Here is a 260,594-nt window from a genome sequence, read left to right as displayed (position 1 = left end):
CCATGTCTGAGAATGCGATCTCATATAAAGGGGGACAAGTCAGCTGTCAATAAAGATTTTCAGAGGTGCTCGCACAATCGACAATAAAGCTGTCTGGTTTAGCTCATCCTCCAGCTCCATGTTAAAGATCTTCAGTGACTGCCTCATTCTAATCACAGAGATTTTATTATAACTTGCTTTGATATCCATTTTATCCCCTATCTAGCCTGTGTTCAGACTTTTGATGATGAGTTTTAAAAAATGCTTCAATAGGGATTGTCATGTGATGGCCCCACTTCAACAGTTTATTGACGATAGGTTACGGAATGTTTTATGTAAGTATTAACAGGTTTAAGGGATCTGATGTTAGTAAATGCAGATATGAACACTGGATTCTGTTTACGATGAATGCTGATGAATTAATACATCATTATGCTGATATGAATACAAATGAAAATGCTTTCTTTTGTCATTTCAAATTACATATTAATAAAAAAAGACATCTCATTTTTTTGCTTTGGCAAAGCTGACCAAACATTAAGGGCTATTCATCTTGAAGTGAAGCATGCTGATATTATTTTAAATTCTAAATTACTCCTGGTTAAAATGTCATCATGTATCCACATACTTCTCAGCAGTAAGAATAGCAGTTAGAAATGGTTGTACTGTCACTAATTGTGCCAACACTCCACTGCAAGTGTCCCAAAACAGGTAGGCAACCAGAGATTTAGTTGACTGTGAACAGAGTTCCATGCAAGCAGTTGTCTATCTTAGTTGTCCCCCATATGTGTAATGTGGGGTCGTCAATTCTGACAAATGGAATCACTCCAGGTTTGCTGAGCAATGATCATGCTGGTATATCCTCTTCCATTTAGTACCATGATATGTGCTGTATGAATGTTTCTGAAGAACCAACCAGCACGACAGTTAAATTAACCTCATCCAGCTGTATATCAAAAATAAAGTAAAATACAGCAGATGGTAGAATACTAAACACAGAGAAATGTGAGGAGATTCTACAAGACCTGCTGCATTTCTCCAGCATTCTGTGTTGGTAAGGTAGAATGGCCAGTTGACCAGTTGCAGTCCATGGCAGCAGTAGGAGTAGAAAGGAAACATGCTTTGACAGATGCAACAACTTGCAGATGCTTTGAGCCTTCCTTCAACTTTGACTCTACATATTGTGGGTAAAGCACTTTGGCCTGGGATCTTCCTCTCCAAGAATGGTGGGTAGGTGGTGGGAAAAACAAGTAATTGGGTGGTTTGGCCCCGGGGATATACGCACCCACTTCTCACCACCTCAAAAACAGTTCTTTGTAGCAAGGTAAGCCCAATAAAAGGCCTCCAACAATTTGACATGCAGTATTTCCAGCAGGTGGCCAACATGGCAACCCTCTCTCAATGAGTAAAACAGAGTGAGCTGCCTGCTAAGTTTTGGACAGGATATCTGGACTGCCTTAAGCACACTCTGATGGAGACTCTCCACTGTTGTTCCTGTCTTCATGAGCTGCTTTTCCCATGGGTGATGCAGATTCACCATGTGTCAGCTCACTTAGTTAGAACCCAAAGGGTTTGGGTTCATGTGTATCTGCTCTGGTGGAAGTTGCACAGAATTGACGTAATAGTGCATGCTCAGAGTGCTGGTCCTTCTTTGAAGGCACCTTGGGTTTCTCCCATGTTTTTTCTAGTGGCACCATCAGGGCACCTGTGGCCAATAAGCGACATGAGTTAGACCTGTAAGCAGGTGAAAGAGGTTTCCACGTTTGCCACAAATCATGATATTTAATGTATTGCTGACATCGATTCAACTTGAGAGACAGTAAAACACTAAATGGCAATGTCATAGCTAACCCTGTTACCAGACCTCTAGTCTGCCATCTTTCCACTGACAACTGGCTTTCCAGCTGCCCCCTTGTCAATCTCCTCCTCTGTTGAGCTCAGGGTCGTGATGGCTGCAAATGCACCTGTTCCCTGGAGTAGTGTCCTCTTGTCCTTTACTGAGAAAAGGCAGGGAGTTAGGAGACTGAGGGGTTAACAGACAGTTGAGGACAGAGGGCAAATGTTTGAGGATGGTAACTGTAAAGAGTGAGCGAGGCTACATGTTGTCTGTTGAGATGGAGATGTGAGGAAATTGCTGAAGAGAAAGGAATGTGTGTGACAGCAAGGCTTGTCAGTTAGAGCTGGGCTGTGCAGAAGAATGGTTGGGAGTTCTGAGAGATTGGTAGCTACCAGCTGAAAGTTTTACAACACTCACTATGCTGGCCTCCATGATACAATTTAACCCTTTCTGATCCTGAGCTCGAGGAACTGCATACTAACAAACTCACCAACCTTACTGAGTGAAACTGGCCACTCTCCCTCTGCTGTACTTGACATCATGCTGTTACTGCATGAATCATCATCTCCAGTGATGAACCCGTGTACTGGGGAGCAGCCTTCCCACTCTTTGAGCTACATTGTTATTGTTTCCTTCTTTATGATAGTTTTTTTCCAGCCATCACTGTGAGTCCTGCTTGAATCCCTTTCATTACTGCTTTAGGCATGTCATTACACCCGCCCTCCCTGAATGGTGGGAGAACACATCTGTAACCTACCATTAAGTTGCTCTGGGAAAGACCAATGTCAATACACACAAATCAGAAAGCCATGTTCTCCATCTAAAACAGTCCCTGCATGCTGGAAGGGATGAAGAGACCTCATCCATTGTTTCCATGCAGAGCCTCTTACTTAATTATTATCTGTTAAAACAGCCATCAATCCTTCAAGTCCAGTTTCCAAATCATACAGTCAGCAGTTATAGCACAAAATGAGACCATTCAACCTGCCATGCCCATGTCTACTCTCTGCAAGAACAACTCAGCTAGTTGTACATCCTGCCATTTCCTTGTAAACATGCGAACAGTTTCCCAGAAGGCTCTAATCCAATTCCCTTTTGAGAACCCTGCTCCAATTTCAAAGTTACCATAGATAAAATGGGAATAATTGATGATTTTTTTCTCTGCTATTAGTAAAGTTTCTCAATTCCATGCTCTTCCTCTAATTCCTTTATAAAATGTATTTATTCTAGGTCTGTTTTTCTCTGCATCTCCCTTTTATTATGAGATTTGTGTACAAATACAATCATGCTCAATTAATGTAAATATTGCAGTTGAATACTGTTCCCTTTGAACTGGGAATTTGAAGTTCTTTACTCTTAACAGAACAAAAGATGGGCTGATCTGTCCAATCAAAATCTATTTCTCTGTTGAACTTTCACTTCTGCCCTGATTTGTTTATCTGTGATGCAATTTCCAAATCATTTTACGTATAGAATTTTCATAAGTACCTTTATAAAGGTCAAAGGGATAATTTCTGGAATATTGTATTGGATATTGTAGGATTTCTGTGGATTAGACACAGTAGGATATTGCTGTGGGAGCTGTGTCAATTTGATGAGAATGTAGTGCAAATAAAAGGCACCAGGTCAAAGAAGAGCCTCATCACGTTTTATTTGTACCATGGATCATACTACCACAGTTAAAAAGCAATATTGCTTATGGAAGGGGATGGGAACATTTTGACAACTGCCCAAGGGGCAATTTTAACAGAAGAAGTAAGCAAATTTAACATTTGCATACTCATCTTTGAGCCTGTCTGTACCCATTTTATTACATGTACACTTTTCAGCAGGATTCGTTAAATAATGATTTGGAGTAGGAAGATCTATTTAAACTGGTGAACAATCTCACTATTAGCATTGTAGCTAACATTATTATAACTCAACACAGACTGAAAACTATATCTGGAAGCTGGTGAACTCCATTTCATATATGGTAGCGCATGTATCAACTGATCCATTTGAAGAGAACTTTGTAAAATACCAAGTCAGAAATAGGTGGGAGTGACTTAACTTCCAGTAGCTCTTTCATTGACTCTGTTGTGTAATTCAACCAATGTGTAGTTGCAAGATGCAAATCCATGACCTTATTTAAACCTTGCTACAAGCCTGCCTTGGGGATCTGAGATCTTTTTGTCCAGTGTTTGAATGGATTTGTAACAATATTGGAATATGCAATGTCCTATTATTCACATTGCACATCTGTCATCCACAATAAGAGATCAACAAAAAACAGTTCTGCTACATTTTGGCAACAACTGGTTGAGATGGTCAGTCATATTTCTACCCACACTATTGCACACGTCTGCTGTGGGTCCTATTGATATTGTTCTTGGGATCTTAAGAAAGACTGGGCAGGTTAGGCCAATTGGAGTTTAAAGAATCACGAGGTTCTTGACAGGATAGATCCTGAGAGGATTTTCCTCTCAAGGTGAAATCTGGAACTAGGAGGCAAAATTTTAGAATATATCTGGAGTACTGAGAGTAATTCTGGGTACAATATCTGGGAAAGATATGTTGGTATAATTTGCAAATGATATATTTAATAACTAGATCAATATTGCCATTTGGCAATAAAAACAATTGGACTCTTGTAATAGTGTTCAAATGAATCACACGATTATAAATCCTTTCTCTAAGTGCTACAGCTGGCCTCTACTATCAAATCAAGGTTGTGTGACCCACAGTGACCCATGTATGTCTGTAAGCATTTAGACTTGTGCCAGCTACATGCAATTGGCATTTGACATGTTGATCACTTTGTAAAAATGTAATTATTTTTACTTAACCTTAATTATTATTTAACCATTGCCGTGCTATTTCTTTCTTGGTTGTTCAGAACATGCTTGAATTATCTGAATAAGCATCTGAAACAATTAACAGACACCACAAGATAAGATCCATCCTTTAGGATATAAAGGAATTATATCCTAACCAGTTGTTCAAGTTGGATTGAGTTACTCTAGCTCTAAGTTCGATGTAGCTGAAAAGTAATGTGTACTTACTGTTAAGTCTAGCCTGCTGTCTGATAGAGTATTAAGTAACATGGAGTTATTAAGTACTATGTAATAAACCTATTTGTTGACAAGACTAAGCCTTTCTTCATCCAAAGATTTTGTGTGGTATTCTTCCCTAGTTGGTATTGATATCTTGGAATAAAACCAATCAGAAGGACTCATGGCCCCTTCAGATGGTTCTGGCATTCTTGACCACAGCATAAACCAGGATCTACCATACACTTTTATACTTTAAACATTGTGAATAAACTTACACATGTCACAGGGTATTGGCTCGATGGGTTTTTAACTTGTGTTGCTTGCACTTAACAGGATGGTTTTGGCCTCAAAATGATGCAGGTGGTACTACTGTACTTTGAAAAGGCTCAAGTGTGATGCTGAGTGTGGCAAGCACTCTTTGTTCAACGCTGCTATTGGAGGTCTGCCAGCCTCTGAATGGTTGGCAGTTCCTGAGGGTGCACAATTTCTGCTTTATCGCAACTTGATGACCCAGAGAGAGGCAATAGAGGTTTTAATATTACATTCCACCCTGTAGCCTCCAGGACATGGCAGCAAAGTGAAAAATATCAAAAGCTTTACAATACTGGTAAAGTTAATCCTGTGAACTGGCAGCTCTCATTACTATCCACTTAGCTCTGAATATTTATAATCAGTTCTTTTCTCCTCAATTTCCAGCACCCTCCTGCAGTCATTGCATCCTTCACTCTATGTCTGCTCCTCTCACTGTTATTTCCTTCACCTCCTTACAAATCACTAACATTATTCTGCTCTGACATGCACTTCCTAAAACACTGACATATACTCCCTTCATTCTAACAGGGCAATCTATAACAATAAGAATATAAGAATAGCAGAAACCAGGCAGTCGCAGGTGGAGGGAATCACTTCATATGCACTTTCACTTAAAGAACTTGACATGGATATCATAGGCTAGAGTTGCATCGGGAGCAATGTGTTGGATGAGGCTCAAGAGTAAATTCTGCAGGTTTTTGCATAATTTACCCCAAGTTCTTTCTCACCCTTATGTACTGTACATGACAAAGTATTGCAGCTTTCTGTCTCTGTGTAGCTACACCATGAATCATCCCTCCATCTCCTCAGCATTTACAGCTCCTGACTGGAAAATGCATATTACAGCAGAAACAAAACTTGTTCCAATGCAACGTATTTAGGTGGGTTTAAAAGTACTACTTAAAGTTTAAGAAGAAAATAATTCATTGAGAACTGATAAACTAAAAAAAATTGTGATCGCCATTAGCTGCTGTCCCCATGCTCCCATTTCATAGTCACTTTTGCCATGACAACAGCATTGCTTAAAGAGAAGTAAATACCAATATTTTCAAAGACTATGTGTTTCAGTAGTTCATTCTGAAGTCTATTTATCTGCTTAAAAAAAGAGTATTCTGCAGAAATCGAAATGTAACTTTTCCTACATAGTCATGAATATTACTGCGCATGAAAAAATACAAAAAATAAACAAATGTCACCTGTTAAAATATTGACTGGAAAATCTTTGCACAATTTAAAAAAAATTATTGTTAGATTTAATTGTCATTTTCTCCTCTCCCTATTTTGTCTCTATTTCCCCCATTTCATACCTAAATATTTTGAGGATATGTGCTGTATGTTAGGGACTCAGAGACTTTTCACATTAAGCCGTAACAGTTGGTTATATTTCAATAAATACCTTTTGTTTGATCATGTAACTTTAACTTTATCCGGTTTCTATGCATTGTATTTGAATGAGGTCCTTTGTCTTATGGGATATGTAGTAATGGGTTAACAGAAGCACCCATTCTCTAAGGGATCATCGCTCCTGACAAGACATTGCAGCTGCTAGCATCAAGAATATTACCAAGAAGCAAATGAAATTAAGCGCAGATTAAATCCTGGAGAGATTCCAAGCGATAGCAGATGTTTCACTGAAGTTCTCACCTTTGCTAAGTGTTATACTGTGATAATTGTGGGAATGTTCCGGAAACAATATCCCAGCTGGCCTGAGTCAGCGGTAGAACATTCTGATTTTTCTTGCTGCATTTGTTTTCCAATGTTTTCTTCTTCACTGCTGTTGGCACTGACTCATGGTGGAGTGTGACTCCAAAGATGTGGACAATTCTGCTGCAATTCAACTAAGTAACCATTTTAATGAGACAACATTAGTGAGCTGCAGGGGACACCTAGTCTTGCCTGATCCTGTTATTGCTGGATATCCAGGCATGGGATTGGGGGAGTGGAAGAGGAGGAGGTGAGGGTGGGGGGGGGAAGGGGGAAGTCATGGGGGTAGCTGACTGACTCCTGTGGAGTGAAAATTGTAAAGATATGCAATGAGCAGCTGATCCAATATTGCCTGATTTATATCACCCAAGATCAAAAAGACAAGCATTAACTTGGCAGCAAATATCACTGCAGTGTGAATAGAAGTGAGAATTATGGCTGAGTTTTTTTTCCCTATCCCAGGGTTGAAACAAGTTGTAGTGCTTTTGTGAGCAAGATCACCAGCCTGTTCAAGTTGGTTCCTCATCAGACCAGACATTGTAATTACTCACTGAACAACAAAGATGACTTTAGTGCATGGACTGCAATGGTTTAATACAACAGTTCACCACCACCTTCTCAAAGGCAACTATGGGGCAATAAATGCTGTCCCATGAATGAATGAAAAAGAAATAAAACCTCTTGACTCTCTTGTTGATCAAAATCCATCTAACTCAACCTTGAAAATATTGAATGATACAATCTCTCCTGCTCTCTGAGGTCGAGATTTCAAAGATTAACAATCATCAGACAGAAAAAGCACTTCTTTGTTTCAGTCTTCAATTTAAAAGTAACACAACACCAGGTTATAGTCCAACAGGTTTATTTGTAAGTACCAGCTTTCAGAGCACTGTTCCTTCATCAGTTGGCTGTGATTTTTAACTGTGTTTATCCCAGTCCCACATCGGCACCTCCACATCAGTCTTAAATGAGAGACCCCTCATTCCGAAACTGTGGCTCCAAGTTGTTGATTCACTGACAGGAGGGATCATCCTCTGAGCATTGTCACATCTCCTCAAAATCTTCTGTTTCAATAAGATTACCTCTCATTCTTCTGAGTGTAGACACAACCTGCTCAATGTTCCCTCATAAAATAATCCCTTATTTTCAGAATTGAATCTACAGAACCTGGAATAAAAAAAGAAAATTGCTAAGGGAGAAACAGAGTTAATGGTTCCAGACCAGTGTGACTTTTCTTCAGAACTGAAAGGAGCTGGAGGAAAAGTCATATCAGATTTGAAATGTTAACTTTTTTTTAACTCTCCAGACCTGTTGAGTTTCATGGGCATTTTCTTTTTTTTATTTCAGATTTCGTGCATCTGCAGTGTTTTGCTTTTATTCAATCTAGTGATCTGGTCTGAACAGAATCCATTACAAGTATATCTGTCCCTAAGCAAGGAGAAGCAAACTGCACATTGTTTTACCAATGTTTTGTGCAGTTGCAGCGAAGATTCCTCTACTTATAGGCTCCATCCTCCGTGCAATAAAGGCCAATATTCCATTGACCTTCCAAATGAATTACAGTGATCTGCATGCAACCATTTCATGATTCATGCACAGGACCACCCAAATCCTTCTGTACTGAAGCATTCTGCACTCTCTCTTCAATGAAATAATATTCTGTTTTTCGTTTCTTTTAACAAAATTGACAACCTCACATTTTCTCACATCAAATGCCAGCTGGAAAGCTGTCTCCTCACTTAACGTCTATACCTCCATTTGACCTCCTCACAACTTGCTTTCCCATCTATTTTTGTATTGTCAGCAAAACTGACTCCAGATCAATAGTATACATCTTAAATAATGAGAGACATGGTGGCTCAGTGGTTAGCACTGCTGCCTCACAACGCCAGGGATCTGGGTTCAATTCCAGCCTTGAACGACTGTCTGTGTGGAGTCCATGCACTTTGGACAGTCAGTGTGGACTTGATTAGATTCTCAACAGTGTGGAAACAGGCCCTTCGGCCTAACAAGTCCACACCGACCCTCCGCAGAGTAACCCACCCAGACTAATGCACCTAACACTATGGGCAATTTAGCATGGTCAATTCACCTGGCCTGCATATCTTTGGATGGTGGGAGGAAACCAGAGCACCTGGAGAAAACCCACGCAGACATGGGGAGAATGTGCAAACTCCACACAGTCACCCGAGGCTGGAATTGAACCTGGGACCCTGGTGCTGTGAGGCAGCAGTGCTCACCACTGAGCCACTGTGCTGCCCATGGGCTGAATGGCCTGCTCCCACATTGTAGGGATTCCATGATAACTGCTCCCTCTCACTGGTCCTGGTGACACTCCACTAGTTAGGTTGCTCACCTGAAAATGATCCATTTATCCCAACTTTTAGTTACAGTCTTGCTCTTATACATTTGATTTTAATTATTTATAACAGTCTTGTTTCGACAAGAAGGCAAAGATCCAAATTAGTGATGCCTATTTATGTACATATACATCCAAGTCCTTTATTCATGATCCCTGACTTTACTTACAATCTTAAACTCACCCAAGGCAGCACACTAAAGGGTAGAATAGGGTGTGGTGTAACTATCACTGAACTACAGAATGGTTACAACCCAGGAGACCATTTGGTCCATTATATCTGTGCTGGCTCTCTAAAAGAGCAAAATCACTGAATGCCACTCTTGTGTTTTCCCATCATCTTGCTCATTCTTTTCTTCCAGATTATAATCTGAATCTCAAACCTCAACAAAATTTCCTCTCGGCCTTCTCTTCTGCAGTGAAAGCAATCCAAATTAATCCATGCATTTGACATTCGTTGTCACTGGAACAATTGCAGTGAATCATTTCTGCATCCTCCCTAAGGCTTTCACATCTTTCCTAAAATAAGACAAGTAGACGCAATAGTCCAGGTGAGCTGAAACCGTGCTTTCACATAGGAAGCTGTACGCTTTATCAACCGCTATCTCAACCTATATTGTCACCTTCAAAGACTTATACACACAGGCTCCTCTGATCCGGCAAAATATTTAGAGCCATAGAGTCATAGAGATGTACAGCACGGAAACAGACCCTTCCGTCCAATCCGTCCATGCTGACCAGATATCCCAACCCAATCTAGTCCCATCTGCCAGCACCCGGCCCATATTGCTCCAAACCCTTCCTACTCATATACCCATCCAGATGCCTTTTAAATGTTGCAATTGTACTAGCCTCCACCACTTCTTTTGGCAGCTCATTCCACACACGCACCACCCTCTGTGTGAAAAAGCCGTCCCTTAGGACTCTTTTATATCTTTTCCCTTTCACCTTAAACCTATGCCCTCTAGTTCTGGACTTCCTCCACCCTTTGGGAAAATACTATCTCTATTTTTCCTATCCATGATCCTCATGATTTTATAAACCTCTATAAGGTCACCCCTCAGCCTCCGACGCTCCAGCGATAACAGCCCCAGGCTATTCGGTCTATTCCTATAGCTCAAACCATCCAACCCTGGCAACATTTTGTAAATCTTTTCTGAACCCTTTCAAGTTTCACTACATCTTTTCAATAGGAAGGAGACCAGAATTGCATGCAATATTCCAACAGTGGCCTAACCAATGTCCTGTAGAGCCGCAACATGACCTCTCAACTCCTGTACTCAATACTCTGACCAATAAAGGAAAGCATACCAAATGCCTTCTTCACTATCCTTTCTACCTGCGACCCCACTTTCAAGGAGCTATGAACCTGCACTCCAAGGTCCCTTTATTCAGTAACATTCCTTAGGACTTTACCATTAAGTGTATAAGTCCTGCTAAGATTTGCTTTCCCAAAATGCAGCACCTCGTTTCTATCTAAAATAAACTTCATCTGCCACTTCTTAGCCCATTGGTCCATCTGGTCAAGATATTGTAATCTGAGGTAACCTTCTTTGCTGTCCACTACACCTCCAATTTTGGGTGTCATCTGCAAACTTACTAACTCAGTGGAGTGCCACAAGAATCGATGCTGGGTCCACTACTTTTCAGTAGTATTCTTAATTTTATAATGCCTCTCTGCATCCTTTCTACCAAAAGGAACCGTTTCTATGTCTTAAATTTATATCTATGTTCTACACCACACTCCTCATACCTCAGACTGGAGAACCAAAAGTGTGCAATTCTGTTTAGAATTAAAGGGATGTGAAGACTTAAAGATAAATGAAGGGTGGAGGGCACACATTCTTGGAATGTTTGGAAAGCCCAGCAGGTATAATGTGTCTCAGGAGGGACATGCAGGGCAGACTGACACCAACAATTATTTCAGCATGAATTATAAGTCCAGTGTGGAAAGGATAGTAAAAATGTGCATGAGACGTTAGAGGAAAGAGTAAAGTAAAATTGGTTGCAAATCTATCACGCTTATACAACAGAGGTGAAAAATATTATGAACATTGGCTTAGAAATCTGGGAAATATCATTTTGCCAAAAAGATGAGACTCAAGGAAGCTCCCAAAAACATGCCCTATTGCGGTCTACATCCAACTTTGTAGTCTATTATTTCTGTACTTTTCACAATCTATAACTAAAGTAAAATTCAACTTCAGCAGCATCCTTGAATGGTGGATTCATGATTGACCACCCCTTATATATTCTGCTCAATTTTCTTCTCCATTGAACTCAACTTAAGATTGCTAAATTCCATATAACTTTTGAGTATTGGAGACAGCAACAGAAATTCATGTCATTTTAGCCTGACACTGTGCCTGTCAAACATATTCTCTCTAGAAGTGCAAAGGAAATGTCAATCAAAATGACTGGGAACGTTTTGTTTTGAATGACCTGACTAATCATAATTAGGTGCTTTCACTGTCAGCTATTCAGGCTGATTGGACAATAAAGCACCACTCTTCCTTTAAAACGCTGCAAATTCAAAGGACACTGTTGTTAAGCATTCAGACAAGAAATTTGATGTAAGCTTTTTAGTCTCTTCATTAAAAAAGCTCAGGAGAAAAACATTCCTACTTGAGTGGCTCTAATTAAAATTATAGAGAACTTCCATCAGTTGTCACTTTCTTGAAAAGGTTGTTTTGCTTTGTCTTCAAAATGATAAAATTATATATCCCAATTCTGCTATAATTTGTGCATCATTCACAATGCACCCCTTGCCAGTCACAGAAAGTTGTGTGAAGCTGGTTCAACATCTATCGTTCTTTTACTGCACGGGTTCAAGTACTTTAACAATACCAAGCCCTGATATAATTAATACAAGCACAGGGGAACAGCATTTGTGTCATTTGTGGTTTATGTTATTATTGGAAAAATGTTGATTATGTTTAAACAAAATAGCTGCAGTTGTGCAGATTGCTTGAGTGGATAAACCCCAGAAATAGGGGTTTTGGGAAGGAGGAAGTAGAGACTGCGCATGTGCAGAAAATCCGGGGCAGAATGTTCTAGCAAATGGTGGGGCTGAATGACTAAAATGGTCAACCCCCCCCCCCCCCCCCCCCGGTGTTTGAGTAAGATCATTGGAGGAAAGTGATGGGGTAGGAGCGGCTATATAAGTATGGGAAAGTGAGGGCCGCACGCGGCAGTTAGAGCAGGGAGGAAAGGGGTAGAGGTCGACTGCTCATGTAACATTTGAAACTTGAATAATAAAATTAAGAACTAACCATCCCTAGTGGCTTTGTGTGTGCTTCCTTACCAAAACTTTGGACCCAACAGTTATGAACATTATCAATCAACCTTCCTCTGAGTCAGTTACTGAAACTACTGAAAAACCTTGAATAAAAGAAAGTGAAAATCATTCCACCAGTCTAAGTATTAACATTCTTCTCTCTGATATCCTCATATCACCCTATACCTGCTGCCATACACATCTCCCACTAAGGATAATGCTCTACTACTCTCACTATTAACTGCAAGCCTGACATCCATACACTTTTAACAAGTAGGAAGAGAAAGTGAGGACTGCAGATGCTGGAGATCAGAGCTGAAAATGTGTTGCTGGAAAAGGGCTTATGCCCGAAACATCGATTCTCCTGTTCCTTGGATGCTGCCTGACCTGCTTTTCCAGCAACACATTTTCAACTTTTAACAAGTATACTAATACCTAATCATGATTTTTTTTATTTTTCATTTCTCTTTGTAGGATATGATTTGAACATTCCTGAATCAGGAAGGGTGAAAACCCCGCTTTACTAGTTGATAGACACCATTATTTAATAGCTCATCTGGCAATGTTCATTACAAATCTTCAAGGTAGATCACGAGGAAAATTAATTCATTAACTGTAATTGCTCGTTCAACTAATTGAATGACTTATGATACTACTGGCACATTTCTATCAACATTGCTAATAAACCTGACTGTTTCCATATGACAATCAAGCAATTACAGATGGTGAAACTTCATGGGAATTTTCACAGGTGCACTTTGTAATTTGGAAAGTCAATACCACATTGTGCTAACTTTCTCCTTCAAATTGTTAAAAAGGTGGCAGCTGTTCAGATTAATGTATGAATATTAGTTTGGTGACATGAACATACAAACAAGGGACAAGAATTAGCCCTTCAGTTCTGCTCCAGCATTCAATAAGGTCATGGCTGATCTGATTTTAATCTCAACTCCCTATTTTTGCATTCACTTTAAAATCATTGATACTCTTGAGAATCAAGAAACTATCTACCACTGCTTTAAAGACATTTAAAGATTTTACCTCTACTGCCTTTTGAGGAAGGGAATTCCAAAGACTTACAACCCTCCAAGAAAAAAAATCCTCATCTTTGTTTAAATGAGTGACTCCTCATTTTAAAATTATGACCAGTAGTTCTAGAATCCCCCAAAGATCCTCTCCACATCTACTCAGTCAAGTCCCCACAGGATCTTACATCTTCCAGTTAAGTCACCTCTGCCTCTTCTAACTTCTAGAGGATACAGGCCTAATCTGTCTAGTCTTTCCTCATAAGGCAACCCCCTCATTCAAGGTATTAATCGAGTAAACATTCTCTGAAATGCTTCCAATGAATGAGCATCCTTTCGTAAAGTATGGTGACAAGCGCTGGTACTCTAGATACGATCTCATAAATGCTCTGTATAACTGTGGTATAATCTCCCACTCTTGCAGTCAATTCCTCTCCCAATAAAATATAACTTTCTATTAATTTTCCTGATCACCTGTATACTGTATACTGTACCTGTATGCAGACCTTCTGTGATTTGTGCAGCAGGACGCCCGGATATCTCTGCATCTCAGAGCACTGCAACTTCACAACATTTAGATAATGTGCTTCATTTTTTCATTCTCTTTGTCAAAATGGACATTTTGACACTTTCCCACATTATACTTCATTTTCCAGATCTTTGCATAACCTATCTAAATCCATTTGTAGGCTTCTATGTCCTCGTCACAACTCAGTTTCCTACCTATCTTTGTGTCGACAGGAAATTTATCTATCAGATCTTCAGCCCCTTCATCCAAACTGATATTAATTGTGAAGAGTGCAGGTTCCAGCACCGACTCCTGTTGCACACCACATATGACATTCTGCCGCTTTGAAAAAGACTCATCTTTTCCTACACTTTACTTCCTTTCAGATAGCTGATCTTCTATCCACACCAGTATGTTAACCCCAACACCATGTGAGTTCATTTTCTGCAGCAACTTTTGATGCAGTGCCTTACCATATATCTTCTGAAAACTTAAGCCCAAAACATCGACTGGTTCCCCTTTTTCCACGACGCACATTAATTCCTCAAAGAACTCTAACAAATTAAACATTTATTTCCCTTTGGTAAAACCTTGCTAGTTCTGCTTGATTATCTTGAGCTTATCCAAATACCCTGTTATGACATTTTTAATGATAGCTTCTAACAATTTCCCTACAACCGGTGTTAAGCTAACAGACCTGTAATTTCCTGCTCTCTGCTTTCTCCCTTGTTGAATAAAAGAGTTATGTTGGCTACTTTCTGACCTAAAGGTAAATTCCCCAAATTTAATGAGTTTGGAAAATTGAAACTAATGCATCAACTTTATCGTACTAGTTATTTCATTTCAGACTCGAGGATGAATTCCATCAGGACCTGGAGACATGTCAACTTTCAGGTACAGCCATTTACTCAGTTACACTTCCTTGGTAATTGTAATTGTCTTGTGCACCTCCTTCCTTTTCAGTTCCTGATTTAGAGCTTTTTCTGGGATGTTATTTGTATTCTCTCAAGCAAAACCCACCATAAAATATGTTCAATTTGTCTGCCATCTTTTTACTAATTTCCCAGACTCATCTTCTACAGGACCAACACTTACTTTGTTAATTTTTTTCATTTTTAAATGTCTGAAGGATGTTTCCTATCTGTTTTTATACATTTGACTAACTTTCTCTCATACTCTGACTTCTCCCTCCTTATTAATCTTTTAGTGATTCTTTTGCCATTTTTTAAAATATCCTGCCCAATCTTTTGACCTGCCACTTATCTTTTTAGAATTATAGGTTTCCGCTTTGAGTTTGGTACCATCTTTGACTTCTTTAGTTAATCATAGATGACAGGAACATTCCTGGGAACTTTTCTTATTTTTGGAATGTTTCTATTCTGTGCTTTTTGGAATATTCTTTTTAAATATTTGCCACTGCATCTCCTTATTACCTATCACTTAGCTTAAATTCCATAACTCCTCTTTATTTAAAATAGTGGTCTTGGGTTCACTCTCCCCTCATTTCATCTGTATGTAAAATTCAATCATGTTATGCTCTCTGCTACCCAAGAGAGCTTTCACTATGAGGGTAATAGTTATTCCTATGTCATTGGTCAAAACCAGGTCTAGGATAGCCTGCTCTTTGCTTGGTGCCATAACATGAAGAAATTGTCCTGAAAACATTCAAAGAATCCTTCATCTAGATTACTTTTTCCCAACTAATTTGCAGTCTATATGCGTACAACATAGAACATTACAGCACAGTACAGGCCCTTCAGCACTCAATGTTGCGCCGATCTGTCATACCAATCTGAAGCCCATCCCACCTACACTATTCCATGTACGTCCATATGCTTGTCCAATGACGACTTAAATGTACTTAAAGTTGGCGAATCTACTACTGTTGCAGGCAAAGTATTCCATACCCTTACTACTCTCTGAGTAACGAAACTACCTCTGACATCTGTCGTATATCTATCACCCCTCAATTTAAAGCTATGCCCCCTTGGGCTCACCGTCACCATACTTGGAAAAAGGCTCTCCCTGTCCACCCTATCTAACCCTCTGATTATCTTATATGTCTCTATTAAGTCACCTCTCAACCTTCTTCTCTCTCATGAAAACAGCCTCAAGTCGCTCAGTCTTTCCTCATAAGACCTTCCCTGCATACCAGGCAACATCCTAGTAAATCTCCTCTCCACCCTTTCCAAAGCTTCCACATCCTTCTTATAATGCGGTGACCAGAACTGTATACAATACTCCCAAGTGCGGCCGCACCAGAGTTTTGTACAGCTGTAGCATAACCTCATGGTTCCGGAACTAGATCCCTTTATTAATAAAAGCTAAAACACTGTAGGCCTTCTTAACAACCCTGTCGACCTGGGTGGCAACTTTCAAGGATCTGTGTACCTGGATACCGAGATCTCTCTGCTCATCTACACTACCAAGAATCTTACCATTAGCCCAGTACTTTGCATTCCGGTTACTCCGACCAAAGTGAATCACCTCACACTTGTCCACATTAAACTCCATTTGCCACCTCTCAGCCCAGCTCTGCAGCTTATCTATGTGCCTCTGTAACCTACAACATCCATCGTCACTATCAACAACTCCACCGACCTTAGTGTCGTCTGCAAGTTTACTAACCTACCCTTCTACGCCCTCATCCAGGTCGTTTATAAAAATGACGAACAGCAGTGGACCCAACACCGACTCTTGCGGTACACCACTAGTAACTGGACTCCAGGATGAACATTTCCCATCAACGATCACCCTCTGTCTTCTTCCAACAAGCCAATTACTGATCCAAACTGCTATATCTCCCACAATCCCATTCTTCTGCATTTTGTACAATAACCTACTGTGGGGAACCTTATTGAACACCTTGCTGAAATCCATATACACCACGTCAACCAGTTTACTCTCATCTACCTGTTTGGTCACCTTCTCAAAGAACTCAATAAGGTTTGTGTGGCACGACCTACCCTTCGCAAAACCATGTTGACTATCCCTAATCAAATTATTCTTTTCTAGATGATTATAAATCCTATCTCTTATAACCTTTTCCAACACTTTACCAACAACTGAAGTAAGGCTCACTGGTCTATATTTACCAGGATTGTCTCTACTCCCCTTCTTGAACAGGGGAACCATATTTGCTATCCTCCAGTCTTCTGGCACTATTCCTGTAGACAATGACGATTTAAAGATCAATGCCAAAGGCTCAGCAATCTCCTCTCTGGCTTCCCAGAGGATCCTAGGATAAATCCCATCTGGCCCAGGGAACTTATCTATTTTCACACTCTGCAGGATTTCTAATACCTCTTCCTTGTGAACCTCAATCCCACCTAGTCTAGTAGCTTGTATCTCAGTAATCTCCTCGACAACATTGTTGTTTTCCAGAGTGAATACTGTCGAAAAATATTCATTAAGTGCTGCCCCTATCTCCTCTGCTCCACACACAACTTCCCACTACTATCCTTGATTGGCCCTAATCTTACTCTCGTCATTCTTTTATTCCTTAAATACCTATAGAAAGCCTTAGGGTTTACCCTGATCCTATCTGCCAACAACTTCTCATGTCTCCTCCTGGCTCTTCTGAGCTCTCTCTTTAGGTCTTTCCTGGCTAACTTTTAACCCCCAAGCACCCTAACTGAGCCTTCACATCTCATCCTAACATAAGCCGCCTTCTTCCTCTTGACCAGAGATTCCACTTCCTTCATAAACCACGTCTCCCGTGCTCCACAGCTTCCTCCCTGCCTGACAGGTACATACTTATCTAGGACACACAGGAGCATTTCCTTGAATAAGCTCCACATTTCTAATGTGCCCATTCCCTGCAGCTTCCTTCCCCATCCTATGCTTCCTAAAACTTGCCTAATCGCATTATAATTGCCTTTCCTCCAGCTGTAACTCTTGCCCAGTGGTATACACCTATCCCTTTCTATCACTAAAGTAAACATAACAGAATTGTGATCGCTATCACCAAAGTGCTCACCTACTTCCAAATCTAACACCTGGCCGGCCTCATTACCCAGTACCAAATCTAATGTGGCTTCGCCCCTTGTAGGCCTGTCTACATACTGTGTCAGGAAGCCCTCCTGCACACACTGGACAAAAACTGATCCAACTATAATACTCGTACTATAGTGTTCCCAGTCAATATTTGGAAAGTTGAAGTCCCCCATGACAACTACCCTGTCTCTCTCACTCCTATCCAGAATTATCTTTGCTATCCTTTCCTCTACATCTCTGGAACTATTTGGAGGCCTATAGAAAACTCCAAACAGGGTGACCTCTCCTTTCCTGTTTCTCACCTCGGCACCTACTACCTTAGTCGATGAGTCCCCAAACATCCTTTCTGCAACTGTAATACTGTCCTTGACCAACAATGCCATACCGCCAACCCCCAACTCCCCCCCGCCCCCCCCACCCACACCTCCCTTTTACCATCTTCTTTGTTCTTACTGAAACATCTAAATCCTGGAACCTGCAACAACCGTTCCTGTCCCTGCTCTTCCCATGTCTCCGAAATGGCCACAACATCGAAGTCCCACCTGCAAGTTCATCCACCTTATTCAGGATGCTCTTGGTGTTGAATTAGACCCACTTCAAACCAACTTCTTGCTTGCCATCTTGCATCCCTGAAACTTGATTTCGAACCTCCCTACTCTCAACCTTTTCTATACTCGAACTACAATTTTGGTTCCCATCCCCCTGCTGGTTTAGTTTAAACCCACCCCAATAGCCTTAGTGAACTCCCCCCCCCCCCCCCCCCAGGATATTGATACCCCTCTGGTTCAGATGAAGACCATCCTGCTTGTAGAGATCCCACCTACCCCAGAAAGAGCCCCAATTATCCAAGAATCCAAAACCCTCCCTCCTGCACCATCCCTGTAGCCACGTGTTCAACTCCTCTCTCTCCCTATTCCTCGCCTCACTAGCATGTGGCATGGGCAACAAACCAGAAACAACAACTCTGTTCATCCTAGCTCTAAGCTTCCATCCTAGTTCCCTGAATTTCTGCCTTAAATCCCCATCTCTCTTCCTACCTATGTCGTTGGTGCCAATGTGGACCATGTCTTGGTGCTGCTCCCCTTTCCCCTTAAGGCTCCCAAAAACATGATCAGAAACATCACAAACCCTGGCACCTGGGAGGCAACACACCAACCGTGAGTCTCTCCCGTCCCCACAGAACCTCCTATCTGTCCCCCGAACTATGGAGTCCCCAGTGACTACTGCTCTGTTCCTCTTCCCTCTTCCCTTCTGAGCAGCAGGGACAAAATCTGTGCCAGAGCCCTGTGCCCCACTGCTTTCCCCTGGTAAGACCCCCCCAATAGTATCCAAAACGGTATACTTATTGTTGAGGGGAATGGCCACAGGGGATCCCTGCACTGCCTACTCGTTCCCTTTCTGTCCCCTGACTGTAACCCATTTGCCTTTTTCTTGTACCTTAGGAGTGACTACCTCCCTGTAATTCCTCTCAATAACTCCCTCTGCTTCCCGAATGAGCCGAAGTTCATCCAGTTCCAGCTCCAGCTCCCTAACGTGGTTTTTGAGGAGCTGGAGTTGGGTGCACTTCCTGCAGATGCAGTCAGCAGGGACACTAATGGTGATACTTACCTCCCACATTCTGCAGGAGGAATATTCAACTGCCCTAACCTCCATTCCCACTATTCTAAATTCCCAAAGAGACTGTTGAAAAAAATAAGGAATATAAAATATACTTGTTACCTTTTCAATCTGGCACATAGAACCTTTTTTTTGGTTAGAGGGGGAGGATGGGTGGGAGACACTACCCGAGTAGTGTTTCGGGTAACGCAACCACACAAATATATGACTTCCCAGAAGTTCATCGCTCCTCCCTCGCACCTCTTGGCAAATGGAGGTCCGACTCCCGAGGTAAGTCCCTTTTAATGCGGGAAAACTCACCCTTCCCAGCAGCCCTAGCTTCACCACTCCTTCTCTCCTCGCCGGTCTGGTAAAAAAGTAAAACTCTCCCATGATAATGACTGTATCCTTTTGACAGAGGTCTGTACACAGCTCCCACAAGTGACCTCTTTCATTTATCATTCCTCACCTTTACCCAGACTGCATCTATGTCCTGGTTACCTGAATTTAGGCCATCTCTCTCTATTGTGCTAATATTATCTTTAATTATCGGAGCCACTCTTCCACACTTCCCTAGCTTGCTGTCCTTCCTAATTGTCACAGACCCTTCAATATTGAGATCTCAATCTAAATCATCCTACAATTACATCTGTTATGGGCATTAGATTGTATTTATTTATCTCAATTTGTATTACTAGTTCTTCTGTACATGCTACATGTATATTTTATCAGATTATATTTTAGTATTTTTGTAACCTCTGGTCTTTTAGATCTGCATTCTCTGTCCCTTCCTGGCATTGTCTATTTATTATTTCACATTAATTCCCTCCTCAGTTGGATTTTCCTCACCACAATTTCCCAAATTTGGACTTTGCCCCCACTAAAATCCACTCTCTTTTCCTATTTATGTGGTCACAAGAGCACCAGTCTCAGTACTGTTCAGGTGCTCACCATCTCAACCGTCCAAGTCCTACTTTCTTCAAGATTATTGCCAGTGCCCCAGGAACCAGAACCCATTTCTCCCACACCAGTCTTTCAGCTATGCTTTCATCCTTGCAATTTTGCTTACCCTATGTCAATTTAGATGTGGTTTAGGTAATAATCCAGGGATTATTACTGCTGAGGTTCTGCTTCTTAATTTGTTGCCTCGCTCCTCATACTTATTATGCAGAACTACTTTCCTCATTCTATCTCATGGACCACAAACACTGTGTCCTCCCCAGCCATTGCAAGTTCTTTTCCACCCCAGAGCAGGTGTCCTGAACCCTAGCACTGGGCAGACAATACTCCATTATGCTCTTTGTTGCAGAGAACAGTGTCAATCTCCCTAAATTATCTAAGATTACAAATAGATCACGATCCATTGGGTGAATGGGCCGAGGAGTGGCAGATGGAATTTAGTTTGGATAAATGTGAGGCATTGCATTTTGATAATACAAACAAGGGCAGGATTTATACAGTTAATGGTAGGGCCTTGGGTAGTGTTGTGGACAGAGACCTAGGGGTTCAGGCACATATTCTTTAAAATTTGCATCGCAGGTGAGCAGAGTGGTTAAGAAGTTGTTTAGTATGCTTGCTTTCATTGCTTAGACCATTGGGTATAATAGTTTGAATGTCATTTTGAGGTTTTACACAACATTGGTGAGGCTGCTTCTGGAATACGGTGTCCACTTCTGGTCACCCTGCTATGAATGCATGTTATTAAACTGGAGAGGATTCGGAAAAGATTTACCAGGATGTTGCCAGAAATGGAGAGTTTGAGATATAAAAATAAGACTCAAAAGATTCTGTCCTTTTTCACTGGAGTGTAGAATGGTTGAGAAGTGACCTTATAGAGGTTTATAAAATCATGAGGGGCATAGATAAGGTGAGTGACAAAGATCTTTTCCCTAGGGTGACGGAGTTCAAACTAGGGACGATATTTTTAAGGCGAGAGGACAAAGATTTGGAAAGGCTATGAGGGGCAACCTTTTTACACAGACCGTGGTTCATTTGTGGAATAAACTGCCAAAAGGAGTGGTGGATGCAGGTGGAGTTTCAACATTTAAGAGATATTTGAATAAGTTCATCAGTAGGACAGTTTGGAGGAATATGGGCCAAGTGTAGCTAGGTGGGACCAGTTCAGTTTGGGAACATGCATGGTGTGGACTGGTTGGACCAAAGGCTCTGTTTCATGCTGTATAATTTTATCATTTTATGACTATGCTGTTCCCTAATACCCTTCCTTTAGGCTCCCACCCCCAACTTGGATGGTTTCTGGGACCACAGTACAAGTCTCAACCAGCCAACAGACCCACTCTCATCCAGTAAAGCTGTCAGGATTGTTGGACACTTATGGAGGCTGACACTTCTGTTCTTTGGTTCCCCTTCATCGCCTCATTTGCAGTCACATCCTCCTGTCCCTGACCACTGACCATATCAGAAGGCAGTATCCTACGATTCCTGCTGGTATAAAGAATTCAAGTAACACTACTGCTCCCTGATGCATCGCACTGAATAAATTCTGCCTCCAGCTCATAAACACTGATCTGAAGAAGCTAGAATGTGATGTTATCTTCTGCAGTCTTGCTTACAGCTAGCTGGATTATATGATCGCTGGAGTAGACTGGGAAAAGAGCTGTGGGTGGACAGTGGGTGTCAAAATTAGGGTGTGCAGGTTGTGGAGTTGAGCTTTAGCAAGAAGGTCATCAGTCAGTGTTAGTGAACATGTAACTGTACAGTACCATGTTATATCAATTTCATACCTGCACCATGCCAAACACACTGTTTCAACTGAATGGTCATGCCTCAACACCTAAGGGGAATAGACCTCAATCACATCAGGGATTTCCTGCCTTAATCAGCCAGAGGCATCATCTGACTGCAGTCCAGCAGCTTGGACATGGTCAGCCAGCTGTTTGGACATTCAGGGTCAGGGGATCTGCATGCTGAGTGTCCAGGGAGAGGGTCAGCGTCAGTACTACAGGTACCTCGGTTGGGGAGCTACACTGAGACAATCAGGTGTCCATCATTCATCAGTTGAGGCTGTGAGAAGAGGTGGACCACAGTCTGTCCTGGGGTATGTTCACTGACAGTCAAGGGCTTATCAGGAGCCACTATTGTAATGAACTAGTTGGGGATGTCAATTATTTAAACATTCCCTAGCAGCATGCTGGTATGCAGAAAAGATGATAATTGTGAAGGTGCTTGTAGGGACGTGGACTCAGCATTTTTCACTATATTGAGGACTATGCTAAAGTCTCATTTGTATGTGGTGTGAATGCTGACTGCTCATATGACTAAGGATCTTTTTTATTTCTGATATTACTACCACGACCAGCAGACCGTAGCTGGTGATATCACCATTGTGGCTGTGGTGCTATGAAGGCACATAGAAAATGAAGAGTGAAGGATCTGTGAGGTACACCAGCTCCAGCAGCAACCTTCATCCTCCACATGAAGGAGTCACAGATGAATGGCCCCCCAGGATGCAGCGGACGTCCAGAGTCTATCAACTTCAATGTCATTTCCTCCAGGTGAGTGAGGTGCAGGGTCAGTGCACACTACAAATGTCCCAGCACACTCCGATACAACAGTGTCATCTGTTGGAGTGGGACCTGAGACCTGAAGCCATAGCTGGTCATCCTATCCCAGTGATCATCAAGATGACAGTTGTATTGAATTCTTATTCAACTTGCTGCTTTGCAGGTATCACAGGGTACGTGGTGGGATCTCACAATCCTCTACCCACAAATGTATCATGGATAGATCACAGCACAATATCTCATTTCATCCTGATAAGGTCAATGTCGCAACTCGGATTAGTTTTAAATTATAGTTTGTCACAGAACTGAAAGAAAGTTGTTGGGTCACAGACCTCCAAAAACCTGCAAGTAAGCCAGGTCTCTCTCTCTCTCCCTTTCTCTCTCTCCGTATGAGAGAAAGAAAACCAGTCCGAAACAAAATCTCTGAAAAGAAGAACTTCGATCTCAAGCAAAAGTCCTGGGTCCAACTGACCAGCCAATAATACATCATTACCAAAAAACAACAAAAAAATGTAATCCCATGTTTATTTGATGAAGTCAGAATAAAAGAGAGAAAGCTGAAGAAACAGAGCTGAAATATTTGAGATGTGACATCTGCAATCCTTATAGAAAGGGCATTCCAGAAAAAAATTGAAACTTGAATGGTTGTAAAAAACCAATTTGCCTATTTTGTTCACAGGAGCAACTCTAAGATAGTGATAATGAGTGAAAAGGTCAGTTTGAAGGAATCTCACAGCATAATACAAATTATGAAGATGGCGGTAGCTAAGTGAGGTTTTCAGGGTTTCAATTTGTCTGCTATCTGCTGAGAGGGTTAGTTGAGTTCTGAACCTCTTGCGGTTTACAGCTCACTGAAAAAAGCTCGCTGAAGTAAATGTCAGTTAGATAGAGCTGCACTATAGTCAAAGTAAAACAAAACACTTCATTGTTTATTGTATGGAATGCAGGTGAGCTTTAGTCTCAGTTTTGAACTTTGTGAAGCAACAAAAGTTGGAAACTTGCCTGTTAAGAAATAGATGTGAATAAATCAGATGTAATTTTAAAATATGCTAATTTACTAGTTCTGTTTAATTTGTTTTATGTACGGAAACATTTTTGTTTTGTTTAGAAAAGGAAATCCTGAGGTGTAATGTCATTTTTTAAATTGAGGTGGTTAGATTTCTCTTTAAATGCTAATTTAGTCACAGCATGTGCTTCCGGCCAGAATTTGATCATTGAGTCCAACTGAGTATTATTTTGCTAAATGTGGCTCTCTGCAGTTGAAGCTCATATTTCCAGTAGCAAACTCAACTTACCTCTGGAATTTTTAATAAATTTTCTCTTACACAAGCACATCATTAGCCTGACTGTGTTGATTTTAGACTGACTCCTGCCTTCTGATCTGTCCAGTTTGAGTAGCTCTAAGTGTTGTATCTCTTCCAGAATAACTCCCAATTTGTGGCAACATACAAGCCTTTCCACTATAACAACTGGAAATGTGACAAGCAGAGGTAAGGCTGTTAAAGTTTGAAGATAAATATCAACATTATATGCCAAACGCACTGGGAAAGAAGGAATCAATATAGGCTAATAGGTGTTGAATGATTCAGATAGGTTTCATACAACTTAAACTGTAGATAAAATAAAGTTGCTGGAGGGTAGCAAATAGGGGAAAATTAAACACACAGGAGAAAAAGGCATGTGTAAAGGTTTCAGTGGAAGAAAGCTTGAAATAAGGCAAAGGCAGTCAATGTTGCAGAGATAGAAATAAGAAGAATCATAGAATCCCTACAGGATGGAAGCAGGCCATTCAAAGTCCACCTTCTGAAGAACATCCCGTTCAGATTCAGCCCCCTACACTGTCCCTGTAGCTCTACATTTCCCACGGCTAACTCACCTAGCCTGCACATCCCTGGATACTGGGCAATTTAGCACGGCCAATCCACATGACCTATCTATCTTTGCACTGTAGTCTGTTGACAGTTTAAAGGTCGTCTCTGGGTTAAAGAGGGCACCCAGTTTTTTTTCCAGTCTACTTCAGTCTGAGCATGATTCTTAGGGGTTTTAGGACGAGTAGCTTAGAGCTAAATTGAAGCTGCAACCCAAATTAATTGCTTTGGACTTTATAGTATTAGATTAAGAATGTTATCATTCATTCCCGATGCAATTTCTGACAAAAAAAATCGATGGAATGGGGGAACTGGTAGAGAACTGGAGCTGAGTATTGTCAGCATAATCTTAAACTCTCTCAGACCTTTCTCTGCCCTGCTGTGATGTTAACATGCCTGGCCCAGTTATGTTTCCAATCACTGGATCTATTAATGGTGCGGGAAAGTCAGAGATAGTGGCAAGTTTTAGGCTTTTCCTTGAGGTAATGCATTATTTCCACTGGTCAGTGGAAGGATACTTGAGACGCATGAATGTACGGTGATGTTCAATGTGATTAATGTGAGATTTTCATTGCAGCAAGCCCATACACTTTTTAAAAAGTTTAAATTGTATATTTGCTCAAGAACAAGAATCACTGCAGACCATGGGGAGTGGGCAGGAATTTAGAAATAGTCTAAAATCTCCTGGAGAGAACCATCAGTAGCAGTTTGATGACTCAAGGGCCTATTTCTGGGCTGTAATATATTATCTATCTGTAATGTAGCATTATGCTTGTTAAGTATGCAGAGGAAAAAGAACAAGGCAGATGGCTTTCATGTGCATACACTTGCCTCATTAACTTCACAAGAGGACATGACAGCTCTGAAGGTTTTACAGTCCTAATTGTATTATTCTGAACAACATAAATTCTTTCACTGATCAAGAGTTTTTGAAATATTCATTTGAATAGACAGTTCTTGTATTAATGGATTTGACCTTGCTACCTTTGAAAGGGACCTACAGTGTCCCAAGCCTTCTTAGCTGTATACCTAGCTCTAAGTATAGAAACTAATTATAGGATAATAACAATGTCTGAAATGTTTCACATCAGGCACTGTTCTGGGGAGAAAAATTATGTTGACACCTGTCCAGTGCAATAGTTTTGACAGGGTGAAGACTGATAAAAATAGGCTACACAGAAAGCGTTTTGTTCTGCTACTAATATGGTTATGTCAAAATGTCATGCTTTTGTAATCTGCATGACCAAAATCTTCCTGAAGTGAACAATTCTGCTATATCGTTGACAATATGTAATAACATGGTATTTTAATCATTCTTTGTTCATTTTGTGCTGTTATAACAGAGGATTAAAACATCCAAAATCAGCTGCACCACATGGGAAATTCAAACCAACACCTGCATTCAGAACAGGCCTTATACTCATGTTTGTTCATAAGCGATTATAGGGAGATTTTTGGTGTCAAGAAAAGCTAAAACATTGCAAATACAGTTAATGATTCTTGACAACCTGTGTCTTTTGAAGTGTTTAACAAATTAAAACTATAATGTAAATAAATTACATGGGATGTTGAGAGAAACCAACATGAAGAGTATCTTAAAAATCTTACAAAATTCTAGCTAGTAAATTACATAGGTATTTAAAATATAAAAAAAGGTCCACAATAAACCATTGGCCTGCATTTCTCTGTAAGCACTTGACTGACTTTTTCGAAACCTCTGGGCATTTTCTCCCTTTGTTTTTAAATTCCAGTACTTGCCATTTAGCTTTTTATTTAAATCATCAATGATTCTGGTATTGATTGTTTAATTAATATAAGGGTGGTCAAGCTATCAGGGAATAATTAATACAGCTTCATGAAAAGGAATTAAAAGCACCACAAATTTAATGTGAAAATTGTGTGTTGGTACAGCAATGTTTGGTAAACTGAGTGCTTTATATCCATTAACGTCATTTGAAAGAATTATAACAGATTGCGCTCTAACACCTTCAAAACTTGTATGTGCCAATGCAAAATACTGAATTTATTTTTGTGCAAAAATGCAAATGATTTACACAGGAAGAAAAATGATTAAACTCTTGAAAGCCTAGAAAGGAGACTGCTCCCAAAAGCACGGTATGTCCTGTGCCAAGTATTCCTAAAGCAAGCAACATGATGGCATTCAAATTCTTAACTGCTGCCTTTTTTAAATTGACCGTTAACATTGACAAAGCTGATTAGATATCATGAGTCCAATATACATTTTAAAAGCATCTGGCATCTTTTAAAAGGGAAGCACATTCAAGACTTAAAGAAACAATAAAATTTGTTGCCAGACAAATTCTGAAAGAGGGAGAAAGCAGGCATCAAAGTTTTCCATTGCTGACCTGCAAGCCTGGTGCAGGCAGTGGGAAGAACATTGCTGAGTTTGTCAATGCCAAAAGCAATATGCAAGAAATGTGACTGCAATGACTGAAAAAGAAATCGATGACCAAACTGGACTTGTCCCATTTTCTGTCACACTTCCCACTTCATTAGTTAAAAAATTGACAACACTGACAATCCTACAATCACTGCAACAAAATTCACCAAACCAACTTCTTCTCATACTCTTCACTACTACAGTTCTCTCTCTAGGTTAACAGGAATATAGATAACAAGATATTAGCTATAGCACAGAAGGAGCAATTTGAGAAGAAAATGTCTAGCTTTGGTAAAAGGACCTCTGATGATAGCTGAGCTAGACGTTTATGATACCAGCCCCTGTTAAAATATTTTTCAGATGTGCAGTGAGCTATATTGGCAGGCAATTCACAAATAAAATGAAGTAGGAATTATAAGGGACAAAATTGCCAATGAAAAGGCAAAACAATACCGTAATAAGAAGGTGTTTTGCTGATTCTATCACTGATTCTATTTCCAGACTTCACTTCTAAAAGAGAAAACATTTCCCTGTATATCATTTTCTATGAGTTCCAGACCTTGTGACCCCATCTTTGGATTAATTTGATCCTTCTGTGGCCCATTAAATACAAATCAGCATTGTGGTCCATTGATGCAAAATAATATAGTTCTACAAGCCAATTGGGGTAAATACAGTGCCAAACTGGTAATAAACCTAAGTCCTCTTTTATTCACTGTACTATGGCAAGGTCGTTTGCTTATTATTAGCCACACACACACATCCCTTCTGCCCCTCCAAAGATACTGTGGTATGAACTGTATTGAATGATGTTTCTTCAGACTGACTGAACTGTAGGAGGTTATGACTAATTGAAGACTTAGTGTATAATACGTAACTGGATAGAGCGGCCGTTTCAGCTCACCCCCACCTGGGGTTCCTGATGAAGGTCTTCTGCTCCTGCAGTTGCTGCCCTATGAAGTTCTACCCCTTTGTTGACATATGGTTTCGAGAAGTTACCACAGTACCAAAAACAGGGGAGGGGCTTTTGAAAAACTCAGTAGTAGGGACAGGAGCTTCATTTTACTAGTATTTTCTGTCTTGGGGATGAGGAGAAATTTACAATAATTTGTTCATAGCTGTTCTGTCATCATAGCGGTTATGTCGAGTTTAATCCTCAGAAGCCTGGCAAAAACAAACCTTGTAGCAGTGAGACCCCACTGAAGTCATATAGGAATGTAAGATTCAGAGCAGGCCATTAGTCCTTTAAGGAGAAAGTAAGGACTGCAGATGCTGGAGATCAGAACTGAAAGTGTGTTGCTGGAAAAGCGCAGCAGGTCAGGCAACATCCAAGGAGCAGGAGAATCGACATTTCGGGTTTGAGCCCTTCTTCAGGAATGAGGAAAGTGTGCCAAGCAGGCTAAGATAAAAGGTAGGGAGGAGGGACTTGGGGGAGGGGCGTTGGAAATGCGATAGGTGGAAGGAGATAAAGGTGAGGGTGATAGGCTGGAGTGGGATGGGGGCGGAGAGGTCAGGAAGAAGATTACAGGTTAGGAAGGTGGTGCTGAGTTCGAGGGTTGGGACTAAGACAAGGTGGGGGGAGGGGAAATGAACTTCAACTCCCCTTCCCACTCCACCAAGGACATGCAGGTCCTTGGAGTCCTCCATCGCCAGACCATAGCAACACGACGGCTGGAGGAAGAGCACCTCATCTTCCACCTAGGAACCCTCCAACCACAAGGGATGAACTCAGATTTCTCCAGTTTCCTCATTTCCCCTCCCCCACCTTGTCCCAGTCCGAACCCTCGAACTCAGCACCACCTTCTTAACCTGCAATCTTCTTCCTGACCTCTCCGCCCCCACCCCTACTCCGGCCTATCACCCTCACCTTAATCTCCTTCCACCTATTGCATTTCCAACGCTCCTTCCCCAAGTCCCTCCTCCCTACCTTTTACCTTAGCCTGCTTGGCACACTTTCCTCATTCCTGAAGAAGGGCTCATGCCCGAAACATCGATTCTCCTGATCCTTAGATGCTGCCTGACCTGCCATGCTTTTCCAGCAACACATTTTCAGCATTAGTCCTTTAAGCCTACTCTGCCATACCATAAAATCATGGCTAATCTGAGACCACACCTCAGCACCTACCCTTTGCCTCATATCACTTAATAACTTTGGTTTAACAATTATCTACCAATCACAGATATAGAGTCAGAGAGATGTTCAACACAGAAACAGAGCCTGCCGTCCATGCTGACCAGATATCCCAACCCAATCTAGTCCCATCTGCCAGCACCAGGCACATATCCCTCCAAACATTTCCTATTCATATACCCAGCCAGATGCCTTTTAAATGTTGCAACTGTACCAGCCTCCACCATCCCTCTGACAGCTGATTCCATACACGTACCACCCTCTGTGTGAAAAAGTTGTCCCTTAGGTCTCTTTTATATCTTTCCCCTCTCACCCTAAACCTATGCCCTCTAGTTCTGGATTCTCCCACCCCAGGGAAAAAACTTTGGCTATTTATCCTATCCATGCCCCTCATAATTTTACAAACCTCTATGAGGTCACCCCTCAGCCTTCAACGCTCCAGGGAAAACAGCTCCAGCCTACTCAGCCTATTCCTATAGCACAAACCCCCCAACACTGGGAATATCCTTGTAAATCTTTTCTGAACCTTTTCAAGTTTCACAACATCCTTCCGATAGGAAGGAGACCAGAATTGCACACAATATTCCAGCAGTGGTCAAACCAATGTCCAGTACAGCCGCAACATGACCTCCCAACTCCTGTACTTAGTACTCTGACCAATAAAGGAAAGCATACCAAACGCCTTCTTCACTATCCTATCTACCTGCGACTCCACTTTCAAGGAGCTATGAACCTGCACTCCAAGGTCTCCTTGTTCAGCAACACTCCTTAGGACCTTACCATTAAGTGTATAAGCCCTGCTAAGATTTGCTTTCCCAAAAGGCAGCACCTCGCATTTATCTGAATTAAACTCCATCTGCTACTTCTCAGCCCATTGACCCATCTGGTCAAGATCCTGTTGTAATCTGAGGTAACCCTCTTCGCTGTCCACTACACCTCCAATTTTGGTGTCATCTGCAAACTAACTAACTGTACCTCTTATGCTCGCGTCCAAATCATTTATGTAAATGACAAAACGTAGAGGACTCAGCACCGATCCTTGTGGCACTCCACTGGTCACAGGCCTCCAGTCTGAAAAACAACCCTCCACCATCACCCTGTCTTCTAGCTTTGAGCCAGTTCTGTATCCAAATGGCTAGTTCTCCCTGTATTCCGTGAGATCTAACCTTGCTCCACGGGGAACCTTGTCGAAGGCCTTACTGAAGTTCATATAGATCACATATACTGCTCTGCCCTCATCAATCTTCTTTGTTACTTCCTCAAAAAACTCAATCCAGTTTGTGAGACATGGTTTCCCATCCACAAAGCCATGTTGACTGTCCCTAATCAGTCCTTGCCTTTCCAAATGCGTGTACATCCTGTCCCTCAGGATTGTCTCCAACAACTTGCCCACCATCGACATCAGTCTCACTGGTCTATAGTTCCCTGGCTTATTTTTACCGTCCTTCTTAAACAGTGGCACCACATTTGCCAACCTCCAGCCTTCTGGCATCCCACCTGTGACTATCGATGATACAAATATCTCAGGAAGAGGCCCAGCAATCACTTCTCTAGCTTCCCACAGAGTTCTAGGGTACACCTGATCAGGTCCTGGGGATTTATCCACCTTTACCCGTTTCAAGATATCCAGCACTTCCTCCTCTGTAACATGGACGTTTTGCAAGATGTCACCATCTATTTTCCTACAGTCTATATCTTCCATATCCTTTTCCACAATAAATACTGATGCAAAATACTCATTCTCTCCCTAGTTACCCTTTTGTTCTTAATTTATTTGTAAAAACCCTTTGGATTCTCCTTAATTCTATTTGCTAAAGCTATCTCATGTCCCCGTTTTGCCCTCCTGATTTCCCTCTTAAGTATACTCCTACTTCCTTTCTACTCTTCTAAGGATGTTCACTTCAACAGAACCAAGGATTCACAATGGCAAGTTTGTTTATAAGCTGCTTGGTTTTCTCTATTTATCACCCTTTTCCACCCTCCCAACATAATTCACACACCTGTATCATCTACTTCTGTATGTATACCAAAGATAGCCAAGTTTACTGATGACTTAAACTCATTTAATATCACCAAGGGGAAACGTGGATGAGAAATAGGAGAATGAATCCATTCCTGGAATCATCAGTAATAACTGATGAAGCAGGATAAAAAGCCATTGAAGGGAATTTTCCTGCAGATAAGACAGGGACCAGATGACAGTTGCTATTCTATCTAGGCAAAAGAGGACTGCAGCTGCTGGAAATCAGTGTGGTGCTAGAAAAGCACAGCGGAACAGGCAGCATCCGTGGAGTGGGAGAGTCAATGTTTCATCAGGAATGGGGGGGGTCTGAAACTGCCATTCTATCCAGTTACGTATCGTACACGAAGTCTTCGATTAATCATAAACTCCGACAGTTAACTTAGTCTGAAGAAATATCATTCAAAACACAAGTGAGATCATACCCCAGTATTATTGGAGGGGCAGAGGGCCCATGTGTGTGGCCCATACTAGGCAAATGAAATTTGGCCAGGCTATGTACATGGTATTGGATCCAGGACAGATGAATTGTTTGATTTGACAGGCAGCATCAAAGGTCTACCTGTGATGGGTCCTATAGGTCCCTAGCTGCAGACCCACAGCAATATGGTTGACTCTTTACTGCCTGCTGAAATGGCCTCGCAAGCCACTAAAACTTTTCAAAAATGGAATGAAACCAGATGCACCCCTTGACATCAACCAAAATACCTGAAATAACAATGCCAAAATCAACCCTGTCAATCCGACAAAGGTCTTCTTACAAACATCTGGAGGCTGATGCCAGACTAGCCAAGCTTCAGCCTAACATAGTAATATTCATGGAATTGTATCTTACAGACAACTTTCAAAAGTCATCACCATCCCTTGGGTATACCCTGCCTAGATTCAGCATAAGTGGCAGGATAGTGACAAACAGTAAGGAGGGAATTGCCCTGGGAGTTCTCAACATTGACTCCTGATTATATGAAGTTTGATGGTATCAGATCAAACATGGACAAGAAAACCATTCATTGATTATTACCATGTATAACTGCTGCCATGGTGATCCAGCAATATTGACTATTTGTGGTGTTTGAAGAGATTACAGGTCGGGAGGGGTGAGACCATAGAGTGAGTTGAAAACAAGGATGAACATTTTTATGACCAAGTCATTTCTGAATCGAGTGGTAACATTCACTACAGCAGGCTTGCTGTAGTGCATTAGGGAGCAGCAGCAAAAGTCACAAGATAGGGTCAGCCTTTCAGATTGGCAGTCACTCATGGGTGGGAATGATATCACATCTGCACTGGCACATTTTTTGTACCAACAGGTGCCATTCCGACAAGACACAGCCTCTTAATTAATATCATCAAGGGGAAACATATGGATGAGAAATAGGAGAATTCATTGATCCTTGGAATCATCAGAAATAACTGAGAAAGCAGGAAAAAAGCTATTGAAGGGAATTTTCTGGCTATGATGCAACAGATAAGACAGGGATGAGACGTTGTGAAACTTGAAAGGGTTCAGAAGAGAGTTACAATGATATTTCCAGGGTTGGAGGATGAGAGCTTACAGGGAGGGGCTGAATAGGCTGGGGTTGTTTTCCCTGGAGCACGGAGGCTGAGGGGTGACCTTATAGTTTTATAAAATCATGAGGCATTGATAAATAGACAAGGTCTTTTCCCTGGGGTGTGCGAGTCCAGAACCAGAGGGCATAGGTTTACGGTGAGAGGGGAAAGATATAAAAGGGACCTAAGGGGCAACGCTTTCACACAGAGGGTAGTGCATGTATGGAATGAGCCACCAGAAGTTGTGGTGGGCGCTGGTACAATTACAGCATTTAAAAGGCATCTGGATGGGTAGATGAATAGGAAGGGTTGAGGGATATGGGCCAAGTGCTGGCAAATGGGACTAGATTAGGTTAGGATTTCTGGTTTGCATGGACAAGTTGGTCTGAAGGGTCTGTTTCCATGCTGTTCATCTATGACTCTATGAGAGCAGCCCTGCTGAGCTAGACAATAGTGGAGAGGCACTGGGGGAGGGTGGTGTGGTCAACTTCATCAAAAACTGCAGAAAGAATAATGAAAAAAGATAACTTACCTCAGTCACAGAGGATATCATTAGGACTTTGACACTATGGCAGAGGCAACAACGCAACTGGAGTTTCAAGCATAGAGCTTTGGAACTAATGTGCATGGATTTTGAGGGTTACAACATATTCAAGGGTTTTAGAGTTGAGAAGTAGATTAGAGATGGATTGTTAATTTGCAAGGTTGGAGGGATCAAGGGTTTTTGAGAAGAGATGATGACGACAGATTTGAAGGAGAGGGAAATAGTAATCAAGATGAGAAAATAATTAATGGTATTATCTAACACGGGAGCCAGGAAGGAATGTTAGGTGGTCAGCATTCTGGTGGGGAAGGGGTAGAAAGTGCAGGAGCTCCCACTCTAACCAAGCTCAAAAGTAGAGGATCTAAAGATTATATAAATGTACAAGCATTCGAAGAGAAGCTAAATTGTCATGAGGTAACCATGTCTTGACGTATTTTGATGCAACTGGGGAAAATAAAGTGACAAAAGGAAGCAGATAAGGATTATACTGTTTCCATTAAGTTGTCAGGTCTCTGTGGGAAACAAAGTGGAGAGAAGAAACAATATTTTCTTCAATTTGTGAGCTGATTTGCATTAAAAATTCAAACTAATTGTTGCTAAATCAGACTTGGCTACAAAACGTGAAATTGAAATGCTCTCAACTTCCATGATGTTGGCTCTTATCAGCCTCCAGGTTGTGATTTCTTTGGCAGTTAATCTGCAGCATATTGATCTACTGATTAAATTTACAAATATTCTGGACAAGCAGAATGATTGCTTAATTGAATTAATGCAATGTTGAAAAAGATGGATGAGTGAGTATCTCAACAGAGCTGTAGGGCATGCCCATTTTGAGTCTTTATTGCAACAGATTGCATAGCATGAGACAACAGTGACTGAGAACCAAACTTGTGAGGTTTTAGTTTATGATGCTAATATTTTAATTAGCTGAACCTCATTGTACACAAGAACTGAAGTAGATCAAAGTCCACAGGGAGACTTATTGATGTCAATGATCTGTCTTCTCCCTGGCCAATACTTTCAATCAACATCACTAAAAGAGATTATCTTGTCTTTATCATACTGGTGTCTTTGTGACCCACAAATTAGCTGCTGCGTTTCCCACATTACAAGATGACTACACTTGGAAAACGTCTGTCTTTAGCTGCAGAGAGCTTTAGGATATTGTAAAATTGTAAAATGTGTTATGTAATGGAATTTTTTTTAAACATTTGTCCTATGAACTCGTCTGTACGTAAGGATATTGAGAAGGGCAGTGATTTGAAACATGTGACAATATTGTCCATCTTTGTCCAATAGCATGCTTAACCACACCTATCTTTTTATTGGCTCTTCTATAAATGTTTTGGAGACAATGATCATTGTATCATACAATTCAGAATGCTGGGAGGGAATGACATGCAACAATCCAGAGTAAGTAAAAAACCAACTGAGGTGAGCTGACTTTATTGGGACGAGAACAGAACTCCAGCAAGATTGATTGGAATAAAATGTGGGTGGGAAAAACTGAATAATGGGCCACCTACAAGGAGCAGATGGTTTGGGCGCCAAAGTATTTTCCCATAGATGGGAAAGACTGGACAAATAAATTCAGAATTCCCTGGATGACAAAGTGGGTAGAAAGTAATGTTAGAAAAAAAATGTTTATACCAGAATGCCAAAGTTTGAAGGGGGAAGGTGAGAAAGAGGAGAAGCAAAGAGGAATGATAAAAATTTAGCTGCTATCAAAGGGAAATTCCAAAATATTCCATAAGCATATGAACAATAAGGAAATGGTTAAAGTGGAGTCGAGCTGATCAGAGACCAAAAAGGGGATTTACAAATGGAGACAGAAGGCATCGCTGCGGTGTTAAAGAATATTTTGTAGCTCTCTTGACAAAAGCGGAGGATGTTGTCCAGGCCATGGGGACATAGGATACTCTGACAATAGAAGTTTTCCGAATTAAGAAGGTAGTAGTCTTGGATAGATTTCTGGTACTTAATGAATGAGATGCATCCAAGGATTTCAAAAGAAGTGAAGGTAGAAATTGTCTGCCTTTGGCTCACGAGAGGTTTGGAGAATTACAAACTTTACATCTTTGTTCAAGAAATGTTGTGAGGATAACCCCAGCAAATACAGTTCAGTTAGTTTAAGTTCAGTGGTGGGAACCTTCGAAAAGCAATTATTCGGGTTAGAATTAGTAGTCATATAGAAAATGATAGCTTGATTTGGAAGAGTCAGTACAGATTTGCAAAGTGAAAGTTACATTTAACTAATTTGCTGGATTTTTTTTGAAGAGGTACCACACAATAAATGTGAGGAAAGCTATAGGTCATAGTATAAAAGGGACAGTTGCAATGTGGGTACAAAATTAGTTGAGTGATAGGAAACAAAAGTGTAACAGTAAATGTTATTTCTTCAGGCTGGAGGAATGTTTGTAGTGGAGTTCCTCAGGGATTGGTGTTGGGTTCATTGCCTTTTATGATATATATTAATGACATGGATCTTAGTTTGCTAAAGACACAAATTTTGGAAGGATTATATATTGTGTAGAAGTCCAAAAGGATATTGACTTTTTGGTGGAGTGAATGGATAGCTGGCAGATGAGGTTCAATGCAGAGAAATGTGAGGTGATCCACCTTGGATGAAAGAACACTGAAGGACAATAGAAAACAGGGGATACGATTCTAAAGGGGATAAGAACAGGGGGACCGGGGTCTTTATGTACAGAGATCATCAAAGGTGGTAGCACAAGTGGAGAAAGCAATTAAAGCATATAGAGTCCTCAGCTTTATTAATAAAGGGCATACAGCAGGAAAGTCATGTTGAGCCTGTACACTATACACAAGACTCTTGTTAGACCTCAGCTGGAGTAATGTACACAATTAGAGTCATAGAGATGTACAGCACAGAAACAGAGCTTTCGGTCCAAATTGTCCATGCTGACCAGATATCCCAACCCAATCTAGTCCCATCTGCCAGCACCGGGCCCTTATCCCTCCAAACCCTTCCTATTCATATACCCATCTAAATGCCTCTTAAAATGTTGCAATTGTACCAGCCTCCACCACATCCTCTGGCAACTCATTCCATCCCCTCTCTTTTATATCTTTCACCTCTCACCCTAAGCCTATGCCCTCTAGTTCTGGACTCCCCCACCCCAAGAAAGAGACCTTATCTATTTATCCTATCCATGCCCCTCATGATTTATAAAATCTCTATAAGGTCACCCCTCAGCCTCTGACACTGAAGGGAAAACAGCCCCAGCCTGTTCGACCTCTCCCGATAGCTCAAATCCTCCAACCTTGGCAACATCTTTGAAAGTCTTTTTTGAAATCCTTTCAAGTTTCACAACATTTTTCTGATAGGAAGGAGACCAGAATTGCACACACTATTCCAAAAGTGGCCTAACCAATGTACTGTACAGCCACAACATGACCTCCCAACTCCTGTCCTCAATATTCTGACCAATAAAGGAAAGCATACCAAACACCTTCTTCACTATCCTATCTACCTGCGACTCTTCTTTCAAGGAGCTATGAACCTGCACTCCAAGGTCTCTTTGTTCAGCAACACTCCCTAGGACCTTACTATTAAGGTATATAAGTCCTGCTAAGATTTGCTTTCCCAAAATGCAGCACCTTACATTTTTCTAAAATCAAGTCCATCTGCCACTCCTCAGCCCATTGGCCCATCTGATCAAGGTAACCTTTTTCACTGTTCTCTACTTCTCCAGTTTTGGTGTCATATGCAAGCTTACTAACTATACCTTTTCTGTTCACATCCAAATCATTTATATCAAAGAAGAAAAATAGTGGACCCAGCACCGAACCTTGTGGCACTCCACTGGTCACAGGCCTCCAGTCTGAAAAACAACCCTCCACCACCACCTTCTGCTTTCTACGTTTGAGTCAGTTTGATATCCAAATGGCTAGTTCTCCCTGTATTTCATGAGACCTAACCTTGCTAACCCTGCTGAACACCTTACTGAAGTCCATATAGATCACGTCCACCACTCTGCACACATCAATCCTCTTTGTTACTTCCTCAAAAACTCAATCAAGTTTGTGAGACATGATTTCCCACACACAAAGCAATGTTGCCTATCCCTAATCAGTCCTTGCCTTTCCAAATAAGTGTGCATCCTGTCCCTCAGGATTGTCTCCAAAAACTTGCCCACCACCGAATTGAGTCTCGCTCGTCTCTAGTTCCCTGGTTTGTCCTTACCCCCTTTCTTAAAGAGTGGCACCACGTTAGCCAACCTCAAGTCTTCCAGCATCTCAGCTGTGGCTATCAATGATACAAGTATCTCAACAAGGGGCCCAGCAATCACTTCTCTGGCTTCCCACAGAGTTCTAGAGGACACCTGATCAGGTCCTGGGGATTTATCCACCTTTATGTGTTTCAAGTCATCCCACACTTTCTGCTCTGTAATATGGATATTGTGAGCAATTATAGGAAACATGTGAATACATTGGAGAGGATGCAAAAGCAATTTACAAGAAGATTCCATGAATGAGAAACTTCAGTTATGAGGATACATTGAGGAAATTGGGATTGTTCTCCCTGGAGACAAGGCAGATGAGTGAAGAATTGACATGATTGAAATGGACCAAGTACACAAGGAGAAACGGTTCCCTGTATAAAAGCAAAAAGAACAAGAGGGCATAGATTTAAAGTGATGTGCAAACAAAGCAAGGGTCATTTGAGTACAAAAAGTTTTCACACAGTGAGTGGTCAGGGCATGGGATGCACAGCCTTGAAATGCAGTGGAGGCACATTCAACTGAATCATTCAAGATGGGCATAGATACGATAGTGAAGGCGGCGTTTGGTATGCTTTCCTTTATTGGTCAGAGTATTGAGTACGGGAGTTGGGAGGGCATGTTGCAGTTGTACAGGACATTGGTTAGGCCATTGTTGGAATATTACGTGCAATTCTGGTCTCCTTCCTATCGGAAAGATGCTGTGATACTTGAAAGGGTTCAGAAAAGATTTACAAGGATGTTGCCAGGGTTGGAGGATTTGAGCTAGATGGAGAAGCTGAACAGGCTGGGGTGTTTTCCCTGGAGCGTCGGAGGCTGAGGGGTGACCTTATAGAGATTTACAAAATTATGAGGGACATGGATAGGATATATAGGCAAAGTCTTTTCCCTGGGGTTGGGGAGTCCAGAACTAGAGGGCATAGGTTTAAGGTGAGAGGGGATGGATATAAAAGAGACCTAAGGGGCAACATTTTCACGCAGAGGGTGGTGCGTGTATGGAATGAGCTGCCAGAGGAAGTGGTGGAGGCTCGTAAAATTGCAACATTTCTAGAGGCATTTGGATGTGTATATGAATAGGGAGGGTTTAGAGGGATATGGGCTGGGTGCTGGCAGGTGGGACTAGATTGGGTTGGGATATCTGGTCGGCATGGACAGGTTGGACCGAAGGGTCTCTTTCCATGCTGTACATCTGACTCTATGGCATTGAATGATTATTTAGATAGAAACGGTAATGGTGCAGGGATATAGGTAATAGAATCAATCCAGGCGTGAATTGGCCTGCTTCTGCACCATAACAATTGTGATTCTGTAAAACATCTTTATAATACTGCACTCTCACATTATTCCATACTGCCACATTACACAGGAGCTACAATTTGGAAACTGGTCATTCAGCTCAACCAGCTTATGTCAGCATTTACCTGCCATGTGAATACCCAATTATGTTCTTATCTCACTAAGTTAGAGATGTATTCAGTCTCTTGTTTTTCATCAAATTTAATCTTAAATATTTGCATAATTTCCACTTCAATCACTAACCCTGGAAGTGAACTATTGTGTCTCACATCTCACTAGCTTTCTCATTCTGCTGTTAATCTCTTGCAAATAATTTTGCATCTACAACTAATTTTCAATCCTTCAATAAATGGAAAGTTTTGCTGCTGTTGACCTTCTCAATTTCAAACACCTTTTATTTTATTGCTCCTTAATCGGCATTATTCTATTGGAAAAATATCTAGCATTTTTGCATTTGTTTTTCCTTGGGTCAGGCAGTCCGAATGAATCACGCACCTACTAAATTGTCTCAGTTGTCTTAGTTCAGTAAGGAGGTTGAGAGATTTTAAAATAAAAAATGCTGGCTTTTTTGTCCTCTGAATTCACAAACCCCCAATCCATCAGCTTTTTCAAGTTTATTCCTATTCAAAATATAACTGCTTTTACCAAAACATGACACACTGAGATATCACATTTCATCTCATCAATATTTCTACATGTATTGAATTGGACTTTTAAAGGATTAATTGATACTACTAGCTTTACTATCTATTTCAACATTCAGATCAGAGTGAAAAGAAGAGATCCTACAACTAAACTAAACTTCAACTATTCAATTTCAATAACTTGCAGAATCTACACTTCACTCCAAATGGGTTTCTTCTTTCTAACTATATTTTTTGAAAACCTGGTTTTCTGTTGACCACAACCCCCCCCAAATACCTCTACCCAGGACATAATGTTCCAATGAAGCACAATGCAAATTCAAGCAATACCACTTCACCTGTTTTCGACTTTCTTTACCTTCACCCACTCTCCCCAACATTTCCCAAACCCTTTTCAGTTCTGAAGAAAAATCTTACTGGACTTAAAACGTTAACTCTGTTTCTCTCTCTTGATAGATGCTGCCAGACCTGTCAAGTTTCTCTAGCATTGCAATTTGCATGTTCAGAGGATTAGACATACTCTCCAATTTGTTTGGATGTTTAGGCAGGAGACCGGCTGAGGTTAGCCTGAAGAGGAGAATGGAGGAAGAAAATGGAAGTGCAGTGTGCTTCTCAACTGCTACTGTATAATTTCTAAAGTTTACTCTAATTTGAGAATATATAAAGGAAGGTTTAGCATCAGGCATTTTGTAGTTCACTTGTATATCTGCATCATAAATACATGAATAAAAATACTCTGAACATTAAAGGTGCATTATCTCCATAAATATCTACATTTTTATTGGTTTGAGATAAATAAACAAAAGCATTTAACAGTGAAGATATTTATTTTGCCCTTACACATGTGCACCATACATTTCACATTTTTAAAAAAAATCTGAAGGCTGATAAAGACAGAACTCTCACAGTAGCCAACTTACTGTAGACAAAAAAAAGATGTTTCACATGGAGTTCATTCTGAAAATACCATACTCCACATTTCTAAGATTTACATAACTGCCAACAAACATCTACGCACATCTGGTCATAGCTGAAGCTATGCTTGGAAGCAAACTAGCTTTGACAGGTCGAAGCATTATAAACACATCACAACATAGAATTTATGGGAAATATTGTGCTAATGTAACACAGCAATCACTAACTTATACATGTACAAAAAAAGCCTGGTCTTAAGGACAGCAAATAGTTATTTAAAAAGTGCTCAATAAAGTCAAAACATTCAATGAATTAAATCATATGACTTACCAATCCAAACAAACTGCTAATCGCATCAACATTCCGGTCCATAGAAGTCTAACTTTCAGTATAACATTTGGAATTTGCTTATATTTGGTTTAAAAGTACATGTCACGAATGAAGATTTGTCCAATGCAATTTTCTCATAATACAGCACTGTTAACATTAATTTAAGTTAGCTTAAAACTGGGTAGTGCCTTGCACATTATTTTAAAATACGTATGAAGTTTTGAACTGTTTGAACATACAAAACTACGCGAAGTTGAACAAAATCAAATTAAAGTGCAAAGATTGTCTAATCTGATGATAATGACAAAAATGAACCAGATCAGAAATATTTAAAAACAAATACAAATAATACTATTCAACAATAATTGCTTGAAAATGTTGATGAGAACATTTTATAAAGGATCCAAAAAGGATGGTAACTGGTTTGTCTGCTATTGCTAGTATTTAACTACATTTAAATTCCTTGTCATTAATTTAATAGAAAGGTAATTTATTACATAGATTTTCATCCACAAGTTAACTTCCACACCTTAATGCTTAATTACAACCTTGTTCAGATTGAACCGGTGTGTAGAATTTCCAGAGGTGCTAAGTATTTCTATTTAGCCAATTTGAAACAGTGAATTTAGAAATCTCATTTCAAAAAGACAATATCAAAATGATAAGCAGCCAAGAGGCATGCTTAAAATCAAAGATGCCTGTGCATTTTTAAATATGACAGGATTTCCTGCCTATATCATACAATTGTGCAATTATTAAAGCATACACAAACTGTTTTAAACACTTGAGTGTTTTACAAATTTTTGATCATTTTCATCTGCAGTTGAGGTAACAATTATGTTTTCAGCTGGTATTATTTTGAGAAGTCACATGAAATCCTTACTTGTGCATGATTTCAGAGGTATTTCATCTCGTGCAGGTGAAATCTAAAATGTGTAGAACTGATTTTTTTTTTTAAAAGTCCTTTGGTTCAATGTTACAGTGCAAAATACTTAGCAATTGTTAGAAATCTAGTTACCATTTTTATGGATGTCCAATTTTCATCTGAATTTCTTAATGACAAGACTGAATAGTTAAACAAAACAATACGGTGCGCACAGCACATTGTTAGGACAAGAGATCTGATCCACAGCTCAGGTAGGGAACTCAGTGATCTATCACAGCAGATGATATTTGTGTATTTTCCAGCAGCTCTGTTGATTTGTGATGGACTGGAAGCAGAACCTCAGTCATTACTCTTGATGACGAAAGTTGCATGGAATTGAAAACTCCTAATATTTAATGGGGTGGAAGGAGAAAATTGCCAGCAAGATGTCATTGCCTAAATGAGCATATAAAAGCTATTTTCACAGCAAATTCAAAATTATAAGAACGACAACAGTAGTTCCTCAACATTTACATTCCAACTTATTGAAAGTGAAGCATTGGTATAAATTTCTGTGCATGAAACAGACACGGTCAGCAGAGTTGAATTGCCATTTGGTTTTCCTATGGAAAGTGGAAATGGGCCTACTGATTCTTCAGGCCAATTGAGTTATGCTAAAGTCATGACATTTTGCTGCTTGATAATCCAAAACAATTCTTCAAATATTACCGTAGGCATATTTATACTGTCAATATGAACAGACCTTATGGTGTAGCATCTGAAAATCAGCAATTGAGGTAAATTTCCTAGGCAGTAAAACAAAAGTTTATAAATCTATTTAACTTTCATGTGCAGGATTAAATTCAGAAACAATTTTTTTTTAAAATGAGGCAAGATTGGAATGTTGAAGAAAAATTACAAAATTCACTAAAAATAATTCTAGTTAACAGGAATGTGATAGATAAAAAATTAAGCTCGTTCATTTGCATTGATAAGGTCCAATCTTTTGTGATATTCCTATTTCTTGAATGAAAAACAAAAGCCATGCATAGATTTGTTCTTAACTGCTCTTGCAATATTAACAATCACTACTCGTCTGTTGGACCTCTTGCAAGGCATGAACTTTATAGCATTTATCCCTTCAAAAAAAAATAGTAAACTTTCAAATGAATTCTTGCACTACATGATACTGATACCCTAACATATTCTATACACCAAGGACTACATATCACAGTGAACTTCAGTTCAACTAGCCCTAACATGGTTCAACTGATTTAGAGAATTTGATCCACTTGAACACTCTTCTGAGACATAATGTAATCAGTGGAAAACTTAATTTCCTCCCGTAGGAGTTTTGATCTTCGAAATGACATATGCTTCATTATCTGTCATCTTGAGTTGGCCAAAACAGTGGCTAATAAACACAGAGGTCTGGAAATTTCATTTCGTAGACTGGAATGGAATGGTATTGTACATGGCCAGCTGCAACACTCATGGATCCTGAAGGGCTTGGAGGTGGCCTGCTAGAGACAAATCTAAGTTAGGTTTTGAAATTCTTTCACAATATTCAAGACAAGCAATTTTTTAGAACATGAGATGACAATTTTTAATAACCCAACTTATATGAAGCTATTCACAAATAATTTAGATTAGATTACTTACAGTGTGGAAACAGACTCTTCGGCCCAACAAGTCCACACTGACCCACCGAAGCGCAACCCACCCAGACCAATTCCCCTACATTTACCCCTTCACCTAACACTACGAGCAATTTAGCATGGCCAATTCACCTAACCTGCACATTTTTGGATTGTGGGAGGAAACCGGAGCACCCGGAGGAAACCCACGCAGACACGGGGAGAATGTGCAAACTCCACAAAGAGTCGCCTGAGGCGGAAATTGAACCCGGGTCTCTGGTGCTGTGAGGCAGCAGTGCTAACCACTGTGCCACCCTGCCGCTTTGGGTAAAGAACAAGCAATGTTTTCAATGCCAAAGAAACTGACCAAAAATTATTCAGAATAAAACAATAAAATCATATCCAGGAGATACATCACTGATGACTTCATGACCATCCTGGCAGAAACTCAATTGGGACTCCAGAACTCCAACATACCAACTCTATTTTCCTCTTCAGAGATATTATTAGACCTGCTGATTCTGTCCAGCAAATGCTGTCTCTATTCCTGAAAAAGATCAGTTTCTTAGGTTTCACCCAACTCCAGACGTCTTTTTTGAGTTTCTTATGGTTCACCGTTTCAGTGAAGTGCAATCCTATTTTATCCAGCTTAAGTCACTATTCTGCATTTTTCCAGTTAGCATATGTAGAAAATAAATGGGTCAGAAGAACAATAAAGTTCTATTCAATCTTATACGATGATCTGGTCTTTTAAAAAGAGAGAATTATTTTCCAGATTAAATTGTTTTACTCAGAGATCAAGGACTACACACTTTGAACTGTCTTATATATAAAAGGAGTAACTGTAAGCATTTTATATTTTTGCATATACTTATACTCTGTCAACTATATTTTTATAAATATAAATATATTTATAGTAGTTTCTGCTCTGAATTCTTTGTAAAGTGGGGAATTCATTTAGACTACCTTAACTATTTGGAAGAACTTATTCCTTAACACATCATACAACTGTGCCTCAAATAATTTCACATAATTTTGCCCTAGACTATCCTACAAAACAGTTTACTGTATATGTTGACCATTTGAGAGAAACACCTCCTGCTGAAAGCAATCAAAATTTGCCTTTCATTAATACATGAATGGATCAGTTGAGTACCAAGTGTCTTGTCACATATAGATCCTGTTCAATTTTTAAAACAAAATTCTGCACGACATTTCTTCAGGAATAGGAACCATTTAAAATCAAAGTAATCTTCGCTTAGCAGATGTATTCAACACATTCAATCACTGGGAAACTAACATAAATTATGCATATTTTGTATTGTGATCATATACCAAGGAACCAAAAGAACAGAAATTGAAGAACTGCTGACTGAATTGAAAACCACTTTAACCAAAGTAGTCCAAGGTAAAATAGATCACTGTCAATGACTGACAGGAATATTTAACATTGGCCATAAATGCTGCTCATTTCAAAACTAACATGCTTTCAAATATTCATCATAAGCATAGACATAACAAGTAAACGTATGGCAAAAGGTCACTTAGCTCAATGTGGCTGATCTTGCTAGTACACAAACTCATCCAGTCTAAAACCAACAGTATTAGATATTCCTCACAAATCTGAATCTACAACACTGGCCAACTGATTTCTTCCACTGATATCTTTTCAGCTTTACCTTGACTTACATGAAAGTCAAACATTGATAGGTTGCTCACTTAAACTCATTTCTATAGATTAAGCTTCTTTAATCTTCTTTAATTTGTATTCACTAATCCTGTTTACATTTGCAATGTGACTTCCTTAAATATCAATGTATTTTCTGAAGCATGACTATTTTTACAGTTTTGACAGTCATCCAAATCTGATCGGACCAGCATATTAGATAATCTTAACTTTGAAATCACAGCTTGTACCCTGTATTTTAACTCTCTCCTTGTTTGTTTACATATGTAGTCTTCTGCACATCTAAAATAAAGTCAAAATACTGCAGCTGATTGAAATCTGAAACAAACAGAGACGTGGAGAAACTCAGCAGGTCTTACCAGAAGAGTCACTTTGGACTCAATATTTTCCAAAGACGTTGCTAGACTTGCTGAATTTCTTCAGGATTGCCTGTATTTTTTTTCTGCACATTTCATTGTTTTCTAATCTTTGCTTAATGTCGTTTTCCTGGTCTCGCTTGCTCTGCCACACTTTATTTCAGCACCAGTTTTTAAGTTGGGTCAGTGATCCATTGTTCTTTGTGGTTCCTTTGTCCTATCCAATGGTGGCTTCTGCACTAACCTTAATCTCTTTTTTTGACAATTTCTCTGCTCCTCAAATGTTGTCTACCTTAATTGAAGGCTAGCTGGAAACTATCCAACATGTCCAGAACCTTCTGCTTCACCATTTCAGATGGCTGTTGTGACTTTTTGGTCAGTAGCTTTTTCAATTTCAGGTAGATCTGGCTTAATGCGAGGTAGTGGGCCAATCCCATATTGGCACCTCAACTGGTCTAGACATCTTGTTCTGCTATTGATACACATATCATCAATCTTGTTTAGGCAATTATCTGAAGACTTCCATGCCATTTTTTGAATGTTCACTTGAAGAAGACTTCCCCAAAACTAAACCCATTGTTAACAGCAGGACAAGCAGCAGGAGGCAAGACAGATAGACCATGTTTGGAAGACTTGAAACCAGCTCAGCTTCAATTGCATATCAGAGTTTAATACTTCTGTCTGAGCAATAGGCCCACTGAGGTATCAAGAACCTGAGAACTTCAAGGCACTTGGGATCTCAAAGAAATACAGCAGAATTGCTGAAACATGTCAAGAATACATCAGTAACAGAACTCAGACTTGCCCAATGAACAGTGGAGAATGTCCCAGATGATTCAAAGTAATGATCAAGTTGTCAAAGAACGGAAGACTCAGCAACTGTGTCAACCAGAAAGTTGTCATACTGCAATCAGTACCTGCCAAGGTCTTCAGGACAGCACTCCCCAACTGACTGAAATTAGAACATCCTTTATAACATACTTCAGCATTTTCTTTGCTACTGATGTTAGGCTAACTTCAGGTCTGCAACTTCTGGTTTTCTCCAACTGCACTTTTGTTTTTATTAAAAACAGCAGATTAGATTTGTCATCCTCCTATTTGCTGGAATTTCCAGAGTCTACAGAATTTTGGATGATGTCAACTAATATATTCACTTTCTCACAGTCACCTCCTTCAATACCTTGGCATATAGGTTATCAGAACCTGGGGATTTATCAGCCTTCAGTCCCACTAATTCCTCTAGCATTTTTCTTTCTTAACTAATACTAATATTTTTCAATTCTTCCTTCCTAACAGCATCTAACTAACCAAGCATTTCTGGTAAGTTATGTTTTCTTCATTAAGATAAAACTCCAGAGTCAGCCACATATGAGGGCCTTATTAGCCTCTTTCTGTGCTGTCATAAATCTGTAATTCTATGTTACCTCTTAATGGCTGGTACGCTTTTCACTGGAGTGTAGGAGGTTGAGGGGTGACCTTACAGAGGTTTATAAAATCATGAGGGCATAGATAAGGTGAATAGCAAAGATCGCTTCCCTAGGGTAGGGGAGTTCAAAACTAGAGGGCATATTTTTAAAGTGGGAGGAAGAAGGTTTAAAGAGGATCTGAGAAGCAACCTTTTCATACAGAGGGTGGTTCATATGTGGAATGAACTGCCAGACGGAGTGGTAGATGCAGGTACACGTACAACATTTAAAAGACATTTGGACAAGTACCTGAATAGCAAAGGTTTGGAGAGATATGGGCCAAGTGCAGGCAAGTGGGATTAGTCTAGTTTGGGAACATGGTTGGCGTGGACTAGTTGAACCAAAAGGTCTCCTTCCATCCAGTATGACTTTGTGATTCCTGTGACTTTAAAGCCATTTCCATGTTCTCTATTACCAATTCATCTGCTTCAATCTGCAAGGGGGCTATTTTTGTCTTTGTTAATCTCTTTTTAACGCACTTATAGAAATTTATCTTCCTTACAAATTTACTCTTGTAATCTATTTGCCCCATCTAATGAACCTTTTGGTCTTCCTCTGCCAATTTCTAAACTGTTCTTCGGCTTACAACTTGTTAAACTAACTCCTTGTTAGATGAAATACAATCCTTAATTTCTTGTGTTAGTCATTGATGGGCCACTTTTGCTCCTGTGCTCTTTTGCCGAAAGGAATTTATAACTGTTGCATTGCATGGATTTGTTCTTTAAATATTAAAGATTACTGATCCAGTGTCATGTGTTCTAATGAAATTCCTAGTATATCGCAGCCAATTTATCACTCATACCATCATACCTTCCTATAGCTTTGGGATAAAAATTAAATCCTGTACAATATTGAAGTAAAATGTATTTTTGTTGTTTTGCAGTAATTAAGTTTTTAAAAAAATTTGCAGGACATCGTATAGATTGTTAGGAAATTAATAATTCAATTTGAAATTCTTGCTCAACAATTAACTTACCTTATTGTTAGTTCAAATATCTCTGTAAGTTTGTCATGAAGCAGGTTTGACTGGAAAAAGAAATAAATCTTTTTATTTTTCTCAACAAATCTCAACACAAACAATGATTTTAGTCTGCAATAAAATTACAATATCTTTTCAACTAGTCCTGCTTTTTAAGTAAGTCAACTTTCTTGGAATTTTACACAATCATGTTGTTTAAAGAACTTCACTGCCTGTAATATGAAATAATGCTGAGTAATAAGGCAGAAGATGACTTTAGTGCACATTCTAAAGTTTCTTTCACTACTGATAACAATTTAAAAATATAATGATCCTTTGGGCTCGGAAAGCAATTAAAACCTGATTGGACTATTTCAAATCTGTGTTATTAGTTCAGTTGCACCATTACAAAAAAAATCCCTCATAAACATACATTATTCTAGTTTAATAACTGGCATCTTAGCAAAAAGAAAATATCTTCATATCTCTCCACCACACCAGGGAAAAAGAAAAATGCAACAATGCTTTCTTTTGAGGAAAATCTAGCATTTTCTGACCTAATAAAAAACTACAAATTGCTTCTGTTAATGTTAAGCAAAACAGTACATTGCGAGAGACATTTGTTCTCACCTTGGATTCACACTGAGCTGCAATCTCCTCAAATGGTGCTTTCTGAAACTTTTCAATTACTTGGCGTCGCTTTTCTCTTTCTTGTTCTTCAAGATTTTGGCTATCTGTTTCAGAAAGTCATCAGAAAGAGGGAGAACGCCTACTTATTAAAATTGCATAAATCTTACAAAATTCATAAATTACTGGGATTAACAAATGCATACAATAAATATTATAAAATTGCTAGTTCTTACTCTAATTTGGTTACATTCACCAAGGCGGCAGAATGGCAGCGATCAATGTTTTATCAGCTTTAATCTATGAAATGAGACAAAGTTCCATAATCCAATCAACACATTGATATCAAAATTGCATGAGAATTGCCGATAGGTAGGAGATTTACTAACTGCACTTAAATTTCACCAGTACAGGTTGAGATTTGAATCCACGGCACCACAGCATTAGCCTGGGCCTGTGATTTGCTGGTCCAGTGACATCACTACATCTTCACCATCTGCCCATATTTCAGTAGTGGATGCTTGCTGGAAAGTAAATTCATCAAATACTAATCTAAAGTGCAATTCCTGTGTACTCCAGATCTGCCGGAAATTCAAAGACTGCACATATACATGTGGAGTACGCATCTGCACGTTCTGTGTTAGTCTAAGTTACTGAATATGTCTTGGTTCAGAGAAGCTAACAGTTGAAATGAATGCATACCTCACCTTTAATTATATATTATTTGTCCTTGTGGTCTGAATTGTGCATGGGAGACATGCTACCTTAGGCAAAAATAGTTTCAATTGTGGAACTATGGCAAAGTTCCTGCATGATTCCATGCATCAGCACTATATTGGCAGCTATTCGAATAAACATTGATAAAAATTGACAGGTACTTTTCCAGCATTGTCAAGCAGATTTCCATATCACTTACATAATGCTTTGAAATTTAAAGACATAACACGTGCAAAGCACTTGAAGGCTCTCCTAAACCCTAATTCTCTATGTTCCTGTTATGATACTCCATAAGACCACCATCTTGTTTAAGCTTTTAGCCATCTGTGTCAATGTCACCAGATGTGGCTTATGTAAAATATTACATGATAGCATGGATGTTAGGCTGCTAGAGAGGTTTTATTATGCTGACGATGTATTATGGGATGTGGGCTTTGCTGGCAATGCTCATTTAATGCCCACATCTAATCTGCCCTTGCTATGGCTCTTGTTTGTCTTCGGAAACAGAATTACTGAGATGAGAAATTTGTGTTCTCAAATTTCTAGTTTAGGAGAAAAGCATATGTAGTTCCATTTCCAGTGGGAAGTATAATAGACTCAGTTTAGATTTTGGACAATTCATGAAGTGAATGCCTCACAAAGGTGGCTTTTCCAGATGGAATGAAAGGCAGGCAGGTCAATTACTTCAAGAGGTGGGAAACTCAAAACAGTATGGATAACAGTGGAATAGTAAGAAAACCTTTGCCTGAATACTCCATTTATTGTTAAGGAAAAAAGATATAAAATGATGTTACAGGTTCATTCAGAAGTTTGGAATGATGTTTTAAACTTAAATGGAATAATTCAGTCCTGGAATCATTCTTACTCCTGATGTCTAAAAAGGCAAGATTCCAGGAATTCTAGACTATTGGGAAATAATGAAAGAGCAGAAAAATTATTGTCTTCAATGCAGATCAAAGCAAACTACTTAACAACAGTTTTGGGTCCTCATCTAGGGAAAGATATACTGGCATTGGAGGCAGTCCAGAGAAGGTTCACCAGGCTGATGCCAGGCATGTGGGCCTGACTGAGGAGAGGTCGAACAGGTTGGATGTGTACTCATTTGAATATAGCTTAGTGTGAGGCAATCTTACTGAAACATTCAATATTCTTAGGGGACTTGACAAGGTAGATGCAGAAAGGTTGTTTTCCTTGTGGGAGAGTCTAGAACTACAGTGCATAATCACAGAGTAAGGGATCACAGATTTAAGACAGATGAGGAAGAATTTACTCTCTCAGATGGTAATGAATTTCTTTACCACAGTGAGTTGTTTTAAGTATAGTCGAGAGTGCCTTGCTGGAAAAGCACAGCAGGTCAGGAAACATCTGAGGAGCAGGATGAAAGGATTATACTTGAAACATCGATTCTCCTGCTCCTGGGTTGCTACCTGACCTGCTGTGATTTTTCTACCAAGACACACTGGACTCTGATCTCCAGAATCTGCAGTCCTCACTTTCGCTTGTTTTAGGTGTATTCAAGGTGGAGATATAGTTTTAATCAAGGAAGAATTAAGGGTGATGGGGAACAGGCAGGAAAGTGGAGTTGAAGATTATCAGGTCAGCTAAGACCTCAATGACTGGCATAGCAGATTCGATGGACTGAATGGCCTACTTCTACTCCTGTGTCTTATGGTCAAAAGCGATTCATAAAAACAGGAATTATTGGGTCGAATCTTCTTGGCCTGCTGCAGGCAAGATGCCTCAGTTAAGCATGATTTGGAGATGCCGGTGTTGGACTGGGGTGTACAAAAATAAAAATCACACAACACCAGGTTATAGTCCAACAGGTTTAATTGGAAGCACACTAGCTTTCGCAGCGTCGCTCCTTCATCAGGTCATAGTGCTACCACCTGATGAAGGAGCGATGCTCCGAAAGCTAGTGTGCTCCCAATTAAACCTGTTAGACTATAACCTGGTGTTGTGTGATTTTTAATTCAGTTAAGCATATTATCATTGGAAATGATACCCGATGCCCTTCCTGCCTTTCTGAAGTTGGAGGCAGAAAAGCCAGAGGCAATTTTGCCATCACTTTCACTTAAGACCACACGGCTTAAGCAGTCAGTCAATTAACAATCGCTTACTTGCCATTTCCTGCCTGAACTGCAATTTTCTCAGTCACAGGCAGAAGAACTAACAGGCAGCTCACCTGACAAGTAAATCTGTATGGGGTTAGTCACCTGAGCATGTTGTGCTGGTGGAGGGGTTGGTGGCTTGCTTTCTACCCTGATGAATATGCTTTCCACCCTGATGAATATGCTTTCCTGCTGACCTCTATACTGCAAAGCTGTCATCCCACACCCACAACATCTACACTGCTCTCTGAGCTGCTCCTTAATAATGACACTCAAAACTGTGCTATACTGGCAACAACCACAGCCCCCTCATTAGCGCTGATTGGCTGAAAACTTCAGGTGGATGCCGCATCATATCCCAGCATCCTCAGCACGAAGGTAGCCGGTATCCAACTAAATGCCTGATTAGCTAGATCTAAAAGGGTGTTTCTTCCAGGAGTGTGTGTGGGACATCCACCAAATCCAAATACTCAATTTTAGTTCTGGATAATCACACCTCATGAATTAACAGATCATTACTAATTAATTTGCTACCACAGTCGAGGTCAAACATTGTATGATTTCAAGGAGTTGGACATAGGACTTGGGCTAAAGGGATCAAAGGATATGGTGGAAAAGCAGGAACAGGCTACTGAGTTGGATGATCAACCATGATCATAATGAATGGTGATGCAGGCCCGAAGGCCAAACGGTCTACTCCTGCACTTATTTTCTATCTCCCTAACAAGGAACAAAGAAACTTACAACATAGAAACAGGCCCTTGAGCCCTCCAAGCCTGTGATGATCCAGATCCTCCATCTAAACCTGTTGTCTAAAAGAAATGTGTAAGACTGTTCTACTGCTCATGTGTTTTGATAATTATGAGCAAATTAAATATTGCACTAGATGATATATAGTGGAAATCAACATGAATATACTTCAAACATTAGAGATATTGGGCCCAATTTTAAATACCTAAATGAATGGATTTTGATCAAATTTATATAAGATCCATTTTCCCTATTAGAATCAGGAATGAAACTCATTTCTATAGTGCACAGACTTATATTTATTTACCATACTTATTCGCCTGCCATCACATGCATGCCTGCCACTTTAAAGCGTACAGTTTAACTTATTACCCATACCTATGGCTTTCTTCAGTGTTTCAAAGGTGATTTCTTCAACTATCTTGGTCTGCGAAAGTTTAAAAAAAGAAATTTTTTACACTTTACATTTAGAATTAAAGATTCATTTTATTGACTTAAGTATCCAAAACTGCTTGTTGTGATCTTGGCAACTACTTGTATACCCCATATCCTTAAACGATGACCCATGACTTTGGACTCCTCTGTCATCAAGAACATTGCTCTGTTAACCTATTTAGCACTCGAATCTTAGGATCCTTACATAGGTGATCATTTGGCCCAGAGTATGGACTACATTTCTGAAAAGCATCCCACCCAGACTCACCCGATCCTGTAACCCCACATTTACCGTGGTTAATCTACCTAACCTGCACATCTTTGGATGGTGGGAGGAACCCAGAACACCCAGAAGAAATCCACACAGACATGGAGAGAATGCGCAAACTCCACAAACCCAGTTGCCTGAGGTTAGAATCAAACCCGGGTTTATGGCGCTGTGAGGCAGCAGTGCTATATACTGTGCCACTGTGCTGCAGTCTTGTTAGAATTTTATATGTTTCTATGAGAACATATTCTAACCTCCAGTGAATATAGTCCTAACAATTCAGTCATTAACATTCCTGCCATCCCAGGATTTAATCTGGTAAACCTTCATGGATCCCTCCATAGCCAGAGCCTCCTTCCTCAGGTATGGAGGACAAAATTGCAGAAAATACTCGAAGTGTAGTCTCACAAGGTACTGTACAATTGCAGCAAAACATCTTTGCTCCTGTGCTTGAATCCTCTCATCATGAAGGCTAACATACCACTTGCCTTTTTTACTGCCTGTTGCATGTTTACTTTCAGCAACTGATGTACAAGGGGCACCCAGGTCTTGTAGCACCTACCCTTTTCCCAATCTATTACCATTCAGGTAATAATCTGCCTTCCTGTTTTTGCTACCATAAAAGGGATAACCTCACATTTACTCATTTATATTTCTTCTGCTATGCATTTGTCCACTCACTCAATTTGTCCACATCAAACTGAAGCATCTCTGTATCCTTCTCAGAGCTAACTCTCTCATTCAGTTTTGTGTTGCCTGCAAGCCTCAAGACATTACATTTTGTTCCCTCCTCTAAATCATTAATAGATATTGTGAATAGCTGGGGTCCAAGCAACAGACCCAGCAGGAATCCAGAGTCACTGCCCACCACTTGGAAAAAGACTGGTTATTCCTATTTTTTGTTTCCTGTCTGCGACTAGTTCTGTATCCATGAATGTAAAGACCAAGCCAATCCAATGCACTTTAATTTCACTTGCTAATCTCTTATGTAAGGTCTTCTGAAAGTTCAAGTAAACCATAGCCACAGGCTCTTCCTTATCAGTTACATTGTTGAGCAATTCTAGAAGATTCGTCAAACATGATTTCCCTTTCATAAATTCATACAGACTCTGTTCAAGCCTGTCACTGTTTCCTAAATGCTCTACTTTAAAACCTTATGTAATGTACTCTAACAGTTTCCCACTACTAATGTCAGGCTATCTATTCTATAATTCCCTGTTTTCTCTCTGTCTCCTTCAAGTAGTGGTGTTTCATTAGCTACCCTCTAAACCATATGAACTTTTCCAGGGTCAATAGAACTTTGAAAGATGACCACCAATGCATTCACTATTTCGAGCGCCACTTGGTTAAGTACTCTGGGATATAGATTATCGGGTCCCGGGGATTTATTGGCCTTTAATCCCATCAATTTCCTTAACATCATTTCCCCACAGTTTGTCCCTCTCAGTAGACTTTGTGTTCCCCAATATTTTTGGGAAATTACTTGCGCCCTCATATGTTAAGACGGAATCAAAGTATGTTTTTCATTGATGTGCCATCTCTTTGTTCCTCATAACTTGCCCTGTTCCTGACTGCAAGGGACCTACATTTGTCTTCACTAATCTTTTTCTCTTAATATATCTGTAGAAGCTTTCACAATAATTTTGTATGCTCCCTGAAAGTTTAATGTGCTACTCTATTTCCCCCCTCTTAATCAATCCTCTTTCCTCCTTTGCTGAATCCTAATCTGCTCCCATTCCTCAGGTCTGCATCTGTGTTTGCCAATTGGCATGCCTTTTCCTTGGATATAAAATTATCTTTTCACTTCTCGTTAGCCATGATTGGGAAAACTTTCCCATTTTATTTTTGCATTTCATCCATTCACTCTTAAAAGGTTTGCCATTGTTCATCCAGCATCATGCCTTTAAGTAACATTTCCCAATTTACCACTTATCACAAAAATAAAACAAAGAGCCATGAGTGTTGGAGATCTGAAACAAGCAAAGCAAAAGGCAAAAGAAGTTGCTGGAGAAACTCAGCAGTGCAGCATCTATGGTGACAGGGAAGGAGGGACACCGGAATGTTAACTTTACTTTCTCTCCATAGATGCTGCTCAACCTGTTGTGTCTCTCCAGCAATTTCTGATTTTATTTGAGTCATTTATCACAGACTAGAAAAGTCACATGGGCAAAGAGGAGTTCAAAGTATGTTGTCAGGATAGTTTCCAGCATGTTCTGTAACTGGAAATCAAATTATACGATATCCAGTTTCATGAATGAGTTGCGATTAATTAATGATCCTATATATCTCAAGGTAGCGATCATAATATGATTGAATTTTACTTTGCATTTTAGACAAGGAGTTTACTTTAAATTAAGTAACAAGATGAGGACATTACAGGCTAGGCCAGCTTTTATTGCTCATCGCTAATTGCCCAGAGGGAGATTAAGAATTAACTACATTGCTGTCGTCTAGAGTCACACGTAGGGCAATCCAGATGTTCCAAGGCTAACATTGTGGACTTAAATAAAGGTAGTTTTGAGCTAGTTACAGAGCTAGTTTAATTGTGACAAATGAAGTAAAGGTGTAGGTCAATAGACAGTGACAGACATTTAAGGGATAATGTCCGAAAACATGAAAAAGCTTCATTCCAATGCGAAAGACAAATTCCAAGGGACAGACCCACTCTATGTGACCAACTAAAAAAGTTAAAGGTTATCTCAAACTTGAAGATTAAAAACATAAGTATGAAAAGGTGGATGTCAGGTCAGAATGGTGAAGCATGATGAAAAGATTAATAATGATTAGATTAGATTCCCTACAGTGTGGCAACAGGCCCTTCGGCCCAACCAGTCCAAACCCGACCCTCCGAAGAGTAACCCACCCAGACCCATTGCACATTATCATTTATCACTATTGCACCTAGCACTATGGGCAATTTAGCATGGCCAATTCACCTGACCTGCACATACACGAGAAAGCTGGCTAGAACAGTCAGCAAAAATTTTTATAGATATTTAAAATTTGCTATCGAAATTGGTGTTGATACCATACAGTGAGAGTCTGGTGAATAAATTATGAAAAATAATGAGATGAATTGAACAGGTATTTTGCAACTGTCTTCACTATAGAGGACAGAAGTAACATTTCAGAAATAGCTGCAAATCAGGAAGTAGATGGAAGGGCAAAATGCAAGAAAATTACAATCATCAGCGAAGTGGTACTGTGCAAATTGTTAGAGCTGCAGACTACCATGTGCCTGGGACCTGATAGATTTTATCCTAGGGCATTAAAAGAAGTGGCTAGTGAGAGATAGAACGCCTGTGGAATGCAAGCAAAGTATTCCCATATTTTTAAAACAGCGATGGATAGATTCTTGATAAGAAAGGGGAGAAAGATTATCATGAATAAACAGAAATGTAGTGTAATCAAATAAGCCATTTAAATTGAGGATCTGGCTTAGATATAATTCTGAGCTGTTATTGCTCGTAATTATATATTCATTAATGTATTTTACACCAATTTTTCTCAGTGTAGTAAAATTGATATAAGGCCACTGACTTACTGTGTATCAGACCAAACCCCCTCAAAAACAGATCAAGAGATAGCCTATACCCTAACTTTTTCTATTTTAAAAGCAAGTGCCAGGAGTTATGTTCTTGTATTGATGCTGTGACTTTAAGCAGTTAATCTGTCCTGGTTTTGTTTTGAAAAGAGGTTGTATGGCAATGGTGGGAGCTGGCTAGTTAAGACAATTGAATAAAGAGTTTTGTTTTAAACTGCATTTAAATAAAAAAGCCTGAATTGGTGTGGCCAACTCTTAGATCAGGGATCAGGATTTCAGGGTTGTTAGGTTCAGCTTTAAGTAGAAGTTGGAAGCTTCAGCAAATGTCACCTGGCTGCTACTCTCTCTGAATTTTCTCTTGATGTCCTTTTCCACCTGTATGGGAGAACTGTATGTGAGAGTACGTGTCTGAAATTGCCTTTTTGTCAAGGGGTGTGTTTATGGTGTATTACTATATTGGAACAGTTAATTACACTATAGTTAAAATACAGTCAAAATAACAATAAAAGAAAACAATTGGCTTAACTATAACTCTATCGAAATACTGAAGGAAATAATAAACTACTTGTTAACCATTCCAATACAGTAATACCCCATAACCACATCCATGGCAAAAGCCAAGTCAGGAAAATAGATTGCCTGACATGCAATTGTAACAACAGGAAGAAAACCCCAGTGTTTTGCTGTAATAGAGAGAGGAAAAACAGCTTCCAAATCTATCTTTAAGACCCAGCAATAACTTTAAGCTAAAATAAAAATCTTGGCTCTGTGGAGTTGACTACACCTATTCAGGCTGCTTCTCTTAACCCAAATTTTTTAAAAGGTCTTACACGTTGATTACTTTATTGGCTTGAAGCAATTCACTCAGTACCTCTGTCTTGACCTCTTAGAGTCATAGTATTGACACTATTGGAATACTGGAATTATAAATGGTGCAACAAGGTTTTGTTACCTTATCCTGTTGCACATTGTCACCAAGAAGGTCGACTTGAATTGATACAGTATCAACAATGCTTTTTCTTCTGGATATTCTGTCTTCATCTAAAAGTAACAAGAAGCAGAGGAAATAAAAGGTGCTGTTACAAATAAAGTGAAATCAAGTAGTTGAAGACATTGACCAAAATGTGAAGACATACTGGAAAGATGAACCTTCAAGATCAAAATTTACTTCTGCAAAAGAAAATTTGCTGAAATTTATGATCATTACAGTTAAAATGCAGGTAATTATGGTGTCATAAACTATAAAATGCTTTTGAATCAGCTCCATCTTTTTTCCATGGTCATTCCCTTTAGGCTTAAAAAGTAATAAAAAACCTTCAATAATTGAAGCACTATAAAAAGTCTCTACTGGATGCTCCTGTGAAGCATATCAAATACTCAAGAACATACAAGACAGTACAGCATTAATTACTTCAAGCAAAGTAGCATTCAAGGTTTGGAGGAAGGGAGAATGAGGATGTACAAAATAAAACACTTGTAAAAAGCTATGAACACCAAATTTAAAAGAAAACTGCACATAGTACTACAAACTGGGCATGTTTAGACCAGACAAAATCAACACATTTCAAAACCACATAATCAAATTAAACTTTAAATATTTGCACTTTCAGTTTATAAGTAAATACCAACTAGTCTTTAGTTTTTGCCGGTCACCTTTTCTTCCAACTACCACCCCATCTACAATACACAAATTGCAAAAATTGGAAATAATCCCATGAAGAGCACTTTCAAATAAGTGAAATATCTCGTAATTTATATATTAAATGATCACACAAAATAGTTAACAAAACTGAAAAAAAAAGCTGGACAAGAAAGATCATCAAGACAAAGATTGTGAGCAGCTGTTTCCAAATACTGAAAACCAATTGGATAGCGGACTTAAAATTTAGCCTACAAGTGTCAACAGCTAGACATTAACAGTGAAGGAAAACTGTTTAAAATTTGCTTGCAGTGATGTCAGGAAAGAACACCAACACCAACTCAAGGGAAGATAGCTTGTCAGACCTAACCCTTAAAAATATTCTCAGATCCACATTAAACTGGAGGCTCCTCATTTTTGACCTGTGCTCCCTAGTTATAGACTGTACATCAATATCATCTCAGCATTAACCAATCAAGTCCTGTCAGGATCCTATATGTTTCAATAAGATCATATCTCATTCTTCTTAACTCCAGTGGTCACAGGCTTAGACCTTTCCTCACAAAGTAACCCCTTCATCACAGTAATCAACCAAGTGGATCTTCATATCCTGGATTTTGAATATTCTGGCTCCAATTATGTACAGTTTTACCTTATGCCCATGTCACCTGGAAACAGATAATACATGGACTGGATCTCATATGAAAATTGATGCTGATGGCATTTTCCTAATACTCCCACTTTACGAATTGCACAGCAATGAAACATACCATTTTGAATCAAAACATGATTGCATTGCAACAAGCTACATGCCATCTGGACTAGATTAACTGTCCTCAATCCTGTTAGTGTTCTCCCAGAAACCTTATTAAGCTGGCAAGACAAATCATTTAAGTTATGGAATCGTCTGTTATTTTTACCCAATAGTAAGCACATTTAAATGACAAAAACCCGAGCAATTTCTCCCGGTTTTACATACCAAGTGTGAAATGATGTCAAGTATTAGATTTGTGGTGTAATCTACTATTTAAAACTTTATTACTTTCAGGTTGTAAGCTTGCTTGCTGAGCTGGAAGGTTTGTTTTCAGACGTTTTGTCACCATGCTAGGTAAGATCATCAGAGAGCCTCCGATGAAGCGCTAGTATTATGCCCCACTTTCTCGATAGGTATCTTAGTCTCTTAAAGTGGGTGATATCATTTCTAGTTCTTTTTCTCAAAAGTTGGTAAATGGGGGTCCAAATCGATGTGTTTATTGATGGAGTCCTGATTTTAATGCCAGGCCTCTAGGAATTCCCGTGCAGGTCTCGGTTTAGCCTGTCCTAGGACAGATGTGGTCCTGGTCGAAGTAGTGTCCTTCTTCGTCTGTATGTAAAGATACTAGCGATAGTGGGTCGTGTCTTTTGGTTGCTCGTTGATGTTTGTGTATTCTGGTGGTGAGTTTTCTGCCTGTCTGTCCAACATTGTGTTTGTTACCGTCCTTGCATGGTATTTTGTAAATGACATTCATTTTGCTGGTTGTTTGTATGGGGCCCTTTAGCCGCTGTTTAAATGTGTTGGTAGGTTTGTGGGCTACTATGTTGCCAAGGGGTCAGAGTAGTCTGGTAGTCATTTCAGAGGTGTCTTTGACATATGGTAATGAGGCTAGAGTTTCTGGGTGCGTTGTGTCTGCTTGTTTGGGTTTGTTGTTTAGGAATTGGCAGACTGCGTTTATTGGGTATCTATTCTTCCTGAATACGCTGTATTCCTAGAGGCCTGACAGTCAAACCTGAGCTTTATCAGTAAACACATCGATTTGGACCCCATTTACCAACCTCTGAAAAAAAAGAGCTGGAAATATCACTCAGCTTAAGAGACCGAGACACACAAATAGAAAACAGGATATAACACCAGCACTTCACTGGAGGCTCACTGATCATGTTACTGAGCATGGTGACAAAACATCAGAAAACAAACCTTCCAATTCAGCGAGCAAACTTACAACCTGAACATCAACCTGAGCTACAAATCTTCTCAAAAATCACATTTTAATACTTTAGATATGATTAAGGAAGTGTACAGTAAAATGTACATTTACAATTATGAAATTATGCTTTGATATTAAATTTCACAAAGGGGATCAAAACAGATTTGGAAGAGAAAGATACTCATTCTGTGATAGTACCTCATAGTACAACCTGTCTCACAGATCTTGGGACATTGAACTCATTGAAGAACTCATGGGCTGGCAGATTTTGGAAAAATGCAGATGTAGCAAGGTTATTGTTATGGGTGACTTCAACTTTCCCAATATTGACTAGAGCCTCCTTAGTACAGATGGTTTGGATGGTGCCATTTTTGTTAGGTGTGTTCAGGAGGGTTTCCTTACTAAGTATGTCAACAGACCGACAACGGGAGAGGCCACGTTGGATTTGGTGCTCACAATGAGCCAGTACAGGTGTCAGATCTTGCGATGGGAGAACATTTTGGTGATACTGACCACAACAGCCTCACATTTACCATAGCCTTGGAGAGGGAAAGGAGCAGTTACCAAGGGAAGATATTTAATTAGGGAAAAGGAAATTATGATGCTATCAGACAGAAGTTGGGAAGTATAGTTTGGGAACAATTGTTCCACAGAAAGGGCACAACAGACATGTGGAGACGGTTTAAGGAGCAGTTGTTGTGAGTGATGCACAAACGTGTTCCTCTGAAACAGGCAAGAAGGGATAAGGTTAAGGAGCCTTGGATGACAAGAACAGACGAGCTTCACGTCAAAAGGAAGAAGGCAGCTTACGTAAGGTGAGGGAAGCAAAGATCTAACACAGCTTTAAAGGTTTATAGGCCTACTAGAAAGGAGCTCAGAAATGGACTGAGGAGAGTCAGGAGGAGGCACGAAAAAGGCTTGGCAGGAAGGAATAAGAGAATTATCGGGGAGAAGGTAGGGCTGGTCAGGGGTAGTATAGTGAAGTTGTGCATGGAATCTGCACATATAGGGGAAGCACTAAATGAGTTTTTTGCTTTGGTTTTCACTAAGGAATGGGACTTTGTTGTGAATGAGAACTTTGAGGAGTGGGAAACAAGCTTGAACACATCAAGATTGATAAAGTTGATGTGCTGGAAATTCTGGCAAACATTAAGATTAATAAGTCCCCAGGGCCAGAACAGATTTATCCTAGGTTGCTCTGGGAAACGAGAAAGGAGGTTGTTAAGCCACTGGTAAAGATCTTTGCTTCATTACTCTCCACGGGAGTCGTACCGGAGGATTGGAGGGAGGCAAATGTTGTTCCTCTTTTCCAGAAGGGGAAAAGGGAAATCCCTGGCAATTACAGACCAGTCAGTCTTAAGTCTGTGGTCAGCAAGGTTTTGGAAAGAATTCTGAGGGATAGGATTTATGACTATTTGGAAAAGCATAGTGTGATTAAAGGCAGTCAGCATGGCAAACCTTAGTGAGCTCTTTGAGGTGATGAGATAGGTCGACGAAGGTCAAGCAGTGGATGCGGTGAACATGGATTTCAGCAAGGTATTTGACAATGCTCCCCGTGGTAGGCTCATTCATAAAGTCAGAAGGTATGGGATACAGGAAGCTGTCTGGATTCAGAATTGGTTGGCTGACAGAAGGCAGAGAGTGGTTGTAGATGGAAAGTATTCTGCCTGGAGGTCAGTGGTGAGCGGTGTCCCACAGGGCTCTGTTCTTGGGCCTCTACTCTTTGTAGTTTTTACAAATGAGTTGGATAAGGAGGTTGAGGGGGGAGTTAGTAAATTTGTCGATGACACAAAGGTTGGAGATGCCTTTGACAGTATTGAGGGCTAATGCAGGCTGCAGCATGATAGGATACACAGCTGGGCTGAGAAATGGCAGATGGAAGTCAACATGGATAAATGCGAAGTGATACGAACTTGAATGCTGATTATAGGATTAAAGACAGGATTCTTGGCAGTGTGGAGGAACAGAGGGATCTTGGTGGTCAAGCACACAGATCCCTCAAAGTTGCCATCCAAGTGGATAGGGTTGCTAAGAAAGCATATGGTGTTTTGGCTTTCAATAACAGGGGGATTGAGTTTAAGAGCCGTGAGGTTTTGCTGCAACTCTACAAGTCCCTGGTGAGACCACATTTGGAATATTGTGTCCAGTTCTGGTCACCCTATTATAGGAAAGAATCGGAGGCTTTGGAGAGGGTGAAAAGAAGATTTAGCAGGATGCTGCCTGGACTGGAGGGTATGTCTTACGAAAAGAGGTTGACTAAGCTCTCGCTGGAGAGAAGAAGGAAGAGAGATGACCTGATCAAGCTATACAAAGTTATGAGAGGCATGGATAGGGTCAATAGCCAGAGACTTTTCCCCAGGGCAGGAATGACTGGCACAAGGGATCAAAGTTTTAAGATATTAGGAGGAAGGTATAGAGGCGACGTCAGAGGTAGGTTCTTTATACAGAGAGTTGTGAATGCATGGAATGCATTGCCAGCTGTAGTGGTAGAAGCAGAGTCATTAGGGACAATTAAGCGACTGCTGGACATGCACATGGACAGCAGTGAATTGAGGTTTGCGCAGATTAGATCATTTTATTTTAGATTAGGAATAATCCTCGGCACATCATCATGGGCTGGAGGGCCTGTTCTGTGCTGTACTTTATGTTCTTTGTTCAATGAGCTGCGTCAATTTTGGTATGAAAAAAAAACTTATCACCAAAGTGCAGGTGGGTTACAAAACTGGTTCGGGTTTAGTGATCCTTGTTCAGAATCTTGCGTTCTGAAAAAGGATAGCTGGACGTGAAACGATAACTCTGCTTTCTCTCCAAAGATGCTGTCAGGCCTGTTAAGGCTTTTCCAGCAATTTCTTTTCTGTTTCTGATTTCCAGCACCCGCAGTTCTTTGACTTTTTTGGATTACGAAAATATACGCAGTATCCTGCGCGGTATGCTATAAATGTCTTTTGATAACGTTTAGTCAATCCTTTTGTAAGACAAAAATTCAGATTTATTTAGTTATAAAAACCTCACATTCCAAGCCTGTTTGTTCTCTTATAAATAACTGCACACAGGTAGAGGTAATATAGCCCATATTCAAACCTGGGGCATCAACAAAAGCCTACATACGGTTATCAGCATCTTCTGAAATCATTATATTGTGATGAAAACCTGTTATCCAAAGTGAAGCAGATTTGCATCATTCATCTCAATAGTTAAATGCTTAGGATTGATTGAAGTGGAACATATCAGGTAACCAGAGTGCAAACATAAAAATACCAATCATGCAACATGCTCCTTGTAGGACTGAGTGTAGACTTTAAAATAGGTGAATTGATTTGTTAGGAGAAAGTGAGGACTGCAGATCAGAGCTTAAAAATGTGTTGCTGGAAAAGCGCAGCAGGTCAGGCAGCATCAAAGGAACAAGAGAATCGACGTTTCGGGCATAAGCCCTTCCTGAAGAAGGGCTTATGCCCGAAACGTCGATTGTCCTGTTCCTTTGATGCTGCCTGACCTGCTGCGCTTTTCCAGCAACACATTTTTAAGAATTGATTTGTTGTTCAGTTCACTCAAATTACAAGTGAAAATCAATATTTAATTGCCTTAGATTAAAGGAAACACAAAATCAAAAGAATTGGGTGCTAAACTGCACGAGTGACACATAGGCAATCGTGCACGATTTTGCATTGCTCTAAATTAGTCAAACCAAAGTCGTACCAATGTCGTCTTTCAAGTAGACCATCTGAAATGATGCACTCATTATGCACAACACAAGGTTTCTGCATTGCTAATATATCGTATAAAACATAGTTCTTCACCTTGCACCTGTTTGAAGCTTATTGTGTATGTCAAATGGTAAATACATTTCTTTCATACACTTTCTACTGATGAATATTAACATGTCCTAATTGAACCAATGTTTTCTTCTCCTGGTTCCACGTTATTAGCAAATATGCACAAAGGAGGATTACGGTACATATAAAAGAAAAATAGATAAAGATAAAATAGATATTCCATAAATAATTTAAACATTGACAGTCAAAAAACTGCTATAAATCTTTTAAAATAGCCTACTGACAATATCGAAAGAGAAAACGCAAGTCTACTTTTCACATTTGGAATTATTTTACAAATGAAGTTAAACGATAGTAAATATAATAGAAATATGATATGGAAGTTTTCAGATATTTAATCAATTGCTAATGGATACACTTATATGTATTAAAATATTATAGACACAGATATAAAATGGAAAAGGAACAGTTATTTTGTGGATTGGTAATATCGAGGCTATGGTATGTCCCAAAAGGTTTTTACTTCAGTCTTTGTTTCCCATTTTTGTGAATCATTTGTACATCTGCACACAAGAAATGATGTTAAGGATTGCAAATACCAAAAGTAACAGTGGGCAAGTGCAGTTCAATGCAGAGAATAGAAAGTTATACACTTTTTAGGAAAAAAGAGCATAAAGAAATAGATCTTAATTGCAACACACTAAACAGAGTGAAAGAAGAGTGAGTTTAGAATATAAAAACATAGCTCCTTAATAAAATAAGAAGGCAAGTAGAAAAGAGCATCAAAAATATAAATGAGAGTCTGGGTTTAGTACATATGGGTGATGATAACTTTGTCTGAAAGGTTAGTAAGGCCAAAGTTTGAACATTGCATGTAATTTAGAAAAGCTCATGAAAAGGTAGAATAATAACTTCAAAAAAAGAATGACATTAACAACTACTTTCCTAATATTATTAAGAGTTCAAAAATAATTTAGACATTTTAATAAAAATCAGGAAAGCTTATTGGTGCTGAAGGACGTTTAAAAATTCACAGCATTAATAATAAAATGGTTTCTAATGGTCAGCAATAAGTAAAAGAAAGGAACAGAGACTGGAGATCGTTGCTGTAAGAAAAAAAAGGGGATATTTTGAAAAATTGTGCTGCTCTCACTCAAAGGTTGTTAAAATTTGAAACACACTATTACAAGTGGCAGGCAAGGCAGGCATTACATAAAACTGAGCTAGATTATTTTTGAACGATAACATAAAAGGATACAGGAGAAGAGGAGGAACATTGAATTAGAGCAATTGAAATGCGGGCACAATGAGTTGACTGGTTTCCTTCAATGCTAAAAATTCTGTGATTCATGAGACTGGAATACAAAGAACACCTTTGCAAGCCCAAGTTTTCTAATGCTGTAGACACAGAAATTTAATCAAAATGTTCCTATAAACCCTCCTAGGTGGGATGCTAATGCATATCAAGGACAGTAGGATTAGATTACATTTTAACATTTAGCATTGATTTAAGTTAAAATTTTAGAAAATATCTTAATTATAATCCAGAGCAACTGTCATTTGCAAGAATACCTCTAATAATAATATAAAACAGATTGTAAAAACATGCTATTGTTACAATCTCACAGATTGGCACATTTTAAATCAATTGTAATTGATAAACTAGGACAATAATCTAGAACACAGAAGTTGCTATGCTGACATTTTACCCAGGGTTGGTTACTTTTGCTCTTGGAGCAGACAAGAGTTTACTTCTATTCAGGTGGGGCTTCTCAGTTTCATATATCACAGGGAACTTAAAGAACAAAGGATACTAATTGCCATACAGTAACTCAATATACCAAGTTATTCTGGAGACTGGAAATTTTCTCTTTGAAAATTCAGCAAAATGCAGTGAGGCACTGGTACAATTACCACACTAGTACAATTGTGCAGAAACACTCCTAATTGAATATGGACTTACTGATACATGATGTCATGTGTTATCATATGTTTGATGAAAATACATTGATCAGCTAAAAGCCTTTTTCTACAATCCTATCTTCATCTTTGAACTTCAAAAGTAGTAATCAATAAGGCCACATAATTTGTGAAATTAAATATGCAAAATCAATTTGCATAGCTGCATCTTTGGCTTCTGAACGAACATCAGCAGCTTTTGGGGATTTTTTTTGTCAAAGTCTACTAACTACTGTAAAGGCAGTAATCAGCTGAGCGAATATTTATTGGTCAGGTGCATCCATGTCTTTTTACATGATGCAGCTCTAACTAAACCAATGTTTACCTCTTGATTTCCGCCTGCACTTATGTCTGGGTTTTCGAGAAGGAAAAAGCTGGTTGTGGACTAAATGCAAGAGATAAATCAGAGAAGAGCGATTATAAGTGTAAAAAATAGAAAGGAACAATGAATAGAAAGGACACATTTGTATGCACTTTTGAAGTATTGCATACGGAAAAGATACTGGTTATGGTTATATTCATGCAATATAATTAACAAATTTGACAAAACAAGTATCTTTTTCCATATAGAATACTTCAGACCAAATGAAAGTTTGAAGCATTTAAAATTATCAAAACTGGTCGGCTACCACTTTTAAGTAAACAATATTAAACCACCAATGATATCATCTTTAATGAGCAGGTTTTTAACAGTGTTATTCCATACAGAAAAGACTATTTCAAATTGTGTAATTTCATATAGTGAAAGGATGGCAAGAGGAGGAATGAGCTGATTAGGGACCAAAGAGGAGATTTATGCATGGAGGCAAGGAGATATTAAGTACACACTTCGGGTGCATTTAGAGAGGTCTGAGTAACATGGGCTCTGGTGGGATGTGTAGCAGAATGAGGCACCAAGTGCAGCAAAGCTCATCTCAACATCAGAATGATCTCGCTCCATCTTTGATATGTTTCACAATAAGCATGGTGGCATTCTTGCTCGGCATTAGCAAGATATCATTGGATGGTCATTATTGCTTGTTAAATACTTTATTAACACCAAAACTCAATTTAAAAAAAGAATTCTATTGTATCAACTTACTCTCACCTGACATCTTGGGCCAGTCCAGAGAACATTCATTAGACTGATCTGGGTATGGATTGCCTGTCTTATGGTAACAAGTGGAAGAGATTGGGCCTGTACTCATGGGAATTTAGAAGAATGAGAGGCAACCTTATTGAAATGTACAAGATTTTTAGGGGACTTGATAGGTTAGATGTGGTAAAATTGTTTCTCTTAGGTGAGGATCTCGGGCCAGAGGATATAATCTCAGAATAAAGAGCCGCATACTTAAGACAAAGACGTGGGGGAATTTCTTCTCTTAAGTGGTAGTCAATTTGCACAATTCTTTACCGTAGAGGTCTGTACAAACTATGGGGAAATACAGATTTTTTGATCAGTAAAGGATTGAGGATAATTTGGAAAAGGCAGGAAAGTGGAGGCGAACATGATTAGATCAGCAATTATTTAGTTGAATGGCAAAGCAGATTTGATGGGCTAAATAACGTGCTTCTGCTTCTTTGTGTTATGAATTCTGGGATATCCACTGGGTAGGTGAGTTGTTGTGGGTATGGCGCATGATAAGATGGGATGGAAATTGGATGAGAGATGCCATATGGGCACGGTAGATATATAATGAAGCAAGTTTGGGAAGGTAGGATGTGAGAATTCACTATGCCTCAATGATAAAGCCTCAACAGAATGTGACTTGGCCAAAAGATTCAGCCCTTTGCTTTTGTCTTTACCAAGAAAGAAGGTGCTGCCCTTTTTCATGGTGAAAAAGGAGGTAATTCAGACACAAAGTTGAGGTATTGGATAGACTGTCTCACCTTAAAGGTGACCTGGCATGAGGACCACATGAGTTGCATTTGAGGAGCATGAAAAGCAAAATTGCAGAGGGCACTGAATAGGATTTTCCAGCCTAGGACTCAGAGATGGCCTTCCCATTCTCCCTATTGATGATGTACCATGTTGACTGATTGCTCTTTCAACAAACCATCTACTCTCCTATCTCCAGGCCCCTTTTCTGGATATGACATGCTCCTACCTTCTCAATGGAGTGTGAAGTGCAGGATGAAGGGCTTATGTCCAAAACATCAATTCTTCTGCTCCTTGGATGCTGCCTGACCTGCTGTGCTTTTCCAACACCACACTCTTGACTCTGACCTCCCTTTCCTCCTCACTTTCCCCGGCCTCTCAATGGTGCCCTATGCTGAAAGCTCCTTGTATGTGAAATATATGGAACTTGAAGCAGTTTAATAGCATGGAAAGGGCATTACTTAACCGACAGAAGAGAGAATAGGAATAAATGTGCCATTCTCAGACCGTTACAAGTGTGCATCGAGAGGATCAGTGCTGCAGCCAAGGCTATTCACACTTGATATAAATAACTTGGATATGGTATGGGGAGCAAATATAATATTTCCAAACTTGCTGTTACACAAAACGGGATAGGAACCTAAGTTGTGAGAAGGATGAAAAGGGGATTCAAGGGGACTTGGACAAACTAAGTCAATGGTTAAGGAAGATGATTGTAAATGTAAATATGAATTATCCACTTTGGTAGGAAAAACAGAACCACACAATTTAAATATTGAGGCTGGGGAGTGTTGATGTCTAGACAGATCCAAGGTGTTCTTCCTGTTCAGTTACTAAAAGCTAGTACACTAATGCAGCAAACAAATAAGACAGCAAATGGTATGCTGATCTTCATTGTCAGGGAACTGGAGTACAGGAGTAAAGCTGTCTTGCTAAGATCATATTGAGCCCTAGTGAATTTGCACCTCGAATACGGAGTACAGTTTTGGCTTCCATATCCAAAGATGGACACACTTAACATTGAGTACATACATCAGAGGTTCACTCAATTACACCCTGGGATGGCAGAATAGTTTTATGAGGATAGATAGAGAAAACTAGACCTGTACTTTCTTCAGGTTTTGAAGAATGAAAAGTGATCACATTGAAACTTCAGTTCTTACCTAGTGGATGTAGACAGGACGTTTCCCTGACTGGGGAAGTGTCAGAAAAGAGGTAGCCCATATAAGACTGAGATGATGAGGAATGTTTTTCACTCAAACTAGTAAATCTTGTCGTTTTCTACCCCAGAGGGCTGTGGAAGCTCAATAATTGAGTAAGATGCCAAAAACTGAAAGACTTCCAAATATATATTGGGATAGCATGTGAAGGTTGCATTAACATGATGATCAGCCAAGGCCTAATTGAATGGTTCTATTAGGTTCTATCCCCAACTCTACTTTCTGACACAATCGCTCATGTTCTCTCCTCTATAAGGTCTCATGCATGGCTGCTGATGGGTCTTCAGTGGCCTGACCTCTTTCTTGATGGGGTGACGACTGAAACATGTTGTAGTTTTGTTTGAAGAAAATATCCATTGGTCAATGCAAAGAATAAATTTTCTGTTAACACAGCCAAAGTGAATATTACTGTTTGGATGTTGTACATGGCCAGGTTCGGAGAGACAGAGCTGACTGCATAACATTAATGATCAAATTGTGTGCGATTGTCTGACAAAGGGATATTTATAAAGTGTATCACATTGAGATCTTGCTTTTGATGGGCATTATAAAGAGAGGGATACAGTACAAAAGCCAAAAAGGTTTTGCTCAACAAACATAAAACACTTCAACCCGAATATGATTATGGCTTCCAATTCTGAGATGAGAGAGGAGGATTAAGGGGCTGGGGAATTAGGGACGCAGACACAGGCAACACACCAGGGTTTATGATCTCTTTCTGGACCTGAGCAGACCTGCACCAAAAATACCACACCCTGAACTGGAATGGAGAAGGGAAAGGAAGGAGGAATGGGGAGGAGAAGTCAGAGTACGTTTATATAGCTCTTGGCCAAGTGCAAGGTCATGGTAAATTATTTCAGTTATTTTCTTACATTCATAGTGCAATTTCCATTGCAATGTAGTGCAACTAAGAGAGTTCATTTATGAAAATGTTCCACAATTAGCTTTACAATAAATGACCAGATTATCTAAATTAGTGGTGTTAGAGTGAGAAATATTATGCTTGCAGTCAAACGAACTTCCCTTCCCTTCTTTAAATAGTGCCATACGTCTCAATGCACTGAGTAAGTCTTGTCCAAAAGACAGTCCCTCATCACAGCACAAGTTGCTCCATGAAATGAATTCACTGAGTATTACAATTTTGCATTCCTACCAGTCACTCACTAAGTGGAGATGGTGGCATAGTGATAGTGGCCCAAGCTAAAGAATGCAGCCATTGGTTCAAACTGCACTAAGGCAACTGGTGGAATTTAAATTCAACTGACTAGTTTTTAATTCTAGATTTAGTCTCAGTAATGGTGACCATGAAACCATAACTGATTATCATCGATTTCCAGATCTGGCTGACATGCGACTCCAGTTCCACAGTAATTCTCTTAACTGTGCTCTGAAATGGCCCCAGTGAACCACTCGATTCAGGGGCAACTACATCAGGGCAACAAATATTGGTCTTGTCAGCAATGCTCACATCCCATAAACTAAGTAAAATACTTTGGAAAAAATGTGGCTTTTCCAACTACTTTGTGCAAACTGCTTGAAAAATGATTTATTATTGGGTGCTTATAACTTGGAAAAACAGTATCAGGAATTAGCTTCACCTCTGTTGTTGAAAAAAGATGTTTTATTGCTTTTATATCAGAAACAAGTAAAAGTTAGCTGTAAATGAATGAACTCAATTTAGAAATAAGTTTTATGGTATTATAAGGATAATGCTTTAATCACTACAGTTTGAAACAACTGCACTCCTACCTGTAAGTTGAGGTACATATGGCACTGACAGCCTCTCCACACTGTAGCCACTGCCAGCCAGTGCATCTGCAATCTTGTTTTGCAAGAAAAGACAACTTTTGTCTTGTATCTCGAGGGTTTTGGGCAATCTATTGACAGAAAAAATTAACATTGCATATATTGCATAATTGATAAAAGCTCCTGTAACAACATTTTGCAAAGTAGATTTACAGAACACATTCACAAACTGATAAAGTTTTAACAAAAAAAATCGATCTTTAAAATTTGGTAAATATGAATATGATCTAACTTTTATTCACTGAATTAAAGTTTAAATCTGCACAACTGCCCAAGTATGCCACTGAAAAATTCATATTTTATAAACCATCAAAATCAGGGCATGAAAATAAAGTTTCTGTAGAAGATGAAAGTGCTCAAAGTGCTCTGTTACTGTATTGCTAACTTTGTCATGGCCACAGGGAATGGAGAGAAATCTCAGAAAATGTATTCTATAATTTTGTGCTTTATTTTAAAAACAGGCAACCTGGCTGGACTCAAAAAAGCTGAAGTTGATGACATTATCATATTTCCAGAATCTTCTAAATGACCTGCATTGGCATTCCAGCAATAGTCAAAAGATGGTATTGTTGGAAGCTGAGATCATGAAGGGATTGGACAGGATGGAAGACCCTGAGGGCATTTCGTCCTTTGGAGATGAAAACTAGAGAATATAATTTATGAATAAGAGATCTCCCTTTAAGACAAAGTCATGGAGTCACAGAGATGTACAGCATGGAAACAGACCCTTTGAACCAACCTTGTCTATGCTGACCAGAAATCCTAACCTAATCTCGTCCCATTTGCCAGCACTTGGCCCATATCCCAGAAACCCATCCAGATGCCTTTTAAATGCTGCAATTGTACCAGCCTCCCCCACTTTCTCTGGCAGCTCATCCAATACAGATACCACCCTCTGTCTGAAAAAGTTGCCCCTTAAGTCCCTTTTATATCTTTCGCCTCTCACCCTAAACCTATGCCCTCTAGTTATGGACTCCCACACCCCATGTCTATTTATCCTATCCATGCCCCTCATGATTTTATAAAACTTTATAAAAGTCACTCCTCAGCCTTCGATGCTCCAGGAAAAACAGTCCCAGCCTGTTCAGCATCTCCTTATAGCTCAAATCCTCCAGGTAACATCCTTGTAAATGTTTTCTGAACCCTTTCAAGTTTCACAACATCCTTCTGAAAGGAAGGGGACCACAATTGCACATATTCCAAAAGTGGCCTAACCGATGTTCTGTACAACTGCAACATGACCGCCTAACTCCTGTACTTAATACTCTGACCAATAAAGGAAAGATCTTCTTCACTATCCTATCTACGACTCCACTTTCAAGGAGCTCTGGGCACTCCAAGGTCTCTTTGTTCAGCAACACTCCCCAGGACCTTACCATTAAGTGCATAAGTCCTGCTCTGAGTTGCTTTTCCAAAATGCAGCACTTCACATTTAAATTTTTCTTCACTGGATGATAGTGGATGCTGTGTTTTTAATTTTATTCAAGGCTGATAGAGATAGATAGTTAAAGGACTAGTAAGTAGAGTGTCATGGGATGCTGATAGGGAAGTGGAGACCACAGCCAGATTTTGAAAAATTAATTCATGGATATTAGCTATCATTGGCTGAGCCAGCATTTGTTGGGCATCCTGAGTGGCCCTTTAGAAGGTAATGATGTGCTGTCTTCTTGAATGGCTGCAGTCCATTTGATGTCAGCACACCCACAACGCTGTTAAGGGAGGGAGCTCCAAGATTTTAACCTATCAGCAGTGAGGGAACGTTGATACATTTTAAGATAAGATCAGCCCTGATCTTATTGAAATGGTGGTGCAGGTTTGAAGGGCTAAAATGGTTTGCCCCTGTTGCTACATATGACCAATCAGTAATGTTCAGGTGATCATACTATTGTCCATCAGCTGAATGAATAACAGTAAAACAAAGCTATCAGAATCTTTAATGGTGAGGTTATTTTCCATCAAAATCATGCTTACAAAAATAAATTCCAGAGAGCCTAAAGTAGTAAAGTTTGGGATAAAGTAATACAGGAAAAATAAATGTCACCAGCAACCTTTCATTCAAGTGAAATATATACACAAAAGAATTAATGAACACAGCAAAATTGATCAGGCTGGATTCCAACATTGTAAACTGAAAAGTCAGAACCTCATTACTGCCAACAATGATGAACTATGATAATCAAAGATCATGTGCTGTTTGAGTAATGATATTCAAATCCTGGCACTGACATTAAATTGAATTTTAATTTTGCATGAAGCTCTACAGACAATTAACAATGATCAATGTTTTGCTTGTGAGTAAAATGTCCAAAAGCAAAAATCAGAGCAATTATAATGGCGGTCTACATCTAGAATGCTAACTCAAAGGCACACAGCGAAGTCTAAAACTAGAAAACTTTTTTTTTGTTTTTTTGCTACTAAACATCCAGGAATCAACATTTCATTATTAGCAGCAATGACACTCCTTTCAAATTATAAGGTATTCATGGAACTGCTTAGATTATATCTTCTTCTGAGAGATATAAGGATATCGCAGGATCTTTGATCTTGCTTTAGGAAAACAAAAGGTGTACATGAATCTTCAATGATTTGTACTTGTCTATAATGTCCTACATTCTTCTGACATCAACAGCAACTTGCATTAATATAACTGCCCTCTTGACCCCTCCTCTGCTTATTTGTCATGCTGATTATCCAACAACCAGTAATGGACAAACAGAAATTTTATCCATCTAAGTACCAAGAAGATCAAAGCCATTGTCTTTAGGCTCAGGCACAAATGCATTCTCAAGCACTGATTCCATCCCTTTTCCAGGTCCTAATCTGAGGGCGAGCCAGTCCTTTTAAAACCTCATCACTTATCTTAAATGACTATAATGTCTATGTGCACCAACCTGTTAAGGTTTAGAAAGATGATACAGTGATAACGCCACATGTCTACTAGCTCAGAGGTACAGAGACTAATGCTCTGAAGATAATGGTTCAAATCCCACCATGGCACATGATGGAATTTGAATGTAATGAATAAATGACTAACAGACAGATCATCTTGGTAGTAGTCACCATGAAACAATTGTCAATTATTTACTAATTTCTTTAGGGCAGGAAACCTACTGCCCTGTCCATGATCTACCCTATATGTGATTCCAGACCCACACTGAAGTGATTGGCTCTTAACCAATGGCCTAGCAAGCTAGTCAGTGCAAGGGCAATTAGGGATAGGCAACAAATGCTGACTTTGATAGCAATAGTCATATCCCATGAAAGAATAAAAAAAAGCCAGAGAATTGATGTGACATGGCACACAAGCCGAACACAGAACTAGTTGGATTTCAGATGGTCTTTTTTGCTTTACACCAGGTCGAGTTATCTTCCGCAAAATGCTGGGCCTTGCAACGAGCGCAAATTTTCTGCAAATTCTTCGGGAAATCTTGTGTAAGGATCAGGAACACTCCAAACAAAATACAGGTGGATAATTGGATGATATATCTCAGTCACTATGCTCTCTTAGAACATTTTTTTTAACAACTCTCCCATGACAGGATACTCTTTCTGGTAGATAGAAACAACAAAATGGGCAGCACGGTGGCACAAGTGGTTAGCATTGCTGCCTCACAATGCCAGACACCCGGGTTCAATTCCCACCTCAGGGAACACTGTGTAGAGTTTGCACATTCTCCCAGTGTCTGCGTGGGTTTCCTCTGGGTGCTCCAGTTTCCTCCCACAATCCAAAAATGTGCAGGTTAGGTGAATTGGCCATGTTAAATTGCCCGTTGTGTTAGGTGAAGGGGTAAATGTAGGGAATGTGTCTGGGTGGGTTGCGTTTCTGCAGGTCGGTGTGGACTTGTTGGGCTGAAGGGCCTGTTTCCACAAAAAAAAAAATTTTAAATGCTGGATTGTAATGCAACTTTGTGGTATTGCAAAAGACAAGCTGATCATGCTCCCAAGCTCAGTGTTTCTCTATGTTCATAATTCTTTACTAATACATTTCGTAATTAGGTCAATTAAACAAAACATGCATACATATACAGAATGAATCTAAATATAGCTATTTCAATTAATTTCTGAATTTCAGGATTATTTCTATTATTGAAGTACATAAAGAATTTGATACTATATTGTATCAAGGCCTGCTGACAAGCACAATTACTTGTTTTTATCATAACACTGCACAGTTAATTCCTGAATGTTAAACACAGTTCTACCATTATCGATTTTACATTTAAATTGAATAAAATCAAGATTTGACGAGATCAATTCTCAAGGCTACAGAAATCACAAATTCCTTTGATCAAAATAAACAAAAGACTAATTGACAAAGTAACACATTTACCCATACTTTTCTCTGCAGATATATTCAGGCAAAAGATATGATGCCTCTTTGCTTCTCACTTCAATCACCTTGAAAAAGCAGAGGAGCTGTGTTGTATTAAAGTGGGATAGTTTTGAACATCACCCAAAAACATTAAAACTAAATGCGTAATATCATCAAATGAAACTTGAATCCAAGTAAGATTATGCTCATACAATAACTGAGTTTTCTTTGCGAATATGCAAATAATTCCCAAGTTATGAAGATAATGTCCTAGCTCTATGGATTAGGTTTATCAATTTAGAATTACATATTTTACTTAATGCTGCAATGAGGTTTTGTGTGCTGAGAACTATAAAGTTTAACAGAAAAATCAAGAACTGAAAACCATGAAATAAAACAAAGTGATGAAGACTGCCCAGTTATCTGGATCAACAGTCACAAGTTGCTCATTTATAGTTTCCTATGAAATAGATATTTTACAGTCTCCTGTTGTGTATCCCAACATAGAGTCTGCTCAAGTAAATGGATTAACACTGGGTACTGCAGAAATTGCATTCAGGTTAAGGATACCCAAGGTTTAGTTCATGGGTTTAAATTTCCATAAACTACAGCAAATTACCACCTGAGCTCTGCAGGAATTTGGCAGCCACTGCTGCTCCTTTCCCATCAAGAATATTGTTTTGCAGGCACATTGACAATTTCTCCCTCACCAGCATATATTATACAGCAAGTCCTCTTTAACTACAACATGCTCACACAGCAGCATTGCCTACATTTAAAAAAAAATAATGTTTGTAAAGGAAGATAATATCTGATATAAATTGGCAAGTGATACCTTGCCAATTATAAAACAGTCTCCCAATATTATTTTGAAGTACTGTTCTGTGGGAACCAGCAATTATCCGATATCTTATTGAAATGACTGCTTTATGTAAGTCTAGATTGCAATAGACAATAGACAACAGGTGCAGGAATAGGCCATTCTGCCCTTCGAGCCTGCAGCACCATTCAATAAGATCTTGGCAGATCATCCTTAATCAGTATCCCGTTCCTGCTTTATCTCCATAACCCTTGATTCCACTAGAACTATTAGAATTAAGCCACCAACCTTATTAACATGTTGACAGAAAGCTGGCACTGCAATCATCTGACTCAGAAAGTTCAAGTATGCAGCCACCAGAGCCAATATGGCACAACGATTGTACACAGGTAAGTTATCTTCATTAGTAACAGCTAAGTCCTAGAGCGAAACATAAAGATATCACTAGAAGTAACGTAATTACTAAATCTTTTCAGAATGATGTTCTAAAAGTTTTAACCTTTAGCAAATCAAAAAGATACAGCAAGTTAATATTTTACTACTGGTGTATAGTAATGCCCTGCTGAATTTTAATGTAAAATGCATGCCTTACAATGGCAAGCATATATGAATTATAAAAGTCCTTATGAATAAAATTAACTCAATGATATATAGCTGTTGGTGGAATGGTTCCTGCTGTGCATATTAGCAAACAATGAAAAAGATGGTTAGAAACAGTTACCATCATGAGGAAGTTATGAACTTATCTTCAAACAAATTAATAAAACACTCTTCAAAAGTCATTGCAAACAGTTCAGCTGAAACACATGCCTTCAAGTAATATTGAAGACCAACGAAATTGCCTATTCAAAATTCAAAGTAACTGTACCTTTACGTCTGTAGTTTGCATTGATTTACCAAAACCAGCCGAACCAATGCAAAACATTGAGGAATGCCACGTGCGAATTATAACCAATGCGAATTAATATGTTGCAACTTTTGTTCTAGTTTGAAGCAACATCAGGCTGGAAACTACATCAACTGCCCAAATCAAATCAATCGCTATTAGAAATTCCTGCCAATTGCAGGTTTTCACAAGTATTTTTATAATTAAATATTTAAGCTGTAAATGCATTTGAAGTTAGAAATGCAAATTTACTTGAAATTTTAAAATTGGATGGATTTGCCTAATTTTTAAATAGACTCCCTTTTAGTTACTTGAAATCAGCTTATCCACAGATGCTGACATCGTTGAAAAATATTCATCTTTTGTGATAAACCGATTTTTTGCAATGATAAAATTGCACTAGATTATCATTCAGACAGGTAAAAGAAATTTATTTAATTGCAAATTTTAAAAAACTGCTGCATGGGACAGTTCAAGGAGATTTTATGTTCGACAATGTGCAACTGGGTTTGAATGGAAATTGAGAAAAAGCTTGGCCTTGCAAAACAATCTGCAATGGGATCGCCAGTTGCATCTTTGGAGGCTAATCTTGGCCTGGATTGCTAGTATAACAGCCAGTTGACCCAGTATTCAATGTTCTGTAATAGAAGCTTATAATTTAGAATTTAAAGTGGGAGTACAGCTCTTTTTAAAAGTTAATTCATAGCTGACAATTAGGTTTAGAATGCAATTGTAAGGTTTACAAGATTATGCAGCATAGACATTGCCTCGTTTCAACATACACAGTGTAGATATGTCTAATAAGCTAGGCTGTGTAAACAGCAACATATTAAAAATTACTAAGTGCCTATTTCAGAACACTAAAACAAGACACTTTTCCAGTTTACAGTACCTGTATACCAAGAGCAAGCCGAATCAAGTCTATGATGACCTCGTCATTGGCCAGTTCAATGGTGATGAGCAAAAGAGCAACAAAAAGAGATTCAAAGTTTTTCTGTTCATTATCATCTTCCTTACAACCCATATAAATGTGTCTGTATAGCTGTTGTCCTTGCTGAAAACAAATACAGTAAGAATAAATTTCAAGGTCTTTTTAATCAGAAAAAAAGGAACAACACTTTAATGAGCAAATGTGCTTGACAACAATTAACAGTCATCTAAGAACACACCCCCCCTGTATTTCTGATCATTCAAAAGTTTATGCTGAAAGGTATGCTAAGATTAAACTTCAACTGCTAAATGATTTCCTGCACCAACAGTTAACTGAATAGAGGGTATACTATGGTATACCTCTGCGTTGTTTAGATTTGAGCACTGGGATCTGAGAATACGGAGGAGGAAGACCAAACAGGGTGATAAAAATTATTTGCACTTTTTACAGCCTGTACTGTTCATTATTTTGGACCGTTGCCTTCTAATTATTTCTAAAAAGAGATTCTATTTTTGTTAGCAATCTGAATTAATTTTTTTCTCATTACGCTGAGCAACCTAGCAATTATGCTTGACCTTTTACACAATTAAAGCCACAAGCAAATTATCTTCTTTGAGTTTTGTTTAAATCACTGCCAGTGATAAAAGGGTGGCCTGCAGATGAGAAAAAAATGAATCTGAGGAAATTAAGTTTTTACCACAGAATTAAATGCAAAGCATGTTTTATTACCAAAGACCAGAAGACAAAAGATTTGTAAATTTTTTTTAAAAACTAGACTTGAATGGTAATCATGAAACTTGTTCCAATTGGTGGAAAAATTCATCTTATTCACTAATCACCTTAGGGAAAGTAATCTGCCATCTTTACCCATTCTGACCTTCGTGTGATTCTAGTATTATATAACGTGACTGATGCTTAATTGTTCTCACTAACAGTTGAGAAAAGCCACTCAGTTCAAGAGCAATTCCAGATGGGCAACAAAATCTGTCCTTACCAGTGACACCCACATTGATAGGAAAAAGGTTTCCCTGAATTGCAGTTTTCAAAACAAAATGTATCTAGTGCTGTTAAAACAGAGTTTTTCAACATTTGGAACTCAATGTCAACTTCTTAACAGGAAAAATGCTAAGCGTGACAGATGATGAACAACTCTTACCATTAGTACTAAATTCCTACCAATTGCTGCACATTGTTAATCATAAACTAACCTTTATTAGCCACTTAAGATTCAGCCTTGTAATTATGCAAAAGTCTAACAAATGTTCAGTTGATCATAAGATGATTTGTGATGATGAAGTCTATCCTAGTATGTTCACTCAAAAGCAGTACCTAAAAATACCCTCACCTCTGCATCTTGTTTAAAAAAAGTAGGGCTTTTCCTTTTATTATATGACCTCAATATTTAAAGCATGGTTAATACAAGAAGAAAGATTCATTTTCCACAGACAAGATTTTTTGCATGGCAGGATTTCCAGCCTTGCTGCTTTAAGAGGTGGAAAGGAATGCATCCTTGTTGATCACTGCACCTTCACAAATCCTCAAAGCTCCAAGGGAAATGAATATCCTGCCTCAGGAGCTGACAACCAGTCCCAGAACTACCACTGAAACAGGGCCAGGGTATCAGATGATCCCAAAGTCATGGACTCCAGGAAAGGGCAGGACTGCCTCATGATGAGGAGACCTGGATAAAACAGAGTGGAGGAAAAACCCACAGTGGAAGCCATTCAGAGGCCACAGCTGGACTGAGGCACCATGGGAATTGTATGGACTTGTAAAATTCAACATGTAAACACATCAACATGAAACATACATTCTATTCCAAGTCAATATTCTTATAGTCGATTATGTAGTGTTAGAGGTATATGTAACCAAATGAGAATTTCCATTGGCTCCAGCAATAAGAAAGCTCTGGCATAACAGTGTTAGAGTGGTAATGAATAATTTAAATTTCAACAATGCTACAACTGAATTTCTAGAGACCAAAGGCAGAATTCCACCTGATAGGAAGAGAGTATACAACTTTGTTCACGTCAGAATTTTATTTCTCTGGAAACAAAGGTCTAGCTTGTGGGCCATTAACTTCAATCTTAGATGATGGAGAACCTGGTAATATCTCACCACGATATAGATAGCCAATCCATCTGTGCAATTTGTGAATCTCATCTAATTTACAATTATGTGTTTTTGAATTTTAGTGCGGCCGGGAAGCTGGGATAGATTTCCCCTTTGCCAGCCAATCAGACAAAAGCTGTATTTACTATTAGTATTGCATGTTATACTTTTAAGTATTACAAAGCAAGAGTTTAATTGCATATTCAAAAATAATTTTTCAAACATTAACCAAAGGGGAGCTTGCCATAACTGACTCCTGGCAAAATTGTTGTTTGATCCCCTCACTAATAAATATAACCAATTAGGTGTCTGTCACGGAGTTCCATAGAACTACATGTAGCAATTTGGTCTCTGAAAGGAGAATCAATTTTGCTCACTGCAGATCCGCAATCCATAAACAGATACCACTTGATGACGAGGTAGATAATAGGTCCAGCTAGCTTGAACTTTGTGCTAGGGCTCTGAAAAATTCTCACACCATTTCCGAAATTCAAGTCTACGAAAGCAACAGAATGATTCAAAGGCCAACTAAGGGACTAGATAGCTCTGCCCAAGATGTTATAGCAAAAAGATAAAAAAACTGAGAAGTAACCTGCTGAGAGATCTTTAATATTATGAAGAGCATTGACAAGGTAGGTGCAGTGAAGGTGTTTCCTTTTGTGGGCTCGTAAATAAAAGAGGTAATTATTAATAAATACCACAACTAATTCAGGATATATTGCTTTCCTTAGTGACTAGGATGTAGAACTTGCTATTACAGAGCAATTGAGAGAAGAACATATACAAGATAAGCACATGTGCAAGATAGGAACAGGTGGAATGACATAAGATGTGACAAGGCTCTTGTAGATAATAAACACCAGCACACATATCCGTTGGTCAAATGGTCTATGTTGTAAAATTCAAACTAATGTAATAATTCATTGATTTTTATCCAACGATCAGCAAGTCAGAATTCTCAAATGTTTGTCTAACTATACTCAGTTAAGAAACTATTGCTTACAGGAGAAAAGAACAGAAAAAATACTTTCATAAAAAGGAATACATTTCAAGAACATTTAAATTAATTTGAGTACAAACCTGAGAAACAGTAATATGAATCTAGTCTGAAACAAATTGAAAAACCACAAGAACCCATCAATTTATTAGATTGAAAAGCTAATGAAAACACTAACCATTCCTTCAACATTTCAAATTAGCTGTTCAGTTAAGCTTAATGAGGTTGCTTAATTGCATCTTTAATTACCTTTTTCATAAAACTAATGTCTTGCTTTGAACTCTTGTCTCTTTTTATCTTCAATGCTGAAACATCGGGGATGACTCTTAGAAGAAAAGAATGGTAATATTACGACAGATCACTGCAAATAAAAGCAAGACCAGAAACAACATGCTAAACCTTAAGCATGTTTTTGAAATAACTTTATAGTACTGGACATAACTAGTGACACAAGTAATACCAACAGGTACATGCTTTATGTGAAATTAAAGAAAACAAATTTAATTTGTCACTAAACCATTCCTGTGTACCAGAACATTATAACAAACAAAAGTGGAGTTAAGGGATCAAATGTAGGCAGATGTGATATAAGAAAGATAAGAGGTGAAAATAGTAGTATGGGAATTAACGGTAAGAGAAACCTCAGATTACACCAATGACCAAGACCACATATAACAAGGACAACAAAAAAGACAAAACTAAAGGCTCTGCATCTGAATACATGTAGCATTCATAACAAGGAAACAACATTTGTATTGTCAGTAAACAAACTGATAGCACATATTGAAGTAAATGAACCATGACAAAATCATGGCAAAGGCTGTGTCAGGAAACATAATGAAGCTAGGTAAAGATTGAAGGCAGCACTATTAATAAAAGATGGCATTTGTGCAATAATTAGAGATGACCTTGCCTCGGGATATCAGGATGTGGAATTGGTTTCAGTAGACATAAGGAACATGATGGAAAAGTCCCTTCTGGGAGTAGTCTACAGCCCCTCTGACGGCAAACTTAATATCACCAAAATACATAATTGTTCTGATGCAGAAGGAGGCCATTCAGCCCACTGTGCCTGCACCAATTTTTCAAACAAACATCATTACCTCATGCCAATCTCTTGCCTTGCCCCTGTAGTCTTGCACACTCTTTCTATCCATATAATCATCTCATGTCCTTTTGAATGCCTTAACTGAAACAACCCATTTCACATTTCCAGGCACTACATTCCAAACCCTAACTACTTACTGAATGGATAGGTTTTTTTTCACACATTACCCTATGCTTCTTTTGCATATTCCTTTGAATCTACACCCTCTCTTTATTGTTCCTTTTGATGTGGGTCCAAATGTCAAGAGGAAACACTGGGTGCCATGACCAAGTGAAGTCCCACAAGTTATTACCGTTCAGAGACTCGACCCGAACTGTTAAGCTCCTGGATTAGAGAGGACAAACTGCCCTTCTTTTATCACCCACTCCCTCGGCTGGTCTCAATAAAGTTAATTTATCAAGGATATCCTCCCTTGAGCATGTTTCTCCCAGATCAAAGGAATTTATGTTTTAAAAGGAGCTGATTTAACTAGGCCTCTACAGAATAACAAAAGAGTGGGTTTTTCATTACTAAGAACATAAATAAATAAATAAATCACTAACACACATACACACTGATTAGAAATGAGAAGTGAGTTCCAAGGAAGGATAAAATGGGGCACAGATCAGTCTCTATGGGCTGTCTGAGTTGATTTTGGTTTTTGATTCCAGTTTGGCTGAAATCCTTTGATGGTGGCTGGATGGTAGCATTTAGACAAAGAGTCTTCCTTTTGTCCTGATTCTTTCATTGGCATGCTAGTTTTGTAGCACTCATAATAAGAAAGTTCTTTACCTATAACTGAGGGGTGATTCTTTAAATGTGACCTTAACAACATACTTATGCTCAAACCCAGGCTAACACACAGACCGCTGCCTCTTCTCTCCCAGGAGATTACAGTTTAGCTGATACTGCATTTTCCCCCTTTTAAGACCATCCCTTTGAAGCTTCCTTGATGTCTCCTCAGGTATGACATTAGAGGATTTCTCCCCTAACAGCCACTGAACTCATATTGACAGTCATTTGTTTAGCTGGAGCAGCCCTCTTCTTAAAAAAGAAATGCATAATGGAATTAAGAATTCAATCTGCCCAAAACTGATCTGAGGTAACGATCCAGGGTCATGACAATTGTAATGAAGAGTTTGCAATAATCAAGGGTGATTTTAATCTGCATGCAAACTGGAAAATAGACACTAACAGCCTGACAGAAAAGTTCATCAAATGCTTCTGAAGTAGGTTCTAAGAGCAGTACGTTTTGAAAACAACCAGACAGACAGTTAGAATAGATTTGGTAAAACTAATCAGGTGTATAGAGCAGTGGCAAACTGAATTCAAATCAGAAAAGTTGAAGTAATACACCTGGGGAGAATTAACAACACAAGAGATCACACTGTGAACAGCTGGACCTTGGACAATATTGGAAATTAGAGGAACTTTGGTGTATATATCCACATATGGTCACAGAATCTCTACTGTTGGAAAGAGGCCATTCAATTCATTGAGTCCGCACCAAACCTCCAAACAACACCCCATCCAGACACAGTTCCCCTAACATATCCTCATAACTCCACATTTACTATGGCTAACCCACCTAGCCTGGACACTAGATAATTTTTCAACATGTTAGACAGATTTCTGAAGTTAGCAGTGTAAGTAGAAAAGCCGATAAGACACCATATAGGATACTTGGCTTGATTAGCTGAAGCATAAAATACCAGAGCAATGGGGTTATGATAGAACTACATAAAACCCTGGCTCGGTCACAACTGGAGTACTGCACATAGTTCTGGTCACATAATAGAAGGATGTGATTGCACCAGAGGATGCAGAGGAGATTCACCAAGATGTTGCATGGGACAGAGGATCTGATCCATGAGGAAAGAACTGGACTTGTTTTCTTTGGAGCAGTGAAGGTTCAGAGGAGATGTGAGGGGGAATAGAAGAGCAAGACAGAAAGGCATTGTTTCCCCGCTCATAAGGGATCAATAACCAAAGATTTAAAATAAGAGGTAGAAAGCCAAGAGGGGAGTTAGGGGGATATCTTTACACCCAGATGATTTGAAGAAGTCTGGAACTATGCCTGAGAGGATGGTTGTATTAGAAACACTCTCAGCATTTAAGCAGAATTTAGACATTTACTGGCATTGCCATAAGTTCCAGGGTATGGAGAAACTGAGGACTGCAGATGCTGGAGATCAAAATCAAGAAGTGCGGCACTGGAAAAGCACAGCATATCAGGCAGCATCTAAGCAGCAGGAGAATGAATAACCTCACAGTAAAGACACCCAAGGTAGCACCAACCACAATATCATTACTTTCTACATCCCTTTTGAAAGAGAGAAACGGAGTGTTTGAAAGCTAAATGTAGATTAACATATGGGATGTGAACTGGCACATTAAGCTAGAGGATAAATCAATAGAGGCACAGTGAAGGGACTATTTTGGAATATGTCTATTCTTACTATAAAGAAACATGCTAAGCTGATTCCGAATTGTAAGCTGTAAAACGTGCTCATTTATCTCTTCCCTTTTCACTGCCCCAGGCTCTAAGCATACCTTTCAGGTGAAGCAGTGGCTTACTTGCACTTCTTTACACCTAGTTTAGTATATTCATTGCTCACAGTGCGATCTCCTTTCCAATGGTGAGACCAAATGCAGATGTGGTGACCACTTTGTGGAACACCTTCAAGTGTCTTGTTAGAACTGGTTTGGTGTCAGCAAAGGCATGTATTTTCAACTATATACATTTATCCTTAACAACTATTGATACTTAATTTCTCCTTCACTTCCAAAAGCACCTCCCTTTGTTTTTTGCTCTGTTCCACTTGCTCCTCCTCCCCCCACTTTGTTAACAGCGTGAAAACAACCTTCAATTCCAGGAGAGTGTCATTGGACTCAAAACCTTAACTCATTTTCTCTTTCCACAGACACTGCCAGACCTGCTGCATTTCTGTTTACATTATAAAGGGAGGACTCACCATCCTAAAAAGTTAGGGAAAGTGTCAAACTCAAGGAAAAAGCATAACTGCACAAAGATGAAGTCATGTGATAGACAAGAATATAAAAAATAGCAAAGAATACCAAAAGGTTAATCAAGAGTAAGAAATCAGAGCATGACAGAAGGCAAATTAGCAATGCAAAATCAGAGAGCAAGAGTTTCCAGAAATATTTAAAAAGAAAAAGAAAACAAACAAATTGCTGGAGAAACTCACCAGGTTCGGCAGCACCTGTGGAGAGAAATTGGAGTTAATGTTGACTCCAGTGACCCTTCTTTGGAACTAATCCAAAGAGGGGTCATTGGACTTTCTTCTCCACAGATGCTGAAAAAACCCAACAGGTTTGGCAAAAGCTTTTGTTTTTAAAAACAGTTTTGAGTATCTGCAGTTCTTTGTTTTAGAAAAAGACCAAAAAACGGTAAGGTGGATTCTAGACTTGTAGAGGGAGAATGGGGAGTTAAAATTAGATAATAAGGTCATGGCAGATGAAATGAACAAATACTTTGTTTCTTTTCTTCACTTCAGTGGAAAAAAAACATTCCACTAATAACTGTAAATCAGGCAGAAAGGAGAGATGAACTTAATGAAATTGCAATGAGGAGGGAAGCAGTACTACATAAATCAATAAAGCTGCAGACTAACAAGTCTCTGGATTTCGTACATTGATCTTCATTTCCCAAAATGCCCTCAATTCAGATTTCGATTCCATCAGAATGGCAAGTAGCAAATATAACTCCAGAGTTATATTTGTAGTTTGTTGTGGTTCTGTTCGCCGAGCTGGGAATTTGTGTTGCAGACGTTTCGTTCCCTGTCTAGGTGAAATCCTCAGTGCTTGGGAGCCTCCTGTGAAGCGCTTCTGTGATGTTTCCTCCGGCATTCATAGTGATTTGTATCTGCCGCTTCCGGTTGTCAGTTCCAGCTGTCCGTTGCAGTGGTCGGTATATTGGGTCCAGGTCGATGTGCTTATTGATTGAATCTGTGGATGAGTGCCATGCCTCTAGGAATTCCCTGGCTGTTCTCTGTTTGGCTTGTCCTATAATAGTAGTGCTGCCCCAGTCGAATTCATGTTGCTTGTCGTCTGTGTGTGGGGCTACTAAGGATAGCTGGTTGTGTCGTTTCGTGGCTAGTTCATGTATACGGATCGTTAGCTGTCTTCCTGTTTGTCCTATGTAGTATTTTGTGCAGTCCTTGCATGGGATTTTGTACACTACATTGGTTTTGCTCATGCTGGGTATTGGGTCCTTCGTTCTGGTGAGTTGTTGTCTGAGAGTGGCTGTTGGTTTGTGTGCTGTTATGAGTCCTAGTGGTCGCAGTAGTCTGGCTGTCAGTTCAGAAATGCTCCTGATGTATGGTAGTGTGGTTAGTCCTTTGGGTTGCGGCATGTCCTCGTTTCATCGTCTTTTCCTTAGGCATCTGTTGATGAAATTGCGCGGGTATCCGTTTTTGGTGAATACATTGTAGAGGTGTTCTTCTTTCTCTTTTTGCAGTTCTGGTGTACTGCAGTGTGTTGTGGCCCTTTTGAATAGTGTCTTGATGCAACTTCTTTTGTGTGTGTTGGGGTGGTTGCTTTCGTTGTTTAGGACTTGGTATGTGTGTGTGGCTTTCCTGTAAACCTTTGTGGTGAATTCTCCGTCAGGTGTTCTCTGTGCCATCACGTCTAGGAATGGGAGTTGGTTGTCCTTTTCTTCCTCTCTAGTGAATCGGATTCCTGTGAGTGTGGCGTTGATGATCCGGTGTGTGTTCTCTATTTCTGTGTTTTTAATGATTACAAAGTTGTCACCCACATATCTGACGCAGTTTGGGTTGAATTTGCAGTAAGACTGTTTGTTCTAACCTTTGCATTACTGTTTCTGCTATGAGTCCAGAGATGGGTGAGCCCATGGGTGTGCCGTTGATTTGTTCATATATTTGGTTGCTAAATGTGAAGTGTGTTGTGAGGCACAGGTCCAGTAGTTTGAGCATGCCTTCTTCGTTGATACGTTCAACGTCCTGTTGCCTGTTCTGTATGTCCAGCAGGTTGGCTATTATAGGACAAGCCAAACAGAGAACAGCCAGGGAATTCCTAGAGGCATGGCACTCATCTACAGATTCAATCAATATACGTACCACTGCAATGGACAGCTGGAATTGACAACCAGAAGCGGCAGATTCAAACCACTACAAATGCTGGAGGAAAGATCACAGAAGCACTTCACAGGAGGCTCCCAAGCACTGAGGAAGTCACCTAGACAGGGACAAAACGTCTGCAACTCAAATTCCCAGCTCGGTGAACAGAACCACAACAATGAGCACCCAAGCTACAAATCTTCTCAAACTTTGTAGATACATTCTATTTTGCTCAAAAAAGAAACAATCTGCAGGCAGGCAATCCATGTAATATTTCATAAATTCCTACTTTGGAAATAGAACCAGTCTGACTCAAGACTGGGACACAGGCAGACTCTAACCTCACACCTTTAATGCATCGTCTGAGCTGAGATGTCACTTTTTTTAATAAAACCTAAAGTTATCTCAAGAATGTCACTTAAAAGAAGTTTTGGGATCACATATTAAAGAACTGAAACTTGCAACCAATTCTAAAAGTTGCAAGACTTAACAGCAATCTAGGTTTGTTCAATGTATCATTTCAGTTGTATGACACTGTAATCTTTTGCTATAAATTCTGTGTCTTATGATCCTGGTCCACAGCTACTGGATAAAGGAACAGTGCTCAAAGCTAGTGCTTCCAAATAAACATGTTGGACTATAACCTGGGTGTTATAACTGACAGGTTAATGTTCAAGGATATAAATGCTATAGGAAGGATAGAAAGGGGCGGGGAGGGGAAAAGAGAGGCGAGGGAGTGGCATTTTTGATAAGTGATAACAGTGCTACTCTTGTTAGGGAGGATATTCCTGGGAATACAACCAGGGAAGTTATTTGGGTGGAACTGAGAAAGAAGAAAGGGATGATCACTTTATTGGGATTGAATTATAGACCCCTAATAATCAGCAGGAAATTGAGAAACAAATTTGTAAGGAGATTTCAGTTATCTGTAAGAATAAAAGGATGGTTATGGTAGGGGATTTTAACTTTCCAAACATATAACCTGGTGTTGTGTAATTTTTAACTTTGTCCACTACTTAAAGAGGAAGAGAGATGTAAAACAGGAAACTATAGGGCAGTTAGTTTGACATCTGTTGTGGCATAGGTGTTGAAATCAATTTAGGAGATAAGTTTTTCTAAGTGCATAATTAAGGTAACCAGAAAGAATCAGAATGGTGTCAAAGAAAAACCATATGTGACTATTGGATTGCAACACCGAATACAACTCACAATTAGCACGAGCAAATGTGAATTTTTTTTTAAAAACTGCAGCCATTCTTTGCAGAGTGTTCTCAGTTCACAGCAGTATCTTCTTTTAGTTCACAGTCAAAAGTAAAGAAAATAAAAGCTTTGATCTTTACAGGATGCATAAATGGGCCTTTTCTGATTGGTAGATGTGATGACCAGAATCCTGCAAGACTTTGCATTGAGGCCTTAATTTCCTACAATATGTCAATGACTTAGATGAGGGGAACAAAAGCCTCATGGTTAAGTTCACAGATGAGATGAAGAGAAGTAGAAAAGTACATTGTGAAGAAGAAAAAAAAGAATCCAGACCGATACAAATAGGTGAAGTCTTGGTGGGACCCAGGGAAATAGTGAGGAAAGAAATCAATCTGATACTGGTATGCTTGGGAAAAGGATTGAGTCAACAGTCAGGGCAGGCAGGGACAAAGCAGAGAACAAGATAGGACTGATAAATTAAACTGCATTTACTTCAATGCAAGAGGCCGAACAGGGATGACAGATGGTTCGGAACATGGAACTGGGATATCATAGCAATGACAGAAAGGTGGCTCAGGGATGAACAGAACAATGTTCCATATACAAATGCTAAAGGAAGCATAGAAAGGGGGACAAAAGAGCAGGGGGAGTGGCGCTTTTGATAAGGGATAGCATTGCTGCTGAACTAGAGGATATTCCTGGGAATACATCCAGGGAAGATATGTGGGTGGCTATGAGAAATATGAAAGGGATGATCACCCTATTGGGATTGTATTATAGACCCACTAATAGTCAGTGGGAAACTGAGAAACAAATTTGTAAGGAAATTCGTTATCTGTAAGAATAATAGAGTGGTTATGCTAGGGGATCTTAACTTTCCAAACAGAGACCGGGATTGCCATAGTGTTAAGGGTTTAGATGGAGTGGAATTTGTTAAGTGACTACAAGAAAACTCTCTGATTCAGTATGTGGATGTACCTACTAGTGAAGGTGCAACACTTGACCTACTCCTGGGAAATAAGGCAGGGCAGGTGACTGAGGTGTCAGTGGAGGAGCACTTTGAGTTCAGTGACCATAATTCTATTCGTTTTTAAATAGTGACGGAAAAGGATAGACCAGATCTAAAAGTTGAAGTCTTAAATTCGAGGAAGGCTAATTTTGACAGTATTAGGCAAGAACTTTCAAAAGCTGATTGGGGGCAGATGTTTGCAGGTAAAGGGACAGCTGGAAAATGGGAAGCCTTCAGAAATGAGATAACGAGAATCCAGAGAAAGTATATTCCTGTTAGGGTTAAATAAAAGGCTGGTAGGTATAGGGAATGCTGGATGACTAGAGAAATGAAACTTTTGGTTAAGAAAAAGGAGGAAGCATATGTCAGGTATAGAAAGGATAGATTGAATTAATCCTTAGAAGAGTACAAAGGCAGTAGGAGTATACTAAGAGGGAAATCAGGAGGGCAAAAAGGGGACATAAGATAGCTTTGGCACGTAGGGTTAAGGAGAATCCAATGGGATTTTATAAATACGTTAGGGACAAAAGGGTAACCAGGGAGAGAATAGGGCCTCTCAAAGATCAGCAAGGCACTCTTTGTGTGGAGCCGCAGGACATGGGGCAGATAATAAACAAGTATTTTGCATCATGTTTACTGTGGTGAAAGACATGGAAAATATAGAATATGGGGAAATAGATGGTGACATCTTGACAAATATCCATATTACATAGGTGAGGCTGCTGGATGCCTGGAAACACATAAAAGTGGATAAAATCCCAGGACCTGATCAGGTGTACCCTAGAACTCTGTGGGAAGCCAGGGAAGTGATTGCTGGGCCCTTTGCTGAGATACTTGTATCATCGATAGTCACAGGTAAGGTGCTGGAAGACTGGAGGTTGGCTAATGTGGTGCCACTTTAAGAAAAGTGGTAAGGACCAGCCAGGGAACTATAGACCAATAAGCCTGGCATCGGTGGTAGGCAAGTTGTTGGAGGGGAATCCTGAAAGACAGGATTCACATGTATTTGGAAAGGCAAGGACTGTTTAGGGATAGTCAGCATGGCTTTGCAAATGGGAAATCATGTCTCACAAACTTGATTGAGTTTTTTGAAAAAGTAACAAAAAGGATTGAGGAGGGCAGAGCAGTAGAAGTGATCTATATGGTCTTCAGTAAAGCACTTGACAAGGTTCCTCATGGGAGACTGGTTAGCAAGGTTAGATCTCATTGAATACAGGGAGAACTAGCCAAATGGATACAGAACTGGCTTGATAGTAGAAGACAGAGTGATGGTGGAGGGTTACTTTTCAGACTGGAGGCCTGTGACCAGTAGCATGCCACAAGGATTGGTATTGGGTCCACTACTTTAACCATTTATATAATGGATGTGGATGTGAGCATAAAAGGTATAGTTAGTAAGTTTGCAGATGACACCAAAATTGGAGGTGTAGTGGACAGAGAAGAGGGTTACCTCAGAGTACAACTGGATCTTGATCAGATAGGCCAACGGGCTGAAGAGTGGGAGATGGCGTGACGTGCTGCATTTTCAAAACAAATCAGAGCAGAACTTATACACTTAATGGTAAATTCCTGGGGGACTGTTGCTGAACAATGAGACCTTGGAGTACAGGTTCATTGTTCCTTGATAGTGAAGAAGGTGTTTGATATGCTTTCCTTTATTGGTCAGAGTATTGAGTACAAGAGTTGGGAGGTCATGTTGCTGAGGTACAGGATATTAGTTAATCCACTTTTGGAACAATGCATCAATTCTAGTCTCCTTCCTATCGGAAGGATGCTGTGAAACTTGAAAAGGTCCAGAAAAGATTTACAAGGATGTTGCTGGGGTTGGAGAATTTGAACCATAGGGAGAGGTTGAATAGGCTGGGGCTGTTTTCCCTGGAGCGTTGAAGGTTGAGGGGTGACCTTATAGAGGTTTATAAGGTCATGAAGAGCATGGACAGGATAAATAGATGAGGTCTTTTCCCTGGAGTGGGGAGCCCAGAACTAGAGGGTATAGGATTAGGGTGAGAGAGGAAAAATTTAAAAAGGGACCGAAGTGGCAACTTTTCACAGAGGGTGGTGCGTGTATGGAATGAGCTACCAGAGGAAGTGGTGGAGGCTGGTACAATTACAGCATTTGAAATGCATCTTGATGGGAATAGGAAGGACTAAATGGATATTGGTCAAGTGATGGCAAATGGGACTAGATTAGGTTAGGACATCTGGTCAGCATGGATGGGTTGGACCGAAGGGTCTGTTTCCATGCTGTGCACCTCTATGACTCTTAATCAGTGAGCAAGGTTCTGGCAGGTGAAGTATAATGTTGGAAAATGTGACGTTGTTCACTTTGATTGGAAAAATGAAAAAGCAGAGCATTACTTAAACAACTGCAGAATTTCAAGGTGCAGTGGAAATTAGACGTTCTAGCGCATGAAGTGCAAAAGGTTAGTATGCAAGTACAGCAGGTAGTCAATAAAGTTAATAGGACGTTGTGATTCAATTATTGGTGACTCCACATCTCGAATATTGTGTCGTTTTGATCTCTTTATTTAAGGGGAGATGCAAATACATTGGAGGTAGTTCAGAGAAAGTTTATTGGATTTACACCTGGAACAAACAGTTTAGGAACTCAAAAGGTATAAGTATGCCTTTCAGCCCATTTGAACCATTGCCAATATTTAATTCAGTCATGGCTGATTGAATACTTCAATGCCTTTTAAATACCCCATCCCCCTTATCTTGTATGCCACTGGTAATTAGAAATCATCTTTACATTCTACATTTTTAAAGACAGTTCTTCCACAGGCCTCTGTGGACAACAGTACCAATGTTCACCCACTAATTAAAATAATTTTTCATCTCAGACCTAAGTAGCATCCCCCTTATTTTTAAATTGTATTCCCTGGTTCCAGATTCCTGAACGAAGGGAAACTTCTTACTTGCAATAATTGCTATTTTCAATAAGATCACTTCTTATTCTTCAAACTTTAGTGAACATGCCCCAAATTTCCTAATTTTGCTTCACTGGGCCAACCTGCCACCTCAGGAACAAGTCTGGTGAACCTTTGTAGCACTCTCTCATTGGCAATGTCTTATGCGGCTAGTTTGGACAGGCTGGGATTGTTTCCACGGTAGCGAGCATGACTTCAGTGAAGTATCTTAGATCCTGAATGATCCTGATAAGAAGGTAGTAGAAAGTATATTGCCTCTCATGGGTTAGCCAAGAACTACACAGCACTGTTTTAAATTTAGGGATCAGTTTTTAAGGACAGAGATGAGCAGTCATTTTCTCACTTGGAGTTGTAAAGCTTAGGAACTATGACGCAAAGTACTGGTGGGTCATTAAATATTTTTAAAGACAGAGAAGATATAGTCTTGATAGGCAAGAGAACCAGAGGTTATTGAGGCTGGGGAGGGTGGTGGGGGGTGGGGGTGGGTGGGGAGGAGAAAGAGGTGGTGTTGCAGAGGCAAATATGGAAATTTGAAACACTAATAAATCAGCCTTGATCTTAGTGAATGATGAAGCTGCTCAATGGGTTGAATGGTTTACTTTTGATCCCTTTTAATATGTTTGTGTATTTGTATGCATTGCCAAATACAAACAGAAATGGGATCTAGAAGAGGGCAACAATTATGTTTTGACTGTGTAACTTTGAAATACAGCACTGCCTCCAACCAAACTACCGTGGCTAAGTATTAAATGCGACATTTTACACTGACATACCATAAAAATCAGGCTTTAGAGTTACTTATGACTCCAGCTCCAATAAGCCCATCTCTATTGCAAAATGTTTTCTGAAACGTGCTACTACACGCTATACAAATTAGCTGCATCTTATATGGGCAACATAATATACAATGTAAATGAAGCAATTATACACAATATTTAGGGAAATCTATCACATAAGAATAAAGTATTGATTTTATAGTGTCTAAAAGTGCTGGTTTAGATTGAATTCCATAGTAATTCAATCTGCAGAAGTGACTTTGCATGTACAATTCTATTCTCACTGCAAAGTATTGTTTGGGAGTTTAGTTTGCTCAAGTTCTGCGATGACTTGTATTTCCAGTTAAGATCCAACTGGAATTGTAGTATTGCATCCTTTTCTTACAAACAATGCATTTTAAAAATGAACATGGTTACATTTAAGACATCCTTACTGGGAGCTTATTCACTTTAGAGTTTGTATTTCTCATTCAAGTGGAGCGTACATGCCTGAACAAAATCAATAAGCATCCATACATAGTTAGATACTCTAATAAACAAGCATTTACCTCATTCCTTTGATTTTTGCCTTGTTTTCATGACGATCAATGAGACTATGTAGAATGTGTAATACAAGCTGCCTTAGCTCACTATCTTCCATTAGTGAAACAGATAGGATTGGATCTAAAAATGGAGATGGAAGGGCAGCTGCTATACTTTTAGCCTTATATCCTGAAGTCACCTAGTAGTAATAGAGAAAGAGAAAATAGATGAATTAATTACCTAACACCATCATATAATTGCCACTGGCTTTCAAAAAGACAGGTAGAACGAGCTACCAGTCTCCCAGTTTATTTCCACGTTTCATGAATCAACATTTTGGTCAAAACAGAACAAGTGAAATCAGTCAGGCACAAAGAGACCCACACCTCCTGTATGATTTACACCTCTATGAGGAGTTCACATGTTGGAAATAAAAATCATCTCCTAAGAGACTGCATTAAGATTAAATTTGGTCAATCCATTAGTCTGGAGAATGCTACAGATGGTCTACATTTGGAACTGTTGCCAATTTCCTTGATTTCTCTTTTCCCCCACACAATTTCATTTTTATCATTTCTGCAGACATCTGGAAATAGTCAAATGGGCCTGCAGATCTTGAATATTAACATGTATAAATTTTAAAAATAGCAGCAATTTGTCATTCAAAAGAGCTTCAAATCTGAATGAAGCCAGTGTAGAAATGTCAAATAGAAGTTCAACCAAGTCGGACAACACTTTTACTTTTCCCTTTCATTTTCAATGGCAATATTATCACTGAATCCCCAAAACATCAACATCCTGCTACCATGGAAACTGAACTGGACCAGTTACAAAAATAACATGGTTATAAGAGTAGGTAAGATCTAGGAATTTTGACATGACTAACTGTGATGCTGACTCTCCACAGCCTCTCAAACATATATTAGCATCTTGTCAGGTTTGGAAAAAGAGTGGAGAAACTCACCAGAATCTAGAGCAAAGCACATTTGATTGACATCCCATCCACCACCTTAAAACTTTGCTTCTCCAGCATTAACATTTAATGGCAGTAAACCACCAACTGAGCCTCTCAAATTAGAGGACAACAAAGGTACGGGAGCATCACAAGTTTGCCTCCAAGCCACACACCACCTAGACTTGGAATGCGGTTGTCATTCCCTCGCTGTCTGGAAATTTCAGGGTTCTGGAACTCCTTCTCTAAGAGTACTATACCCAGTGAACTGCAGCAGTTCAAGATGGCACCTCACTACACCTCAAGGGTAATTAGGGTGGGAAACATAATGGTCGATGGGGTGATGGAGGAAAGAATCAACGAAACCAGAAAAAACGGAGACAAAAATAGAAATTGCTGGAGAAGTTCAGCAGGTCTGGCAGCATCTGTGAAGTGAAATCAGAGTTAACGTTTTGGGTCCAGAGACCGTTCCTCAGAAAAGACTGGTCGTGGACAGAAGGCACATGCTACACACAAGATTTTTAAAGAAAATATGTAGACCAAATAAAATACCGAATTTAAACATACTTAATATAATTTCAAATTGTTTTCTTGAATTTTGAGTTATAAAATGTATTTTAAAACGTAGTTGTAGTGAACATCTTACAGCATATATTCGAACATCTGACTAAAATGCTTAATGCTATGTAAAGATTTCAAACTGTTACTAAGCACAATGGGAAGAATTCCTAGGTGATGTAAGACAAGTGTTTATACGTTTGTGTTAGCGCTGTGTTGTGATCTTCTTACTAGACCACTAAGGTCCCATTTTCTATCAATGGATTTCCTGTGCATCTGAAATAATTAACATGTAACTATTTCTGTAGCTATAGTGATTTCTTTTAAAAGTTTGTTGAGGGTGAACTCTTTTTGTTAAGGGGTCTGTTAGAAATTTTTAGGTTTCAGAACTTTATTTTTAAAGCACAAGGAAATCACTCAACGTAGAGAGAAAGAGAGAGACTTTGAGATTTTTACGTTGTTTTGAGCAGTTTTGATGTCCTTTTTGTGGAGATGAATGCACAGAGAGTGCACCCAAGACAACAAGACTATAGCAAATTAGTTCTCCTTAGAGTAAGCAGTTAGTGGCAGTTCTAGACTGGAAGCGTTAGGATAAAACTTCGAAGAGAACATGAAGCTGAGTTGGTGTTTAAATTCAGATGCATGATAGCTCGAGGAATAAAGAAACAGCATTTACAGCCTAGCAGTTAGTCACAGATACCTAAAACTTATTGAGGTGTTAGTGAAAGGGATTCTGGTGAGAGTATTGTACAAAGGCTGTGTGTGTACACATCTAAAACCCTTTGCTTTTAGGTTTTCAGAAAAAAAGGCTGCTTTGTTCTATTTCATTTTCATTTATTTTGCTTATTTTTTAAAATTGAAACAAAACCTCTAATATTGCATGTTGCTATCACAGTGAGAAACTACCTCATTTCAAGTACAACAAAACAAACTATGGTCTCAGTCAAAATTCAGTCAGGGATCTTATTGATCTAGCAAGAATATCAGCTAGGATCATAACAATTCACTAACACAAAAGCATAAACACATCTTACATTATCTAGGATTTCTTCCCATTGTGCCTACTAACATTTTGAAATCTTTCCACGACATTAAGCAGATGTTCAAATATATTCTGTAAGATGTTCACTACAACTGAATTCTAAAATACATTTTGCATAACTCCTTTTTGCTAAGATCACATAAACTTTAAAGAAAATGGATATCGTTCCTACTGTACAAAATGAACTATGGTAATGTTGCACAAGTGACGTAGAATTAAAGGCGGGAACCAAAACTAAAATCCAGTCTCTGAAACAATGAAAACATATTCAAAAATATTACGACTCCTTGAAAAGATGAAGTAGCAATTTTTCATTTGTGTCTAGTCAATTTGTTCTATGATTAGGAATTGAAATGGCATTAAGCACAGAATCAAACTCTGATCTATTTGAGCTACTGATTATATTTATTCCCCTAACAATTCAAGTTCAGATTAAATTAACAATCATTCTGGAAGTAGCTTTTTCATTTTTTTTTTGTTTGGAGTTCAATATTTAACGTTTACCATAAGTAGAGATCTGAGAAGCATGACTTGAATGGCTCTTGTCCCCCGATCTCTGGAAAGAAAAAAGGATATAAACATTTATACACAACAGTTTATTTTGCTCATTAAAATATGGCTGAGACCAGGAAAGATCCCAGAATACATTGAATATACATAGCTGCGGCTAATCACAGCTCAGGAATTGAATTTTAAGAAGCATATTTACAGATGATACTTAATCTATTCAATATCCTGAAATTTATTCAAAAGGGTTGCAGATAAATAGAGCCAGCTAATTCATTTTAAGTTAAAAATTTCATGCCATTATTCCGATATTTCTTAATATTATCACCGGAAGAGCCTTGATGATTCATACAGAAAGTCAATCATCAACTTGTCAGGCTAATAAATACAACCTAGTTACCATTATTCATATGCTGAAGATCAGATAATATTTGTAAAGTATCCTCTAATTTAAATTGGCAGAATTAATCAGTTATAAATACTGGAAAAAGTGACAAAGATATATTTTGCAGAAACCTTAACAACAAAGTTGCATTCAAATTGCAGTCAAAGTTAAGAAAATGAAATTATTTTCTATACTTTATTGTAGGGCATGATCTGGAGCAGGAAAGCTTTGAGCACTTGACAAGTTGCCCAATAATGCAGCTGTAAATTGAAGCAATGTCTTCAGCATTTCAACCACAATGCATTATTATACAGGAAGAAACAGAATTGCATAAAGATACAATCGCAGAAATATAATCTGCCCATAAATGCCTATTATTCAGGACAACGTTAAAAATCACAACACCAGGCTATAGTCCAACAGCTTTATTTGGAACCACTAGCTTTCAGAGTGCTGCTCCTTCATCAGCTCCCTTAGTCTATCTCAATCCAAAACCGACTCCTTCATATCACTCAGGATGCAGTTATTCTGTGGCCATTCCTAATGTTGGCATTATTTAATAGTTCTGATAGGACAAATGGATGCCTGTTAGGTGTTGAGTGATATCCTCCATAGACACTGGATTGTATCAATTCAACAGATTATGGAGCATCTTTAAATTTTCACAATTCTGATTATTTGGACGATAATGTCTTAAATGTCAAGTGTAAAAAGATTATTCCAACAAAATACTCCTTGACATATTTCAGAGCTGCACTTGGGACAGTTAAAAATAGATATTTTAATCATTATTTCATCCACCGCATTTTAAATAAATGAAAATGACAAAAAAAAGACGATTTGCTAGTTGCACTAACATATAGTCATCAATTTCTTAGCAAATTAAAAAAAACAGAAGCATTTAAAATGCATCCAAGATATCTTAGTGCACCTAAAAATACCACTTTGAGCATAAGGCTGAAGATCTATGGTTCAGAACAAAATGGAAACTCACATGAGTGATTAACTTTGGGGGTGTGGACAGTTTTATGAACTTAGAAATTATGAGCTGAATTTTCCTATTTATAGACAGAACTTTCTCCAGTGAGATTCTTGCACCCAGTCTACTATGTCAGAGGCTCCTCATGCAACCTCTACCCTTCATCTCACTAATTATGCAACCAGCCTCTACAAAACCATTTCACTGAATCACAAAACAGAAGAAGAAGTGCTTGCACTGCTAGGACTTTGTGTTGCTCATGCAGCTGGTGGCATATTTACACAACTGGCTTCACAGCACTTTAAGTGGTGCAAACCAGGAACTGCTCTTAACACTGGTCTGAGATGGCAGGTCTGGACACTGAAGTGCCCACAGTGAAATGTAGCACTTATAACCTTAATTAACTTCTGTGCTTTACAAGGGTAAGTATCGCAAAACATCTCTGCCACCTCACTGTCTCAGATCAATCACTCACTAACACTGCCACACTGCAAGCACCTCTAACAAAGACTCATGGGTGACAATTCTCATTAGTGCATGCACCATATCCACTCAACAATTCCCAGCCACCTCATCTTCTCAAATTAATAACCTTTCCTGCCTTCTGTATTGCCTACTCACACACTGGAGATAGGTTAGCACTGCTGCCTCACAGCGCCAGAGACCTGGGTTCAATTCCCACCTCAGGCAACTGACTGTGTGGAGTTTGCACATTCTCCCCGTGTCTGCGTGGGTTTCCTCCGGGTGCTCCGGTTTCCTCCCACAGTCCAAAGATGTGCAGGTCAGGTGAATTGGCCATGCTAAATTGCCCGTAGTGTTAGGTAAGGGGTAAAGGTAGGGGTATGGGTGGGTTGCGCTTCGGCGGGGCGGTGTGGACTTGTTGGGCCGAAGGGCCTGTTTCCACACTGTAAGTAATCTAATCTAATCTAATATCTCCTAATCTTTCCTTCTTCTGCATCCATACCAAGTGCTCTTCTATCCACTACCACCACACTTAATCCCTTCGTCTCACTGCAGAAAATAATTGACTCAGCCACCAACTGATGTTCCTACAGCACCCCAACTTGTTCCTTCGTCCCATTCTCTTTGAAGTGTTGGAGGCTGAGGGATGACCTTCTAGAAGTTTATAAAATCATGGAGGGTCGTGATTAGGGCAAATATCCAAGGGTTTTATCACAAGCTATGGGAATCCAAAAATGGAGGGCATAGGTTTAAGGTGAGAGAGACAAGATATAAAAGGGATCTAAGGAGCAACATTTTCAAGGAGAGGCTGGTGAGTTTGTGGAATCAGCTACAACAGAAAGTGGTAGGGGTCGGTACAATTACAACATGTAAAAGGCATCTGGATGGGTACATGAATAGCAAAGGTTTAGAAGGATATGGGTCAAATGTTGGAATGGGACTAGATGAATGTAGGCTATTTGGTCAGCCTAGACAAGTTGGACCAAAGGGACTGATTCCATTCAATAATCTTTATGGCTCTTTGATTTCTTTGAAAATGGAAAATTCCATGCTATGGCTTTTGATTTCAAAGGTTAGACCATCAATACAAGTTGTCAATAATGGTCCCAGCATTCACTTGAGGTGAGGCCTCACTTGTTGTCTTCTTCCTCTTTGAATAAGTACCCTATACTCCAAAGCTGAACTTTATCTTGCAATCTGTCATCTGCTCTGCTACTAATGTCTGACTGTGCCCATTGCACATACTAATTTATTTCATGTATTATGTGGAACCTTATCAAAGGGCTTATTTAAAAATTGAACGAGTGTGCGTAAGCAAGAGTTTTCAGTTCTGTGCTGACTAATCACGATAATGTACCTAGACTTTTTTTTAAACCTTTAATAGGGATTCCTATTGCATTTTTTACTACATGAAGCAGACAAGTCTACAATTCCCCACACATATTCAATCTCTTTAAATACAGGAATAATGTTATCTGTCGGTGGTTTCCCCCTTCAACTTTCTCTAGCTAATTAACTACATATAGTAATGCTGCTATCATCTCTCCTCAAGATTCTTAAAAATTGCACAAGTACAATTAATTTGGATGAAAGTTTGCTCGCTGAGTTGGAAGGTTCGTTTTCAGATGTTTCGTCACCATATTAGGGAACATTATCAGTAAGCCTCCGGTGAAGCACTGGTATTATGTCCCTCTTTCTATTTATGTTTTTAGGTTTCTTTGGGTTGGTGATGACATTTCCTATTGTTGATGACATTCTTTCCTGTTCCTTTTCTCAGAGTGGCAGATGGGATCCAAGTCAATGTGTTTGTTGATAGAGTTCTGGTTGGAATGCCATGCTTCCAGGAATTCTCGTGCGTGTTTCTGTTTGGCTTGTTCTGGGATGGATGTGTTGTCTCTTCCCATCTATATGTAAGGATATGAGTGATAGTGGGTCATGTCTTTTTGTGGCTAGTTGATGTTCATGTATCCTGGTGGCTAGTTATCTACCTGAATGTCCAATGTAGTGTTTGTTACAGTTCTTGCACGGTATTTTGTAAAAGAAGATTGTTTTGCTTGTTGTCTGTATAGGGACTTTTAAGTTCATTAGCTGCTGTTTTAGTGGTTGGTGGGTTTTTGGGCTACCATGATGCTAAGAGGTCAGAGTAGTCTGGCAATCATTTTCAAGATGTCTTTGATGTAGGAGAGTGGCGAGGGTTTCTGGGTACCTTGTGTCTGCTTGTTTGGGTTTGATACTGAGAAATTGGCGGACTGTGTTCATTGGGTACCCATTCTTTTTTAATACACTGTACAGGTGATTTTCCTCTGCTCTTCGTAGTTACTCTGTGCTGCAGTGTGTGGTGATTCATTGAAATAATGTTCTAAAGCAGCTTCGCTTGTGGGTGTTGGGATTTTTTTCTGTAGTTCAGCATTTGGTCTGTATGAGTTGTTTTCCTGTAGATGCTGATTTGAAGTTCCCCATTGGCTGTTCACTCTGTGACATCTAGGAATGGCAGTTTGTTGTTGTTTTCCTTCTCTTTAGTGAATTCTATGCCAGTAAGGAAATTGATGATGGTCCTGAAGGCTTCCTCTAATTTCTTCCATTTAGTGACGACAAAGGCGTCATCCACGTAGCGGACCCAAAGTTTGGGTTGGATGGTTGGCAGAGCTGTTTGTTCGAATCTCTGCATTACTGCCTTTGCTAAGAACCGTGATATTGGAGATCCCATGGGTGTTCCGTTGGTTTGTCTGTAGGTTTTATTATTGAAAGTGAAGTGGGTGGTAAGGCAGAGGTCCACTAACTTGATGATGTTGTCCTTGCTGATAAAGTTGGTGACGTTTGGTGTGCTCGTCTTTTGTTCTTCTAACAGCATGGTCAGTGTTTCTTTGACAAGGTTGATGTTGGTGGATGTGAGCAGGGCTGTCACACCAAAGGAGACCATTATTTCATCTTCTTCTATCTTTGTGTCGTTGATGTTCAACTAGCCACAAAAAGACATGATGCACTTACGTACAGATGAGGAAGGACACCACTTTGGGAACAACACATCCATCCTAGGACAAGCCAACCAGAGACACACACGAGACTTCCTAGAAGCATGGCATTCCAACTGGAACTCTATCAATAAGCACAATGATGTGGATCGCATCTACTACCTTCTGAGAAAAAGAATAGGAAATGAAATCACCAACCCAAGGGAACCTAAACACATTAATACAAAGCGGGACATAACACCACTGCCTCACTGAAGGCTCACTGATGCTACCTAGTATGGCGACGAACATCTGAAAATGAATCTTCCAGCTCAGCAAGCAAACTTACATCCAGAACCTGACAAGATGGAGGACAGGAAAAATTTCTGGCTGTAACAGCTGCTCCTTTTTTGACGTATTTTAGGTGCTGGAGGGGATTTCCTTGAATTCCAGGAGTAACAATTACTGTTTTATATGCTGTTGCATTGTTTTGGAACTTTGGAGAGAAAAAAAAAGTCAAAACAACAGCACTTTTAAAAGAGAGAAGAACACACAAAGGAAGCAGATGGTGAGGTCAGCGCAACAGAGAGAGCGAGCGAGAGTGAGAGCGCGAGAGTCAGAGATCAAGAGTGAGAGATTGAGAGAGAGCGAGAGAAAACCTGCACAGTTACTGCCTTTGCTGTTTGAATTCATGTATCGCTGGATATCGGAGTGCATCTGGGAAAATTATCAAACTAGTGAAATTCACAACTGACCTTGGAGGAACTGTTGGGCGAAGTTCACAGCACAGAATCAGATAAGTTAATTGTTGTTTTAAGTGTGGCCGACGGAGAATCTGCAGTAGTGAGTAGAATGGGTTCTTTCTTGCTTACATGTATTTGGAGAGATGTCTCTTGATTAAACTTAAAATATAAGCCATAACTATTGATTTATCCTGGGGCAGTGTTTGTAGAGGAATAAGATGGCGTTATTTTCTGGGTCTGTAGGTTGTGAAGGAGCAAAAATGACCTTTAATACTACTTGTCAGATGTGGGAGTTTAAAGAGATGGATGGCAGTTGTAGGAAGGGGGGACAGTCTCACATACAGTCACATGCATGTGTTAACTCCAGGAAAGGTAAGAGAGGTAGGCAGCTAGCACAGGAGTCTTTTGAGGATATACCCATTTCAAATAGGTATGCTGTCTTGGAAAATGTAGGAGGTGATGGATTCTCAGGGGAACGTAGCACGAACAGCCAAGTTTCTGGTACTGAGACTGGCTCTAATGCAACAAGGGGTACGTCGGGTTCCAAGAGATCAATCGTTTAGGGGATTCTCTAGTCAGAGGTACAGACAGACGTTTCTGTGGCCAGCAGTGAAAAGGAAGAATGGTGTGTTGCTTCGCTGGTGCCAGGATCAAGGATGTTTCAGAGAGGGTGCAGAATGTTCTCAAAGGAGGAGAGGGGTCAGCAAGAGGTCATTGTCCACACTGGAACCAACGACATAGGAAGGAAAAGGTTGAGATTCTGAAGGGAGATTACATAGAATTAGGCAGAAATTTACAAAGGAGGCCCTGAGAGTAAATATATCTGGATTAGAACAGGATGTGGACCAGATGGGCCAATGGGCTGACTCTATGACTACTCCCGGTGCTATGATCTAGTGAGGGCAGGAACAGGAGGATAGAGCAGATGAATGCATGGCTGAGGAGCTGGTGTACGGGAGAAGGATTCACATTTTTGGATCATCGGAATCTCTTTAGAAGTGACCTGTACAAGAAGGACGGATTGCACCTTCATTGGAAGTGGACTAATATACTGGCAGGGAAATTTGCTAGAGCTGCTCGGGAGGATTTAAGCTAGTAAGGTTGGGGGGGACACAGGAAGATAGAGAGGAAAGAGATCAATCTGAGACTGGTACAGTTGAGAACAGAAGCGAGTCAAACAAACAATCAGGGCAGGCAGGGACAAGGTAGGATGAATAAACTAAACTGCATTTATTTCAATGCAAGGGGCCGAACAGTGAAGGCAGATGAACTCAGGGCATGGTTAGGAACATGGGACTGGGATATCATAGCAATTACAGAAACATGGCTCAGGGATGGGCAGGACTGGCAGCTTAATGTTCCAGGATACAAGTGCTACAGGAAGAATAGAAAGGGAGGCAACAGAGGAGAGGGAGTGGCACTTTTGATAAGGGATAGCATTACAGCTGTGCGGAGGGAGGATATTCCCGAAAATACATCCAGGGAAGTTATTTGGGTGGAACTGAGAAATAAAAAAAGGGATGATCACCTTACTGGGATTGTATTATAGACCCCCTAATAGTCAGAGGGAAATTGAGAAACAAACTTGTAAGGAGGTCTCAGCCAACTGTAAGATTAATAGGGTGGTTATGGTAGGGGATTTTAACTTGCCAAACATAGACGGGGACTGCCATAGTGTTAAGGATTTAGATGGAGAAGAATTCATTAAGAGTGTACAAGACAATTTTCTGATTCAGTATGTGGATTTAACTACTAGAGAAGGTGCAAAACTTGACCTACGCTTGGGAAACAAGGCAGGGCAGGTGACTGAGGTATCAGTGGGGAAGCACTTTAGGGCCAGCGACCATAATTCTATTAGATTTAAAATAGTGATGGAAAAGGATAGACCAGATATAAAATTTGGAGTTCTAAATTGGAGAAAGGCCAATTTTGATGGTATTAGGCAAGAACTTTTGAAAGCTGATTGGGGGCAGATGTTTGCAGGTAAAGGGACAGCTGGAAAATGGGAAGCCTTCAGAAATGAGATAACAAGAATCCAGAGAAAGTATATTCCTGACAGGGTGAAAGGAAAGGCTGGCAGGTGCAGAGAATGCTGGATGACTAAAGAAATTGAGGGTTTGGTTAAGAAAAAGAAGGAAGCCTATGTCAGGTATAGACAGGATAGATTGAGTGAACCCTTAGAAGAGTATAAAGGAAGTAGAAGTATACTTAAGAGGGAAATCAGGAGGACAAAAAGGGGACATGAGATAGCTTTGGCAAATAGAGTTAAGGAGAATCCAAAAGAGTTTTTACAAATACATAAAGGACAAAAGGGTAACTAGGGAGAGAATAGGGCCCCTCAAAGATCAGCAAGGCAGCGTTTGTGTGGAGCCACTGAAAATGGGGGAAGATACTAAATGAGTATTTTGCATCAGTATTTACTGTGGAAAAGGATATGGAAGATATACACTGTAGGGAAATAGATGCTGACATCTTGCAAAATGTCCATATTACAGAGGAGGAAGTGCTGGATGTCTTGAAATGGTTAAAGGTGGCTAAATCGCCAGGACCTGATCAGGTGTACTCTAGAACTCTGTGGGAAGCTAGAGAAGTGATTGCTGGGCCTCTTGCTGAGATATTTGTATCATGGATAGTCACAGGTGAGGTGCCAGAAGGCTGGAGGTTGGCTAACGTGGTGCCACTGTTTAAGAAGGGTGGTAAGGACAAGCCAGGAAACTATAGACAAGTGAGCCTGACATCGGTGGTGGACAAGTTGTTGGAGAGAATCCTGAGGGACAGGATGTACATATATTTGGAAAGGCAAGGACTAATTAGGGATAGTCAACATGGCTTTGTGAGTGGGAAATCACATCTCTCAAACTGGATTGAGTTTTTTGAGGAAGTAACAAAGAGGATTGATGAGGGCAGAGCAGTAGATATGATTTATATGGATGTCAGTAAGGGAGAACAAGCCATTTGGATACAGAACTGGCTCAAAGGTAGAAGACAGAGGGTGGTGGTGGAGGGTTGTTTTTCAGACTGGAGGCCTGTGACCAGTGGAGTGCCACAAGGATCAATGCTGGGACCTCTACTTTTAATCATTTACATAAATGATTTGGATGCGAGCATAAGAGGTACAGTTAGTAAGTTTGCAGATGATACCAAAATTGGAGGTGTAGTGGACAGTGAAGAGGGTTACCTCAGATTATAACAGGATCTTGACCAGATGGGCCAATGGGTCGAAAAGTGGCAGATGGAGTTTAATTTAGATAAATGTGAGGTGCTGCATTTTGGGAAAGCAAATCTTAGCAGGACTTATACACTCAATGGTAAGGTCCCAGGGAGCGTTGCTGAACAAACAGACCTTGGAGTGCAGGCTCATAGCTCCTTGAAAGTGGAGTCGTAGGTAGATAGGATAGTGAAGGCGGCGTTTGGTATGCTTTCCTTTATTGGTCAGAGTATTGAGTACAGGAGTTGGGAGGTCATGTTGTGACTGTGCAGGACATTGGTAAGGCCAGTGTTGGAATATTGTGCAATTCTGGTCTCCTTCCTATCGGAAAGATGTAGTGAAACTTGAAAGGGTTCAGAAAAGATTTACAAGGATGTTGCCAGGGTTGGAGGATTTGAGCTATAGGGAGAGGCTGAACAGGCTGGAGCTATTTTCCCTGGCACATCAGAGACTGAGGGGTGACCTTATAGAGGTTTACAAAATTATGAGGGGCATGGATAGGGTAAATAGGCAAAGTCTTTTCCCTGGGGTCGGGGTGTCCAGCTCTAGAGGGCATAGGTTTAGGGTGAGAGGGGAAAGATATAAAAGAGACCTACGGGGCAACTTTCTCACACAGAGGGTGGTACGTGTATGGAATGAGCTGCTAGAGGAAGTGGTGGAGGCTAGTACAATTGCAACATTTAAGAGGCACATGGATGGTTATATGAATAGGAAGGGTTTGGAGGGATATGGGCCGGGTGCTGGCAGGTGGGACTAGATTGGGTTGGGATATCTAGTCGGCATGGACAGGTTGGACCGAAGGGTCTGTTTCCATGCTGCACATCTCTATGACTCTGAGCTACAAATCTTCTCAAAACTCACAATTAATCTGGACCCGAAGGACTATCCTCGAGTTTAATTGGCTTATTGGCTTCTATCTCAAAATGTGGTTAAAATATTTCCAATCTCATTTGACAATGCCACATCCACTCAATCTGTATCCCTGAGAAATACTAAAACAAAATATCTAAATATTTCTGCTATCTAAACATTAATGATTTCATCCTTGTTCCTACCAATTGTCATCCTAAGATGTTTTTATATTTGTGTAACTACAGGATGTTTTACCATTTTGCATTAATCTCATTAATAGAATTTCATGTTCCACTAACTGTTCAATTTTTTTTTCTTCATTCCTAGTCTCTTCTTACTCTCACTTAGAGTCACAGAATCAGATCCCTCATCCAACCAGTCCACGCCAACCATAATCCCAAACTAAACTAGTCCCACCCACCTGCTCCTGGACCATCTCCATTCAAACCTTTCCTATTCATGTATGTATTCAAATGTCTTTTAAACGTTGTAATTGTACCTGTATCCACCATTTTCTCAAGAACTTCATTCCACACGCGAACCACCCTCATTGCAAAACATTTGCCTCGTAGGTCTTTTTAAATCTCTCTCCTGTCACCTTAAAAAATGTGCCTCCCAGACTTGAAATGGTCCATCATCGGGAAGAGACAACTACCATTAACTCTATACCTCTCATTATTTTATAAACTTCTATAAGGTCGCCTCTCAAGCTCCTTTGCTCCAACAAAAAAAGTCTTTGCCTATCCAGCCTTTCTTTATAACTCAAACCTTCCACATGGGGCAACATCCTGGTACATCTCTTCTGTACCCTCTCCAGCTTGATAATATCTTTCCTATAACTGGGCAACCAGAACTAGACACAGGATTCCAGAAGAGGCCTCACCAATGTCCTGTACAACTTCAACATGACTTCCCAACCCATATACTCAAACGACTGAGCATTGAAGACAAACGTGCCAAAGATCTTGTCTATTTGTGGTGCAAACTTCAAATCATTACATACCTGCACCCGTAGGTTCCTCTGTTCTGCAACACTACCCAAAGCCCTATCATTAATTGTATAAGCCCTATCCTTCTTGTTGTACTAAATGCAATACCTCACATTTATCCAGCTTGAACTCCATCTTGTTTTACTTTCTCATTGTGTCCAAATACATGATGTATGTTCACTTTCTTTACCTTAAAGTAACTGTTATTCCATAATATTTAGGTAAAAAAGGGTACTCTTGGAGCATTCCCAGTGTTTTATTGAAGCTCTTAAGGAAATAACATTCATGTTGGAAATGGATCATTCTCCCAGTTTGAGGGGAGTATCAGGATGAGTTTCACTATCTGCACTTCAGACCCCAGACAGAATTGAGAGGTTCCAAAAGCTATTTATGGGCGGCACAGTGGTTAGCACTGCTACCTCACAGCGCCAGAGACCCGGGTTCAATTCCCGCCTCAGGCGACTGACTGTGTGGAGTTTGCATGTTCTCCCCATGTCTGCGTGGGTTTCCTCTGGGTGCTCCAGTTTCCTCCCACAGTCCAAAAGATGTGCAGGTCAGGTGAATTGGCCATCCTAAATTGCCCGTAATGTTAGGTTAGGGGTATGGGTGGGTTACGCTTCGGCGGGTCGGTGTGGACTTGTTGGGCCGAAGGGCCTGTTTCCACACTGTAATGTAATCTAATCTAATCTAAATGTAATCTAATATGGTTAGCTTCAATTTAAGCCAAATCCTCCTTTACCATAAAGTTCCATATTCACCAAACTTTATGGTTTTTCTGAACAAGATTAACAATGTATGGCCAAAATAAACTCATAAAATGCTCAATGTCAAAACAGTCACACAAATGAAGAGCAGTTTATGTAAAACCTTTTTTTCATTAATATTAATGAAAGGCTTCTTGCTTTCTTATTGACACTTACCCACAGTTACTGGCTTCCAGTGAATGTGATCCAGCATCAAAAATGGGTACCTTCCCCATAATAAACATAATAATTTCTGATCTTTGATAATCTGGAAGACTACTCCCAAAAAAGCCTAAAATAAAACAATGAACGTAGCACTGAGCTTTGATATCAATAATGCACAGTTATCAGGTTGTACAATAAAACTTACACATATCAGAACAATACCTCAAATGAAAGTTTCGTCAATTAAAAACAAAATATAAACTTTGGGTCTCTAGTATGGAATCTAATACCTAATTTGCAGATGACAAAAAAACTGAGGATGTAGTTTACTCTGAATAGGAAAAGAAACCTCAGGAGGTTAATAGGTGAAATTTATGCAGCATTTTTGACAGTACCTTTCTCCTCTGTTTCTCTTTGTCAGATCAGTGAAGGTCAGGGAAATGCCACCACCTCTAACATTCAATCAAAGACATATATTCTGACTAGCATATATGCTACTGTTCCTTTGTTTTTGGTGAATCAAAATTCTGAAAAATCTGATCTAACACCACTGCTGGAGTACTGTCAGCATGTGGCTTTTTAAATATCACCCAATATCTATTGAAGACTAAAAAATTATTCCAGAAGGCAGGTGTGGACTTTTATTTTGGGTATCTGTTGATAAGTGGGTTGGCCTTTGCTGAAACTTTTGATTTAATTTCTGAACTTCCAAAGTAATACCGCAGGTGTGGGTGAAATGTAGCAATCAAGATGCACAGGAGTGGTGGGTAAATTGGCAAATTCCCAAAACAGTTGGGGAGATTCAAACACAAGGATGACTAAAGGAAAGGTAGCCCCATAAAGTAGAACGGATAGAATCTCTGAGGAGTTGTTCCTCTAATCTCAGACGGGCTTTCTTCCAGCAGAGGGAGGCTGCAAAGAAAATGCAGCAATTTCAAACCAGCCTAAGGAATATGTGGTTAACTAACAGACAGAAAAAAAATACTAAAAGCACTGATATAAAGAATCTTTTGAATGTGGAATATCTAGCTTAAGGTTGCATATCTTCAAGAGCTACTTCATGGAGAGAAACACATCACTTCTGTCCTGGCAGGATGCTTATTCTACAAAAATGAGAATCAGAAATATAAAGGACAATGCATGGCTTAAAAGAGCTTACAAACATTTTAGTTTACACTTATACACTGATCTGTAGCTATAGAGAAGTGTGAAACAGAAACATTAAGTTCATCAATATTGAGGCAAGGAATTTGCCCATTCATACCTTATCTGGTCTACATATGACTCTAGGCTTACAGAAATGTGGTGGATTCTTAACTGCTCTCTGAAATGGCCTAGCAGGCCACTCAGTTCAAAGGTAATACAAGATAGGCAACAAATGTTGGCCTTCCCAGTAATGTGAACATCACAGAACACGAGAAAGGAAAGCTATTTACCAAATGTTTCCATATCTCATGTTGAAGTCTTTTTTTTCTAATTCACCCACAGGATATGAGCATCAATTGTTGACCAACATTAATTGCCCTTGAAAACGTGATGAGCTTTTGTAGACCTAATTAATTGTAACAATTAATCAGTTAATCCAACATGGTCTTATCCTAACAATCAGCAAAGAAGGTGAATTAGATGGATCTTGATCCTTTGTTGTCTAATAGTTTTAAATTGGATCAAACACATCAGCAACCGTTATTAGATTAAAAAACCCGTGATTCCTTGAAAGGCTTCGCCTAAAATCTGCACCTCTGCCTTCTCGGTAGAGCCAGGATGTGGCTGTCTCTGTGCACTTTCTGGACAAATTATACTTTTTCATGCTTGGTAAAATCAGCCAATGTAGACTTCTCTAAACTTTCAATCTTTGCAGGCAAGGTGCTGGTTGAACAGTAACTATGGTTGAAGGTCCATATACTGGAAGTTCTCATCAGTTTTGCATCCTCCCTTCTTAAGTTCCTGCCCTCTCTTTAAATTGGCTTTTCAACAGTATGATGTAAACTGTGGGATTTATTTTCATAATTGTTATTTTAGTTGCTCAACCTTCGATTTCAGGGTTTGAATTCATAACTGGTGGATTATTCAGTTTGTCATGAGTTAATCATTAACATGTAAATATTTCTGTAGTCGGGGTGATTCCTTTTAAAAGTATAGTTTCTGATGCCTGGCTGAACAGCTAGCTTGTGACCCAGCATGGTAAATAATGGGGTGTCAAAGATTTGTTAGAAATCCCTGTGCTCTTTCCCCTCAAAGCTTGGGGATGGTGCTCTTTGCTGAAACAGAAAGACTTTTAGTTTCATTTTGAAACACTGGGTTGTGTTAGTCCTGTAAAAACCTTGGAATAAGATAACTGTACAGAGCAGTGCTCGTGAGAAGAGGAAGATATAGTGAGTTATAGTTACATAGTAAAGTATTAATGTTGTTTCCAGATTAAATAAAACCCCAGAAGTGGTTATTTAAGCTGTATGAGTGAAGTTCAAGTGTATGATAGCTCCAGGAACAAAATATTGCAGTTCCAGTGATAGTGCTTTGCAAACTGTACCAGCGTGTTATAGATATCGTATAAAACCTGTTTGGCTGCTTTTCAGTTTATAACGCAGCATTTTGGGATTAGTGGGATTACACTCTTACTGTGTGTTTAAATTATTTGAATTTGCATTAGTTTGGATTATTTTTGTTAAAATAAAATCAGTATCATTGCATGCTTATGGTTCAGTAGCAGACCACTGTCAAAACAAATACATAAAATTAAGATCAACAAGCCAGGTTTCTGCTTGGGATAGGAGTTGTCTGTAAAAATCTGATGGGATCATAGCAGTAAGAAATACATTTTGCACCACCAGCTTGCCAGTTTAATTTTTACAAAGCAGCCTAGGAAAATGGAACTCTTAATACATCATTTTTTCTTACCCTATCACACCACTTATACCAGAGATAACCATCACCTTCTACCAACTCAACATTAATATAGTCATGGGCATAGAGAGCCAGGTTAGTAACTAGATTTAAAATATACTAAAAATGAGATCTGTTAAATAATCTCACACCATTTGGACTTCCCAGGAACTTAAGAAAAACACCAAAAGTAGATTTATGGACAGAAACTATTGCCTTTTAGTTGCAACTTGATTGCATTAAAGATAAGCTGTCCAGTTTTTAGGTTATGTACAAATATCGGAATGTACAATGTTTTTTGCCATGCGGTCCATTACAATTAACAGAATAACCACTGGGCTGCAAGGTAAGTATCACGTAGCAATACTTGTCTGAGATTATTAGTTATTATTAGACTAGCAATGAAATATTTTCACTGCAAGTTTTTACTAAGAACTTTTTAGCAGGTGTTGTCTCATGCAGGGATTTTCTTCCCTCTATATGCGCTCAAGTACATGCAAATTAAGCTCAATTAATGTGGTGAAATAACAACTTCACAAGTGTTTAATACTTGGTATCACTATGGAAACAGCTGAATCATTAAGAATATTTTAACAGCATTTTCTGGCAGGAGGCATTTAGACACCCACACGAATAGGCAGAGAACAGAGGGATATGGAGCATGTACACAGCAGATGGGATTAGTTTCGAATGGCTTCATCTTCGGCAGAGAGATGATAGGCCAAAGGGCCTGTTCCTGTACTGTACTATACTATACTATGTTCTATGATTGTTGGCTACAGCTACTTTCACAGTAATTACAGACCCTAAAACCAGCTCAACTTCCTATTGCACTCTAGCATTGATATTGTAAATCTCTTAAGACTGTGTAGTTACTCAAATGTTGGTTGAAGAAAATACATTTGAATCTAACAGGAATTAACTTCATAATAATATTAGCATTCCTTGAAATCATGAAAGTGAATGTTACCAAAGTCCCAGAGGATCAGAGACTGCTCTCTCAGAGTTGTGAGTTTAACCCAAGGATTAAAGTTTTAGAGTAAAGTCATGGTATGAGAAGGACTTTAGGTTCAGTGCTCTATGCCATTAAGATTTATACAGATAATATGCAGAGTGAGAATCATGACTCAAATTAGTGCAATCAGAAATGACATGGAAATTTCACACTGCTGATTCCTGTACTCACCAATAGTCTGGATAATTGTATCCTGAACTAATTTCTCATCATTGCTTGTCGAAAAACTACCAGGAGAACTACATCCACCGGATAACTCAAAATCAACACTGAGGCGCAAGTGTTTCAACAATGTGTTAAATACCTCCAAAACAGTTGGACCTATTTCAATAAAAAGATCAAATTAGTATTCATTGAAATATTTGCATTTACTGTGTAATTTATTTTTAGGACAAGAAGAAACTTAGAAATAAAAATACTCAAATTATTCAATCCTGATCACATGCAAAGACAGAAACCTATCCTCTTCAGTTTGGCAGAAAACACTTACAATATCAAAAGCAATAAAATTATACTTCAATAAAGAAAATTTAAGAAAGGAAATTTTGAGCCAAAAAGCCAAATAGTTCATAAGGCTCATATAGCAACCTTTGTTTCCTTTGCCTGGGAAAAATCCAAGGAAGGTTACTTAGGAAGAAAACTGGCAGAGCGATTTTGCTTACTTTATGGAGCTTGGAGAGTAAACAAATATCTGATTTCTTTCAGTTTCAAAAAACTGGTGAATTCCAAGACTTGTGGACAATACTTTGGAGGCTGGATGTACAAATGAAGTTGTGTTTTGGGACTCTGTGGAATGACCAATGGTCAATGCTCAGGAGGTTTAAATTTCTCATGGGCAAGTTCTTGTTCCCTGGATCCTGTGCAAACATCTTAGACTCTGTGCTCAAGCCAAAACTTTTAGATAATTCCATTGCATTTAGATGGACTGTTACCCAAAAAAATCAAATAAATTAAAAACGTGTTAACACCTGGATAAATGCACCAAACCAATACTGCAATCCTTCCTCCTGACTACACCCTGTCTTCCCAAGCTAATCATGCTGATGTCTTCCTTACCCCTCATCCATTGACCTACCCACCTATACATTCAACCATCTATCAACTAGTATTCAAAGACTGAACCTTTAAACTTATCATAGGTAGCCAGTGACATGAAAGAAAAGGGCATTTCCTGTCTTGTTCCAACTCAACTCTGACAGAATTCCCAAGGATGGTGTGTTGAGCTTTTCTTTAACAGCCAGGATCAGAATATCTCAGAAGAAATATGCACAAAGTTCAGGTTGGAGGAATCGTGGAGTACAGTGGAAAACCATTCATCATTGCCGCTGCTCAGAAGATTTGGAACATTTCCAATCACAGCAGACAAAGGCAATAATACACATTTAGAAAAGTTGGCAAAATTACAGTGGAAACAAAGCAGGTGGCACAATTTCTTTCCTAAATGTTCTGCAGGACATGTATAAAAAGGAAGTTCCTTAATTGTTGGGTGATTTGACTAATCGACTTTCCATTCACTAGTGTCAGTTAGTTCACACTTTACACAAGACTACAACTGAAATCTGGAAGTGCTATGTTCAGAGAAATGGTAGGGCAAGTAAAAACAGAAATGGGACCAGTGCCTATGTGGTGAAGAAATAAACAGCGAAAATTAATTCTCTGCACTAAATGGAAGCAGTCCAAATCGATGATTTATTTTTCTAAATGTCAGTTCTGCTTACCAATAGAACCTTTGGCTGCTATAGCCACAGTCTCTAAAAGGACCTGTACAATGCCTGCTCGGACCCTTGGAGAATCTTTGTTGTGAGTGTCCAGATGTCGAAGAATCTGCTGAATGACGTGATGAGAATGCTGAGCCTGTAATGTTGGAAGTATTGAAATAAAATTTAGACAGAAATAGAAACAAAAGTGAAAACATTTTCTTGCAAGCGAATGAACAGGTTGATTAGAAAATACCCAAGATGAAAGGAACAATCCAGTTTGAAAAGCAAGCAGCAATATGCAGTATTAAGTTCACTGAACAAAGCTCTCACATTAAAGTGATGGAAAGAGTCATCGACCATGCTATTAAGCAGCACTTTGTCAACAAGCTCATTCAGTTTGAGCTCTGCCAAACCCACTTGGCTTCTGATTTCATTGCAGCTTGACTTAAACAGAAACAAAAGAGCTAATTTCAAAACGTGAGGCAAGAGTAACTGCCCTTGACATCAAAGATGATTTGGGATAAGTGCAGGATCAAGCAGCCTCAGCAAAACTGAAGTCAACTGGATCAGGGGAAAGCTCTTTACTCGTGCTGAGTTATATCAAGCACAAAGGAAAATTATGCTGTTTGTCAAAAGGTCACTCATCTTAGCCCCACCATGAGAGTTTCTCAGGAGACAACCATCTGCAGCTGTTTGATCAATGATGTCCCCTCCATCATCAGAAGTGGAGAAGTTTATTGTTAAGGGAAGTGTTCAATACCACTCATTACTCCTCAGACATGAAGTGGTCTGTGTCCACATTCCAAGAGACCTGTTCAACACTGAGGCTTTGGCTAATAAGTGGCAAGTGACATTCACACTCACAAGTGCCAGAATGATGGCCTCCATGAAAAAGAATGGAACCATCTCCCTTTCACATTCAACAGCATTAACATTACAAAACCTCCCATTAACCAAGATCATGGGGGGGGGGGGGGGGGGTTCTGATTGACCAAGACCTGAATTAGAATTCAACTTTTGTGAGATTCAAACATGATGATGGGGATGAAAACCTTACTTTAAAGGGACCAATGTTATGAAATTACATCCTTCAGGGAGTTTTGCCCAACATTAGAGCCCATTAGCAATTTGGATACATGTGTCCCTTAACTCTTGATTCACCCTCCTCGCAAGGCAAATTTCCCCATCAGAAAGGTAATCAAGTAACATTAGCCCTAATGGATAAAAGCCAGATTCATCTCTTTCCGAGAATACTGCAATATATTAGGCAATTAGTATAAAGTTAGAATACCATTTCTGAAGTATAAACCTTTGCTTGCATTCTAATATTTCCTAATATAAGTATGAAATCTCTTCAGTTACGTGCAGTACAGTCAAAAAATAGAACATGGAAATAAAATCAAAATACAAATAAGCTTTTGTATTATTAGAGTTGATTATATTTTAAAAAACTTTGTTTTAGTAGAGAAGAAGACAACGCATTAACATTATAAGGTTCCAAGCATTTTCTTTCTTACAAAATGAAGAATCTTGTACACTCACCTGTATAGAATACATTGTAATTTTGAAACAGGAAACAGCAAATGCATTTGGGTCCCAGAGCTGATGGTTGTCTAAATGACTATAAACGTAATAACAAAAAACTCAATTAGCAGTCAGTTGAGATGCATTGCAGACTCTAGCAAGAAACCAATAATCTACTGGGTAATAACATGAACAAAGTACATTTGGTATAAATGAGCACAAATTAGAAGATCTACATTTAATTTAGATCATTTACCACAGTATTCGTACCACTTGCACTATATCCTTTAATAACTCAATATTTACTTATTGAAAGGAAGAGAAAAGCAGACTGAATGCAAATTTAAGACCACAATGCAAAAAAAAAGCAAAATATATTTTATCTATTCTTTTAGAGTAGAAATGGCTCTGCAATGAGTCTGTTGGTGCTTTGAATTAACCACAGGTTCATTGAAACAATAGCTAAGTAAACATCATTTTTGGCAGTGAACTTCTAGCAATGCTGTTGAAAGAATACAGAAACTAGCAAAATTATGCAGTTTTGCACTCACAAAGGCAATAACATTTCAAAGGCTATTCTTTAAAAGTTATTTTTTCTATTGTAAAATAAATTATAGTTACTTAATATTTCTAAAAATATTTTTTTTGAATAGAAGATACATGGATTGCTTCATCATTACAGAGTAATACACATGTTTATAAAAATACAACTTGGGTCGAGTTCTGACATTAGGATACTACAGCAGTTCAAGCAGATTCCTCTCTGTGTGGTGTGCACAATTTCTCAAGATGCAAGAGGAATATTTAATTGACCCACTCTCATTTTTAACTTCTAGTTGCCCAATTATTTTGGAATATTGTGATAACCTGAACATCAGTAAGTTTACTGATAACACTTTGAATGACTCCTACTTGCTAATGAAATTAACAAAATTAATTCACAATAATACATTTAAATCAGAACAACATTAAATTATTGACTGTAGCCTATTACCTTGTTTTCAACAGTCACGTTAAAGTTACTCACTTGCTTGTATTGGGTATGCCTCAGCAAACATCTGCATGATGAATACCAATGCTGAAGCTGGAACAGCTGGACCAGAGTTGCTAGACTGAGTATATAGACCTTTAACAGTTCAAACTCAGTCCTTACTGTGTCTGGTATGTCTAATTGTTCACTTCAGGTGATGTGAAATGAACAAACTTGGCTTAATGTTATAGCATGTATGATGGCAGGGATCTCAGCAGTAGGCAGGGAAAGAAGTTAACCAACGCAATTAAACTTACTACCTTTTGATCTGCAGTCCTTTAGGCTTTGGCACTTCATTTGCTGTTCCTATAATCTTTTGTGCTTTTTTCTTAATCTTCATCAACCTTTCAGCTGGGGAGCTCCAAACCTCACCATGATGAAAGCAAATATCCTCTCAATCCTTCTGCCAATTATTTTAAATATAGCCCCTGTTTAATGACCTCTCCTCTAAGGAAAACAAGTCCATTCTAGTCATTGCATCCAGGGACCTGTTAAATTGAATACTGTTATGACCCCAGTCAATGTTCAGACAAGTCAGATTTCAGACAGGAACATGGCCTTATAAATCTTTTATTTTTGCTTTTGACAAAGTGGTCTCTCACTGAAACATAAGCAGGTTATAATCAAACAAACAGAAAAATTATTGAAACTACCTACTTTTAATAAAAATACAGAGTTGACAGGATGGCTGATTTACAATGTAGTGTAATGTCAACAGTCTGGGTTCAAATCCTACACCAGCTGAGGTTACAATCGAGGATTCTCCTTCTCAATCCCCCCCTTGCCTGAGAAGTGATGTCATAGGTAGTTTCTTTACTCAACAGTAGGGGCGTGGAACGCCTTGCCTGCAACCGTAGTAAACTTACCGACGTAAGGGGATTTAAATGGTCACTGGATAAACATATGGATGAAAATGGAATAGTGTAGGAAAGATGGGCTTCAGATTCATTCCAAAGGTTGGTGCAACATCGAGGGTCGAAGGGCCTGCACTGTGCTGTAATGTTCTATTGTTCTATGTGGCGACACTCAGGTTAAATCACCAGCAGTCATCTCTCTCTCTCTCTCTAATGAGAGAGCAGCCCTAAGGTCTGGCAAACAATGGTGATTTTATTGAACAGAAATTCAGTTTATTTTAAACACACTGTAAAACTATAACACTTAATCCTAAATCATTCCTTTATAATTTGAAAAGAAACAGAATAGTTCTTGTACAGTGCACAAAACATATCACTGGTAAGCAAAAAAAACACTCGTACAACACTCACTACAGTATCTCCAGGTACGAACACCTCAGTAGGTTTCTGTCACTTGGGACTTCAATGTTTAGATTGGAACTTTAGGTAACATCTTCCTGGAGTTATAATACTACTTAAATGTACTCAGCTTTAAGTAATCTCTTCAGGATTTTATCCCAACACATCTGGTTTGAGACAAATACTAAGTCTTCATTCTAAGGTAACCACAGTCTCACATGCTTCTCCCTGCTTGGATGCATTTTTCTACAGCCATCCTTTTCTAAGGACTTTACACGATTGCCCCACTCAAAGTAAAAAAAAAATCCATGAGTATCTCTCTCACTCTGATTTGAATGTCTTCTTTAAACTTAAAAAAAGTTCCAGAACTCTTGAACAATCTCCAAGGTCTTATTAGTTACCATAGCAGGTGCAAGCAATGCAAAATGAACAGAAGCCCATTAGAACTGCATACAGGTTTATTCACTCTGAAGTCAGGCCTCAAAAAACTTTTCAAAAGATGTCACCATGACTACTGAAATACTTAAATAATTAACTTCAGACACACTGCTTATTAAGTCAAAAACCAGAACCTTCAACTTTCAATAACATTAAAAACAATACATTATATCACAACTATGCGTGAGGTCGCAGCACAACTTGCCCACTAAATTTTCACTTAGTTGTCTTTAGAGTCATAGAGATGTACAGCATGGAAACGGACCCTTTGGTCCAACCCGTCAATGCCGACCAGATATCCCAACCCAATCTAGTCCCACCTGCTAGCACCCAGCCCATATCCCTCCAAACCCTTCCTATTCATTTATCCATCCAAATGCCACTTAAATGTTGCAATTGTTCCATCCTCCACCCATCCTCTGGCAGCTCATTCCATACACGTACCACCCTCTGCGTGAAAAAGTTGTTCCGTATGTCTCTTTTATATCTTTTCCCCTCTCACCCTAAACCTATGCCCTCTAGTTTGGGACTCCCCAACCCCAGGGAAAATACTTTGTCTATTTATCCTATCCATGCCCCTCAATTTTGTAAACCTCTATAAGGTCACCCCTCAGCCTCTGACGCTCCATGGAAAACAGCTCCAGCTTGTTCAGCCTTTCCCTGTAGCTCAGACTCTCCAAACCTGGCAGCATTCTTATAAACCTTTTCTGAACCCTTTCAAGTTTCACAACATCTTTCTGATAGGAAGGAGACCAGAATTGCACACAATATTCCAACAGTGGTCTGACCAATGTCCTGTACAGCTGCAACATGACCTCCCAACTCCTGTACTCAATACTCTGACCAGTAAGAGAAAGCATACCAAACGGCTTCTTCACTATCCTATCTACCTGCGACTCCACTTTCAAGGAGCTATGAACCTGCACTCCAAGGTCTCTTTGTTCAGCAACACTCCCTAGGACCTTACCATTAAGTATATAAGTCCTGGTAAGATTTGTTTTACCAAAATGCAGCCCCTCGCATTTATCTGAATTAAACTCCATCTGCCACTTCTCAGCCCATTGGATCATCTGGTCAAGATTCTGTTGTAATCTGAGGCAACCCTCTTCGCTGTCCACTACATCTCCAATTTTGGTGTCATCTGCAAACTTACTAACTGTACCTCTTATGCTTGTAGCCCAATCATTTATGTAAATGACAAAAAGTAGAGGAGCCAGCACCGATCCTTGTGGCACTCCACTGGTCACCGGCCTCCAATCTGAAAAACAACCCTCCACCACCACCCTCTGTCTTCTACCTTTGAGCCAGTTATGTATCCAAATGGCTAGTTCTCCCATATTCCATGAGGTCTAACCTTGCTAATCAGTCTCCCATGGGGAACCTTGTCGAACTGAAGTCAATATACTGCTCTGCCCTCATCAATCTTCTTTGTTACTTCTTCAAAAAAACTCAATCAAGTTTGTGAGATAAGATTTCTCACGCACAAAGCCATGTTGACTATCCCGAATCAGTCCTTGCCTTTCCAAATACATGTACATCCTGTCCCTCAGAATTCCCTCCAACAACTTGCTCACCACCGAGGTCAGGCTCACTGGTCTATAGTTCCCTAGCTTGTCTTTACTACCCTTCTTAAACAGTGGCACCACGTTTGCCAACCTCCAGTCTTCCGACACCTCACCTGTGACTATCAATGATACAAATATCTCAGCAAGAGGCCCAGCAATCACTTTTCTAGCTTCCCACAGAGTTCTTGAGTACACCTGATCAGGTCCTGGGGATTTATCCACCTTTAACCGTTTCAAGACATCCAGCACTTCCTCCTCTGTAATATGGACATTTTACCAGATGTCATCATCTATTTCCCTACAGTCTGTATCTTCCATATCCTTTTCCACAATAAATACTGATGCAAAATATTCATTTAGTATCTCCCCCATTTTCTGTGGCTCCACACAAAGGTCACCTTGCTGATTTTTGAGGGGCCCTATTCTCTCCCTAGTTACCCTTTTGTCCTTAATATATTTGTAAAAACCCTTTGGATTCTCCTTAATTCTATTTGCCAAAGCTATCTCATGTCCCCGTTTTGCCCTCCTGATTTCCCTCTTAAGTATATGCCTACTTTCTTTATACTCTAAGGATTCACTCGATCTATCCTGTCTGTAGCTGACATTTGCTTCCTTCTTTTTCTTAACCAAACCCTCAATTTCTTTAGTCATCCAGCATTCCCTATACCTACCAGACTTCCCTTTCACCCTGACAGGAATATACTTTCTCTGGATTCTTGCTATCTCATTTCTGAAGGCTTCCCATTTTCCAGCTGTCCCTTTACCTGCGAACATCTGCCTCCAATCAGCTTTTGAAAGTTCTTGCCTAATACCATCAAAATTGGCCTTTCTCCAATTTAGAACTTCAACTTTTAGATCTGGTCTATCCTTTTCCATCACTATTTTAAAACGAATAGAACTATTGTCACTGGCCCCAAAGTGCTCCCCCACTGACACCTCAGTCACCTGCTCTGCCTTATTTCCCAAGCGTAGGTCAAGTTTTACACCTTCTCTAATAGGTATATCCACATACTGAATCAGAAAATTGTCTTGTACACACTTAAGAAATTCCTCTCCATCTAAACCTTTCACACTATGGCAGTCCCAGTCGATGTTTGGAAAATTAAAGTCCCTTACCATAACTACCCTATTATTCTTACAGATAGCTGAGATCTCCTTACAGGTTTGTTTCTCAATTTCCCTCAAATTGTGGGGGGCTATAATACAATCCCAATAAGGCGATCATCCCTTTCTCATTTCCACCCAAATAACTTCGCTGGATGTATTTCCAGGAATATCCTCAGCACAGCTGTAATGCTATCCCTTATCAAAAATGCCACTCCCCCTCCTCTCTTGCCTCCCTTTCTATCCTTCCTGTAGCATTTGTATCCTGGAACATTAAGCTGCCAGTCCTGCCCATCCCTGAGCCATGTTTCCGTAATCGCTATGATATCCCAGTCCCATGTTCCTAACCATGCTCTGAGTTCATCTGCCTTCCCTGTTAGGCCCCTTGCACGGAAATAAATGCAGTTTAATTTATTCGTCCTACCTTGTCAGATGTCCTACCTTTGACTCACTTCTGTTCTCAGCTGAACCCATCTCAGATCGATCTCTTTCCTCACTATCTCCCTGGGTCCCACCTTACTAGTTTAAACCTTACTAGTTTAAATCCTCCCGAGCAGTTCTAGCAAATTTCCCTGCCAGTATATTCGTCCCCTTCCAATTTAGGAGCAATCCATCCTTCTTGTACAGGTCACTTCTACCCCAAAAGAGTTTCCAATGATCCAAAAATGTGAATTCTTCTCCCATACACCAGCTCCTCAGCCATGTATTCATCTGCTCTATCCTCCTATTCCTACCCTCACTAGCTCGTAGCATTGGGAGTAATCCAGATATTACTACCCTTGAGGACCTCCTTTTTAAATTTCCACCTGACTCTTTGTAATCTCCCTTCAAAGTCTCAACCTTTTCCCTTCCAACGTCGTTGGCTCCAATGTGGACAATGACCTCCTTCTGGCCCCTCTCCCCCGTGAGAACATGCTGCACCCTCTCTGACACATCCTTGAATCTGGCACCAGGGAAACAACACACCATTCTGCTTTTTCTCTGCTGACTACAGAAACGTCTGTCTGTACCTCGGACTGGAGAGTTCCCTAACACAGTTGATCTCTTGGAAGCTGACGTACCGCTCATCGCATTAGAGCCAGTCTCAATACCAGAAACTTGGCTGTTCGTGCTACGTTCCCCTGAGAATCCATCACCCCCTACATTTTCCAAAATAGCATACCTGTTTGAAATGGGTATATCCACAAAAGACTCCTGCACTAGCTGCCAACCTCTCTTACCCTTCCTGGAGTTGACCCATCTACGTGACTGTATCTGAGATTTCCCCCCTTCCTATGTCTGCCATCCATCACATACTGTAGCTGTTGCAAATTCCTCATCGCTTCTATCTGTCTCCCCAACTGATCCACTCGATCTGATAAGATTCGCATCCAACAGCATTTATGGCAGATATAATCCGCAGTAACCCTTAAACTCTTTTTAAACTCCCACATCTGACAAGAAGTACATACCACTGCAAAAGCCATTTTTGCTCCTTCACAATCTACAGACTCAGAAAATAACACCGTCTTATTCCTCTACAAACACTGCCCCAGGTTAAATTAATAGCTATGGCTTATATTTTAAGTTTAATCAAGAGACTTATTTCCAAAAACATATAATCAAGAAAGAATCCACTGTACTCACTACTGCAGCCTCTCTCCGCCAGACTTAAAACAATTAACTTACCTGATTCTGTGCTGTGAACTTTGCCCAACAGTTCCTCCAAGATTAGTTGTGAATTTCACTGTTTGTTAATTTTCCCAGAAAGATTTTTAAAATGTCAATCTCTACCTCATTATGAAAAACTTAATTTCTAGAAACATCATTACGAATCTTGTTGGCACCCTGCCTGGTTTGATCATGCTTCTTGCAATGCAGAAATCACAGTCAGTACTTCTGCTGTGGCCCAACTATTATTCTGTATGGTATGAGATAATGTTTTTACAATCTGGGCCTTAATGAAAAAAAGTATCCAACACACTATCTTGACATGAAAAATATACAGGATCTTGTGCTTTTTTCGAAACAAAGCACAAAAGCAAAGAAGTTTCAGTAAATTTTTATTTCAGTAAATTTCTAGTTCAAATTTAGAAGGGTATGAAAGCACTGAAGAGATTCCAGAAAGATTTATGAGAATGGCTGCAAAGACGAGAGACTTCAATTACATGGACGTACCAAAAGAAGCTACACTTCTCAGAGCAGAGAAAGTTTGAGGAAACTTGACTGAAGTGACTGAAATTACAAGGATCTGGACTGAGGAGAAACTTTTCCTTTTGATGTAAAGAGGAGACTGATTAAAAGTCATTGTTTTTTTTTTAAAAAACCACACTCTTAATTCTAGATTTCTCCACAAGAAAAGGCATCCTCTCAGCATCTACCCTGTCAAGGTCCCTCAAGATCTTGTATTCTGACTAAAATCACCTCATTCTTCTAAATGAGTAAAGGCCCAACCTGCTCAACATTTTCCTCAAAGGACAAAAGGGAGTAGCCTAATGAACTTTCTCTGAACTGATACCCATGAAAGTATGACCAAAACAGTACACAATGCTGGTGTTACCTGACTAATGCCACATACATTTGTAGAAAAACTTCCTTACTTTTATACTGTTGTCCTGTGCAATAAAGGCCAACATCTAAACTTACTTCCTAATTACTTACTGTAGCCACATACTGACTTTTTGAGAATTTCTCATTACTTAAATAAATGTTCATCTTTCTATTCTTCCTGCATATACAAAGCCACATTTCCCAATATTTTACTGTACCTACAAATTTTTACCTACAAACTTTACTTATCTCGATTTCTTTGCAGACTAGGTATCATCCTCACAAGTTGCTCTTCTACATGGTTAGATTCTCTACAGTGTGGAAAGAGGCCCTTCGGTCTAACAAGTCCACACTGACTCTCCGAAGAGTAACCCACCCAGACCCATTTCCCTACATTTTCCCCTGAATAATGCACCTAACACTATAGGCAATTTAACACAGCTGATTCACCTAATCTTCACATCTTTTGAATTATGGGAGGAAACCAGAGCACCTGGAGGAAACCCATGCAGACACGGGGAGAATGTGCAACCAGACGGTCACCAGAGGTGGGAATTGAACCTGGGTCCCTGGCTCTGTGAGGCAGCAGTGCTAACTACAGAGCCATCTATTTGTAGATGTTTTTCTTATCAACATTTTCAGAGATGCTACTAAATATCTCTGAAGCATGTAAGACTTCAACCTGGCCTCCAAACCTGGAACCTTGGTCCTTCATTGAATCATTAATATACATTATAGGTTGAGGTTCACAAATGTGTGTGTTACTGCATCAGTTTCAGTTTTCAATCTGAAACTAACCCACTTATTCATACTCTTTCCTGTTAGCCAGTTCTTTATCTACATTAACATTAAACCCCATCATTCCATCTCATGTAGAAATCTTACATGTGGCAATTTATCAAATGTCTTTGGTAAATTCAAATACGCTATATTAACTGCCTCTCCTTCATCCACTCCCTTGTTACATCCTCAAATAAATAATCTGCTAAAAATGATTTGCCTTTCACAGATTCATAGTGATTCTGCCTGAAACGTCCTGCTACCAGCACTTTAAAATTAACTCTGGGATTTCCCAGTCACAGACATTAGCCTAACTTGCCTACAATTTTCCATCTTCCAGCCTTTTTGTTTTAAAAACAAAGGTGTTAACACTCGCAGTTTTGCAATCTGCTGGGAACCTTCCAGAATCTAGTGAATTTAGGAAGATTATAACCAAACCACTCACCTACTTCTGCAGAGTTATTCCCGAAACATCATTTCTCCTGCTCCTCAGATGCTGCCTGGCCTGTTATCTTTCCTAGTAACCAATTTACCCAATTCTCAGCCTATCTTCTTTCTCATTATAAATTATTTAAGTTTAAGAAACAATTTACAGACCTGCATTATTCACATAAGTGACATTCTATGATGCTATTATCACTTTTGCTTAAGGGCTCTTCACTATGTTTACAATGAGATCTTTAATTATTCCTGTGTCATTACACATCGACATGTCTAGCATAGCTTGCTCCCTGGTAGGTTTCAGTACGCATCACTGAGAAACTATTCCAAATACATGACGACTCATTCTCCAGACCACCTTTGGCAATTTGATTTGCCTAATCTATGTGAAGATTAAAGTCAATTACTGCAGTACCTTTCTTGCAAGCTCCCACTACTACTTGATTTACACTCTGTTCTATATTGCAGCCACTGTTAGGAAGTCTGCACACTACACCTACCAGTTACTTCTTTCCTTTAATTTTTTAAATATCTCCACCTCAATTGATCTAAATTTTGGATTCTTCCAAACCTAGGTAATTTCTCACTATTGTACCGATCTTATCCTTTATTAGCAGAACTAGACCAAATGACCCACTTTTGTCCCCTGTTCCTTTGTTTGTAACCCTCAGACAAGAAAAAAAATCTCTCAAATTGGAGAATTGTAATTTTTAAAATTGTGCCCGTGCTTCCAGACAGCCTTGACAACATCGTCTCAGCATCCACCGTTAAGTTTCTTTCAGTTCTTTGTTGATAAGAAGACGTTGCTCAGACACTGACCGCTTTCTTTCATTCACTGGTAGAGAATCTACACCTTTCAGTGTCTCCTATCAATTGAATTTGCAGATGGAGCTCCACGGATGGGGGTTAAGGGCTGTTTTACACAGATTGTCTTTTAAATTTTTTCTTCTTTCAGGTTCAGTTGTGCTGTGTGGCAAGGTGCTTAGAATAGTAACCACTAATTCTTGATTGGTTCCTGGGCAAGTGTCTGTAGCTTCTGTGTTTGAACAATACGGCTGAAACACCTGTAAGAGAAAGCACCTGGATATCTCCCTTCACTATGTAAAAGTAAAAAGCTGTTGTGATTCATATTTCCTTGCAAACAGCTCTAACTGAGGAAATGGATAGGAATCTGTTTCTATCGCTGCGTGTACTTTTCTGTAGTCTATGCAGAACCTAGTTCATGAAGCTGGCTGAGGAACTAATATCACTGATTAATTCCAGGTGTTCAAATCAAGTGACTTTCCAGCATATACCCAATTTCCATTTCCATTAATGGAATCTTTAAGGCTTTTTATTTCTATCTCCGGCTTTCCTTGCTGCTCTGAGAAGGGAATTGTGAGGTATCCCCAACTGTCCTCTTTTCACTTTCCCATCCTCTGTACTTTTTGTAAGGAGGATAAAGAATTTAGTTATATGGATCAGGTCATAACTCCTAGCCTGTTTCTGCTTTGAGGTCAACTGATACGAATGATATCTTACTGGCACAGAGTCTCCTATATCCAGATCATGTCTAACTAAGTAGTACATTCAGGTGTATCATTCCAGATTTCTTTATACTTTGCAAGTAATCTTACTATAACTTCCTGTCTTCCCTGCTCTAATTTCAACTACAGTCGCAGTTTTTCTGTATTGGATAGTAAAATTGAGAAAGGCTCATTTTGTGAGGTGTTTACTTCTCTCTCACTTACTTGTGTCACTTACTTCACTCTTATTGTATCTGCCATTCTTCACTACTCTTACCACCATCTTCCCTGTGATGATATTGCTTCAATATGTTTATATGTCAAAATTTATTTTTCTTCCTGCAACGAGTATCTATCAGATAAATTACTTTATTAACCCTTCTAATTACCTTATAGTGACCACAGACCTTTGCTTTCAGAGGTTCATCTTGTGAAAACAATATCATCACTACATCATCTGCTTGAGATATTCTCGTTGCAACATGTTTGTCTGTCCTTTCTCTCAGTTCACTTGTGAAATTTTTAATTGTACCCGAAGTGATTTTACACATTCCTGTAGGTTTCTCTATAAACATGGGCATTTAATCTAACATTGAGGATTTATCTTTTTTGTCTTAATGTTTCCTGACTCAATTTTAATGGATTTTAATCCATTTAATCCATAATGGATTAATCAATTTTAATCTCATGCCAGGGATCAATTCAAATGAACTAAAGGCAGTAGATTTATTTGAAATAGCTATTGGCAGATAGCAAGAAACTGAATTCTTTGACCCAGTTGTGTGATAATCATGACAATAGACTTTAAGTATCATTTTGAGAATCTGATGGTGTCTCCAAAATTCCATGTGTTTTGACAACCCAGATTCTTAAGTGTGACCTGAGAAAGTTAAAACCTTGGTTTTCAATTGACAAAAAAAACTGGTTTAATTTTTCCACGACTAAATAGCTATAATAGTTCTCTAAAGAATACCTTCTGGAAATTTAGTTGTGATATCCTTAATTGTAAGGACATACTGGCATCCTACTTTAATTTTCAATAATCTACTAAATACTTGAATAGTTCTTCCAAAACTGGTAGTACAGTAAAACAAATACAGGTTTGATTACAGGGTGAGGTTTACCTACCATCTGTCACAAAAGAGACATTTTACTACATGACATCTTTATGGAGTCTTTGACCAGATAAAATGCCTGTTTATCGTTGTCAGAGTTCTCTGTATTCCCACAATCTTGGTCATAAAATCGTCATGTGCCAATGTCTCCCTATGATATCAGGGTGGCATAATAATGTGATAAACAACTGCCCATTCCTTGTCTGCAGGTTTGAGAGGGTGTCTCCATTTCCTCAGTAGAACTCTGTTCTGAACACAATAGTCACCTGGAGCTCCTTCAGACTCCAGTTCATTGCAAACTGCCTGAACTAACTTATTTATCTCCAGATATGCTTTCTGAACATATTCTTCTTTGAAGAAAATTTCAGCTACTCTACCATCTGCTTGAGGCATTACTTTGACCTTTGGTGATAAGATTTTGTTTTTCTATCGTTCTGGTCACTACACATGATGGAAAAATAACTGGAACTTGTTCCTGTAACTGTTCTCTTTAGCCTCACTTTGTTTTTTTTTGTGGTTATGGTGAAGCTTTAACATTTATTTCAGCCAAATAATTTCCTGGAGCATATGCAACCTCTTACAACTCCAACTTTTCACTGCTCCATATAACAATCCAAACCATGACTTCTCTATTTATCATGATATGGGGATGTACGCTCCATTTATTTTGCTTAACAATACACCTGCTTTCATTCAACTCTGTTGGAAAGGGTAAACTGGATCCTTCTCCAGCCCCTTAATATTTAGTTATGGGTTTAGCTTATCATTTGAAGAAAATGGGTTGTTTACTCTTTTGACAAATCTCTCTCATTTAATGTTAATCACCTCCTATGCATTCATAGCATTTTTTACTTGCAGTTTATTGCTTGTAGTTAAATCGACAATTTGCTCAGAGGTACATTCCTTTTAAGTTCCCTTTTTAGATTCTCTCTTACAAACTCCAATTAGTCCCATGGGCCACCCCTGCAATTTCCAGTGTTCTAAGCCAAGGTGCTTCACTTTATTACAATGGAATCATTAAGGGATTAGATTTCAATCTCCACCTTTCCTTGCTGCGCTGAGAAGGGGATCCTCTTCTCACTTTCCCATCCTCTATACTTCTTGTAAGAAGGATAAAAGGTTTATTTTTATCAATCAGTTCATAATTGTCAGCCATTACTGCTGCTTGTCTAGCAGTCGCAACGCTCTGGTTTTCGACATTCTGGAATACACAATACAAAATAAAAAGTGGCCTCAACATCAACATTTCCCATTACTGATTCTAAAAGTATGGAATGAGACAATAAAAATATTGACCTGATGGGATAGACTATGATTGTGGCCTGCGGAGAGAAAGTGAGCACTGCAGATGGTGGAGATCAGAGTCGAAGAGTGTGGTGCTGTAAAAGTCCAGCCAGTCAGGCAGCATCCAAGGAGCAGGAGAATCGACATTTCAAGCATAAACTCTTCATTAGGAACCACAAACTACAATTGTGGCCTGTGTCAGACCTGACAACATCAAATATGATGTTAACCTTAGAACTAATATCCCATCTTGAATTCGTTCATCTTATTATTTATTCAAACTCTAAATCCTGCCTTCTCTCTTTCTCTTCAAAGAGGACCAAAAGCTGAAACTTGGTCAGACAGTTGTGGAAGACACATGAAGACAACAAAGAAATAATACCATCGCTTTCTTACATACTTATACTCACCAGCTCAAAAACTGGCATTACTTTGGGACTTACACTTAAAAGTGAGATTTGCATGTGGTGTGACATCATGTATGAGACCCCCGCAGGGCAGCACGTTAGTACAGACATAATCTTACCAGACGGTAAGCCCTCAGAAGGCTAATGTTCATCTACTGAATCACTTGGTGTATTGGCAGACCTAAATTCAAGATCAAGCAGCACAAAAATGTTCATCAACAGTTTGGCACAAGGCTTTGGAGTGGTTCAACCTCATCATTGTCAATGTGATAGTGTTGGTCAACTTTCTAAGAACATTTTCTATCTAACCAAAATGTGGTATCTAATAGTCAATGCCTCATTTTCCATCATAACACAAACAGAAATTACCCAACATCTGAACACTACAGTGTAAAGCTCAAACTTTAGTCATGCAAACTCAGCTCACTGCCATCGTACCTATGGATATCAGTGTTCAAAGTGGCAGTCACTGTGTTAGAGTGACCAAATAGCTTGTCCTCCAACATATTTTAGGATGCGGAGAGGCTGTCCTGGCACACAATAGGAAACTGTGCAGCATGAAGCTGGTATCCTCTCAGAATACAGCATTCATACCTTCACTATTGCCAATTCATTAGTGTCAATGTTGCTGCCAGTCAGATAGTCCAAATTACTTCTGTCCATGCTAAGATGGTACAGTTTAAAGTCAGGCTTTCTGGGTACAGAGTTACTCAAGGCCATCTTGCAAGGTACCCTGCAAAGCTCCCTGCTGAAATCCAACAGCATCCACCAATAATAGTGCTAGGCACTAAGGGAATACACAATTAATATTCATTGATGTTTATAAGCAATACAGTTTGGTTTGATTTATAAATTTTGGTTTAGAACATCTGAATTGTGATTTTTAAAATTTTAGCATTGTACTTGAGAGGAGGCTGTGATGGTCATCAAGAGAAGGAATACAAGGTATGAGAGCATATTAAATGATACTAAAGTTGGTCATGCAGATCTTGGCCAAAAAGGGGCAGACTTGGCCGTCTCCTTCCTTCTTCCTCCATGGTCACTATGTAGCTGGTGAGAAAGGTTCTCATGATGGTAAGATTACAGCTTGCATCACCCCCATGGACTTTGCTAAGCACTCTGTTGAAAAGCATACAGCTTGTCCAGCTGGCAAAGCAGTTGTTTAAGCACCAAATGGTGCACCTGGTTGCATTTTGTATGTGGCATATGCCCTTAAATGCTGTCCATCTGAGGATGAACTGTGCACGGCAGTCACGATCCACACCATCAGCGCTCGGCAACCAGTGGTTGCCATGATTCTGGGAATTGACTTACTTGATACAAAGTGTATGGTCACACAAGAGTGGGGTTACTTTCTGTTGCAATACATCTTCATTGATATGCAGACCTGAAATGTGCCATTTGTGCAAACAATGGAAGCCAGCAATCCTATGAATCATGTTTATGTTCTACATTCCTATCTCTGTCAAGAAAAAATGAAATGTATTCAGTTGTTTTGGAATACACAGTTTCAGTGGCTTCCCTTATGCCACAATGCATCATGGATGCTGGAAATCAAATCAAAACAAGAACTGGAGAGGCCCAAGCAGGTCTACCAACATCTGTGGACAGTGAAACTGAATTAAGGGTTTGAATCCAATTTGACTTTTTGTTGGAACTCAAAATATTAATCGATTTCTCTCCACAGATGTTGTCAAATCTGTTGCATTTCTCCAGCACCTACTACTGTCTTTTTAGAATGATTGTTCAACCTGTCTAGTGTGCTTAATTCAGGAAATTTCTCCACGTACATTCTTACATTTATAGATATGGCATATGCACAGCCAGCACCAGAAAAGAGTAAGCCAGCAATGCAGAATAAATATTTCAGAACCTATATATTTCCATACCTGCCATGCTTCCATGTAGCTCAGCATCAATAAAATTTGCAAAAATAATACATTTTAAGTAATTTTACAATTCAAGTAAGATTAGCTAGAGCTGAATAAAACATGGAACATATATTTCCACAAAATGGTTTGATTCATAAACAGCATAACACTGGGTACTGCTACAAGGATTGCAGATTTTCAATAGAGAAATTAGCACTTCATAGCAGTGCGAGCACTATATTAGGTTGTGCAGAACACACTGATACAACACTTTCATCTAGCTTTATCTTTGTAGCAATATGAACAAACATTTTGCAGATTAAAGCACAATTCCAGTCAATCTTGTGCTGCAGCTTGAATAATTTGGTCAAATTTTTAACAACTTAAGTGGTAGAAGTTTGCTTATTGAAAATAACAATCAACTAAAACTGATCAATAAGCTAATAAAATTAGATTTAAAGAACATTTGAGATATTCATAGTTAAGTATCTAGATCAGGGTAGAGGAATCCACAACTAGAGGTTTAAGGTGAGAGGGGAAAGATTTAAAGAGGGTCTGAGGGGCAACTATTTCACACAGAGGATGGTACAAATAAAGAAAGAGCTGGCTGGGGAAGTGTTAGAGGTGGGTACAATTAGAAAATTAAAAAGTCATTTGTACAGGTAGGTAGATAGGAAGGTTGAGAGGCATACAGGCCCAAATGCAGGCAAATGGGAGTAGTCAGTTTAGGAAACCTGATTGGTAAGGACGATTGAGCTGAAGAGATGGTTTTCATGCTGTATGACTCTATTAAACAAGGGCACTTAAAAACTCAATGTGCTTATTCAGAGCAGGTGACCAGTTAGTTCAATGAACGACAAACATGAACAGGCCTTTTTTTTAAAAAAGCACTTTAAGGCCACCAAGAATATTTTTTTTCCCGAATATTTCTGTCATTGCTTGAATGAGAGTTAGTGAAATACCACAATCTAGCTGGAGAGCAACACAAGTTTGCATTGAAATAACTCAGATGATCTAATTGTGATGGAAGCAATAGCCACCACAAAACAAGGTCATTGTTGTCTGGGATAGACAGTAAGAACTCCTTACATTGAGAATTTGAAATTTTCTGAGGCCTCAGAGTATTGGCATGCAAAATATCCTGATAAATGATGGTCCAAAATCCAATAGGGTTCACAAACCGCAGTTTATGAAATTTATCAACATTTTCTGCTTTGTGGAGAATTGAGTCAGAATTCCCTTATTCCATGAACTTTGATACTATCAACAGCAGAGACCTGAGGCAGACACCATTTGTGCTGGAATATGCCCACAAGCCCAATCACCAATCCTGGCTCCACCCGTTCCAAAGTCTAAAGTCCTTGCTGATTCAGTGTCATTGAACAGGAAACAAGAGTAAAAGAAAGATAACATTCATAATCCTTCACTTGCTAAACACATCTCAATTAATGAATATGGTTTCAGATGGAGACCACATTGAAGCAAAAAGAAAAACTTGATGTTGCATTACCATTAAGTACAAACTTGGACAAATAACATCTAGGAGAGCCACAAACATCCCTTGGGCACTTCTAAACTGGCGTCTGCTTACAGTAGGGAAAGCATGCAAGATGCAATGGTACATGCATTGTAGGCAGAATGGTCAACAGACAAGTGTTCTGGAATCGACTGATCTACATTGGGAGTTGTGAAAATTAAACACAGGTAAGATATTTTAGCCAATGTTTGGATGCAGCAGACAGAGGTTGTCTGGGGGTGGGCAACTGTCATGTTAAAGGGACAAGCACATGTAGAGTAGAGTGAGAACAGCACAGCATTAGTATACATTTAGTAGATTGCTGCTCTTTGGTTTTCAAGTATATACACTAATTTGAAAACTTACATTTATTGCACACTGAAGTTTTAATTCTCTTCATGGAAAGTCAAGCCTTGTGTAACTTATCAGTTTTTCTCTAATGAAGGGGCTGATTGTTGTTGTTGTTGGTGCCGGTGCCATGGATGCCAACAGTTCAAGGTTTGAACCTGAGTCTGCAATGGCAGAGTGATACACTGAAGGAGTACCACAACCCATGAAAATACTTTCGTATCTCAAAGATATTGAACTTTCTTGCATCTGAGTGTACATCCTGTCAACATGCCACATTATACATTAAGAAAGCCACAATTATATTGACACCAGGCATAAGGAACATCAGTAAAGTGCAAAGATGACAGAAGGTTGGATTGTTCCCATGAGAGCAGAGAAAGGGCATTAGGGATGTTCAAAATCACAAAGGATATCAATGTGGTAAGTAAATAGAAACTATTTCTCAAGGCAGAAGCATCAGTAACTAGAAACACAGATTTAAGGGAAATACAAAGAAGCTGGGGATTGAATATGTGTAACCTTAGATAGAACTCAATCTACATTGTTAATCAGCCTCCAAACAGTGGTGCTAAGGTGGGGACAGTAATAAACCAGTATGCTAGGGATGCATGTAAGAAGGGGTTGCAGTAATCATGAGTGATTATAATCTACATATGATCAAGGCAAAGAACATGTTCAATAGTGTGATGGTGAATAAATTCTTGGAGTGTGTACAAGATGAGTTTTAGATCAGTAAGGAAACTAGGGAACTGGCTGTCCTGATTTGTTATTGTGCAATGGAAAAGGGGAAGTGACCATAACATGATAGAATTCTTCAGTGAGATAGAAAGGGAAGTTGACCAAACTGATACTAGGGTTCTAAGTCTAAACAAAGGAAACATCAAAAATATTAGAGATGCCTTGGTTGTGATAGCTTTCAGTGAAGTTACCTAATCTATGACGATGGATAGATATTAGCTAATTTTTAAGCAATAAGTGCATGAATTCCCATGTTATACATTCCTTTCAGACGCAAAAGCACAACAAAGGTGGCCCTACCAAAGTTAGTAAAGGAAATCAAGACATAAAAAGTCTTGACTCTAAAAAGACGTAAAGTATGTAGAGAACCTGTACAATTATGAGACTACAAACGTTTTTGTAAATACATAACAGGAAAAGATTAGTGAAGACAAATGTCAGTCAATTTCAGTCTGGAACTGGAGAATTGATAATAGAGAAAAAGAAGTGACAGATCTGTTTGATTAAATAACTACATTTGTTCTGTCTTCATAGAAGATGACACAAATAACTTGTCAGAAATGCTACTGAAACAAGGGTCAATCGGGAAGAAGTAACTAAAAATGATTAGCATTTTTAGAAACAAAAGTGCTGGAGAATTAAATGTGGCTGCAAGCTGATAAATCCCCCAGTGCCTGATTATCTCCATGCCAGAGTATTAAAGGAGGTGGCCGTGAAGATAGTGGATGCTTTGGCTTTGACATTCCAGAGTCTACAGAATTTAAGAGCAGTCACAGCAGATTGGAAGGTAGCAAATGCCACTCTACAGTTTTTGTTTTATAAAAAACAGAGGGAGAAAATGAAGAATTGCAGACTGATTAGTCTAACATCCCCAGTAATAAATAAATTCCTGGAGTCAAATATAAAGGATACAAAAACAGGAAACACAGAAAATATCAACAGGCTTAAGCAAAGTCAACATGGATTCGACAAACTTTGGTTTGAGGATGTAACTAGCAGAATAGATAATGGAAAGTCAGTGGATGTGGTGCATTTAGATTTCTAGAAAGCTTTTGATAAATTCTCATGTAAGAGGTTATGTGCAACATTAGACCACACAACATTACTGGAATAAATTGACAGATTGAGAACAGGTTAGCAGGCTGGAAACAGTTGGAACAAATGCGCCTTTTTTAGTGTGGACGAGTAGGGTACCACAACATTAGAGCTTGGGTGGCCAGCTATTCACATTATGTACCAGTAATTTGAATAAGCTAATTAACTGTAACATTTCCAATTTTTCTAATGAAACAAAACTAGGAGGATATGGGAGGAAGTAAAAAGGCCTCAAGGCAGCTTAGACATGTTGGGTGAATGGGCAAATAGATGGCAGATAAAGTTTAACATGGATAAGTGTGAAGTTCATCATTTCAGCAAGGAAAAACAGAATACAGAGTATCCTGCAAGACTGATGCAGTGAACAGTTAGGAAGGCAAATGGTACATTATCCTTCATTGAAAGAGGATTTGAGTACAGGAGCAAAGATGTCTTACTGCAACTACATTGGGTGCAGTCTCGCCAAGGCCCTGAGTGCCATGTGCAGTTTTGGTCTCCTCACCCGAGGAAAGACCTTTTTTATATAATAAGTGCAGTGAAAGACAGGTTTTACATAAGAGAAGAGATTAGGACAACTGCACCTATACCACTGGAGATTACAAGAACAAAAGGCAATCTCATAGGAACATACACAATTCTAACAGGATTGGACAAACTACATTCAGAGATATGTTCCCAGCCTTTTTCTTGGCGGGAAGAGGGTGGTCTAGGACAAAGGGTCATAGTTTCAGAGTACAGCATTGACTAATTAGGACTGAGACACGGAGAAATTTCTTCAGTTAGAAGGTGGTGACCCTGTGAAATTCTGTAACATATAAGGCAGGAGAGGCCAAGACACTGAAAATATTGAAGGAAATAATGGATTTCCTGACACTAAAGATATCAAAGACAATGGGGAGAAAATGGGATTATGGCATTCAGATAAAGGATATAACCATACTGAATTGCAAAGTAGGCTCGACAGATTGAATGGCTTACTCTTGCCCCTGTTTGTTAATTTTGTTGATGCATTTAAGATCTGGGGGGTGTGGAGGGTGGGGGCTTGATAGATGGATGCTGAAGGATTTTCCCTGTAGGACAGGTGAGAATGCAAGTCTCAGCTTAAAACTTAGGGGTCTTCTATTTATGATGAGGGTGAGGGTGAGGGTGAGGGTGAGGGTGAGGATGAGGGTGAGGCCTGGGTGCACGTCTCAGATTATCTATTGGTCTCTCCACATTTTCTTGACTGTTTTTCCTTTGGTGGATTGTGCAGCACCATAACGTAGATCACAGTAAAGCATTTCTATTGGCAAGATGAAAGTAAAATACTGTAACTGTTGAAAATCTGAAAGAAGAAAAAAACAGAAAATGCTGCAAGTACTTAGCAGGTCAAGCATCTGCAGCACTCAGTGAAAATTTGAGAATGGAATTTGATGCCATTGGGAAAATTGGATGAATAGTAAGACAGGATAGTCTAAAAGAGTGGGCACATTTAGTTTGTTATCATATGCAATACATCATTATCACTCCAATTATAATAAATGTTATACATCCATTAGCAGCAATATTTATTGTAATAATGCATTTTGAGAGCCTATAGCCGCTCTCTCACAAGCTCAGTGCACTAAGTTTTCATAGCCAGATACAGCCCTCTGACTGGTTGCGTACTCTGGGTCTAGTGCCTCATTGCAGAGAAGTAATCAATTCTGGGAACAGAATTTTTGAATTGTCAAGTTCATATTTACACAGATCTCAAGTGAGTTGCAGTAGTGCTGTTAAGTATTTTTAATGGGGGATGGTTATAGCATGACGAAATGAATCACTTTGCATTAAATACCAGGGTTCCAAAAAAAAGCAATCAGACAATCTAGATTAGGTAGGAATGACATTGAAAGTTCAGAAATTAAAAGTAAAATTATGACATGGCAACAAGACGTGCAGAATTTAAACTGGAACACAAATTATTTCAATGAATATTATAACACAACCAAACTGTTTTATAGCAGTTATGGTTTACTTCCGTGGCACAATATGTGAGCTAAAGTCTATAATCATGTGAGCTGAAGACTGGAACCTCACAAACCCATGTTACAGCATACGTTTTCAATTATTTTGCCTCTTTTCTGCTCATCACTTTCTGTAGGATTGGTACTATACCCTCCACCAGATAGCAGCTTTCTGCTTTTGCAGGGGAGAAGTGAATAAAGACACAAACGAAGGACAACAAGAGAGCAGAATTAGAGAAGAGGAGTGGTGCAGTTTTAAAAATCATTGTTTTTTTTTAAAAAAAGATTTACAATGCAATTATTTTGATCCTAATTTTTCTTGAGGAAAAATATTCAATATGTAACTATTATTTTTGACTTACATTAGAACAGGTCTGATGGCATTGTTCATGTTACCATAGGCTGCACGTCCCAGTAGTTCTCGAAAACAACTCTCTGCGAGAGCAGCAGGGTCCTCATCTTTATCTGCACTTCTTGATATTGAGGGAGGGTTGTTCTGACTGAAAATAAAGATTCACAGCACATCAAAAACATACTTTAAGTGAACCAACTTTGCAGTGGTGTATATATGATTAATTACAGATATTATAAATTTTATATCATGTGATCAGACAAACAGCAAGCTTTACTCACATACTGATTTTGCAAGGTCTAACCCATAGATTACACTAGCCCAGGGTTGCAATTTTCTCACTTATTTTCCTATTGCACTGTAGTACAGGTTCTTCAATGGTCTAGATTCACCAGGTTCAAGATCTCTAACCCTAGTGATTCAATCAATTTCACTCAAATTCCCTGCAATATTTAAATCTCTGTTGCAAGCAATTGTAGATTAGCCTTTATCACAAGAGTATTTGAATACAGGTGAAAACAAATCTCACTTCATTTGTATAGAACATGAATGAGACCACGGCTGGAGTATTGAGTGGAGTTCCAGTTCAGTTGCTTAAGGGATGAGATATTTGCTTTAGAAGGAATGCAGTGGAGTTCACCAGACTGATTCCTGGGGATGAAGGGACTGTCAATAATAAGAGTATGAGGAGACTGGGTCTATATTCTGTGGAGTTTGCAAGAATAAGGGTTGACCTCAGAATCATCTACAATTCTTGAAGGATTAGATAGGGTGCATGCAGAAAGGATGTTTACCCTGACTGTGGGATCTAGAACTAGGAGAAACAATTTCAGGATAAAGGATAAGGAGTACCTTCTTCATTAGAGGTTGGTGAACCCTTGGAATTCTCTATCACACTGGCTGGTAAAATCTCAGTCATTAGTAACTCAATCTGTTGTAATTACTAATGACATCAAGGAAGCTCGAGGACCTGAGTGGCCTACTCCTGCTCCTATATTCCTAGTAGAAACATAAAAATGTTTACAGCACAAAAGGAAATCATTTCACCCATGGTGTATGTGCCAATTCTCTACAGGAACAACTGAGCTAGACTCACTCCTTTGCACCAATTATCCAATTTTGTTGTGAAAACTTTAATTAAATCCACCTGTATCACCCTCCCTTGCAGTGCATTCCAGATCCCAAAAGACTTCCTGACATAGACACAAGAACCAAAAACAATCACTTCAAATAGTGTCCTCTGGTTCTCAACCCATCTATCAATGGAAACAGTTACCTCTTTTGGCCTTGTTCAATCCCTTCATGATTTTGAGCACCTTTGTCAAATCTCCACTAACCTTCTCTTCAGCTGAAGAACCGAGTTTCACCAATCCAGCTTTGTTATTGAAATCTGTCAGCGCGTACAGGTTTTCTACACCCTTTCCAATTACTTCATATCCTTTCTAATGTAACCTGAACTGGACACAATAGTGCAGTTGAAGATGAACTGAAGTTTTAGAAAGACTCATCATAGATTTCTTGTTTTTGGACACTTCGTCTTTGTACATAAAGTTCAGGATCCTGTATGACTCCTGGTGAATCCTATTATATACTTGAGGGACATTATTCTCTGGTACATTCCTCAAATAAAATCAACTTGCCTTTTCTGAATTTAACTGTTTATTGACGAAGCCAAGGCCACAGTCCCAATTAGCCACCAATCAGCATTGTTTCTCATGCAGTATAAATTGTTCTTCCCTTTGAAAACTGGTTTTCTTTCATTTGTCACGCAAGACAAAAAGCTTTGAAATATCTTTTTGGAATGCCTAAGTCCTCTATTATCAAGCAAATGTTTGCACTCCATAGTGTTATATCTCTAATTCCCTTCTAAATTTGCTCCTCTATCTACTCTGTTAGTTGATGACCTATAGAAAATACATAGTTGTGAATTTTCTCTAATTATTTCCAATCACTAGGCTTAATAAATACATCATTGAATAAAAGACATCAAATATCACACGCAACCCAATTAAATCACAGTGGGGATTTTTTGGGGATGCCTAACATTTGAGTGGTGCTAATTTTAATTGCCACTTGTCAGATGAAGACTGACATCATCAGGTCTTGCTGCATTTGAACATGATCTGCCATAGTTGCCTCTGAAAATGTATCTAACTTAGGAAGGTACTATATAAAGTAAACGGAGTCACAATAACTGCAATAGTTATTAAGTAACTCACTATGCTATAATTTTGCTGTATGTAGAAAAAACTAGGACATACTTTTTGAAGTCGAGATTTTTTGTAGACTATAGACAAATTAAGCATTTTGCTATCAATCATTAACTGCAGATGCTAATTTGGTATCAACTTCATACATCTTTTAGACCTTGAAGAGACTGGTCAATATACAGTATAGGTGTTTTGAACAGATCTTTCTTTTGCAAATTCCAATTGGTTTATGTAAATGAACATTATTCCTGCAGCTCTCCCTCCTTTTGCTGTAATCTGTGTGGATGTCAAATTCTTCTAATGTTAATGTCTTTAAAATGAAACAGTTTTTTTTCTCTCCACTCCATGCCCCATGACACACACACACACACACACACACACACACACACACACACACACACACACACACACACACACACACACACACACACACAGTTTCCCCCACCAGTTTGCCCTTGCAATTCCACTTCCTGCCCATTCCTCCAGATTACACTTAAATTAAAATCTTCTTTTTGTCTCTTGAGGTTTGCTATGTTCCTCGATTTGGGCAATCTAACTACTGGTTAATTATATGATCGTCAGATACTTTCTTCCACCTATATCTACACAAATTCAATAGAACTGTATTTTGAAACATTAGTAGACCTAGCTGGATATTGCATTGAACTTTACTAGTTTGTGGTTTTGAGTTAAGGTTTTGGAACTTTGAAACTTTTTCCATATTTGTTTTGATGATTTGTTAAAGTATGGGATTTTCAGAAATCTGTTACTGTAACGGTAAATGGGGTAAAGACAGGTTTGTGGAGGTATGTCAGAGATCACATGATCTCACTGAATTGGCAGAATGGAGGCTAAACGGCCTACTTCTATTTTCTATGTTCTTATGTTGAGGATACATCAAGTGATTGTAAGTACATTACTGAATTATTTAAAAATAAAAACAATTCTGTGTAATCTAGGTTTAAAAGTTTAACCTGTCAGATTGAAAGTTGCAAGTTTGAACCTATTCAGAGTACATCATTTTAGATATGACATTAAATCAAAACCTTCTTCTGCTTTTTCAGGCAGACATGACATGTTCCATTGAACTGTTTGAATAAGAAGGCAGTGCAGGGAGAGTTTCCCAATATACTGGCTCATACCTATCTCGCAATCAACACCACTAAAAATATATTATTTTATCTTCTCACTGTTTAGCTTTGTTTGTGTGTCTTATCAGCGTTCAGTGCCATCACAAATCAGTAGACAGGACTGCAATGGCTACTTCACAGACACAGACATCCTATACTCTGGATGCGAAGAAGCAGCCTTACCTCCCTCCTGTCCCTCTTCCCAGCCTCATCTCCCAACTTATTCCACCCGGCCTTATTTCTTCATCTCTTTCCCACCCGGGCCTTGTCAACTTCAGTCATGATGTGGAGTCTAGTCAATTTAACAGTGGGGTAGAGTATTACGCTTTCCTTTTATTTTTCATTTAAAAATGCAGGAATTTAACAATTTCAAGTGCGGGTAGTACTTTATTGAAGTTTAGAGGATACAAGTAATTTGTAAATTTTTTCCTCTGCTAAGGAAGGCCCGAAAAAACTTAATCCCATTTTTAACATTGAACCCCATGTGAATCAATGCTTGACTTAAAGTATTTTCACTTAAGGTTGTGCTCAAGTGAGGGGACTCTCTCTAACACATCATTTGACATTTACTGTTCCTTCTGGCTGCTGGTGGGCATCATCTTTCATCTGCCAGTGGACCCCAGCAATTCAAGTGTTTGGTCTCTCCTGTCACAATAGATGACAATCTATCATTGCAAAATAAAGAAGTTGTGTGATGGTATTGCAAACAAATGAATAAATAAATATATTAATAACTGATGCATGAAGCCAGTATATTACAGTACCAGAAACACTGGAGACTATTCAGTCCATCATGTCCATGTGGACACTGTAAGAGAAGCTCAGCCAGTCCCGTTCGTCTGCCTGCTCTCTCTGCAGACAGACAGTTTTATATTTCTTCAGCTGCTTATCTGATAAATCTTTATCATCCTGCACAAACCTATGAGGAAAACTGCCCCAGCCCAGATTCAATATCCTAGAAATGCAAGCTGTCCAAGGAACGTGGAAACATATCTCAACTATAAAAGTGGCCTCTTGTGCCTCCACGCTTGAAAGCATCCAACAGTATCCTGGATGTTTGAGACATGCAGAAGCTGAGCAGCAGTGTGACCACTGACAGAGTGATGTCACAACCTACAAGGTGAAGAAATATGAGGAGCGATGCACATGCACCTTCAACGTAGAAGTACAACTTCCATGTAGAACGACTGGAGGGCTGTAAATATTTCTCACAGCGGTTTCAAGAATGTATCAACATTAAAAGGGACTTAAAGGGCAACCTTATCACACAGAGGGTGGTCAGTGTATGGAATGAGCTGCCAGAGCAAGGAGGAGGAGGCTGGTACTATTACAACATTAAAAGATGAATAGGAAGGGTTTAGAGGGACATGGGCCAAATGCTGGCGAATCGGACTAGATTAATTTAGGATACCCAATCGGCGTGGACGAGTTGGACCAAAGGTCTGTTTCCAAGCTGTATATTTCTATGACTCTATGACTGATGTCCAGGTTTCACGTCCCAAATAAATATTAACACAAAAACAACTGAAGAGTACTTTCTCACTATTTTGCCCCTTAAAGAGGCAACAAAAGGTGAGGATTTCTACAACAAATTCAAAAACTACATGCTTAAGAAAAATATTCCAATCGAGAACTGGTTTCCATCACAACTGAGGTAACCAAACATGCTTGGCACAAATGCAGGAGAAAGTGACGACTGCACTTGCTGGAGATCAGAGTTGAAGGATGTGGTGCTGGAAAAGCACTGCCAGTCAGGCAGCATCCGAGGAGCAGGAGAATCAACATTTTGTGCATCAGTCCTTCATCAGGAATGCAGGCTATATTGCATTTTGCAGGAATGATCCTGTCTTTTCCCTTCCATCAGTAAGCATTAGAGAGCAAAGTTATGGACTTTTCTCATGAAATGAAAGATGTTAATATGGTAAACTTCAGTTTGAGCAAGAGTCCTTCAGCACTGTTTCTTTAAATCCTTTAAGTCAAAGCTGCCTATGCTGAACTAAACCTCCATGCTGATGTGACGTTGTTAATTCGCGGGAAGGCCTTGCAATGATTTTAAGGTTTGATGTCTGAAATCATCACTTTTCTTAAATCAAACAATGAATTGTGCAATGAGTAATTAGTCAATCTGTGGATGCTCGACTTCAGGTTCCCTACAAAAGAGAACACATTGAACTGTGAACTGCAGAGATTTAGCACATATGATCAGTGCCGTGAATGAGTCTGTGGTGCTGCCAGTTAAAAAAAACAAAAACACTACAACACTTCGTGAGTCTGCAAAAAATACTGGAGAAAAAAAAATGGAAGACAAAGGAAATTGTTCCACCCTGAAAGCTTCTGTGAAAGCCTGAGAAAGTTAGCAGAGCAATTCAACAGGCAATTTCAGGAATTCAATATGAAGGAAAAATCATCATTGTCTCAATTCTTCAAGTAGATATTGGTGGTTGGCCACCAAATTCCATCAGATAAGAGCAAATTACTGCAGGTGCTGGAATTTGTACTGAAAATGAAAAATGCTGGAAATCACAGTGGGCAGACAGCATCTGTGGAGTGCAAGCTAACGTTTCAAGTCTAGATGCTATTTTCAGCACTTTTTGTTTTCAGTACAGATTCCATCAGGTGTTTGATTCGCAAAGTGGAGTGTAAGATATGGGGATAATTACTGGGCAAAATGACACTGAGCTGAAAGTCAGATCAAAGGACAGAGATTTTTAGGGACTCTGAAACAGAGAAATGTACTCCCATCATGCCGTGCTTTTAAAGTGAAAGCTTACTCTATTTACCTCTGTGAGGCAAATTAAGATAAACAAGCCAATGAATCTCAATCCCCTCAGACTGTGGCTAGTATCTCAAACTATAGCACAAACTTTAAGGCGCTGTCAGATAATGTGCAGTCACAAAGGTCACACTGAGATTTGATGAGTTGAGCACAAAATAAATAATCACATACATTTGGTTTTAGATTTACATAACACTAAAATTAAACAGTTTATTCTACATTTTTTTGGGTATATTCTGGGCTGCACTTTAATTTAAAAAGTGACCTTGTATTTAAAAACATTGCCGACCACAGAGCCAAGAGATCAGCTACCAGCTAAAGACATTATGAATTTACACTTAAGGCATGATAATAATTCTGTGAATTACTAACTCAGACTGCTAGATAAAATGGGCCAAATTTTCCAAGGAGTGACAATCTTACACTGCATTTCAAAAGGAACTGAATTCCTAAAGGAATACAATTTTAAGTTTACTATCAATAACACTTCTCCAATCTTTTCAAAGTACAAATCAAGTTTCAGAGCTCTAAACCATCAAACATCTGTTTGTTCTCCAGCAAATTCTACAAACTCTTGATTATGTATTTTTTCCTCAGATTTCTAAAGCACATTAGGTAGGGTCTTGTAGGAGAGGTGACGACAGTGCTTCACTGGACTGTTAATCTAAAGACCAAGGTACCCTGCTTCGAATCCCACCACGACAGATGGTGTAACTTGAACTAAAAAAATCTGGAATTAAATATCTAATAATGACCAGGAATCCATTGTCAGTTGTTGGAAAAACCTAACTTGTAATTCAATTTTGTCCTTTGGAGAGGAAACTGCTATATCCTTACTGGTCTGGCCTATCTGTATCTCCAGATCATCAACAATTTTGTTGACTCTTAACTGCCCTCTGGACAATAAATTCTGGTCTTATCACATCCCATGAATGAATTTAAAAAAACATTCTGGATTCCAGCATATGCAGTCCTCACTTTCTTCTGGACTCTACATCTGAAAGGGAAGCAAAAACTTCCAAAGATTTTACTACCTAAATTCCTTCTAATCAAATAGTTCAAATTTCTAATAGCCATTGTGACTTTGAAGCAATTTACTCAAAACAAGGCAAAATAATTTCAGCATATTCCTTGCTGAATTTAGGTACTGATGAATATTCCAGTTCACTGTTTTTCCATCCTTCTTCCTTTTTTAAATTCTTGTTGCTTATTTGTAACTGAATTCTAAATAACTCAACATGTGTTTCCTCTGGATTACATTTTTCTTCATGAACCAATATCAAAGGACCCATTTTATATTGGTGGGGAGGGGGAAGGTGAGGGGGGGGGGGGGGGAGGAAGGTGGGCGGGGGGGGGAGAAAGGTGGGCGGGGGGGGCGAAGGTGGGCGGGGGGGGCGAAGGTGGGCGGGGGGGGCGAAGGTGGGCGGGGGGGGCGAAGGTGGGGGGGAGGGGGAGGAGGGGTTGGGAGGGAAGAGGGGGGGGAAGAGGGGGAGGGGAAGAGGGGGGGGGAAGAGGGGGGGAAGAGGGGGAGGGGAAGAGGGGGGGGGGGAAGAGGGTGGGCGGAAGAGGGGGGGGGAAGGGGGGGGGAGTGAGGGGGGGGGGGGAGTGAGGGGGGGGGGGAGTGAGGGGGGGGGGAGTGAGGGGGGGGGGGGAGTGAGGGGGGGGGGAGTGAGGGGGGGGAGTGAGGGGGGGGGGAGTGAGGGGGGGGGAGTGAGGGGGGGGGGAGTGAGGGGGGGGAGTGAGGGGGGGGAGTGAGGGGGGGGGAGTGAGGGGGGGGGGAGTGAGGGGGGGGAGTGAGGGGGGGGAGTGAGGGGGGGGAGTGAGGGGGGGGGAGTGAGGGGGGGGGGGGAGTGAGGGGGGGGAGTGGAGGGGGGGGGGGAGTGAGGGGGGGGGAGTGGGGGGGGGGAGTGGGGGGGGGGAGTGAGGGGGGGGAGTGGGGGGGGGAGGAGTGAGGGGGGGGGAGTGAGGGGGGGGGGGAGTGAGGGGGGGGGAGTGAGGGGGGGGGAGTGAGGGGGGGGAGTGAGGGGGGGGGAGTGAGGGGGGGGGGAGTGAGGGGGGGGGGAGTGAGGGGGGGGGGGAGTGAGGGGGGGGGAGTGAGGGGGGGGAGTGAGGGGGGGGGGAGTGAGGGGGGGGAGTGAGGGGGGGGGGAGTGAGGGGGGGGGAGTGAGGGGGGGGGAGTGAGGGGGGGGGGAGTGAGGGGGGGGAGTGAGGGGGGGGGAGTGAGGGGGGGGGAGTGAGGGGGGGGGACGAAGGGGGGGGAGACGAGGGGGGACGAGGGGGGACGACGACAAGGGGGGGTGTACGTGGGGGGGGGGGGGGGGGAGAGGATGGGGGGGGGAAGAGGATGGGGGGGAAGAGGATGGGGGGGGGGGGAAGAGGACGGGGGGGGAAGAGGACGGGGGGGGGAAGAGGATGGGGGGGAAGAGGATGGGGGGGGGGAAGAGGACGGGGGTTGAAGAGGACGGGGGGGGGGAAGAGGACGGGGGGGGGAAAGAGGACGGGGGGGGGGGAAGAGGACGGGGGGGGGAAGAGGACGGGGGGGGGAAGAGGACGGGGGGGGGGAAGAGGACGGGGGGGGGAAGAGGACGGGGGGGGGAAGAGGACGGGGGGGGGGAAGAGGACGGGGGGGGGGAAGAGGACGGGGGGGGGGGGGAAGAGGACGGGGGGGGGAAGAGGACGGGGGGGGGGAAGAGGACGGGGGGGGGGAAGAGGACGGGGGGGGGGAAGAGGACGGGGGGGGGGAAGAGGACGGGGGGGGGGAAGAGGACGGGGGGGGGGAAGAGGACGGGGGGGGGGAAAAGGACGGGGGGGGGGAAGAGGACGGGGGGGGAGAAGAGGACGGTGGGGGAAAGAGGACGGGGGGGGAAAGAGGACGGGGGGGGGAAAGAGGACGGGGGGGGAAAAGAGGACGGGGGGGAAAAGAGGACGGGGGGGAAAAGAGGACGGGGGGGAAAAGAGGACGGGGGGGAAAAGAGGACGGGGGGGAAAAGAGGACGGGGGGGAAAAGAGGACGGGGGGGAAAGAGGACGGGGCGGAGGAGAGGACGGGGGGGGAGGAGGACGGGGGGGAGGAGAGGACGGGGGGGAGGAGAGACGGGGGGGAGGAGAGGACGGGGGGGAGGAGAGGACGGGGGGGAGGAGAGGACGGGGGGAGGAGAGGACGGGGGGGAGGAGAGGACGGGGGGGGAGGAGAGGACGGGGGGGAGGAGAGGACGGGGGGGAGGAGAGGACGGGGGGGGGAGGAGAGGACGGGGGGGAGGAGAGGACGGGGGGGAGGAGAGGACGGGGGGGAGGAGAGGACGGGGGGGGAGGAGAGGACGGGGGGGAGGAGAGGACGGGGGGGGAGGAGAGGACGGGGGGGAGGAGAGGACGGGGGGGAGGAGAGGACGGGGGGGGAGGAGAGGTCGGGGGGGAGGAGAGGTCGGGGGGAGGAGAGGATGCGGGGGAGGAGAGGATGCGGGGGAGGAGAGGATGGGGGGGGAGGAGAGGATGGGGGGGGAAGAAGGATGGGGGGGGGAGGAAGGATGGGGGGGGAGGAAGGATACGGCAGGAAGGATGCGGGGGGGGAAAGGATGCGGGGGGGGAGGAAGGATACGGGGGGGGGAAGGATGCGGGGGGGAAGGATACGGGGGGGGGAAGGATGCGGGGGGGGGGAAGGATGCGGGGGGGGGAAAGGATGCGGCGGGGGGAAGGATGCGGGGGGGGAAGGATGCGGGGGGGAAGGATACGGGGGGGGAAGGATGCGGGGGGGGAAGGAAGGATGCGGGGGGGGGAAGGATGCGGGGGGGGGGAAGGATGGTGGGGGGGGGGGGAAGGATGGCGGGGGGGGGGGAAGGATGGCGGGGGGGGGGGAAGGATGGCGGGGGGGGGGGAAGGATGGCGGGGGGGGGGGGGGAAGGATGGCGGGGGGGGGGGGGGAAGGATGGCGGGGGGGGGGGGAAGGATGGCGGGGGGGGGGAAGGATGGCGGGGGGGGAGAATGATGGCGGGGGGGGAGAATGATGGCGGGGGGGGGGGGGAAGGATGGGCGGGGGGGGGGGGGAAGGATGGCGGGGGGGGGGGGGGGGAAGGATGGCGGGGGGGGGGGGGAAGGATGGCGGGGGGGGGGGGGAAGGATGGCGGGGGGGGGGGGAAGGATGGCGGGGGGGGAGAAGGATGGCGGGGGGGGGGGAAGGATGGCGGGGGGGGGGAAGGATGGCGGGGGGGGGGGAAGGATGGCGGGGGGGGGAAGGATGGCGGGGGGGGGGGAAGGATGGCGGGGGGGGAAGGATGGCGGGGGGGGGGAAGGATGGCGGGGGGGGGGAAGGATGGCGGGGGGGGGGAAGGATGGCGGGGGGGGGGGGAAGGATGGCGGGGGTGGAGAAGGATGGCGGGGCGAAGGATGGGGGGGGAAGAGGGGTGGAAGAAGGGGGGGGAAGAAGGAGAATGAAGAAGAGTGAAGGAGAGTGAAAAGTGGAGAAGAGAAGAGAGGTGAAGAGAAGAGAGGTGAAGAAAAGAGAAGAGAAGAAAAATAAATAAAAAAGAGAAGGGAAGAAAAGTGAAGACGAGAGAAGACGGGGGGGGGAGGAGAAGGGAAGGGGGGGCGAGAAGAGGGGGGGGAAGGGGGCGAGAAGAGGGGGGGGAAGGGGGGGAAGGGGGGGCGAGAGAGGGGGGATGTGGGGGGGGGGGAAGGGGGGGATGTGGGGGGGGGAAGTGGGGGGGAAGTGGGGAGGGGAAGTTGGGGGGTGGGAAGTGGGGGGAGGAAGTGGGGGGGGAAGGGGGGGGTGGGGGGTGGGAAATGGGGGGGTGGGAAATGGGGGGGGGGTGGGAAATGGGGGGGGGTGGGAAATGGGGGGGGGTGGGAAATGGGGGGGGGTGGGAAAGAGAGAGAGACAGACAGACACAGACAGGGGATGGGGGGGAAGAAGGATGGGGGGGGAAGAAGGATGGGGGGGGAAGGAGGACGGGGGGGGGGAAGGAGGACGGGGGGGGGAAGGAGGACGGGGGGGGAAGGAGGACGGGGGGGGAAGGAGGACGGGGGGGGGGAAGGAGGACGGGGGGGGGGAAGGAGGACGGGGGGGGGAAGGAGGACGGGGGGGGGAAGGAGGACGGGGGGAGGAGGACGGGGGAGGAGGGGGGGGAGAGGAGGGGGGGGGGAGGAGGGGGGGGGGAGGAGAGGGGGGGAGGAGAGGGGGGGAGGAGAGGGGGGGAGGAGGGGGGGGGAGGAGAGGGGGGGGAGGAGGGGGGGGGGAGGAGGGGGGGGGGAGGAGAGGGGGGGGAGGAGAGGGGGGGAGAGGAGAGGGGGGAGGAGGGGGGGGGGAGGAGGGGGGGGGAGAGGACGGGGGGGGGGGGGGGAGGACGGGGGGGGGGGGGGGAGGACGGGGGGGGGGGGGAGGACGGGGGGGGGGAGGATGGGGGGGGGGGAGGATGGGGGGGGGAGGATGGGGGGGGGGGAGGACGGGGGGGGGGGGGGAGGATGGGGGGGGGGGGAGGATGGGGGGGGGGGGAGGATGGGGGGGGGAGGATGGGGGGGGAGGATGGGGGGGGGAGGATGGGGGGGGGAGGATGGGGGGGGAGGATGGGGGGGGAGGATGGGGGGGGAGGATGGGGGGGGGAGGAGGATGGGGGCAGGGGGAGGAGGATGGGGGGGGAAGGATGGGGGGGGAAGGATGGGGGGGGAAGGATGGGGGGGGGGAAGGATGGGGGGGGGGAAGGATGGGGGGGAAGGATGGGGGGGGAAGGATGGGGGTGAAGAAGAGTGAAGGAGAGTGAAAAGTGGAGAAGAGAAGAGAGGTGAAGAGAAGAGAGGTGAAGAAAAGAGAAGAAAAATAAATAAAAAAGAGAAGGGAAGAAAAGTGAAGACGAGAGAAGACGGAGAGAGGGAGGGGGGGGAGGAGGAGGAGGGGGGGGGGAAGGAGAGAGAGGAGCGAGAGGGGCGGGGAGAAGGGGGGGAGGAGCGAGAGAGAGAGAGAGAGAGGGGGAGAGAGAGAGAGAGAGAGAGAGAGAGAGAGAGAGAGAGAGAGAGAGAGAGAGAGAGAGAGAGAGAGAGAGAGAGAGAGAGAGAGAGAGAGAGAGAGAGAGAGAGAGAGAGAGAGAGAGAAGAAAAAGAAGAAGAAAAGTGGAGAGAGGAGAGAGAGAGAGAGAGAGAGAGAGAGAAAATGCAAATGAGAATAATAACTGTTGGTGAATTGTCTTTGCCAAGGGTGTTATGAGGGATGCTGTTTATGTTGGAACAGTAGATGAATGATATCTGCTACACAGTGCCTTACATTTGCCTTTACAAAAGTATAAATGTTAGGGTATAAGGCTATCTCCATTATATACTTTCTTTTTTTGGGGGGGGCGGGGGGTTTCTGGTCCATGACATCCTCTATCCCAGGAATTCATTTCCTACACATTTATGGCATCTCTTTAAGGCAAGTATTACTTTTGCTTTAAAGTACAGAGCCAAAACTAAGCATTACTGAATAATACGCCACATGTGGTCTCATCAAAGTTCGAGTTAACTGTATTAAGACCTAGCTACTCCTTTGCTCAAATCCCCTTGCAATAGAAGCTAACATATCATTCACTTTCTTATTGCTTATCATACCCGTTGCTAACTTTTAATCGACAATGGCTTATAAACAAGGTCACCCATGTTGCTCTGAAGTTCAACTCTTCTCAAACTTTTGCCTTTTAAGAAATAGTTTGCATTTCTGTTTTTCTTACCAAAGTGGATAAATGCTCATTACCCCACATGGCATTCCATTTGACATTTTTGCCTGCACTCATTTAGCCTCTCCATATACTTTTAAAGTATACCTGCACTTTTCTCTAATCACATTTTACCTTCTGTGACAATTGCAAACTTGAAAATGTCTGTTATTCACTTTAAGCAAATCATTGCCACAGACTGTTAATAATTGGAATCCAACCATTAATTCTGAGGTATCCTATTCATCACTACAGAAAGGCAATAAAGCTGTGCAAGTGTTATTACGGTGGCTTTAAAATGGTGCCAAAAAATGTGTCCCACATGGTTCACTTCTCAGATCTCAGTTTTACTGGCTGAAATAAGCCATTTTTTCCCAAGGATTTTCCCCACTGTGGAAGCGTTCCAAGGCTTGAAAATTGTCATAATTCCTTGGTGAATGTTTGAGGGAGAGGACGAGACATTGAGTGTGGTGGGGAGGTGAGTCAGCCATTCTTGCCTTGGAGCTCGCAAAGCCAGAATTTCAAGCTTTGATTCCACTTGGGGCTCGATCTCCAATTTGGGATGTCCTGTAATAAATGGGGTTGGAATTTTTTAAAAAATTGTGGTTGTAAAATTGTAGTTGTAAAACTGTAGTTTTAGATCACTTGACCAAGAAACAGTTGTTTCCATCTCCAACAGTTTCCCACATGACTCTGAAATAACTGCAGTTTTTGCAGCCAGCTGTCAGTGTCTTCTTTACAAGATATTTAGCTACATGAAAGCATACACTAAGAAAAGGCTATTAATCCCCTGCAGCTTGCATTGTTGCTAACACCATTAAGAGGCTGAATAGATTTACATTTATTCAGCACTCCCTTGTGGCTTCCAAATATCCTAAAGCACCTCACATACAATTAATCTAATGCATATCTGAGAGATTAAGTGGAAACGGTTTTAAGCACAGCAAGGTTCCATTAACAGTGAAAAGTTTTAAAAATTACAGTTAGCAACCACTTCCCTGAAAGAACATTCCAAAATAAAGTTGGATTTCATTTTCATTATGCATCTCCACACTAGTTGAAAACGGCACTCAAAAAGAGATATACGTCAAGTATATCAAGCACTGCCAATGGGCTGAAGAGTGGCTGATCGAGATTAATTTGGGTAAATGCGAGGTATTGCATTTTGGTAAAACAAACAAGGGCAGGCCTTCTACAATTAAAAGTAGGGCCCTGGGTAGTGTTGTAGAACAGAGACACTTAGGGGACTCAAGTACATAATTCTTAAATTTTGCGTCACCTCCTGATAGGGTGGTTAAGACGAGATTTAGCATGCTTGCCTTCATTGCTCAAACCTTTAAATGTAGGAGTTGAGACGTTTTGTTGAAGTCGTACAGGATGTTGGTGAGGCCCCTTCTGGAGTACCATGTCCAGTTATGATTGTCCTGTTATTGGGAGGATATCATTAAGTTGGAGAGGGTTCAGAAGACATTTACCAAGATGTTGCCAGGAATGTAGGGTTTCAGTTATAAGGAGAGAATAGATTGGCTGGGACTTTTTTTCATTGGAGTGAAAGAGGTTGAGGGGTAACGTTTTAGAGGTATATAAAATCATGACGGGTTTAAATAAGGTGTCTTTTCCCTAGGGTGGAGGAATTCAAGAGCAGGGAGCATATTTTTAAGGTGAGAGGAGAAAGATTCAATAAAGACATGAGGAGTAATTTTTTTGTTGTTGTTTTAAACAGAAAGTGGTTCTTGTGTAGAATGAAAGTCCAGAGAAAGTGGTGGATATGGGCACAGTTACAATATTTAAAAGTCATTAGCCAAGTACAAGAATAAGAAATGTTTGGAGGAATATGGGCCAAATGCAGGCACGTGGGACGAGTTTAGTTGGGGATTATGATCGGCATAGACTGGTTAGACCAAAGGGTCTGTTTCCCTGCTGTATGACTATGTTTAAGCTAGAAAGTTTCCAAATCAGTTTTTTTAGCTTAATTTTTTAGCTTAATTAGGGGCGGCATGGTGGCTCAGTTGTTAGCACTGCTGCCTCACAATGCCAGGGACCCGGGTTCGATTCCGACCTCAGGCGACTGTCTGTGTGAAGTTTGCACATTCTCCCTGTGTCAGCGTGGGTTTCCTCTGGGTATTCCGGTTTCCTCCTACAGTTGAAAAATGTGTTGCTGGAAAAGCGCAGCAGGTCAGGCAGCATCAAAGGAGCAGGAGAATCAATGCTTCGGGCATAAGCCCTTCTTCCTGATGCTCCTTTGATGCTGCCTGACCTGCTGCGCTTTTCCAGCAACACATTTTCAGCTCTGATCTCCAGCATCTGCCGTCCTCACTTTTTCCTCCCACAGTCCAAAGATGTGCAGGTCAGGTGAATTGGCCATGCTAAATTGCCCATAATGTTAGGTACGTTAGTCAAAGGGAAATGGGTCTGGGTGAGTTACTCATCGGAGGGTCGGTGTGGACTTGTTGGGCCGAAGGGCCTGTTTACACACTGTAGGGAATGTAATCTAATGTAATATAATTGGAATGAATCATCTGAACACAATTCATCATGATATCATCCTAAAAGCACAATGCATTCTAGGGAAATTCAAGAAAGAATAGGTAAGAACAGTAAACTGATAGCTTGCTCCTGGAGATGTTAGTGATGTTTTAATCCATACTCACTAATGTCATATTTGATAGTCTGACCAGTATAATACAAGGCAAGTTAGACAAAGACTGTTTATGATCTCTGAAAGAAAATTGACTCGAAAGCCTAATAATGGTGCGTGTCAGATACTTCTTCATATTGGTACACGGATTCTTGTGCTCAAAATAGGAAGCAACTTGAATGCGAAAGGTACGGTGAAGATTCATTGAAAAATGTCTCATAGATGTTCAATTACAACATGATATGAAATAGTTAACGTGGCTTGGTACAGTAAGACAACTTGTAAAATTATTAGGGCACTATGCTCCAGAGAGAAATGATTTTTTTCTAAAAGTGAAACAATCAGAATAATTGAACATATTGCTCCCTGTTAGAGGGAATGAAATTAAAAAGTTTGGGAATAGATATCAAAAATTCAAGATGGAGCTCCTTTGAGTTAACATTTAAATTGGAAACCTTGGAGGGCTAATAATAAATATTACCTAGCAAGCGTTAGCTATCAGATGGATAAAGTTAAAGAGAGCTGTAAACTCCCCCAAGGTTTTATTATGCTACATTGCATTTCTCTCTATAATGTATACATTGCATACATCAGGACTTCATGGAAAAATACATACAAATGTGCCCTTATGCTGAGGTGTCCTTGCAATTTCACTTCAAAAGGTATATGTAGAAGCTTTAAATTCGTAAGTAGCTGGTCAAAACATAAAATTTGCATTTAGTGATACTCGTATAGGATACATATCAGCAGAACAGCAGAGTTTAAGATCAGGATTAGTACAATTGGCATGTCCAGCACTAAATGAACTCTTGCTTATCTCAGTGAAAAACAATAACCATTGTCTATCTGCACTAACTCTAATTTCAAAATTGCTGATTATAGCATCTTAAATGTCTTCCTCATTACCGGCAAACACAGCTGTTGTTACGTAATAGTTTTCACCTCATTAGATGTAATTAATGCAAAAGTGAGGTGTGCTAAATAGAATAAAATACCCTTGAGGCTGACCTCATTTTAATATTCCCAGATTGGAATATTTCTTCCAACACTGTATATGATTGGTCTTTAATGGAGAAATCTGCACCAAGAAAGTAGAGAACTATTCTACCCTTCAAGTAAACCTGTGTTTACAGTTCCAGCAGCTTGAATGCTTGGTTCTGACCTCCAAGCTATCACTTGTTCAGTTACTTGTTATTTAAAGCTTGTTATTTTAAGGAGTTAGAACATAAAATATTGGAGCAGAATTAGGCCATCTGGGCCTTTGAGCCATTCACTAACATCATGGCTGATTTTTTCGTGGCCTCAGCTCCACTTCCCCAGCCTTTCACCATAACCTCTAATGCCCTTCCTGTTCAAAAAGTTATCTTAGCTTTAAAAACAATGAGGAAGCCTCAATGACTTCAGTCCGAAAAGAGCAACAGTCTGCAATCTCAGACGTTTAAAGGCCTGAATTCTACATAAAGCATATTGGAACTAAACACTCCATCATAGCAAACACTTTAGAATGCAATCAATTAAAAAAAACTTAAACAGCAACAACCTACAATCAAATCATTCCTTTCTCCGGCATCTTTAAAGACTGAAAAGTACTAATTCTGCTTAGGAGTCACTCAAATCATTGATGCTGCTAAGTTTTGCCAGCTATCAGAGCTGGCATTCTTATCATTCTTAGGAACAAGCACACTAAATACTTTGATTTTTTTTCAACAATTTAATAGCACTCTTCACCACGGCACAGTGGCTTAATGGCTTAATGCCTCATAGAACCAGGGCGATGGGTTCAATTCCTGCTCATTTCGGTGTGGAGTTTACACATTCTCTATTGTCTTCATTTCTCATTAGAAGTCTAACCTGTCAGGGTCCTCTGTTGTTTGCATATTGAAGAGAAGTGAAGGAACAATCTTATCCATATGCTGAGGTTCCCATATTATAGTCTGCAGTTCATCATTGACGGTTTTCCGCACAACCCCTTGAATACCCTTGATACCAGCAATCCTGATCCTGCCAAGAACAAACAAAAGTTTCTCCTTTTAGCACATGTATACAGTTTATTAAAGCATTTGTAAATCATATATTTAGAACGCTAATTGAAAGTAAAAATCAACAAACTACCTCACTTACAAATTAGGTTCTTGAACATTTTGTTGATGTTTTTCACCAAGAGTTTGAAGACACCACCAGATTGCCAGCATCATTTATTACACGAAATTTACCACAAGGTTGCTCAATGATAAACTAAAATCAAACTACACATTATTACCTTTTGACTGCTACAGGAACAAATCACATGAATTATAGAATGCCACGAAACAGAAACGTTTTTATGCAAAGCTGGAAAAAGAAATGACCACGAGTTTGGGAATAGTCAGGACAGCATCCTGAGTCTAACCACTTCTAAGCCCCTGAACTGGTATCAGAGGCCACCCTTAACCACTAGGGCAGGATTTCTGGACAGATGGCTTGACTGAGGACTACTGATCACCATAATCAGCTGGCTTTGTGTCTGTGCTAAACCTCATGGCAATATAGCAGTTCTATGAGCCTGGTATCTCTAGCTGAGGAACAAGATGCAAAAAGGCAATGGAATGCAAGGTAGGAATGCTACACAGATCTGGGTATGCTCAATGTGAGTACTAAGAGAGCAAAGAGCAGGCCAGAAATGCAGCTTGATCCAGTTCATTAGTGCCAAGTGTCCTTCTGGTAGTATTACATTGATGGTAACTGTTGCACTTCAAGGTGCAGCAGTGAAGTGCAGAAAGGATATTACTACAGGGACAATAAACAGGAGAAAGGTGTACTTAAAAATTGTGAACAACATAGGGGATGAAACAAAAGATACCAAAACAATTGAGGATTGAATCAGAAATTGAAAATTCAAAAGGTGATCCTCCAGTCATCAGGATACTAAAGAGATGCTTAAAAGGTGACATAATGTAATACTTTACCTTCCAGAAAACAAGGTGATCCACTGAGGTTATTACAGAATCATAAATTGACTGTGTACACCAAGAACAATATCCTGTGCTCTTTTTGACGTTAAGGTAGGAGAAGTATTACCTCTAAAACAACATTCGGTCAGGCTCAATTCAGAAAAATTAGCTCAGACTGGGAAAGAGAATAAGTTTATAATGCACAACAAGTAGTCGTGAACTGAATCATAATACCTGGAGCTCACTTAACATGTCTGTATTGTAATCAGGTGGGTTGCGAATTATTTGTATTAATTATCAGGAAATCAACTCAGTACGCAAATACAGCCTCATTTATGATTCCAAGATTAGAGGACTGAATTGCAGGAATTGGATACTCCCAATTATTGCTAAAGGAATATTGTCAAGTTCCAGTGACCGATATTACCTTGCATTTATCAAATTTTTATAACACTTTATCACCACAAAGTCATGCCATTTAGAAATGAAAAAATGCGAAAGATGTTCTAACAATTAACCAATAAAATCATTAAAATGCTATGCAACTGTAGGGTTTACATCAACAATTTGGCTGTTTTCAGTCAAGAACATGTACACCACCTGACTGAACTGAGAGGTCAGCTACAAAATGCCGATTTGGTTATATATCTTACTAAAGGTGAATCAGAAAAGGGAAAAAAGGTGACTTACTTGGGTCACACAGTGGGTGAAGTCCAAGTAACACCTAGATAAGTGGAAGTGAGAACTATTTTGGGTTTTCTTATGCCTAAGGTAAAACAAGAAATTTTGCAATATGTTGGCAGGTGTGCATTTTATTGCAAGCTTGTTTGAACTTCAGCGCTATTGTGGCTCCTTGAACAAATTTGTCAAAGAAAGGCAGAAAACTTGAAGGGACTCAAAACTGCCTTTGACAACTTATAATCTGCACCAATGACTGACAGGTTTTAGCAGTGTTGAATTATGAGAAGCCACTCAAGTTGGTTGTTGGTACCATTTTACGACAAGATAACAAGATGAGAATCAAACAAGCCGTCAGTTTTCAAAGGAACTGACTACATGTCAACATAAATACTCGATGGTGGAGATGGAGACACTGAATCTTGTGTTGGCTCATCATTTTGAAATAGAGATTGCCAACAATGTGGGCAAAATGATTACTTATAACAAACCACAATTCTTTGATTATTTTATGGAGAAAGCTCAGGTCAAGATTGAAATAACACCTCAGAGGCTGGCATGTCCTCACCAAGTCATCTTTTATTTACACATGCATAATACTTGACACTGGTCTAGCTCTCTCAAAGCAGAACCTCTGACACTCCTATTTACATCTGTCAGCTAGAGTTCCCTGACTGGCCGAGATTAACAGCCCTAATCAGGGAACTCAGAGGTCCACCTGGCTGACCTCACTACAATCACTACATCCTTCTCCTCTAAGTCGAGGAACACAGGCCTGTTCTTTATCTTGTAGCCTCTCTTGGGATTTTTTTACACCGGGTCCAGTTTCTCTGACTCAGCTTCAGATATGGGCAGCGCACACTGGACCATAACCCATCTCTTGCATCTGAAGTGTCTCGGAAGAAACTCATCCTCTGCATCAGGTGAAGGCGTTGAGGCTGTGACATCTGCCATGTCCATCTCAGACTCCAAGGTTTCTTTGACACTACACAGTGGGGAAGAACCCACAGAATCCAAAAGCCTGTCCAGCTGTCCTGAGGGATGGGTATGTTTTGTTCCTGCTCTGTTTGAGAGTTTGCAACTTTCCTGTGGTCCACGCGATTGTCCAGTTACACATCATAGTAGACCAACAGGAGGCAGGAAGAACACAGCAAGACAGGCAGCATCAGGATGTGGAGAAGTTGACATTTCAGGTCAAGTTGCTTCATCAGGATTGGGGAGGAGTAACGGAGCTCAGAAATAAATAGAGGGAAGGGGCTGAGGCTGAGGCTGGGTGAAATGTAGGTGGGACAGCGATAGGTGGATGCAGGTCGGGGGTTATTGTGCAAGGTCAGTGGGAAAGGTGGAACAGATAGGTAGGGAGGAAGATGGGCAGGTAAGGTCAGGTCAAGGAGGCAGAGGAGGACAGTAAGGGCTGGACATGGGATGAGGTTCAGAGTGAGGAGATAGTGAAGCTGGTTCTCCAATTTCAAGTAATTTTTCCACCCATCCCGTGGCTCCCTTTCCAGCCCAGCTTCCTCCATTTTACCTCCCGCCCCACTAGCTTTACTATCTCTCCACTCCCAATCTCTTTCCATATCCAAGAGGACATGTCAATTGAGATTGTTAAGCCTCACTTGTTGGTGATGATAACTGCTCTGCACAAATACTGTCATCATCACTTATTAGCCCAAATGTGAATGCTGACCAGGTTTTCTGCATGTAGGTACAGATGGTTTTGGTGTTTGGGATTAGCAAATTGTATTAAACACTGTGCAATCAACGATTAAATCTACGTTTAATCATATGAAGCAACTGAGGATGGTTGGGTCTAAAACACTAACTTGAAAAACTTCCAAAGAATTAACTACCTTAACCAGTGGAGATAGCCCTCTCCTATCCATTCTAGAATCCTACAGACTTACATTTTGCAGAGTTTCTTGATGTCACACTCAATTAAATATTGCTTTGATTCAACAGTAATCACTCTCACCTCATCTCTATAATTTAGCTCTTTCCCCACCCACCAGTGAGCAGATTATTGCTGTGTGTACACCACTTGATTGCTGTGAAAGAAACATTCTATCACACTACCATTAATTGATAGTACGAGGGCAGCAATTGACAAAACTGAATTTGACATGCCATCTGTAAGAGAGCATATACCTGGGCAAGTTATTACATTGTTGATACATGCCTCTATTGTAACGATACTGAAATAGCTTGGCTCATGACATGGCTCATTCTGGACCAGGAATTTTCGCCAAGATTCTTAATCTTTGCTGCATCCAGTGTTTTAAGATGCAGGAAGAGTCCTTCTACAGTTTATAAATTTACATACTCACTTTCGAACAATTATACAATATGAATGACTTTGATATTCATCAAATAGTTGACTTCAATACATTTCAGTTTTCAAAATTTAAAATAATCATGAATGCATTTTAGAACTGCAGAAGCTATAAAATAGTATTTTATGCAATATAAAAGCAAAATGGTATGGACACTGGCAACGTAAAAAAGAAAATAAATGTCACAGATATTGTATGGAATACTGAACAGGCCTCGCAGTATCTGTGGGGTAACAAGAGGGAACCAGATATAACTTTTCAAGTTGATAACCTTTTCATCCAAACCACAGAACATTTGCAAGTTATGATGGGATTGAGTTTACTTTTGCAAATGACTATCAACTTGCAAATTAAACACCTAAAGCTACAGAGCAGACTTTACAGATATCAAATGTACTGCGGGCTGTACGAAAATAGAAACACTGTGTCTCTGAAACAGCCTGCGTCATCATAATACTTTGCTGCATTAATTAGCACATTTTCCAGGCATTAAATTAGCACCCATCCCTGGCACAGAAATTTCAAGTTTTGAGGGTTTTTATTTTTAAAAACTGAGAACTGTAGCTGGATGTCAATTGTGTGTAGGTGTTGTGAAAACCTGTCGAATCAATCTGATAGGGATTAATTTGCATCAGAAAGCCATCTGTACTGTCAAAGACGAGACAAAAATTCTATTTGGATATTTTACAACCCTGTGCAAATTAGCCATCAAAACAATTATATACATTATGCAACATAATATCTGAAAGTGATTTAAGAGGCCACATTTTAAATACTTCCCCATCACAACAAATGACATGCACAACAGAAGGACTAAGATTAAGACTAGCCTCAGGTACTCACTTTGTTCTGCTCTCCAGATCATCAATGTAAGAGTGGCACATTGCACTGAACTGAGACACAAAGAAGTCATAGCGTCTGTGGTATGAAGCAGTATCTTCCTCGATGTTTGCAAACTTGACAAACTACGAAAAAAGACAATTTTTTTAAAAAGTAAGAGGAATTTGCACCAGTTTTGAAGGTTATAACTTGTCAGATGTTCCAGGGAGCTGTTGGTTAGACAGCCTGAATCAATGAAAGACCTGGAAGGTGAGACTGTCACTTGAAGTTGGGTTTCTTACAATTTAAGATGCTCTTATATGGACAATCAATGGGAGGCATTATGCTCTGAGCTGGAAATATATATGGTTTTAACAGATTACATTTCTGCTGGCCTTCCCACAGTTGAGCACCCCAAATCATAGCTCTTTCCAACTCTTAAGTTTGCGAGGCATTAGGAATACACCTACAGGTTAGAATGCAGACAAATATCTGGTGAATTTTAAAAGTACAGAACTTGAATTAAGAAATAAAAGATGCAACTTTGTAAAATATGAATACTTAAATCATTTTTTCCCACAAACACACTGGGACACATTCACGACTTTTTTTTCTTGTGAATCTATTTTGCTCCCAAAGAAAAACTTGACAAATTGAAAAAAAATCTCAAATTACACTTTGAGGAAATTTCCATCGACAGTTGTGAAAGACAAAACAGAAGATATACCCATGTAATACAGAAACTCATATTTTCAATGGACATCTTATCAGTTGCAATTTTAATATACTGCAGAAATATCCATATTGGAATGTCTCATCTATATTCCTGACATAAATTAGTTCAGGGTTATTCCCACAATGTACTCCTCATACCAATTAAATTGTATCCATAGTTAGAATTTACATCATTAAATTATCATTTTTATTTGTTAAATATAAACCAAACAAAGATGCAAATAAAGCTGAAAACAAACACAGATAAAGCTGAAAATTTAAGTTGATTTATTTCAAATAGTATGTTCAACATTGGAATAAGGTCAAGGGTGGAGCATTTTCTGACCACGTAAAAGCGGTAATTCTGCAAAAATAGTGTTGCCTTACGATGGCACTAATTAACATTTTTATGGAAAGGCTGTAATTTTGCCTGCAATTTTCAACAGCTATTGCAATCAACTTCAAAATGATGTCTCTGTATGTACAGAAGTTGAGCCCAGCAGTCGAGAGGTAATAATCAACACTTTCTTAGAATCTCCAATTCCTCTTTTACACTGACAGCTGGCATTAAGTGTCTACTTATAAAATCTGTGATTGTACAAGTCTCATTAGTCATCTGTTACTTGAAATAATTAGGTTATGATTTTTCACTTTTACCAGCAGTCTTGAAGATGTTTTATGAGAAAAAGATAGCATCCCTTCCACCTATTGAGACAACAGTATTCAGTTACGAGTTTACCATCAGACAAGACTTTAAACTATTCTCAGCTTGCCTATAGTGTAGCTTCAGCTTTAACTGGGTAATTAAAAAGTGACAAATTGCAATTTTGAAAACAATATGTGCAAAATTGAACAGTAACCAGTGGTACAGTTATACAAATCAAGAGTTTCTCACTATTGCACAACTGGCTGTACTAAACAAGTTTTTTTAAACAAAATGTTCATGGTATATGAGCATTAGAGGCAAGGCCTATACTGTATTTATTAATCATCCTTAATTACCTTTGAAAAACAACCTTGAACCAAAGTAAGTCAGTATAATGTAAATATATACCCACAGTGCTGTCAAAGAATAATCTGAATGATTTTAATCTATGATAGCGAAGGAGTATAGTGTGTAGTTGCAAGTCAGGGTACTGTCTACTCACATGATGTCTTCCCTTTAATAAAAACACAGCCTCAATTTCATATTTTCTTTGCATTACAGCAAACGACACTGATTTTTTTAATGCAGTAAAATACTTGCAATCAAAATTTTGAAAGTTTACCCTCCAAAATGTCTGGGCTTGTGTAACCAGTTAAATCTAAAACATTTCTATAATGCAAATTTGGATAGTTTTGAAAAGCATGAAAGACCTCTCATAATCACGTGAAATTAGCATGCAATGGGATGGAGAGGTTGTCACCCAGAGCTGGTGATTATGGATTTATTTTAATAAATGTAATAGCTTGAAGCCAATATGGAGCTTTTTGGACTTGAGAGGTTACAAAGTAAACTGGAAATGTCCTGGAATATCAGGTTATTGTTCATCTAATGAGAATTTACTTTTTTTCCTGTACTTGTTCACTAAACATAGCCAATCAAAAAAAAGTAATAACTTTTCTTTCAGTAGTTGAAAATCCTGACAATGCATTAATTTTTCTCTTTCCATTGGAAACCCTAGACAAAAGTAAGAAAATTACAATTTTAAAGCAATGGAGTGTTAGCAAGTTAGAGTTATACTGTCAAGTCAATATTGTTCTCCTGGCAAGAGAAAAGAGAGCATTCTCTGCTAATTTGTATTCAAATGCTATTAGCATTTGTTGAAGAGCCAAAGAAACCATGTGCTTTCTGCTAAAAATGCACTATGGTAATCACTATTTTCAAAAGTTCTCAGACCAACATAATGCAGTTCCATTACTATTAGCAGAAGCAAAGAAACTCATTGCAACATCATTGTAAACTCATTAGATGAAACATTCCGCAATCTTGTTTCGTTACAAGTATGCTTACATAAGATTTGAAAAATACATATGTCACAATTACAAACATTAAATCTAACAAAGGCTGCTGAAAAGCCATGCAACCTTAACATTTCCTATTTTGCTGCAAATATTTGGGTATAGATTAAATACAGTATTGCAGAAATTTTAAAAATTAGCATTTAGGATCTATCCCCTATGATGTAACGCCATTATCCACAAACAAAATATCTTCTTTGTATCTTAGATCTACTACTTTTTTCATAGAACTCCCAACAGTGAAGGTGGTGGCCATTTGGCCTATTTGGGTCTGCACTGACCCTCCAACAGCATTCCACCACCCCTCACCCTAGACCCATAATCCTGGGGCTAATTAACCTAGCCTGCTCATCCCTGGATACTACAAGGCAATTTAGTTTGGCCAATCAATCTAACCTGTGGACTGTGGGAGGAAAGCGGAGTACCCGGGGGAAACCCACACAGACACAGGGAAAATGTGCAAACTCCACACAGACAGTCACCCAAGGCTGGAATCGAACTTGGGCCCCCGGTGCTATGAGGAAGCAGGGCTAATCATCAATCTACCCTGTGGGTGCTGTGTTCAGAGATGTGCAGGTTATGTGGGTTAACTACGGTAAAAACCCCGTATTTAATTGCGAGGTTAAAGTGATGGGGTGGGTGGGTCGAGGTGAGAAGCTCTTTGGAGGGTCGATGCAGACTTGATGGGCTGAATGGCCTCTTTCTGTACTCTAGGGATTCTATTATATCCACACCTTTCTAAAAGCCAATAATAATTTTCAAGAATGCACATTAGTTAACATTTAGTTAACAGAGCTTAAGAAATAGGAATAGGCAAGAGGTTCTTGAGCTAGTTTTGTCACTTTTTAAAAATTATTTCACAGGATATGGCTATCAGTGTCTAGGCCAGCAATATTTGTCCATTCCTAACTTCCCTCAAGAAGGTCAGTGAGTCACTTCTTTGAATGTCAGCAGTCCATGTGATTCAGGTATATCCACAGTGCTGTTCGGGAGTCCCATATTCAACACTGAGCAACAGTGAAGGAACGACAATATCACTCCACAGTAGGATACTGTGTGTCTTGAAGGGGACTGTGTAGCTGGTGATGCTTCTTGTCATTCTTGGTGGTACAAGTCACAGGTTTGCAAGATGCATCGAAAGCCTTGTTCAGATCATGCCTGATCCCCAACCATAACTCCACCTTCTCGCCTCATCTCAAAATTCCTCATTGTCCTTTTGTGCAATCCAAATCTACTGTTCTTAAGGAGAAGCTTCATGTTTTTGAAGCGATGAAGCTACTTTTCCTTTTGTGTTGGGAAAAGATCAAGTAAAAAGCTATTCCACACATAGATATAGATCTTAAAGATTTACTTTAAACAAAATGTCAGCACTCCCACTTCACTGCTTCTATAAGGTTGCTAAGCAAACTGTATACTACATACTCACTCCCCATTTTTTTTAAATCTGAAAGGGTGGTAAGGATTCATTTAAAAGCCAGACTGCATTAGTTGAAGGCACCAAATATTATTTTTCTGACAGCCTAGAGTATGTTTTACGAAAATAAATTTCAAAAATAACTGATAATTGAAAATTTCAAAACCAACATTGAGGCATATGAGGAATACAGATAAATGAGCTTAAGAAATATAGCAATTCGGGGACTAAAAGGAACAATACAAGAATTTGCCTACAGGCCGAGAGAATAAGGTTAAATGGATAACTTTCAAAGAGTTATACGAACATTGGTAAACAATAAGGCTACTTTCTGTGCTATATGATTCTATTTTATGATTTTATGAAATAGCAGGAAAGAAAAAACACCATCTGTGAACGATGGCATCACTTGAGGAAGTAGTTAAAGTAAGTGCCATCTCTGAGTGAAGTCGCAAGAAGCAGAAGGGTGAAGAAACTAAGCAGTCTAAGGAGGCAGATGCACGCGTATAGAGCTATGAAATTTGTCAGTAATTTGATAGATATCTACTGCACAAGGTAAGGAATAAAAAGATGGTTTGGCACAATCAGTTTTACGAAAGCTTATAAAAAACTTGAAAATCATGTTATATGCTGCTTTCAGCACCACCTTCAACAGAATCTGAAACAGATTTGTTTTAAGCTGCCAGTGGAAAATGTGTAATCTCTATGGATAGCCTGTTATCCAAATGTGATTTAAATAAACACACCTTCTCACAACACTTACTGAATTGGAGCCAAGAATTTGAAGCTCAGGTTCTCCAGACTCCAGTAGTTTGGCCACCATTTGAAGGAAGCTTTCAACAAAGAGGTTAATGCTTTGGGAATGACAAGCCATCAACAGCTGGTCCAATGCCTCCATTGCAATGAAAACATACCTGCAGACAACAAATTTATCAATTCTATCATATATATATAAAAAACATACTGTTATTCCTCCCCCTTGCCTAAATGCAGCATTTTGTCCTTTTAGGGAGGATGCTTAGCCATGGAAATGATGGAGAAGGGGTTCTTCAATGTCAGAGATGGGGAATTTAGTTATGAAGTGATGCTGTGGAGAAAGGAAAATAAGAACAACTTTTATGAACAATTATTCATTATTTAGATAGAGTAGGGAAGAACCATGTTTTGATCAAAAGCTGGAGGGCTTAACAGCATATCATCATGAAAACATACAGGTCAGCCAGCATCTGTGCAGCAAGGTACAATATTTCAGGTTGGTTGATTTAGTTAATTATGTAGATACAATGAACAATTAAATATACAGCATCTAAATAACAAAGACAGCATGTCACCAGAACGTTTTCTCTTGCATAGGAACACAGGGATTTGGAAAGTGAAATGGAAATATGACTCTGAAAGCAGATCAACCAGGCAAAACTTTTTTTGGCCAATCCATTTCTGGTGATCATTAGAACATACATATATTTTGCAAGAATTTAAATCTTTGTTACAGATTTTTTTCCCACATGGATTGCTGGTGGGGGTGGGCCTGCAATTTTTCGCCTATCCATGCCCTTCAGTATCTTGCAACGAGTACAGGCTCAACTTGTTCAACTTTCCTTCAAAGGATAAGCACTTCATCCCAGGAATGAATGAGTCAAGTGAACCTTCTCTGAACTGCTTATATGGTTTTTTTCAATAATGGACACTAAAACTATGCACACTACTCAAAACAAGTCTCACTGATGCCATGTGGAGTTGTAATAAAACTTCCTTAGTTTTATATTGCAGTCTTTGCCTTTCTAAATATTAAATTTTTTTGTGATTCATATATCAGGATAGCCAGATGCTGCAGAGTTCTGCAATATCTCTTTATAGTTTTGTTCATATTTGTTCATCGTACTGACATCAGAGATTTCACAGCCTAAATAATAATAGCTTTTGCAGAGACCACACCAATGTATTTTGCGCATGGAGACATCTTTAAAAAAGTAAAAACATTAACAGTCAATGGTGTTTAAAACAGGATCATGTTTAAACAATAAAATAACCTACCCATATCGGTGTCTGACAACATCCCGACTGAGCCGTTCCGCAAGATATTTCCCTATTCGATCTAGTTTATCTGGAGCCGAAACCGCATAGAAGGTCAACTTCTCCATGTCAGCTTTAACAAGGCCATCCTAGCAATAAAAGACTGGATTGATTAAAGAATGAACTTTAAAAATGTTGTTACCTGCTCTTCCTACTAGATACTGACTTGGTACTATGCACTTTACCCATAACTAGATTTACTAAAAATCATTTGTAATGCTCAAAGTCAAGGACACCCCCATTAGGGAATGTAACACTCATTCATTGTACAATGTGATATCTCTACTATGCAATTTGAAATGTAGATTCAAATCCCTCTCCACTCTAGATAATAAATTTTAATCTAAATATGAATAATTGAACCATGGAAATAACTAATATTGGTTGAGAATTAGTAATCATCACTATAAACAGTTATAAATTATAATAGAGTCCAAACTTTGCTGTTGCACAGATCTATTTTTTAAAAAACTCAACAATTACTTGCATACTGATAAATTTCATCTCCAACTCTGTAGACTGTGGCCACACAGCTAATGGGGTTGTTTTACCAAAATCAAAGTGATTAACCCATTGAAGACAGCCACATCTTAAAACATTACAATTGCCCAAAATCTAGCATACTTAGGAGGAAAAAAAATTGAACAATAGACCTTGAATTTCACATATACAATGTAGAAACTCCTTCCACTGTCAACAGCTTAGAAGCACTAGCCAGGATCAGCTTAGTCAATGCTTTGGTCACTAGGTGGCATTATATCTCAATCAGTACAGATAGACAATCCTTTATCCAAAATCTTTGGGGCCAGTTGTTTCTCGGAATGTTTCAGATTTCAGAATAAATGACATTTTCACAATGAAATAAAAAAAATTACCTAGCAGCAGACGCACGTGTCAATAGTATGAGCGTTGAGACACAATTGACGCCTGCCAGTATTGGGCCAAACCGCCACATCACATCTGAGTGACATGGTTCAAGTGGGTGTGGAGTTGGGTCACCTGTTCCACACCAAAATGGTACTCCACACTCCACAAAAACAATTTCAGATTTCGGAACTTTTCAGATTTCGGGAAAAGGATTGTTTATCTGTACCATGTTTGTAAATACTGTATATCAATCTGATTAGAAGCAAAGCTGTGCAAGAATATAGTTTTCTGTATCATTCTAAACTCGCATGATCCACATTCAGGAAGCATTCCTGGTGACATATATTCTACACTGCGTAGAACATTCCTAATAGTGGCATGCCAATAACTTACTCCTAAGGCTGGTTAAAAATGTTTGGATTTAAAAATCAAACACACTACATCAAAGAAAACAAGAATTAAAGCAATCCTTGAAGCAGAGCATTGTGGGATGATCAAAGAAATAATACAGAGTAGGCATGGATAGACTAAACAGACCATAACAGTGGAAAGGTAAACAAATGATGTCAAAACTGAGGAGCAGCAGCCAACCCCAAGGGAACTAAGCTTGTGATCAAGCTATTGAAGCAAGGATCTAAAATAAGGAATTATTATAAAATATATAATTAATAAATAAATAAACATTAAGGTTTTAAAGTCTCAACTATTATTTTTGATATGCGTAGTTAACCCAAGTGAGTGAAGCCTGGCAGGACACCTCAATGCCTCAAATCCACATCCTTTGCTATGTGGGAAATCCACTTCTCATCTCCTGAATAAGTACAGGAAGTGTTGTCAGCTGAGGTTGGGGAGGTAGGGGATGCAGTGAGCTTTGGTTCAGACTTTGAGTAGCAATTGCCATTACTGGGATATGTCCACAGGGTGGAGAGCATGTTTCTGGAGGTCCCCAATCACAGCTTACGAGTGCAGGCAGGAAGGGAATGGGTGGCTACCAGAAAGAGAAGAACAACCCAAAATATAACACAGGAGGCCAGAGTGTTGCAAGCATCCACGTGAATGGAAAAAAAAAATCAGTATAGCACCTGGTACATTTATGGCCAAAGCATAAATCTCCTTCTAAATGACAATAAGTTTCCAAAGTTCAATCACTACCTCAAATATTAAAGATTACTCATGTTCTACCATGTGTTCAATTACATTCACACAGTGCAGCATACACTGAAGAATTCCAATGCATCTCAAAAAATATTTGCTTTTAACCAATGAAACATTTAATTGATTATAGTGCAAAACAAATTCCAGAACTAGTAGCAGGAGGAGTGATACTTGGTTAGAGATTCCAAAGGTAAGGTGATGGCAGACAAAGCGGGATTTATTAGGGAGGTCTGGAATTTTTTTAAAAATTGCATTAGGAGATAAAGATTCAGTGAAATTAACAATAATAATAATAAATAAATATGATTTAGCACATGACTGCAACAGCAATCTTGATACAGGGTCTGAACCTCAGCAATGTAAGGATCTTGTACTTTTGTCCTATTCACACTGGAATCTAAAAGAATGAGACACCTAATGGAGGTGTATAAAATGCTAAAGGAGATGAAGAAGGTAGACATAGAACAGATGCTTTCCCTTGTGGGGCAAACTAGAATGAGAAGCCATAGTTTTAGGTCAGGGGGATGGAGTATTTATGAAAGCCATGAAGAGGAATTACTTATCTCAAAGGGTCATAAATCTGTGGAATTAACCACCCCAGAGTGCACTAGATGCATGGACAGTACAAATTTCAGGAGACAGAATTATAATTAGTAATGGTTTAAAGCATTATAGGGACTGGGAAAGAAAGTGGGGTTGAAGCCAAGATGAGAGCAGTCACAATCTTATTAAATAATGGCAGAAAGCTCAAGGACTGAATTGCCTATTTCTATTCCTACTTCTTTAGCTGTTATGTTCTTATGAATCTGCATTCAGATCTATCATTCATGTGGATTTTTTTAACTCCAGAAAATACATTTATATCAGTCTGAGAAAAATTAAAACTAGACTCTAGAGGGAACATCAATATCTAATCATCTAGCTCCCCTCTATCAATGCCAGGTTATTGAGGAAATGTCTGGGATGCAAATTTTCAAACAACATTTCAGGGCTAGCAGATCTTGGATCCAAAAATACAGATGAATCAAAGAAGATAGACAGGCAGATACTGGGTAAGAAATTTCACGTTATACAAAAGATTTCACAGAATATATGGAAGCTCAGTATGTCCTGATAGACAGATGAAGGTCTGACGACAGACTCTAATCTGGAATCGGCAATGTCCCTCAAGTAGTCTGAAAAAATAAAGTTTATCTTTGGCAATTCTTTCATGCCAGTAGACCAATGTTAACATTTGCAAATGGGCATTAGTATGACGCAAATACAGCTCATTCATAAATTGTCATTTTAACATTTGAGTAAATCTAAAATTATCTTCAGACGAAGTATTGCCCCGGGTGACACTATTTTGTCTACAGTGATGGTTCATTTTTTTCAGGTGCATGTGTAAGTTTAAAAACAGAAGTGTGGAGGACGACACTTCAAATATTAACCTGAGAAAACAATTCACCCAGGCGTATTTATCCACTAGAAAGACATTCACATATTTCAGCATACTTTAGCTGTGTAAGTGCTAAAGTTGTTGATCTCAAATCTTTTCCATCATATACAAGTTGTTCTATATGAAGCATCCGAGAATATTTGTTAAAAATACTATTTAATCTACATTGATAATGAGAGGCACAATTACCAAGAATTTGCAAAAGGTAATTGGGGCGGCACAGTGGCACAGCGGTTAGCACAGCTGCCTCACAGCGCTAGAGACCTGGGCTCAATTCCTACCTCGATTCCAGCCTCAGGCGACTGTATGGAGTTTGCACATTCTCCCCATGTCTGTGTGGGTTTCCTCTGGGTGCTCGGTTTCGTCCCACAGTCCAAAAATGTGCAGATTAGGTGAATTGGCCATACTAAATTGCCCATGGTGTTAGGTGAAGTGGTAAATGTAGGGGAATGGCTCTGGGTGGGTTGGTCTTCGGAGGGTCGGTGTGGACTTGTGGGGCCGAAGGGCCTGTTTCCACACTGAGTAATCTAATCTAATATCCCAATACAAGGTGAAGTACAAGACATGGGAGCAGAAGGAGGCCACTCAAGTCTGCTCGACTAGGAGATTTGACAACCAGCTGATGAAGGAGCGGCACTCCAAATGCTAGTGTGCTTCCAATTAAACCTGTTGGACCATAACCTGGTGTTGTATGATTTTTAACTTTGTACACCCCAGTCCAACACCGGCATCTCCAAATCATGATGACTAGGAGATGGCTGATCTGATAATCCTGAATTCTCCTTTCTTACCTATTTCTCAAACCTTTTACTCATTAAAAATCAGTCTCAGCCTTAAATAAACTTAACCCTTCACAGTCTTCTGTGGTAAAAAATTCCCCAGACTCACTACCTTTAAAGAAATTTGTTATTCCTCTTCCTCTAACAACCCAATGCACAGCTAATTTAGAAATCTGCACTTAACATTAACATTCACTGGCATTATGTTATTTAAGTTTTTAAATGTGTTAAACCTGAAACATGTGATGACTGAAAATAGATAAACAATCAGTCTGAAAAAATGCTGCTAAACATTTGCCAAATTAGCCTTGGTTGAGGAAAATGGGACCAAATCCATTCACCTAAGTGCTCATGGCTCTCTCGCTGAAGATCCTGAAGCATGATAGCAAAAGCTATCAAATAAGTTTTCAGTCCAAATTACTATTGTTCTTCCCTTGATCTTGTATTTTGATTTTTTTTTAAATTGACCAAGCTACTTTGAAGAATTATGAATTCTTCGTCCAAATATGATTGGTGACAGACTTCATTTCTAGTACTGAATGAGTTAATATTCAACAATGCAACATGTAAATAAATCATCTGGTGACAACCATCATATTGAGGGGGAAAGAACAAAAAGATCAGATCCAATCACCCAGAAGTAGTCATGCAACAGAAAAACCAGTATTGTTTTCTTTTTCTTGTTGAAGTATGTCACAACGATCAATGCAAATCATTTTGCAACATAGGTGCTAAAGCAAATCAATACCTCAATAAGTTACTTCAAACATCGTGAAGTGAAATGTGAAGTGTACATTTTGGTAAACCAATACCTGGTATGTGTGCACATTTTATTTTCCCACTATATTAAATCTCTTCTCTCACTGCCTAACTCACTTCTCTACAAATGAAAGCAAGGCTTACCTATACTGCTTAAATCCACACAGTAATCAAGGGCTTTTAATCTGCCAATTTATACTATGCAGCAATTGATAGAAAATAACCTATAAATCTATACATTGGGCCATGATGACTAACAACATGTTAAACCTGAAACATTTAATGACTGAAAATAAACAAACAAACAAACAAACAGAATAAAAATGTTGCTAAACATTTGCCAAATTAGCCTTGGTCGAGGAAAAGTGGACCAAGTTTATACAAACACAGGCCTTAACGGCAGGTCAAATTGGTCACTCAAGCCTGCAATCAGATTGTGGTCTCAATTTGCTCCAAACCCTTGTGTTAATCACAATGTATCTAACTCAACCTGAAAAATATACTCTCTAAAAAAGAGAATGCAACAGACCAACAACACGGTGTGGGAAGACTTCTCACCTTAGAGATAAATGGGGAAACCCCTCATTTTAAAACTGTGTCCCTTAACTCTTGACTGTCCAATGAAAGGAATCATCCTTTCAGCATCTACTGTCAATTCTTCTGAAAATATTACTTGTTTTAATATGATCATTTCTCATTCTGCTAAATTCCACTAGATGTAGGTCTAATGCATCCAAACCTCCTTTATAAGATAAAGTCTTTGTCCCTTGAATCAATCAAATGAACCTTTGCTGAACTGCTCATATTACTATTATGCCTTTTGTCAGATAAAGAGATCAAAACTGTACGCAGCACTATTATTAATCAATATTGCCAATACATTTCAACAACAGTACTGGAATAAAGCTTACATTCTTTTATATTCAGTATCCCTTGTAATAATAAATTTTGTACCTTCCGAATTACATGCTATATCTGAATGCTAACCTTTGTGATTCATATCCCAGAACATCCAGATCCTGCAGTTTTGCAATCTTTCTCTGCTTTAAAAACAGACTAATTTTCCATTTACATCACTAAGGTAGACAATATCACATTTTTCTGCATTATACTCTGTCTGCAATTTTTTTGCCCAGTGTTATGCAAATGATTGATATTTAATATTGTTTGGAAGATCAAAGCTTTGAAAGATTGTGGAAAATGAATTTATTCCAAGTTCTATGGATATGTCTGGAGTGGCTTCTTTTAAAAAAGGTAACTGAAAGTTCACCATGCACTCTGGGTACCTTTTTAACAAGATTTCCTAGAAATCGTACGACTGGTAATTAATGCTTACTTTGTTATAGATCCTGCTGGAGCTGCTTTGAACAATGACTGGTTTGGAGTAGGTTCTTAATTTTAACTAGTTCAGATACAGTGAAGGTTCTGAGAACCAACTGGATTAAAAGGAAGACTGTTAAGAACAAGATGAGATGAAGGGAAAACCGCTAACAACCAGATAATTTGGAGGGAAGCCTAAGAACCAACTGAATTGGAGAAACTAAGGCAAGCTGTCCAGCTGAACACACCCATTTCTGAGAAGGAAATGCTGTTGTTGAGATGTATTTGCTCACTTGAGATAGATATTGAAGAACATCCAAAGATTCTACTTCCTGACCAAGCTGTGTTTGAAAGACTTCAGTGAAATTATGTTTCACCAGTCCATTGGAGTTCTTTAAGAAGGATGTTGAACATAAAGTAGAACTGGTGAGTGCACTGTACTTAAATTTCCAGAAGCTTATGTGATAAAGAGCCACATCCAACAAAAGGTGTTGCAGAATGCAATTTGTAACAAGAACCTATTGGAACAGATGGAATATTGGTTAGCTAATGGGAAGCAGAGAGTAGACATTTTTCAGATTGGCAAGATGAATAGTGTGTCGCAAGAATCCATACAGCAAACTCAACTGCTCATAACATATATGACTTGGATGAAATCAAAAGGCACGGTTGCCAAATTTGCAAATGGCACAAAAGTAGGAAAGTACATAGTGAAGAGAACATAAATAGGCTACAAAAAGAAACAAATAGGTTAAGTGAGTGGAAAAACATCTGGCAAATGGAATATAAAGTGGAAATATGTACAATTGTATGTGTTTTTTGGAAGATGTTGTGATGTACATGGTGGAAGATTACAGAGCTCAAGATGGAAAAGGAACCGGAGTGTTCTCATGCATGAATCAAATAACATTAGTATATGGGTAGAACAACTAAGCAAGAAAACTAACAGAATGTAATAGAATTAAAAACAAAAGTTGGGGGGGGGGGGGGGAGAAGTTATGCTTCAATTATACAGGGCACTGTTGAGTCCCATTAAAAGCAGGAACAGAAGTAGCCCATTGAATCTGCTCTGCCATTCAATAAGACCTTGGCTGAGCTTAAAATTGTGAGCTCCACCTTCCTGGCTTTCCTCCATACTTAAATACCCTAACACTAACTAAAAGAAATTTCATCTGTCTTAAAGAGCAATCCCTAACTCTGAGATTATGCCCTCCGGTCCTAGGCTCTGCCATAAAGGGAAAACATTTTACTGGATTTATCCTGTCAAGTCCCTTTAAGGATTTTGTAGAATCTTTAAGAATTACTCCTGTTCCTTTTATATAACATATAATTTTCCTCAAGTCTGTTGTGTGGCACTGTATAAAACACCTCTGGAAATTCACATTCACCACATCAATAGCATTATGCTCTTCCAGCATGTTACATCTTCAAAAAACTAGCATATTAATTAAACATTATTTTCCCTTTCACAAATCTGTGCTGATTCTTCCTAATAAACCTATCATTTTCCACATGACAACTAATTCTAACCTGAATAATTGATTTTTGAATTTTAACTAAAGTTATACTAACTGGTCTGTAATTGTTGGGATTATCCTTACAACATTTCTTGAACAAAGCTGTAATGTTTGTAATTCTCCACTCTTGTAGCACTTCTCTTGAGGCAAGGGAAGACTGAAAGATTATGGCCAATGCCTCCACAATTTCTAATTTCCGTTCCTTCAAAATCCTTAGAAGCATCTTGTTCTTTAAGTGCCAAAAAACTATCCAAGACTTCTTCCTTCTTAATTTTGAACACCTTTACTATCAGTTTTCTCTTCTGTCCCTATGACCTGGGCAGCATCCTCCTCTTTTGTCAAGACAGATACAAAACATTCTTTAAGACCTCAGCGACGCCTCATGCCTCAGTGTGTAAATTCCCTTTTTGGTCTCTGATCAGCCCTATCCCTCCTCTAACCATTTTCTTAGTGCTTGTATACTTAAATAAGATTGGGATTTTCTTTTATATTAGGTACTAGTCTTTTCTTATTTGTTTTTTCAGCTCCCTCTTAAACTTTTGACATCCCTGTTGAATCTCAATTGCATTTTCTGCTTTACGTCTGTCATAACGTTAATTTTTACTTCCTTTATCATCCAGGGAACTCTGGATTTGTTTGTCCTGTCTTTGCCATTTGAGGGAAAATAACTTGACTGTATCCAAACCACCTGCTCGTTCAAGATGGCCCGTTGTTCAGTTACTGTCTTTCCCACCAACCTTTCAGGCTCAGCTCTATTCTAGTCCCGATGAAATCAGCCCTCAGCCAAATTACTTTTTATACTCCAGATTGTTTCATGTTATTCTCTGCCACTATCCTGAACCTTCTCATACGATGACCACTGTCTCCAAAATGTTCCCTTATTGACATTTGCTCCATTTGACCAATCTCATGTCCAAGGATCTGGTCCAGCAATGAATCTTTATTTGTTGGACTGTACACATACTGCTGTAGGAAACTTTCCTGAAAGCCATCTAGGAACACTTACTCTTTGCTGCCTATTAGGGTAATTGAAGTGCCACATTGTAACAACTCTACAATGCTGACATTTCACTGTGATTTCCCTGCAGATTTGTTCCTCAACATCCTTCCCACCATTTGGTGATTTATAGACTACACTAATGATAGTGCCTTTAATGTTCCTTACTTGTAGGCAAACTAACTCTGTCCTTAAACCCCTCTGAGACATCCTCTTTCTCCAAAACTGCATTCTTAACTAATACTGCCACCCCTCCACCTTTCCTCTTTCCTGAATAACTTACACCTATGAATATTTAACAGCTAGTCTTGCCTTTTCTTGAGACAGGTCTCCAATATGGCCATAACATCATCTTTTCACATAGCAATCGGTATCTTCAACTCCCCAACATTATTTCCTATACTCAGAGGATTGATACGCACACACATTAACTCTGTTTTGGACTTCATTTCTTTCTCCTATGTGCTGACTTCATCTAGTAACTTGTTATTTTGTGCAAGTGCCAGCAGCATCCATCTAAAATATTTTGCAAACCAAGATATTCTCCTTGACCACTTTCTCTTTGTTCCCACACCCCCGGTAAGTTAACTTCAAGTTCCTCACTAACTGCACTAGCAAATCACCCCTCAAGGAACTCTGCCCCAATCTTTCAGATGCAACCTGAAAGTTTGTACAGGTGCTATCTTTCCTAGAGTTAGTCCCAAGAATCTAAAGCACTGCCTCCTGCACCAGTCTTTCCAATTATGCCATGTTGAGGTTGCACAGGACTTTGGTGAGGTTACTTTTGGAGTACTGTGTACAGTTACGGTTGCTATAGGAAGGATGTTATTAAATTGGACAGGGTTCAAATAAGATTTACCAAGATCAGGCTGTAAGTTTGCTTGCTGAGCTGGTCGATTTGTTCTTAGATGTTTCATCACCATGGTAGGTAACATTACCAGTGAGCCTCCGATGAAGCACTAGTGTTCTGTCCCACTTACTATTTGTGTGTCTTGTTCTGTTGTGGCGGGTGATATCACTTCCGATTCTTTTTCTGAGCGAGCAAACTTACAACCTGATCCACAACCTGAGCTACAAATCTTCTCCAAAACTGCATTTACCAGGATGTTGCCAGGACTGGAGGGTTTGAGTTATAAGCAGAGTCAGAAAGTCACATAGCACAGAAACAGACCCTCCAGGCCAACGCATCCATGCTGACCAAGTTTCCTAAACTGAAAGAGTCATATTGTCTGCATTTGGGCCATATCGCTCTAAATCTTTCCTATTCCCTGTACTTTGCAAGGGTAAGTGTCACAAAACGTCTCTGTCACCTCACTCTCTCAGATCAATCATTCACAGCACAGTGGCTCAGTGGCTAGCACTGCTACCTCTCAGCACCAGGGTCCCAGGTTTGATTCCAGCCTCGGGCAACTGTCTGTGTGGAGTTTGCACATTCGCCCTGTGTCGGTGTGGGTTTCCTCCAAGTGCTCTGGTTTCCTTGTGCAGGCCAGGTGAATTGGCCATGATAAATTGCCCATAGTGTTAGGTGCATTAATCAGAGGGAAATGGGTCTGGGTGAGTTAATCTTCTGAGGGTCGGTGCGGGCTGGTTGGACCGAAGGGCCTGCTTCCACACTGTAGGGAATCTAATCTAATCTAATCTATACAAACCACCATCTATGTGAAAAAGAGGTCTCTTTTAAATCTTTCGCCTCTCACCTTAAAGATGTGCCAGGCAAAAGTGAGGACTGCAGATATTGGAGATTAGAGTTCAGAATGTGGTGCTGGAACAGCACAGCAGGCCAGGCGTCCCCTAGTTTTGGTTATTCAACTTATCTATGCCCCTCATGATTTTATAAACTTCTATAATGTCACTCTCAGCTTCCCTCGCTTCACTGAAAAAGTCCCAGCCTATCCAGTATGTGGAATGAACTGCCAGAGGGTACAGCTAATACATTTAAAAATCATTTGAAAAGTACATCAGGAAGGTTTAGAGGGAATGGGCTAAATGCAGGCAAATGGAACTAGTTTAGTTTTGAAAATTTGGTCAGCATGGACAAATTGAGTGGAAGAGTCTATTTCCATGCTGTATAACTCTATGCCTCCATGCATTATCTACCTTATCCTTTTTCTGTATAGACTTGAACATGGCAATGGGAGTAATCCAGAAATTACTATATTTGAGTTCCTGCTTGCTCACTTTCTACCTAGCTCCCTAAACTCCGAATGCAGCACCACATCCCTCTTTCTAGCCAAGTCATTGGTACCGATGTAGACCACAATCTCTCACTGCTCACCCTCCTCCAAAAGAATGCTCTGGAGCCGCTATAATCCTACATTCCTAATCCGACCATCATACATTCATCGCCACAGAGGTGTATAGCACGGTAACAGACCCTTCAGTCCAACTCATCTATGCCGACCAGATATCCTAAACTAATCTAGTACCATTTGTCAGCACTTGGCCCATAACCCTCACAACCTTTCCTATTTATATACCCATCCAGATGCCTTCTAAATGGTATAATTGTACCAGCTTCCACCACTTCCTCTGGCAGCTCATTCCTTACACACACAACCCTCTGCATGAAGAAGTCTCTTTTAAATCTTTTTTCTCTCACTCTGAATCTATGCCCTCTAGTTTTGGACTCCCCTTCCCCAGGGAAAAGACCTTGTCTATTTACCCTATCCATGCTCATGATCTTATAAACCTCTATGAGGTCACCCGTCAGCCTCCGATTCTCCAGGGAAAACAGCCCCAAGCCTAACAGTCTCCCCCTATAGCTCAAATCCTCCAACTCTGGCAACATCCTTGAAAATCTTTTCTGATCCTTTCAAGTTTCACAACATCCATCTGTTAGGAGGGAGACCAGATTTGCACACAATATTCCAAATGTGGCCTAACCAATCAAACAGGAAAATGCCATCCAAGAGTGATGTTGACACCTACCCGCTCCCCTAATTAATGAAGTTTTATCAGTATCGCTCCTCCTTTCCTCATCCTCCCTTCCTGGACAGCTGGACCACTCATGATGCTGGAAGCCTGGCTCTGAATGCACTCCCTTGAGGGACAGAAGCTTCATCAGTTTCCAAGATGGAAAACCAATTTGTGAACAGAACCCCCATGGGGACTCCTGCACCACTTGTTTGCTTCTCTTGGACTGCCTAGCAGTCATCAGTTCTTTCCTTCCCACAGTCCCTGAAGCTATGGGGTGACCACCTCTGTAATGCCCTCAGTCTCTCCTGATTTACTCTTTGTCCTACAGCATATCTCTTGTTAAGCTAGGCATGTGTCTGCTGAGGTTTAAAAAAAGTAAGAAGTATCTTGATTGAAAAGTAAGATCCTGGAGAGGTCCTGACAAGATAATGTTGAGAAAATACTTCTTTCAATGGGAGCATGGGAGAACTCAGGGCCACAGTTCAAAATCAGGGATCGCCCAAAGAAACAGAAAGGAGACAAAACCTTTTTATCTCCCACAGGGCCATGAGTCTTTGGAACCCCTGAAAGCAGAGCTACTGAATATTGTTAAGTCAGAGGCAGATGGAATCTTATCAAGCCAGATGAGTGAAATATTGTCAGAGGTAGACAGGAACGCGGATCTGAGGTTACATTCAGAATAACAATGCTTTTATTAAATAGCAGAGCAGGCTCAAGGGGCTAAATGGCCTACTACTGCTCTTTGTTCACATGTCCATAGATTACGTGTAAAGATGGGTGTGAATGTGAATAAAGTATTTTTTAAAAAAGACCATGAATTGCAACTACAAATGGTATTTCCCTTTCCCAATGGAGGTTATGAAATCACTTTACATTTAATATTGGTGAGAAAAATTAGGCTTTGAAGAATTTGGAAAATTGATTTATTTCATGTTGTGCATAAATACCTGGAACAGTTTCTTAAAACAAAGTTGCTAGAAATTCATAATGGACATTGGAGCTTTTTCAAGCAAGGCTTTGTATAAATCACATAACTAGTGATAAGTTCTTGCTTTACTGTAGACCCCTATGGAGACTGTTCTGAAAAATGACTGGTTTGGAAGGTGCTTGTTTTATCTGATTTAGTTGTTGGAAAGTTCGGTAAGAACAAGCCGTGCTGGAAGAAAAGCTTGCTAAGCAGAAGTCAAGTTGGAAATGCTTACTAAGAGCAAGCTGCTCAACTCATCTCATTCATCAGTTACAGAAAGCTCTCTTATTGGATTCAAAGTAGAATCTTTTTTTTGCAAATGACTGAACAACATTGAGAACACGTATTTTCTGAGCAAACCGTGTTTGAAAGACTTCAGAGAAAACTGTGGGAGATTAGTGATGTGCCCACTTGTGCCAAAGCAACAGATTTGGATATTCTGCATTTTATCCTTTCACATTCAAGAAAATCCATTGGCCAACGTATTTTGTTCAGACTGAATGCCAACCTTTGCAGAGAAGTCTGTTTTAATCTCTAGTTCTACGATGAGCACGATGAAGTTACTTACTCCTTTACTGCTCGGAACAATCACCTTTTCTAGGAAAGGTTATACCTGCATCTGCCTTCAGTCAGGTTTCCTTCAAACTGAAACCAAAAGGTTTTTTTAACTAAATTAAAATTTTTTAAAAACTCATTCTGAATTTTGCTAATGGCTTAGCTTTTTTCTCTCTCCTGTCATAAACTGTAAAATCCAAGTATTAACAAGGTCCTGTCAACTCTCCAGGGGTCTCTGCAGTCACCTGTTCACTGATAGATATTTACTGACTTCAAAGTAATGTTTACAGAAAGGCTGACTTAGGTATTCTTAGTCCCCTTCATGAAAACTGGCCAACAGCTATGTCTTTGGTTTGAAATCTACACTTTAAAATTCAATCAATATTAATACAGAAAAATCACCTACCTTTTAAGACCGGGTTGACCCATGGAATAATGGTACTAGAGCAATGACTTAATCCAGCCTTGGTTGTAACACCACTCACTGAACCTATTTATGTTCCTTTGTCAACTCTCTGCTTGCTTCATAATTTGCTTTCCTGGCTATCTTCGTTCCATCAGCAAATTTGTCAAGTTCTGCTCATTTGTTTTGAGTATTAGAGTTCCATGAAGTTCAATGAAACATGAACACTAAACAGTTGGCAGTTTTATTACACTCTTAACTTACCTTTGGATCTTCAGGAAAGATGTTATCCACCAGGCGTTTGTAACGTGGACGAAAAGCGCTGCAACAGCCACATACTCCTGTAGAAATATAAATGTTCTAATTACTTACAATTACATATTAATAATCACTAATAACCAACTCTGCAAGGGAAAGGCACCAGAACTGAGCCATAGCAGACATAAGGTATACAGGAAACCAAGAACACTAAGCAGCAAGAGTACAATTTTTAAAAATGGTGTAAACAGAACAGGAACTAGCTGGATTGGAAAAAAAAGCAAAGCAGTCCATTGTGTTGGAATGCATGCTTACGCAAAGAAAGTTATAAATAAGGCTTACAAGTTACAGGTCTAAGTTGGCAAATGAATTTACAAAATAATGGCCATAAAGTACCATACTTAAACACTGATTGAAACAAACTTTTGATGGTTCTAATGTAATAATAAAGACAGGGAAGAGAAAAAGACAAACAGGATGGAGAGGAACCTGATAAACACTTGTCACCTTGCTACACCAGTACAATTCTGCAGAGGGACAGCATACTAAGGGTTGGCATATTTCTCACTCAGTGAGGAACGAAGCAGTATTGAATTTAGTATTATGCAAGTTGAATTGAGTGCCTTTCAGTGGGTTTCCAACTGGGCGTGTAACAGTGATTGGAGAATGGCATTGACTATCAAAACAAATCAGTCTTGATAAACCTTCACAAATCTTTGGTTAGGTCTCTGCTGCAATACTGTATAACTCTGGGCACCACACTTGAGGAAAATGTTTAGATTTTGGACAGAGTAAACATTTACCAAGTTGAGAGCAGATAAGGGATTTCAGTTATTTTAAGGGTTTAGAAAAACTGGGACTGTTCTTCACCAAGCAGACAAGGGGAGGCCTAATGCAGGTATTCAAAATCGAGAGGTTTTAATCAAACAATAATGGCAAAACAATTTGCTCTGGCAATCTATCAGGAAATAAAGACCACAGATTTGAAATAACTGGCTCAGGAGCTACAAGAGAAATGAGAATATTTTTGTACCGTTAAGGTCTGGAATGCAAGATATGAATAAGTTGCTGGATACAAAATGCAGGAATCTGCAAAAGCGAGTGGACATGTACTTAATGTGGGCTAATTCTTATAGGCAAAGTGCTATAGTGTGGAACTAAATCGGTCAGTTTTTTCCAAGGCCATCATTTGGTCTGTCATGTGAAAAAGGATGACAGACCAAATGACGCCTTTCTAAGTCATAAGATTAAGATTCTAACACAGCTACGTCAACGTATAGCCAGGAAAAGACAATTCCGGAAGAGATCCCTGATAAAATGAGCAAACATGAAAATAAAACCCCAAGTATAAATATTTTATTAATACCTTTGAAACACAATGTCCATAAATAAAATAAGACAGTAATGGTTTGTGATGTACTGCTTAGGGAAGTAACCTTTGCTTATCCAGATCACAGGGAAACTGAATTTTGAGATGCAACTTGTAAAGGTGAGGAATTGAAATTGAGTTATTCAAAATCAACTGGAGCAATTAATTTATCTGACCCATCTAATATGGAAGAAGAATTCAAAAGAGATACACTGATTACACAGGTGTTGGCATGGCTGGATCATACAAATATACTGCAGCATGAAGCAAAATGCAGATATCTTAGATGAAGCAACATAAAGAAAGCACAAACATATGAGGGATCATTCAGAAGGAAGGCTATGTAGGGAAACATCTACTTGAGAAATTCAAGCACTGTCATTCACGAGTTCTCATCCCCAACGCCCCAGTATTATCGAGGCACACACAGGGTATGACAACAAAGATAGTCATTCACGTTTTAGCCTTTGAAAGAGTTGTCCAACTTAGTTGCAGATGTTAAGACGCAACATAAGATTTTGCAAGACTTTATTACAGCCTTCCTTCAAAATCAATTCAGAATTGAGCAGGACATTAAAGAGAACATTAGAATCCAAAATGCACAAAAATATTACACGATGGTACAGTACTCACTGTAGAATCAAACTAATCAACTTTTTTAGTCTGAGATAGCCCCCTTTGGTGCATAATCATTTAATTAATTTGCATAATACATGAGAAGATAATTAGACACTGTTTGCCTGAATACTTGGAACAGTAAAAGAACATTCAAATTTCATCAAAATGATAGCCCTTGTTGAAATCAAAAAGTTTATGATGTAACATAGGATTTTAAAAATAAAAAGGAATACACAGATTATGATTAATTAAGAGTACTGAACACAGCAATAACTGCACTGTGCTTTGCGGATCACATCTGCAGTGTATTGGTTATAGTCTTTTCACTATACACTCCCTATGTCAATCACAAAGTGCAGCAAAAGCACCATTGCATTTTATTAATAGATGAATTTTTACCAATCAGCACTGAACCATATTTATTAATTTTATTAATATGCTTAATCATGTGTTCTAGAATAATTGGAGCTCAATAATGGAATTGCTACAGAGGGTAAATATTTAAATAAACCATATAAAAAGTTTGGAACAATCTTTATAGACATTCTGCAGAATAGCAATAAACTTCTTTTTCCAGAATACTGATCAAAATCCTGCTTTAAACGGAGAAATCAGACAAATGAAATTGCAAATTACACTGAGTGCATTAGTAAAATTCTTTAACACTTACCGATTCAGTTATGGATGATTTTCATTATTAAAGCATATAGGCTAAAGCCAGCAAACCATTTAAAAGGTGGTTAATGAATTTGACATTGATAAAGCTGAAAGTATGGCTGAGATGTGTTTTTATCTTCCAGAATTGCTGAAAGACAGATAGACAACAACCACCTACAGCTCACCACATTGTAGCAGAAGCTTTACTTAATATTAAAAATAGGTTTCTACCATCCATTTCATGTTCCTAATTCACAAACTAAATTTAGTGTCTAATTCAGTGTCAAAAAAAATGCATAGACCAAATGAGCAATTTTTTACAAAATTAAAATGGAAGAGCAAATAAACTGAACCAGTTGCCCTTAGGACCATATCTTTATACTGGAGTATATTAACATAGCAGAATTATGAGAAAATTAAAATCCCCACATTCCCTCCATTTTTGCATTTTTGTTAGGGATGGGGGGTGCGGGGGGGGGGGGGGGGAGGAGATCGATGAGGATAGTCACAGGAAGAGAAACAATATTTTTTACCATTCATTAGCAACCACAACTGCCTTGAAGCGCAAATGTTATCATTCATATGTCTCTTTCATCCCTTCATCCTTTCTAATTTACTACTGCATTACAGTAAACCAAAAAAAAGGAATAAAAACAGATAATCCCGAGGAAATTATGTGTTAATCAGCAGCATCTCAGATTCCTCGGATCTAGCTGAAAATGATCATGAAAGCGACTTCAAAGCAGGATGAAGACACATGGTGAATGAATACAATTTAAGTGATATGATTACACAAGAGAGAGTTGAATAAATAAATGTGCTAAAAGTAGACTGTTATGTAAGTTTATATATGCATTCAACTGTTAAATTGTATGGAAACACAACGTAAGCACTCGACTGCCCAGTAATAAATTCCTTACTGGTGGAACTAACTACAATAAACATGTTATAATAAACAGAAACCATAAATTCATCATGCATTATCATTCAGTCGTCTATTGGGTGAAAGCTGTTAAATCTATAATGCATTAGGTGTGCATTTTCCTGTAATAGATAGGAGAATAACACCCACAGCAAGACATGTCAAGACATACACAAATAAAGACACAGATACAAGGCATCTTCCTTGGTGCACTAAATCAATGGCACTACATTCTACTGCTACAACAAAAATAACACACTCAACCATAACGGTGTTATAGTTGAGAATTACTTTTCGAAGTAATTATCGTTAGCTTGCAAATGCCTCAACTAACTATCCATCGTCAAAAATTAAATATAGCAGCCATTTGAACAGGACAAAAATCTACAAAAAGAAAGACTAAATTTGATACTTTTTCCTTACTTACCATTCATGTAAAAAGAGGGAGCATTGCAGGATCTAGTAATGGAAAATGAACTAGGACGGTTATGAGATACACAGGGCAGTCCTCAGAATTGATCACAACATGAAGTTAAGATTGCAAAGAGTACAAGATAAAGAGCAACTCAATTAGAGAGAAAAAAAAGCTGGTAAAGAGGGCTGGATCTGAATGCAAAGAAAGTAAACCAAAATATTTTATTCAAAAGGAATAGATCAGCAGTGGGAAATATGTAGTTTAATTGTCAAGAATATCCAAGAGAAAAAGTACCCTGCAAACTAGCCAGTAAGGCTACACTATGGATATTTAAAGAAATCAAAAGTGCAAACTTGAAGCTGAAGGGAAGGTATATAATAAATAAATACAAAAGGCAACAAAAGGAAAAGGTAGCAAAAGGGAATACGAAAAGCTAAGGCAAGAGATTGAAAACAATTAGTAAGACAAACATAAACTCCAATAACAGCCGAACATGGAATATGAAAATGGTATTCTACATGGACAAATATTAAAAAGGTTAGAGATATGACATCTAAGAAATAGATGTGATAAATTTACAATTCAAAACAGCAAAATGGCAAACATATCAATTATTATTTTGCATCACTATTTACCAGGGAGACCAAAATGAAGGAGCTGACATTAGAATAAAATACAAGATATTTAGAATAGATAGGACTTTATTAATACACTATTTAACCTTAAAAGAATAAACACTATCCCTCGAAGGCTTTTGTGGCGCAGTGTTGGAATCTCTACCTTTGTGCCATGAGGCCTGGGTTCAAGGTCCCCCCATTTCAGAAGTTTGTAATAACTGAGCAAGTTGATTAGGAAATAGGTTAAGACCTTCACCTTGGAAAGGGCTCTTGTTACAGTGGTAATGTCGCTAACTCTAGTCTAGGAGACTCTGGTTCAAGGTCGACCTGCTCCACAGGTGTGTTATAACATCTCTGAAAAGGTTGATTAGAAAGTATAAATTTGGCGGACAACATATTAAACATTAGGGAAGAGATAGCCTTACATGAAAATGCAAGAAAAATTGAACTAGAAACGAAGAATGAGAGTAGTTACCTCATTTTTTCAAAAGGGAAATCATGCTTGACTAATGTTGAATTCTTTGAAGTAGATAAACAAAGGGCATACAAGGGTAATTAACATGGTGAAAGTGAGGACTGCAGATGCTGGAGATTAGAGTTGAGAGTGTGGTGCTGGAAAAGCACAGCAGGTCAGGCAGCATCTGAGGAGCAGGAAAACCAACATTTCAGGCAAAAGCCCTTCATTAATATATTATGTTAGGCATGATAGAGTTCCCAAAAACAACTTTCATGATGATTGTAGCCTCAAGACCAAAGTCAGAACTTTTGAGGTCATGGGCAAGTAGAATGGACCAGCAAATTAACTATAAACTACAATAGAGGAATTGTTAAGGAACTAGGAAAAAGATGAGAAGGATCAAGGATCAATGCAGAAAAGAAAACTTATTGACAATTCACATGAACATTTGGATCTTATTAATCTGAATTACCATTTCAAAACTAGCATAGGACACCAAATTGCATAGCAATGCAGAGGAGGACTACAATAAATTACAGATAGACATTAATTAACTGGCCAAATGGATATGTAATTGGCAAAGGTACTTCAACATAGGTAACAGTGAAATTGTACAGTTTAGTTGAAAGACAAAGGAATCCACACACTCTTTGGAAAATAATGAATTAAAAGGACAGGATAACCTGAATGTACAAACAAACATGTGGAAAGTAACGACACAGATCAATAAAGGCATTCAAACAAAACACTGGGCATTATCCCTAGATAGAATTGAAAACAACAGAAGTTATGCCAAACCCACAGGGAATCTTGGTTTGAGCACACTCGAAATATTGTGAACTTTCTGATCTCCAGTTAGAGTCACTGGAGTATGTATAAAAAAAGTTTTACTCGAATTCTGTGAGACATAAAGATTATAACTAGCAGGAAAGGATGAACTAGTTGGGGCATCTTCTTCCAGCAAAAAACTAAGCGCAAACTTCATAGAGATCTATGATATTATGATATAATAGATGTCAACAAGGGTCCAGTGGGAAACATTGTATGTTCCAGAGATATAAATATGCTGCAAAACTAGGGAAATATTAAGTACAAAGTTGGCTTTAAGAATTCACAATGCAATATTTACTGCAACACATTTCCTCAACACAATTTTCATTAGATTTTCTGAAAATCTATCATAACTTCAGTGTAAGATCAGCAGAATACAACAAACGGTACAAACAACAATTTTCTCTGGCTTTTCCAAAGTTACATGGGAGATCAAGCTTGCAGAAATTCCACACCATCATTTAAGGTATACTTAAAATATTTTAGTCCAATGGTTTAAAAGATTTGTATGTAACAGACTTGTATAAATAAGTCTTGTACAAATCAGTTCATAGCTTTTTTAAAAGAAAGATTGTTGCGAAAGAATGTGCTAGCATCCTATTTTTCAAATATCAAACAATTGCATCTCCCATAGAAATATGGTTTTATTACATAAATCTAGATAAACTACTGTATAAATATAAAGGTACATTGTTCTAACTTACCACAGGAGAGCAAGGGTCTTGATTCCCACCCAGTGTTAAACCTGTAGACTTGTTCAGGTTCAGCTCTCGGTACCTGAATATACCTTCGCATCCTCTACACTCTGTAGCTTCAGACATAAGACTTAGATTTCACTGCACCTACAGAATTGTATACCCACAGTCAGACAGATGATCTCTGGAGTCTAGTTACAGAAACATTAGATGAGTTTATATCAGATAAATAACTTTCCAATTAACATCTTGTTTGGCCATCGACTTGACAAACAGGATATGAAAACTGGGGATACAAGAATGCAAGATACAATGCAGTTTGTGTCATATTTACAACCAGAAACATACTGGTCATGCATCCATTCAGAAAGATGCAAACTGAAATTTTTAAATGAAGAAAGATTCCCCAGCTGAGAGTATATATAAAAAGCATTTAACTGCATGGACACCAAATGCTGAACTTTTGCTTTTCAAATTGGGAGGTTTTGGGTGGGGGAATTATACAAATCTTGTAGCCTCTACCACCTTAGATACCTACCACCAGCAATGTGCTCTGAGCAACCACAGTAAACAATTGGCATTTCATTAATACCATAAAATTGTTCTACGAGTGGCCTATTCGACGAAACAAAAAATTTGCTGGGCCCTCTTGTGGTGCAAATCCCATGAATAAATAAAAATTCTAAGATAACCTTTGTAACTTAAAGAGTCATAGCTCTACAGCACAGAAACAGACCATTCGGTCCAACTCCTTCATGCTGACCAACTTTCCCAAATTAAACTAGTCCCATTTTCCTGTGGTTGGCCCATATCCCTCCAAATGTAGTCTCACCAACATTCTGCACAACTGCAACATGACATCCCAACTCCTGTACTGAATGGTCTGAGCAATGAAGGCAAGCTTATCAAATGCCTTCTTTACCACTGTCTACCTGCGATGCAGTATGTACCTGAATCCAAAAGATTCTCTGTTCTACAACACTCCCCAGGGTCCTACCATTAACTGTGTAAGCCATGTTTTGTTCGTCCTACCAAAGCGCAACACCTTGCATTTATTGAAATTAAACTCCATCTGCTACCCCTCGGCCCAGTGATCAAGTTCCCCTTGTAATCTTACAATTACCTTCCTCACTGTCCACTATATCAATAATTTTGGTGTCATCTGCAAACATATTAACCATACTTCTTATATTCTCATTCAAATCATTTATATAAATGACAAACGACAGTGAACCCAACACTGATCCCTGTGGAACATCGCTGGTCACAGGCCTCCAGTCCAGAAAGCAATCCTCAACCACCACCCTCTTTCAGGTTTGTCTTTTTTCTTTCCAACTTGCCTTGAACACACAAAAGTCAAAGAATCTCAGAATAAGCAGAAATGGATGTCTAACTATGGCTGAGCCACTCAAAAACAAGTGTATGTGCACTCAAGGCAGAACTGCTTCAATTTGAGCCAAAGCAGTTACATACTGCTGTAGGATTAGATTACTTACAGTGTGGAAACAGGCCCTTCAGCCCAACAAGTCCACACCGACGTGCCGAAGCGCAACCCACCCATACCCCTACATTTACCCCTTCACCTAACATGGCCAATTCACCTAACCTGCACATCTTTGGACTGTGGGAGGAAACCGGAGCACCCGGAGGAAACCCACGCAGACATGGGGAGAATGTGCAAACTCCACACAGTCAGCCGACTGAAGCGGGAATTGAACCCAGGTCTCTGGCGCTGTGAGGCAGCAGTGCTAACCACTGTGCCACCGTGTTGCCCACAATTGGCATAATGCAAAAGGTCTTAATTTCATTGGTGCAGAGATTTTACAATATTGAGTATTTGTACTGCTACAAAAACAAATTGTTCCTAGTAACAAATAGGAAACAGAATTAAAAATGCAACCCAGAATACTTTTGTGAAATGGTAATGCTAATTGAATGTCATTTTATTTTACAATTCTGAACAGGAGTCATACTGGACGTGAAACAATTTGTTTCTCTCTCCACAGATTCCTCAAGACCTGCTGAGTTTCTCCAACACTGTGGTTCAGATTTGTAGCATCCACAGTATTTTGCTTTTGTACAAATTTGTAGAAGCTTGTACAAATTCAAAGCTTTTTTTTAAAAAAATCACATTTGACTCAACTAGGGACTACAACTGATTGCAACTAGAAAGGACTATTTTAAATCTCTGAACAAATAGAATGAGTACTGTATAAACAACATGGAAGTGGTCAGTATTGTAGATTCAAAACAAACTACACCAGCTCTGTGCTTGTATTGACAGAAAAAGCAGAACATACAAATTCTTTATTTTAAAATTTAAATAGGCTGAATCAATAAACGTTTCAATTAAATGAACTATGCAGTAGGGAATGCTTCATTTTACACCCGGACACACAAAAAAAGCTTTACTACAAAGCCTGATCATGTTGTTTCTTTTTGATTTGATTTGCAGAAGACCTGCAGATTGAGGTCAGGTGCTGAGAGGACCTGGCAAAAACATTATGCATTGCTAGGGCTTGTGATGATGACAGAAAATTATGTAAATGCTAACACAGTCCATATCTTTGAATACAACAAACTTCTTGTAGTGTCTGCAGAAAATGTACTTTTGCATGTCAAATAATTATTCCTCTCAGCATAAAATTAATTATAGTAAATTGTATCCTCCTCCATGAAATGAAGACTTGCAGATTTTCCTGAGGGTCTAATCTTAGTTTACAAAAGGGTTTTGAAACAATTGAAGCTATTGAACAATTCATCCAACAGATGGACAATGAAATGCTGTCCTAGCTTGTGATGGTCACATCCGTGAATGAATTAAAATCCACCAAATTTGATTGAACCATTTTTCTTTTATGCAAGTAAAAATTGCTCTTGAATCCTGTTCATGAGCATGGAAGATTTCACTGAAAACAATCACTGACTGGCACCAAGAAGTATAAGCTCTTCAAGAATCCCTTCTGTCATGATCTCACCAGATGTTATTATTTAAAAAGTCAGATCCCAATTAGGAACCTAACATGACAGTTAAAAACAAGCCAAGTACAATTATGACTCAAGTGATCTCTCCTGAAATATTAGCACTCAATGATGCAGATTTTGATTTAACAGCAACATGGAGGTTTACTACAAAAGGAACAAATTTAAAATAGAATAATCCAAACTAGCCACTTGCAATTCAATTCAAATATTTTAGACACCAGCAAAAGTATAATTCCATTAGTTCCAAAACACCCTTCTATAAACTGAAAAGAATCAGAAAACCTTTCTTATAGCAGTCAAAACACTACTCCTGATACAGTTGCCAAAACACCACTGTGTAACATTCAGGCCACAGAGAGATATGCAGCACAGAAACCGATCCTTTGGTCCAACTCATCCATGCAAACCAAATATCCTACAATTAATCTAATCCCACTTGCTCAGCATTTGTCCCATGTCTCTCTGAACCCTTCCTATTCATATCACCAGAATACTGCCCAAATTGGGAGAGCTGTCTCACAGACAAGTCAAGCAACTAGTTAAAGTTTGTGGGCTTAAATCCCATACCTGATATCTTACCACAAAGACCAGAAACTCTAAGATTCATCAATTGTCATTTCTTTTCTGCTCCTCCATAATATATTCAGCAGGTACTGAATGATACTGACAAAAGAAAAATAATCTTCATTATGTCAATCATTTTGTGAGGCATATCACAAAAGCAATTGTTATTTTTACAGTTCAGTGAGTTAAAGAGAAAGTTTTCTCCAAATTTAAGGAAAGAGGAATGTAATAGCACCGTTACCATTTGTGTGCATTTATATAACGCACACACATGCACAGAATAAACTGGTGGAGTCCAGTTGCTTCTCCATTAATCTGCCCCATATTGATATCATACTCTTGAACCAAATGGCTTGCTGGAACATTTCCGAGAGCATTTAAGAGTCAATCCGGGAGGATCCAAGATGGCGGCGACCCAGCAAGTCTGAGTCTACAGTGCTCCTCCCAAGACTTGGGCAAAGTGGGTCACCCACCCCCACCACACTCACCAAATCATTTAAAATAGCTGTTTAATTTAATTAGTTGTTTAGTATTAAATTTAAACAATCCAATCTTTAGTAAAAATGACTAAAGGAAGGGAGCCCGCAGCTCTCAGCAAGCAGGAACCCCTCCCCCACCCTCTCCAGCTGCAGCTGAGGCGCCCGCAGCCTCCCCGGGGGACTTACCCACGGTGGCGAGCCTTGTGGAAATCATCTCCAAACTGGATGCGAAGATCAACGCTTTCATTGAAGAATCCCGTAGCCGATGGGACTCACTCTCAGCTGCGCTGCGAAAGCACGACCGAGACATTAAAGAAATCGAGCGCAGAATCAGAGGGGCGGAGCTAAAGGCCGCGAACTCCGAAACTACAGCACAATCGGCCGTGGATCGGGTCCGGACTCTCGAACAGCGAGTCCAGACCTTAGAGCATCATATTGATGACCTCGATAATCGAGGTCGCCGAAAAAATATTCGTTTGCTGGGCCTTCCCGAACAGGAAGAGGAAGGCCAGCGTACAGCATTTCTTGAGCAGTGGCTGCCACAGCTTTTAAATCTGGAGGCTGGATCAGGCCAGGTAAGGGTGGAATGGGCCTACCGGGTCGCAATACACGGGCCCGGCTCGAACCAGCGTCTCCGCCCGGTCCTGTTCCGGCTGCAGAGCTATAAGGAGAGGCAGATACTCCTAGAAGCTTCTAGAAATCTTGGAAAAGATTCCCAAGCCATGATCTATAAAGGATCCAAGATCATGTTATTCCAGGACTTTTCCCCAGCTCTGGTCCAAAAGAGGAAGGCATTCGATGAGGCGAAGAAGTGTTTAAGGGACTTAAATATTCAGTACTCCTTACACTACCCAGCGACGCTACACTTTAACCATGAAGGATCCGTATATAACTTCGGATCGCCGGAAAAGGCTAAGGAATTTTTGGACTCTCTTGAGATAAATTGTAAGAGATAATGGATGTTGGATTGCTTTCCACCCACTCCGGTTTATATCCCCCCTTTTCTTTTTTCTTACCTTACTGTTTAATATTATCTTGGGGGTTGGGGAGAGGGATTTATTTATTTGTTCTCTATTTAACGATTTTCTCCTCTCCAGGAGCGGGTTGTTTTCCCTTGTTATTTTGTATTATTATATTTAATTATTATTTGTGAGGTTGTAATTTTATAGTTATATATGTTTATACATGGTATTAACATTACCAAATATATCCAGGTGTTGGTGTGGGTGGTAGGGTGCTCACTGTTAACTCTAGCTTTGTAGTATATCTGAATTCTCCTCATCCTATTGAGGAGTGCCTGGGTCAAGGGTGGGACATTGGTTGGGAGAGGATATGATGGACATTTGGAAAGGAAGTGACACCCCCCTGGGAACAAGGGGGAAAATCTCCATTTAAATACTTTTTTTTATTATTTAGAAATAGTTTTTTTTATTATACTGTTGTGAGTGTATTAGAGAGCCTGTATTTTTGTGAATTTTATATGCTCTATGTTCGGGATGTTTTGGATAGGGTTTCCCCTCCCGAGGGGTCTCAGATTTGCCCGGATGATTATGGTTGATCAGTCAGTTAAGTGGTGCACCTGGAATGTCAAGGTGGAGTAATTCGCCAGTCAAAAGGAAGAAAATATTATCAAATCTTAAGAAAGAAAGAGTTGATATAGCTCTCCTACAGGGGAGACACCTGTTGGATAAAGAACACTTGAAATTACGACAGGGTGGATTTGATCAGGCCTTTTTTTCTTCTTTTAGCTCAAAAAGTAGGGGAGTTGTTATTCTTATTCGGAAGAATTTCCCTTTCAAAATCCTAAATCAGATAAAAGACGAATCTGGACGATATATTCTGATTAAAGCCCTTATAAATGGAGAAGAATATGAGATTTTAAATTTGTACTGCCCCCTGGCACACCCCTTTAAATTTATAACTGAAGCCTTCTCAAAATTGATGGCTCTTGGTGCCCGTCATACAATTATAGGGGGAGACTTTAATTGTATTATGGATCCGGAAATAGATAGGATTCCCAAGAATACTGCAGGAGTATCTCCCAGATCTAGATTGGTGGATCTGAACAAAGAATTAGGATTAGTAGATGTATGGAGATGTCTTCATCCACAGGGCAGATATTTTTCTTTTTACTCCAATCCACATAAATGTCATACCAGAATTGGTACGTTTTTTGCCCCCTTGATTTTTTAAAATTCCATAGCACCCTGTAAAATAGGTAGTATAGCAAATCCGACCACGCTGCTGTATATATGGAAACCAAGGTGAGGAACAACGGGACATCCCCTTGGCATTGGCGTATGGACCCCTTCCTAATAAAAGATAGTAAATTTGTAAAGTACTTCTCTCAAGAATTTAAAACTTTTTTAGAAATTAATTTAGGTACGGCTAGCAACTCAATGATGTGGGAGACCATCAAAGCTTACGCGCGAGGTTTGATCATCTCCTACTCAGCGACCCAGAAAAAATTAAAGGGAGAACAACAGCGTCTGCTCAAAGCTCGCTTAAAAGCAGCTGAAACAGCATACGCTGATAGACCTTCTATTATCAAATTGCAAAGGATTACGGCCCTTAGGGCAGCTCTAAACACTACGCTTACCCAAACGGTTAAGAGGGAAATATTATTTGCAAAACAAAGGTTATATGAATTTGGCGACAAACCAGGTAGATACTTAGCATTTCTTGCAAAGAAAAAAAAAGGCCCCTCAAACTATCACGTCTATCAAGAAAAGTACGGGTGTTTTGACTCATGATCATAAAAAGATTAACGTAATCTTTAGAAAATTTTATTCTGATTTATATAAATCGCAGGATTGTGAAGACGCAATCATTTTTTAAAAATTTCACCTTTCCGGGCCTAACTCCGGAACAGGTATCAGTCTTAACTGCTCCCCTAACAGTCCAAGAAATACTTGACCCAATCAGGTAACTTCAGAGCAGTAAGGCACCTGGCCCAGATGGTTTTCAAGCTGAATTCTGTAAAGAATTTACAGGAATATTGGCTGGTCCACTTAAGGACATTATAACTACGCATAGTTAGGGCTGTCTCCCGCCTTCGCTGAAAGAGGCAAATATCTCTCTTATCCTTAAAAAAGGAAAGGATCCAGAAGATTGTACATCATACAGACCAATATCCTTGCTAAATGTAGATTTTAAAATCCTTTCTAAAACGTGAGCATTGCGACTAGAAAGGGTACTGCCATATCAGACAGTAGGATCAGACAGGGTTTATTAAGGGCCGTGATCATCCAATAGATTAGATTAGATTAGATTAGATTACTTACAGTGTGGAAACAGGCCCTTCAGCCCAACAAGTCCACACCACCCCACCGAAGCGCAACCCACCCATACCCCTACCCCTACATCTACCCCTTACCTAACACTACGGGCAATTTAGCATGGCCAATTCACCTGACCTGCACATCTTTGGACTGTGGGAGGAAACCGGAGCACCCGGAGGAAACCCACGCAGACACGGGGAGAATGTGCAAACTCCACACAAACAGTCGCCTGAGGCAGGAATTGAACCCAGGTCTCTGGCGCTGTGAGGCAGCAGTGCTAACTAATATTAGAAGGGTTTTGAATATGATTCAAGCCTGCCATCAGGGAAAGATACCAGGAGTAGTAGTTTCATTAGACGCGGAAAAGGCATTCGATAGGGTTGAATGGTCATATTTGTTTTAAATATTGGAAAGGTTTGGCGTGGGAAAGGTGTTTACCAAATGGGTCTCAACATTGTATAGTGATCCCAAAGCAGTTGTGGTTACTAATGGATTAGGTTCGGATAGCTTCAGTGTGGGTAGGGCTGCCGTCAGGGATGTCCTCTCGTGCCATGGTTATTTACACTAATAATTGAGCCATTAGCAGAAGCTATATGGGCTGATCCTAATATAACAGCCCCGAGGATTGGTACAGATAAACATAAAATTACCCTTTATGCAGATGAGGTTCTTCTATTCCTCAGTAATCCTCTGATGTCCGTACCTCGCTTAATCCAAGTTATTAATACATTTTGCGCATTCTCATGCTATAAAATTCATTTCTCAAAATCGGAGGCTCTGCCAATGGGTGGCCTTGCTATGATACCCCACTCAGTGGACGGATCCCATTTTCCCTTTAGTTGGTCCCTGGAGGGTTTCTTATATTTAGACATTGTTATTACCCAAGTATTTGGTCAGTTATACAAGGCTAACTTTGTGCATTTACTGGAGAGGATAAGGCAGGACCTCCAGAGATGGGGAGCTCTTCCAATTTCCTGGCTGGGTAGAATAGCACTAATTAAAATGAATGTCCTGCCCCGTCTCCTATACCCTATGAGAATGCTTCCGGTGATGCTGCCGAGGCTGGCACTACGTAAATTATATGGCTGGTAGAGTTCCTTTATCTGGAATCATAGACGGCCCTTCATTAAGCTGAAGAAGCTACAGCTTCCACAGACAAGAGGAGGTTTGGACTTGCCAGATTTTAGGAAATATCAGTTAAGTTCCCTATTAAGTTACATAGCCGATTGGGTCTTGTCTGATCCACAATCAATCTGGCTGGACATCGAGGCTTCTCAAGTAAAATGCCCACTTATTAACCTTTTATTTTCAGACAAGAGGAAAATCATTACGGATCACTGTAAAAACCCTATAATACTAAACACAATTAAAGCTTGGAATATAATGCGGCAAAATGAGGGCAACTCACATAAAACATCCCCCTATGTGCCAATAGTGGGAGCATGGGAATTCCAACCGGGGTTTACAGACGCCACTTTTAAACTCTGGAGATCCAGGGGTATCGCATGTCTAGGGGACCTATTTAAAGATGGGGTCCTGATGTCTTTGAACAGCTGCGTCAGAAATTCGGATTATCTCATGGAGACCTCTATCGATACTTCCAAATTCGAGACTATATACAGAAGACGACTACATTATTAGATAGTCTTTATAAATCGGAGAGAGAATGTAGAGTACTATGACCAATGGGGGTATCCTCCATCAGTACTATCTATCATTTACTACATGATGAAGAATCGGGAGATATGGACAATCTGCTTAAAACATGGGATCAGGAATTGGGACTAGAAATCTCTACAGAAACGTGGAATGACGTTTGGGAAAACGCCAGAAGAATCACCATCTGTAACAGAACGCAGGCTATCCAGCTGAAGATACTTCATAGGGCCCATATAGCACTGGATCGATTGGCAAAATTTAAGGCAGGAGCATCTCCAATGTGTCCCAAATGTAAAATAGAGGTGGGCACTCTTGTACATTGCCTATGGACCTGTCATAAGATCCGTGGATACTGGACTAAAGTAGCAAGTACCCGGACAGAAATTTTAGGAACGGAAATTAAAGTGGACCCTGTATCTCTCCTTTTGGGCTTTTCGAACTTTCCTTCCCTGGATATGCACGTGAAGAGATTATTTTCTATTCTCGCTTTCTGTGCAAGGAAAAATATTTTGCTAAACTGTGTGGCTGAGGGCCTCCCTGGACTTTCAAATTGACACAGATTAATTATGGAATGTATTCCCCTTGACTTCCTTACAAATATGGTGCACCGAAAGACCGAATTATTTTATAAAATATGGCAGCCCTTCTTGACTAATATGAATACAGATATTTCGGCTATCCTAACAAGGGCTTTTATTTAATTGAGATTACGAACCTGGCTGGTCCGGGGCCCCTTGGGAGAGGAATCCCGCACGAATACGGGTTTTGTTACATTTGATGTTAACACATTCCGAGCATGTATCTCACTGGCCAATTTCTATGTTATCCGTTGTTTTTTTTGTTTTTTTTCTCTTTCTCTTATTTGAATAATGTAAGAGACTTAATTATACACTCTGGTTAGTTGTAGGTTAGATTAGTAGTTAGATGAGTTTTGTTTTTTTCTCTGTATTTTTCTTTTGTTAAATTTTGGCTGTTATATATTTAAGATTTAATTGTATATCAATACTTGAGAATTTTGTTTTTTTTGTAAACTTGTAAAAATGTTAAATTTCTAATAAAAATAACTATATATAAAAAAAGAGTCAATCCCAACATTGAGAATTTGGAAACAAATGTGGACAAGGCTAGATTTTGTCCCCGCAAGAACATTAGTGAACCAACAATCAAAAATTATTTCATCATAACCATTGCTGAGCCAAGCTTCCTTTATTCCAAATTCAGCAGTTGCCATGGTGGAATTTGAGCCCTTGTTCCAAGAGCATTAGCCTGGATTGCTGGGTCATTAATTCAGTGGTATTAACACTACACCACCGACTCCTCACTTTCATTCTAATCCCCTCCTCAGATACTCAAGAGTATTTTTCTTTTGTTTCAGGCCAGGTTGTCAATGAGAAGCAAAATAAATTAAACATGCTGAAAACATGAGGAGGTAAGATGACCAGAGAGAACACCTGTTACTTAACAGAATATCACCAAGCATGAATTCTAGTATGCAATGATAGAGAGGGGAGCTGACTTCATGGACTTCAATACTTTTGAGTTGTGAATATTGTCATATCTTAAATTTTAACTAGAGATTAAAACTTCTTAGCAAAGTTAACTTGCCCCTCTTACAACACTGCAGCATACAAAGATCCTACTAATTACAATACTATTTACACCATTTACTGAAGAATGTTTGCATGAGGGTTAAAACCTATTCCATGCTTGTGAATTGAATTCTCCGCTTTGCCATGCCTCTCAGATCATGTGCATAAGGCAAATAAATTAGACCCAGCTCTGCTTGGATACACTGAACCCGTTTCTTGACTTCATCCACCTCCGATGGTTTTATAACCTTCAAAACCTTATCTAACAAAGAACTATTGCTAAGTACTGGAACTGTAAATTAATCAAGTCTCAGGTGCATTTTGTGGAAGTCCCAGAATTCCATTACCCTTTGGACACCAGAAGTGTTTTGTGACATACTCCCTAAATGGCCTAACTCTTATTTAAAAGACATACCCAATTGATTGGAGCTACTCTACTATAACCATATATAGTATAGAAGGGAGCTACTTGGCTGATTCAGGCCACATCAGCTCACTAAACAAAAATCCAGGCAGTTTTCCTGCTCTATTCCTGTAGCAGTGACGAGGAGGGAAAGGGAGGAAGGGAGAAAGAGGGAGAGAGAACGTGAGAGCACATGAGAGAACGACAGAGGTAGAGCCTGATAGAGAAAGACAATCGGCCTGTAGCAGAGACAGTTATTGGTTAGCAACTAGAAAGAGTTGAGATTTTCTGGGCACAAGTCAGAGATCAATTTTTATACATGACTATCGTTGTAAGGGAGAGAATGACCGAGCAGCATTTCATCCAGAGAGGCAACTATCAATCTGAAGACGTGGATTTGAATCTTGGTAGATGGTGAAATTTTAATTTAATAAAAAATCTGAAATTAAAAACCATTGACAATTGTTGGAAAAATCCCATCTGATTCACTAAAACTCTTTCGGAAAGGAAACTTCCATCCTTATGTGGCCTGGCTTACATGTGACTCCAGACCCCACAGCAATGTGGTTGACTCTTAACTGCCCTCTAGGCGATTAGGAATGGGCAATGAATGCTGGCCTAGTCAGTGACAACTACGTCCTGCGAATGAATAAATTATTACACATGTGTATATGATATCTCAAGAAATTAACTGCAACGACGTACGTTAGCAGAAAGGGTGGACAAGTGAAAAATGGAGTTTAAAACAGAAAAGTATTAGATGACATACTTGGGCAGAAGGAATGGTGGAAGATAACTAAAAAGGGCAACTAGAGACAGGCAATAAATGCTGGCCAGCTAGAGAGGTCCATGCCCCATGAGTAGATAAACTGTTCGCAAGTGTGAAAGGGCAGGGGGGCCTGGGAATCACTTGTGTAAATCTTTGAGGATCGAAAGAAATATCACGTAATTAGCAATCAGATAGGATCTCAGTCTTCATCAATATCTAAGGAAGTTTTTCTGATTCTCTAGATCAAGTCACTCTAACCCATATGTGTGTTTGCAAACTTTGTGCTTTTAAAATTGAAAAGGTGACGTATATTTTATTAGACTGAGTTGAGTACAAGAAAAATTACCATTGTTAAAACTGTGTCTCTTAAAATCACAACAAAAGCAGTTATACTTCCTAATTCAGTGGGTGACAGGAAGAAAATGACAGTCAATTGACCAGCCCTCACCTGGGAGAATTAAAGTGCAACTTGCAAAACATTTATCCTTAAACTCTTTCTTTCTGATCATCCAGACTGTAAAAATGCACCTTCCAAATGAAATCGTAATTTTACCCATACTTTCTTTTGGCTATTTGTTGCTCACGATACAATCTCTACAACGTAGAGACAAACAATTGCTTGACTACCTTGAAAACTATCTCCATTAGACCAATGGCATGGCTGAGAACTGGGTTTCCCAAATTGTGGATCATGACTCCCAGGAAGGTTGCCAGTCAAACCTTTGGGGTTGAGAGCTCTCTGACAGTGATGGCTGCTGTGGAGATTTGAACCAGTAAAAACAGCTGCATGCCTCTTCAAAATGGATTTGGTATAACTGGTTGATGCTAGGGGCCCAAATCAGGTCCTGAAAAACCCTGTGGAAAAGTATGTACTGATGACAAATTCTGTGGATTAAATAGTTCCCCCTACTTCTCCAGCTCTCTCACCCCAACCCCAATGCCCTCATCCCCACAGCCATAGGTTTTCAACTGCCCCATCACCACCTTCCACCCTGAACATTCAGCCACAGCCATAGAAGGATCCATCAATTAAAGTATTACTCGTAATTCCTAGTCATGTTGTACTGGGTTCTCAACTTCAAATGCCACTTTCAAGTCAAGCAGGGGTAAAAGACTGGAAGATAACACTGAGACCTGCCTCATATCACAACATTTCCAACCACAAGACAGCTCAAAGCACTTCACAGCCAATTTGTACAAAGCAATGTGCCCTGAACAGCAATGAGATTATGACCAAAGTCTTAGTGATATAAGGTTAAGCATTGGCTCAATACCTGAAGAAATCCCATGCAAGGAAACTATAGTTGCCATGCAATTGTACTAATTGTGTTAACATTTAAAGGAATTATATTTAATTATAGACAGTGCTTAACCATGTTAATATTCATTTCTTTAAACTACTGGGAGTCATTGTCACATTCCATTTTGTAAATAGAGATTAAACTTTCATTTTATGCACTTTAAACTGCCCATGTCTATATAATGAATTTGGGTGAGCCAGCACAATTGCTCAGGTAGGATTGCAAACTTCAAACTCTAGATCTTTATTATTAAGAAGCTACATGGATTTTGCTTGAAACGTACCCTTAGACAGTCAGGACTAACATTGCATCACACCTGGAAGAGATTAGGATTAACCTAACCAGTGATATTACAGACTTCAGGATTTTAATAATTTGTTGTCGACTGATTGAATCAACGGAAGATCAGCTATCACACAGCAATAATTCTGTCTGAAATAAAGTGTTAAGGAACAAAGACAAGCTGCTGCTCAGGGACTCAAGCAATTAGCAATACCTTTGTGAGATTACATAAACAAAGCTGCTTTGACACATGCCTGATAAACTGGACGCTTTATTGCAACAAGGACAACTGATTGCCCTGCAGGAGGATTAAGGAGTTAACTAGCTTTGTCTTCAAATAGTCAATGTCAAATGTAACAAGAAACAAAGAATTTACTTGTGATAAGGAAGTCAGCTGGAGTGTGAGAGTAATTTGGATGAAAGGACATTGATACATATCATCTATATATTACCTCAGAGACCAAATGATGAAAACCTGTACAACACTGAACACCAGAACAATTCAATAACAGAACTTTAGAAAACACTGCAGAAGGACCAAACCCTGGAAACTTCCAGAGACAGATCACTGTTGGTTGAAGTCTGGCCAGATTTCACCACTAATCAGGTAATAACTAAGCTGGGTTGCAGGTTTATATTTCCTTGCTTGAGGGGTCTTATATTTGGTTGCTACATGCAATTAAGTTTGAATAATTGTTTCAGTACTTGACATTTCTTCTTAAGTAGGTAAAAACAATGACTGCAGATGCTGGAAACCAGATTCTGGATTAGTGGTGCTGGAAGAGCACAGCAGTTCAGGCAGCATCCAAATAGCTTCGGAATCGACGTTTCGGGCAAAAGCCCTTCATCAGGAATAATGAAGGGCTTTTGCCTGAAACGTCGATTCCGAAGCTATTTGGATGCTGCCTGAACTGCTGTGCTCTTCCAGCACCACTAATCCAGAATTTCTTCTTAAGTAGCTGAATTAAGAGTAACTTGTGGTTACTTACCTACAACACTATCAAGTACAGTCACTAAAAAGATAGAAATACCACCAATACACCATTTTAAAAGAGTAATGGGATTACCAGGAAAAGAGATCAAAGAGGCAATCTGTACACAGATCCAGGCTGTGGGTGAGGTCTAACATGAATATTTCTCAGCTATATTTGCAAAAAAGAGAAAGACACTGACTGGAGATTTCAGTTGCAGTGGCGAGGTTCCAGAACATATTAACATTAATAAGCAGGAGGTATTAGATACCTTAGTGGGCATAAATTGTCAAGGCCTGATAAGTTGTATCCATGGCTGCTTTGGGAAGCACTGCAGAATATTGCTGGGACCCTGGCAGAGATGTTTAATACTTTACAGGCCACAGGCATAGTGCCAGATGACTGGAGGATAGCTAATGCGGTTCCTTTGTTAAAGAAGGGCAGCTGGAACAGGACAGAAAATTACAGACCAATTAATCTAATGTCAGTGGCAGGGAAATTATTGGAAAAAATTCCGAGAGATAGGATTAAACAACAGATAGAAAGGTAGGGATTGATCAGGGATAGTCAGCATGGATTTGTTAGAGAGGGGTCCAGTCTGACTAGTTTAATTGATCTTTTTGAAAAGGTGCCGAAATATACTGACTAGGGCACTGCAGTTAATGTGGTTCACATGGACCTTAGTATGGCTTTTGTTAAGGTCCCACATGGGAGATTGGTCCAAATGGTAAGAGCCTATGGGATCGAAAGCAAGTTAGAGGATGGTCTCAGGCTACATCTGACATTGATCAGTTGGTAAACTGGGCACAGCAATGGCAGATGAAATCTAATCCTGCTAAGTGTGAGGTAATGCAGTTTGGGAAACCTAACAAGGGTAGGATATGCACAATGAATGGCAGGTTCATCAGGAGCGTTGAGGAACAAAAGGACCTTAGTGCACAAGTTCACAGACCCCTGAAGTTGGGCTTAAAAATGATTTTGTCAAATAAGAGCATTAAGACTTAATGGCTCAGAGCTAAGAGCACATGACAATGAGAAACTGAAGGAAAAATACATGAAAATAGGCATGGTATAAAAGAATCAGCCTGTTTTGGCTGGATGGTATCTGCATAACCTGTCTATTGGAACCATTCTTTGATGTAATTAGCACAGAACCATTTGGAGGTGTTTTCAACTTGTTTTCTGTACAATGGAATGACAGGGAAAATAATAGAAGTACTATGAAATGGCGATAAAGCATGTAACCAGAATAGCATTAATACAAGGGACTTTACCCCACTTTTGGGACTTTCCAATTGAACCCCTGGGGCCATGGAACTTCACAATGAGATCTGGGTTGTTAAGACCAGTCCACTATTCAGAGATAGATCTCCAAGTGCCATTTGTCCAAAGTTCCAAAGAGAACACGAGGCAGTGAGACTCATTAGTTTCCATATGTATAACTTTTTTAACTAATAGATTTGCTCATTAGTTTGTACATAAAGAAACTTAAGCTAGTAATTAGCTATATTTTGAAGTGCACATCATCTTGTAAATATTTTGATCAGATGTTAACAAACCCATTAGGTACTTTCAGTCTAACAATCCAAAGTTTCTGGATTAGTGGTGCTGGAAGAACACAGCAGTTCAGGCAGCATCCAAGTAGCTTCGAAATCGACGTTTCGGGCAAAAGCCCTTCATCAGGAATAAGGGAACAAAAGCCCTTCATCAGGAATAAAGCTAGGGATTGGATATCCATGGTGAAGATGAGGCATTGGGGGCCAGGGAAACGGAAGTCTTGGAGGAGGTGGAGGGCGTGGGTGGTGTCTCGAACGTATGTGGGGAGTTCCTGAACTAGGGGGGATAGGACAGTGTCGAGGTAGGTAGAGATGCGTTCAGTGGGGCAGGAGCATGCTGAGACAATGGGTCAGCCAGGGTGGTCAGGCTTGTGGATCTTGGGAAGGAGGTAGAACCGTGCAATGCGATGCTCCCGGACTATGAAGTTTGAAGCTGTGGGTGGGAGATCTCCTGAGGTGATGAGGTTCTGTATGGACTGGGAGATGATGGTTTGGTGATGGGGGGTGGGGTCATGGTCGAGGGGGCAGTAGGAAGAGGTGCCCTCGAGTTGACGTTTGGCTTCAGTGGTGTAGAGGTCAGTGCGCCAGACTACCACGGCGCCCCCTTTATCCGCTGGCTTGATGGTGAGGTTGGGATTAGAGCAGAGGGATTGGAGGGCTGCGCGTTGTGAGGGTGAGAGGTTGGAGTGGGGGAGGGGAGAAGACAGGTTGAGGCGGATAATGTCCCAGCGGCAGTTGGAAATGAAGAGGTCGAGGGCAGGTAATAGGCTAGCGCGGGGTGTCCAGGTGGATGCAGTGTGTTGGAGGTGGGCGAAGGGGTCCTTGGAAGGTGGGCGGCAGTCCTGATTGTGAAAATAAGCTCGGAGGCGGAGGCGACGGAAGAATTGTTCGACGTCACAGCGTGTATTAAATTCATTGATTTGTGGATGGAGGGGGATGAAGGTGAGTCCTTTGCTGAGGACAGATCGTTCATCCTCAGTGAGGGGGTGGTCTGGGGGGATGGTGAAAACTCGGTAGGGCTGGGAGCTGGGATCTGGTGTGGGTGTAGAGCTGGGAATGGGGGCGGAACCTGTAACTGGAGTGGGTGTGATGGTGGGGGGAATGGGGGTGGAGTCATGAGCAGGGATAGTGTTCCCCTTGGGGTTCTGGGGGGTGGGATAGTGACAGTGGGGTCTGTGGGGGGCATGTCAGCAGAATGCAGGTGAGTGGTGCTGGTGGGGGTGGAAGTGGTGGTGACCACGGCAGTAGGGGTGGCGGAAGTCACTGAGCATGTGGCATCAGCGATGATGTGAGGGGCGGAAGTGATGTCAGGTGTGATGCATGAGGAATTGAGGGGCGGAAGTGGTTGTGGGAGTGGCCATGATGGGGGGAAGTGACATCAATCAGCGTGGGGGTGGTAGCTGCATCAGCCGCATGCCTAATGGTGGAATAGGTTCCGAGGCCAGGGGAATCTTCTGGAATGTTTGAGGAGCGCTGGTTATGGAGGTGGGTGGATAAAAGTTTGTTGTACTTACAGTTTTTGATGTATGAGATGGAATTGAAATACTGTTTGTTGAGAGTATGAATTCTCCTGAGGATGTAGTACAGAGTGGGTCCTTTGCAATTCTGAGAGAGTGTGGCCCTCAGCTGAGGCAGGGCTGACTGTAGAGAGGTTAGGTGCCGGCGCATTGCTGCAAGCGTGGAGCGGAGAATCTTGAAGGAGAACTGTTGCTGGTGTTTTTGAATCTGTAGTCTGTACTGTTTGTCCTGTTCGGGTCCGAACTCTGTTGGTTTAAAGGTGGTCCGGAGTCCGTGCGGGATGAGTTGGTTACGAGGGAGGCACTGAGGAAGCGAATGTGGCTGTGGTAATCTGATTTCCAGCATCTGCAGTCATTGTTTTTACCTCTCTAACAATCCAAAGTGTCAGCACAAGTAGATAGTGTGGCAAAGATGGCATATACAATGCTTACATTCATTAGCTGAAGTGTAGATTATAGGAGCAAGGAGGTCTTGTTACAAAAATTGGTTTGATCGCAGATAGAACACTGTATAGTCTGGTCACCGAACTATCGGAGGACATGACTGCACTTGAGAGGATGCAGACGAGATTCACCAGGATGTTGGGGGTTGAGTGTGTGGTGCTGGAAAAGCACAGCAGGTCAGGCAGCATCCGAGAAGCAGAAGAATTGACATTTCGGGCATACATCCTTCATCAGGATTGAGGCTTGTGGGTCTGGGCTGAGAGATAAATGGGAGGGGAGATGGGGTGGTGGGAGGTAGCTGGGAAAGCAGTAGGTGGATGAAGGTGAGGGAGAAGGTGATAGGTCAGAAGGAGAAATAATGGACTGGTCCAGAGGGCAGTGCTGAGTTGGGGGCTTGGGACTGGGAGAATGTGAGAGGTCTTGCAGGTCCTGGGCCTCCTCCACCGCCAAACTGTTACCACCTGATGCCTGGAGGAGAAACACCTCCTATTCCACGTTGGGACCCTGCAGCCACACGGGATAAACGTGGATTTCAACAGCTTCCTCATTTCCCCTTCCCCCACATTATCCCAGCCCCAAGCCTCCAACTCAGCACCGCCCTCCAGACCCCATCCATCACTCTCCCGTCCGACCTATCACGTTTTCCCTCACCTTCATTTACCCATTGCTTTTCCAGCTACCTTCCCCTGCAATCCCAACCCCTCCCATTCATGCCATGCAATCCTTTACCTCTTTGAAGGGAGAAGACCTGGCTTCTGACCCATATCTCATTTGAAAAATGACACCAACAATGCTGCACATGATATTACAGTGAAGCTTAACTGAACTCTATAAACACTGAGAAGAAGGGAACAGAGGGCTATCACAACTGACAACACGATGAGAAAGCATGGAGCAAAGAATTTGGAAAAGACAAATCAAGGAAGAAGCAGATTGGAAAGTGAGAAAACTACTTAATACAGTGTAGAAAGTCCAAAGTAAAAGGGCCCAATTATTCTAAAAGTGAAAATGCTTTGATGCTTTAAAAACTATAAAAAATTTTGATTATTTAAAAAGTAGGTCAGAATTAGTGTGATTCTTTAAATACCAAAACCTTTCCACCCCTCTTTTAAGTTTGATGATTAATCTAATTGAACATATGACCCAGTTAGCAAGTTATTCAATAACTAAACTGGCATGATGCGGATTCAAAACTACTTTTTCTTCACACACTTTTTTAAAAATCTTACACTAGAATATCATCTTTAATGTAGTAAAATCTCACAATGCATCAAATAAACCTTGACTCACACCAAATCACAAAAGGAGATTTTAGGATAAGTGACCAAAAGTTTGATCAAAGAGGTAGACTTAGAAGAAACATTTAGGACATTGCCAAGCCTTTGGCTATTTCCTAAATTCATTCACAGGATGTGGGCATCGCTGGCTAGGCAGCATTTATTAGGCAGAAGTAAAGACTGCAGATGCTGGGGATCAGAGTCAAGAGTGTGGTCTTGGAAAAGCACAGCAGGTCAGGCAGCATCCGAGGAGCAGGAGAATCGACCCTTCAGGCAAAAGCCCTTCATCAGGCAGCATTTATTGCCCATCTCCAATTGCCCAGAAGCCAGTTAAGAGTCAAGCACATTGCTGTGGAGTCACATGTAGACCAAACCAGGTAAGGACAGCAGTTTCCATCCTGAAAAGGACTTTAGTGAACCAGACGGTTGATTTCTGACAATCAACAATGGATTCATGGTCATCATTAGATTCTTAATTTCAGAATTTAATTGGATTCAAACCCAGGTCCCCAGAACATTGTGTGTGTCTCTGGATGAAGGGCTTTTGCCCGAAACGTCGATTTCGAAGCTACTTGGATGCTGCCTGAACTGCTGTGCTCTTCCAGCACCACTAATCCAGAATCTGGTTTCCAGCATCTGCAGTCATTGTTTTTATCTCTGGATGAACAGTCCAACGATAATACCACTCGGCCGTCGCCTCCCAATATGAGCAATGAAAATCAGGGATGAACAAGAGGCCAAAATTGGAGGAACACTGAAGATCTCAGGATTTGAACTACAGAAAGTTACAGAGATAGGGAGGGTTTTGAAAACAAGGATGAAAATTTTTAAATCAGCTTTGGCAGACCCGGACTCAGCATGCAGAGAGGGAGCTGACAATATCAGCCATGGACAGAGTTTGCCACCTCAACGTGCTCATTTCTAATCAATACAATATTAAGCCTATATTACCATTCAGCAGTGTGGCTCTAAATAAAGGAACCTGCTATCTCAATGCCAATACCTGAAACTGCTAACACCATTTTAGAGAATGTCAATTTTGTAACAAGTACAACTACATATCAAAACCAGAAATGAATGCAGGGAAGCAAAATGACCAAAAAAAGCTCAAAAGTGAAAACCTTTAATATAGCTTTTAATTCTCATTATGATGTAAGCATATGGAGATCATTAAAGGACCCTTCTCTTTCACACAAAATTGTTAATACTTCAAGCATTTTTATTACATAGTTCAAAGGCAGTAATTTTCACATACTGCATATTTTCAAGGAGTTATAATCATCAAAATCCCATTTCCTTTGAGTCCTCAAAAATACACAACTTAAAATAGCAATAAATTGAAGCATCAACAACCTGTAGCTAGATTAGAATCTGATATGTAATGTGACATGATGCATGAGACTTGAGTGTAATACTATTTATCACTGTTCAAAACAGGTAGGGGCAATACTAAAAGAAAAGTTGAAAATTTTCTAACTGTTGGACTGTTCATCAAGTACATTTCAATCAAAACACACACCTCACGCCTCCTGTCCACAGGGATACAAGTACAACTGACAAATATACAACATTTAACCTAATTAGAATGAAAACACTGGCTGCCCACCCACGATTTCTAAAGCATATTGCTAATGACCATTCAAACCACACAATGCTATTTTATTCCTAATCAACCCCACTCCTCTTACCATTTACACATCTGTTGAAGACTTTGGGATAAACTTTCATATCAATTACCAATTTCTCTTCCCACGTCCTTGCTTCTTTTATTTGCTTTTCTGAACCATCTACAGTCTCCATCATGTCATCCACTGACATCTGTCACCAGCACACATTTTGTTATGTCTTAAGTTTCTCTCTCTTTTGCAATCCAACAAGTTTTGAATTGGTTTGCGTACGTGTCCTCTTTGATGGATTAAATAAAAACTGTGCCCAAACTTTCTCTTCTTTGAAGGAAGCCTGTTATTCAGTCATAGATTTTCTTGTGCCTCTCCTTTCTTTTTTCCTTTCCTGTCTCTCCAGAACTGCAGTGCTCTCCTCAATATCAACACTCTTGCACATCTTAATGTGATATAACTGCATTGATTAATCTATTGCTGCCAAGTAGCAGGCAAATATGCACTCTGATTAATAATTCTGCAAGAATCTGATCACTAATAAAAGTCACATTTGATGATGATGGCGTCACATTTTAAAATAACATTGTTAAGAATTTTTTGAAAAATATGTTACTACTTCAGTTCCAATCCAGAGATTAAAATTGCTTGAATGGAGAACAAAGACTGTCCCTTTCTCCCAATTTTATTTATCTAGTATCCTGTGACTCAAAGTTCAACACACAGCAATTTCTGAGTCAGCTGTATTGGAGGCCATTACAACCAACAACTAAGACATAGCCAGGAACCTCAAGTCAAATTTATTCTTCACTGTAAGATAACTGGCATCACACTCCACATGTACCTTCTTACATTATTAATAAACAGTAATTTAAAACTTGAATTTGTATTGTAAATGCTCAACCTACCACGGATCTAGTGCTTCTGCTCTTACATAAATCTTCAGCACAGGATAAGAGAGGGGAAATGTAATTTTAAAAATATTTATACCAGACTTGACGAGCAAGGTTTAAGATTAAAGCATTTATACATGGTCACCAACCTGGACATTATTCTTCTGCAAATGAAATATTGTGAAATTAAATCAATCTGTGAACCATCATGTATCTAGACTTTTCTGATCTTGATTAAAGACTAGGAAGGAAACTATTCTTATGAAAAATACATTATTCTTTGTTTTGTTTTTGAAACACAAAATGCATAATTGCCACAGAGGGCCGAAGGGCTTGTCCTGCGCTGAAATGTTCTGTGTTCTATGTATCAGAAATGATTTATCTCCCATCATTGAGATGCAGCACAAAAATATTAAATTGTTCTACTGTTCTTTTCCCAGATGACCAAGACTGTCTCAATGATCAATGACGACAAATTAAAAATGTCAAGATCCCAAAAAACCTCAATAAACGACAGCCCAGATCAAAAATATAGTTAAAGTGAAACAAAATCTCTAGTTATCCTGAGACCAACCAGAGATAGTTCTTCTCTCAGGATGATTCTTTTTTAAGTGGAAACGTAGGTCCTGATTTGACGTTGAACTTAATTTCAGCGCAGCATATTTTAAGCAACAAGAATTTTGTGAAGCCAACACTTGGCTACTCGTACAAATTTTAACATATGTACTTAACAAATGAGGCCTACTCTTTATCCTCACCAAAGACTTGTCATGTGTGCAAAAACACTTTTCATTGCAATTTTTCCCCCATTTTGATCCTGAAAATAGATATAAAAAAACTGAATTGCACTGCAATGAAATATTTACCCCAAATTTCTTGAAGACAGTTATGTCACAAAAACACTTTACATCTCAGAAGCTGTCTGTATGTGAGAAAGGACAAAAGTAAAAATGAAGAAATCTTCAGAATTTAAACATTTTATTAATCTGAAACCAACACAATGACCATTAGATATTTCCTTTCCCAAACACAGTTAAAAGATCAACCCTGCTGTTCTCCAAGACACCTTAAAGTCTCAGTTCACAGAATTATGCATTTAAAACGAGTGAACTTAGGAGCTAATTTTACTTTTGCTACTTTGAATGCTACCAACCTTAAAACACTTCGTTATTTAATTTTATCCTCTCCAAGTTCTTTAACAATATTGATATAAAATACTCATTTTGCAACTCAGCCTTACCCTTTATCTTTTTTTAAAAATAATTTTAGGTTAATCATCTTTTCTCATACATTTTGCTTTGAGAAATTTCTTAATTCAGTTGTAGGCCTGTAGAACACTCTGCTGCAGAAGACGGTTAAGGAAAAAGCTTAAAAGGGTAAGCACAGAAAGTCAAAACCGGGTAATGAGTTGGATGATCAGCCATTATATTGAATGGTGAAGCAGGCTCAAAGGCCAAATGGCCTATCCCTCTCCTATTTTCTATGCCCTATTTTCCTTCTTCCCTTTGCAGCTCTTCTTCATATTTTCTATATTCAGCTTGGGTCTTTAATATATTGAGCCTCACATGAAAGAGAAAAAAAAAAGAGGGCTTACATCCAAATGAAAAGATGCAGTATCCTTTCACACTGGGAATATGTATCCCTTGGAGTGAACATTGATGCCAATTCCAATAGTCTCATGGGATTAGGCTAATTATGAGAATGGCAAGGCCAGGCATGTTGCCAAACTACACAACTACGTGATAATACTGAGGGGAGAGATTACTGTGATTTAATGTCTTCACACTGAAGACACCTTTTTCTTGTTATGTGAAATGTCTGGTACACTAAATAGGATAGATTTGGCATCTAACAGCTCAAATGGGGGTCAGGAGAGGCAACAGAATTGTACTCCATGGTGTAACGTCTAATCCTATGACCTGTTATTTCCTCCACATTAACAACCCTGATTCGAAGAGGAAATTTATCCCTGCATGTAGCATGACTAATTCAAAGCTTTTTGATCGGCCACATCCGATTATTAACTATGGTGGGCAATGAAACAAACAGAAGCAGAGGCCTTTATCCCTATCCTCAACAATGGCAGAGCTCATTACTTGAGTGTAAAAAAACAAGTGTCCTGCATTCACAACTGTCTTTAGACAAAATTGTTAAGTAGATGATGCATTCTGGTCTCGACCTGAGATTGCCACGATCACAAATGCCAATCTTCAGCCAATCTAACTTCCAGTTGACATCATTAACAGCTCAGCATACTGGGTACAAAGTCTATGGGCTGTAAACATTAAAAACTTATGCTACAAGGCTAGCTTCACCTCTAACTACGCAATACAAGTACAGCACTGACATCTACCTAAGTGGAAAATTCCCACACTATTTCCTTTCACGAAAGGCAGGTCATATCCATCCAGTGAGGAACTGTTCCACAATCAGTTCTCAGTCATCAATAAAACAAGGAAAAGTGTCACTGCCAATCAAACAGCTGCTACTGACTAATGCAATGCTCACTGAAACTTGGGGAATTAAGACCAATCCAATGTGGTGACTTTAGACATTTTGAAGGCTTCTGATAACATCCCAGATAGGTAATTAACAAACAAAATGAGAAAATACAAGTACTGCTTAGTGGAAAGAAAAGACGGTAGGAATAAATGCGTTATTCTCAGGTTGACAAGCTGTGCAGCATTTTGTTTTTATTACACCATTATGTCCTATAACAAATTGAACACCAACAAGTGAAGCAAAACGCAAATTATATAATGTGGTTAAAATAAAGAATATGCAAAATCTCACAACTAATGCACCTTCTACTATCCTAGGACATTGAAACCAGTTTAGATTTCAAAAGTTGTTTCTAAAGACAGATCTAGATATTAACTGGTCACAAACTTCAGAAACAACTTCAGAACAATCAATCCTCAGGGATTTTTAAACAGAATTCTGACAAGCATTTGCAGTATTGAAATGTGAGTATTTTACTACTTGGAACAAAAGTTAGATTGAATAAATTTATTTTCTACTGTGTCTTCTCTTCTGCAAGATCTTGGTCCAATACCTCACTGTGGCAAAGTGGAAATGTCACTGGGCTAGTAATCTAGATCCTCGGGTCAATATTCTGGGAATCTTGAGTACAATAAAATGTGATTTTAAAAAAAAAATTGGGGCGGGGGTTGGAATTCCAGGATTATGGCCCAGTGAGGAAAGAAACTCCCAGTGTGGAGTTTGCACGTTCTCCCCGTGTCTGCGTGGGTTTCCTCCGGGTGCTCCGGTTTCCTCCCACAGTCCAAAAATGTGCAGGCCAGGTGAATTGGCCATGCTAAATTGCCCATAGTGTTAGGTAAGGGGTGGGTTGCGCTTCGGCGGGTTGGTGTGGACTTGTTGGGCCAAAGAGCCTGTTTCCACACTAAGTAATCTAAAATAGCAATATATTTCCAAATCAAGACGGTGAGCAGCTTGGAGGGGAACTTACAGGTGTCTGCTTTCTTTGTCCTTCTAGAAGAAAGTATTCATGACTAAAAGGTGCTGTCTAGCGATCAGGGTCGAGTTTCTGCACTGCATCTTATAGATCGTACACAATGCTGCTACTGAGCATTTGTGGCGGAAGGAGTGGATGTTTGTGATTGCTTTACCCTGAATAGAGCTAAGCTACAGGAGGTACAGGCATCCAGGCAATGAGGGAATATTTCACCACACTCCTAATTTGTGCTTTGCAGATGACCAATAGCCTTTGGGGAGTCAGGAGGTGAGTTACTTGCTGCAGTATCCCTAGCCTCTGACCTGCTCTTAAAATCATAGAATCCCTCGTATGGAAGCAGGCCATTCAGCCTATTGAGTCCACACCGACCCACACCCCCAACCTTTTCCTACATGGCTAATCTACCTAGCTTGTATAGCCCTAGACACAATAGGCAATTTACCATAACCAGTCCATCTGACCTGCACATCTTTAGACTGCGGAAGAAAACTGCAGCACCCAGAGGGAACCCATACAAACAGGGGGAGAATGTGCAAACTCCACACAGACAGTAGCCCAAGGGTGGAATCGAACCAGAGTTCCTGATGCTGTGAGGTTCAAATAGCCACTACATTTATATGACATGCTGCCTGAACTGCTGTGCTCTTCCAGCACCACTAATCCAGCTCAATCTGTGGTCACTGGCAACCCTCAATGTTGAGTGTGAGGATTCAGTGACGGAAACATAACTGAATATCGAGGGCTGTGGTTAGACTGTCTCTTATTTACACTTGTGTGGTGCAAATATTACTTGCTAGGTCTGACCTACATGAGATTTCAGATCCACAGCCATGTGGACAATTAGTGATAGGCAACAGATGCTGGCCTAGCCAGCTACACGCACATCCTATGAGCAAATTTTAAAAAGCCAAAAAGTATGAAATTACAATAGTAAATACTAGTCAAGAATTAAATATCAAGTCTAAAATATTAAGCCAATCATATCTAGTAGAAATGCAGAAATGAACTAATTCAAACAACTTTTAAATTAAACAGTTCCACATTGTGAGAATTAGAGCAGTTTATGACTCATTCAACAAGGTGATACTGCCTGACTTGACATCACAAGGTATATATATGAAACAACAGATTTTAAAATTTCCACTGTCCTTCACGATTCAAAATACTGCATTGTTTTGAATCGGAATAATGATACAACAAAAATGCATCCCTGTAAAGAAATGATGCAGACAGGGTTAGGTTTAGGTTAGGGCTAAGGCTAAGTCTAGCACGATAGGGTTAAGGTTAGCATTAGGGCTAGGGCTAGCACTACAGATAGTGCAAAAGGGTTAGATTGAGGGTTCGGTCTAGAGAGACTTTGGGCTAAGGTTACAGGTAGGGTTAGTGTTAGGGTTACACAGGAAGAAGTTAAATACTATCTTAAGTTATACATATTACACATAAACACACCACTAGTATATAAACTCACATAAGAATCCCCCACTCACAAAGGAAATGACTTGTCATGTAGTCTCCATATCTGAAGTTACATGATCTAAATTTACATTTCATAAAATGTAATATTTCAAGAAGATTGCAAGAACACAATCATTAAGGAAAGAGTGAACATAAATTATCCCATCAACTCAAAAGATGACAGTGAAAATAAAGAATGATGTTCAGGCTAAAATGTTGCATTTAAAAAAATCTATCCCCACAAACTTTCGGTTGAGAGTAGCCTCAGTAACACCGGGTAAGTTAACCAGCAAATTTGCAGCCTTCTTTAGTACTCTAGCTTGAACACATTCCAGTCCTCTGTCAGTCACTAGTCACTAACACCAGGGTCACAGGAAACTAATTCAAAAGGGATTGAGGCAAATCCTTACCTGCAGGCATCCTGGGCGCGAGTAACCTGCACCTTTACAACTGGCCGACTGTTACCGAGAGGTTTCAGTTCATGGATCCAAATGGAGCATCTCACCACCTACAAACCCAAACACACAGACCCATCACAAGGAGGAAGCAGCATCCGGGAAGAGCCCGGCCCAAGGTCCCTGCTCCAAACCCCCGACAGCAGCACGTTCACGGCCTAACACGACCCAGGGAGATAGGACAGGCCCAGACGTCCTGACCCTGACAACCAGATACCCGATAACACCCCCCTGACAGTTACCTCCGCCTTCCGGGCGAATCAAAACCATCCGCGAGACACCGGGAACGAAAGAGAAACACTTCCGGTCACGGGGAGGCACTTCCGGAGATCGTCACTGACAGGAGGAGCCTGGGAGAGACAGAGGAGAGGCGGGGTCACAGTGACAGTGTGTGGAAGATAGTGTCAGAGTGAGGGTGGGGGGTCACTGACTGTGTGGAAGATAGTGTCAGAGTGGGGGGGTTCACAGTGACTTTATGTGGAAGATAGTGTCAGAGTGGGGGGGTTCACTGACTTTATGTGGAAGATAGTGTCAGAGTGAGGGGGGGTCATGGTGACAGTGTGTCGAAGATAGTGTCAGAGTGAGGGGGGGGGTCACAGTGACAGTGTGTGGAAGATACTGTTGGGGAGTGTCACAGTGAGAGTGTGTGGAAGATAGTGTAAGAGTGAGGGGGGGGGTCACAGTGACAGTGTGTGGAAGATAGTGTCAGGGGGCTCACAGTGACAGTGTGTGGAAGATAGTGTCAGAATGGGGGGCTTCACAGTGACAGTTTGTGGAAGATAGTGTGGGGGGGGCAAAGTGACAGTGTGTGGAAGAAATTGTCAGAGTGAGGGGGGGGTCACTGACTGTGTTGAAGATAGTGTCAGAGTGGGGGGGGGTTCACAGTGAAAGTGTGTGAATGATAGTGTCAGAGTGAGGGGGGGTCACAGTGACAGTGTGTGGAAGATAGTGTCGGGGAGTGTCACAGTGAGAGTGTGTGGAAGATAGTGTCAGGGGGGATCACACTGACAGTGTCAGAGTGAGGGGGGATCACAGTGACATTGTGTGGAAGATAGTGTCTGAGTGAGGGGGGGGTCACTGTGACATTGTGTGGAAAAGAGTGTCTGAATGAGTGGGGTTCACAGTGACAGTGTGTGGAAGATAGTGTCAGAGTGAGGGGGGGTTCACAGTGACAGTGTGTGGAAGATAGTGTCGGGAGGGGTCACAGTGACAGTGTGTGGAAGATAGTGTCAGAGTGAGGGGGGGGTCACTGACAGTGTGTGGAAGATAGTGTCGGTGGGGGTTTGGGTCACAGTGACAGTGTGTGGTATATAGTGTCAGAGAAAGAGTGAGAAAGGGTGGGTCACAGTGACAGTGTGTGGAAGATAGTGTCAGAGTGAGGGGGGGTCTCAGTGACAGTGTGTGGAAGATAGTGTCAGAGAGAGAGGGGTGTCACAGTGACAGTTTGTGGAAGATAGTGTGGGGGGGTTCACAGTGACAGTGTGTGGAAGAAATTGTCAGAGTGAGGGGGGGTCACTGACTGTGTGGAAGATAGTGTCTGAGTGAGGGGGGTTCACAGTGACAGTGTGTGGAAGATAGTGTCAGAGTGAGGGGGTTTCACAGTGATAGTGTGTGGAAGATAGTGTCAGAGTGAGGGGGGTTCACAGTGACAGTGTGTGGAAGATAGTGTCTGAGTGAGGGGGGTTCACAGTGAAAGTGTGTGGAAGATAGTGTCAGAGAGAGGGGTGTCACAGTGACAGTGTGTGGAAGATAGTGTCGGGGAGTGTCAAAGTTAGAGCGTGTGGAAGATAGTGTCAGGGGGGTCACAGTGACAGTGAGTGGAAGATAGTGTCAGAGTGAGGGGGGGTCACAGTGACAGTGTGTGGAAAATAGTGTCGGGGAATGTCACAGTGACAGTTTGTGGAAGATAGTGTCGGGGGGGGTCACAGTGAAAGTGTGTGGAAGAAATTGTCAGAGTGAGGGGCAGGTCACTGACTGTGTGGAAGATAGTGTCAGAGTGAGGGAGGGTTCACAATGAAAGTGTGTGGAAGATAGTGTGAGAGTGAGGGGGGGTCACAGTGACAGTGTGTGGAAAATAGTTTCAGAGTGAGAGGAGGAGTCACAGTGACAGTGTGTGGAAGATAGTGTCAGAGTGAGAGGAGGGGTCACAGTGACATTGTGTGGAAGATAGTGTCAGAGTGAGGGGGGATCACCGTGACAGTGTGTGGAAGATAGTGTCAGAGTGAGGGGGGATCACCGTGACAGTGTGTGGAAGATAGTGTCGGGAGGGGTCACAGTGACAGTGTGTGGAAGATAGTGTCGGAGCGAGGGGGGGTCACAGTGACAGTGTGTGGAAATAGTGTTGGGGAGTGTCACAGTGAGAGTGTGTGGAAGATAGTTTCGGGGGGTCACAGTGACAGTGTATGGAAGATAGTGTCAGAGTGAGGGGAGGGGTCACAGTGACATTGCGTGGTAGATAGTGTCAGAGTGAGGGGAGGGGTCACATTGACAGTGTGTGGAAGATAGCGTCAGAGTGAGGAGGGGGTCACAGTGACATTGTGTGGAAGATAGTGTCAGAGTGAGGGGGGGTCACAGTGACTGTGTGGAAAATAGTGTCGGGGAGTGTCACGGTGACAGTGTGTGGAAGATAGTGTCGTTAGGGGACACAGTGACAGTGTGTGGAAGATTGTGTCGGGGGGGTCATAGTGACAGTGTGTGTAACATAGTGTCAGAGTGAGGGGGGGGGTCACTGACAGTGTGTGGAAGATAATGTCAGTGGGGGTTTGGATCACAGTGACAGTGTGTGGAAGATAGTGTCAGAGTGAGAGGAGGGGTCACAGTGACATTGTGTGGAAGATAGTGTCAGAGTGAGGGGGGGTTCACAGTGATAGTGTGTGGAAGATAGTGTCAGAGTGAGGGGGGGTCACAGTGACAGTGAGTGGAAGATAGTGTCAGAGTGAGAGGAGGGGTCACAGTGACAGTGTGTGGAAGATGGTGTCAGGGTGAGAGGAGGGGTCACAGTGACAGTGTGTGGAAGATAGTGTCTGAGTGAGGGGGGTTCACAGTGAAAGTGTGTGGAAGATAGTGTCGGGAGGGGTCACAGTGACAGTGTGTGGAAGAATAGTGTCAGAGTGAGAGGAGGGGTCACAGTGACAGTGTGTGGAAGAATAGTGTCGGGGGGGGTCACAGTGACAGTGTGTGAAAGATTGTGTCAGAATGAGGGGGGGTCACAGTGACAGTGTGTGGAAGATAGTTTCAGAGTGAGGGGGGGTCACGGTGAAAGTGTGTGGAAGATAGTTTCAGAGTGAGGGGGGGTCACGGTGACAGTGTGTGGAAGATAGTGTCAGAGTGAGGGGGGGGTCACAGTGACTTTATGTGGAAGATAGTGTCAGAGTGAGGGGGGGTTCACAGTGACAGTGTGTGGAAGATAGTGTGGGGGAGTCACAGTGAGAGTGTGTGGAAGATAGTGTCAGAGTGAGGGGGGATCACACTGACAGTGTATGTAAGATAGTGTCAGAGTGAGGGGGGGTGGTCACAGTGACATTGTGTGTAAGATAGTGTCTGAGTGAGGAGGGTTCACAGTGACAGTGAGTGGAAGATAGTGTCAGAGTGAGAGGAGGGGTCACAGTGACAGTGTGTGGAAGATGGTGTCAGGGTGAGAGGAGGGGTCACAGTGACAGTGTGTGGAAGATCGTGTCAGAGTGAGGGGGCGGTCACAGTGACATTGTGTGGAAGATAGTGTCAGAGTGTGGGGGGATCACCGTGACAGTGTGTGGAAGATAGTGTCTGAGTGAGGGGGGTTCACAGTGAAAGTGTGTGGAAGATAGTGTCAGAGAGAGGGGTGTCACAGTGACAGTGTGTGGAAGATAGTGTCGGGGAGTGTCAAAGTTAGAGCGTGTGGAAGATAGTGTCAGGGGGGTCACAGTGACAGTGAGTGGAAGATAGTGTCAGAGTGAGGGGGGGAGTCACTGACAGTGTGTGGAAGATAGTGTCAGTGGGGGTTTGGGTCACAGTGACAGTGTATGGTATATAGTGTCAGAGAAAGAGAGAGAAAGGGTGGGTCACAGTGACAGTGTGTGGAAGATAGTGTCAGAGTGAGGGGGGGGTCATGGTGACAGTGTGTGGAAGATAGTGTCAGAGTGATGGGGGGTTCACGGTGACTGTGTGGAAGATTGTGTCAGAGTGAGGGGGGATCACAGTGGCAGTGTGTGGAAAATACTGTCGGGGAATGTCACAGTGACAGTTTGTGGAAGATAGTGTCGGGGGGGTGTCACAGTGAAAGTGTGTGGAAGAAATTGTCAGAGTGAGGGGCAGGTCACTGACTGTGTGGAAGATAGTGTCAGAGTGAGGGAGGGTTCACAATGAAAGTGTGTGGAAGATAGTGTGAGAGTGAGGGGGGGTCACAGTGACAGTGTGTGGAAGATAGTGTCGGGGAGTGTCACAGTGACAGTGTGTGGAAAATAGTTTCAGAGTGAGAGGAGGAGTCACAGTGACAGTGTGTGGAAGATAGTGTCAGAGTGAGAGGAGGGGTCACAGTGTCATTGTGTGGAAGATAGTGTCAGAGTGAGGGGGGATCACCGTGACAGTGTGTGGAAGATAGTGTCAGAGTGAGGGGGGATCACCGTGACAGTGTGTGGAAGATAGTGTCGGGAGGGGTCACAGTGACAGTGTGTGGAAGATAGTGTCGGAGCGAGGGGGGGTCACAGTGACAGTGTGTGGAAATAGTGTTGGGGTGTGTCACAGTGAGAGTGTGTGGAAGATAGTTTCGGGGGGTCACAGTGACAGTGTGTGGAAGATAGTGTCAGAGTGAGGGGGATCACAGTGACACTGTGTGGAAGATAGTGTCAGAGTGAGGGGGGATCACAGTGACACTGTGTGGAAGATAGTGTCAGAGTGAGGGGAGGGGTCACAGTGACAGTGTGTGGAAGATAGTGTCAGAGTGAGGGGGGGTCACAGTGACAGTTTGTGGAAGATAGTGTGGGGGGGTCATAGTGACAGTGTGTGGAAGATATTGTCAGAGTGAGGGGGGTCACTGACTGTGTGGAAGATAGTGTCAGAGTGGGGGGGGATTCACAGTGAAAGTGTGTGGAAGATAGTGTCGGGGAGTGTCACAGTGACAGTGTGTGGAAGATAGTGTCAGAGTGAGGGGGGGTCACAGTGACATTGTGTGGAAGATAGTGTCAGAGTGAGGGGGGGGGGTCACAGTGACATTGTGTGGAAGATAGTGTCAGAGTGAGGGGGGATCACAGTGACAGTGTGTGGAAGATAGTGACGGGAGGGGTCACAGTGACAGTGTGTGGAAGATAGTGTCAGAGTGAGAGGAGGGGTCACAGTAACAGTGTGTGGAAGATAGTGTCAGAGTGAGAGGAGGGGTCACAGTAACAGTGTGTGGAAGATAGTGTCAGAGTGAGGGGGTGGTCACAGTGACATTGTGTGGAAGATAGTGTCAGAGTGAGGGGGGATCACAGTGACAATGTGTGGAAGATAGTGTCGGGAGGGGTCACAGTGACAGTGTGTGGAAGATAGTGTCGGGAGGGTCACAGCGACAGTGTGTGAAAGATAATGTCAGAATGAGGGGGGGTCACAGTGACAGTGTGTGGAAGATAGTGTCAGAGTGAGGGGGCGTCACAGTGACTTTATGTGGAAGTTAGTGTCAGAGTGAGGGGTGGCCACAGTGACAGTGTGTGGAAGATAGTGTCAGAGTGAGGGGGCGTTCACAGTGACAGTGTGTGGAAGATAGTGTCAGAGTGAGGGGGGGGATCACAGTGACTGTGTGTGGAAGATAGTGTCAGAGTGAGGGGGGGGTTCACAGTGACATTGTGTGGAAGATAGTGTCGGTGGGCGGGGTTGGATCACAGTGACAGTGTGTGGAACATAGTTTCAGAGAGAGAGAGAAAGGGGGGGTCACAGTGACAGTGTGATGAAGAGTGTCAGATTGAGAGGGGGTTCACAGTGACAGTGTGTGGAAGATAGTGTCGGGGGGGGGGGTCACATTGAAAGTGTGTGGAAGATAGTGTCAGAGTGAGGGGGGATCACAGTGACAGTGTGTGGAAGATATTGTCAGAGTGAGGGGGGGTTCACAGTGATAGTGTGTGGATGATAGTGTCAGAGTGAGGGGGGGTCACAGTGACAGTGAGTGGAAGATAGTGTCAGAGTGAGAGGAGGGGTCACAGTAACAGTGTGTGGAAGATGGTGTCAGGGTGACAGGAGGGGTCACAGTAACAGTGTGTGGAAGATCGTGTCAGAGTGAGGGGGCGGTCACAGTGACATTGTGTGGAAGATAGTGTCAGGAGGGGTCACAGTGACAGTGTGTGGAAGATAGTGTCGGGGGGGTCACAGTGACAGTGTGTGTAAGATAGTGTCAGAGTGAGGGGGGGGTCAATGACAGTGTGTGGAAGATAGTGTCGGTGGGGGTTTGGGTCACAGTGACAGTGTGTGGTATATAGTGTCAGAGAAAGAGAGAGAAAGGGTGGGTAACAGTGACAGTGTGTGGAAGATAGTGTCAGAGTGAGGGGGGGGTCACAGTGACAGTGTGTGGAAGATAGTGTCAGAGTGAGGGGGGATCACAGTGACAGTGTGTGGAAGATATTGTCAGAGTGAGGGGGGGTTCACAGTGACTGTGTGTGGAAGATAGTGTCAGAGTGAGGGGAGGTTCACAGTGACATTGTGTGGAATATAGTGTCGGGGGGCGGGGTTGGATCACAGTGACAGTGTGTGGAAGATAGTGTCAGAGAGAGAGAGAAAGGGGGGGTCACAGTGACAGTGTGTGGAAGATAGTGTCGGGAGGGGTCACAGTGACTGTGTGTAAGATAGTGTCAGAGTGAGGGGGGGGGTCACTGACAGTGTGTGGAAGATAGTGTCGGGAGGGTAACAACGACAGTGTGTGAAAGATAGTGTCAGAATGAGGGGGGGTCACAGTGACAGTGTGTGGAAGATAGTGTCAGAGTGAGGGGGGGGGGTCACAGTGACAGTGTGTGGAAGATAGTGTCAGAGTGAGGGGGGGGGGTCACAGTGACAGTGTGTGGAAGATAGTGACAGAGTGAGGGGGGGTTCACAGTGACAGTGTGTGGAAGATAGTGTGGGGGGGTCACAGTGACAGTTTGTGGAAGATAGTGTCGGGGAGTGTCCCAGTGAGAGTGTGTGGAAGATAGTGTCGGGGGGTCACACTGACAGTGTGTGGAAGATAGTGTCAGAGTGAGGGGGGATCACACTGGCAGTGTATGTAAGATAGTGTCAGAGTGAGGGGGGGTGGTCACAGTGACAGTGAGTGGAAGATAGTGTCAGAGTGAGGGGGGGTTCACAGTGATAGTGTGTGGATGATAGTGTCAGAGTGAGGGGGGGTCACAGTGACAGTGAGTGGAAGATAGTGTCAGAGTGAGAGGAGGGGTCACAGTAACAGTGTGTGGAAGATGGTGTCAGGGTGACAGGAGGGGTCACAGTGACAGTGTGTGGAAGATCGTGTCAGAGTGAGGGGGCGGTCACAGTGACATTGTGCTGTAAGATAGTGTCGGGAGGGGTCACAGTGACAGTGTGTGGAAGATAGTGTCGGGGGGGTCACAGTGAAAGTGTGTGTAAGATAGTGTCAGAGTGAGGGGGGGGTCAATGACAGTGTGTGGAAGATAGTGTCGGTGGGGGTTTGGGTCACAGTGACAGTGTGTGGTATATAGTGTCAGAGAAAGAGAGAGAAAGGGTGGGTAACAGTGACAGTGTGTGGAAGATAGTGTCAGAGTGAGGGGGGGGTCACAGTGACAGTGTGTGGAAGATAGTGTGGGGGGGGTCACAGTGACAGTGTGTGGAAGATATTGTCAGAGTGTGGGGGGGGTCACAGTGACAGTGTGTGGAAGATATTGTCAGAGTGAGGGGGGATCACAGTGACAGTGTGTGGAAGAATAGTGTCGGGGGGGGTCACAGTGACAGTGTGTGAAAGATTGTGTCAGAATGAGGGAGGGTTACAGTGACAGTGTGTGGAAGATAGTTTCAGAGTGAGGGGGGGTCACGGTGACAGTGTGTGGAAGATAGTGTCAGAGTGAGGGGGGGTCACAGTGACAGTGTGTGGAAGATAGTGTGGGGGAGTCACAGTGACAGTGTGTGGAAGATAGTGTCGGGGAGTGTCCCAGTGAGAGTGTGTGGAAGATAGTGTCAGAGTGAGGGTGGTGGTCACAGTGACATTGTGTGTAAGATAGTGTCTGAGTGAGGTGGGGTGGTCACAGTGACATTGTGTGTAAGATAGTGTCTGAGTGAGGAGGGTTCACAGTGACAGTGAGTGGAAGATAGTGTCAGAGTGAGAGGAGGGGTCACAGTGACAGTGTGTGGAAGATGGTGTCAGGGTGAGAGGAGGGGTCACAGTGACAGTGTGTGGAAGATCGTGTCAGAGTGAGGGGGCGGTCACAGTGACATTGTGTGGAAGATAGTGTCGGGAGGGGTCACAGTGACAGTGTGTGGAAGATAGTGTCGGGGGGGTCACAGTGACAGTGTGTGTAAGATAGTGTCAGAGTGAGGGGGGGGGGTCAATGACAGTGTGTGGAAGATAGTGTCGGTGGGGGTTTGGGTCACAGTGACAGTGTGTGGTATATAGTGTCAGAGAAAGAGAGAGAAAGGGTGGGTCACAGTGACAGTGTGTGGAAGATAGTGTCAGAGTGAGGGGGGGGTCATGGTGACAGTGTGTGGAAGATAGTGTCAGAGTGAGGGGGGGGGTCACGGTGACTGTGTGGAAGATTGTGTCAGAGTGAGGGGGGATCACAGTGGCAGTGTGTGGAAGATAGTGTCAGAGAGAGAGAGGGGGGTCACAGTGACAGTGTGTGGAAGATAGTGTCGGGGGGGTCACAGTGACAGTGTGCGGAAGATAGTGTCGGGGGGGTCACAGTGACAGTGTGCCGAAGATAGTGTCGGGGGGGTCACAGTGACAGTGTGTGGAAGATAGTGTCGGGGGGGTCACAGTGACAGTGTGTGGAAGATAGTGTGGGGGGGTCACAGTGACAGTGTGTGGAAGATAGTGTCGAGGAGTGTCCCAGTGAGAGTGTGTGGAAGATAGTGTCGGGGGTCACAGTGACAGTGTGTGGAAGATAGTGTCAGAGTGAGGGGGGATCACACTGACAGTGTATGTAAGATAGTGTCAGAGTGAGGGGGGGTTCACAGTGATAGTGTCTGGAAGATAGTGTCAGAGTGAGGGGGGGTCACAGTGACAGTGAGTGGAAGATAGTGTCAGAGTGAGAGGAGGGGTCACAGTGACAGTGTGTGGAAGATGGTGTCAGGGTGAGAGGAGGGGTCACAGTGACAGTGTGTGGAAGATCGTGTCAGAGTGAGGGGGCGGTCACAGTGACATTGTGTGGAAGATAGTGTCAGAGTGATGGGGGATCACCGTGACATTGTGTCGGGAGGGGTCACAGTGACAGTGTGTGGAAGATAGTGTCGGAGGGGTCACAGTGACAGTGTGTGTAAGATAGTGTCAGAGTGAGGGGGGGGGTCAATGACAGTGTGTGGAAGATAGTGTCGGTGGGGGTTTGGGTCACAGTGACAGTGTGTGGTATATAGTGTCAGAGAAAGAGAGAGAAAGGGTGGGTCACAGTGACTGTGTGGAAGATAGTGTCAGAGTGAGGGGGGGGGTCACGGTGACTGTGTGGAAGATTGTGTCAGAGTGAGGGGGGATCACAGTGGCAGTGTGTGGAAGATAGTGTCAGAGAGAGAGAGGGGGGTCACAGTGACAGTGTGTGGAAAATAATGTCGGGGAGTGTCACAGTGATAGTTTGTGGAAGATAGTGTGGGGGGGGTCACAGTGACATTGTGTGGAAGATAGTGTCAGAGTGAGGGGGGATCACAGTGACAGTGTGTGGAAGATAGTGACGGGAGGGGTCACAGTGACAGTGTGTGGAAGATAGTGGCAGAGTGAGGGGGTGGTCACAGTGACATTGTGTGGAAGATAGTGTCAGAGTGAGGGGGGATCACAGTGACAGTGTGTGGAAGATAGTGTCGGGAGGGGTCACAGTGACAGTGTGTGGAAGATAGTGTCAGAATGAGGGGGGGTCACAGTGACATTGTGTGGAAGATAGTTTCAGAGTGAGGGGGGGTCACGGTGACAGTGTGTGGAAGATAGTGTCAGAGTGAGGGGGCGTCACAGTGACTTTATGTGGAAGTTAGTGTCACAGTGAGGGGGGGTCACGGTGACAGTGTGTGGAAGATAGTGTCAGAGTGAGGGGGGGGATACAGTGACAGTGTGATGAAGAGTGTCAGATTGAGAGGGGGTTCACTGTGACAGTGTGTGGAAGATAGTGTCGGGGGGGGGAGGGGGTCACAGTGAAAGTGTGTGGAAGATAGTGCCGGGGGGGTCACAGTGACAATGTGTGGAAGATAGTGCCGGGGAGGTCACAGTGACAGTGTGTGGAAGATAGTGTCAGAGTGAAGGGGGGTTCACAGTGTCAGAGTGAGGTGGCGGGGTTCACAGTGACAGTTTGTGGAAGATAGTATCTCAGAGAGACAGTGGGTGTCACAGTGACATTGTGTGGAAGATAATGTCAGAGTGAGGGGGGGTGTTACTGACAGTGTGTGGCAGATAGTCTCAGAGTGAAAGGGGGTGTTACTGACAGTGTGTGGCAGATAGTGTCAGAGTGAGGGGCGTCACAGTGACAGTGTGTGGAAGATAGTGTCAGAGTGAGGGGGGTCACAGTGACAGTGTGTGGAAGATAGTGTCAGAGTGAGGGGGGGTCACAGTGACAGTGTGTGGAAGATAGTGTCAGAGAGAGAGAGGGGGGTCACAGTGACAGTGTGTGGAAGATAGTGTCGGGGGGGTCACAGTGACAGTGTGTGGAAGATAGTGTCGGGGGGGTCACAGTGACAGTGTGTGGAATAAATTGTCAGAGTGAGGGGCAGGTCACTGACTGTGTGGAAGATGATGTCAGAGTGAGGGGGGGTTCACAGTGACAGTGTGTGGAAGATAGTGTCAGAGTCTGGGGGGTTCACAATGAAAGTGTGTGGAAGATAGTGTCGGGGAGTGTCACAGTGAGAGTGTGTGGAAGATAGTTTCAGGGGGGTCACAGTGACAGTGTGTGGAAGATAGTGTCAGAGTGAGGGGAGGGGTCACAGTGACATTGTGTGGAAGATAAATTCAGAGTGAGGGGGGGTCACAGTGACATTGTGTGGAAGATAGTGTAAGAATGTGGGGCGTCACTGACAGTGTGTGGAAGATAGTATCAGAGTGAGGGGGGGGTCACAGTGACAGTTTGTGGAAGATAGTGTCAGAGTGAGGGGGTGGTCACAGTGACATTGTGTGGAAGATAGTGTCGGGAGGGGTCACAGTGACAGTGTGTGGAAGAATAGTATCAGAGTGAGAGGAGGGGTCACAGTGACAGTGTGTGGAAGATAGTGTCAGAGTGAGAGGAGGGGTCACAGTAACAGTGTGTGGAAGATAGTGGCAGAGTGAGGGGGTGGTCACAGTGACATTGTGTGGAAGATAGTGTCAGAGTGAGGGGGGTTCATGGTGACAGTGTGTGGAAGATAGTGTCAGAGTGAGGGGGGGGGTCACAGTGGCAGTGTGAGGAAGATAGTGTCAGAGTGAGGGGGGGGGGGCCACAGTGACAGTGTGTGGAAGATAGTGTCAGAGTGAGGGGGGGTTCACAGTGACTGTGTGTGGAAGATAGTGTCAGAGTGAGGGGCGTCACAGTGACAGTGTGTGGAAGATATTGTCAGAGTGAGGGGGGGGGTCACTGACTGTGTGGAAGATAGTGTCAAAATGAGGTGGGATCACAGTGGCAGTGTGTGGAAGATAGTGTCAGAGTGAGGGGGGGTTCACAGTGACAGTGTGTGGAAGATAGTGTCAGAGTGAGGGGGGGTTCACAGTGACAGTCTGTGGAAGATAGTGTCAGATTGAGGGGGGGTTCACAGTGACAGTGTGTGGAAGATAGTGTCAGAGTGAGAGGAGGGGTCACAGTAACAGTGTGTGGAAGATAGTGGCAGAGCGAGGGGGTGGTCACAGTGACATTGTGTGGAAGATAGTGTCAGAGTGAGGGGGGTTCATGGTGACAGTGTGTGGAAGATAGTGTCAGAGTGAGGGGGGGGGGGGATACAGTGACTTTATGTGGAAGATAGTGTCAGAGTGAGGGGGGGTCACAGTGACAGTGTGATGAAGAGTGTCAGATTGAGAGGGGGTTCACTGTGAGAGTGTGTGGAAGATAGTGTCGGGGGGGGGAGGGGGTCACAGTGAAAGTGTGTGGAAGATAGTGCCGGGGGGGTCACAGTGACAATGTGTGGAAGATAGTGCCGGGGAGGTCACAGTGACAGTGTGTGGAAGATAGTGTCAGAGTGAAGGGGGGTTCACAGTGTCAGAGTGAGGTGGCGGGGTTCACAGTGACAGTTTGTGGAAGATAGTATCTCAGAGAGACAGTGGGTGTCACAGTGACATTGTGTGGAAGATAATGTCAGAGTGAGAGGGGGTGATACTGACAGTGTGTGGCAGATAGTGTCAGAGTGAGGGGCGTCACAGTGACAGTGTGTGGAAGATAGTGTCAGAGTGAGGGGGGGTCACAGTGACAGTGTGTGGAAGATAGTGTCAGAGAGAGAGAGGGGGGTCACAGTGACAGTGTGTGGAAGATAGTGCCGGGGGGGTCACAGTGACAGTGTGTGGAAGATAGTGTCGGGGGGGTCACAGTGACAGTGTGTGGAATAAATTGTCAGAGTGAGGGGCAGGTCACTGACTGTGTGGAAGATGATGTCAGAGTGAGGGGGGGTTCACAGTGACAGTGTGTGGAAGATAGTGTCAGAGTCGGGGGGGTTCACAATGAAAGTGTGTGGAAGATAGTGTCGGGGAGTGTCACAGTGAGAGTGTGTGGAAGATAGTTTCAGGGGGGTCACAGTGACAGTGTGTGGAAGATAGTGTCAGAGTGAGGGGAGGGGTCACAGTGACATTGTGTGGAAGATAAATTCAGAGTGAGGGGGGGTCACAGTGACATTGTGTGGAAGATAGTGTAAGAATGTGGGGCGTCACTGACAGTGTGTGGAAGATAGTATCAGAGTGAGGGGGGGGTCACAGTGACAGTTTGTGGAAGATAGTGTCAGAGTGAGGGGGTGGTCACAGTGACATTGTGTGGAAGATAGTGTCAGAGTGAGGGGGGGTTCACAGTGTCAGAGTGAGGTGGCGGGGTTCACAGTGACAGTTTGTGGAAGGTAGTATCTCAGAGAGACAGTGGGTGTCACAGTGACATTGTGTGGAAGATAATGTCAGAGTGAGAGGGGGTGTTACTGACAGTGTGTGGCAGATAGTGTCAGAGTGAGGGGCGTCACAGTGACAGTGTGTGGAAGATATTGTCAGAGTGAGGGGGGGGGTCACTGACTGTGTGGAAGATAGTGTCAAAATGAGGTGGGATCACAGTGGCAGTGTGAGGAAGATAGTGTCAGAGTGAGGGGGGGTTCACAGTGACAGTGTGTGGAAGATAGTGTCAGAGTGAGGGGGGTTCACAGTGACAGTGTGTGGAAGATAGTGTCAGATTGAGGAGGGGTTCACAGTGACAGTGTGTGGAAGATAGTGTCAGAGTGAGAGGAGGGGTCACAGTAACAGTGTGTGGAAGATAGTGGCAGAGTGAGGGGGTGGTCACAGTGACATTGTGTGGAAGATAGTGTCAGAGTGAGGGGGGTTCACAGTGACAGTGTGTGGAAGATAGTGTCAGAGTCGGGGGGGTTCACAATGAAAGTGTGTGGAAGATAGTGTCGGGGAGTGTCACAGTGAGAGTGTGTGGAAGATAGTTTCAGGGGGATCACAGTGACAGTGTGTGGAAGATAGTGTCAGAGTGAGGGGAGGGATCACAGTGACATTGTGTGGAAGATAAATTCAGAGTGAGGGGGGGTCACGGTGACAGTGTGTGGAAGATAGTGTCAGAGTGAGGGGGGGTCACAGTGACTTTATGTGGAAGATAGTGTCAGAGTGAGGGGGGGGCCACAGTGACAGTGTGTGGAAGATAGTGTCAGAGTGAGGGGGGGTTCACAGTGACTGTGTGTGGAAGATAGTGTCAGAGTGAGGGGGGGGTTCACAGTGACAGTGTGTGGAAGATAGTGTCAGAGTGAGGGGAGGGGTCACAGTGACATTGCGTGGAAGATAGTGTCAGAGTGAGGGGGAATCACACTGACAGTCTGTGGCAGATAGTGTCAGAGTGAGGGGGGATCACAGTGACACTGTGTGGAAGATAGTGTCAGAGTGAGGGGAGGGGTCACAGTGACACTGTGTGGAAGATAGTGTCAGAGTGAGGGGAGGGGTCACAGTGACATTGTGTGGAAGATAGTGTCAGAGTGAGGGGGGGTCACAGTCACATTGTGTGGAAGATAGTGTAAGAGTGAGGGGGGTCACAGTGACATTGTGTGGAAGATAGTGTAAGAATGAGGGGCGTCACTGACAATGTGTGGAAGATAGTGTCGGGAGGGGTCACAGTGACAGTGTGTGGAAGATAGTGTCGGGAGGGTCACAGCGACAGTGTGTGAAAGATAATGTCAGAATGAGGGGGTGTCACAGTGACAGTGTGTGGAAGATAGTGTCAGAGTGAGGGGGCGTCACAGTGACTTTATGTGGAAGTTAGTGTCAGAGTGAGGGGGGGTTCACAGTGACAGTGTGTGGAAGATAGTGTCAGAGTGAGGGGGGGATCACAGTGACTGTGTGTGGAAGATAGTGTCGGGGTCCGGGGTTGGATCATAGTGATAATGTGTGGAAGATAGTGTCAGAGAGAGAGAGAAAGGGGGGGTCACAGTGACAGTGTGATGAAGAGTGTCAGATTGAGAGGGGGTTCACAGTGACAATGTGTGGTAGATAGCGTCGGGGGTGGGGGGTCACAGTGACAGTGTGTGGAAGATAGTGCCGGGGGGTCACAGTGACAATGTGTGGAAGATAGTGCCGGGGTGGTCACAGTGACAGTGTGTGGAAGATAGTGTCAGAGTGAGGGGGGGTTCACAGTGTCAGAGTGAGGTGGCGGGGTTCACAGTGACAGTTTGTGGAAGATAGTATCTCAGAGAGACAGTGGGTGTCACAGTGACATTGTGTGGAAGATAATGTCAGAGTGAGGGGGGGTGTTACTGACAGTGTGTGGCAGATAGTCTCAGAGTGAGAGGGGGTGTTACTGACAGTGTGTGGCAGATAGTGTCAGAGTGAGGGGCGTCACAGTGACAGTGTGTGGAAGATATTGTCAGAGAGAGAGGGGGTGATACTGACAGTGTGTGGCAGATAGTGTCAGAGTGAGGGGGGTCACAGTGACAGTGTGTGGAAGATAGTGTCAGAGTGAGGGGGGGTCACAGTGACAGTGTGTGGAAGATAGTGTCAGAGAGAGAGAGGGGGGTCACAGTGACAGTGTGTGGAAGATAGTGTCGGGGGGGTCACAGTGACAGTGTGTGGAATAAATTGTCAGAGTGAGGGGCAGGTCACTGACTGTGTGGAAGATGATGTCAGAGTGAGGGGGGGTTCACAGTGACAGTGTGTGGAAGATAGTGTCAAAGTCGGGGGAGGTTCACAATGAAAGTGTGTGGAAGATAGTGTCGGGGAGTGTCACAGTGAGAGTGTGTGGAAGATAGTTTCAGGGGGGTCACAGTGACAGTGTGTGGAAGATAGTGTAAGAATGTGGGGCGTCACTGACAGTGTGTGGAAGATAGTATCAGAGTGAGGGGGGGTCACAGTGACAGTTTGTGGAAGATAGTGTCAGAGTGAGGGGGTGGTCACAGTGACATTGTGTGGAAGATAAATTCAGAGTGAGGGGGGGTCACAGTGACATTGTGTGGAAGATAGTGTAAGAATGTGGGGCGTCACTGACAGTGTGTGGAAGATAGTATCAGAGTGAGGGGGGGGTCACAGTGACAGTTTGTGGAAGATAGTATCAGAGTGAGGGGGGGGTCACAGTGACAGTTTGTGGAAGATAGTATCAGAGTGAGGGGGGGGTCACAGTGACAGTTTGTGGAAGATAGTGTCAGAGTGAGGGGGTGGTCACAGTGACATTGTGTGGAAGATAGTGTCGGGAGGGGTCACAGTGACAGTGTGTGGAAGATAGTGTCAGAGTGAGAGGAGGGGTCACAGTAACTGTGTGTGGAAGATAGTGGCAGAGTGAGGGGGTGGTCACAGTGACATTGTGTGGAAGATAGTGTCAGAGTGAGGGGGGGTCATGGTGACAGTGTGTGGAAGATAGTGTCAGAGTGAGGGGGGGGTCACAGTGACTTTATGTGGAAGATAGTGTCAGAGTGAGGGGGGGTTCACAGTGACTGTGTGTGGAAGATAGTGTCAGAGTGAGGGGGGGTTCACAGTGACATTGTGTGGAAGGTAGTGTCGGGGGGCGGGGTTGGATCACAGTGACAGTGTGTGGAAGATAGTTTCAGAGGGAGAGAGAAAGGGGGGGTCACAGTGACAGTGTGATGAAGAGTGTCAGATTGAGAGGGGGTTCACAGTGACAGTGTGTGGAAGATAGTGTCGGGGTGGGGGTCACAGTGAAAGTGTGTGGAAGATTGTCACTGTGACCCCCCGGCACTATGTGTGGAAGATAGTGCCGGGGAGGTCACAGTGACAGTGTGTGGAAGATAGTGTCAGAGTGAGGGGGCGTCACAGTGACTTTATGTGGAAGTTAGTGTCAGAGTGAGGGGGGGTCACGGTGACAGTGTGTGGAAGATAGTGTCAGAGTGAGGGGGGGGTCACAGTGACTTTATGTGGAAGATAGTGTCAGAGTGAGGGGGGGCCACAGTGACAGTGTGTGGAAGATAGTGTCAGAGTGAGGGGGGGTTCACAGTGACAGTGTGTGGAAGATAGTGTCAGAGTGAGGGGGGGATCACAGTGACTGTGTGTGGAAGATAGTGTCGGGGGGCGGGGTTGGATCACAGTGACAGTGTGTGAAAGATAGTGTCAGAGAGAGAGAGAAAGGGGGGGTCACAGTGACAGTGTGATGAAGAGTGTCAGATTGAGAGGGGGTTTACAGTGACAGTGTGTGGAAGATAGTGCCGGGGGGTCACAGTGACAATGTGTGGAAGATAGTGCCGGGGTGGTCACAGTGACAGTGTGTGGAAGATAGTGTCAGAGTGAGGGGGGATTCACAGTGTCAGAGTGAGGTGGCGGGGTTCACAGTGACAGTTTGTGGAAGATAGTATCTCAGAGAGACAGTGGGTGTCACAGTGACATTGTGTGGAAGATAATGTCAGAGTGAGAGGGGGTGTTACTGGCATTGTGTGGCAGATAGTGTCAGAGTGAGAGGGGGTGTTACTGACAGTGTGTGGCAGATAGTGTCAGAGTGAGGGGCGTCACAGTGACAGTGTGTGGCAGATATTGTCAGTCGGGGGGGGGTCACTGACTGTGTGGAAGATAGTGTCAGAGTGAGGGGGGATCACAGCGGCAGTGTGTGGAAGATAGTGTCAGAGTGAGGGGGGGTTCACAGTGACAGTGTGTGGAAGATAGTGTCAGAGTGAGGGGGGGTTCACAGTGACAGTGTGTGGAAGATAGTGTCAGAGTGAGGGGGGGGGGTCACAGTGACATTGTGTGGAAGATAGTGTCAGAGTGAGGGGCGGGGTCACAGTGACATTGTGTGGAAGATAGTTTCAGAGTGAGGGGGGGGGGGTCACAGTGACAGTTTGTGGAAGATTGTGTGGGTGGGTCATAGTGACAGTGTGTGGAAGATAGTGTCGGGAGGGGTCACAGTGACAGTGTGTGGAAGAATAGTGTCAGAGTGAGAGGAGGGGTCACAGTGACAGTGTGTGGAAGATAGTGTCAGAGTGAGGGGGGATCACAGTGAAAGTGTGTGGAAGATTGTCACTGTGACCCCCCGGCACTATGTGTGGAAGATAGTGCCGGGGAGGTCACAGTGACAGTGTGTGGAAGATAGTGTCAGAGTGAGGGGGGGGGTTCACAGTGTCAGAGTGAGGTGGCGGTGTTCACAGTGACAGTTTGTGGAAGGTAGTATCTCAGAGAGACAGTGGGTGTCACAGTGACATTGTGTGGAAGATAATGTCAGAGTGAGAGGGGGTGTTACTGACAGTGTGTGGCATATAGTGTCAGAGTGAGGGGCGTCACAGTGACAGTGTGTGGAAGATATTGTCAGAGTGAGGGGGGGGGTCACTGACTGTGTGGAAGATAGTGTCAAAATGAGGTGGGATCACAGTGGCAGTGTGTGGAAGATAGTGTCACAGTGAGGGGGGGTTCACAGTGACAGTGTGTGGAAGATAGTGTCAGAGTGAGGGGGGTTCACAGTGACAGTGTGTGGAAGATAGTGTCAGAGTGAGGGGGGGTTCACAGTGACAGTGTGTGGAAGATAGTGTCAGATTGAGGGGGGGTTCACAGTGACAGTGTGTGGAAGATAGTGTCAGAATGAGGGGAGGGGTCACAGTGACATTGCGTGGAAGATAGTGTCAGAGTGAGGGGGATCACACTGACAGTGTGTGGCAGATAGTGTCAGAGTGAGGGGGATCACACTGACAGTGTGTGGAAGATAGTGTCAGAGTGAGGGGGGATCACAGTGACACTGTGTGGAAGATAGTGTCAGAGTGAGGGGAGGGGTCACAGTGACACTGTGTGAAAGATAGTGTCAGAGTGAGGGGAGGGGTCACAGTGACATTGTGTGGAAGATAGTGTCAGAGTGAGGGGGGGTCACAGTCACATTGTGTGGAAGATAGTGTAAGAATGAGGGGCGTCACTGACAATGTGTGGAAGATAGTGTCGGGAGGGGTCACAGTGACAGTGTGTGGAAGATAGTGTCGGGAGGGGTCACAGTGACAGTGTGTGGAAGATAGTGTCAGAGTGAGGGGGGGTTCACAGTGACAGTGTGTGGAAGATAGTGTCAGAGTGAGGGGGGGTTCACAGTGACAGTGTGTGGAAGATAGTGTCAGAGTGAGGGGGGGTTCACAGTGACAGTGTGTGGAAGATAGTGTCAGAGTGAGGGGGGGTTCACAGTGACTGTGTGTGGAAGATAGTGTCAGAGTGAGGGGGGGGGGTCACAGTGACATTGTGTGGAAGATAGTGTCAGAGTGAGGGGGGGGGGGTCACAGTGACATTGTGTGGAAGATAGTGTCAGAGTGAGGGGGGGCCACAGTTACAGTGTGTGGAAGATAGTGTCAGAGTGAGGGGGGGTACACAGTGACAGTGTGTGGAAGATAGTGTCAGAGTGAGGGGGGGATCACAGTGACTGTGTGTGGAAGATAGTGTCAGAGTGAGGGGGGGTTCACAGTGACATTGTGTGGAAGATAGTGTCGGGGGGCGGGGTTGGATCACAGTGACAGTGTGTGGAAGATAGTGTCAGAGTGAGGGGCGTCACAGTGACAGTGTGTGGCAGATATTGTCAGTCGGGGGGGGGGTCACTGACTGTGTGGAAGATAGTGTCAGAGTGAGGGGGGATCACAGCGGCAGTGTGTGGAAGATAGTGTCAGAGTGAGGGGGGGTTCACAGTGACAGTGTGTGGAAGATAGTGTCAGAGTGAGGGGGGGTTCACAGTGACAGTGTGTGGAAGATAGTGTCAGAGTGAGGGGGGGGGGGTTCACAGTGACTGTGTGTGGAAGATAGTGTCAGAGTGAGGGGGGTGGGTCACAGTGACATTGTGTGGAAGATAGTGTCAGAGTGAGGGGGGGGGTCACAGTGACATTGTGTGGAAGATAGTGTCAGAGTGAGGGGAGGTTCACAGTGACATTGTGTGGAATATAGTGTCGGGGGGCGGGGTTGGATCACAGTGACAGTGTGTGGAAGATAGTGTCAGAGAGAGAGAGAAAGGGGGGGTCACAGTGACAGTGTGATGAAGAGTGTCAGATTGAGAGGGGGTTCACAGTGACAGTGTGTGGAAGATAGTGTCAGAGTGAGGGGCGTCACTGACAGTGTGTGGAAGATAGTTTCAGAGTGAGGGGGGGGGGTCACAGTGACAGTTTGTGGAAGATAGTGTGGGTGGGTCATAGTGACAGTGTGTGGAAGATAGTGTCGGGAGGGGTCACAGTGACAGTGTGTGGAAGAATAGTGTCAGAGTGGGAGGAGGGGTCACAGTGACAGTGTGTGGAAGATAGTGTCAGAGTGAGGCGGGATCACAGTGACAGTGTGTGGAAGAGTAGTGTCGGGGGGGGTCACAGTGACAGTGTGTGTAAGATAGTGTCAGAGTGAGGGGGGGGTCACTGACAGTGTGTGGAAGATAGTGTCGGGAGGGTAACAATGACAGTGTGTGAAAGATAGTGTCAGAATGAGGGGGGTCACAGTGTCAGTGTGTGGAAGATAGTATCAGAGTGAGGGGGGATCACACTGACAGTGTATGTAAGATAGTGTCAGAGTGAGGGGGGGTGGTCACAGTGACATTGTGTGGAAGATAGTGTCTGAGTGAGGAGGGTTCACAGTGATAGTGTGTGGAAGATAGTGTCAGAGTGAGGGGGGGTCACAGTGACAGTGAGTGGAAGATAGTGTCAGAGTGAGAGGAGGGGTCACAGTGACAGTGTGTGGAAGATGGTGTCAGGGTGAGAGGAGGGGTCACAGTGACAGTGTGTGGAAGATCGTGTCAGAGTGAGGGTGCGGTCACAGTGACATTGTGTGGAAGACTGTGTCGGGAGGGGTCACAGTGACAGTGTGTGTAAGATAGTGTCTGAGTGAGGGGGGGGGTCAATGACAGTGTGTGGAAGATAGTGTCGGTGGGGGTTTGGGTCACAGTGACAGTGTGTGGTATATAGTGTCAGAGAAAGAGAGAGAAAGGGTGGGTCACAGTGACAGTGTGTGGAAGATAGTGTCAGAGTGAGGGGGGGTCACAGTGACAGTGAGTGGAAGATAGTGTCAGAGTGAGAGGAGGGGTCACAGTGACAGTGTGTGGATGATGGTGTCAGGGTGAGAGGAGGGGTCACAGTGACAGTGTGTGGAAGATAGTGTCGGGGAGAGTCCCAGTGAGAGTGTGTGGAAGATAGTGTCGGGGGGTCACAGTGACAGTGTGTGGAAGATAGTGTCAGAGTGAGGGTGGATCACACTGACAGTGTATGTAAGATAGTGTCAGAGTGAGGGGGGGGTGGTCACAGTGACATTGTGTGGAAGATAGTGTCAGAATGAGGTGGGGGGGGGTCACGGTGACTGTGTGGAAGATTGTGTCAGAGTGAGGGGGGATCACAGTGGCAGTGTGTGGAAGATAGTGTCAGAGAGAGAGAGGGGGGTCACAGTGACAGTGTGTGGAAGATAGTGTCGGGGAGTGTCCCAGTGAGCGTGTGTGGAAGATAGTGTCGGGGGTCACAGTGACAGTGAGTGGAAGATGGTGTCAGGGTGAGAGGAGGGGTCACAGTGACAGAGTGTGGAAGATGGTGTCAGGGTGAGAGGAGGGGTCACAGTGACAGTGTGTGGAAGATCGTGTCAGAGTGAGGGGGCGGTCACAGTGACATTGTGTGGAAGATAGTGTCAGAGTGATGGGGGATCACCGTGACATTGTGTGGAAGATAGTGTCGGGAGGGGTCACAGTGACAGTGTGTGGAAGATAGTGTCGGGGGGGGTCACAGTGACAGTGTGTGTAAGATAGTGTCAGAGTGAGGGGGGGGGGGTCAATGACAGTGTGTGGAAGATAGTGTCGGTGGGGGTTTGGGTCACAGTGATAGTGTGTGGTATATAGTGTCAGAGAAAGAGAGAGAAAGGTGGGGTCACAGTGACAGTGTGTGGAAGATAGTGTCAGAGTGAGGGGGCGGTCCTGGTGACAGTGTGTGGAAGATAGTGTCAGAGTGAGGGGGTGTCACGGTGACTGTGTGGAAGATTGTGTCAGAGTGAGGGGGGATCACAGTGGCAGTGTGTGGAAGATAGTGTCAGAGAGAGGGGGGGGGGTAACAGTGACAGTGTGTGGAAAATAGTGTCGGGGAGTGTCACAGTGACAGTTTGTGGAAGATAGAGTGGGGGGGGGTCACAGTGACAGTGTGTGGAAGAAATTGTCAGAGTGATGGGGGGGGGTCACTGACTGTGTGGAAGATAGGTGTCTGAGTGAGGGGGGTTCACAGTGACCGTGTGTGGAAGATAGTGTCAGAGAGAGAGAGGGGGGTCACAGTGACAGTGTGTGGAAAATAGTGTCGGGGAGTGTCACAGTGACAGTTTTGTGGAAGATAGTGTGGGGGGGGGTCACAGTGACATGTGTGTGGAAGAAATTGTCAGAGTGATGGGGGGGGGTCACTGACTGTGTGGAAGATAGTGTCTGAGTGAGGGGGGTTCACAGTGACAGTGTGTGGAAGATAGTGTCAGAGTGAGGGGGGGTCACAGTGACATTGTGTGGAAGATAGTGTCAGAGTGAGGGGGTGGTCACAGTGACATTGTGTGGAAGATATTGTCAGAGTGAGGGGGGATCACACTGACAGTGTATGTAAGATAGTGTCAGAGTGAGGGGGGGGTGGTCACAGTGACATTGTGTGGAAGATAGTGTCAGAGTGAGGGGAAGGGTCACGGTGACTGTGTGGAAGATTGTGTCAGAGTGAGGGGGGATCACAGTGGCAGTGTGTGGAAGATAGTGTCAGAGAGAGAGAGGGGGGTCACTGGCAGTGTGTGGAAGATAGTGACGGGAGGGGTCACAGTGACAGTGTGTGGAAGAATAGTGTCAGAGTGAGAGGAGGGGTCACAGTGACAGTGTGTGGAAGATAGTGTCGGGGGGGGGGGTCACAGTGAAAGTGTGTGGAAGATAGTGCCGGGGAGGTCACAGTGACAGTGTGAGGAAGACAGTGTCAGAGTGAGGGGGGGTTCACAGTGTCAGAGTGAGGTGGCGGGGTTCACAGTGACAGTTTGTGGAAGATAGTATCTCAGAGAGACAGTGGGTGTCACAGTGACATTGTGTGGAAGATAATGTCAGAGTGAGAGGGGGTGTTACTGACAGTGTGTGGCAGATAGTGTCAGAGTGAGGGGCGTCACAGTGACAGTGTGTGGCAGATAGTGTCAGAGTGAGGGGCGTCACAGTGACAGTGTGTGGAAGATAGTGTCAGAGTGAGGGGGGTCACAGTGACAGTGTGTGGAAGATAGTGTCAGAGTGAGGGGGGGTCACAGTGACAGTGTGTGGAAGATAGTGTCAGAGAGAGAGAGGGGGGTCACAGTGACAGTGTGTGGAAGATAGTGTCGGGGGGGTCACAGTGACAGTGTGTGGAAGATAGTGTCGGGGGGGTCACAGTGACAGTGTGTGGAAGAAATTGTCAGAGTGAGGGGCAGGTCACTGACTGTGTGGAAGATAGTGTCAGAGTGAGGGGGGTTCACAGTGACAGTGTGTGGAAGGTAGTGTCAGAGTCGGGGGGGTTCACAATGAAAGTGTGTGGAAGATAGTGAGAGAGAGAGGGGTGTCACAGTGACAGTGTGTGGAAGATAGTGTCAGAGTGAGAGGAGGGGTCACAGTGACAATGTGTGGAAGATAGTGTCAGAGTGAGGGGGGATCACCGTGACAGTGTGTGGAAGATAGTGTCGGGAGGGTTCACAGTGACAGTGTGTGGAAGATAGTGAGGGGGGGTCACAGTGACAGTGTGTGGAAGATAGTGTCGGGGAGTGTCACAGTGAGAGTGTGTGGAAGATAGTTTCAGGGGGGTCACAGTGACAGTGTGTGGAAGATAGTGTCAGAGTGAGGGGAGGGGTCACAGTGACGTTGTGTGGAAGATAAATTCAGAGTGAGGTGGGGTCACAGTGACATTGTGTGGAAGATAGTGTAAGAATGAGGGGCGTCACTGACAGTGTGTGGAAGATAGTATCAGAGTGAGGGGGGGTCACAGTGACAGTTTGTGGAAGATAGTGTGGGGGGGTCATAGTGACAGTGTGTGGAAGATATTGTCAGAGTGAGGGGGTCACTGACTGTGTGGAAGATAGTGTCAGAGTTGGGGGGGTTCACAGTGAAAGTGTGTGGAAGATAGTGTCGGGGAGTGTCACAGTGAGAGTGTGTGGAAGATAGTGTCAGAGTGAGGGGGGGTCACAGTGACATTGTGTGGAAGATAGTGTCAGAGTGAGGGGGTGGTCACAGTGACATTGTGTGGAAGAATAGTAACAGAGTGAGAGGAGGGGTCACAGTGACAGTGTGTGGAAGATAGTGTCAGAGTGAGAGGAGGGGTCACAGTAACAGTGTGTGGAAGATAGTGGCAGAGTGAGGGGGTGGTCACAGTGACATTGTGTGGAAGATAGTGTCAGATTGAGAGGGGGTTCACAGTGACAGTGTGTGGAAGATAGTGTCGGGGTGGGGGTCACAGTGAAAGTGTGTGGAAGATTGTCACTGTGACCCCCCGGCACTATGTGTGGAAGATAGTGCCGGGGAGGTCACAGTGACAGTGTGTGGAAGATAGTGTCAGAGTGAGGGGGGGTTCACAGTGTCAGAGTGAGGTGGCGGGGTTCACAGTGACAGTTTGTGGAAGGTAGTATCTCAGAGAGACAGTGGGTGTCACAGCGACATTGTGTGGAAGATATTGTCAGAGTGAGGTGGGATCACAGTGACAGTGTGTGGAAGATAGTGTCAGAGTGAGGGGGCGGTCCTGGTGACAGTGTGTGGAAGATAGTGTCAGAGTGAGGGGGTGTCACGGTGACTGTGTGGAAGATTGTGTCAGAGTGAGGGGGGATCACAGTGGCAGTGTGTGGAAGATAGTGTCAGAGAGAGGGGGGGGGGTAACAGTGACAGTGTGTGGAAAATAGTGTCGGGGAGTGTCACAGTGACAGTTTGTGGAAGATAGAGTGGGGGGGGGTCACAGTGACAGTGTGTGGAAGAAATTGTCAGAGTGATGGGGGGGGTCACTGACTGTGTGGAAGATAGTGTCTGAGTGAGGGGGGTTCACAGTGACCGTGTGTGGAAGATAGTGTCAGAGAGAGAGAGGGGGGTCACAGTGACAGTGTGTGGAAAATAGTGTCGGGGAGTGTCACAGTGACAGTTTGTGGAAGATAGTGTGGGGGGGGGTCACAGTGACATGTGTGTGGAAGAAATTGTCAGAGTGATGGGGGGGGTCACTGACTGTGTGGAAGATAGTGTCTGAGTGAGGGGGGTTCACAGTGACAGTGTGTGGAAGATAGTGTCAGAGTGAGGGGGGGTCACAGTGACATTGTGTGGAAGATAGTGTCAGAGTGAGGGGGTGGTCACAGTGACATAGTGTGGAAGATATTGTCAGAGTGAGGGGGGATCACACTGACAGTGTATGTAAGATAGTGTCAGAGTGAGGGGGGGGGTGGTCACAGTGACATTGTGTGGAAGATAGTGTCAGAGTGAGGGGAAGGGTCACGGTGACTGTGTGGAAGATTGTGTCAGAGTGAGGGGGGATCACAGTGGCAGTGTGTGGAAGATAGTGTCAGAGAGAGAGAGGGGGGTCACTGGCAGTGTGTGGAAGATAGTGACGGGAGGGGTCACAGTGACAGTGTGTGGAAGAATAGTGTCAGAGTGAGAGGAGGGGTCACAGTGACAGTGTGTGGGAAGATAGTGGCAGAGTGAGGGGGGTGGTCACAGTGACATTGTGTGGAAGATAGTGTCAGAGTGAGGGGGGATCACAGTGACAGTGTGTGGAAGATAGTGTCGGGAGGGGTCACAGTGTCAGTGTGTGGAAGATAGTGTCAGAATGAGGGGTGGTCACAGTGACATTGTGTGGAAGATACTTTCAGAGTGAGGGGGGGGGGGTCACGGTGACAGTGTGTGGAAGATAGTGTCAGAGTGAGGGGGCGTCACAGTGACTTTATGTGGAAGTTAGTGTCAGAGTGAGGGGGGGTCACGGTGACAGTGTGTGGAAGATAGTGTCAGAGTGAGGGGGGGTCACAGTGACTTAATGTGGAAGATAGTGTCAGAGTGAGGGGGGGGGGGCCACAGTGACAGTGTGTGGAAGATAGTGTCAGAGTGAGGGGGGGTTCACAGTGACAGTGTGTGGAAGATAGTGTCAGAGTAAGGGGGGGTTCACAGTGACTGTGTGTGGAAGATAGTGTCAGAGTGAGGGGGGGTTCACAGTGACATTGTGTGGAAGATAGTGTCAGAGTGAGGGGGGGGTTCACAGTGACATTGTGTGGAAGATAGTGTCGGGGGGCGGGGTTGGATCACAGTGACAGTGTGTGGAAGATAGTTTCAGAGAGAGAGAGGAAAGGGGGGTCACAGTGACAGTGTGATGAAGAGTGTCAGATTGAGAGGGGGTTCACAGTGACAGTGTGTGGAAGATAGTGTCGGGGGGGGGGTCACAGTGAAAGTGTGTGGAAGATAGTGCCGGGGAGGTCACAGTGACAGTGTGAGGAAGACAGTGTCAGAGTGAGGGGGGGTTCACAGTGTCAGAGTGAGGTGGCGGGGTTCACAGTGACAGTTTGTGGAAGATAGTATCTCAGAGAGACAGTGGGTGTCACAGTGACATTGTGTGGAAGATAATGTCAGAGTGAGAGGGGGTGTTACTGACAGTGTGTGGGAGATAGTGTCAGAGTGAGGGGCGTCACAGTGACAGTGTGTGGAAGATAGTGTCAGAGTGAGGGGGGTCACAGTGACAGTGTGTGGAAGATAGTGTCAGAGTGAGGGGGGGTCACAGTGACAGTGTGTGGAAGATAGTGTCAGAGAGAGAGAGGGGGGTCACAGTGACAATGTGTGGAAGATAGTGTCGGGGGGGTCACAGTGACAGTGTGTGGAAGATAGTGTCGGGGAGTGTCACAGTGAGAGTGTGTGGAAGATAGTTTCAGGGGGGTCACAGTGACAGTGTGTGGAAGATAGTGTCAGAGTGAGGGGAGGGGTCACAGTGACGTTGTGTGGAAGATAAATTCAGAGTGAGGTGGGGTCACAGTGACATTGTGTGGAAGATAGTGTAAGAATGAGGGGCGTCACTGACAGTGTGTGGAAGATAGTATCAGAGTGAGGGGGGGTCACAGTGACAGTTTGTGGAAGATAGTGTGGGGGGGTCATAGTGACAGTGTGTGGAAGATATTGTCAGAGTGAGGGGGTCACTGACTGTGTGGAAGATAGTGTCAGAGTTGGGGGGGTTCACAGTGAAAGTGTGTGGAAGATAGTGTCGGGGAGTGTCACAGTGAGAGTGTGTGGAAGATAGTGTCAGAGTGAGGGGGGGTCACAGTGACATTGTGTGGAAGATAGTGTCAGAGTGAGGGGGTGGTCACAGTGACATTGTGTGGAAGAATAGTAACAGAGTGAGAGGAGGGGTCACAGTGACAGTGTGTGGAAGATAGTGTCAGAGTGAGAGGAGGGGTCACAGTAACAGTGTGTGGAAGATAGTGGCAGAGTGAGGGGGTGGTCACAGTGACATTGTGTGGAAGATAGTGTCAGATTGAGAGGGGGTTCACAGTGACAGTGTGTGGAAGATAGTGTCGGGGTGGGGGTCACAGTGAAAGTGTGTGGAAGATTGTCACTGTGACCCCCCGGCACTATGTGTGGAAGATAGTGCCGGGGAGGTCACAGTGACAGTGTGTGGAAGATAGTGTCAGAGTGAGGGGGGGTTCACAGTGTCAGAGTGAGGTGGCGGGGGTTCACAGTGACAGTTTGTGGAAGGTAGTATCTCAGAGAGACAGTGGGTGTCACAGCGACATTGTGTGGAAGATATTGTCAGAGTGAGGTGGGATCACAGTGACAGTGTGTGGAAGATAGTGTCAGAGTGAGGGGGCGGTCCTGGTGACAGTGTGTGGAAGATAGTGTCAGAGTGAGGGGGTGTCACGGTGACTGTGTGGAAGATTGTGTCAGAGTGAGGGGGGATCACAGTGGCAGTGTGTGGAAGATAGTGTCAGAGAGAGGGGGGGGTAACAGTGACAGTGTGTGGAAAATAGTGTCGGGGAGTGTCACAGTGACAGTTTGTGGAAGATAGAGTGGGGGGGGGTCACAGTGACAGTGTGTGGAAGAAATTGTCAGAGTGATGGGGGGGGTCACTGACTGTGTGGAAGATAGTGTCTGAGTGAGGGGGGTTCACAGTGACCGTGTGTGGAAGATAGTGTCAGAGAGAGAGAGGGGGGTCACAGTGACAGTGTGTGGAAAATAGTGTCGGGGAGTGTCACAGTGACAGTTTGTGGAAGATAGTGTGGGGGGGGGTCACAGTGACATGTGTGTGGAAGAAATTGTCAGAGTGATGGGGGGGGTCACTGACTGTGTGGAAGATAGTGTCTGAGTGAGGGGGGTTCACAGTGACAGTGTGTGGAAGATAGTGTCAGAGTGAGGGGGGGGTCACAGTGACATTGTGTGGAAGATAGTGTCAGAGTGAGGGGGTGGTCACAGTGACATAGTGTGGAAGATATTGTCAGAGTGAGGGGGGATCACACTGACAGTGTATGTAAGATAGTGTCAGAGTGAGGGGGGGGTGGTCACAGTGACATTGTGTGGAAGATAGTGTCAGAGTGAGGGGAAGGGTCACGGTGACTGTGTGGAAGATTGTGTCAGAGTGAGGGGGGATCACAGTGGCAGTGTGTGGAAGATAGTGTCAGAGAGAGAGAGGGGGGTCACTGGCAGTGTGTGGAAGATAGTGACGGGAGGGGTCACAGTGACAGTGTGTGGAAGAATAGTGTCAGAGTGAGAGGAGGGGTCACAGTGACAGTGTGTGGAAGATAGTGGCAGAGTGAGGGGGTGGTCACAGTGACATTGTGTGGAAGATAGTGTCAGAGTGAGGGGGGATCACAGTGACAGTGTGTGGAAGATAGTGTCGGGAGGGGTCACAGTGTCAGTGTGTGGAAGATAGTGTCAGAATGAGGGGTGGTCACAGTGACATTGTGTGGAAGATACTTTCAGAGTGAGGGGGGGGGTCACGGTGACAGTGTGTGGAAGATAGTGTCAGAGTGAGGGGGCGTCACAGTGACTTTATGTGGAAGTTAGTGTCAGAGTGAGGGGGGGTCACGGTGACAGTGTGTGGAAGATAGTGTCAGAGTGAGGGGGGGTCACAGTGACTTAATGTGGAAGATAGTGTCAGAGTGAGGGGGGGGGGCCACAGTGACAGTGTGTGGAAGATAGTGTCAGAGTGAGGGGGGGTTCACAGTGACAGTGTGTGGAAGATAGTGTCAGAGTAAGGGGGGGTTCACAGTGACTGTGTGTGGAAGATAGTGTCAGAGTGAGGGGGGGTTCACAGTGACATTGTGTGGAAGATAGTGTCAGAGTGAGGGGGGGTTCACAGTGACATTGTGTGGAAGATAGTGTCGGGGGGCGGGGTTGGATCACAGTGACAGTGTGTGGAAGATAGTTTCAGAGAGAGAGAGAAAGGGGGGTCACAGTGACAGTGTGATGAAGAGTGTCAGATTGAGAGGGGGTTCACAGTGACAGTGTGTGGAAGATAGTGTCGGGGGGGGGGGGTCACAGTGAAAGTGTGTGGAAGATAGTGCCGGGGAGGTCACAGTGACAGTGTGAGGAAGACAGTGTCAGAGTGAGGGGGGGTTCACAGTGTCAGAGTGAGGTGGCGGGGTTCACAGTGACAGTTTGTGGAAGATAGTATCTCAGAGAGACAGTGGGTGTCACAGTGACATTGTGTGGAAGATAATGTCAGAGTGAGAGGGGGTGTTACTGACAGTGTGTGGCAGATAGTGTCAGAGTGAGGGGCGTCACAGTGACAGTGTGTGGCAGATAGTGTCAGAGTGAGGGGCGTCACAGTGACAGTGTGTGGCAGATAGTGTCAGAGTGAGAGGGGGTGTTACTGACAGTGTGTGGCAGATAGTGTCAGAGTGAGGGGGGTCACAGTGACAGTGTGTGGAAGATAGTGTCAGAGTGAGGGGGGGTCACAGTGACAGTGTGTGGAAGATAGTGTCAGAGAGAGAGAGGGGGGTCACAGTGACAGTGTGTGGATGATAGTGTCGGGGGGGTCACAGTGACAGTGTGTGGAAGATAGTGTCGGGGGGGTCACAGTGACAGTGTGTGGAAGAAATTGTCAGAGTGAGGGGCAGGTCACTGACTGTGTGGAAGATAGTGTCAGAGTGAGGGGGGTTCACAGTGACAGTGTGTGGAAGGTAGTGTCAGAGTCGGGGGGGTTCACAATGAAAGTGTGTGGAAGATAGTGAGAGAGAGAGGGGTGTCACAGTGACAGTGTGTGGAAGATAATGTCAGAGTGAGAGGGGGTGTTACTGACAGTGTGTGGCAGATAGTGTCAGAGTGAGGGGGGATCACCGTGACAGTGTGTGGAAGATAGTGTCGGGAGGGTTCACAGTGACAGTGTGTGGAAGATAGTGAGGGGGGGTCACAGTGACAGTGTGTGGAAGATAGTGTCGGGGAGTGTCACAGTGAGAGTGTGTGGAAGATAGTTTCAGGGGGGTCACAGTGACAGTGTGTGGAAGATAGTGTCAGCGTGAGGGGAGGGGTCACAGTGACGTTGTGTGGAAGATAAATTCAGAGTGAGGTGGGGTCACAGTGACATTGTGTGGAAGATAGTGTAAGAATGAGGGGCGTCACTGACAGTGTGTGGAAGATAGTATCAGAGTGAGGGGGGGGTCACAGTGACAGTTTGTGGAAGATAGTGTGGGGGGGTCATAGTGACAGTGTGTGGAAGATATTGTCAGAGTGAGGGGGTCACTGACTGTGTGGAAGATAGTGTCAGAGTTGGGGGGGTTCACAGTGAAAGTGTGTGGAAGATAGTGTCGGGGAGTGTCACAGTGAGAGTGTGTGGAAGATAGTGTCAGAGTGAGGGGGGGTCACAGTGACATTGTGTGGAAGATAGTGTCAGAGTGAGGGGGTGGTCACAGTGACATTGTGTGGAAGAATAGTAACAGAGTGAGAGGAGGGGTCACAGTGACAGTGTGTGGAAGATAGTGTCAGAGTGAGAGGAGGGGTCACAGTAACAGTGTGTGGAAGATAGTGGCAGAGTGAGGGGGTGGTCACAGTGACATTGTGTGGAAGATAGTGTCAGATTGAGAGGGGGTTCACAGTGACTGTGTGTGGAAGATAGTGTCGGGGTGGGGGTCACAGTGAAAGTGTGTGGAAGATTGTCACTGTGACCCCCCGGCACTATGTGTGGAAGATAGTGCCGGGGAGGTCACAGTGACAGTGTGTGGAAGATAGTGTCAGAGTGAGGGGGATCACACTGACAGTGTGTGGAAGATCGTGTCAGAGTGAGGGGAGGGGTCACAGTGACAGTGTGTGGAAGATAGTGTCAGAGTGAGGGGGGATCACAGTGAAAGTGTGTGGAAGATTGTCACTGTGACCCCCCGGCACTATGTGTGGAAGATAGTGCCGGGGAGGTCACAGTGACAGTGTGTGGAAGATAGTGTCAGAGTGAGGGGGGGTTCACAGTGTCAGAGTGAGGTGGCGGGGTTCACAGTGACAGTTTGTGGAAGGTAGTATCTCAGAGAGACAGTGGGTGTCACAGCGACATTGTGTGGAAGATATTGTCAGAGTGAGGTGGGATCACAGTGACAGTGTGTGGAAGATAGTGTCAGAGTGAGGGGGTGGGTTCACAGTGACTGTGTGTGGAAGATAGGGTCAGAGTGAGGGGAGGTTCACAGTGACATTGTGTGGAATATAGTGTCGGGGGGGCGGGCTTGGATCACAGTGACAGTGTGTGGAAGATAGTGTCAGTGAGAGAGAGAAATGGGGGGTCACAGTGACAGTGTGATGAAGAGTGTCAGATTGAGAGGGGGTTCACAGTGATAGTGTGTGGAAGATCGTGTCAGAGTGAGGGGAGGGGTCACAGTGACATTGTGTGGAAGATAGTGTCAGAGTGAGGGGGGATCACAGTGACACTGTGTGGAAGATAGTGTCAGAGTGAGGGGAGGGGTCACAGTGACACTGTGTGGAAGACAGTGTCAGAGTGAGGGGGGGTCACAGTGACACTGTGTGGAAGACAGTGTCAGAGTGAGGGGGGATCACAGTGACACTGTGTGGAAGACAGTGTCAGAGTGAGGGGAGGGGTCACAGTGACACTGTGTGGAAGATATTGTCAGAGTGAGGGGAGGGGTCACAGTGACATTGTGTGGAAGATAGTGTCAGAGTGAGGGGGGTCACAGTCACATTGTGTGGAAGATAGTGTCAGAGTGAGGGGGGGTCACAGTGACAGTGTGTGGAAGATAGTGTGGGGGGGTCATAGTGACAGTGTGTGGAAGAAATTGTCAGAGTGAGGGGGGTCACTGACTGTGTGGAAGATAGTGTCAGGGAGTGTCACAGTGACAGTGTGTGGAAGATAGTGTCAGAGTGAGGGGGGGTCACAATGACATTGTGTGGAAGATAGTGTCAGAGTGAGGGGGGGTCACAATGACATTGTGTGGAAGATAGTGTCAGAGTGACGGGGGGGTCACAGTGACATTGTGTGGAAGATAGTGTCAGAGTGAGGGGAGGGGTCACAGTGACATTGTGTGGAAGATAGTGTCAGAGTGAGGGGGGGTCACAGTCACATTGTGTGGAAGATAGTGTCAGAGTGAGGGGGGGTCACAGTGACAGTGTGTGGAAGATAGTGTGGGGGGGTCATAGTGACAGTGTGTGGAAGAAATTGTCAGAGTGAGGGGGGGTCACTGACTGTGTGGAAGATAGTGTCAGGGAGTGTCACAGTGAGAGTGTGTGGAAGATATTGTCAGAGTGAGGGGGGGTCACAGTGAGAGTGTGTGGAAGATAGTGTCAGAGTGAGGGGGGGTCACAATGACATTGTGTGGAAGATAGTGTCAGAGTGACGGGGGGGTCACAGTGACATTGTGTGGAAGATAGTGTCAGAGTGAGGGGGGGTTCACAGTGACATTGTGTGGAAGATAGTGTCGGGGGGCGGGGTTGGATCACAGTGACAGTGTGTGAAAGATAGTGTCAGAGAGAGAGAGAAAGGGGGGGTCACAGTGACAGTGTGATGAAGAGTGTCAGATTGAGAGGGGGTTCACAGTGACAGTGTGTGGAAGATCGTGCCGGGGGGGTCACAGTGACAATGTGTGGAAGATAGTGCCGGGGAGGTCACAGTGACAGTGTGTGGAAGATAGTGTCAGAGTGAGGGGGGGTTCACAGTGTCAGAGTGAGGTGGCGGGGTTCACAGTGACAGGTTATGGAAGATAGTATCTCAGAGAGACAGTGGGTGTCACAGTGACATTGTGTGGAAGATAATGTCAGAGTGAGAGGGGGTGTTACTGACAGTGTGTGGCAGATAGTGTCAGAGTGAGGGGCGTCACAGTGACAGTGTGTGGAAGATAGTGTCAGAGTGAGGGGGGTCACAGTGACAGTGTGTGGAAGATAGTGTCAGAGTGAGGGGGGGTCACAGTGACAGTGTGTGGAAGATAGTGTCAGAGAGAGAGAGGGGGGGTCACAGTGACAATGTGTGGAAGATAGTGTCGGGGGGGTCACAGTGACAGTGTGTGGAAGATAGTGTAGGGGGGGGCACAGTGACAGTGTGTGGAAGAAATTGTCAGAGTGAGGGGCAGGTCACTGACTGTGTGGAAGATAGTGTCAGAGTGAGGGGGGGTTCACAGTGACAGTGTGTGGAAGATAGTGTCAGGGTCGGGGGGGTTCACGATGAAAGTGTGGAAGATAGTGTCAGAGAGAGGGGTGTCACAGTGACAGTGTGTGGAAGATAGTGTTGGGGAGTGTCACTGACAGTGTGGGGAAAATAGTGTCAGAGTGAGAGGAGGAGTCACAGTGACAGTGTGTGGAAGATAGTGTCAGAGTGAGAGGAGGGGTCACAGTGACAATGTGTGGAAGATAGTGTCAGAGTGAGGGGGGATCACCGTGACAGTGTGTGGAAGATAGTGTCGGGAGGGTCACAGTGACAGTGTGTGGAAGATAGTGTCGGAGTGAGGGGGGGTCACAGTGACAGTGTGTGGAAGATAGTGTCGGGGAGTGTCACAGTGAGAGTGTGGAAGATAGTTTCAGGGGGGTCACAGTGTGGAAGATAGTGTCAGAGTGAGGGGAGGGGTCACTGTGACATTGTGTGGAAGATAAATTCAGAGTGAGGGGGGGTCACAGTGACATTGTGTGGAAGATAGTATAAGAATGTGGGGCGTCACTGACAGTGTGTGGAAGATAGTGTCAGAGTGAGAGGAGGGGTCACAGTGACATTGTGTGGAAGATAGTGTCAGAGTGAGGGGGGATCACAGTGACAGTGTGTGGAAGATAGTGTCGGGAGTGTCACAGCGACAGTGTGTGAAAGATAGTGTCAGAATGAGGGTGGGTCACAGTGACAGTGTGTAGAAGATAGTTTCAGAGTGAGGGGGGGGGGTCACAGTGACTTTATGTGGAAGATAGTGTCAGAGTGAGGGGGGGGCCACAGTGACTTTATGTGGAAGTTAGTGTCAGAGTGAGGGGGGGTCACGGTGACAGTGTGTGTAAGATAGTGTCTGAGTGAGGGGGGGGGGGTCAATGACAGTGTGTGGAAGATAGTGTCGGTGGGGGTTTGGGTCACAGTGACAGTGTGTGGTATATAGTGTCAGAGAAAGAGAGAGAAAGGGTGGGTCACAGTGACAGTGTGTGGAAGATAGTGTCAGAGTGAGGGGGGATCACACTGACAGTGTGTGTAAGATAGTGTCAGAGTGAGGGGGGGTGGTCACAGTGACAGTGTGTGGAAGATAGTGTCAGAGTGAGGGGGGGTCACAGTGACAGTGAGTGGAAGATAGTGTCAGAGTGAGAGGAGGGGTCACAGTGACAGTGTGTGGAAGATGGTGTCAGGGTGAGAGGAGGGGTCACAGTGACAGTGTGTGGAAGATAGTGTCGGGGGGGTCACAGTGACAGTGTGTGGAAGATAGTGTGGGGGGGGGTCACAGTGACAGTGTGTGGAAGATAGTGTCGGGGAGTGTCCCAGTGAGCGTGTGTGGAAGATAGTGTCGGGGGTCACAGTGACAGTGAGTGGAAGATGGTGTCAGAGTGAGAGGAGGGGTCACAGTGACAGAGTGTGGAAGATGGTGTCAGGGTGAGAGGAGGGGTCACAGTGACAGTGTGTGGAAGATCGTGTCAGAGTGAGGGGGTGGTCACAGTGACATTGTGTGGAAGATAGTGTCAGAGTGATGGGGGATCACCGTGACATTGTGTGGAAGATAGTGTCGGGAGGGGTCACAGTGACAGTGTGTGGAAGATAGTGTCGGGGGGGTCACAGTGACAGTGTGTGTAAGATAGTGTCAGAGTGAGGGGGGGGGTCAATGACAGTGTGTGGAAGATAGTGTCGGTGGGGGTTTGGGTCACAGTGATAGTGTGTGGTATATAGTGTCAGAGAAAGAGAGAGAAAGGGTGGGTCACAGTGACAGTGTGTGGAAGATAGTGTCAGAGTGAGGGGGGGGTCCTGGTGACAGTGTGTGGAAGATAGTGTCAGAGTGAGGGGGTGTCACGGTGAGTGTGTGGAAGATTGTGTCAGAGTGAGGGGGTGTCACGGTGACTGTGTGGAAGATTGTGTCAGAGTGAGGGGGGATCACAGTGGCAGTGTGTGGAAGATAGTGTCAGAGAGAGAGAGGGGGGTCACAGTGACAGTGTGTGGAATATAGTGTCGGGGAGTGTCACAGTGACAGTTTGTGGAAGATAGAGTGGGGGGGGGGTCACAGTGACAGTGTGTGGAAGATAGAGTGGGGGGGGGGTCACAGTGACAGTGTGTGGAAGAAATTGTCAGTGTGATGGGGGGGGTCACTGACTGTGTGGAAGATAGTGTCTGAGTGAGGGGGGTTCACAGTGACCGTGTGTGGAAGATAGTGTCAGAGAGTGAGAGGGGGGTCACAGTGACAGTGTGTGGAAAATAGTGTCGGGGAGTGTCACAGTGACAGTTTGTGGAAGATAGTGTGGGGGGGGTCACAGTGACATGTGTGTGGAAGAAATTGTCAGAGTGATGGGGGGGGTCACTGACTGTGTGGAAGATAGTGTCTGAGTGAGGGGGGTTCACAGTGACAGTGTGTGGAAGATAGTGTCAGAGTGAGGGGGGGGTCACAGTGACATTGTGTGGAAGATAGTGTCAGAGTGAGGGGGTGGTCACAGTGACATTGTGTGGAAGATTGTGTCAGAGTGAGGGGGGATCACAGTGGCAGTGTGTGGAAGATAGTGTCAGAGAGAGAGAGGGGGGTCACAGTGGCAGTGTGTGGAAGATAGTGACGGGAGGGGTCACAGTGACAGTGTGTGGAAGAATAGTGTCAGAGTGAGAGGAGGGGTCACAGTGACAGTGTGTGGAAGATAGTGGCAGAGTGAGGGGGTGGTCACAGTGACATTGTGTGGAAGATAGTGTCAGAGTGAGGGGGGATCACAGTGACAGTGTGTGGAAGATAGTGTCGGGAGGGGTCACAGTGACAGTGTGTGGAAGATAGTGTCAGAATGAGGGGTGGTCACAGTGACATTGTGTGGAAGATAGTTTCAGAGTGAGGGGGGGGTCACGGTGACAGTGTGTGGAAGATAGTGTCAGAGTGAGGGGGCGTCACAGTGACTTTATGTGGAAGTTAGTGTCAGAGTGAGGGGGGGTCACGGTGACAGTGTGTGGAAGATAGTGTCAGAGTGAGGGGGGGGTCACAGTGACTTTATGTGGAAGATAGTGTCAGAGTGAGGGGGGGGGGCCACAGTGACAGTGTGTGGAAGATAGTGTCAGAGTGAGGGGGGGTTCACAGTGACAGTGTGTGGAAGATAGTGTCAGAGTAAGGGGGGGTTCACAGTGACTGTGTGTGGAAGATAGTGTCAGAGTGAGGGGGGGTTCACAGTGACATTGTGTGGAAGATAGTGTCGGGGGGCGGGGTTGGATCACAGTGACAGTGTGTGGAAGATAGTTTCAGAGAGAGAGAGAAAGGGGGGTCACAGTGACAGTGTGATGAAGAGTGTCAGATTGAGAGGGGGTTCACAGTGACAGTGTGTGGAAGATAGTGTCGGGGGGGGGGTCACAGTGAAAGTGTGTGGAAGATAGTGCCGGGGAGGTCACAGTGACAGTGTGAGGAAGACAGTGTCAGAGTGAGGGGGGGTTCACAGTGTCAGAGTGAGGTGGCGGGGTTCACAGTGACAGTTTGTGGAAGATAGTATCTCAGAGAGACAGTGGGTGTCACAGTGACATTGTGTGGAAGATAATGTCAGAGTGAGAGGGGGTGTTACTGACAGTGTGTGGGAGATAGTGTCAGAGTGAGGGGCGTCACAGTGACAGTGTGTGGCAGATAGTGTCAGAGTGAGAGGGGGTGTTACTGACAGTGTGTGGGAGATAGTGTCAGAGTGAGGGGCGTCACAGTGACAGTGTGTGGAAGATAGTGTCGGTGGGGGTTTGGGTCACAGTGATAGTGTGTGGTATATAGTGTCAGAGAAAGAGAGAGAAAGGGTGGGTCACAGTGACAGTGTGTGGAAGATAGTGTCAGAGTGAGGGGGGGGTCCTGGTGACAGTGTGTGGAAGATAGTGTCAGAGTGAGGGGGTGTCACGGTGACTGTGTGGAAGATTGTGTCAGAGTGAGGGGGTGTCACGGTGACTGTGTGGAAGATTGTGTCAGAGTGAGGGGGGATCACAGTGGCAGTGTGTGGAAGATAGTGTCAGAGAGAGAGAGGGGGGTCACAGTGACAGTGTGTGGAAAATAGTGTCGGGGAGTGTCACAGTGACAGTTTGTGGAAGATAGAGTGGGGGGGGGTCACAGTGACAGTGTGTGGAAGAAATTGTCAGAGTGATGGGGGGGGTCACTGACTGTGTGGAAGATAGTGTCTGAGTGAGGGGGGTTCACAGTGACCGTGTGTGGAAGATAGTGTCAGAGAGTGAGAGGGGGGTCACAGTGACAGTGTGTGGAAAATAGTGTCGGGGAGTGTCACAGTGACAGTTTGTGGAAGATAGTGTGGGGGGGGTCACAGTGACATGTGTGTGGAAGAAATTGTCAGAGTGATGGGGGGGGTCACTGACTGTGTGGAAGATAGTGTCTGAGTGAGGGGGGTTCACAGTGACCGTGTGTGGAAGATAGTGTCAGAGAGTGAGAGGGGGGTCACAGTGACAGTGTGTGGAAAATAGTGTCGGGGAGTGTCACAGTGACAGTTTGTGGAAGATAGTGTGGGGGGGGTCACAGTGACATGTGTGTGGAAGAAATTGTCAGAGTGATGGGGGGGGTCACTGACTGTGTGGAAGATAGTGTCTGAGTGAGGGGGGTTCACAGTGACAGTGTGTGGAAGATAGTGTCAGAGTGAGGGGGGGGTCACAGTGACATTGTGTGGAAGATAGTGTCAGAGTGAGGGGGTGGTCACAGTGACATTGTGTGGAAGATTGTGTCAGAGTGAGGGGGGATCACAGTGGCAGTGTGTGGAAGATAGTGTCAGAGAGAGAGAGGGGGGTCACAGTGGCAGTGTGTGGAAGATAGTGACGGGAGGGGTCACAGTGACAGTGTGTGGAAGAATAGTGTCAGAGTGAGAGGAGGGGTCACAGTGACAGTGTGTGGAAGATAGTGGCAGAGTGAGGGGGTGGTCACAGTGACATTGTGTGGAAGATAGTGTCAGAGTGAGGGGGGGTTCACAGTGTCAGAGTGAGGTGGCGGGGTTCACAGTGACAGTTTGTGGAAGGTAGTATCTCAGAGAGACAGTGGGTGTCACAGCGACATTGTGTGGAAGATATTGTCAGAGTGAGGTGGGATCACAGTGACAGTGTGTGGAAGATAGTGTCAGAGTGAGGGGGGGGTTCACAGTGACTGTGTGTGGAAGATAGGGTCAGAGTGAGGGGAGGTTCACAGTGACATTGTGTGGAATATAGTGTCGGGGGGCGGGCTTGGATCACAGTGACAGTGTGTGGAAGATAGTGTCAGTGAGAGAGAGAAATGGGGGGTCACAGTGACAGTGTGATGAAGAGTGTCAGATTGAGAGGGGGTTCACAGTGATAGTGTGTGGAAGATAGTGTCAGAGTGAGGGGGATCACACTGACAGTGTGTGGAAGATCGTGTCAGAGTGAGGCGGATCACACTGACAGTGTGGAAGATAGTGTCAGAGTGAGGGGGGATCACAGTGACACTGTGTGGAAGATAGTGTCAGAGTGAGGGGAGGGGTCACAGTGACACTGTGTGGAAGACAGTGTCAGAGTGAGGGGAGGGGTCACAGTGACACTGTGTGGAAGATAGTGTCAGAGTGAGGGGAGGGGTCACAGTGACATTGTGTGGAAGATAGTGTCAGAGTGAGGGGGGGTCACAGTGACACTGTGTGGAAGACAGTGTCAGAGTGAGGGGGGATCACAGTGACACTGTGTGGAAGACAGTGTCAGAGTGAGGGGAGGGGTCACAGTGACACTGTGTGGAAGATAGTGTCAGAGTGAGGGGAGGGGTCACAGTGACATTGTGTGGAAGATAGTGTCAGAGTGAGGGGGGGTCACAGTGAGAGTGTGTGGAAGATATTGTCAGAGTGAGGGGGGGTCACAGTGAGAGTGTGTGGAAGATAGTGTCAGAGTGAGGGGGGGTCACAATGACATTGTGTGGAAGATAGTGTCAGAGTGACGGGGGGGTCACAGTGACATTGTGTGGAAGATAGTGTCAGAGTGAGGGGGGGTTCACAGTGACATTGTGTGGAAGATAGTGTCGGGGGGCGGGGTTGGATCACAGTGACAGTGTGTGAAAGATAGTGTCAGAGAGAGAGAGAAAGGGGGGGTCACAGTGACAGTGTGATGAAGAGTGTCAGATTGAGAGGGGGTTCACAGTGACAGTGTGTGGAAGATAGTGCCGGGGGGGTCACAGTTACAATGTGTGGAAGATAGTGCCGGGGAGGTCACAGTGACAGTGTGTGGAAGATAGTGTCAGAGTGAGGGGGGGTCACAGTGACAGTGTGTGGAAGATAGTGTCAGAGTGAGGGGGGGTTCACAGTGTCAGAGTGAGGTGGTGGGGTTCACAGTGACAGGTTATGGAAGATAGTATCTCAGAGAGACAGTGGGTGTCACAGTGACATTGTGTGGAAGATAATGTCAGAGTGAGAGGGGGTGTTACTGACAGTGTGTGGCAGATAGTGTCAGAGTGAGAGGGGGTGTTACTGACAGTGTGTGGAAGATAGTGTCAGAGTGAGGGGGGTCACAGTGACAGTGTGTGGAAGATAGTGTCAGAGAGAGAGGGGGGGGTCACAGTGACAATGTGTGGAAGATAGTGTCGGGGGGGTCACAGTGACAGTGTGTGGAAGATAGTGTGGGGGGGGCACAGTGACAGTGTGTGGAAGAAATTGTCAGAGTGAGGGGCAGGTCACTGACTGTGTGGAAGATAGTGTCAGAGTGAGGGGGGGTTCACAGTGACAGTGTGTGGAAGATAGTGTCAGGGTCGGGGGGGTTCACGATGAAAGTGTGTGGAAGATAGTGTCAGAGAGAGGGGTGTCACAGTGACAGTGTGTGGAAGATAGTGTCGGGGAGTGTCACTGACAGTGTGGGGAAAATAGTGTCAGAGTGAGAGGAGGAGTCACAGTGACAGTGTGTGGAAGATAGTGTCAGAGTGAGAGGAGGGGTCACAGTGACAATGTGTGGAAGATAGTGTCAGAGTGAGGGGGGATCACCGTGACAGTGTGTGGAAGATAGTGTCGGGAGGGTCACAGTGACAGTGTGTGGAAGATAGTGTCGGAGTGAGGGGGGGTCACAGTGACAGTGTGTGGAAGATAGTGTCGGGGAGCGTCACAGTGAGAGTGTGGAAGATAGTTTCAGGGGGGTCGCAGTGACAGTGTGTGGAAGATAGTGTCAGAGTGAGGGGAGGGGTCACTGTGACATTGTGTGGAAGATAAATTCAGAGTGAGGGGGGGTCACAGTGACATTGTGTGGAAGATAGTATAAGAATGTGGGGTGTCACTGACAGTGTGTGGAAGATAGTGTCAGAGTGAGAGGAGGGGTCACAGTGACTTTATGTGGAAGATAGTGTCAGAGTGAGGGGGGGGCCACAGTGACTTTATGTGGAAGTTAGTGTCAGAGTGAGGGGGGGGGGGGTCACAGTGACTTTATGTGGAAAATAGTGTCAGAGTGAGGGGGGGGCCACAGTGACTGTGTGTGGAAGATAGTGTCAGAGTGAGGGGGGGTTCACAGTGACAGTGTGTGGAAGATAGTGTCAGAGTGAGGGGGGGTTCACAGTGACTGTGTGTGGAAGATAGTGTCAGAGTGAGGGGGGGTTCACAGTGACATTGTGTGGAAGATAGTGTCGAGGGGCGGGGTTGGATCACAGTGACAGTGTGTGGAAGATAGTGTCAGAGAGAGAGAGAAAGGGGGGGTCACAGTGGCAGTGTGATGAAGATAGTGTCGGGGGGGGGGGTCACAGTGAAAGTGTGTGGAAGATATTGTCGGGGGGGGGGTCACAGTGAAAGTGTGTGGAAGATAGTGCCGGGGGGGTCACAGTGACAATGTGTGGAAGATAGTGTCAGAGTGAGGGGGGGTTCACAGTGTCAGAGTGAGGTGGTGGGGTTCACAGTGACAGGTTGTGGAAGATAGTATCTCAGAGAGACAGTGGGTGTCACAGTGACATTGTGTGGAAGATAATGTCAGAGTGAGAGCGGGTGTTACTGACAGTGTGTGGCAGATAGTGTCAGAGTGAGGGGTGTCACAGTGACAGTGTGTGGAAGATATTGTCAGAGTGAGGGGGGGGGTCACTGACTGTGTGGAAGATAGTGTCAGAGTGAGAGGGGGTGTTACTGACAGTGTGTGGAAGATAGTGTCAGAGTGAGGGGGGTCACAGTGACAGTGTGTGGAAGATAGTGTCAGAGTGAGGGGGGGTCACAGTGACAGTGTGTGGAAGATAGTGTCAGAGAGAGAGGGGGGGGTCACAGTGACAATGTGTGGAAGATAGTGTCGGGGGGGTCACAGTGACAGTGTGTGGAAGATAGTGTGGGGGGGGCACAGTGACAGTGTGTGGAAGATAGTGCCGGGGGGGTCACAGTGACAATGTGTGGAAGATAGTGTCAGAGTGAGGGGGGGTTCACAGTGACAGTGTTTGGAAGATAGTGTCAGAGTGAGGGGGGGTTCACAGTGACATTGTGTGGATGATAGTGTCGGGGGGCGGGGTTGGATCACAGTGACAGTGTGTGGAAAATAGTGTCAGAGAGAGAGAGAAAGGGGGGGTCACAGTGACAGTGTGATGAAGAGTGTCAGATTGAGAGGGGGTTCACAGTGACAATGTGTGGAAGATAGTGTCGGGGGGGGAGGTCACAGTGAAAGTGTGTGGAAGATAGTGTCAGAGTGAGGGGGGGTTCACAGTGACAGTGTGAGGTGGCGGGGTTCACAGTGACAGTTTGTGGATGATAGTATCTCAGAAGGACAGTGAGTGTCACAGTGACATTGCGTGGAAGATAATGTCAGAGTGAGAGGGGGTGTCACTGACAGTGTGTGGAAGATAGTGTCAGAGTGAGGGGGGATCACAGTGACAGTGTGTGGAAGATATTGTCAGAGTGAGGGGGGGGTCACTGACTGTGTGGAAGATAGTGTCAGAGTGGGGGGGTTCACAGTGAAAGTGTGTGCGGGTTCACAGTGAAAGTGTGTGGAAGATAGTGTCAGAGAGAGAGGGGTGTCACAGTGTCTGTTTGGAAGATAGTGTCAGAGAGGGGGGGTCACAGTGTCAGGGTGTCTAAGACAGCGTGAAGGAGAGAGAGGGTGACAGTGAAAGGGTGTGTAAGATAGCATGAGGGAGAGAAGACGGTCACAGTGGCTGTGTGTGTAAGAGCGTGAGGGAACAAGAGGGTCACAGTAACAGGGTGTGTAAAACAGCGTGAGAGAGAGAGGGTCACTGTGTAAGGAAGCATGAGAGAGGGTCACAGTGACAGGGTGTGTAAGACAGTGTGAGGGAGAGAAGAGGGTCACAGTGGCTGTGTGTGTAAGACAGGTTGAGAGAGGGGCCACAGTGGCATTGTCACTTACTGAAAAAACTCAAGTTTGTGAGGCATGATTTTCCCCTCAATTGTATATTGCTAATACCATATATATCCACGTATAGGACGATCTTGTGTATCAGCTTGCCCCTTTAAGTTTGGCCAAATATCAGGTATTTTTCATATACTTTATGTATAAGTAAACCCTAGCTTTTCAGGGGTCTCTTCCTGACCATATACATAGCCTTAAAGGGCATGATTTGCACACCTTTGATTCAAATGCAATACCTGCATCATCACATGTTATGCAGACCGTATATATTTGCGCAATGTGATTTTCAAATCATTAAATTGAATGTTGGTAACTATATATACTGTATTTATGTAATATGTGCATATATATATTTGATCTGTGCATGCAAATATCCACAATACCTTATGGCAGCCCTCAAATTTGTCTTCCCACTGTTGCTTCAGTCTCTCAGAAGCAGGTGTTGCGTACAGTTGTGCTGTGAATTTATTGTAAAACACCCCCATGTTTTTCTGACAAAATGGCATCATGAATTAACAAACATACACTACAGCTGAAACTAAAATTTATTGAAGTTGCAGAGAAAAACAACAATATCATAGCTGCAACAGAGTTCGGTGTTTCTGAAAAACTTGAGATTGGAGGAGAAAAGCCACATGGTTAAAGGCTATGCCAAAACAGAGGTATTCCTGAAGAAGGGCTTATGCCCAAAACGTCGACTCTCCTGCTCCTCGGATGCTGCCTGGCCTGCTGTGTTTTTCCAGCACCACATTTTTCAACTCTGGTCTCCAGCATCTGCAGTCCTCACTTTCTCCCAGAGGTATGCCAACCAAGGAAAGCTGAACAAGTGGCCATAACTAGCAGAAAAGATTGCTGACTGATTAATTCAGTATCATCAGAACGGAAGCATAGTGACTCAACAATGCATAAGAGTATGTACCAAAATAGAAGCAAAAAAAGAATGGATTCAGTGATTTCAAAGCCAGTGCTAGATGGTGCAGTAGATTTCTGAAAAGGTATGATTTAGTACTTAGACAGAAAACCAAAATCACCCAACGTCTACCAGCAGAACTTAATGACATCGCTTTATAATCAGAAGTTGGAAGAAAAATGGGTACAGGCTCTCATGTATCGGCAACATGGACGAAACCCCAATGAACTTTGATATGTCAGGGAACAGAACTGTGGACAGGATTGGAGCAAAAACAGTTTTGGTTAAGAAAGGAGTTGATTCACTGTGGTACTTGGTTGTATGGCAGATGGAACAAAGTTAAAGCCTTTGGTGATTTTAAAGTAGAAATCTCTGCCCAAACAGAAATTTCTGCAAATCATTGTTGTCCTCATCCATGAAAAGGGTGAATGGATGAAGGTGGCTCGAGGCCTTGGATTAGGGAGGTCTGGAATATGCGACCAGCAGGACTTAGAAAGGAGAAAAACGCTTCCTGGTTTGGGATATTTTCAAGCTAACAATACTGATATTGCAGTGATTCCTGGAGGCCTTACAAGTATGGTGCAGTCACTGGATGTTAGTATCAATAAACCTTTTAAGGACTTATTACAGAAGAAATGGGACTCTTGGATGCAAGAAGGGGAAATAAAGCTTCACGAAGGGTGGCAACATACATGCTCCATTACTTACAACTGTGTGTGAGTGGATCGCTGAGTCCTGGAAGGAGATGAAAACTGAAATTATTGTGAAAGCCTTCAAAAAATGTGGAATTTCTAATGCTTTAGATGAGACGGAGGATGACTATTTATGGTCAGATGGGATGATGACAAATCAATTGATAATCCTCTTGAGAGTGCAGATGAAGATGATCCATATGATGATATGCTTGACCCAAATGACCGGTATTAACTATTCAGTGATGCAACTAATGAGGACAGTGAATTTGAAGGACTCTAATGGACTTTTGTCCTACTGGTAACTTTTAAGCAGTTATCACATAATATTTATGATATGTGGTGGGAAGTGTGTTTAACTGTGAATATCAGTTTTTTGATGTCATAAATTATTGATAAATTATTAATAATATATTATTAATTTCATGCGGTCTTTTTTTTTAGATTAGACTCCCTTCAGTGTGGAAACAGGCCCTCTGGCCCAACAAGTCAACACCAACCCTCCAAAGAGTAACCCACCCATTTCCCTCTGAATGATGCACCTAACACTATGGGCAATTTAGAATGGCCACTTCACCTGACCTGCACATCCTTGGACTGTGGGAGGAAACTGGCGCACGCTGAGGAAACCCAAGCAGACATTGGGAGCATGGGCAAACTCCACACAGCCAGTCACCCAAGGCTGGAATCAAATCTGGGTCCCTGGCGTTATGAGGCAGCAGTGCTAACCACTGACCCACCGTGCCACCCATAATCAAATGCTACCAGTCTTTTTTGTTTTTACTGCTCTTATTTTTATTTGATGAATTGTGTGTTATACAAATACCCCCGGTAGATGGCCTGACCGCCTGCTGGTATGCCTATTAACTTTTATACATATGTGTAGACCTACATGCACTTTACGATACTGGTAACTGGAATATGGTACGACAGTACCGTTCTACCATAGCAGGCAGAATGGAAACAGTTATTTTGTAGATAAATATTCAATAATGGCCATAATTCTTTTTCCTTTCGTTGTTTATTATTTTATATCAAGATCTGGCACTTGTTTGTCCATTTTTGACTCATACTAAGCATGAATTTCATCCCCTCGAAAACAATACCTCATGTATAAGTCAACCCACTAATTTCAGCTTAAAGAAAATCTTCAAAACTCAACCTATGCACAAGTATATATGGTAAGTCCATATTTTTCCTAATGTGAGTAAATTCTATCCCTAAAAATCTTCTCCAATAATTTTCCTATGTTGAAATAAGACTCACTGGCCTGTAATTTCCCAGATTTTCCCTGCTGCCCTTCTTAACAAAGGAAAAACGTTGGCTATTCTCCAGTCCTCTGGGCCCTCTTCTATGATTAAAGTGGATACAAAGATTTTTTACAAGGATCCAGCAATGTTCTTCCCTGCTTCCCTCAGCATTCTGGGATAGATCTCATTAGATCTTGGGCACTTATCACCCCTAATGCTTCTCAAAACATGCCCGAGAATACCAACATATTCCTCTCCAACATGTCCTTGAAGCAAAGTATTCGTTAAGGACCTCACCCACTTCCTCTTGCTCCATGTGTTATTTCTCTCCTTTGTCCTTGAATGGACCTGCCCTTTCTCTAGTCACCCTTTTACTCCATATGTGTGTATAAACCACCTTGGGACTTAATCCTGTTTGTCAAAGACATTTCATAGCCCCTTTTCAACACCCTAATTCCTTGTTTGAGTTCTTTTCTGCTATCTTTGTACTTTTTTAGGGGTCTGTCTGCCTTCAATTTCCTCAACCTAGTGTGTGCCTCCTTTTTCTTTTTGATGAAGCTCTCAATTTCTCTTGTCATCCAAGGTTCCCAAATTTTGTCATTTTTATCATTCATTTTTACAGGATGCTGGTCTCTAATCCATTGGCCTTTAAAAGATACTAGATGTGGATTTGCCCTCAAATATCCCTGCCTAATATTGTGGTAGTTAGCCTTCCCCCACTTCAATATTTTCACCCTAGGATTACTCTTGTCCTTATCTTAAGACTTACAGAATTATGGTCACTACTCCTGAAATGCTCTCCCATTGAAACTTCGATCACTTGGTGGGCTCATTCTCCAATACCAAGGAGAGAATGGCCCCTTTCCAAGTTGGACTATTTACGTGTTGTTTCAAAAAAACCATCCTGAACACATGTAACCAATTCATCCCCATCCAAGCCCCTCGCTTTAGCAAGTCCCAGTCAATATAAGGGAAGTTAAAATCATCCACAACAACAACCCTGTTGTTACATTTTTCCATAATCAGTCCACATATCTGCTTCTCTATCACTTGCTGGTTGTTGGAAGGATACGATGTAATTCCATTAAAGAGATTGCACCCTTCCTATTCCTGAGATCTATCCTTAATGGCCCTCCCTCAGTAGAGTTGTGATATTCTCCCTTATCAGAAACACAACACCCCATCTCTTTTACATCCCTCTCTATCTCACCTGAAACATCAAAATCTCGGAACATAAAGATGTCAATCTTTTCTCACTCTCAACTCCGTAACAGCTACAAATATCATAATTATATGGATGAATCCAAGCTCTAAGTTTTTCTGCCTTATCAGGCATACTCCTTGTATTAAAATAAATACAATTCAGACAATAGTCCCAATGTGTTCAGTAATCTCTCCTCATCTGTTCTTCCTCATCCTTACTGACCTAAGTCCCTAATTCCTCTTCAGTCATTTTACAGTTCCTAACACCCCCTCCTGCCAGATGTGTTTAAACCCTCCTGAGTGAAATTAACAAACCTGACTGCCAGGATATTGGTGCCTTTCCAGTTTAGAAGCAACCCATCCTTCTAATGCAGGTCTCACCAGCCCTAGGAGATACCTCAATGATCCACATATCTGAAGTCCTCCCTCCTACACCAGCTCTTCAACCCTGTATTTAACTGGACTGTCTTCCTATTCCTAGCCTCACTGACATGTGACACAGGGATTAATCCTGAGAATACAAACCTAGAGGTCCAAATTTTCAACTTCCGACCTAGCTCTCTGCCTTTGCAGGTTTTTATCATTTTTCCTGCCTATGTTGTGAACCACAACCTCTGGCTGCTTGCCCTCCATTTTAGAACATCCTGTGCCCACTCAGAGACATCCTTGAACACACCATCCTGGAGTCTTGCTCATGGCCACAGAATTGCCTATCTGTGCCCCGAATAGAGAGTCCCCTTATTTCTACCACTTGCCAACCTTTTGACTCTCCCTCCTGTACAACAGAGCCAAACGTGGTGCTACTGATCCAGCCGCTGCTGTTGCTTTCCCTGATAGCACATCGCCCTAACAATATCCAGAACAGTATACCAGTTTGAGAGGGGAATGGCATAGGGTACCCCTGCACTGCCTGCTCATATTTCATCACCTTCCTGGTGGTCACCCAATGTTTCACTGTCTGTACCGTCCTTACTGGTCACGACACATGCTATCCATGGCATTCTCAGCCTCATGGATACTCTATAGTGAGTCCATCCAGATGATCCATTCAGCAAATTACAGCAGCTAAACACATCTGCTACATGCACAGTCACCATAGACACTGGAATTGTCCCTGATTTCCCACATATTGCAGGGGGAGCATTCCATGTGGCTAAGTTCTTCTGGCATTTTGAACATTACCAACTACAGTCAATAATCCAGGAACTGATTACACAACTTTACCCACTAGTCACCAAACTCAGGTCTCTCACTCCCATTCTCTATTCCTAGCAGGCTACAATAACAAAATGTAAGGATTTTAATAGCAAGACTGTACTTTGTTCATAAAAGACATTTATGTACATAACCAGGTTCTAGAGCGGTCCTGTACAACCTTTGCATATTAAAAAAAAACCATAGATCTGGTAATCCCTGTAGTTGCAAAAGTCAAAGCCATTTCTTACTCATGCAGGATATATACATTTAAGGTAATGAGAGGCCCTGAGAACTGAGCAGACCTCCAGTGTACTTGGCAGAAAGACCTGAGATGGTGGGCTTACCCCCATTGCATTTTGACAACAGCTGTTCCAAACTTAATTGCATCTCTCAGTGTGTAGTCCTGGATCTTGGAATATGAGAGTCTGCAATACTCAGTTGAGGTCAACTCTGGAAGACCCACAAATTTTCGGAAGACCAAAGAGTGTCTCTCACTAAGTTGATCGTTCTCAAGGTGCAGTTGATGTTTGTCTTGGTTTGTGACCTGGGTAACCGCCCATAGAAG

The 260,594-nt window shown here is 42.1% G+C and overlaps 1 protein-coding gene across 7 annotated transcripts; it reads right to left on the bottom strand.

Moving 5' to 3' along the window:
- Positions 1-40,659: 40,659 nt before the first annotated feature.
- Positions 40,660-212,652, bottom strand: efr3a (EFR3 homolog A (S. cerevisiae)). Of its 7 annotated transcripts, none has more exons than XM_072570428.1 (25): positions 212,552-212,652; positions 212,265-212,362; positions 185,348-185,485; positions 178,764-178,840; positions 164,785-164,912; positions 163,514-163,664; positions 158,646-158,767; positions 153,716-153,865; positions 136,448-136,585; positions 115,097-115,175; positions 113,573-113,708; positions 112,026-112,175; positions 107,969-108,083; positions 96,477-96,528; positions 93,447-93,619; positions 81,044-81,119; positions 77,647-77,808; positions 76,157-76,288; positions 75,067-75,134; positions 70,680-70,807; positions 57,470-57,558; positions 52,649-52,697; positions 48,696-48,799; positions 48,084-48,133; positions 40,660-43,484 (listed from the first exon to the last, which is right to left on the bottom strand). In XM_072570428.1, the coding sequence occupies exons 3-25, from the start codon at positions 185,436-185,438 to the stop codon at positions 43,376-43,378; spliced, it is 2,529 nt and encodes an 842-aa protein (XP_072426529.1). In that variant the 5' UTR covers positions 185,439-185,485; positions 212,265-212,362; positions 212,552-212,652; the 3' UTR covers positions 40,660-43,375. The 7 variants fall into 7 exon arrangements, with proteins under 7 accessions (XP_072426529.1, XP_072426531.1, XP_072426532.1 ...); XM_072570430.1 differs by having other exon boundaries at positions 40,660-43,481; XM_072570431.1 differs by having other exon boundaries at positions 75,073-75,134.
- Positions 212,653-260,594: the final 47,942 nt, after the last annotated feature.

The sequence above is a fragment of the Chiloscyllium punctatum genome, chromosome 5 (assembly GCF_047496795.1).
Source record: "Chiloscyllium punctatum isolate Juve2018m chromosome 5, sChiPun1.3, whole genome shotgun sequence".
Lineage (NCBI taxonomy): Eukaryota > Metazoa > Chordata > Chondrichthyes > Orectolobiformes > Hemiscylliidae > Chiloscyllium > Chiloscyllium punctatum.
The sequence above is the reverse complement of the archived record's forward strand: the minus strand, read 5'-3'. Positions and strand labels throughout refer to the sequence as shown.

Coding starts and splice junctions, on each gene's coding strand:
- efr3a (XM_072570428.1), bottom strand. CDS start 185,438: ATGCGAAGGTATATTCAGGTACCGAGAGCTGAACCTGAACAAGTCTAC. Junction 158,768..163,513: donor AAATTCTTGGCTCCAATTCA/GTAAGTGTTGTG, acceptor CTTTTTTCGTAG/TTTGTCAAGTTTGCAAACAT. Junction 96,529..107,968: donor CTGGAAGCCAGTAACTGTGG/GTAAGTGTCAAT, acceptor TTTTCTTTCCAG/AGATCGGGGGACAAGAGCCA.